Source organism: Lissotriton vulgaris, chromosome 12, assembly GCF_964263255.1.
Source record: "Lissotriton vulgaris chromosome 12, aLisVul1.2, whole genome shotgun sequence".
In the NCBI taxonomy this organism is placed as follows: domain Eukaryota; kingdom Metazoa; phylum Chordata; class Amphibia; order Caudata; family Salamandridae; genus Lissotriton; species Lissotriton vulgaris.
Window position 1 is genome coordinate 135598228 of NC_141700.1, and position 288358 is coordinate 135886585.

At 45.9% G+C, this 288358-nt stretch overlaps 1 protein-coding gene across 1 annotated transcript; it reads left to right on the plus strand.

Annotated features, from left to right (window-relative positions):
* Nucleotides 1-9580: 9580 nt before the first annotated feature.
* On the plus strand, nt 9581-161297 carry LOC147673664 (cytochrome P450 2B1-like). The gene is made up of 10 exons (XM_086947590.1): nt 9581-9638; nt 9730-10021; nt 52932-53094; nt 60591-60743; nt 76695-76855; nt 121070-121243; nt 129327-129468; nt 143285-143472; nt 157056-157197; nt 161032-161297. Exons 2-10 carry the CDS (start codon nt 9827-9829, stop codon nt 161241-161243), a joined length of 1530 nt encoding a protein of 509 aa, XP_086803716.1. The 5' UTR covers nt 9581-9638; nt 9730-9826; the 3' UTR covers nt 161244-161297.
* Nucleotides 161298-288358: the final 127061 nt, after the last annotated feature.

Consider the following 288358-nt stretch of genomic DNA (forward strand, 5'->3'; position numbering starts at 1 on the left):
CCACTCTGCACTCTGCACTACCACCATGCACTCTGCACTACCACTCTGCACTCTGCACTACCACTCTGCACTCTGCACTACCACTCTGCACTCTGCACTACCACTCTGCACTACCACTCTGCACTACCACTCTGCACTACCACTCTGCACTCTGCACTACCACTCTGCACTAGCACTCTGCACTACCACTCTGCACTAGCACTCTGCACTACCACTCTGCACTCTGCACTACCACTCTGCACTACCACTCTGCACTACCACTCTGCACTCTGCACTACCACTCTGCACTACCACTCTGCACTCTGCACTACCACTCTGCACTACCACTCTGCACTCTGCACTACCACTCTGCACTCTGCACTACCACTCTGCACTACCACTCTGCACTACCACTCTGCACTACCCCTCTGCACTCTGCACTACCACTCTGCACTCTGCACTACCACTCTGCACTCTGCACTACCAAACTGCACTCTGCACATAACGTCGTCACCCCGAAGGCCATCTCCTGCTCCCAACCATCGTTGTTCACAATGTCCCTATCCTTCACCACAGCACAGAGCAGAACGGCGCCTTCCCTCATACACTGACATACAGCATGGTGCCCGGTAGGACTGCGCCAGATTTATATTTAGCTGGTGTCGCAGCCGCCCAAACTCACACTGTGAACCCGAAGTAGGGCATGAAAAGCGCACTCTTTACCTCCTACTGAACTCGCCACCTGTTGGACAGGCCACGTGAAGGGCCGCTCCCCCTCTGCCCGACCAGGCCCGAGCCCGGTCCCTCAAGTGTCACACACCACCACTTCACGTTTTCCGTCCCCTCCGGGACCCTTGCCTCTGAACATATCGACCTCGTGGGCCCGATCCACTACTGGCCCGCGCGCCCAGCCTGGGCGCCATCTTGGACACTCCGCCACGAGGCCGCGTGTCCCCCGATCAACCCCAACCCTGGACCTGGCCAGGCCTCAGACATCCCGGCACCACCATCCACCCAGGAGGTGAGCGGACTACTTGGCAGGTCAATGGGAGAAAGAGGTGTCGATGGTTCTCCCCCGCCAGGTGCCGCTCGCCCACAACCTCCCCGGGCGCTGGCTCCACCCCCCTGCTGGGTGTCTGGACCCCTTCATCCCGGACCCCCCAACCTCCAAGTGCGAGGGTCCGGACATCAAAGGGCACCAGCCCTATAACTGGGGCAGCTCCAGAGCAGGAAGGCAGTTGTATCCTGGAGTCGAGAGACGCAGTGAAGAACTCATCCTTGACGGACTACTGGCGCTGCCGTAGCCCTGCCTTGTGAACCATCGTCCTGCCTGCTGGCGCTGCCGCAACCTTCGTAACCTTCATCGTCGTCGGGACCTGCTGGCGTGGCCGCGGACCGTTTGTAACCACCATCTTCATCGGGACCTGCTGGCTCCGCCGCGGACCGTCGCTTCCTTCATCCATCTCGGGACCTGCGGGCTCCGCCGCGGCCCGATCATCTAGAACGCCGAGCTCGAGGATTGAGAGCTATTTTCATCTATTGGTAACAAGACTGTCCCGCTACCCTTTTCCCAATCCAGAGACCAGAATCGAGGGGACCCCTGAGTCCAGACCTCCTTGTATCATTTTACCGTACCTAAAGAATTGCTGATAAAGTATCGTTGAACCTTATCCTGGTGTGGTGGCCGTCTGTGGGTCGGAAGTTACTTGTCTGTACGATCGCTGGAGACGGCTCTCCCCGGAGACCTCTCCCCTTATCCTCGGCCGACCCTCCCGGTCCGTCTAACATTGGTGGCCAGCGGCGCGATCCGAATCACCGCATAATCGTACAGAGAGTAGCTCACCCCACGACGAAATCACGATGACAACCAAAGAAAGCGGATCCACCGAGAAATTTCAGATGGAGAAATTGGACGAGTACAGCCATCGTGAACTAAAACAATTCTGCATCGAACTAGGTATCGCTACCACCGGTCTAAGTACCAAAGACGATTTCAAGCATGCCCTAGAGTCCTGGCCAGAAACCGGGGCCGTGGGAACCACCGACCAAAACATCGCAGCAGTAGAAAAAAACACCACGGCCCCCGAGGAGCGAAGAACGGGTCTCTCGCAAGACGAGATCCAGGAACGAGAAAGAACACGACTACATGAACTAGAAATGGCCCGGCTCAAAATGGATGTTGAACTTAAATTGGCCGAACAAAAACTAAGCTTAGAGCACCTGCGTCTCCGAGAAGAAAGAGAGGAAAAACAGAGACAAAGGGAGCTCGAGGAAAAGAGGCTGGCGTATGAACACGAGCGCAAACTAGCTGAGATAGACTTACGCAAGCAGAACAAAGAATTAGGGGTGCCCGAGCAACCCCGCGACCCAGGGGCAACAGAGAAAAAGGTACACATACCCAAGGATGTCGTTCGAGAATACTTCCGAGAGGACGACATCCAGCAATGGTTCAAGGCCTACGAAATCGCTATGACCGCCCACCGGATCGATCGAAGCGACTGGGGAGCCGGTCTATGGGGGAGATTCCTCAATGAGGGCCGCGATGCCCTGCTACAGCTCCCGGACCATCAGATGACCTCCTATGACCACATGAAAGCTGCCCTCCTCACCCGCTATGGGCTCACACCCGAGATGTACCGTCAGAGGTTCCGAGACTGCACCCGCATCCCGGGTACAACTTGGGTGGACTACGTGAACTATTTTAGCCGAGCCTTCGAGGGCTGGATCAAAGGAAGCAATGTCACAACTTACGAACAACTCTTCAATCTCATGGTGTGGGAGCATCTATCAAACAATTGCTTCATTGAGCTCCGGCAGCACCTCCTCGACAGCAAATTGACTGATCCACGGCAGCTCGCAGCCGAGGCTGACCGGTGGGAAATCACCAGAGTGGGCCGAAATGGATCCTATGAACAGAACCGGAACAACAACGGTCAGCACCGTCCCCGAGGAGGAGGAGGGGGCCAAGGGCGAGGAAGAGACAACGCTCCGGTCGCCCCCGCTACCAGCACCACTCCCCCGGCCAACCGGGGCAGCACCCCGGCGCGACCGGGATACAGAGCCAATGTCACGTGTCACCGATGCCAACGAGTCGGCCACTATGCAAACGACCCAAATTGCCCACAGTACCAGAAGTCCCTCGGCTTCAGCCCGTTTGAGTTATTGTATGGACACCCCGTACGGGGGCCTCTCAATCTAGTCAAGGAAGGCTGGGAAATGCCCCCTCTAAAGAACCCTCCAGATGTCTTCAAATACCTCCTAACCCTCCGCAACCAGACCCGACGGTTCAGAGAGCTGGCAAAAGCAAACTTGGAGGTCAGTCAAGAGGACATGAAAAAGTGGTATGACCAAAATGCCTCCTCCATCGAATTTGAACCCGGACAACAGGTATGGGTGATGTCCCCCACCGAACCCTGCGCCCTGCAAGACAAGTGGACGGGGCCCTTCAAAGTAGTCGAGCGCAAGGGTCCTGTCACCTATCTCATCGACATGGAGTCTTCGCGGAACCCCCTCCGAGTCCTCCACGCTAATAGGCTGAAACCCCACTTTGTGCGTTCAGAACTCAGCCTCCTGATGGCCACAGACAATGGAGCCGAAGAAGACTCCGAACCCCTCCCTGACCTCCTACGGACTCGGGAGAAAGATGGCTCCGTGGATGGGGTCCGACTCTCGGAGGCCCTCACCCTGGACCAACGCCAAGAGTGTCGAGACCTTCTGTTGCAGTTCGCCGGCCTGTTTTCCCTCACCCCAGGTGTCACTTCCTGGTGTGTGCACAACGTGGACACGGGGGACAGCCCCCCTATCCGCCACCGGGCCTACCGCGTACCAGATCGGGTACGGGCCTGCATCCAGGAAGAAGTAACCAAAATGCTCACCCTCGGGGTCATTGAGCCCTCAGACAGCCCCTGGGCCAGCCCAGTAGTACTGGTCCCCAAAGCAGCCACTCCCGGCACCACACCGGAACTCCGGTTCTGCGTCGACTACCGGGGCTTGAATGCGGTCACCAGAACGGACGCACACCCCATCCCCCGCGCCGACGAGCTAATTGACCGCCTGGGAGCTGCCCGCTACCTCAGTGTTTTCGACCTGACGGCGGGCTACTGGCAGATCGGCCTCACACCCCGGGCCCAAGAGTGATCTGCATTTTCCACTCCTGATGGCCATTATCATTTCAAGGTCATGCCCTTCGGCATGAAGAATGCCCCAGCAACATTTCAGCGGCTAGTCAACCAGGTCTTGGCCGGGCTCGAAGGATTCAGCGCCGCCTACCTAGACGACATCGCTGTGTACAGCCACCATTGGTCCGACCACCTCCACCACCTCCGAGCGGTGCTACAGGCCCTTCAGCAAGCTGGCCTCACGATCAAGGCCAGCAAATGCCAAATTGGTCAGGGGTCCGTAACCTACCTCGGACACCAGGTGGGAAGCGGCCTGGTGGCCCCGCTGCAGCTCAAGATTGCCGCCATCCAGTCCTGGCAGCCCCCCATCACCCAGACCGAGGTACGCGCCTTTCTGGGACTCACGGGCTATTACAGACGGTTCGTGAAAGACTATGGTACCATAGTGGGGCCCCTCACAGAGCTCACGTCCAAAAATCAACCCAAGAAGGTCAACTGGACCCCAGATTGTCAAACAGCCTTCGAACAACTGAAGGCCGCCATGTGCTCCGCCCCTGTGCTCCAGGCCCCCGACTACACCCGGGAATTCGTCGTCCAGACGGATGCCTCCGACCACGGCATTGGGGCGGTCCTGTCTCAATTGAACACCGAAGGCCTTGATCAGCCAGTGGCCTTCATCAGCAGGCGACTCCTACCTCGAGAACAACGCTGGAGCACCATCGAGAGGGAGGCCTTCTCCGTGGTATGGGCCCTCAAAAAGCTCCGGCCCTACCTCTTTGGCACACACTTCCGGGTGCAGACCGACCATCGACCCCTGCAGTGGCTGATGCAGATGCGGGGGGAGAACCCAAAATTACTACGTTGGTCCATCTCCCTACAAGGGATGGACTTCACTGTTGAACACCGGCCTGGGCCAGATCACGCCAACGCAGATGGCCTGTCCCGGTTTTTCCGCCTCGACGAGGAGAGTCCCCAAGAGGATGGGTGACTCTCCCCGCCTTCAGCTGGGGGGGACGCATGTTGGACAGGCCACGTGAAGGGCCGCTCCCCCTCTGCCCGACCAGGCCCGAGCCCGGTCCCTCAAGTGTCACACACCACCACTTCACGTTTTCCGTCCCCTCCGGGACCCTTGCCTCTGAACATATCGACCTCGTGGGCCCGATCCACTACTGGCCCGCGCGCCCAGCCTGGGCGCCATCTTGGACACTCCGCCACGAGGCCGCGTGGCCCCCGATCGACCCCAACCCTGGACCTGGCCAGGCCTCAGACATCCCGGCACCACCATCCACCCAGGAGGTGAGCGGACTACTAGGCAGGTCAATGGGAGAAAGAGGTGTCGATGGTTCTCCCCCGCCAGGTGCCGCTCGCCCACAACCTCCCCGGGCGCTGGCTCCACCCCCCTGCTGGGTGTCTGGACCCCTTCATCCCGGACCCCCCAACCTCCAAGTGCGAGGGTCCGGACATCAAAGGGCACCAGCCCTATAACTGGGGCAGCTCCAGAGCAGGAAGGCAGTTGTATCCTGGAGTCGAGAGACGCAGTGAAGAACTCATCCTTGACGGACTACTGGCGCTGCCGTAGCCCTGCCTTGCGAACCATCGTCCTGCCTGCTGGCGCTACCGCAACCTTCGTAACCTTCATCGTCGTCGGGACCTGCTGGCGTGGCCGCGGACCGTTTGTAACCACCATCTTCATCGGGACCTGCTGGCTCCGCCGCGGACCGTCGCTTCCTTCATCCATCTCGGGACCTGCGGGCTCCGCCGCGGCCCGATCATCTAGAACGCCGAGCTCGAGGATTGAGAGCTATTTTCATCTATTGGTAACAAGACTGTCCCGCTACCCTTTTCCCAATCCAGAGACCAGAATCGAGGGGACCCCTGAGTCCAGACCTCCTTGTATCATTTTACCGTACCTAAAGAATTGCTGATAAAGTATCGTTGAACCTTATCCTGGTGTGGAGGCCGTCTGTGGGGGGGAAGTTACTTGTCTGTACGATCGCTGGAGACGGCTCTCCCCGGAGACCTCTCCCCTTATCCTCGGCCGACCCTCCCGGTCCGTCTAACACCACCCGTAACCCTCAAATGTTCACAATAAGCCTGAAAGTTAAAATCTTTTTAAATGCATAATTGTTGGAATGAGTGAATGTTCAATATCATCCGAAATTGCACTTTCCCACTTATTTTTATCGGAGCTCAGAGTGACAGTCAAATACACAGCTGGTACTGTGTTCTTCACTCGTTATTCCACTTACCATGTCAGCCACTTAAATAAACAAACTGGCAAGCCAGCCCGAAGCACCCACCACATCGACCCTGAAGTATCACCTCACAGGGCTATCAGTGCTCTAAAACAAACTCGCTTTACATTCCGTGTTCAAACAAGGAGGTGCAAGCTGGCTGAAAAGTGTAAACCTTTTATTCCAAACAAACATTTTAAATTTCGGTGAAAGCATTTCAGCTATTCAAACATTTAAATTAGCCGAGTAAACCGGAGATGAAAGGAGCAACAAAATAATGCATAGCGCGCGCCCACCAAAACGCACTGCAGAATGGTGAACGCGCCCACAGCATCTGGATTCCATTACAGCACCTCCCTGACAGCTCCTAATTGATATTTATGGACGGCCGTGCTCGTAACCACACAGAAAATGCCACAAATGGCGGACGAAAATTACATATAGCCTATCGTGTCAAGGCTACTAAAAGGACAGCACAGCGAAGACGAATCACTATGCAGATGCCATAACAAAAGCACGCGCACTAAGGAATCTATCTGGCCCGAGCCCTAAAGAAACCTTTTTTTTTTCTTTTTTAACATAAGAGCTCGAAGCTCCGCCCCACTTCGTGGTGACGTAGGCCGAGCCCTAAAAAGTAGGGGAGCGGACTCGGTTAAATGAAAGACGTAGGTGCACGCCATGCCCTGCTGTTCCCCGCCCTCTTCGACCACTGATTTTAACAAACTTGCTATACATTAAATACAAAAGAACAGGTTTGCAATCTTTTCATGCAATGCAGCGCAGCAAACCAAATTTGCTGCGTCGTGTCAGAGATAGAGCATAACAGCTGTATGCCTACTGAGATGTGTCCCTGTTTTCTTCTCTCCCTGCGCTGGCGCACTTTAAGCCGACTTGCACCATGCACACACTCTTCCACTATAGTGCCAGGATGTCTGCATGATCCAAGCATACTTTTTCTATAGGACCCGGACCCCCAGCATTGTCCCCGCCTCCCCCTATCTGACATTGACATGCAAGTCCACAATTAAATCACCATGAGATTTGAGTGGGTAAAAACGGCCATGTTTACTCTTTCACTATAGTGCAAGGATGTCTGCATGATCCAAGCGTACTGTTCCTACAGAAAGGGGAGCCTTCCAGTAAAAAGAATATTCTTTAATATTTTTGCACTTTGCATGAGTACTGTACGGTGCAGCCCACGTACCACCTCTGGCATGCCCCCTTGATGGGAAGTAAATCAAAGTAGTGCATTGTGCTACTTTGTATTACTTTGTGCAAAATGTTAGCAATCTGGGACTACCTACATCCTTTGTATATTTTTCAGGACCCTATCTCAGACTGTGTGGGATACAATTTTTAAATAATGACTTGCATATTCACAGTGCTTTAAGTTACAGGGTCGGACCTTGTAGCTCTATGAATACCCATGTCCCTCTTCCTCAATGCACCAACCAGAGTTCAGTTCTGTGATTGGTTACACACAGACATCTGAAGTGGATACACTGCAAAATATTTGCTGTGATTGAGACCACATCTCCGGTGCAGCCCAACGCACATCAGCGAAGACCTTTGTGTGTCCTGGAAGCTGCAGGCGCTCAGAATAAGATGCACAACGGGTTTAGGTGAGGGTTGAATTGCTTTTTAGCCCAATGGCTGTTGCACGCCTGATCTGAACCCCCAAAACAGATACACTTCCCAAGGTGTTTTTTGAGCTGAAGTTATAATAGCATATGACACCCGTACTGTAAAGATTATGTTTTAAATGTTCGTAGGATTCTAATCAAAAATTATATTTCAGATTTTTTCCATTAAATTTTATAAATAGTTTTTTAATATTTCTATAGTTTATTAAAGAAATGTAAAGTTTGGATGTATTTAAATGTATTTTACATTACAGTGGTTGAATGAATTTACAATGTTTTGAATCATATATATGTCTATGTTCACTTAAAAATGTAATATTTATCAACTATTAATTGTTACTAGATTTACATGTTGAGACAGCGAAGACTGGGAGTGAGAAGAGATGGCACACAGGACAATGGAAAATACGCACTCATGCCTGTAAAACTACATTTCCCAGCCTCACCTGCAGAAGCCCAGCCACTAGAGGACCAGCACAATCAGACACACTTCCACATATCCACCATATCTTGACCGAGTATCCCACTCACCAAACATACCAGTGCCCGGTTTTCTGATGATGAGATGCAGCACTGGGGTACATCCACAATAATCCTCTAGCTGAGATGACAAACACTATAAAAATGTGTGGCTGGCAACCCCGCTTCTGATAATACATGGTACAGAACAGATGCGGAGCAACCTTCTAATGCGCACTGTAGCAGCATTGCATGGATACAGCCCAACAACATTGGGTTGTAAGACAGAGTAGGGCGGTATCGGCTTGACAGCCAAAATATTATATGTTGGGTAGGTGTAGCACAAGGCTTCACCTGCTGCTACCTATGCTTCAGCCAGGGCCCCTGGATTTATGCAGCAGAGAAACAACGAATTATGTGGCGAGGTTAACTAAATCAGCAGAAAGAAAATGCAAACGTTGAGGCTCCATTACGTCCCTATTTTATCAGTGTTACAATGTTAACACTATCTGGGAAGAGGCTGTACCGCTTTAGTATCAGTTAAACACATAAATACCGTTATCAGCTAAAGAAAGATGACCTGTCACTATGCGGTAAAGGGCCAGTCACAGTGCGGCAACACGTGTGGAAGTATGTTTAGTAACTTTTTGATTCATGTGAACTGGAAACGAACGTAAGTTAAATTCTGCAAAGTATGCAGAAGTTGAGGGATTATGTGGCAGGTTTTGCAAAACCGTAATTATGCGGAAAATGCCAGGGCTGCACAATCACTGAATACCAGTGGCCCTAACTGCAACTGTCGTGCACCCGACACTTTTTATAGCATAGTCTGGGCTGGTAAAGCTTTGTCCAGGAGCAGGAAAGCCGCCCCCTCTCCTGCGCAGGCTGGAGCTGCCCTCTCTGGGAGTTGCTTCCGTAGAGTTGTCTGTGCCATCGCCTCTGTGCGAGAGGGAAACGCCCGATGCCTGCTCGGTGCCTGTGTAGCGCGTGTTACTGCACCAGAGCCAAAATGTTTGGCATTGATAACACTTATTCTCTTGTTTTGCAGATACCTGTCAAGTTCTTTTCGTTTAGCATTGGCTCTCGAGATCACGTGGCTTAAATACTTACGCGCCCTTATATTGGACTTTACGCTGGGAAAGTTGGTTGTTCGGTGCTGAGAACAAGCGGCGTTGTCAGTGCGCGTCTGTTTATTCCAGCCTGCGGTAACTTCATTATTGGGCCCATTTTCTGACTTTGTGAATACACTTTGCGAAATTTCTATTTCTTATTGTGCCATTTGTGTTTCTATCGCAGGTGCCGTCCTGGTCGAGTTTATTTTTATTTAATTGTTTTTGTTGCTTCGGGCTGCGCGCTTGCAGTACGCAGTGAGCGCGCGCGCCAGGACCCGGAGATGGCCTCTCTCGCCTGGGCGGACTGTCCGGCCTGGCTGTCGGTGCTGCTGGGCGGAGGCGTCCTCCTGCTGCTGCTGGAGCTCCGGAGGCTGTGGTATCCCTCGCGCCGGCGACCCCCAGGGCCCGTCCCGCTGCCCTTCCTGGGAAACCTGCTCCAGATCAGCCGTGGGGACCCGTTGCAGGTCTTTGCTGAGGCAAGTGATCACAGACGTGCTTAAAGCGAATCAGGTAGACCGGTGGGTTAGAGCGCTGGCTTCAGACATCGGTGGGCAACCTGCAGGGCATATGTTGTTGTCAATTCATCCTGTCCATCCACTGCTCCTATTTTAGGAGCTTCCTTTTTCGTTGTCCTTATGCTTTTTTTCTCGTGTTTTCTTTCACTGGTTTGCCCCCCCACCTGCCCAATCCTGTTGCTTCTTTTCCTTCGCAGATCGGCTTTAATATTCACCTCCTTTAACAGCCCTCGCGACGTTTCTGTTCCGTTTTATAACTTTGCTCATGGTGTCCCATTATTTAAAAAAAAAAAGTTGAAATAGAAACCGACATTCTGAAATGTAGCAAGGCTTTTAAAATGATGCTTCACAAGGTATGTTGTCTATCAAGCCAGGCGAAGTGTGGCTCAATGGTTGGAGCGGCAGACCCTGATGCAGAGGTCTAGCCCGGGACCAGGGTTCAATTCCCCGCCTCGGCGGGTCTTGGGCTCAAAATTCCACGGACCTGATAATTCTCGCCTCGGTGCCTATTCCAATCATGGAGTTCCACTCTGCAACTCTGGGCAATAGCTTGCTTAATCTCCACAACGGCCCCCACAACGCTAAGGATGCCTGGCCTCCACCTTGGGGGTGCCCAGGAGTGGACGCCTCACAGGGAAAGCCAGGATGGGTTCCACAGCGGTATGAGTACAAGCGCCTTGAGACCCTTGCAGGTGAGTAGTGCACTATACTAGTATCAATTTACATTTTACACCATGTCCTCTTATTTTTTTTTCTTTAACTTTCATTTAATTTTCACTCTCCCAGCTCCCTCGCCATGCCCTTCTCATTTAAACATATTTGCAAGCCTCTGGCCAGTGAGTCCCAACAGAGCACACTACAGCCCAAGCACACAGAAAGGCCTGATGTTGGGGACTGGGCACGCGCCCTGCACATGGCCAGGCCAAGGACCAGCTGATGCCGCTGGCCTCAGGCAGCCTCTGCTTGGACGCTTTGTTTCAGTTTCTTCAAGTGTTGCTCCTTGTGTGCTCTTGACAAAATAATTTCGTTCACCAAAAACGTTATTCTTCATTATTGCGCATGAAAGTGCTTCCAAACATGTGAGTTCAGACTGCAGTGCAGTGTGCTCGTGCCCACATATTTTATTTCACCAAAACCTTTTTCTTTGTTTTCGTGCATGAAAGTGCATTCAAATATGCGAGTTCAGAATGCAGCACATAGGCTTTTTATACACGACTTTAAGCCTTGCTGAGCAGAGGCTGTGCTGCTATTCAACCAGGCTAAAAGGCATTGACCTTGACAACTGTAAATGTAAATGTTTGTGTACTTGTATAGCGCACAGCTACCCAACAAGGGTCTCCCGGCGCAGGTACTCATACCGCTGGGGAACCCTTCCTGCCCTTCCTGGCTTTCCTTGTGAAGTCTCCACTCCTGGACACCCCCATGGTGAAACCAGGCATCCCCAGCACTGTTGGCGGCCGTTGTGGAGATTAAGCAAGCAGAGTTGCAGCGTGGGGGCCCATGATTAGAATAGGCGCTGAGGCAAGAATATCAGGTCAGAGGAATTTATGAGCCCGATACCCGCCGAGGCAGGAATCGAACCCTGGTCCCGGGCCTGAGCTCTGCATCAAGGTCTGCCGCTCTAACCATTGAGCCACACTTCTTCACACTTCAACGCCAGTAGCTTAGGATTTTCAAGACCTATTGGCTTTGCCAATACTTGGCTTTGCCAATACTTGGCTTTTTGTTTTTTTCAGCACTCCTTCAAAGTGCATGTGTTTTCTAGTGTGCCTTTTCCCTTACTCACAACACCCACTGACTCCATTTTGCTCGCTCAAGCTCATTTACAGTGATGAAGTGCATCAGGTAATCAGTCTCAGGACACCTACTCCTGCTGATCATCAACTAACATCCTAACTTTCTAGGCAGCTTAACTTCTGTCCTGAGAATACGCCCCGAATGCTAGAGGTGGGCGAGCCAACAAATTTACAGGGAGAGCTGAGCCAGAGCCGAGCGAAGGGTCTGGCTTGGATCTTAGAGCCCGTGCACAAGCTGAGCCGACCCTGTGGTGCGGGAGCCCCCGTCCTGCAGCCTGGCGAGGGTCCGGGTGCCCGTGACGGGGTCCATCGGGCCAAGGGAGGCTCCCCCAACCTGGTTGGGATCAGAAGCAGGGACCATGCCAGGTGGGAGGGTGGCTGGCTAAGTCCTTTCCACTGCGTAGTAAGAGTTTGGCCCCCAATATGTGTTATGTATACCATACGAAAAAACACGTAAAATATGATAAAGTCTCTTCAAAAATTAAAAAGTGTATTTCTTTTAACGTGTGGTAGCTTTGACATTACAGAACAAGCATTTGCAATGCAATAGGTCTCGCATTAGGAAAGTTTGAGCTGTTGGTATTGTAAATGACACATTTTATATTTATCTGTTGGTTTTGAAAATACCAAAATTAATAGCTTTGTCATTTACAATGCCAATAGTTTTAACTTTCGCAAATGTGACACCTATAGCATTTGTAATGCAATATGTGTTGTATTTACGTGACTTAGATGTTGAGTGCAGTGTAATTATGTGGCGTGTAATTATGTGGCACTGAGTGGTATTTGGAGTGCATGTTGCATTGAGTGCAGTGTAATTATGTGGCGTGTAATTATGTGGCACTAAGTTGTATTTGGAGTGTATGTTGCATTGAGTGCAGTGTAATTATGTGGTGTGTAATTATGTGGCACTGAGTTGTATTTGGAGTGTATGTTGCATTGAGTGCAGTCTAATCAGTAGAGTGTAATCATGTGGCGTGTAATTATGTGGCACTGAGTGGTATTTGGAGTGTATGTTGCATTGAGCGCAGTCTAATCAGTAGAGTGTAATTATGTGGCGTGTAATTATGTGGCACTGAGTGGTATTTGGAGTGTATTTTGCATTGAGTGCAGTGTAATTATGTGGCACTGAGTGGTATTTGGAGTGTATGTTGCATTGAGTGCAATGTAGTTATGAAGCATAATTATGTGGCACTGAGTGGTATTGTGTGGAGTGTGTTGCATTCAGTAGAGTATAATTATGTAGCATATAATTGTGGCACTGAGTGGTATTGTGTGGAGTGTGTGTTGCATAGGGTCCAAACCATGAGGCGAGCCCTCACCACCCCCCCATGACACTTGCTTGTTGTTTATGAACTTCATGTTACGCAATCACAATCCGGCCCTTGAGCCCAGGCTCCTTCCTGCCAGTGAGATAGATCAAAAGAGACTTCTTGACTGTGCACAGACAGGCAAAGGGAAAAGAACACAACCCTTCTGAGATGCAGGGAGGTTACGTTTTAAATAAATACTATTATTGTGGCGACTCGTTACACATTTTTGCCAATACTAATATTGCATTGTGAGTACAGAATGAGTTCTCTTCCATGACCGGTGTTTTTTCCCAGCTCCTCCTGTCTGATAAGGGTCTAGCAAGACTTCTGTGAGCACACTGCTCGCCCCGACCCTGCGCGGCTGACTGGTATCAGAAGGTTCGACAGAAAGAACATTATGCACAGATTCTGCTACAAAATATATCGGCCAGAATAAAATACATACTACCAAACCAATATGACTAAGAAAACAATCTGAAAGTATGTATAGGCAATTGTATATTTATTATGCTTAACATCTACGTACCTTGAAGATTGTCAAGGTACATGTAGTTGGAGGTAAGAACAGTGCATCCATACTGGTCTATGTATACTCGCTTACCTTCAAGATATTCCGTGGCAGGATATTTAAACTCACTACTCCGTTATGAAGCTTCCCAGAGTCTATGGTAGGAACAAATCGCACTTCACCTCGCCTGCTTGCTGTTGGCTCTGAACTCACCACACACTAAGTGCCCCAGAGAGGAGGGTGGGAACGCCCCGCCTGCATGCCATTGAGTGCTGATGAATTCCTCGCGCAGTGATAGGAATACCCATCCAAGTGTGCGACAAAGACTACTGTGTTGTGGTTCAGTTTGACTATCCCTTGTCAAAGAACACAAAAATGTGTGGACCCCGAAGAATGTTTCCAGGAGAGGGGAAAAAGGCCCCAAGGTTTTGCATAGGGCTGGTCCCTGCTTCCCTTTCCTGTCCTGCAGTGGAGAACTGAGGCGGGGAGATTTACTCTGTTCACAAAACTGGGACCAATCCAACACCATGCCTGATGACTCCGTGAGCTAAGTCAACCCTTCTTAAGAACTGCGTGTGACTCGTGGGCACCGCTTTGGATGCTGAAGGTCCAACTCAGCCTTTCATCGTTCTGAGGTAACAAACACTTTAAAGCAGCATCCCCTAGCTTGTGGGTGTGCCCTGCCCATCACGTCTTACTGCTGCGTCCAGTCAGCAGCGGCCCCACCCACGTCCCGAAACTTGGGGGGGCCTTTAAAACAGTGGGGCGACGTTCCTCCACGTTAATGGAGGAACCACCTCTGGATATTCTTATGGGGAGGAATCTGCACGAGGGCATATCAATAAGAAAACGGAAGGTGGCCTCAGCAATTACCAGTGGCGGGGATAAATTCAAGCTTTCTACCTATCACATTGGATTTTCCTGCTAATAGCACCGGCGCGCAACATCAATAGCAACAAGCACCAACTACCCGGGAAATAAAAACATTGTTGAAGTTCACAAAAGTAATCATTGATGTGAGCGGCAAATGAGAAATGAGCATTAATCAATCAATGATGCGCTGGCACCAAAAAGACGATATTCAAACGCATACCCCTAACATTATCAGGCCACCCCAAAAAATAGTAGCTCAAAGCGCCGTCGTCTTTTTTAGGGTGCCATTGAATCAACTTACAATATGTCTAACTAATTCAAACATCAATTACACAACCTAACACGCATTGGCTGCGCGAATTCGAGGGTGCCTACCGCTCTTGCCCCCAAAAGAAATCACCGCCGCAGCCCTGCTCCGTGAAAACCGGAAGTCAGGCACTTTTGGCCGAGACGGGGGCGGGGCCTGCAATCCAGCAGGAAGTCCCGCCCGCCGCCGCCGAGGAAGCAGTGAAGCCGGCCGACTCCGGCCAGCGCTGCAGAGGAGACACGGAACACTCTGAAAGAGCCCGGTGAGTGGGAGGGGAGGGGAGGAGAGGGGAGGGGGCTGTACGCGCGTGTGTCTGTTCGAATGTGTCTGTGTGTGTGCGCGTGGGTCTGCGTGTGTGTATGCAGTGTGTGTGGCTGTGTATGTGCGCATGCGTGAGTGTGGAGTGTGTTTGCGCAAGGGAATGAGACACGAGAGGGGCACGGCGACGTGCTCGCCCACGAGGTGAAATCCGCGTCTGCGCTCGTGCACCCTCTCGTGTCCACTTTCCCAAATACGGGCAACATTAGTTGTCTTTGCTGACAGCTTTCAATGCGTGTTTGCGCAAGGGAATGAGACACGAGAGGGGCGCGGCGACGTGCGCGCCCACGAGGTGAAATCCGCGTCTGCGCTCGTGCACCCTCTCGTGTCCACTTTCCCAAATACGGGCAACATTAGTTGTCTTTGCTGACAGCTTTCAATGCTTTCGCATTGAAAGCTAGGTCAGCTCGACCTAAAAACGTATTAAAGTTGATAGTTTTGTACAGCTGGTACGCTGAGCTCACATGCTCGAAAGTGCTCTTCATACGCGATAAGGTAGGAAAAAAGAATGTTGGTGAAATAAAATATTTGCCTAAGATCACACAATTTAAGCAGGGATGACCCAACTTATCAGGCTTTTCCAGTTCCACTCTGTACAAAACAGCCAGTAAATGGGTATCTATTTGTCATTCCGTATGTTGAGGCTTTGTTTTTACTTCTTGGTGCATTCTGCAGTGTTTATAATGTAGTGTGAACTCAACCCGAAAGTATTCAATTGCTTTACCTGAGCACCAGTTACATTAAACAAGGCCATATGCATTATTCATAGCCATGGGGCGATTACGTGATTTGACCAGGATCACACGATACCGAGCCAATGCCCAGACTCAATCCCGGTTCCCGAGTTCTGTAGCTGCAACTCTGCCAGGAACTCCCCACCCCCGGCAGAGGGAGGGAGTGAGGCAGACGCCACGTGAATGCTCGGCTCGTTTTGGGCTCGAGGGTCCAACATGACCTAAAGCTGAGCCAGACAGAGCCCGGCTTCAGGCTCGAGCCTGGCTCCAGCTTTTCAGTGGCTCGCCCACCTCCAGATGCTGTAGAGGTGGCACACCCGCAGCACCAAACTGAAGGCAAGCTAGGAAAAGCTTCAGTCGTGTTTACTGCGGGACAAAGGTTGTCTGTATTTATTTTTACTATTCATGCTACATGTACCTTTCACTTCGATGAGGCGTAATAAAGGTGTAGGGCAGCAAGTCCCAGCACACAATCTTGTGCAGCCCACGTTTGAGATCGATTTGTCAACACGTGTGTTTGCTGTCGATTTTTTTTACCGGTCTTCCGGGGCTGCAAAGCCTGTTTCCGTGATGGCATGGGAGAAAGACCCACATGTGAACGTGGGAAGGGAAACAAAGTGCGTGCAAGACATTTGGATCAAAGTGCAAGGTTTCTACTTCCTCTTGTGCCCATTATAAAATGTTCATTCTAATTTTATGTGTGTTGGTACTATCTATAGCAGAAAGCAATACATATTTTATCAGCTATACGTTTCTGGAACTCAAAAGCAATGTCTACAAGCTTTGTGTAATTAAAACATAAAGAGGTCGTATCGCAAAAGGACGTGTAGCAAAGTCTAAAACCTCCCAAAACTATAAAAGTACACTTAGCCTACGCGAGTCACGTTGATTTTTCTCGACTCACCCGGTTGCACTTGGATATTTGGCCTCGTTTGAACCGGTTTTTACCTTAAGCTCAGACCTGCACACGTGATGAATGCTCTTCCTACTCCCTACAGCGATGTAGGCCCCGAACTGTTGTAGGCGATCCCTAGCACAGACACTGTAAGCTCAAGGAGACCACCACGCCTCTTTGCTACACTTTAAAAACATTCCTGGCAGCCATCTTCCTTGGCAGAGAGCCAGTCATATGGCCTGGAGCGTGCCAGAACGATCAGCGTCGTGAACTAAAACAATACATTGACTGTTCCCGCCTGTCCACCTACAGCTTAATCTACTTTACTTTATTATTATCAAGCGTTAAAAATGCAAACCGAAAAAAAGCGAGAAGGCGCTATATACAAATAACGAAACTACCAATAACGACATATACAGAGCAAAACTTAATACAACACATAGAAGTTCTATAATGAACTCCACAGTCTAACACAAAATTAAACAGATACAAGTACATATTGTGAAATCTAAGCTATCTGGTATGGAAAACAAGTTAAACGCACAAGATGATGGACGGAATGTTGCACAATGGCAAAACATTCACCCCCAGTCACAGATCTGGGTTTAATCCATCGTTATTTTGCCCACCAAGCCACCCCAGTTCAGACCCAGCCATATGCAAATCAGTCTTGACCCAGGGCCAATTAGAGTGAGGCAAAACAGAAGAATTACCAGCATACCCATCACCAAGGGTTACCAGACCACTAAGAGCGGCACCTGCGCTCTTACTATGTGTTATGCAATACTGTCTTTCCTCTCGTAGGCTCCTGGGCTACCTGCCCACCCACCACAGGGAATGTGGTAATGCTGGGGAGATCCCTCCGACTTGGGAATCAGGAGGCCTCCGTCAAGATCTCACCCTGCTCCTATGTTGAGATCCGGTGCAAGTGCCCTGCTTCCTCAGGTATACCCTGGGCAATGAGGGAGGGGCAACCAACGTTGCAGCACTTTAACCCCTTGCATGCAGCAGACGGCCCTGGATGTCCAACGTCACCGTAGGCATGTGCCGAGGACGGCCGGCAGCCAGGAACCCCCACCAGGTATGCATCCAACAAGGAGGGTTGTTAGAGTGAAGGAGTTAGGTCCTTAGCAAGTGGAGAGGCTGGACCTTAGCTATAGTGGTTGAGAAAAGAGAGTGCCTCCCACTTATATTTCAGAAAGCTCTTACTTATGAGCAACACATCCACTCGGATTAGATATGTTCGGTATGTTTATTTATACCATAAATTCAACCATCAATTCAGAAAATTCTGTACATTTCATGTCAGACAAAGAACACCAAATAATTAGCTCAAATTTTGAAACATACAAAAAGAAAAAATCACAAATACATCTACTGTACACAACAAAGCATGACATTAATTTTAGAAAAGTTCACAAAAAGTCAAAAAATGAGAACTACTTTTTACAGTAATAAACAAAGTCACAAATGAAAGGGGATATCACGATACATCAATTCATCAATTGTTGCACAACACTCGTTTTTCTAGGGTCGTGTTTGTTATATGTCTTGGATGCCTATTAGTTCTATCCCCTTTCTTGCCGACGCGTTTCGAACTTCGTACATCAGTTACGAGTTCTCTTCAGGGCCTTGTTATTACTATATGCCTGTGTGTAGAAAGGAAACGCTATTTAAAATCCAATCTTGGGTCTCATCTCCTAAGATCACTTAGGATCTACTGCACTATTTAAAAAAAGGGACGATTTACCTGGACAGTGGCCGGGTTTAACATATGTCTTGTTCTGGGTCATTGAAATTTCAGTCTGGAAAACGTTAAAAAACCAGTTTTAGAGTCAAGTACCAGTATTCACCCTGCAATCACATCGCATAGACGTTACAAGACATACCTTTAAAGTGGTTTTTGGTGCGGCGGGGCATCTCCCTAAGGTTCGGGGAAACTTCAGTCACCTGGGGGAGGGGCGAGGACGGAGTCAGTACAAACAGATTGAATCTATGTAGAAGCCAAAGCAAGTGGTTGTGGGGCTTCTCTTACCTCGTAAGGTGCCCCCTGGGCTTCGGGAGTGTTTTACTTTGGACCTAAGTGGATCAGTGGATTTTCCGTCACTGATCAACCGTGCCGCGTAATGACTCACAATTATTCTCCGGTCACATAAGCTATTGGAAAAAGGGAGGATTGGTATTACATATTGTTCCCTCTACAAAGCAGCCCGTCTCAATTGGGCGTATATTGTTTTCGCTCACCTCTCGCTCAGCGGTTCGCTTTCCAAATGACTCAATGTCGAGGGCGGCGGTGAGACTGCCCCGAGACTAAATGTGGTCACATGACCTTGGGTATTCTGGGAGTTGTAGTTCTAGTTACTCGCATGCATAATCCTGTAGTCCCCATTCCTCAAGGTGGGACCATAGGGCCTCACGGAGTCCTACTCAACCTGTGCTTCATAATCTGGACACCTCGGACAGAGTGTTCAATCCGTTTTGAGCGCTATTGAATTTTAAGATCAGATACGCCTCTTTCCTTAACAGGGTCTCCTCTATATCAATCGGGCCTTGGTTGCCTGATGGCGCTATCGTACAAAGTACGGTCCATTTGAAGTCCGTTTCACTGTGCTCTAGGTCGAGGAAGTGTTGGACCATGGGGGCGCTTAACACCTTCTTTTTTATGCGTGACCTGTGTTGGGTAATGCGACTATTGATCTGTTGTGTCGTCTTCCCTATATAGAGTTTCTGGCATGCGCAGGTGATAGCATATATCACGTTGCGGGTTCTGCAGTTAGAGAATCCATTGTTTTGATTTTTGACACCCCTATGTTCGAATTCGGACCCTTCGATTGTGGACTCACAAGATATACAGTTTCCACATCTATGGTGGCCTATTATTGGCTTGAGGCCCCATATTGACATGAGATCACTTTTGGGCTTGGGGGTCAACACATCGGCTCTAATAATACTTTGGCCAATACTCTTGTTCTTTTTATAGGCGAATAATTCAAAGAAAAGGGCACGCCATACTCCCAGGGAGTGCTTACTTGAACGAACAGTTAAGCCAGAAATGGACAAACTGGTTTGTGTGTCAACCTTTGGGCCAGACACACATAAAGTGAGGCAAATGGTGTTGAAAAATTGGCATCTTTTGGAAGGACTTGAATGTCCGTTCCCGCGACCGATATTCGCCTATAAAAAGAACAAGAGTATTGGCCAAAGTATTATTAGAGCCGATGTGTTGACCCCCAAGCCCAAAAGTGATCTCATGTCAATATGGGGCCTCAAGCCAATAATAGGCCACCATAGATGTGGAAACTGTATATCTTGTGAGTCCACAATCGAAGGGTCCGAATTCGAACATAGGGGTGTCAAAAATCAAAACAATGGATTCTCTAACTGCAGAACCCGCAACGTGATATATGCTATCACCTGCGCATGCCAGAAACTCTATATAGGGAAGACGACACAACAGATCAATAGTCGCATTACCCAACACAGGTCACGCATAAAAAAGAAGGTGTTAAGCGCCCCCATGGTCCAACACTTCCTCGACCTAGAGCACAGTGAAACGGACTTCAAATGGACCGTACTTTGTACGATAGCGCCATCAGGCAACCAAGGCCCGATTGATATAGAGGAGACCCTGTTAAGGAAAGAGGCGTATCTGATCTTAAAATTCAATAGCGCTCAAAACGGATTGAACACTCTGTCCGAGGTGTCCAGATTATGAAGCACAGGTTGAGTAGGACTCCGTGAGGCCCTATGGTCCCACCTTGAGGAATGGGGACTACAGGATTATGCATGCGAGTAACTAGAACTACAACTCCCAGAATACCCAAGGTCATGTGACCACATTTAGTCTCGGGGCAGTCTCACCGCCGCCCTCGACATTGAGTCATTTGGAAAGCGAACCGCTGAGCGAGAGGTGAGCGAAAACAATATACGCCCAATTGAGACGGGCTGCTTTGTAGAGGGAACAATATGTAATACCAATCCTCCCTTTTTCCAATAGCTTATGTGACCGGAGAATAATTGTGAGTCATTACGCGGCACGGTTGATCAGTGACGGAAAATCCACCGATCCACTTAGGTCCAAAGTAAAACACTCCCGAAGCCCAGGGGGCACCTTACGAGGTAAGAGAAGCCCCACAACCACTTGCTTTGGCTTCTACATAGATTCAATCTGTTTGTACTGACTCCGTCCTCGCCCCTCCCCCAGGTGACTGAAGTTTCCCCGAACCTTAGGGAGATGCCCCGCCGCACCAAAAACCACTTTAAAGGTATGTCTTGTAACGTCTATGCGATGTGATTGCAGGGTGAATACTGGTACTTGACTCTAAAACTGGTTTTTTAACGTTTTCCAGACTGAAATTTCAATGACCCAGAACAAGACATATGTTAAACCCGGCCACTGTCCAGGTAAATCGTCCCTTTTTTTAAATAGTGCAGTAGATCCTAAGTGATCTTAGGAGATGAGACCCAAGATTGGATTTTAAATAGCGTTTCCTTTCTACACACAGGCATATAGTAATAACAAGGCCCTGAAGAGAACTCGTAACTGATGTACGAAGTTCGAAACGCGTCGGCAAGAAAGGGGATAGAACTAATAGGCATCCAAGACATATAACAAACACGACCCTAGAAAAACGAGTGTTGTGCAACAATTGATGAATTGATGTATCGTGATATCCCCTTTCATTTGTGACTTTGTTTATTACTGTAAAAAGTAGTTCTCATTTTTTGACTTTTTGTGAACTTTTCTAAAATTAATGTCATGCTTTGTTGTGTACAGTAGATGTATTTGTGATTTTTTCTTTTTGTATGTTTCAAAATTTGAGCTAATTATTTGGTGTTCTTTGTCTGACATGAAATGTACAGAATTTTCTGAATTGATGGTTGAATTTATGGTATAAATAAACATACCGAACATATCTAATCCGAGTGGATGTGTTGCTCATAAGTAAGAGCTTTCTGAAATATAAGTGGGAGGCACTCTCTTTTCTCAACCACTCCAACAAGGAGGGGGCACTGTCACTGTGATCTGCGGGGAGACTGTCTCGGTCTTCCCCATGAGTGAGCAGAGCAAACGGCTTTTGCCCGCGACCATGTGGGTCAGCTGAAGAGCTCCAATGCGATGTTCCCTCTTCTCAGCTTTCACTGTCCTGAATGGAGTCCGTGAGGCTCCGGTCCCTTCCATGTGCGGCTGGATCCCGCCCTCTTCCGACGTAGGCAGGAACTCCCGGGCCGAGATTCCTTGCTGCTTGGATGTTGTCCTGCAGCTCGGGCCACGTAGCAGAACCCCGATTGCAGGCCCACAGAAACGATGCTGGCAACACAGCAGGGAGAGGGAGAGTGCTTCTTCTGCAGTAGCTCTCCCCTCCCGTTGCTCCATCGCCACAGGAAATGCCGCCCTACACACACTGCATGGTATCAAGGAGCGCCCTTTCCTCGCTTAAGCAGTGTGCAGAACAATCTCCCAAAGTGCTTGCCATGTGCTGTCAGCAAACAGGGAGGGCTGCCCTACCCAGCCCCTGGATGACAACTGGGGTCACTCAGCAGAGTTAGGCAGCAGGCCAGCACATCGGGGTACTTGCAGAGAAGAGTGGCTTTCCTTCTTGTAGCCCCACAGGCTATTGGCTGGCACAATAGCAAGGGAGTCCTATGGTGCGTCCTCCTGGCCGCCTAACAGTTCCTTCTGGCCAGGTGTAGTCTGGAGAGCCAGCAGCGGCTGGTTCCAAGTCCATGCAGTGTCTCAATTCATGGGGTCACAGCCCCTGTACTTATAGTCAGAAAGTCTTTGTACTGGGGGCACTTCAAACACTGTACAGTGCACATCATCCCATTCACATTTCAAGCCCTTGCTCCAGACACTCCACAAGGGGGCGGAGACGGCACTGTAGAAGGCGTGCACAGCCATATTCATGTGCAGGTGCAACTCCTACCACCACTCCAAATGCAGACCAGGCCTATTCAGGTGCAAGGGAAACTTGTCCCGCTACCCGAAATGCAGCCCAAAGTCTATTCAGCCTCAAGCTGAGTCTCCCAGGAAAGGCAGGACACACCTCACCCCCTTGTGACTGTCTAGAGAGAATGCAAATCCCCTCCCTCCTGTCAGTCAAAACCAGACGGCTAATACACATCCAGGCAGGGCACAAAGACACATAAGCACACAGAAATGCCCACATCTAAAAGTGACATTTCTATAATAGTAATGATAAATCCGCTTTCACCAATAAGCGACCTTGCTGTGGCGGGTGCATCCCGCATTTTTAACATTGCGGCGGACGGTGCTGAAAGCAATGTCAAAAATGCATGTTGTACTGTGAAACGCATGTGCACCCCCCACCCCCCCTTCACCCTGGGGGCCTGCAACGGGCCCCCAAAGCAAGGACCGTATGCCTTTTCGTGGCGGCATTGCCCCCACGGAAAGGCATTTCCCTCAAACCATCCTAATATGGCTGGCGGTGTCCGATAGACACCGCCACCATATTAGACCTTTTCTGCCACGGTCGCAAGGCGACCGCGGCGGAAAAGCGGCGGACGGTCTTCCCGTCCGCCACGGTCCCCCCGCCATTGTAATATGGCGGGGGGGAAATAGGTGGCGGACGGGCAAGGATGGCGGACGGATCGCCACCGCTTGCATGGCGGTGGCGATCCGTCCGCCATCCTAATCAGCCCCATAGTTTGGTGTTTAACAGTGTCGATTATAGTGTGGTGCATTACAATTGATTCAAAGATTTTTATTATGGGTTTACGGGGTGCGCTTTAGCTTTCCCTCAGGGGTATTCCTTTCTTACAACTGTAAATTCAATTAGGTTGCTCCCGTGGGCTTCTGGATGAATGTGTGCAGTGGGTTATGAATCGGCTGTGAATGTGAAACGGATGTGAGAAAGGATTGAATGTGTGGGTTGTCTTACATGAAGTAACGGATTGATATAACAATAGGTCTTGTAAGGTTGTATTTTGTCTATTGGTGAGTTATGTTTTTTGTGACTGTATTTATTGTATATGAAAAATAAGGTTTGAAAATAAAAACAATTTGGAGAAATTCACCTTTCGTTGAGACCATTGATAAATTTACATTGGCCTCTAATTCAAAGTTAATTGCCAAATAAAACTCAGTACTGGCATCTGTTATGGTTTGTGTGTTGCACATCTAAAAGCGGCATTTCTATAATAGTAATGACAAATCCGCTTTCACCAATAAGCGGGATTTATCACTACTATTACAAACATCCCAAAGATGGTCGCGCTATCCCTCTCATGTTAGGAATTACCATTGAAGCACTTATCAGGGAATCCCTAATGCAAATATATAAGAGTGCAGCCTCACAGGAGCGAGAAACCAAATAGGCTGTTTGTCACTATCAGGACATGCCACACAGTTAAGGCACATGTCCTACCTTTTATCTACACAGCACCCTGCCCATATGGCTAGCTAAAGCCTACCTTAGCGTTGGCTTATATGTAGTAAGAGGGGAGTTTCAGACGTGGCAACCACTTTACATGCCGCCTCACTGCTGTAGTAAACTGCGTGTGCAGGCCCTGCAGCGGCAGAGGCCTGAGACTGGTTTGAAAGGCTACTCCAGTTGTTGGCACAAGTAGTGCTGCAAGCCCACTAGTTTCATTTAATTTACAGGCCCTGGGTATATGGGATACCACTGTACAAGGAACTTACAGGTAAATTAAATATGCTAAACAGGTGTAGAACAATCTTACCAAGTTTACAAAAGAGAGCACATGCACTTTAGCACTGATCAGTAGTGGTAAAGTGGCCAGAGTCATGAAACCAACAAAAACAGGTCAGAAAAAAGTACAGGAAGAAGGCAAAAAATTCTGGGATGACCCTGAAAAATGGGCCAAGTCCAACACAGCTGAAATAATATAAGAATTATTGGTGTGCCGTAACATATTGAGGGCCCTGCTGTAAATTTGATTGACTTTTTAGAAGCTTGGATTAAAGAAAATGTGGCCCCAGAGGGCCTCTCTACATACTATGCCTTAAGAGCATGCCCATCATGTCCCCTCAAGGCTACAGCTACCTGGTGCGGCTCCTCATCCAATAGTTGTAAAGCTATTACATTATAGAGACCTGACCACATTCTGTCACAAGCCAGGCTCTGTGGAAATATTATGATTGGAAAACATAAAGTCATGTTATTCCCAGACTCCTTGCGTTAAGTCGAAAAGCAGAGGGCTTCCTTCACAGATGCCAAAAACTTATTTGCCTACTTGGTATATCGTATGCTGTGTTGTTCTCTGCCAAACTGAGGGTAAACTTTGGTGAGCAAGTGCAATTTTTCACTACTCCACAGTCTCTTTGGGAATGGATAGATGGCCTTCCTCAACAAAAAGATGAGTTCAAACTGAAGAAAAGCCAACGTAGCAGGAGAGCACCTAAAAAGAGTACCCCTGGGTGCTCAAGGAACTGCTCCATCTCAGTTACAGGTGCACTATGAACAAAGGCAGGTTGTAGAGGAGATAGCTGCCATGAGTAGTGTGGAGGCAGCTTCACGGGCACTCAATAGAGAAAGTGATCAGTGTCACTCAGACTCTGATGAAACATCTGTCTAGTCTCAGAATTCTGCAGTGTTGTTGCCTAAAATCACTCCAGGCACATCGGATGAGATCTGAAACCTACAGCCTGATTCATCAAGCTTTTTTGCGCTCGCAAAGAGCCAGATTCTCAGAATCTGGCCCTTTGCGAGAGCGATTTTTGCAATTGGGATTCAGCATCCCAAATGTAAAAATCGCTAATTGCGATCTCGCAATTTTGCGAGGAATTACATTTAAGAAATCTCTATTTGAGATTCCTTAAATGCAATTCATCAACCTATTTTTTTTTGCGAATTCGCAATTTCTAGGCACAATTTACCGCGAGGTCAGACCTCGTGGTAAATTGCGAAAACTCAGAAAAATGCATTTAAATGCATTTTTCTGAGTTGCATGTTACACACACACATGTCCTTTGGACATGTGTGTGTGCAACACATGTGTAAAATACATTTGAGGGGTGCTACAGGGTGTCCTGTGGACACCCCTGGCACCCTTCAAATCGCTATCTTATTTGCGATTAGCAAATTGCTAATCGCAAATAAGGAATACTCCCCATTCATTCCTATGAGCCTTTTGGCCCATAGGAATGAATGGGGAGTTATTCCTTATTTGCGATTAGCAATTAGCTAATCGCAAATAAGGAATTGTAAGGAATCGCACTTTTTTTGCATATTCCTACATGAATCCCGTTTTGCGAGTCCTTAATAGCGATTCGCTATGAATCGCTATTAGGGCCTCGCAAAACGGGAGCATGATGAATCAGGCGGCTAGTGAATACTGTAATGTGAGGTTTTGGAGTAGGGCTTTAGCATGAGGTGAATATTCTGTTTGTAATTTTCAGATGGTGTGCTGTGAAGACAGTGCTTCACGCCCCCTTTTTTGTTGTTGTTGAGTTTGTTATATATACACGTGAGTTGGATGATGTCCAACAGGTTTGGATGAGAAGTTGTCTGCTTCTGATCCTGGGGATAGGGAACTGGGTTAGTTTTATTAGGTTCTGGGTTTTAGGTACAGTTACCCCTGTCTACTGCTTTAGGTTAGCATTACAACAAGTAAGTGTCACTGTCATGTGGGCTACAGTGACCCAGTCATGGCCGGCATGACTCGCGGGTGGGGTGGCGGGGGGTAACCGCAGGGAGGGGGTGGGTTAATTTAAAAAAATTAAACTTACCTTCCCATCCGGTCCCGCGTCACGCCTCCTCTCTGCTCCTCACAGGAAGCAGGCAGCCTCCCTCAAGCCAATCACAATGCTGCAATTGCAGTGTTGAAATTGGCTGGGATGCCGACCACACAGGCGTCTATGGGGAGGCCGATTTCTCCATGCAGGCTGCATGCAGCCTACATGGAGAAAACGGGAGAGTGCCTATGACTGGTTTGGTTGGCCCTGGGGCCGACCAAACAGTCAGCGCCCACAACAGAGGGCAAGTCACTCCTCCCCTGCCTGGAGCAGGACCGGCCAAACGTCCGCCCCACCCACCACCCACCACCCACCAAACCCTTCTGCTTTCTCACAGTGCGAGAAGCAGAAACATAAAATGGTATTCATAATACCATTTTATGTTTCTGCTTCTCGCACTGCGACAAAGCAGTGGGGCAATGCACTTCCGCCCACGTGGAGGAGCCACCCCTGCAGTGACCACCATCCCTGACTATTCTGCATGGTGACCTCCATGAAATATAATTCTGTATCCTGGAATGTCCGGGGTCTAAACAATGTGTCTAAAAGATATAAAGTGTATTCCTATCTTAAGAGATGGGGAATTCACTTTGCCCTATTTCAGGAAACCCATCTTAATACATTTAAAAAATATATATTTTGAAGGTTTTATATAGCGCGAACATGACCCTTGCGGGTATCAGAACGCTTTACAAGAGAGATAGTAAAACAAAGGAGACAATATACAAAAGAAACATAGTATTTTAGAAATAAAGTCTTATGTTCCAGCTGGTTGTTCTAAGAGTCTGCATCAATATTTAAGTGCATTTCGACATGAGAAGAGATTTGACTTCTTTTTTGAAGTAGGCAGTTGAGGGGTTAAGTCTGGTTTCTGGGGATAGTGCATTCCAAATCCTTGGAGCAATACCAGAGAAAGCGCGGTTGTATGCTATCTTCTTATCAAATCTTTGAGGCTTTAGAAGAAGGTTGCTGGCACTCCTGGATGATCTGTTTCCACACGAAAGCTCCAGTTTCTGGGCCAGATAACTCAGTGTTTTGTGATGGATGGCCTTATGCGTCATGCAGGCAATTTTTAATTGAATTCTTGTTTCGAAGGGTAGCCAATTGAACGCTTTGAAGTCCGGGGAGATGTGGCTATTTCTTTAGGAGCCTGTGATGAGCCTGGCCCCTGAGTTGAGTGGTCCTCTTAGGGGGGCAGTTGTAGATCTAGGGAGTCCACAGAGAGTTACACTAACATATTCTAGTCTGGGAATTACTAGTGCTTTGGCTGCCAGCTTGAAGTCGTTTACTGGGAGGAAGGGTTTTCATTTTCTCAGAGTGCTCATCTGAAAGTTTGCTTCTTTTTCTGCAGCACTTATGTGTTTTTGCATGTTTAGGTTACTGTCCAGAGTTACTCTCAGAGATTTTGCTGAATCTATTATAAGAGGTTGGCAGTTGAACGCTGTAAGTTGTTTAAGCCATTCATGTATGTTGGATGGTTGATTGAGTGGGGTGATTAGTAAGAATTCAGTTTTGAGGGCATTTAGTCTGAGATGGTTTTCAGTCAACCATGACTGAGTATTTTGTAAAGTCAGGTTGAGAGATTTGATGTCATCTGGAGAATTTCTCTTTAGGTATAGTTGGGTGTCGTCTGCGTACATGTGAAAGTGGATATTTGATGAATAGATTAAACAGTGTAGGTGAAAAGAAGGATCCCTACGGAACTCCTAATGTGACTGGGATGGTCGTGGACAGAGATTGGTTGACCTTGAACCTTTGGGATCTATTCAGAAGGAAAGAGGTAAACCAATTTAGAACTGACCCCGATAAACCCATTCTGTATTGCAGGAGATCTAGAAGATTATCATGTTTGACGGTGTCAAAGGCAGAAGATAAGTCAAGCAGGATAAGTAGGCAGGTTTCGTTCTGGTCTAGGATTCTTAGAGCGTCATCTACTATGTGGGTCATAGCCGATTCAGTACTATGTCCTGCCCGAAAACCAGATTGGAATTTATTGAGCAGGTGGAAGTTGTTGATGTGGTTGTCTAGCTGGCTGAGAACACATTTTTCTAGAAGTTTAGCCAGAGTTGGGATGTTGGAAATTGGTTGGTAGTTATTTAGGTACTTGAGGTCAGCTGTGGTTTTCTTTAGGATGGGGGAGACTTGTCCTAATTTGAGAATTGCAAGAATAGTTCCTTGGACTAAGGAGGCATTGATAATCTTTGTCCAAAGTGGTAGTAGTGCTGGTATGAGATCTTTAAGGTAGTTTGCAGGAAGGGGGTCTGAAAAGTGGTTGGAGGGTTCAAGGACGTGAGTGCTTTTAGAATAGATTCTTCGCTATAGGTTATGAAGGTGGCCCAGGAGGCGTTATTTTTGAGGGCGAGCTTAGATGAGCCGGTGATTGGGGTTGCTAGCATGTGGGATGACGAGTCCTTCAGAGTGTTAGACTGGTCCAATGAGGCCTTAAGGAGGTCAGTTTTCAGGAGTTCCGTTTTTTTCGTGAAGGAGGAAAATTTTTCACAGCTGGGTGGCGTACCTTGACCAACTTGGGGAGGGTGAGCTACGCCACTAGATTGAGTTTGAACTAGTGCAATAATTTTTTGGGTCGGTTCTTGGCTTGATCTAGCTGATTTTTTATAAAGTTTGCTTTTGAATGTCTGATCTTTCTATAATACGAGTTTCTGATGGATCGGAGCAGATTGAGATGATCCGTGGAAGGCAATGACCTCCAGCGCCTTTCAGCTAATCTAAGAGCTTGCTGTCCTTGTTGAGTCTGCTGTCATACCAGGGTTTAGAATCTTTTGTGGAGATCCTTTTCAATTGTAGAGGTGCAGTTGTGTCTAAGATCGAGGACATGGAGTTAAAGTAGTGTTGTGTCAAAGCTTGAACATCAGTTAAGTCTTCCGGGGGAAGCAGTAGGTTGACACTGGCGGATGTGGACAGGTCTGTTTTTTTTTTAGAATCCTCTTCCATATTTTAGGTCTCGAAGGTTTTACTGAGCGTATTTTAACTGATTCCTTGATGAAGAAGATAATGGCATGATGATCGGACCAATCACATAGGAGGATTGTACTAAGCTGGATAGCTTCTGGGTTGGCAATAACCAAGTCAAGGGTTGAACCTTTGACATGTGTGGGGCTATTGCAGATTTGGGTGAGGTCAAGGACGGAAAGGAATGTTTTGAGGCTATTTACTGCCGGGTCGTTAGGGTCGTTTCAGTGCAGATTGAAATCGCCAAGGAATATTTGGGTATTATGTTGACCAGTATGAGTGGTCACGATATCCATAAATTGCTCGATGAAGGTGATGTTATCGCCTGGTGGGTGGTAAAATATGTGCAATGAGCAAATAGGTTTGTTATTACTTGTGATATCTAAGCATATCACAATGCTTAGATATCACAGGATAGATCCAGTGAAGGTGAGCTGTTCACTGAAAGACTGTTCCGGTGAATGAGGCAATACCGCCTCCTAGTCTATCAGGTCTATCTAGTCTGGTGATGTCATGATCAGGGGGAACCAGAATGTCTAGGATCGGCGTGGAAATCTCCTTTCGCTATGTTTCGGTTAGAAATAGGAGGTCCGGTTCATGAGTGAGAATTAGGTCAGCTATGTCAGCTGCGTGTTTTGAGGCTGATCTACAATTAAGTAGAATGCATTTGAGACGTGGCTTCTTGGTAGTAGGAGGTTCCAGTGTTAATAGAACTTGCATCAGGTTCTCCAGGGTTATACCTCTATTGTTGTGAATAGGGCCTCTGTGTGTCATGTGATGGATGGTTTCGATTTGGGAGGGTTTATTAGGGTTGAACGGGTCAGCTGTGGTTTGGCTGGGTGTGGGGTGATGGTAAGAAAAGAGATGGGAGTATAAATCATTAGCAGTTAGAGTATTTTTCCTGAGGAACGGTCGCGTTGTGGAATTGCGGTTAGGTACTGTTCTCCAACTTAGGGGTGGATGTTTAGGGGATCGTAAATGCCTCTGCTGCTTGAGTGTGGGGCTGTTGCTTTGAGAGTTCCAGTTCTTATCATCGGCATGTCGTCTAATCTTGTGTCGCTGCCAGATCAGGTTCCGTAGCTTTTGGAGGTCATCTTTAATAAACTGTAATGAGAGTAGGATTTAATCGAGTCTAGGGTCTGGTGTAGGAGGCGTGTTAATTGTTTGGTCTAGGGGTAGGGTAGAGGTGGATGGGTTTGTGGTGTAGATTGGAGGGGCAGAGATCTGAGTCTGTGTCTATAAGTAAGGCTTTCTGGGGAGGAGGAGGGGGGAATAGCCAAAGAGGGAGGGGGAGAGGTATGTGTCGTAGGGGTGTGCTTCGAGATTAGGGGCGTGGATGGGTTTGGCTTGTAGATGGGAGGGTTGCATTGATCTGAGTCTTCGTAGTGCGATCTAACTGTAAGGCTGTCTGGGGAGGAGGAGAGAGAAATAGCCAAAGGCAGAGAGGTATGTATCAGAGGGTGTGCGTTGATATTAGGGGCATGGGCGGGGTTGATTGTAAGGGAGGTTAATTGATTGGATACTAGGATAGGAGTTGTATGTGTGAGTCTCAAAAACTGGGATGTCTCCTGGCGTTGAGGTGGGGGTATGGAAGGATAGGTTTGTAGGAAAATGCCCTGGGGAGGTTATCGGCGTGGACATGGGGTGCGTGATCAGCATGGACATGGGGGGCGTTATGGAAATAGGGATGTCTGTGGCGGGGGAAAGGGATTAAGGACTTTATCTTTGATGAGAGGGAAGATGTTGTCTAATAGGATTAGGTTTCGGTCAGATGATTGCATGAGGATGATCCCATTATGATAAATGGTGATTGTAGCTGATGCATTGTAAAGCGGGGAGGGGCTGATCATGATCTTGAGACCATGTGCTGTTTTCCTGGATGAGTAAACAGAAAGCAGGGCGTAAAAAGCTTTCCTCCATTGAGCTCTCCTCTTTGTGTAAAAAATAATGTCGTTGGATAAAATGCCCTTATTTGTAGAATAGTTGAGGTCGGATATTGGGGTTTCGGGGTATGTTTTTAGCAGCGAATGTTTGAAAGGTTTGGCTGCTTTTTTTGAGAGGTTGTTTTTTTAAATGTTATAAGTATGTTGATCTGCACGCTCAATCGTGCTAATGGCGCTTAAAGGAGGGGTAGACAGGTGGAGGGAGTGCTCTAATTGTGGAAGGGTGATGTGCGGCGTAAGGGATGGATAATGAGGGGTCGAATGATGAGTCTAGTGAAGGAGCCAGTCTTGTGCGGTCAGGGATGCGAAAAGTTAAGTACCATGATAGGGAGAGAGGAGACTGGAAAGGGAGAAGTGTGAAACATAGTGGGAATGGGGGGGGGGAGTGTGAGGTAAGCTGTCGTGCCTATTGGTTAAACCTGATGTAATTAGGTGGGGTGCTGAAGTGAATTTTATTTATTTTCCAAAGAATAATCCAGTGTCAGTTTGGGAGTAGCCCATTCCTATGAACATTAAAGCCAGTACAAGATGGCCGCTGGCTTTGTAGAGGATATCTGGAGGACTGTTATATAGTCCTATCACTCTTTCTGAGAATGAGACAGTTTTGAGGGTGCAATCCTATGTCTCTCTCTATATGCACTGACTTGGGGTGGTCTTTTTTCCCTCTCCGTGGAGGGTCTTGAGGAGATTAGTTCCTTTACTCTTTCTGCGTGCTGTCTTTGCCTGCGAAGGGGATCTGGCGAGAGTTATTTATATGGGTTTCAAAATGGAGTCCCTGTAATGTCCCCGTAAGATAACAAATAAGTGAGTGGCATTCCATAAGTCCATAAGTTGGGCAAAGCGAAAAAAAAAAAAGGAACAATGACTTCGAGGTTAGAACTGCGGGCAATGCAATCACTGCTGATGTTAGGTTTACTCCTGACAGGGGGTCCCAACAATTGACTAAGACCTCACACCCACGAGGCAGTGCATGCAGGCTGACGTGCTCCCCTGCTGATCGTTCGCGTATGGGGCGGGTCCTCATAACCTTCGAACCCCTTCTAAAAGTCTCAGTGGGATTAGTGTAATTGAGAGTTGTCGCCGCGTGTGAGGGCAAACTGATCCGTCACTAAGCCTCAGCTGTTGAGAGGGGGTCTGGTAATGAGGGCGCTCCCTCCGCTACCTTTCGTGCCTGCCTCCCCTACAAGTATAGAACTCGCGGGAGGCGTCCGGGTCTGCTCAGAGCCGGTGAAAAGCGATCACCCGTCTCTGGCGTGTTCGAGAGATCACAGCCCTCCTCACCTCTCAACAAGACAGCTCCGGTCGCCCTGTTCCGCAAGGCGAGGTCCAGATCCAGTGATCCCCCTGCTGCTCCGGGTTCGTGCAGCTCCTCCGCCACGATGAGACGACCTTCCATGAGGATGAGTGGTCCCGAACAGTCCGTTTATGTTCTGTTGTATACACGTCCGTTTCCAATGTTCCTGTTGTCTTCCTGATATCTGGACCTGGCTGGGGGCTAATAGGGATATATGAGCATTTTTCGATCCCTAGCCTCGGAGCTCCCCTTTTCCAGCTCCTCACCCTTCGGCCATTTTGGCATTTTGCCCCTTAGTGCCAAATCAATGTGGCTGATGTGCAAGACCATGGCACTAGTTGACACCAATTTAAGGTAAGGACAGGGCCAAGGAACCCATCCTGTGCGTGAGAGGCAGGATTATTGTGGGAGCGCCGTCGCAAAGTTGAATCTGACGGATATGCTCTTCATAAGCGATGGCGGGGCCAAGTATGTGCCACCACTTATTTGGCATTTGCTAGAGCAGTATTGATTTGGGCGAGACTGCGGTACCCTTCCAAAAAATTAATGAACTTGTGGATCCAGAGTGTAGATTTGTGGGTTTCTCTGGGAGGTTAGCAGGACGTGATCTTACTGTTGTTGGAATGTATGCACTTAACACAAACCAGAGTGAATTTCTTGCGGTCCTTGGTGTAATACGGTGTATATTATTCAGAGGTTTATCTTTCTCTTAAATTATGATTTTGTGGATAAGGAAGGAGCAGCTGTCATGGCAATAGACATTGAGAAGGCCTTTGACAGTTTAAACTGGGAGTTCGTATATTCTGTAATGGCTCAAACGGATTAGGGTGCAAGAGTTTTGCGTTGGATCAAACTTCTCTATATATGTCTTAAGGCGCAGGTACGTAACGGCAGAGTGGTATATGAACTCTAAGACGCAGGACTATACAGGGGTATCAAATGTCCCCCTTGTTATTTGCTATCGCAATGGAGCCTCTGGCCAGCTGTGCCCATACCAGAAACTTTTATCATGGGATGGAGGTCTGTGGTCCAACCCATTTTGCAGCATCATATGCTGATGATATGCTGCTGTTTCTCTGAGATGTTAGGAAGGATTTGCCTGGTATTATAGACTTATTAAACCGCTTTGATATAGTGTCTGGGCTACAAATCAAATTGGCAAAAATCTCACTTGTTTCCACTTTGCAGAGATGCCGTGCAGTCCCTGAATTTACATGGGCTCTATTGGAGCCCTACCTGCACTAAATATTTAGGTGGAAAAATATATCATAGCCAGCAAGATTTATTAATTGGGAAAATTGGAGCATCTGTTCGATCCCTTAAAACTAGTATTAATTTTTGGGTGACCTTCACATTATCTGTGGCTGGTAGAATAGTGGTAGCTAAGATGGTGGCGCTACCAAGATTGCTCTATTTCTTCAACATGTTGCCATTGATGGTGCCTCGCCAACTATTTAGGGAATTGTAATGGCTATTTCTAAAATTGTTGTGAGGAACACGTAGGCATAGAGTAGCAGTAACAAAATGACAGCGCCCTGTAATGGAGGGAGGGCTGGCTGCTCCTGATCTTGAATCTTATTATCTGGCAGCTCAACTGCAATGGTTAAATAGGTAGGTTTACTGTCAAATGAATCCTGGGTAGAAAGTTATTGGCTCACTGCCTGATTTGCAGGGCTTATTGAAAGTCTTCTTACTCCCTCTGCGGAGACTGCCTGCAATTTATCAAGAGCTGCTAATGATACAGCAGAGCTGGTGACATTGCCTGCAGCAAACCCGAGTCCAGGTACCCTATTCGCCTGATATGCCATTAAAATGGATGAAGATAGTGGCCCAGGTAGAAGCATTAACAGGCATTGAAAAATGGACTACCTTTCGGGTTAACCGTATTGGAGACCTATATCGGGATGGAGTATTGCTTAGGTTTGAAGACTTGGCTGAATAATTTAATATACCTAGAGGACAATATTTAGCACACAGGGCATTGGTTGAAACAATAAATAATTATTAGAGTAAGGGAGACGCTGAACATGCCCCACATCAGGTGTGCCAACAGCTCTGTACAACAACAGGGTGTGTAAGAGCAGTCTCATATCTAAATTGTGTGATTGGTGCAAATATTCTTTCTCCTCTTGCCGGGGTGAAAACAAAGTGGGAGAGAGACTTAGAGCTCCAAATTAATGATTTGGACTGGGATAGGATTGTAGTGCATATACCAGCTGTTTCTAGAAATGTGAGGTTCAAACAAATTAATTTTTATATCCTGCATAGAGCTTATCTTACTCCTGGCAGGATTAATAAGTTCTATGCGACTGCTGCTGAAAAATGCTCTAGATGTGGGGAATTGAGGGCAGAAATGTTCCACATGGCATGTCCTGCCCTTCATTAATGGGTTTCTGGGAGGAAGTAATAGAATATGTTAATTAGAATAACCTTACAAGATATCCATTGTACACCCTTGGTCTGCCTCCTAGAGGGATACCCCTGCTCAAAAAATGAGAAAACTACTACTAGATTTACTTACCTAGTTAGGTTTGATTTTGGCAAAACGAGAATTGCCTATGCATTGAAAATCAGCACCTGGTCCTCAAATTACTAGATGGTGTAAAGAAGTGCTTGATTGGGCAAGTTTAGAGAGTGCTGTGTTGTTTCATGAGATAAAAAGATGACAGGGAAAAATTGAAAGGGCTAAAGCGTGGGAACACCTGGTTTATAGTTTGTTGGTCCTGAAAGCCACAGATTCATCGAATAGCTCCCTGAGTCCTTGCGGGTAAGGGAAGGGAAATCTATTTTAATACTCATAAATTGGTTGATAATGGGTACTGCTGTGCTATACTGGTGCATGTGGAATATTTTGACACTTTATTTCTGACTGCTTTTCTTGATTAGGGGCAACTGTGGGTGGGGGATTGATGTTCTAGTTTTATAGCATCATCTATTTTGATGTTACGAGTGAACTATTTGCAGAATTACAACCCCCTACATCAAGGCCAAAAATCATATGGCAGCCCCTGCTGAAGTATCTAAGAGAGCGAGACACACAGAACACCCATCAAGACTCGGAATAAATGCTTGTCATTATTTACTAACACACATACCTCCTAGAGCACATGCTGGTATAGAACTGAATATTAGAATACATAGAGAGTAGTTCAAAACTACCTGACACATTAGATAATGGTATCAAAAGTGAAGTATAAATTGAACGGATTGTCGGTTGTTTGAGAAAAACTGGTATTGAAAATTTGTTTTAAATTGTTATGTACAAACAAATATTTTGGTAAATACAATGTATGGGACTGTGACCTTAAAGTTAAAATGTTAATAAAAATATATATTTTTTTAAATAAAAAAAAGATATGTATGAAATATATAGTAGTTGGAATATGCGTGAATGCTTGTGGATGCATGTCATATGAGAAATGTATTGCTATCACTTTTAATCGGTAAATTATTGTTATCTGGGTATTTCTCCTTTTTAACCTATATTTTAGTCTATTTATTATAATTATCTATATACCTTTTTTAAAGCAAATTACTGTATATGCAGTGCACATCATTTATGATCTGTATTAAATGCCTTTCACTATTGCACTAAGGTCTATTTAATGAAACTAATACAAATTATTTAAACAAAAAAAAAATACACAAAGCAACTAAGATTGTTGAGAAGTGGACAGGGAGTACTAATACTGCACCCAAACTCTCCGGGCCTACTGATCATGCAACAAGAACTACAAAGTACTACTACTAACTACTAAAAAACAACTAAACCGCAAAACTACAAACAAAGTGCTAAACACAACTGCGAACTACTAAACTATGACATTCACTAACAGATGCTCACAACTGGAAAAAAAACCTAATTGATCAAGTTCTTCTGGTTGCTGAGACTTTGCCCATGAAACTCAGACTCGACTTGCTGCACACCCCTACTACCCAAGACCTGTGAAACATGGCCTTCTGTACATTCCAAATATCACAAAATAAAGTACAAAGGGATGTGAGCGCACCCCACAGCACTTCTGGGACAGCCAGCACTCCTTTTGAATCACCCGGGCTTGTTCGCACCGGTATTGAGGGCTCAGGTTCCCTTAAGGTTTCTTTCCTTCTACATGTTACGTTTGAGCAAACAACATCTACCAGAGATATTAGCAAAGTTCTGTGTCCACGATGCACCAATGCACTCCATGCTATCTCAAGGTATCCTAACCCATTCACTCCTCTCATTAAGTGTGTATGTGCATGCATATGCCATAAAGCATGCAGATATATAGATATTGACACAGTATCCAAAGGTGTTATGACACATTGTAGTGTAGTTCCTAGTTTCCCACTAGGCCCTGCGCATTGGAATAACATAAACAGTAGTATCGACGTGGAACTGCTTATATTCCAGGCCTCCACTGACTATGCTAAACTTAATTGGGTTGTGTTACCAACTAGCTCAGAGGTCACTGGAAACTTTCTTCTCTGCATAGGAAGTGATCAGCTTCCTTGGCACAGACAAGAAGGGATTCAGCTTTCCAACAACCGTGCAACATGACAACTTTGCTCCTCAGATCAAGAGTCGATCTCTAGGGTCGTGTGAAACAATAGACATAGATTTCACTCAGTCAGTCTAGTGCAGTTTACTTTCACAGTATGTAGAGAATAGAGAGACGGGCGTGTATCAATAAAGGTTAACATTTATTGAACAGTCTTTCTTCTCATACAAGAGAAATGTATTGCCACAATTGCAATAACTGTTATTATAAAAAGTACGTACAGTAAGATAAGAATAGCGAAATAGAACTGTAAAAGCATTGATATGGTTTTTTAGCCATACAATGGTTTAAAAGTAATAAAACATATATACAGTCATATATACATTTAGGCTAACATACTCAACTGGTGCTTCTAACTAAGCCTACCCCAGTGTGCCTGACCTAAGCCTAACACGTGAAAGGGGAGTAAGTAAGTAGCTTAAGTTAAGTTGGTTTTGCCAAGGTTTGTTTCAAGAATTCTCGTCTAAGGGTTTAGTCAACACCATACCTCTGAATAGAATGATGGAGGATTGGTATCTCCTTCAGGGGTCTCTCTCGATATCCCAGTCACCTGCGAGGGTAAACCGGAAGCGCCGGGACTGGATTTCTCTGCACGAGAAAGGCAGCGGCTTCTCTCAGCGCGTCGAGGAAGGAGGGGTGACAGCGTCTGCGGGCAGCTGGGCTGGATGTCTTCGCAGAGGACGGCTGCACGGCTCCTCAAGCGTACTGCACCATAGGTCGCGCTGTAGCGGCGATAATGGTAATCAGTAGCTTCACCACCACAGGATAGCAGGCTGCAGCGACAGAGTGCTAGTTGTTACCAACACGGGGTCATGCAGGCAGCTGGCATCAGCAACATGTTCGCTCATTGCTTAAGGCAACGTTGGTAATATTTATACCTGACAGGTGCCGGGTTTGACGCAAGTTTGCTGGACATAAGACGTCAATTAAAGATGTCACTAGGAAGTGATAGTTATCAGTTGCTCATTAGAGTTCCATTACTAATCAAAACATAGCAAGCGGGGATTTCCAGGTTTGCTAAGTTTTTATCTTGTTGAAGAACTCGGAGTGTTATCTAGGAATATCAGATAGTGACTGCTGCTCTGTCATTGCACTAATTGGTCGCAAAGGAAGTAGCAGAGAGTCATGCTGGAATGTGGCTCTGTGGCTCTGCTCGTGTGAGGCCAGAGATGACTTTTCAGAAAATCGCACTTGAACGGTTATGCCAATATAGGGAATAAATGGATTTATAGCCGAATAGGGGCATAAGGTCACAGTATCGATCAGGAACCTAGATAAGCACATGACACCCACTCCACGAATTCATGTCCATCAAAATTACTAAAACTAAGCAATTAGATGCATGTGTAACATGGTGTAACATAGCCCACCCCAAAATACATAAATGCATTCGAAATAGGCGTACTTGTAATACATGGAATTTAGGTACTGTACGTTTTTTTAAAAGCATAGTAATCATTCAAAAATTATTGCATATGAAATCAATGAACGATTATGCATAAAGAATTACACATGAAGTATCTCTGACAGAAGAAATGCGAGATAAATCATCACATAAAAATGCATTGTAATAATATGTGTGCTAGAGGCTGGTGTTATGTTGTTATGTCTCTAGATGTGTTTAGAAAAGAAGTGTGAAGCTTCTGTTCTCTAAGAATAGTTTTTACGTTAAGCAAAGAATTGTTCGTGCCAAAAGGAGAGGGTCAATATTAAAAAATTGTCCAATTCAAAGAAAAATCAGTTTACCAAAGCTCCTGGCAGTTTTATGTTGATCAAAACTGAAGGCCGAATTCAGAGTTCATGGGAACGCCGTGTGTCGGAAAGCTTTTCAAAAGTTATTGTTTCTCTGTGGGTGAGAACATCGTATCAGACAGGCTCGCAAAGAATTGGTCTACAAAATCAGGTGATAGTTCAACCAAATTAGATAGCGCTGAAACTTGGCAGGTGTGAGAATGATTGCTGTCATCGAAGACAGGACCAGCCCTGCTCACAGAACGTTGTACCTGGATGATGTTGCTTTTGTCACTCGCTCCACTGTTACCACTTGGCTGTAGTACAGGAGTCTCCACGAATGCCGTCATCAGGATTGGTAGCCGCTGGGGACAACACAATGCGTGAGCCGTTATTGGACTTAGCAAAGTATCGACGTCCATTGGTACTGCTGATGGAAGTGAAAGACAGATGTCCAACACGCATTCATCGCCGCAAAGCATACACCGTAGCACAGGTAAAATGCAATTTTGCCATATTGGTCTGAATGAAAGGAACCAGGTCATGTTTAGATCTCTCAGCCTGGCCAATCCGAGGACGTTAGTTATCCTGTCCCTGTAGCGCATTGCTAGGATTGTCTCTTCCATTCCCATGGGAGCTATGTCTGAGCCGAGGCTTGCCATAACGTAGCAGAAGGGTCAAAAATAGAATCCCTGCGATGAGTCCAAAAAATAGTGGAATACCACCAAAGATGGAGTGCACAAAATTAGGAAAGATTCCCAAAATTGCCTGGAAGGGTGTTAGCAGTCCCGTAAAGACTGTCTTAAATATGCCTGGGATGCTTGTAGCACTAGACATGTTAAGGAGTTGGTCGAGCATTTGTACGAAATGCACGGGGCAATTTGTCGATAAAAGGTCATGGACCTCAGTAGCCGTCCTTGCGACTAGAAGATCATACGTCTCTTTAGATGACGTTATAGGCACTGTTGTCTGTAAAAGCACAGATTTCATTTTGCTTAATGTATCAATTCGTATAGAATAGAGATTCAGACGAGGCCAGAGGGGAGTCACTAAGTCTGGAGGCCCGCTCGGGAACAATGCTTGCATGCAACATTTGACCATGGACGTTACTTGTACTAGATAACTTTTTCCGGGCGCGAGGCCACAGCACCTGTGATCCGTTCTTAGAATGTAACTCCCGTTTGCGAGTTGCATAAAGAAGGGCTCTATCTGAGTTGCAGGTGTGACTAGCTGGTGGCATGAAAGGTTGTTTGAATTGCCATCACATGCTCCGTGTAAATTAATACCCTGACACAAAAGTATACCGCTTAGTGAGTGTTTACAGTTCTCACCACTAAGAAATACATTTTTGTCGCTGTCACTATAGCAAGAATGAGTGTATGGTAATTTCCATTCGGATTTAACATATCCCTTACCCAATTGTTCATACTGGCCAGCAGGTATGTATTCAAGGCATTTTTTAAAGCGGAAAGTTGTTATCGGAATTGTGATAATTCCGTGTATTATCCATTCAATGACAGGGCTCTCTGACATTGTCAATGGTAATCTCTCGAGTTTCTCGATGCTCAAGATTGTATAGTCTGCTCCTTTCTGTGCCAAACTGATCTGTTTATCAGTAAGGTTAAAAATGGAAAATAATGACGTTGTGTTGATTAAACGCCAAGGCACATAGCCTGAACGAAGATTTTGCAGCGTCCAGCCTAATTCTATAATAGAGCGTAATTGAGACTGGCCATGTTGTAACATTAGCAAATCTCTGTCTATCACATCAAAGGCAGAGGATACAATATTGTCCAAAGAATATATTCTGGAAGACAGAGTCATTAACCCATTGTCTACCACAGAAAGTGATTTTTCCAAATTAATACGATCAATTTCTCGTATCTTTTCAGCAGTTTCAATTTGCTTTACTTTCCAAGCCTCGTTGTAAGCAGCATAGATGCTGGTCGCTATGAAACGCTTTTGACGCTGTTTGCGTGGTCCAAAATCTATCTTGACAGCTATTTGTGTCTGTAGGCCAGATTAACCACTTTTTCCAATCAGGATGTGTTCTGTTGAAATGTAAAATGTGTAACACGTCTAACTCATTATCAGCTGTTGCATTTTCAGGTATTGGCTTTGGTATAGACGGTGTTTTAAGGTCTTTGTTCTTAGCTAGGCCAAGACAAGATGTTTGGTGTACAGTGTCATTTAAAAATAACATTTGTTCTGGTATCATGCAGGTTCTAAAAAGTGCTTCAATGCCTTGCACCTGCCAATCTTTTGTACCCCAAATTGATTTCGTTTCAATATTATTTTTCCAATAATCAAAACCAAATGTCATCATTTTGTCATAAAATGCTTCTGAATATATCAATTTAGAATTTGTCAGCATTGTTTTCATTCCTGTTTTATCTAACAGTTTATAATAAAACGTTTCTGCATCACTGGTGTTAAACCCTGAAAAATATTTGAATTTCTCAAAAAATGCTTTAGAACTGCTTTTAGGTGGTGTAGAACAATGTTCCCATTGATTATACATAAAAACATTTCTAGGCTGTGCAGATTTATGCAAGTAATGATCCCCATAGTGGGTGTAACAGAATAACTGCTCATAACTAGATGAACCTTGTAAATAATCATGATCTGTGAATCTAGCTGACATTACTAAATCAGACATCATGTCATTAATACTGTTAAAGTCCCAATCATCAGAGAATGTACTAGGTGTCACAAAGTCACTTAAGGAAACCTTTAGTTGATGAGGATACTTCAGGATTTCGACCGGACCATAGATCTCATAGTCTGTTTTCTCCCATACTACCCCACCAGGTATTGGAATTGCTGTGACATTTACTGTTGACAGTTCTCTTTTCTTCACGTGGGATGATCTGTGTGGTTTCAGGACTAGGTTGATGTTCTGACTTGCTGTGTCCATTCAATTGTAATGAACTTCCCTAAAATTAAAACTAAAATTAGGCATAGTAGGAGTATGAATACCCCTGAGATAATCCAATGCTCAATCAACGGTGAATCCAGATATAGTTCTTTGATTTGTTGAAGGAGTCCTGTTGTATTTTCTTTAGAATACTTTTTTGTTTCTGGCATCACTTCGGGGTCGTTTAAATCTTCAGAGAAGTTGTCGAAGTTGATGAAATAACCAGAGGCAGTTCTGTCAATTGATGGGATTGTTTTTTCAATCTGTCTCTCGGTAGCACTTTCTGATGCCACATCATTGTAGACTGGTGTTGTTTCTTGACGAACTGTTTCAAGCTGTGTTTCAAGAGGCACGAGTTCCATGGCATTATTGCATAGTCCTTCATTGTGCACTGCAGGCTGATCGAATGTAAGACAGGTACTGCTTTTCTGTAAGAAGGCCCAAATTCCTTCTTAACCGCGATCTTTTCTCTGACTAGATCCCCAATCTTTGGAATCCAGACAGGCCTTGCTGGGGCTGTTGCGGGTGGTGCCTCGTCAGTGGTATTTGGCTGTTGCTTTAACTTTATGTTGCTTAATGATTTTCTTGTTTCATTCAGTTCCTATAAAACAGCCAAACGGTCTTTTACTTCAAACTGCTTTGTTTCTGCTTGTACCACTGACATCTGACTATCGAGGTCCTGAACGTTCATTCTTATTCCGAACAATAGTTCGTATGGGGTGAAACCTTTTAGAGAATTTCTTGGCATGTTGTTAAGACTAGTCTGGACACTTATTAAATGTTTGACCCACCCAGCGCCTGAACCTAATACCTTCGCTGTTATAGATTGCTTTATGTCACGGTTTTTTCTTTCTACCACACTATTCCCTTCGGGATGCGACGGGCAAGAATACCGCAACCCAATTCCCATGCTGGCCATGGCCTCCTTATAGGCTCGAGAGCTGAAAGCAGGACCCTGGTCAGAATGGAACGTGGTAATTGCGTATGTGCCGATATGGACTCGCTAATCTTTTATAACCGTTCTAGCGTCAGCCGAGCGCTGGGGACCTCATTTTTTTAAGTGCTTTTCGTCTTAATGGTGTACACTGGGACGCGCTTCTCTTCTTTGATTGCGCAGATAGACCGCCTTATGCTGTCTAGAAGGGATCCTGAAACTGCACTGGCCTGTTCATTACTGCGATCTCTGTTGCAGTTTTCACAATTTTGAGCAAAACATTGAATATCTATACTCATTCCTGGCCACCAGTACTCTGATTGTAATTCTTTCAGAGAGGCTTTGATTATTTGGTGTCTCAGACCCAACCCCATGTGTGCTTCCAGTAAGAGGAAGCCCCTCCTGCTCCTGTTTGGAATTACTCTGTCCCCCACTCCAGGGATTCGAGCAAAAGGAACGGAGTTTGCATCGATTATGTATGCATAATTGAGTGGATAGTGCTGCACAGTCGCCTTTTACGGTCGTTTTTACTGCCAGCATGGTTTCCCCGTCTATGTACTTATCTGTACGCTTTTTTGTGGCTACGGAAGCCGGGTTAGTTGCTTCCGCTTTGGCTGTATTAGCCAATGAATTCCCTGCAACGTGAACGCCATCACGCTGAAGACTCTGTGCGTGAATCACGTGAGTCTTTTGTAGTTCTTTGTGTAAAAGAGCTACCTCGTTCCAGAGCTTTTTATGCTTTATTGTGGCACCTGTGTCATCTTTGTAGTAGTTTTCGATCCAACTCTGCAGTTTGTTGTTGTAAGAATTGACGCAAAAATGAGAATCGCACACTATAAGTGTGGGGAATTTGCGTTCTGCATTTTCTAGCGCCATCTTTAAAGACCTGATTTCAGTTCTTTGAACCGAACAGTACTTTACTGATTCAGTTTTTGTTACTTTCGGTCTGAATTTACCGCACAGCCAACGACCTTTAATGATCGCACATGCTGCATCGTAGGATTTTCTCTCTACGTTGAAATGCTGTACAAAGCTATCTGTATAGATTATACAGGCGTATTGTGGGAGAGGCAGGATTTCGATTGGCAGAGGATATTCTTCTTCATATTCTAAATCATTCAGTTCTTTGTATTGCGGGGCGAAATAGTATTTCACGTATTCCGCTCCAAGAGAATCTATGCACTGTATCCATTTTGGATCCAGTGACACTGTAGGCAGGTTTACTGGGCTGAATAGCGCCTCGAAGGCGGATTCCGCTGTAAGGATATTAATCCGTTTGCCGTGTGCTAGTTCTCGTTCATTTGCTAATGCGATTTGCACTGCGTTCACAGTTCTTTCTGTGCGACTGAATGTTTTTTCTGCTTGTGTGTACAAGTGAGATTTAATTGAAATTGGTACCTTTTCTCCCTCATTAGAGGTCAGGTACGTGAATCCGCATCTTCCTGGGATGACTCGGATTACAAGATCACGTGTGTTGTCACGTGTATCTAATTTTGTTTTTGCTAACATGTCTGTTTGCAGTGATCTCAAAATTTCTGTGTGTTTTTGAGTCCAATTGATTTGTTTTAAATCAGGTTTTATTAGTTCGTAGAGAGGTTTAACCCTCTCTGCGTAATTTAGGATGTAAGTTCTTCCGAAATTCAGAAAACCTAGTATTGATTGTAAATTCTTCAGCGTTTTTGGAGCTTGGAGTACAGCGCACTTCTCTAAGAAGTTGTCCGCTAGGCTTTTCCCTTCACTTGATAATTCGTACCCTAAAAACAGTACTGTCAGATGGGCAATTCGGGACTTTTTAAAGTTGAATTTGTAACCCTCTGCTGCGAACCCAAGTATAATGGTGTTCACTCTTTTCAAGTGAGTATCCAAGTCGTCGTCTGTGAGATAAATATCATCTACGTAAGATAATGCTTCATCATCATAGATTTGTAGTAACTCTGTTACCCTAGCTGAGAATAGTCCTGGGCTGTTCTTGAACCCCTGTGGGAGTCGACAGAATTTTTTCTGTGACCCAAATGCAGAGAAAGCGGTCAAGTATCTGCTTTCTGGTGCAATGTTTTGACAAAAGAAACCATTAGAAATGTCTAATGTCGTTTTGTATTTTTTCCTAACTATGTTATTCATTAGGGCTGCACTATGCGAGTTTTGTACTGCAAAAGTTTTGCAACATGTATTAAGGTGTCTGTAGTCCAAAACTAGACGATATGAATTGTCTGGCTTGGAGACAGGAAACAAAGGATTGTTCATTTGAGAGGTGCATGTTTCAATCACCCCCTGGTACTCAAGTTGATCTAAGATCTCCCTGACCTGTTTTTTAGCTTCTTGCTTTATGGGATACTGCCGTTGGGCAGTTGGTTCACTTTTTAGTTGGATTTTGTGAGGAGGTGAATCCTCATCCCATCCTACATGATTTTTATACAATGCAGGTGCCTGGGCTACTGCCCATTTCCTTGCATATGTATGTTTTTTGTGAATCGGAATGTGATTCGAGAAGGCAGGCATAATCACTTCTTCGCCACGAGGGCACTCCCTGACAAACTCCGGGGGCCAATCTTTTTCAGCTAACAGAATATCATAGCCTTTTGAGAGCTTATCCCAAAATAGACCCCTAATTTTCCTAGTCTTATCACCCTCCATACGCAATGTTATTTCGTATATTTTATGGGGCTCGCTAAGCCTGGCGTCGGCAGTTTCAACCTGAATGTATTCATTCGTGTCCACTGTCTCCAGATGACTCATCAAGATCTTGCGCGCTATACTGATCTCTGCTGCACTGTCCAACATTGTCAATGCCCACTCCCCGTTTTTCAACTGTGTCCTCAGTATTTTCGGCATGGTTGATTACTCTAATACTGGCTACCTTCTTTTTCTGAAATTGAGATTTCTTATTTTGAGCAGGTTCCTTGTCTTTGGACTTGGTGTGCTCTCCTGGGTCTGACCGCCCTCTTCTTTCCGAATTCTGTGGAAAAGATCGAGAGGGACGTGTATCAATACTTTGATATCTATCAGGTTTTTTTAGATCATCCCTATTTCTAAGGTTATATCTTTTCTCAGAGGGCTCCCGTTGGGGAGACTGGCGTTCTCGAGTCGGAGTTCTTTCCCTCCGTCGAGGAGACCTTCCTCTGGACTGGAAAACTTTTTCCTTGGGAGTGGATTGTTTATTTCCATCCCAGCTCTTTTTAGGAGTGTTTAAATTATTTTTAATAAATAATTTTTCAGGATTTTCGAGCAGTTGGGGCTTAACTGGTTTTCCACCCAAGCTGTCTCTACCTAATTCTTCATAGCATTTTTCTATGATTTTGGCAAGCTCAACAGGATCTTTTATATCTGTTTCCCTCAACTTCTGGCGGATCGCCACAGATGCTGCTTCTCCCTTTATGTTGGCTAATAATATAGCCGTGACCTGCTTGAAATCTTTCAGTAATTTCATACCTAGATTTAAAGCGGGCTCTGGACCGAATTCATTTTGAATCTGTTTTAGCACTTCTGGTATTACCGCCATAGACGGAACACCGTGTGTTTTTGTGTAAATGGAAGCAAAGACTGTACCCCAAGTGTCACAGTCCTCCATGTGTGGTGCGATTCCCATAGGAAGGCAGATGGTCAAGATTCTGTGTTTCTCAATAGGGGTAGTATCAGGAAATACTGCCTCTATTTGAGTGATTTTCTGGGCTAACCAGAAAGGAATTTGTTCCCGTTTTACGGGTGTTTTACCAAGACATGACTGTATGTTCTGTGGTGTAATTTTATTTGTGTTCCCCTGATGAGGGGTCAGCTGTGGTGTATTAACAGCTGGCTGGACTGTTGCAGTCCGTATTACATATTGGACTAATTGCCTATGTATTTTTATTAATGTGTTTAGCTGTGCTAACAGCTCTTCTCTAGACATTTTTGCAATGTCAGGATGTGGTGTGTAGCTGGCTAGAACCGGCCACGTGGCTCCTGGTCTACCTAGTGGACCGAGCCTGGTTATGTGATCATTGTGTTTTAGGGCGCCATTAAACCAGAGCAGGTGCTCTTGAAATTTAAGTGGGATTTCAACCTCCTCGAAAGGAGCGTACTCTCCCGGAGGTTCCTCTATTTTGTAATAGTGAAACTCTTGTGTTATAGCGTTTACCGCTGGAAAGTTTATCCATGAATAGAATACCTCTGTCTGCCGATACTCGTGAGCCTCTATCACGAAAATTACTGTACCACCTTGAGGTGGCAGTCCGTTCTCTATAAGTTTTAAAGTTATAGATCTTCTTAACTGGACCGGGATGATAATAGCACCCGGGTCTGTGTATTCGGGACCTTGCTGAGTCGCATCTACTGCGGCCCCAGTGGTGCCGTTTTCTGGCATTGTAAAAATGCGAGGTTTGCAGAGTAGGTCTCCAAGGAGACAAAGATTAGGTGCACAATATTTTGGAACACTGTATCCTTCAACGTTGAATAAACCAGAGCTTTACATAGGAATCTCTTCCTACTAAGGTCGGGCGGATTTTAACCTTTCACCCACTCCAGACGTCTATTGGAGTATTTATGGGAGAAAGGGGTGTGAAATATGCACGACTGAGTTACTCTACAAGTCTTGCGTTAGTTTATCGCCTTACCAAACGTTAGGGCGCCATGTAGTGTAGTTCCTAGTTTCCCACTAGGCCCTGCGCATTGGAATAACATAAACAGTAGTATCGACGTGGAACTGCTTATATTCCAGGCCTCCACTGACTATGCTAAACTTAATTGGGTTGTGTTACCAACTAGCTCAGAGGTCACTGGAAACTTTCTTCTCTGCATAGGAAGTGATCAGCTTCCTTGGCACAGACAAGAAGGGATTCAGCTTTCCAACAACCGTGCAACATGACAACTTTGCTCCTCAGATCAAGAGTCGATCTCTAGGGTCGTGTGAAACAATAGACATAGATTTCACTCAGTCAGTCTAGTGCAGTTTACTTTCACAGTATGTAGAGAATAGAGAGACGGGCGTGTATCAATAAAGGTTAACATTTATTGAACAGTCTTTCTTCTCATACAAGAGAAATGTATTGCCACAATTGCAATAACTGTTATTATAAAAAGTACGTACAGTAAGATAAGAATAGCGAAATAGAACTGTAAAAGCATTGATATGGTTTCTTAGCCATACAATGGTTTAAAAGTAATAAAACATATATACAGTCATATATACATTTAGGCTAACATACTCAACTGGTGCTTCTAACTAAGCCTACCCCAGTGTGCCTGACCTAAGCCTAACACGTGAAAGGGGAGTAAGTAAGTAGCTTAAGTTAAGTTGGTTTTGCCAAGGTTTGTTTCAAGAATTCTCGTCTAAGGGTTTAGTCAACACCATACCTCTGAATAGAATGATGGAGGATTGGTATCTCCTTCAGGGGTCTCTCTCGATATCCCAGTCACCTGCGAGGGTAAACCGGAAGCGCCGGGACTGGATTTCTCTGCACGAGAAAGGCAGCGGCTTCTCTCAGCGCGTCGAGGAAGGAGGGGTGACAGCGTCTGCGGGCAGCTGGGCTGGATGTCTTCGCAGAGGACGGCTGCACGGCTCCTCAAGCGTACTGCACCATAGGTCGCGCTGTAGCGGCGATAATGGTAATCAGTAGCTTCACCACCACAGGATAGCAGGCTGCAGCGACAGAGTGCTAGTTGTTACCAACACGGGGTCATGCAGGCAGCTGGCATCAGCAACATGTTCGCTCATTGCTTAAGGCAACGTTGGTAATATTTATACCTGACATGTGCCGGGTTTGACGCAAGTTTGCTGGACATAAGACGTCAATTAAAGATGTCACTAGGAAGTGATAGTTATCAGTTGCTCATTAGAGTTCCATTACTAATCAAAACATAGCAAGCGGGGATTTCCAGGTTTGCTAAGTTTTTATCTTGTTGAAGAACTCGGAGTGTTATCTAGGAATATCAGATAGTGACTGCTGCTCTGTCATTGCACTAATTGGTCGCAAAGGAAGTAGCAGAGAGTCATGCTGGAATGTGGCTCTGTGGCTCTGCTCGTGTGAGGCCAGAGATGACTTTTCAGAAAATCGCACTTGAACGGTTATGCCAATATAGGGAATAAATGGATTTATAGCCGAATAGGGGCATAAGGTCACAGTATCGATCAGGAACCTAGATAAGCACATGACAACATGCTCAAGCATGCATGCACTCACATTACTATGCCTTTTTGGGTATTTTTTTTTGTTGGCTGATGCTGCACAGCATCAGAAAAAATAAATCATTTTTGCTGAAGATGCACTTTATGGGCAAAAGGCATGGACAAACCCATAGTGGAAAAGGTGAGACCTATTGGCCATGCAGTACTTGTTGCTTCCAGCCTTTCAAGGAGGGTATTTTTTAAGGTTTACAGTTGTCTGGCATTACATGATATTTACACAGCTTTTACACCAATAACATACGCCTTCCATCTCCAAGAGGGATGTACCATGTTACAACGCATACTATTACAACTACCTACTGTTACAACGCGACCATTACAACGCATACCATTACAACGCATAGCGCTTTGAGGTGCTGGATAGTGGTAAGTATAATTTACTATTCTAACTCCAGTCCCCGTGGACCCTAGGGAAGGTGTTGGATAGTAAATTATACTTATTCCCTATCCTAGAGCGCCCCCCAGCGCAATGTGTTGTAATGGTATGCGTTGTAAAAGTCGCGTTGTAACAGTAGTGCGTTGTAACAAATGCGTTGTAACAGGTGTATACCCTCCAAGAGTGCAGCTATTTGATGTTCCATCTGAGGACTCAAAGGTTGTAACTTCTACTCAACCCAATAAGGTGGAAGGGGCCATGTCATTTCTGATATAGACCTGTTGCTCTTAAATTCCAATGTTTGTATTTCCATTTCTTCCAATTTGATGTGGAATATTGCGCCTCTGGTGGGTGGAAATAGAATGCTCTTATTTAAAAAAAGCCCCTCCGCCTTATGCTCTATCTCTCATTAAAGGCCCGTCTGCCTCATGCTTCATCTCTCATTAAAGGCCCTCTGCCTCATGCTTTATCTCTCATTAAAGGCCCTCTGCCTCATGCTTTATCTCTCATTAAAGGCCCGTCTGCCTCATGCTTCATCTCTCATTAAAGGCCCTCTGCCTCATGCTTTATCTCTCATTAAAGGCCCTCTGCCTCATTATAGGCCTTCACCTGTGCCTTGTATATATGACTTGGGTTCAGGGCCTATAACAACCGGTATAGCCCTTAACAGTGGGCCATAATCCTATAGTATTAACCTCTCTGACTGTATTGCCTGTTAAGTTTTTTCCCCTTGTATTTATCAACATCAAACCGTTTTCCTTGTACCTCTAAGTTGCATCAACCCCGGCAATTCTAAACAATGCTAGGCACCGTGTTATCTCTGTGGTCTCCCAGTCTAAACCCAGTATGCTTTTTTAATCATGGCACTTGCTCTGTTTTTTATATACTATGTATTTTGGTTTTAGCCACACCCCAACTGATTGGTTAAATACATGTTTCTTTCACAATGTTTTTTTTGTTTTTGTGTACAGGCTTGCTAATTTGAGTGCTTCTGTTATTTTAATGTACATTATTCCTTGTTACATCGCCCGTTAAAAGCTGTTATAGCCCTTTGTGAATTTATTCCCCTACATTAAAACCGCAGAGTGAAAAATGACAAAAATAAGAAGTTTTTCCATTTTTAGTTGTTTAGTCTGTATTCCTTGGCATTCCGGTATTTGTAGTTTTACAAATCACCTGGCCTAAATTAGGGACATCAGGTACAAGATTGCAAATAGATGGTAGCCAAATATGTTACTCGTTTTGAGTAATATCGTGTTTAATGTTTTGGTGAATTGACTCATATCTGCATACTGTTCACTCTTTCTTGTAGGTAATGCTACTCGACGTCCCATGTGAAAATAAAGACCAAGGACATTCAGACCCCCAAAATAAAGATTCAATACATAGACTGTCAAAGTAAATTCTAATAAAAAGATATACCTACAAAAACATCTGCAGCCATCGAATCCCAAAAGTAGAACTTGACCCCAAAGGCACCACTAATCATGCAACATCAACGACCTGGGGGATGTGATAGATGCTCTTAGCAGGGTCTGATCTCATGAACCATTCACCATTGGTCTGTGTCTGGGCAAGTTGTGGCTGATGAAGTACCCTGGAAATTCTACAGCCACTGGTGTGTATGTTGAAGTTTATTTAAATATTGAGAAAAAAGGGTCACCTCACACAAACAGCTGTTATCCCTTTGCTCATGGGAGTGCATCACCCCAAAGTTACAGTTGCTTCTTCAGCTCCCTACAGCTGCACCTCTTCCTTCAAACTACACTTATCATTCACAGGGTCGGCTCTTACAGAGGCTGATCCATTGTTCACCCAAGCTAAATTCCAAAGATGTTCTCAGAACGAAGTCCAAGTGATCTGGGGTTCCTTCGGTCTCCTGATTCTCCGTCTCACCATTTGGAAGGGGGGTAAAGCGTGTGCCACATCCCACAAGCCCTAGACTCCTGCGTCCACCCATCTTGTCATCTCCTCCTGGCGTATCCATGTTGGGCGTCAAGGTGCTGGAGGGGGCTATGACCTCACCCTTGCACTTTGACCGTCATGACACGCCTTTCCTTGCCTTACATCTTCAGATCATTTAAAATACTCCTTTTAGTCTGCCACAGCAGTAGTCTAGTGCCAACTTTTCTTAGTCCAGTGTGTGTCAAGCGCCAACTTTGTTATTGCCGGAATGGCGCAATCAATAATCCCCACTGAGCACGTATCTCTATAGTGGTAAGCATTACATACATAAGAGATGCTACTACGTCGCACCCAGGTTGACCCTAAAGGGCACTGAATGAGGCTCTTTCTGTATCAATCGTGTGTTAATGAGTCCATCCTTCAATGTTGAGGCATTCATACCAGCTGCTTATAAACCACTTAGCCCAGGTGTTCCCACTTTGTTGCCCATGGATGTGCCATATAGAGTTCATGTTCTGGCTGCCGATCACCCATACATGGACTTTACCTGCTCCTCCGTTACTGTATAGTATTTAGCCTGAAGACCTATAAACAATACCTGTCCTTCCTTGGACTGCTCCAATGTTCACTATTGAGCAGACCCTATAGACTATTTACCCTGACTGAGGAGGAATTCCATGCACTGGCTACTCTATGTTGCTTCTGGACAAACACCGTAGGGCATTTATGCTTGAGGCCTGTGATTACGGCTTACCTTATGGCTGCACTTCAGTTTTTTCAGGGTCGATTCCAGGTAACAAGTGTCTCTGATCCTCTGTCTTTCCACATGGGCCCCTCCAAGCAATGTCAAAGACAGCGAATTCTCCATGATGCTTAGGCCATAGCCTACTGATATGTGATTGACCACATTCATGTTTCTTGTTAATGTTGGTATCTTTGATTGTGTCCCAGCATAGACAGTTATTGACCATGGGATGAATGACTGTGGCTGCCGGCAACCAGTATGTGCCTGTGAGTTACGCTTTATCGACCCTGCTAGACCTGGAAGAGAATTCATTCGATATGCATTTTTCCTGTGCATTACTGTTAGTTATGCCCGGGAGATTATGCTCCCGGGCATATATAGGTGAGCTATAAATGGATTAAGATCCCTGTGCAAATATGTGACAGATCTGCATCATTATAAAATAAAGAATAATTGAAAGAATACAGTAGTATTGAATAACTGTCTGTGGCCTCACTTGGCTCAGACCATACTTGTCACTTTTTCCTGCGCATAGGATTGCTGCTGGCCATATCCTAATATTTGCAGTCAAAATTAAAAGTGGACTTCACAGAAGATCCAGTGTAAAAATAGTCAGCCACTTGGCTATTGTTTGACCTGTGGTATAGTGCAGTGTGTTGAGAACCTAATGCAAAGACTTGTGAATAAACTGGAGTCATTGCGTCTTATGTCAGGAACATTGGCTCACCTCCATTTTATGCATATCAAAGAAGGGCCAGTGAAGTGCTCAATGGTTACCACAGAATAATTCCTGCATTGGTGTACATTGCAGACATGCTTATTATTTCTACATGAATTCTTTTTTTGGGCTAAACCTTGATAGATTTTTGTTTGGTTCTCTCTCTTCCCAGATTCACAGAAAATATGGTGACATATGCACCATCTTTATCGGTCACACCCCAATGGTGATTCTCAATGGCTACCAAGTGGTCAAGGAATCCTTAGTGCAATCTGCTGTGGAGTTCGCAGACCGTCCAGCAATCCCAGCTATTGACTGGTATCTTCGTGGTCAAGGTACGTTGTGAATTATAGATGCAGAAGTTAACAGAGAGGGAAGTTTACCAAGTGGGGATCATTGATGTGACACATCACCTAAAGGAATTTCATGCATTAATGTGGGTTTTAAAATGGACCACCAATCTCTGTTCCCTTTGTAACAAGCATTTTCATAGCCAATAGGTCTCGCCTTTGGGACCTTATAAGTATTTAGTTATCCAGCACAATATCTTTGGTGCAACAAAATCAAGTGTTGCATTGCTAAACACTTATAAAGTCCCAAAGGCGAGACCTATTGAATATGCCAATGCTTGATGTGAGGGAGTGGCTCATGTAGGTATGCTATTGTGAGGTAGAGAAGCTGCAAGTGCTTTTACAGGAGCCCCTGTGACATTGCGCCTCTTCAAAATGTATCTTGGGTCTGGTGTAATACTTCTAGCCCCTATTCCCATTTTCTCGCACCCAATGCATCCTTAAATGTTCCATGTACAGCCGGGGTTCACACTCCTATTACCCCTGCCCTCCAGTGACACTTTACCTGTCATGGGTGGTGGTGGTGCACGTGGTGGTGGATGTGGTGGTGAACGTGGTGGTGGTGGACGTGGCGGTGGTGGTGGACATGGTGTTGGTGGTGGATGTGGTTGGGTGGTGAATGTGGTGGGGTGCTGGATGTGGTGGTGGTGGAGGTGGTGGTGGTGGTGGTGGTGGATGTGGTGGTGGACGTGGTGGCGGTGGATGTGGTGGTGGTCGATGTGACGGTGGTGGTGGACGTGGTGGTCGTGGACGTGGTGGTGGTGGTGGACATGGTGGTGGTGGTGGATGTGGTGGTGGTGGACATGGTGGTGGTGGATGTGGTGGTGGTGGACGTGGTGGTGGATGTGGTGGTGGCGGACATGGTGGTGGTGGATGTGATGGTGGACATGGTGGTGGTAGACGTGGTGGTGGACGTGGTGGTGGTGGATGTGGTGTTGGTGGATATGGTGGTGGATGTGGTGGTGGTGGTGGATGTGGTGGTGGACATGGTGGTGGTGGATGTGGTGGTGGACGTTGTGATGGTGGACGTGGTGGTGGTGGACGTGGTGGTGTTGGTGGATGTGGTGGTGGTGGACGTGGTGGTGGTGGTGTACATGGTGATGGTGGACGTGGTGGTGGTCTACATGGTGGTGGCGGACGTGGTGGTGGTGGACATGGTGGTGGTGGATGTGGTGGTGGTGGTGGAGGTGGTGGTGGTGGTGGATGTGGTGGTGGTGGATGTGGTGGTGGAGGTGGTGGTGGTGGTGGATGTGGTGGTGGTGGTGGATGTGGTGGTGGTGGTGGACGTGGTGGTGGTGGATGTGGTGTTGGACATGGTGGTGGTGGACTTGGTGGTGGTGGTGGATGTGGTGGTGGTGGACATGGTGGTGGACATGGTGGTGGACAAGGTGGTGGTGGACGTGGTGGACATGGTGGTGGTGGTGGTGGACGTGGTGGTGGTTGTGGTGAATGTGGTGGTGGTGGATATGGTGGTGGTGGATATGGTGGTGGTGCTGGTGGACGTGGTGGTGGTGGAGGTGGTGGTGGTGGTGGACGTGGTGGTGGACATGGTGGTGGTGGACGTGGTGGTGGATGTGGCTGTGGTGGACATGGTGCTGGTGGTGGTCATGGACGTGGTGGTGATGGATGTGGTGGTGGACATGGTGGTGGTGGTGGTGGTGGTGGATCGTGGTGGTGGACATGGTGGACGTGGTGGTGGATGTGGTGGTGGTGGTGGTAGACATGGTGGTGGTGGGCGTGGTGGTTGACATGGTGGTGGTGGACATGGTGGTGGTAGACTTGGTGGTGGTGGAGGACATGGTGGACGTGGTGGTACACATGGTGGTGGTGGATGTGGTAGTGGTGGATGTAGTGGATGTGGAGGTGGTGATGGTTGTTGATGTGCTGGTGGACGTGGTGGTGGTTGTGGACATGGTGGTGATGGTGGAGTTGGTGGTGGTGGTAGACGTGGTGGTGGTGGAGGTGGACGTGGTGGTGGTGGTGGTGGACATGGTGGTGGTGATGGTGGTGGTGGACATGGTGGTGGTGAATGTGGTGGACACTGGTGGTGGACGTGGTGGTGGACATGGTGGATGTGGTGGTAGACATGGTGGACGTGGTGGTGGATGTGGGGATGGTAGTGGTAGACATGGTGGTGGGTGTGGAGGTAGACATTGTGGTGGTGGTAGAATTGGTGATGGTGGACTTGGTGGTGGTGGGGGACATGGTGGTGGTGGTGGATGTGGTAGTGGTGGATGTGGTGGTGGTGGACGTGGTGGAGGTGGTGGACATGGTGGTGGTGGTGGAGGTGGTGGTGGTGGTGGACATGGTGGTGGTGGACGTGGTGATGGTGGTGGGTGAGGTGGTGGTGGTGAATCTGGTGGACGTGGTGGTGGTGGATGTGATGGTGGTGGATGTGGTGGATGTGGTAATGGTGGTGGACGTGGTGGTGGTGGTGGACGTGGTGGTGGTGGACATGGTGGTGGTGGTGGACATGGTGGTGGTGGACGTGTTGGTGTTGGTGAACGTGGTGGTGGACGTGGTAGTGGTTGATGTGGTGGACATGGTGTTGGTGAACATGGTGGTGGTGGACATGGTGGATGTGGTGGTGGTGGACATGGTGGTGGTGGACGTGGTGGTGGACTTGGTGGTGGTGGACATGATAGTGGTGGTGGACGTGGTGGTGGATGTGTTGGTGGGGGACGTGGTGGTGGATGTGATGGTGGTGGATATGGTGGTGGTGGATTTGGTGATGGTAGTGGTGGATGTGGTGGTGGTGGATGTGGTGATGGTGGTGGACGTGGTGGTGGTGGACGTGGTGGATGTGGTGGTGGTGGTGGACATGGTGGTGTTGGGGAACGTAGTGGTGGACATGGTGGTGGTGGTGGACGTGGTGGTGGTGTGGTGGACATGGTGGTGGTAGATGTGGTGGTGGATATGGTGGTGGTGGACGTGGGGTTGGTGGTGGACATGGTGGTGGTGGTGGACGTGGTGGTGGTGGTGGACATTGTGGTGGTGGATGTGGTGGTGGTGGATGTGTTGGTGGGGGACGTGGTGGTGGTTGACATGGAGGTGGACGTGGTGGTGGTGGACATGTTGGTGGTAGACTTGGTGGTGGACGTGGAGGTGGTGTACGTGGAGGTGGTGGACGTGGTGATGGACATGGTGGTGGTGGATATGGTGGTGGACATGGTGGTGGTGGACATAGTGGTGGTGGTGGATGTGGTGGTGGACAACTATTGGGTAGGAGGGTGCTGGCAGAATGCGGAAGGAAAGGAGGAACTTGGGAGACCAGAAATAGGCCGAATATTAGTACAAAAAACAGCGAGTAAATAGAACACGAAACAGATTTAACGGAGTGGTCCCTTCTTATAGAAATACCCCACAATAGCTCGGCATTTAGCGGTATAACCAAACAGCGTAGATCTAATAATCTACTACAAGGGCAGCCATATTTGCTTTAATATTATGATAATCACTTATGTGTAAATCTACAGTATATTCAAACTATCCCCAACAGTTCCCCCCCACATCCGGCCCTCCCACCCAGTCGTGGCACATTAGTCACCTCACTATGCAGCCATTTCAATGGCAGTCCTTCTCTACTTTCAATGATCTCTGGTACAAATTCAGTTAGTATCATTACCATCAGAGGGGACCTGTCAATCATGGACTTGCTGCGTTCTTTAAGTTTAGCATCCTCAATGACTATTGGTAGTTAAATATGGGAGTGCTTATTCTGGACCTTCATTACTCCTTGTCTCTGCATTTTCTATGAATATATGCATGACGGCTCAGCCGTGGGACTGATATACTAATAATTGTTTCTAAGACGTAATCTTACACCAGTCAACTTTACCTTCAACCGTTGACAATATCCTGGGCCTTAGCTATGACGATGACGTAGCAAAGATTTTGAAGACACATCACTTCTGCTGTAGATGGCAGCACCTCAATATGTAGTTTAAGGATTATTGAGGTTCGCTCACCTCACTCAAGAAGACTCAATTTTAGACAGCTCTACATGGAGCCATCATGATGGAATACCTGAAAGCAAATGTGCCACCGAATGGTCAATTAATAACAAACGCACCACACCATTTTTTTGAAGACCTTGTTGCTCCTCACTATAAATACTGCAAAAAAACTATCAGAAGCCCTGCTGATTAAAATCAATGTTGGTCAAGACTGCTTGATACTTTGTTGTTTGGTCACAATTATGTGAACACAGGGGCACATCTACATGCCCTGCTGACTGCTGGGTACAAATACAACTGATAAAATGATTCTAGGGCAACATAATCATCCGATTCCTTTGATCCCAAGGAATAGTATTGATCTTCTAAAGGCATTCCCTTGTGTCCTATATATAAAAGTGGCAATGCTGCTACAAGGCAAAATCTATACTTCTTGCAGTAGTCTCCCTTAGCAATTTAAACCAATGCTAGATCTGCCTAGTGGTCCTTCCAGATATACTTATGTATATTAGTTGAAAAATAATACTTGAACTCTTGGGAATGATTGTTTCAGAAATTTCCATTCATCCACTCTAAAACCAATCTAATAGCTGGATGCCACATCTCTAATTTATTGGAAATGTTGTTACTGGTTGAGTAAAGTCAAACCCTACTCAAGCAGCAACCATAAACTCTGTCAGGGTGAAACACAAGCAAACCCCAAATTAACCTGTGCTTTACTCTCTGGTAGCTTGGCACAAAGCAGTCAAGCTTAACTGAGAGACAATATGTAAAGTTTTTATGCCACACTTCAAAGAGTAATAAAGTGAACACTGCACAAGAAAAATCCCACTCCAATTTAGAAAAATAGATTAAAATGTAATACATGACTGTAGATCAAAATGATAAAATCCAATCATGTAGAAATGGAGATATGCAAGTCTAACGATGTAAGTAAAAATAGTGCATATAAGCACTAAGCGCCAACTGTGGTTATCTTGTCTTGCTGGACCGGGATAAAGTCACAAGGCCGGGCAGGATACAGGGACCCCGTTAGGCCTGCTGAACGAAGTGCTTTACATTTTGGTTTTCAGAGTGTTGCAAGATCCCACTTTGAGGCTACGTCATGCATCAGCATTTCTGAGGAAGCTGCAGGACAGTGATGCAGAATCCTACATTGTCATTGAGGATGCCGTTGAGGGGATTGCGGTGCAAAGTTCTACGTCGAAGATGCATTGTGCACTGCCTGTTCCGATAAAGCTGCGGAACTGCAACATGGAATCCAGTGTCTACATCAAAAATGCATAGAGAATGGGCTTGCAACACGAAGGCCTGTTTTGAGGATGCATTGCCCCGCGGTTCTCAGGAGTCTGCGGGCTGCAATGCAATGTCCGGTGTCTGGGATGCATGCTGCAAGGAGATGCATTGCGCTTTATCATTTCTGCATACAGGGCCACAGCTGGGCTGATAGAGCATCTTTAGGCCCACTTTCAAGGGCCCAGGACTGGGGTGGCACCACTTGGGGGGGGCGGGGGGGGGGGGGGTGGGGGGGAGGTAGGACTCACAGAAGACAGGATTCAGGTGACGGCTTCAGGGTGGTTGGAACCTTTTCTGTCCCTGAGTCTCTGATCAGGAGGCCAGACAACTAGCCCTTGGAGTCATTCTGGAGGCCCTGGGTTCAATATGCAGGTCCAGTCCTTCTTACTCAGACAACAGGGCACCTGAGAATCAGTCCTTCTGAGACTTCCACAGGTCCAGAGGTGTACTGAAGAATTGGGTCTGTGGGTCCTTTATTTATACCTGGTGCCATCTTTGAAGTAGGAGAAGGTTCCAGAGGTTTCTACCCCCAGAGGTGTTTAGTGTACTGTGAACCCCCAGACAAGCTGGGGCCAGGAAATTCCAGTGTTAAACACTTTGGGCCTAGTTACAAGTCTGGCAGTCTGAGGACCCATGGTAGGGTGGGAGTGGCAATCTGACTGCCCTATTATGACTTGGTCAATCGGACTGTAATTGGCCTGCCGTCTCACATGTGGACTGGCCCTTTTACTTCGGTTGTTACACAGTACGTCTTATTTAGTCTGTAAGCACTATTTTCTTTAATGCATTTCTCCAACTGCATCCACTACATGCTTTCCTGCAACATTCAAGCCTGCCATGCTCGCTTTCACAGGACACCTTCACAAAAAAAATCATTTGTTTGTCAACTTGACAAACAAATGATTTTTTTGGTAAAAGCGCCCCATACCTCACTTTTACTTTCATAGCAGCCACAGACCTTTCTTTAGACATGGCTCGTCTAAAGAAAGGGGCGTGGCCTCTCTTAACGCCAAAGCGCAGCATGGAGCGCTTGTAAACAACAATCGTTTGCAATGCAATAGGACTCACATTTGAGAAACTTTGAACTATTGGTATTGTATATGACAATGCCTTTAATTTATGTGTTGTTTTTTTAAACACATAAATAAAAGAATTTGCCGTTTACAATGCCAACAGCTCCAAATCTCGCAATTGCGAGACCTATTGCATTGAAAATGCTTGTTAAACCAGGAGTCTCTTCCTTGGAGCTGTCATCAGTGAAGTATCATCGCCTTTAGGGACAAAGTAAAAGCAACAACCTAATCCGGTCAAGTGTGCTCACTGCAGGGGTATTTATTTATTTAATTCAGATGTTTATGGGGTGCAACATATAGCAATAGGGCCATCCTCCCGGCAGCTGTCCTCACTGGAGGCACAGAAGCCTGTGACCTTCTGTTACTGCAGTGACCGCCCTCCCTGTAGCCTTCCTTTCAGTGACACTAAAAGATGCCCTCACTGCAGGAGTTTCCCTGAGAGTGACGACACCCAGGTAGCTGCACTGATAACAGCTTGGCAACCGCCACAGGTCTTGAAATATTGCTGGTCCAGTCAATCCCCTTAACTCAGAATCCGCAAAGGTTCCAGATTGATTGGTTAAGTAGGTTTATTCAGGATCAGATGTTAAGATGTAAAGCAGAGCCCCACCAGGAGCAGCCTTCCTGCTGCTCTGCCCATCCACCAACTGACTCAGACACTCTCCAACATTCAACACACCGACATTCTATCACCACAGCCCCACTGGGGTAAACATCGTTTACCACGAAGTTTTAACAACACGGTACCTTTAGCACGCATCCCTTACAACGCAAGTCGTTACCACGACTTGCGCTGGAGGGCACTAAAGGATTACAAATAGTAAATTTACTATCCCAACACCTTCCCTAGGGTCCACGGGGACTGGTGTTAGAATAGTAAATTATACTATTCGAAATCCGCACCCCCAACGCAAGTCGTGGTAACGACTTGCGTTGTAAGGGATGCGTGGTAAAGGGATGCATTGTGACGGTACGCGTTGTACCGTCATACATCCCCCCACTGGCTGAGCAGCAGGTATAACAGACACAGATTAGTATTAGGAAGAACTATATCTAACATGTTTTTATGTAAAAAAAAAAAACACCTCTCAGCCTTTTTGCAACATCCACTAACATATTTATATCATAGTTGAAAGCTATGTTTTTACTGTTTCAGGGATAATCATGGCGCCATATGGACATTCCTGGAAACAACAAAGGAGGTTTACTCTGACCACTCTCCGAAACTTCGGATTGGGGAAGAAAAGCGTTGAAGCACGGATATCCGAGGAAGCAACTCTCCTTATCAGGGAATTTCAGAAGTCAGAGGGTAAGTATAATTCTGACTTTCTTCAGGTGGGGTCCTTGCTGCTGCCTGGGCCACCTCTACTGCTGCTGGGTACTGTTTGCTAGTGATGTGGCTCTGTGCTGTTACTTTATTGGTGATTAAGGCCTCTTGCTCGCGGTGGAAGCCATCTCCAGAGAGGTAGCTTTATTACAAGACCTCCTAACCCTGAAAGTGAAAATGACTCTTCCCATAGAACAGCTCTACCAATAAAAAGAAGCACTTTGCATGGAATGAGTTCTTGAAAATACAATACACTATCATTTGGAATACGAGTTTAAAGTTATGAGCTCTGGGTATAGGGTTAAAGGTATACATTGTAGGAATTTAGAGTATGGAATTAGGAAACAGGGTTAACAGTTTAGGTTTATGTATATTGTAATGGTATTAGAATAAGGTTTAAACTTTAGAGATTTAGGGATTGGACGCAGGGCACAAGTGCTAAAAAAATAAGTGGGAGGACTAACCTAGTTAGGCAGTATGCAAGTAACATCACGGTGCATGGCATCACGGCGTGCGACATCACGGCGCATGACAACACACATGCCATCACAGGAATTAATATCACAAGCCATGACTTTACAGCAAGTGGCACCACAAGAAGTGGCATCATATCAAAGCCCTCCCATATATGTTTAGCAGGTCTATCATGTGTAGGTTTGAGTGCATTGCGAGGATAATAGCACTGGGAGCTATGGAAGAAGATATGTGAATTCTACACCTTACAGTCCCCCAGTTTTATGTAACACATCATGTACATTAATTTACAAACATATATAATTTCTTGTACATGTAATATGCATGTGTTGATCTAAAGCTCTCTGATACCCTGCATTGGGATGAGTAGGGCTATACAAGAACCATTTGTGGTACTTAAAATATTTCAACGCCTTCTCAGGTGTTGCAAGCTCTATATAAAAAATGCAATTTGCTTTGTGTAAATACTGGGAAAGGCCAACACATCTGACATTCTTACAGTGCATGCATATCTCGTAAAAAGATACTGAAGAAAGTGAAAAGCTGCCTCTCTTAAGTATGTGTGAAGTGCTACCAAGGTGTGAGCCTTTGTTTCTCCTCTGCTTCATTTGCATCAGGTGTGAGGCTCCTGACTGCTCCCAGCCAAGAGACTCGAACAAAAGGAGCCTGATGACCCCTCAAATTCGGCCTTTGTTATGGGCCCAGCAGGAGTCTTAAATACAAAAGCCCAGTCCCCGCATGCACGTTGTTGCTTGTTGAAGATAAAAAGGAGACAACGTGCAGATGCTGCTGAAAGTGTCCCATTGTACACCGGGACGAGTTTAGCACATTATTCAGTGGGGCCCAAAATCTTGGCAGGGTGGACGGCGTTCACCCTGTGAAAATAAGGGGTGCACACCGTTCACCCGCAACTACCCCCGACTCGTGCCCTGGTTAGAGGGATTAGGGATTATGTTATGTTATGTTATGTTATTTTATTTGTACCGCGCACAGCTGCCCCAGCAAAGGGGCGTCCTGGCGCTTTGAGAAGGTAAACACAACACAGCATTAAAAGCGGGCAGAAAGGAGAAGAGACACAACAGATGAGCTAAACAAATAAAAAGGTCTTGATAGCCCGTCTAAACTGAAGGAGCTCATCGATGGCCCGGATTTGTGGATTAGTAGTTGAAGGTGTCATATAAATCTCTGTCCACACTGCTTGAGAGTCAGGGAGGTTTTATTGACAAAAGAAAAATGAATGCTCCGTGACTCACAGATTTAGTCGGCTAGGGTGCCCTCCTGTAATAAACGATGGAGGAGACATAATCAAGAAGAACAGTCAACACCTATATTTACCCTCCACTACACACACATTTCTAGTATTGGCCACATGGGAAGATTTCACACAAAGAATATGAGCAGGTATTTGGTTAAAATAATAAGAAGAGGAATTAACAAGTAACAAAAATATATAATCCTTTCAGTTGAGCAAGCTTTTCAATTATTTCATTTATTTATTTTGGGAGCCAAAATGCAAAGAACCACAACATCTGTGACTGACACTTGCTGCGGGCAATATTAGGCTGAGCACAAAAACATGGCTGATGCTGGTTATATTTACGTTTCCACAGGCACACTGCGTCGTGAGGTTTTCATTTGGGTATACGGTAAAGACATTAGGTCTAAAAGTTGGATACGGGCTTATAGGTTGAAAGGTTTGAGTATTGTTTTACAGATTATATTTCATGTATAGGGCTAATGGTTTGGGGTTAAGGCTTTGAGATTGGCGTTAACACTTTAAAGGTTCAGGAGTTAGGGGTATGAGTGAGGGATAAGCAGTATAGAGTTTAAGGGTGATCCAGTGGTAATTTTCACGCTAATGTCTCAATGTAAAACCTCATTTACCTCTATTTACCGCTGTATAGGTGAAAGGACCTTTACCACCATGTATCACCGTCAGGAGACTTTACATAAAAATGAAAATTCAAAATACAATTATTATTTAAGCCAATAAAGAGAGTAGTGAGTATTTTAAAGGGTTTTATTTTCTAGTTAAAAGTTAAAGTTCTCTGGCCATTTATTCATTAGTCAAATATCAATCAGGTTACAGAATTGAAAATAGGAAAAATAGAATTAATACTGAACATATTACAGACTGGATACAAAGCATTCCATAAAGGAAGGGAATGAGGCATCAAATGTCAGTCAGAATTCTTTGAAGAGTTATGCAAGGCTAATCAATAATTACTAATTGGCAAAAATCTTCCATAAAGAGAAATAAATGCATAAGACAAATAAATCTTGTCAAAACTAGTTAGTTAGTCAAAGTATAGACTTGGAGTTTTAGCATCTACATTTAAATCTGTTTTATCAGCTGCACTCTCTGCCCTGGTCTGTTCATCTGAGAGAGGCTGTCCACCCTTCACAAGACCACAGAGGAATGTGATCTGCCTTGCCAAAAATATGACGTGTAAGGACTCTCTGAAAAAATATGAGCAAGAACTCCTACCTCCCTCTGTCTCTCCTCGGACGCAATCTCCTTCCAGGCTACAACCGCGACGTTCACGTACCTAACCCATATTATGTCTATGTCAGATCTGCTTCTTCTCCTCTCCTCCCTCTAAGACTTCTAAGGCTCTAAGGCTGACACGCCTCCTTTGGGGTAATTTTTTATACTCTAATTCTTGGCTGACTATACTAATAATGTTGCAGTTTCAGTAGAAACTTGCACTGTGGTTGGTTAGCATAGATGACATGAGGGTCTCACCATCCTGTTCTCATTGCAAATCTAACCCATACCAGTTCTGACAAAGGAAGCATTAATGCTTAATACAGTCATATGTATCACCATCAACAATTATACATTTTTGAAATATTAAATAGGAAAAATGTATCAGTCCATTTCCTCCTTGCTTTCACATCGCACACAGGAATTACACTTTTCAACAAATACTGGTACATTGGCATGATGACAAGAGTGTACAGTTCACTGTGGCCTTGACCCATGTGTCTTCACTTGAGGCACTTGGCAGTTCATGCAGCTTGCGCAAGCGTCTCTCATTCAGAACAATTCTCAGCCATGCTGGATTCTTAGGCAGCCATTTTATGATGGGCCCAAAACAAAAGAAACACAAAAGAGTATTAATTTATGAAATAAAACCCATTATGTTTACCTCCCCCATACTAGTGCCCTGTATTAGTTATTACCTAGCAAACGCTATTAGTTTAAAGCAGCTTTTATATTAATTGTGCACAACATGCAAAAATGTGCAATGTACAACATAGCATAAATATGCACCAGTGCAAATTTTCAAAGCTCACACAGTTAATACATACTCATAGCAACATGCTCTAATGTTTTAGATAGATTTTCATGCACAATGCGTTTGCCCCACATGTAGTGTTGGTGCATGGTTGGTTAATTAATACACATTATAAGAAGATGTGTTATGAACTGAATATGCACTGTCTACATATGCAACAAATCCAAATTCTCTTAAGACAGGAACAGGGAGTGTAGATTACAAGGAAAAGAAGCTGGGAGGAGAGAACACATTCCATGATTATCTTCAAGGCTAAAAGGGAAACTGCAATCACGAGTTTCTCTACACTGAAAAAAACATATGTTAATTCAGCACAAGTATTTCAGACTGAAAGCATTTTGAGCAGGCCTCATTTCATGCCTTTCACTTTGAATGCACCAAAGTGCCCCTTTTAAAAAGCATTTGATTAGGCCTCATTTCATATTTCATTTGTTTTCACTTGCACCAAAATCTACTTGCCATTTTAAATGCAGTCTGTCTGAAACACAAAACAGAGCGATGTTTAATCTTGATGAAATTTAGCTCTATCAACGGTATAGCGAATAGGGGTTAAGGGTTTGGGGCATATGGGTATAGTTATAGGCTTGTAGGGTGCAAAGGATAAGGGTATAGGGTTAGGGGTTATGATTTGCATGTATATGGTTACGTGTTGGGGTACACTGTTAAGGTTTTTGGGTTATGGGGATTGGATTGGAGAGTAGAGGTCTAACAAAATCCCTACGACTACATTTATTTAGGGACGTAGATGGAAATATCCTTAGATACAGGTGTGTTGATCAGTGTTACAGGTATTTTGGCCTGTGTCCGCTGTACGCTAGCTTTGCATTTGGGTCCCAGGCACTCCTCTTGAGGGAGCAAGTCACATTAGAAGAGCCCCCCCCCCTGCCAATATATGCAAAGTGGTTCACTCTCAAGCCTTTACAAATTCTATTACTTTATATTTAGTTTGTTATTTCGTATATTAGCCTACCAATACAAAAACTTGCTTTTCACAGTACCACTATACTGGATTAATTTCAATGGAAGACCCTTCAATTTTATAGTGCATAAAAACAAATGAAGCTATATCTCAGTAAAAAAAATGGATATGGTACCACCCTCTTAGCTTGTGGTGAGAGTACTCTATTTATTGTTATGAAGAGTCTTACTGGTGGCATGAATACTTTGCTGGTGATGTGGACTCTTTGATACTATTGGGACCTCTTGACTGATGTTGGATACGATTTCTGATGGCAGGGGCTCTTTAACAAATGCAAAAATAACAGTTAATGGACAGAATGGAGAACAATGTCATACATTCACCCCAGTACAGAGATCTGGGCCTAAATCAATCGTTTTTATTGCACTCCACACCACCCCAGTTCAGACATGGCCATATGCAAATCATCCTTGACCCTGTGCCTCATGGGAACAGTCCAGCCCGAACTGCCAAGCCATGTCTTTCCTTGACCGGAATCAAGCATCCTAGGACAGGATTCTGGCTATCAGCCGTCTTCAGCCAGGATAGCTTGACTCCAGTGGTGTAGAGAGCATGAGACTCATGTCTGAGCATACCCCTCCCACTCGGGGTGACTAATGCAAAAATAACAGTTGATGGACAGAATGCAGAACAATGTCATACATTCACCCCAGTACAGAGATCTGGGCCTAAATCCATCATTTTTTTGCAATCCACACCACCCCAGTTCAGACATGGCCTCAGCTGCTTCAATGATCTGTGTGGTAGAAGAGGGTGCTTGGGAGGTTTACCTGAAAGAACTATACCCAGCGGGTAGAGAAATTGAAGAGGAACTGCAGGGGAACTGCAGAGGTCAAGTAGACGATCTAAAACCTGACTTCTCAGTAGAAAATGTACTGAAGACGATAAAGACCCTTAACTTAACAAGAGCTGCTGGTCCAGACAACCTGCCAGCACTGATAATTAAGTCACGAACATCATGGTGGGCGGAATTTTTCTCTAACATGTTTTCAGTAATTCTAAAATCAGGAATAATACCTAGTACTTGGAAGGGTGCGATAATTAGGCCGATCCATAAAAAAGGGGACGTTAATGCACCAAAGAACTATAGATTAATTAATCTACTCGATATTGGAGAGAACATTTTTGCTAAGATAATATTGGGTAGAATAAAGATTTGGGCAGAAGAGAGAGCAATTATCCCAGTGGGACAAGGTGGGTTTAAAGAAGGCCACTCTACAATAGATCACTGCTTCGCCCTATGGGCCCTGGCCCGGAAATCGATAGAACAAAATGGGAAGTTACATTGTTGTTTTGTCAATTTTAGGGCAGCGTTCGACTCTGTGGATCGAAATAAACTTTGGGAAGATATGTCAAAGTATGGATTACCGGTTGGCTTGTTGATGATCTTAAAAGAGCTTCACAGTGGAAACTGGGCCCAGGTAATTAGAGATATGCAGGGGGCACTAACTCACAAGATACTAGTAGGGAACGGACTTAGACAGGGGTGCGTCTTGGCACCCCTGTTATTTTCAATCTTTTTGGCAGATCTCCCCGCTGCCCTTGAAGTAGAAAGAAGTGCAAGCCCAAAAATGAATGGCCATAAAGTCCCTTGCCTTCTTTATGCTGATGACTTAGTGATCATGGATCAAACTGAAATAGGACTTCAAAGGAAATTAACCGCTTTTAAACACGATTGTGATAGGAAAATACTGACTGTAAATAGGGAGAAAACTAAGGTTTTATGTTTTGGGAAGAGTAAGAAGAATTTCAATTGGTTTTTGGGTGATGACAAACTAGAGACAGTTAATGAATATAGCTATTTAGGCCTCTGGTTTGACAGTGCACTAAAATGGCGCACCCATTTGGAGGCTCAAAAGGCAAAAGCATTCTCATCCACTTGTGGGCTAAAAAAGTTTAATTAAGAATATGGAGACATGACACACAAACCAATGATAAAGGCATTTGAAGCAATGATCCCCCCCCAAGTATTGTATGGGGCAGAAGTGTTATACTTGAGCGGTAAACATACGTGGGAACAGGAAGAAGGAAAAATGTTAAAAATGTTATTGTCTTTACCAAATTGTACAATGGTCCGAGCAATCAGAATGGAACTAGGGCTGATTTCCTGGAGTGTACAATCCCAAATGGCCCTAGCAAGATTCTGGAAGCGCCAAGACCCAGGAGTGACACCTAAGGTCTCACAATGGTGTGGAGAGGAAATCCTGACAAGCAATCTTGGCTGGGCAAAGGAGGTGAGAAAGACTCTCCAGAAAGTATCAGGGCGTCTTAAATTGAGTCCTGCCCATAACACCCTGATAGGCCACTTTACAAAGAAAACACTTAGGGAACAAGGCCAGTCGCTCTCAAGGTCACAGGACCTAAATTACATGCAGGAGAAAAAGTCAGTACAGTGGTTAAAGATCTCATGGGTAAATGAAGGCTGGTTCCCTTATCTGGAAATATTGCCTAACCAAGGGTTAGGACATGAAATATTAAGGACCCGGGTTGGGATCAACCCCTGGAACATAGACGGGAAATTAAAATCTGTACTGATTGCTCCAGAAGGTAATTGTAAGTGTGGGCGTGGTATAAGAAACGATATGTTGCACATTTTGCTTGATTGCACATTTGTACAGGATTTAAGGAAATTGTTTTTACGTCCTATATTCCTATCACATAAGACATTTACACGTGCCCATGCGATAGGCTTACTAACAGAGATGCATTCGCTAGAAATTGCAATCGCATTGGGCAAATTCCTGAAGGCCGTAAAAGATTTTGGTAGGGAGATATCGAAGGATGGGCACTGATTTTAAGTTCTTTTAAGCCTTTTATAAAGTTTAAATCTGTCTTTTTATTCTTCCAGATATGTGAAAACTTTGGTAAAATTTGGGTTTAATGAATTGTGTATCAGGAGGTGTTACCCTCTTTTAACCTTCTCTTTTTTTCTTTTTAACAAATATGAATTTTAACTATTTATGACGTAGGAATATTTTGTCTGCTCGTACTTTGTCCGATTCTGTTTGCATTTTGTTTGTATTGTTTAAAAGACTATGGTCTAAATAAACAAGTTTCTCTCTCTCTCTCTCTCAGTTCAGACATGGCCATATGCAAATCAGCCTTGACCCTGTGCCTCATGGGAACAGTCCAGCCTGAACTGCCAAGCCATGTCTTTCCTGGACCGGAATCAAGCATCCTAGGACCGGTTTCTGGCTATCAGCTGTCTTCAGCCAGGATAGCTTGACTCCAGTGGTGTGGAGAGCATGGGACTCACGTCTGAGCATACCCATCCCACTCGGGGTGACAAATGCAAAAATAACAGTTGATGGACAGAATGCAGAACAATGTCATACATTCACCCCAGTACAGAGATCAGGGCCTAAATCCATCGTTTTTTTGCACTCCACACCACCCCAGTTCAGACATGGCCATATGCAAATCAGCCTTGACCCTGTGCCTCATGGGAACAGTCCAGCCCGAACTGCCAAGCCATGTCTTTCCTGGACCGGAATCAAGCATCCTAGGACAGGTTTCTGGCTATCAGCCGTCTTCAGCCAGGATAGCTTGACTCCAGTGGTGTGGAGAGCATGGGACTCACGTCTGAGCATACCCATCCCACTCGGGGTGGCAAATGCAAAAATAACAGTTGATGGACAGAGTGCAGAACAATGTCATACATTCACCCCAGTACAGAGATCTGGGCCTAAATCCATCGTTTTTTTGCACTTCACAACACCCCAGTTCAGACATGGCCATATGCAAATCAGCCTTGACCCTGTGCCTCATGGGAACAGTCCAGCACGAACTGCCAAGGCATGTCTTTCCTGGACCGGAATCAAGCATCCTAGGACCGGTTTCTGGCTATCACCGTCTTCAGCCAGGATAGCTTGACTCCAGTGGTGTGGAGAGCATGGGACTCACGTCTGAGCATACCCATCCCACTCGGGGTGACAAATGCAAAAATAAGAGTTGATGGACAGAATGCAGAACAATGTCATACATTCACCCCAGTACAGAGATCTGGGCCTAAATCCATCGTTTTTTTGCACTCCACATCACCCCAGTTCAGACATGGCCATATGCAAATCAGACTTGACCCTGTGCCTCATGGGAACAGTCCAGCCTGAACTTCCAAGCCATGTCTTTCCTGGACCGGAATCAAGCATCCTAGGACCGGTTTCTGGCTATAGCCGTCTTCATATAAAGACAAGGGGGAGGTAGAGGTAGGAATGATAGAATCAACCTCCTGAACTAGATAAACAAACACTGGGATTCTATCAATTGTGATGTGAATAGTGAATATTTATTACTATTTTTATTTTTATTTTTTAAGTTCATCACTAGGTGATAAAGATGTGTAATGTCAGTCTCAGTTGATGACTAAGACAAGCACTTATGTGTTTTTAAAATACATAAGTCCTTGTCTTAGTCATCAACTGAGACTGACATTACACATCTTTATCACCTAGTGATAAACAAAACAACCTAAAACTAAAAATAAAAATAGTAATAAATATTCACTATTCACATAATAATTGATAGAATCCCAGTGTTTGTTTATCAGCCGTCTTCAACCAGGATAGCTTGACTCCAGTGGTGTGGAGAGCATGGGACTCACATCTGAGCATACCCATCCCACTCGGGTGACAAATGCAAAAATAACAGTTGATGGACAGAATGCAGAACAAAGTCATACATTCACCCCAGTACAGAGATCTGGGCCTACATCCATCGTTTTGTTTGCACTCCACACCACCCCAGTTCAGACATGGCCATATGCAAATCAGCCTTGACCCTGTGCCTCATGGGAACAGTCCAGCCGGAACTGCCAAGCCATGTCTTTCCTGGACCGGAATCAAGCATCCTAGGACCGGTTTCTGGCTATCAGCCGTCTTCAGCCAGGATAGCTTGACTCCAGTGGTGTGGAGAGCATGAGACTCACGTCTGAGCATACCCATCCCACTTGGGGTGACTAATGCAAAAATAACAGTTGATGGACAGAATGCAGAACAATGTCAAACATTCACCCCAGTACAGAGATCTGGGCCTAAATCCATCGTTTTTTTGCACTCCACACCACCCCAGTTCAGACATGACCAAATGCAAATCAGCCTTGACCCTGTGCCTCATGGGAACAGTCCAGCCCGAACGGGGGGCTCTTTAACATACATTCCCATACATTCAAGAGAAACAGTCTAACTGTGCGTTCCACTGTGCAATTTGTGAATTGTATTAAACACTCTTGTTTACCCTTCCACAATGACTCCAGTTGAGGTAAGACCATAATATATGTAGAAAATTACCCCGTTGATAGCAGTCCCTATTGCACCTGTTATAATTGGTCTTATCCATTTTGCTAAGATCTCTTGGCTTTGAAAAGGTCTATGTAGGATCCATAACTAAATTTGTTGGAATCCTTCTCTCATTGCCATGTCTCTTGGAGCTTGTAAGGTCTCCTGTTCTGCATCTTTTAATGTACCTAGGTCTAGCCCCCACCTTCGCCTTTATTTTACCAAGGGAATTGGAGAATTATTAAAAATGTTTCTAAATAAATGGATATTGTTTTTTGGGAGGGAGCTCAGTGTCTTCAATGGGGGCACTTTCTTCTATAATTGCATTCTCAATAATATGGACTCTAAGTGCATACCTAAGTTGCATGTATCTGTATACTTCAATGTCTGCTAGTTTGTAATCTCTCCAAAGTGACTCCAGGGATGCTGGTTCACCTTTGTCCCAAACGTTCCAGAATTTACTAATTCCTATAAGATCCTGCTTAAGGAAACTCAATAGTTTCCCTACTTCTCCAAGCCCATCACCGTACCACAGAGGTGTTTCCCTTTGTAACACTCCCTCCCATCCCAAATTCTTATTTGTCTCTCTCCAAGCTTTTAGTACAAATTGTGCATGCTTAGGGATATTTTTTTAAATTCTATAGAGAGCCTCAGGATATCTCCTAGACCCGGCATCTTTTGGCGTGTTTCGCCCTGTCTTTTTGCTTCTGACCTCCCGGTTTTGTGTCTCTGCGCACTTTCTCACTGCTGTTCAGTGTTAAAGTGCAAGTGCTCCTGTTGTAAATTGTTATTATCGATTGGTGTTTCCATGATTGGCATATTTGATTTATTAAAGTGCACTGAGTGTGACAGGGCCTGTAAATCAAATGCTACTAGTGGGCCTGCAGCACTGATTGTGCCACACATATGAGTAGCCCTGAAAAGGTATCTCAGACCTGCCACTACAGGGTCTGCATGCAGTTTGTAACTGCCATGTCGACGTGGCGAATTCACCCACTTACCAGGTCCTAATCTTCCCTTGTCTTACGCATAAGTCACCCCTAGGGTAGGCCCATGGTACCCCTGCGGGCAGGGTGCTGTGTATGTTAAAGGTAGGAGATGTACTGGTGTGTGTGACATGTCCTGTTGGTGAATTACAGTGTATTTTGTTTTTCACTACTGCAAGGCTATCCGCCCATAGGAAAGAATGGGAGTTTTACACCTTATTAGCATAACTTCCATTCGGACCAGATAGGGACATGGAGTTTAGTATGCATGGACTCAGTGTAAAAATACATCTTTTAGCAAAGATGATTTTTATTTTCTGTGTTTGAAAAATACCACTTTTAGAAAGTAGGTATTTTCTTGCTTAGCCATCTTGTGCTCCTCTACTGGGTTTGTGGATTGACTGTCTGACTTTGTAGTGACAGGGGCTGGGGATGTGCATTCTCTTCAGACAGCCACTGGTGGGGTCGAGGTGTGTCCTGCCTTTCCTGGATGAGTCTGGGCTGGGCTGCATTTAGACTCTTCGCTTACCAGAATCAGTCTGATCAGGTTTAAAAAGTGAGAGAAGGGCAATTTTCTACCTTCATGCCTAGTATACACAGTTTATTAATGTTTTTCCATAGCGTGGTTAATATGCCTGAAATGCATGTTTCCTTGAATTTACATGTCATTCTTTAATATGTGGTTATCATTCCAATCCTTACTTCCTTTGCCTTCTTCCCTTGATGGCAAAAACACTAGGCCCAGATGACATTTCCAATATGCCACTGTAATCTTAGAGAATTTGTCGAATATAGTTTTTTGCTTCTAACAGGAAAATCCTGAAATTTTGCAACTACGCCACATAGAAAATGTTAGTGTGAGGAGCTGTTGTTTGCGTCATTTGTGTTTTCTACGCTAGTTATTTTAGCATAAAATAAATCCTTGCATCCAAAATATACATGAGATGCATTTCTTCCTAAAATATAATGCAAACGTTGGATTTTCATTTAACTTAAATTTTGCAGAGTTTTATATAAGTATGCAAACGCAAATTGCTCACATTTCACACGCCCCTAGTGAAACAGAATATCTCTCCTCCAGCGACAAGGCTGCCTAGACTATACTCCTATATTACACACAGCAACACCCTCTCCATTTATGAATTAACACTTTTAATGCAGCATGGGAGTTTTAATCATCTTGCTGCTACATATTACTTTTACATGTGTCAGTAGTTTCAGTATATATAAGTGTTGTCTTTGTGCAGTAAACTTTACTGCATATAAGAAACTTGTGTATAAATCTTTTTATATGCTTGTGTATGTTATTCATGTACATACCTGTGGTTTCGTACTATTTATGTTCAATATTTTTACTGTTGGACATAGCTTTCAAAGAGTGGGTTAATGTCTGATAATTGTTCTTAAATTTGTGAAACTTCCAATGTGTTTAGAAATAATGTGTAGTAACATCCGGATTGGAGTTTCTAAGTTGCAGTCGAAGAATAAGAGTTAATTAAAGGATATAAGGGTATTGCTGTCTATACCATTTGATAAACTTTCCCTATCTACACTTGCCTTATTAGGGTCCTTTGCTATCTTTTGAGACTAGATTGTACTTGTAACATTTTCTGTAAGCAGTATTGTCTCCAAAAAAGACAAGATTTTCCAATTAAAATGTTCTGTGTGCAAGTGCTGTTTTGTGGTGGAATTGACAATTTGCTATAATCGGGAAATGGCAGGGAAATCTAAATATGCTTTTATTATTTTAAATTACTGCTTCCCTTTCAAAACTTTGTGAGAATTCGAAGATTTTTTAGATAACCGTTCTAACCAAGGTGAAACTCCAAAATAAGTTCTGTCTATATGTTAAAGTCATTAACACCGTTAGGTACAATCCTTATTCAATTTGCACATTCTGGTCAGGCTTTAGATAGCATGTAGCAAACTATGGCCTTGTTTTAGGTGACATTCAGCATTTTGTGGACAAGCATTTGACCACGCGGTCTGCTAAGCATTTGATAGAATTCTGAAATTGTGACTGACTCTTTTATGTAATGTGTTCTACTGAGATGAAGCTTCTCGTGGCATTCAATGTCTTATGATCCCGCGTTTATTTCTATGATGTATCAAATATCCTACGTTTTGAGGATGTTCTGTGACTTGACTTTAAATTTCTGGCAGGATGCATCATCTTGCAAGGCAGCTTTTGGTAATTTTTGGTATTTTTGTTGTCAAGACGTATATTAGATTGTTCAATTTTGTGATTAAACCTTATGTGGAAGGGAGTGTCTTGGGCCCAAGACCCTGATGGCATACAGTGTCTCATGGCTAATCTTCTGGTGGCAATAAGCACCTAATGACCAAGGATTTAGGTTCTTATATGACAGCATGGTCAGTCTTTCTGCTAGCACACATTTCTGTGGCATGCAACAACCTGTTATGGTAGGCTTTTATCTTTAATTGTTGCTAAGTATGCTCTGCCACAAATGGGGGCATTAACATTTACATTCACATTCAGGATATGTTTAAGCTAAATGAGGAAGTACTATTAACTTATTCAATCACATTCACACAAAAAGAACGCACTGCCGTCAGGGATCATGGGATGGTGCAATATTATAAAAATGATTATGGGCGTGATTTAGTTTGACTGCCCACCCTATTTAGAGTGTTCAGTCAAATGGCAAGTTTTCACTGTCCGTAACCATCGGCTAAAACCCTGATGTAAAGAACAGTGAAAACAGCAAAATGACCCTCAAGCGTGAAGGATTAATTGATTTTGTTTTTAAATATATATTCGCAAACACAAAATCCCACTTAGGTATTTTGTTTTTGAAAATAAAAAGAACATTAAAATTTGACGGACAGCACCGTCATGTTGGCGGAGCTGTCCATCAAACTTTAAATGCATTAACAGGAACAGCAGTAATGTGAATGCAAGAAATGTCAGCTGGGCGAGCAGACATCTCTAAATTTGGCGTGCGGAGTACCTTCTCCAAAGTGGGAGTAGGGTAATCAGCCATGGAATCGGTATATACGCTGTCCGCCAAACTAAATCAGGCCCTATGTTACTAAAACTCTTGTTCCGATTTCATACACTTCCACTCCTTATGCCAATAACTTATTTTCTATAGTTGAGTCCTCTTTGTTTCATTTCTTCTGGTAGTTCTGGTAGAAACCAAGCAGTGCTCTTAGTCTTTTGCTGCTCCACTTGCATACTGTAGTATGGAGGTATTCTATTTTGCTAAATTCTATTATTGGGTTGCATTTTTTGCTAGATCTTGACAATTATGTACAATTACTAAATATCTCTTGAGATTATTGTGAATTATACTCACTGTTTTCATTTATCCATCATACTTTAAAGAACCCGGTTCCAGACTTTAACTGTATATGTACTTATCTGGTTGCAATCAGTTGAAGGTTTCAGTGCCCAAGGCTCACTAGAGGTACCATTTTTTGGCTTAATCCATCTTTACCAAATTGTTTTCATGATACATTTTTTCATTAGTGATCCAACTACTTTACAATACCTAAGACAATTGTATGATGGCTCAGTTTTCCACTCTTTCACATTGCTATCCTTGTTATATCCAATCTCTACTTTAGGGTTCTTCACGGATATAAAGATAGTTGAGTATTTTCCTCAAATCTCGCATTCTAACATGAACCTGCCACAATTCACCTTTGCTGACCTTGTTACCTTAATTTGCAAAAGTATTATTGTCCGGGTATATCATTCATTGCTGGAGGAACAGCTTGATAATTTGCAGCACCTGATGAAAAGATGGGTGGTCAGACTAGGTGAAATGAGTGCTGAAGATGAAGTACCTAAAAGTATAATTCTAGTGCACATAATTGTCACTGTTTCACATCTCAAGACCCATCACTTCAAATGTATTCAAGATATACATATATATACTATTCCGCTAAAGGAGTCGTACATGGCTTTGTCGCAATGATTCTGATTTTGGTTCCTCACAACAGCTGCTCATCTGACTCATTTATTGATAACATAAAGATCCTGGTTTTTGGACTCATGTGTTCCAGGAGCTCTGTAAATTGCTCACATGTTCTCACTATCCATCTGCAAAGCAGATATTACTTGGCTTTTCACTATAATTCCCACTAAATGTTTGGAATTGTAGCAGTGACTGATGTGATGGGAACACTCTCTATTGCAAGATTATGACTAGAGAGTAACCTCCGCTTACGTATGAATGATGGAAGCAGTTCATAGACCTTTCTAGATTAGAGATGGGTATCATACAGAATAATGTTGAAAGTCCACAATTGAAATGTAGTTTGGATCAGATTGCTTTGTGAATGCAAACATTGATATCTTGAGTAGGCTGTATTTATGAACTCTCGCGCCATTCCATAATTACTATCCTTCATTTTTTGCACTTCAAGAAATGTGCTTTAGAAACAGAGCTAAGTTAAGAAAATGTGTTTTGTTTATTTATGTCATATAGTCATGGTGTTTGCTGCTATTACAAAGTATATTGACCTTTTGTATATTTACTGCAACAACGTTTAACAAAACGAAATAAATAAAATGGAAGGAAAAATCTTGTGCCCAAGGTTAAATCAGCTTGCATTGTCTGCTGTTTGTTTTGTACCTAACAGCATTTGGTGGCATTCAGTATCTAAAGGGCTAGCTCCTTGAGGGGTGCAGTGCCTTTGTAATATTATCATTCAGTTAGTCAGGTTGTGACTAACAGTCAGGCTTGAGAAACACAAAACTGCTTCAGACAATCAAATCATTTGCACACCCCTCGAAGCCTGTGAAAGTCAAAAGGAGCACTGGTTTATGGGCATTAAATGCTCCATCAGCATGCTGTACCTCCAAGAGTTAGCAATGTGAACTCTTGTGTAAGGTAGTGTCTCTTTAAGTTCCCAGTTCAGTAACTTATTTTTCTGTCATTTGTATGCAGGTCTGCCATTTGATCCTCATTTCAAAATAATCAATGCTGTCTCAAACATAATCTGCTCACTCGTGTTTGGGAATCGGTTTGAGTACAGTGATGCCAAATTCCAAGATCTTCTTCACCTGATCACAAGTAACATTCATCTTGCTGGGGGGTTGGCAGCGCAGGTAAGGTTGGTTCAGTACATGTGGTTTTTTCTTCCTTTTAAATACTTATGTTGTAAATTGTAGTCATAAGATATACTCAAAATCAACTACCTCTGTTATGTTACATATTGTACTGTAGTAATCTGTACAACTGCTGAGTTACAGTATTTATATATTTTTAAGTCTCGCGAAAGACAGCACCTATGCGCTATAGCTTGCAAGAGATATTGTGTACAAGTAAGGGGCTTAGTGAGCGCCAATTGCTTACCATTCATTGGCTTCATTGTCGCTCTTAGTTGCGGTTTCCTAATTGGCCAGAATGTGCTGGCTTCACTTCCTCTTCTTTTTTGTGGCGCATTGACCAAGTACTGATTGTTTCATCTTGATTAGTGCCCTCATGCTGTGATTGAGGTACTCTTTTTTTATTTTCTTCTTCCTTGTTGTCCACGCTGCTTCTTGTTTCTTCTTTCTCGTTATCCGTGTTGTTTTTTCTTCCTCGTTGTCCGTGTTGCTGCTGCTGCTTTCTGATGGGATTGTAGTTTTTGTGCTGTCATCATCCAAGTTTTTCCCATCTGAACTCCCTGCTCTCCGTCATAAGTTCCTACAGTTATAACCCACACACCACATGGGCAGGGTCTGTGAGAATGTAAATCTTCCATTCAATTTCCTTTTTTATTAAACCTATCTACAGTCACTGGAAAAAAGATTAAAGTGAAGTTATGTTTCTTTTCTCAGGATTGACATTTTTTTTCATTATAAAAATGAATACCCTTAAAAAGAATAAATTTTTTTGTGAGATTTTGATTACGATACAGAAGCTAACAAACTGTGGCAAAGCCTATATGATTTGACTATGCAAGAGGGGGGAACAGCATTTACAACGCAACTTTTACAACAAAGTACCTTTACGACGCAACCATTACAACGCAAGTCATTACAACGACTTGCGCTGGGGGTCGCTCTAGGATAGGGAATAGTTTTAATTTACTATCCAACACCTTCCCTAATATCCACGGGGACTGAAGTTGGAATAGTAAATTAAACTATTCACTATCCAGCGCCTCCCAACGCAAGTCGTTGTAACGACTTGCATTGTAAAAGTTGCGTCGTAAAGGCATGCATTGTAAAAGCATGCGTTGTAACGACGTACATCCAGCAAGAGGTATTGGCCTTGTCAATGTGTTTTAATCATGTTATACAGCTGCACAGCTGACATACAACATGGCTTAAAGTAAAGAAAATTAAAAGCACTATGGCGACGGTCTGCATTTTCTCTTAATGTTGCTTTAAAAAAAAACTTTTAACCATGCTGTACAATCAATGTTTGTTTTGCCAGGGGGCAAATGGGTGGAGGGGAACAAGTGGTTAAAATTCAGTAAGTATCTGCACACACCCTGTACGCCCACAATTTGTCACACATCAGACCAAGTTAACGCGTGCATCCACATGCTTCATATATGAGTTTTTTCAATATACTGCATGTAACAATACCTTTTTTTCTATTTTGATATGCTACAGGGACTAGGATTTCTCCAGGTTTGGCTATATCTTGCATAAAAATTTACCAGAAATGGTTTTATCAGGGAATTTTCGGGTGTTAGATGCAACCAGAAGCACACAACTTCTTCTATTCTGACCACTTTTGCATTCCAAAAGGGTTGAATGATTCTATAGGATCAAATGATGTGAAAGACATTTCCGTAGAGCAACAGAGACAGGATGGACTTGGGGCTCACTGCATTCACCATAAGCTGTGTTGATTCAGATAGATTCTATGTAAAATTTAAGAAGTATTAAATGATATTGGGTAGACACCCAAATCTCCGCCAGCCATTTGAGCAAACCTCCATTCCTCCTCACTTAATTCGGCGAGGTCCCTTTCCCTATCCTCTCCTAGTTTGCAAAATTAGTCATGGGTAATTATAATGACTGACTTATGTAATGCTGATATTCTACCTGTGATGTAGTGAGTTTGGTGTACAGGGCATTACGTTTATGAATGTCAATATCGGACAATAGGTATGGAAAGATTGTATGACATAATTGCAAAGACCAAAAAAACTGGATATGCAGAAGACAAAATTCTTGCTTTTGGTCTTTGAGGGATTTAATTCATTTATCCTAATTATGGGTCCTAAGTGTGACATACCCAAGCGATTCAACCCTTGGAAGCCATTGAGTGTATTTATCTGTGTTAGATTTGCACCAAGCCAAAGTAAGGTTTGGCCCGTTATCTTACCAGTCCAATTAGTCTGCTTTGGAGAAGCATACCATATGTTTTTTACTGTTTTAGTTGCTGGTGAAATTTCTTGTGGAGGGTAGTTCCATATAAGTATTACATTGGGAGTTTGCCTTCCATAGATCATAGTTCAGTGCAGTATGCTGGGTCATCAATTGGGCAATAGATCCAATCATGAAGTATACTTAAAAGTGTTACTTTATAGTATGATATGTGGTCTACCATACCCAGTCCACTGTCATGCTGATTGTTAGCATTTAATATATACTTCTCCTGAGGGATCACCCTGCCATACGATGCCTCTTAGACATTCAATCATGGTTGTAAAAATATCTGTTGGTAGTCAATTGCAATAATTTCAAAGTATATAAAATATTTTTGGTAAAAGGATAATTTTAATTAGGGCGACTCTTCTATGTAGCAAATCTGGGGGTTTAGATCAGCGCTTTGTGTCCCTATCAATGGGGTCCAGCAGTAGACTTATATTATCAGCTCTTGTTGCTTTTTTTTTATATGTAGTCTAATATATTTAAGGCCATGGTACCCCACCACAAAGCCTTTGTGAGCAACCCACATATTTTCTTCAACTGTGTAGTTCACGCAGTGTAACCTTTAGTCTAATTTTTCTTTAAGCCAATGTACTCACCAAACATATCCAATATTTGATTTACCTTGGATCTTGAGTATTCAGGTCTTTTGAGGTATCATGAGAGGTCTTCTGTATGAAGAGACACATCTGTAATACTATTGGTCCATCCAAAACTGGGACGGTATAGATCTAGCCGAAGTAGCAGTGCTCCTTGTTCTAATGCAAGAGCAAACAAAGAATAGAGGTGACAACAGGCATCCCTGGAACTTTCCAAAATAGAGCTCTAATGGTTCAGACTGCATCCCTCCAATTCTTAGTCTTTACCTCAGTGTACTACATAGTAGTTTAGAGAAATCTATGAACATTGGTCCAAATCTCAATCGTCCTGGAATTGATAGATCCCGGACAAACAATTGAAAGCTTTTTGAAAGTTTATCAAAAACAGAGAAAATGGATTTGATGTTTTATAGGACTTATAAATGTACTTTTTTCTGAACCGGATATGTGAAGATTGGTTGTAGAAACAGTTGACTAATATTTTGGCACATATTGCAGTTGATTAGAGATATGTATGTGTACGATATACTTTGGTCTGGGGCTGATCAGACGTTGGAGGCACACAATGTGGGATTCTTCTATATCTAAAGACAATCTTCCCTCCTCTTTTGCCTTTAAAAACATGGCATGTAGCGCTATATTGAGGGTACTTCATAGACATGTAAAGAATTCAATGAGGATCCAATTGAAGCTCTGTTATTTCTCAGTCACAAGTTGGCCAATGGCACTGGCAATCCTCCTCTATTTTCAGTGATTCCATCTAAGGTTTTGCTTTGGTCCGGTGTAAGTGTTTGGAGGCGATTTTTGTAGGGGAGAAGCATATAGTTTGATGTAAATGTAGGGTTACTCGATAGTTTTCTCAAAGGAAATGTATGTACTGCACGTGATGTGGACATACATATATTTGTCTCTTCACTTCTGATACATGTAATATGTTGGGATTTTTCCTCTCTTCGGCTCATCCAGTGTAATATCTTCACAGTTTTGTTACAATGCTCGTACTGTTGTGTGAGGCCATCCATAGCTTTCTAGCCTCATCCATTTGTATTTGTTGGGATTTAATTTGACTTGTATAAACTTCACCTGCAATACTGAGAGAGCCCAATTTTATAATACTAAGGGCCCGATGTAGGTAATTAGTATTTACCGATTCGTAAATACCGAATTTTACCGATTCGGTATTTACAAATCGGTAAATGCTATGTAGGTATTTTTACCGAATTATTTAACAAATCTGTAACATTCGGTAATTACCGAATCAGTATTTACCGATTCGGTAATTGCCATTGATTCCTACGGGCCTTGAGGCCCACAGGAACCAATGGCAATTACCGAATCAGTAAATACCGATTCGGTAAAATTACCGAATTGACAAGGGGGACCGGGTGTCACTTTGACACACTGTTGCACCCCTGATTCAGGCTTGTGTGCCATGTGACACACAATAAATAACCAAAGAGATTCTATCAATAAGAAAAAAAGTGAGTTATTTGTTTATTTGTTTTTTAAGTGAAAGCTCTGTGTCTAATAGTGTGGCTCTCTTCGAAGATTGTCGAAGGAGAGCACTATGTGCTTTTAAAATACCCCTCGCACACTCTGAATCCCATAGTGTCATGCTTCATCATAGGGGTCTTCCCGTCCCTCTACTGGGCGGGGCGTGCTACAAACTACGCGGGAGCACTGAAAGGTGACAATTGGCTATGTGTGGTGTGGTGGTAGGGGTGAGAGGTGAGGGTGGTGACTTACTAAGGTGTGGTGATAGTCCTAAAAGGTTAAAAATTCCCTGGCTAGTAGAAAAAAACTATTTATTCACTTCTCTGGCTGGGAACAGTAAAAAAGGGGATTAAAAAGCAGTAAAACAGAATATGTTTAACTACTTGGTCGACATGACATGTTTCATAATCAGACCCCTACTGCTTATTCATCAGGACCTATGGTGATCCCTACCAATAATACTCAATTCTAAGTATAGAGATGTATGCCTAAAGTCCTATTCATGGAGGCAAAAATCAGCCTCCAAGAAATGCTTCTGGGCTTGAGTGGGCCCCTGGCGAAGCTTTTTGAAAAAAGGGTTGACCTTATCCGGTCCCTGTGGAAATAAAAAGAAAAGGGAAAGAAAAACAAAAATGCAGTCGATATTTGTTGCAAAAGCACACAGAAAAATGTCAGGCACATTATAAATCAATTCAACCTAAACGTATTTTCCACAATGTGGCATGGTGTTTGCTGATAATAATATGATGGCCTCGTGCTTATTGCAGGCAAAGAAAGAAAGGTACTGTTGACACAACTTCTTATTTATAATCATTAATTTAGAGAGCGTAATATCCCCCCATGAGCTCACACATACGAACACTGCACAAACTGTAAGACAAACACACACAAAATGTCTCAATGTCCCAAAAGCAGGGGCTGACAAATGTCTCCCTGGCCGAACTCTGACTGATAACTTAAAAGAAGAACAACGTTTCTGAGCCGGGTTCGTTTGTGAAAAGAACGGACTGTAAATACATAGTGCCAGATTACACATGAACACAAATGACATATACATACACTTTTTGTAAATGATGTTTTCCCCATGAGTCTGCGTCTTAGGGTTTTCAAAACGCCGGTTTACTGTGGTAAAATAAACGTAGGGATTAACTGGGCTGCATGTTCGTCAGACGCGACCCATTAAAAGCGTGTAATCAGGTATATTTAGGTTTAAAGTATTTTATTGAAGCAGGGTAAAGAAGGAAACAACAGGGCAAGAAAAGAAAAAACCACAGGTGCTCCACAATAAATGCATACAGTATATTAGATACATCAAAGCAGTTCAGTTCCTGCCATAGGCTCCTTCCGGCATGGATACACAGCTCGTGCGCCTGTGGTTAAGGACAAATAAAAAAAAGAGAAAGAAGGGGGGGGGAGGAGGGGGGGAGGGAAGAGGAGGGAAGGGGAGGAGGGAAGGGGGGGAATGGGGAAACAACCCTGCTCCACAACCTACCCAACCTACAAAGCCCCCCAACTACCACACCCCAACCCACCCCCTGTACTGTGCCAATGACCTCCAGCTCTCCCCTCATAGCGACCCTCCGGTCGACTCCGCTACTCAACGCCAACTCCGACCAATCAAACAGGCGGATCCGGTGGCGGTGTCAGTCGTAGCAACCTTAGATACCTGGGGCAGGTGATCTCCCTGAACTCAGAACACAACAAGCTATGGAAAGGCGCCCACAGCTCCTCAAAAGCATCTGTATCCCCCAGTGCTACCAAAGACATCTTTTCCATGCCAAGGACATGCCACAATCTATGCAGCCAGCCGACAACAGTGGGAAGTGTGGTGGAGCGCCAGTGTATGAGAATGTTTTGCACCGCTGACCCTAAGGCTATCGCAATCTGTCTGCCCCTTCTAGACCTGAGAGGATACATCAACCCATTCGGCAACCCCAGCAGGACATAGGCAGGGAACCGTGACAGCTCTATCTCAAAACATTTGTCCACCTCACCAAGAACCTCCTCCGAATAAGAAGCCAAAAGGGGACAATCCCACAGTATGTGTGTAAGCGTGCCAGTTTGGCCACAGTTACGCCAGCACGTCCCCGGGATTGACCTGTCCATCTCATGTAATTTCTCAGGAGTGCGGTACCAGTAGGTCGAAATTTTAGTGAAGGTCTCCGTGAGCCCCATGTGATAGGCCGAGTGGCGTGAGCGGTAGGAGATGTGGTCCCATTCTGTGTGGCTCAACACTCGTCCGAGCTCCCATTCCCAGCGCTCCCTACCGGGGTTGTGAATGTAAAAGGGGGGGGGGGCTGCAGCATCTTGTACAAATCGGAGATAAGTTTAGCATCCGACGTGCGAGTGATTAACCAGCGCTCGTACACCGTGATCTCCCGATCCGCCGATTCGCGCACTTGGGGTTGTAGTGCCCAGTGGCGCGCCTGCATATACCTCATGCGCTCCGTCTCAGGGAAGCTGTATTCCCGCCGTAAGTCCTGAAAGGGGATGACACCCTCGGGGCCATACAGGTGATGCAAAGTGCAACAGCGGGCCGCCCGCCAGCGGTCGTAAGCACCAGGCTCCAGTCCCGGACCGAAGTCTGGATTGCCAGTTAACGGCGTGAAGGGGGAGGGGAAGGTAGTAAATTCATGCTTAATGGCCACCGAGTCCCACACACGAAGTGGGACACGTGTCACAAAAGATGCGTAGAGGTTGGGGGGCCGGTGTGACCTCCTCAAGAACGGCACCTCCTGTAGCGTTCTGCCTGCTACCGCCTGGTCCTGGAACAGCCAGTGCTTGTGCGACTCCCACCGGCTCCATTCCACCAGGTAGCGAAGTTGGGTGGCCTGGAAGTATTTCCGTAAATCTGGTATCCCTAGCCCCCCAGATTCGGGCGCCAGCGTAGCAATGTTCCTCTTAATCCGTGGTCTACGGCCCTGCCACACAAACCGCGCAATGGCCGATTGAGTCTCTGCAAGCCACCCTGTCGGAGGCTGGAGCGGCAACGCCCTAAACAGGTACAGCACCTGAGGCAGGAGGGTCATCTTTACTGCGGCCACCCTACCGAGCAGCGACAACGTGCCCTTGTCCCACCGGCCCAATTCCTCTCTGATTTTGGAGCTCAAAGCCGCATAATTGGCCGTGACCATCGCCGGGAGGGAGGGCGCCAACAGGATCCCTAAATACGGAATTTGGTCCCTGGACCAGCTCAGAGGATAAAGTCTCTGCAGTTCCGCCCTGGTGGCGCCGGTGAGCGAAATGTCGAGGGCAGCTGATTTCCCAAGGTTCACCTTGAAGCCCGCCACCGCGGCGAAGAGGTCTAATTCAGCAATGCAAGCCGGCAGCGACCTCCGTGGGTCATCGAGCATCAAAATGACGTCATCTGCATATAGGCTGATCGCGTGGGAAAATGCGCCCATCTTGACCCCGACAATGTCGGGGTTCTGCCGAACCCTTTGAGCAAACGGCTCCATATAAAGAGCAAAGAGCAATGGGGACAGAGGGCATCCCTGTCGCGTGCCCCTCTCTATGGGGAAGGGCCCCCATTCACTCGGACCACCGCAGACGGGAACCGGTAACAGTTGAAGATTAAGTACCGAAACTTCTCGCCTATCCAGAACTTGCCCAAGACCTTCTCCAGGTAGGGCCAGTGCACCCGGTCAAATGCCTTCTCCGCATCTATGGAAAGGAGCTTTCTTTCCCCGGGGATCCTGGAGGCCTTCTCAAGAATATGAGTCACCCTCTTTGTGTTGTCCACTGTCTGCCTACCAGGTACAAAGCCCGCCTGATCCGGGTCGACCATGCCCGGGAGATGAAGTGCCAAGCGTGCTGCCAATATGCTGGTGTACACTTTCAAGTCCGTGTTCAGCAACGAGATAGGGCGATAAGACCCACAGGCAGTCCTGTCCTTGCCCGGTTTTGGGATCACGGAGACCGTGGCTTGCAGGAATTCAGGGGGAATGGCACCCGGTTCCGCGAACGTGTTGAAAAGGCGGGTCAACAGAGGCGCCAGCTCCTGACAAAAGGTTTTATAAAACAGAGGGATGAAGCCATCCGGGCCCGGGGCCTTGCCCGGCCTGAGCCGGGAGATCGCTGTGACCACCTCCTCGATACGGATCTCCCGTTCCAGGTACTGGGCCTGTTCCGGCGTCAACGAAGGGAGCTGCACCGACTCCAGGTAGTCCGTCTCTGTCTGAGCAGAAGGGACCTCACCGGTGTAGAGATCTGCATAAAAAGTACGGAAAACATCCGCTATTTGCTCATCCTCCGTGACCGGGCGCCCGGCCGGGGTAACCAATTCCTTCACTCGGTGCTGTTGGTGTTGCACCCTGAGCTTGTTGGCTAGGAGCCGTCCGCAGCAGTCGCCACTTGTGCTTCAGACGAAGCATCGCGTATTCCGCCCGGTCCGTGTCTAGGGTAGGCAAGAGTTTTCTGGCGGCTTTCAGCTGCCTCCAGATCCTGGGGGCTCCCGTTCTGTGATGAACCTGCTCCAGCTCCCGCACCTGCCGGGTAAGCTCGTCCCTTTTGAGCTGTCGGTCCTTGTTTTCCGCCAAGGAGAGAGCGATAAACTCGCCCCGAAGCACAGCCTTCAGAGCTGCCCATTGCGTCGCGCGGGAGGTTTCGTCATTGTCATTTACGCGCTGAAATTCCGCGATGGCCGCGCGAATCTGTTCCACCGTCGACCGCTTGTGCAATAATGTGTCCCGGAGTCGCCAAACCCCCCTCGGCCGAGCCACCGGGGGCAGATTGAAGGTGCCCTCTACCGGCGCATGATCGGAAAGAGAGAGGACCCCCATGTCAGCGTTCGAGGCGGAAACGAGCATCGGTCCCGACACAAGTAAATGGTCCAGCCGTGCATAAGACTTGTGTGCGTGGGAGAAATAAGAGTACGCGCGGGTAGTAGGGTGGGGGTGGCGCCACATGTCATGCAAGTCCAGCTCCTCAAGTCGGGTGCGAACCGAGCCCGAGAGCTCTCCCAACTGGTGGCGCCGTTGCACAGACCTGTCTAGCGCCGCGTCAAAAACTAGATTCAGATCCCCCCCCCAACACTATGTGCCTATCAGAGGTGGACGCCACATCATCCAGTGCCCTATGCAAGAATTGCTCCTGGCGGTCATTGGGGCCGTAGATAGAGCCTACAGTCAGCACCAAACCTCCCACCCTAATCCTGTACGCCAAGAGCCTCCCTTTCTGCTCCGCCACTTTGTGTAAGATCTCCCCCCGGAACCCCCTGGAGAACAGAAGTGCAACCCCTGCCGTTTTGGAAGCGCTGGAGGAGAAAAGCTGCGTGGGGAACTTAGGGGTACGCATTCTGGGACAGTCTTTTGCCAGCAAATGGGTCTCTTGTAACAGGCAGACATCCGCCTGGGAATTCTCTAGCAGAGACAGTACCGCTCGCCTTTTAACCGGATTGTTCAGCCCTTTCACATTCAGAGTGACAACTTTAAGAGCCATCAAGGAGGGGAACCAACGAAACGCACATAAGCGGGCGAGGTCCAGCAAGCGAACATAGAAGCCACTTCACGAAACCCCAGCGCGCAGCAACATAGGCATCTCTGCGGCACAGTACAGACCCCGAACCCCACAACCCCACAACAGGAGGAACCCCCCCCCCTTCCCCTGGAACATCACAAACCCAACCCCACACCACTCCCAACTCCCAGTCCCCTCGCTGACCCCCAAACTCAAAACACCCCTCTGCAATTCCCATTCCCGTTCCCCGCTTCTCAAACCATAGAAAGAAGTCATTGTCCCAGTCTGGTCCTTTACGGACAAGGCCGTGGAAAGTCAGTTTAGTGGACGTCCAGCCACCAACACCTGCACTCGCCATCCCGCCCCACCCGCCCCCAGAACCCCCGCACCTGCGATAAGAAAAGGCTAATGCAGACTCCCCCCGGAGTGAGTTCAGGCCGTCAGGGCCACTTCACCGGTCGCTGTCGCTCTGGAGGCCTCCTGGATGGCGGCCGACATATCCGCCCGAATTGTGGGCGAGTCCGGCCGCTCCGGCGGCGGGGAGCGCCTCTCCCCAGCCTGCTGCCAGCCGTCCCGGGTGCTGCGTCTGCGGCGCGGCGTCGGGGTGTCTGTATCCGATGCTGTGATGCCCAATACTGTGCAGACATCCTGAAGGGACCGGAGCTGGTGCAATATTCCGTTCCACCGAAAAATCAGGCGGAAAGGGTGCCCCCAAGAGTACTGTGTCCCCTGTTCCCGGAGGAAGTCCGTGGCGATTTTAAAGGATTTTATTTTCTGCAGTGTAACCGTAGATAAATCCTGATAGAGGGCCACCGGGCGATCACGGAATCGGAAAGGCTGCTGCCGCCGCGCCTCGCGAAGGATCCGTTCCTTTAGGGGGAAGTCCGGCAGGAAGGCCAAGATGTCCGGGGGGGGCGCCGTGGCCCTGCGGGGGCGGCCCACTCTGTGCGCTCTGTCTATGCGAACCTGGAAGTCTTCTGACTCCCCCAGAATTGAACGGAAGAGGGCCTCCAGGTATGCGGTCATGTCCTCTCCCTCCTCGCCGGACGGGACGCCCCGGACCCTGATGTTGTTCCGCCTGGACCGATTTTCGAGGTCCTCGGCGTGGGCCTGCAGCTCGATCTGTTGCTCCCGCAGCCGCAGGACCTCTTGCTGCAGGTGGGTGATCTCCTCGTCCCTGGAGTGACCTGCTTCTTCCACGGTGTTGACTCGTTCTCCCAGGGAGTCCACATCTCGCCGAATCTCGCGGACCTCCCCGGCCACCTCCTGCTTCAAAGTCTGAAAATCCTCCCGCAAGGAGCTAAACAGCGACTCGAGGAACGATCGCGTCACCAGGGGTTCACCGCCCTCAGCGCCTCTGGAAGGGAGGTCGTGGCTGTTTGGCTCCCTCCGCTGCGTAGGGCCCCGCGCCCCAACATGTCCGGCAAAGTCCGATCACCCCTCCTCTGGCCCCTAGCGTTCGACATCCTGGCGGTACGGGAATCAACGATGGCCGTCGCTCGGCGAAGAGGTGACCAGTGCCAAGGCAGCTACACTCCGGCCAGAAAGCTCCGTCACATAGAGGCCCCGAGCAAGGCCGGGCAGCCGGTCCGGGGTTCACAAAATGGCCGCCCGTTACAGTCAATGGGCCAACGCCCAGGGAGTGAGGCTTACCTCCGGCGCGGGTCCAGTAGCGAAAAACACCGCCGGAGGGCAGGCGTAGGCAGTCGGGGCCGGCACTCCTAGTTGAATAACAGCTCCGGGGGCGTAACACTGCTCCTCCACAACCAGGGCTCGGCCGGAACGGCCGTACGAGGCTAGGACTCTCCAGGCCCCGGTCTTGCGTAGCGGCCGGAGGCCGACTCCGTCTCCCTCGATCTCCTCCGCTCGGCTCCGCTCTCTCCGATTTCCTCCGTTCGGCTCCGCTCCGCCGGCGAAGCCTCCGCCGGCACCTACTCGGCCACTTCGGCTCAGTCACTCCAACGGGACACCACAGGTAGCTGAGCACGCCGTCGAGACCCCAAGCCTGGAAGCCTCGCGGCCTCGGGATCTCACACCGGCCGCCCGGCGGGCTCCGCCCCGGGCTATCTCGGTCAGATTCGCACCTCCGGCGAGGCAATCAAAGCTCAACGGCCACTCCACACCACCACCGGGGTCACCAGGCGCAGTCACCGCTTGATCCGGGGGGGAATCAGCGGTTGCAAGCGGTGCAGGGTTTCAGGGGCACGGGAGCTCTCGGCAAGTGCGACCTCTCAGCCCGCCATCTTGGCCACGCCCCAATCAGGTATATTTAAAGACCCGTGATTTTGGTCTGACTTACGTGACCGCTAGCAAGTTATCGTCTTAATCCTACCCTAGCGCAGCTCCGTGTGTTTGCAGGGGGAGAGTCAGTGTCTCCTCTTTAAAGCCGGAAAGCGAGGCTGGCACCGGCCGGTGCGTCAGCAGACTCAATCCACACGTGGGCTGAACGCTAGAGCGTATACCAAGATGGCTGGCCATTAATGGCAACAGTAAGGCGAAAAGAGAGACCAAAGGTCGGGTCTTTCTTCTCTTTTTCCGGGAATTGGTGGAAGGTGGGGGAAAAAAAGAGAAAAAAAAAAGACTTGTGCTGCTAAAAATAGGGAATGAAAAATAATTCATTTCCAAATTACCGCAGTACACGTTTATTGGTCTATTGCAGGGGAATAATATAAAAACCATGTAGTACTGGCAAAAATAGAAATATCCTCTTTTGGAAAAACAATACAATTAACTAAGTGGAAAAAAGCCCAGGATAGAGAAGTATTACTATCTTGAATAATCCCAAACATTAACCATTTTCTGGGAGAAATGATATGCATTAGAAATCTAAATCAAACTTCCCTCAAGATAGTAATACTTCTCTATCCTGGGCTTTTTTCCACTCAGTTAACTGTATTGCCCCTGCTTTTGGGACATTGAGACATTTTGTGTGTGTTTGTCTTACAGTTTGTGCTGTGTTCGTATGTGTGAGCTCATGGGGGGATATTACGCTCTCTAAATTAATGATTATAAATAAGAAGTTGTGTCAACAGTACCTTTCTTTCTTTGCCTGCAATAAGCACGAGGCCATCATATTATTATCAGCAAACACCATGCCACATTGTGGAAAATACGTTTAGGTTGAATTGATTTATAATGTGCCTGACATTTTTCTGTGTGCTTTTGCAACAAATATCAACTGCATTTTTGTTTTTCTTTCCCTTTTCTTTTTATTTCCACAGGGACCGGATTAGGTCAACCCTTTTTTCAAAAAGCTTCGCCAGGGGCCCACTCAAGCCCAGAAGCATTTCTTGGTGGCTGATTTTTGCCTCCATGAATAGGACTTTAGGCATACATCTCTATACTTAGAATTGAGTATTATTGGTAGGGATCACCATAGGTCCTGATGAATAAGCAGTAGGGGTCTGATTATGAAACATGTCATGTCGACCAAGTAGTTAAACATATTCTGTTTTACTGCTTTTTAATCCCCTTTTTTACTGTTCCCAGCCAGAGAAGTGAATAAATAGTTTTTTTCTACTAGCCAGTGAATTTTTAACCTTTTAGGACTATCACCACACCTTAGTAAGTCACCACCCTCACCTCTCACCTCTACCACCACACCACACATAGCCTATTGTCACCTTTCAGTGCTCCCGCGTAGTTCGTAGGTCGTAGCACGCCCGCCCCGTAGAGGGACGGGAAGACCCCTATGATGAAGCATGACACTATGGGATTCATAGTGTGTGAGGGGTATTTTAAAAGCACATAGTGCTCTCCTTCGACAATCTTCGAAGAGAGCCCCATTATTAGACACAGAGCTTTCACTTAAAAAACAAATAAACAAATAACTCACTTTTTTTCTTATTGATAGAATCTCTTTGGTTATTTATTACGTACAGGAGGGTGATTCTATCACTACTGCCTCTACCCTTCCTCAATTGATTTTTTGCCATGTGACACACATACATGTCCTTAGGGCATGTATGTGTGCCATATGGCACAGGTGTACAGATGTGCATGTGCACAGGAATTCGTTATTTACCATCAAATAGTATTTGATGGTAAATAACAAATTCTGAAGGGTCTGTGGCACTGTTTTCAGTGCCACCTACATCACAAATTACCGATCGGTAATTTACAGAATCAGTAAATTTACCGAATCTGTAAATTTACCGAATCTGTAATTTTAAGGCCCAATACATCTGAAACTCAAAACCCCGACCGGTATTTGGCCACCTACTTAAACTACAGTGTATAGGATATGATGAACATGGATACTACATACCTAGATTCCCTCAAAACTCTGGGATTTACACAAGTGATCATGCTACCCACGAATAGGCAGGATATATGCTACATGTAATCTCCAGCAATGTTGTGCCCTGGTAGCCAACCAGCCTGACCATGCAGCCATACCCTTTCAAGTTAGGGTTCATCCCACCCTCATCAATATGGCCAAACCAAACCTTGAGATAAAGTCTTGTAATAGGTTAAACAACTCACCACAGAATCTGAACAAGGCCTGCAGGGAAACACTTTCCCTTTTTAATAGAATCAATAACAAAACCACGGACAACTTCAAAGTAAATCTAAAAGCAGCACTAGATAGCATTGCACCTTTGCGTTAATCAAACCCTAAGCAAAACAACTACATCTGCCCCGTGATTTAAGGATACCCTGAAGGAAAGCAGAAGGCGCTGTGAAAAAGTGGAAAGGGCTTGAAGAGAAGAGTATAATCAAGACCAAAAAAGCTTATAGAGAGATTAAATTAGCAAACACAAACAGAATATTACAAAAAACAAAAGCAATTCTTACTCTACAACCATTTTACAGGCCACAATTCCTCGTGGAGAGCTGTTCAAAATAGTACAATCTATTCTTAACTCACAGAGCTAAAGCATGTGAATTACCCCTTCACAACAGCTATGATATGAACTTGCCAATTTTTTCAATGATACATGTAAAAAAAAAATGATAAAAAACGCTGCAATTATTCAAAACTCACAAAGACATTTCTCTCAATGAATGTACTATATTGTCCGACTAAAAGACACAGAACCTTTGCGCGAATGGTAAATCAGGTTCACCATCTGACTGTGCACCTTCAAAATCTTCCATCTAGTAGTGGACCTCCTGTGCTCCCACCGTATTCAATTAAGTAGTCCTTAAAATGGGGAAGTGTCCTGCTAGTTGGAAAATGACATCCATGACTCCTGCAGCTGGAAAAGCTGAATGGAGACTCGAAAGTACCTGAAAACGATCAACCCATATCTCCTCTTACTTTGCCATCAAAACCTTGGAAAAAGACAGGGAATTCAAAGCTTTCTGCCTACCATGAAACTAACAAATTGCCAGACGCCACCCAATCAGGTTTTAAATGGGGCCAAAGTACAGAAGCAGCCATTCCGAGAATGTCCGACAAGGTAAAAATGATCCTGACCAAGAAGATTCTGTCGCCTTGATCTTGCTAAAACTCTCGACCGCGTTCCCCATGGTCTCCCACCTGGTTCTGCTCTGATTCCTCAGCAATTCAATGAAAAAAACATGGCAAACAATTGAATTTTTATAAAATTACACAATATAGGCCATGTATGAACAAGGTATTTGTGGTACCTATTATTTTTTTAATATGTATATTTTATTTCTTATTATGTCATTTAACAAGTACATCAATTACAATATTTATCCCATATAGGGTATCTCACGTAAATATTTTGAACAAAAAAGAAAAAAGGAAATTCCACAACACATCTAATATATCAAATGCATTCACAACATTTTTTTATTTTTTGAAATTTTTTTTAGTTTCCTCTTGTAAAACACATGTTATTGGCATTTGAGATTTTTTACAAACATCACATCTTTCATCGCTGGTGGTATTAGCGTACAGTTTGTCCCGCCCAGGGACCTAACATTATGACATGTGAACATTTGGTTTTGAAGGATGTTAATCCTTTTCGCTCAGTCCTTTAATTGGCGATGACCCGCATGGGTCTGTGTCCATTTACTAGTAGCCTTCACGCATGCCAGTCCCCCCCGTTGCACTAGGGGTGCGATGTGTATTGTCTCCCCATACATGAGCTTGTAGGGGTTTGGAAATATCTGCCACATTCTAACCGTAAACTAACTTGGGGCATAAAACTGGGATACACTGTGTCTTATGTTGTGGGTGTGAGTATGCGAACGCCTGAGAACAGCACTATTGCGGGAAATCCTGATGTAGGTACGCCGGGGCGGAAAGGAAGAGGTAGGAGGGACAGCGCTAAAAGCTATCTACGTGGAAGCGTGATGTTGGGTCGTTGGCAGCCTGTAGGTCTGGCCTGTCGGAGGTCCAGATCCCCTGTTTACCATCTCGAGCATCCTCTGGATCCGCAAGCGCCATTGGGGAATCACCCCCCCCCCCCCCCCGTACCACTGCCTTTGTCGCCATTTCTTGAATAAAGGAGTGAAGGAGCAAGGCCCATGGCATGGAGATCGAGTGCTTCCGAATTCCCTGGACTTCCCCGCTCCGTAATATTCCCTCCTCCGCTGCGCCCCATTTCTTGACCGCGCCCACCCAGGCCGCTAAAGGGGGGCCTTCTGGTGCATTCCTGTTCATAGTTATACACTGTTTAGCCAGGAGGAGCACTAGGGAAGCAAAGCGCATTTCTAATTTCATGTGTTTTTTTGACGCTTACAGATACCTAGGGCGCTAGCCTCCCATGTGTTAAGTTCTCGCAGCCCAGTGATCGTCCTAATGGTATTATGGACAGTACGCCAGTAGCTGTGGAGGGATGGGCAGTCCCAGAGCATGTGGGAAAATGAGGCAGCGGGCACCTGGCATCTGGGGCAGGTGAAGGACCCACCAGGGAAATACGTCTGGAGTTTTTCTGGGGTGAGGCACGCCCGATGCAGGATATATAATTGTATGTTTTTGAAGCAGTAGTTTTGAGATACCTTCTTAGTGAATGCTGGCGCTTTGACCCCTTCCCCATCATGTAAAGGTCTGCAAAAGTCAGTTTCCCATTGTTCCCGAGGGATGCTAGTGTAGGCTTCTTAAGGGACCATATGGCCTTATAGATCCAGGTAAAGTAGTCCATTAGGGTGCGCTCTATCCATAAGTGCAACATTATCTCTGTGTAGTGTGTACGCCCTTTGGGAAGTCCTACTAGTGGCAGGAGAGGGGAGTACGGAGGCACCGCATGATGCATTCTGTGGATGCGTGCAAGATAGGCACGTGCCATCATCAACTGGAGTGGTTTGGCCGGGGGGGGCGCAGCCCTTGGCAGTAACATACGGTGAACTGCAGGAGTTTGAACACCCATGGCAGTTGGGTAGTTGGGTGGCCAAAAAGTAGGCCTCGAATGATGGCGCATCAAGTCCTCCTTTGTCAAGAAGTAGCTGCAATTTTGCCAGGGCGATACGCCTGCAGCCGGATCCCCAGATGAGGGTCCCAAGCAGGGCATCTAGTTCTCTGAAAAATCAACTGGGGGAACAACTGGGAGGTTGGAGAAGAGGTATAGCAGTCTTCGGACCAGGATCATTTTGGCTATCGCTATCTTGCCCGGCCGTGACTGCTAGTGAGAGACCTTTCCAGAAGTGTATGGATGATCTAATGTATATGGAGTATATGAGCCTAGTATATGAGCCTATTATATGCCTGGAGGCGAGGACCTATTTGTTGCAAGACTCGAAACAAGTATGCCCATGAAAGGGTATCAAAGGCCTTCTCCAGATCCAAGACCAGACATGCAGCCTGCGGGAAACTGTCCCGGATCTGGTCCTGCACCTGGAACAACCGCCGGATATTGTAGGAAGTGTTCCTACCTGTCACAAATCCATTTTGATCCGGATGAATCAATTGCGGGAGGACAGTGGCGTATCTGTCCGCTAATACTTTCCCTTAGATTTTATAGTCTGCAGGCAATAGGGCTATGGGCTGATAAGAGCCCAGTTGATGTGGATTCCTGTCCGGTTTAAGAAGGGACACTATAGCCGATTCGCACATAGATCGAGGTAAGGTGCCCTCATCAAGTGCTGCCCAGAATTGCCCCTCTAGTTGGGGGACTAATTGGGAGGCGAAGGTGCGGTAGAATTCCAGTGGAAGACTGTCTCGTCCGGGGACCTTGTGGGTAGCTAATGCCTTCATGGCATGCCTAATTTCCGGCGCTTGGATGGGGCCGTCAAGTTTTTGGCGGATGTCACAGTCTATCTGGGGCAGCTGATGGCGAGCCAGGAATTGGGAGAGGGCCAGCTCAGATGTCTGATCAGGGCTAGTGTATTATAATGCGTAATACTCTCGAAAGGCTTGCAGGATTGCATCCTGGTAATATAATAGGACATCCTGAGCATTACGAATGGCTGTGACTGGCGGGAGGGTCGAATCCGTCTTGACCAGCCACGCCAGTAACATGCCCGCCCTGTCACCTTCTTGATGAACTCGTGCTGCGAAGTTATACCCACGCAAGCTGGGTAATGCCTCTTCGTGTGCTGCTTTTGCGGCAGGGTGACCTTATCTTGGTCAGTCTCCTTTGTAAGATCGGCCAGCACTTGCTCTGTGCGTTTTATGTCGCGCTCCAAGACTTGACGGACTCCCGTAATGAGTTGAATACATGTGCCCCGTAACTACCTTGAAGGCGTCCCATTTTGCTGCACGCATGGTTGCAGTGCCAGTTTGTTCGCGGAGGTACTGGCTAATATGGTCCGCCTGAGTTTGCTTGAAAACCGGGTCATCTAGACATTCTCTCGGGAGATGCCATGTTGGGACAGGGGGATGCGGTGGACGCCATCGCAGCGTGAGTGTATGTGCATCATGGTCTGATATGGTCCTGCCCAGGTAGTCCGTGTCTAAAATAAGAGGTATGATTGTGGAGGAACACAGGAAACTGTCCAAGCGCACCCTAAGGTCATGTGGTACTGAGTTGAACGGGTAGAGCCTTATGGTGGGGTTCCTAGCACGCCAGGCATCCGTGAGGGACCAATGGCGTGCCCATGTCGTGCCCATGTCGTGAACCTTTTTGCCTGCGCCGCTATGAGAGACAATTGATAGGGTGGTAGGATCTGTCCAGTGTTATGTCTTGCACGCAGTTGTAATCCCCTCCCAAAACTCAGGGGACTTGTGTGTATGTGCTCAGTGGAGTGGAAAGTGTGTCCCAAAATTTACTTTGGTCAACATTGGGTCAATATATACTCCCCAATAATACCGCTTGGCCATCCAGCCAACCCTGTAAGAAAACGTATTGGCCTTCTGGGTCAATGGTGTGGGACTGTTCCTGTAACAGAACTCCGGGGCGCACCCATATAAGGGTGCCTCGAGCAAAGGCCAAATACGTAGTACTGCATATGATCCCTCTCCATATGTGTATAGGGGCTCTTCGACCACCACCAGGACGCCCCATAATATCGGGCATAGGCTCACTCTTAGAACTGTTGTCCACCTTTGTGGACTTCTTTTGAGACCAATGGTCGCAGAGATGCCTACGTTCTTGCAGGACACGAAGGATGTTCTTAGACTCCTGCCTGACATTGAATTCGATATGGACACGGATTGATGCAGAATCCCTATACACATCGATCCCTCAAGATGAAACCTTGCAGGTGATAGAGAATCTCCTTCTTGCTCGAGATCTGAATTCCATCATTCCTGTACCGTTGATCATGAACCTTGCAGCCGTGGCGATGAAAGAAAATTTCTTTCGTTTTGAAGACAAGATTTTTCTGCAGACATCCGATACCAGTATGGACAATATTTTTGCCCCAAGCTTGGCGAACTTATACGTCCATAAATTCGAACAAGACCACGTCTTGACTCTAACCAACCCGTACTACAACTGTCTACATCTCTGGAAACGTTATATCAATGACGTTCTAGTAGTATGGCGAGGGACGGAGGAAGCACTCTTGGAATTTCATGAGTGGCTTAATGGCAGGAACACCTTTCTACGATTTACGGTGGAATATGACAAGCACCAGCTAGCTTTCTTAGACCTTCTAATTTCAGCGACACCGTCAGGTCTGCAATCGAAGCTGTACCGTAAACCCATGGGGCGCAACTCATTATTGAATTACAAGAGTTGCCATCCGAAGGCGCTAAGAGATAATTTACCCTACGGACAGTTCCTTAGGATACAACGGAATTGTTCTACTAAGGAAGCTTTTCAAGATCATACCAAAGCCCTAGAGAAACAGCTGTTAGCTAGAAAATATCCCAAGCGACTAATACGTCAGTCCATGAAAAGAGCATCTAACAACAACCGTGAAGGGCTCTTGGAGCCCTCTTATCCTAAAGAGAAACAGAACCGGATCACGTGCGTCAACACCTTCTGTACCCTCTCTAATAACATACAGAAGATTATCAGAAAGCACTGGGCCATCCTCAACACTGGCTTGGACACCCTAACAATGCCTTTATTTGCCTTCAAAAGGGGCCACAATCTTAAAGATCATGTGGTACATACGAGACCTAAGGCTACCATCCCATGCTCAGTAGGCACCCTGTGGGATATGCCCGCGGTGGCGGGACATCATCCTTGCGGTAACTGAGCGGCCTGTCCACAAACTTCGAAATCTACTACCATTTATATAGGCAGCGGTCGACCTTGGCAGCAAAAACGTTTCACAAATTGCAATAGCCACAATCTGATTTACTTAATAACCTGTCCTTGTCAGCTCAGATATGTGGGCAGAAAAATTAAAACCCGCATTTCTGAGCACAAGAGCACGATCAGATGTTGGAAACAAGCAACGCCTTTAACAAACCATTTTCTGGAAGTAGGTCATGCTCCGACTGACTTCGTTTGGACTGTGATTGAGAAGCCGCACATTCCGACACTAGTGACGGATGTCAGCAAGTTTTTGTTCAAAAAAGAACAGAAATGGGTCTATAGACTAAATTCAGACAAAGGGGGTCTTAATGAAGATATCCCGTGGATGTCCTTGTAATTAACATCAGTGCATATTCCCCACATTGTACATTTGACACTACACTAATTGTGGGATAGGATATTACCATGACATAGATGCATCCGCCATCTCCAGGCAATGAATGGCCTTTTCTTGGGGGCTGAAGTGATCACCATGCTGTCGGCACCGTCTGGGGACTAAGGTGTGAGATATATGTGTATAATCAAGATCATTATTATCCTAGTGTAAACTCTGTACCCAAGCGCTATATGGATTTCTAAAGTTATTACCACTCTCAGGACAGTCAGTAGTATTGTATATCCACTAATGGATTGTGAGATAACACCTTATGCGTGAGCTAAATGATAATGATTTATACACCCTGGTCACTGTTGACCTCTAACGATGACTGAGGCCAATGAGGCGTCCCCATTCAAGGTTAAACACACCAAACGCCCGGAGATCTCGAGTTGTAATCCTATGGAGGGCACGGCAATTTCCATCATATTGAGCGGGATCTTGTATTAATTGAGACACTCCTACCCTGCTTGCTCCATATGATTCTGATGAAATTCGTCTCTTCATAACTATACGATTGCAGTTTGGGCCGTACGTATTATGAGAATCAAGCCCGGGCGCTGTTCGAGCACGGGGGACTACATCCCCCATAATTCCTGGGATGGCGCAATGACGTCTTTCTTCAGCGCCTTACCCGGAACATAACAGACGTCCACTCGAGGCCCCGGTACCTCCCCGAGACGGCCCAGAGGGACGCCCGGAGTACCGACTGGACGGTAAGCAGAAAGCCCTTGTTTTCTAAATGTAGGTTCGCCGCAAACGAGTCTGAGTCAGTGCGAGATGGGAAGTGATGGGACAAACAGAGAGATCACGTTTTTTGTAAAACCCAAACAAGCATGGAGTGGTTTATGCTAGGATTAGCAAACACATGCTTCTGTGCTTCGGTTATCTCGATAATATTACCACATGGCTTGAATTGGTATTTTTAAAGAATGAGCTGTGAGGGTATTTTCAAATAAGGGGTTGAGAGGCCGAGGTTGCAGCCACTTCCTCATGTCCGTATAACGGATTAAATAAACCCCGGGAGTAGCGTGACAAGAGTTGCACAAGGCGATACTCCTGAATCCTTAGACGAGGGGTCTCTTTTCAATAACATTGTGAGCGAGACTATGTTAGATAGCACCACACTTGATGCAGATGCGCAGGATGTAAGCAGCGTTTAAATCAGCTTATGGACGCACCCATTGGGCAACTGAGTCTGCGAAGTCGGTCCATGATCGACATGTCTTTTAAAACTCTCCATTTCTTATTTGTTTTCTGTACTATAGCGGTGCTCTATTTACCTGAGCCACAGCCAGGAGAGGTGGAGCTTTTCTCTCCTACAAAAATAGGTAAGCAGGAATGATACACCCTTAGGTGGGGTGAGTGTACACATTATTGACACTGAGAGAAATACAATATTGGATTCTGTGTCTCTACTCTGGCTAAAAAGAAGGAAACCTTTGCCTGAAACTAATGTGTATGTGTCTGTGTTTTGTTTGTCTCTCTATGTACCTGCACATGATTCTTTCTGTATTTCCTGGTCCATCGATGATCTACCAGGAGAATGGACACACCTAGGGAACCCAGGTGAAATTAGTTTTCTTTTATTATTTTCCTTTATCACCTTTCAGTTTTAGATCTTGTCAATGATGACACTGTCGCCAACAACATCATCGATGACAGGGTCGATGGTCAGCATCACTACATTGACATCCACATTCACGTCAGTGGCATCACCAGTGATAATCACATCATCGCCTGTAGCATCGATGACAATGATAACATCTAGGATACTTTCAACTATGGCACTGTCGACCAAAGAGTGTGGTTTCTTACCTGTAATCCCAGTTCTCTCTTAGGGAAGTCTCCATTGAAGTCATAAGCATTTGAATAGTTCCAACAATGTACAGAAAGTCTGGAATATTTTCCCATAGATAGCTTCTTAAGTGTAGATGTTCACCTTTCTTCAGGAAGGCCTGTAGGCCTGCTGAAACACTTAAGAAAGAACATACTATACTGCCTGTAAGCACAGGCTACAATGGAAATTCTTCAGTTTGTACTTACAAAACGGTCAATATACCCATATATATGTACAATTGTATGTTCAAATTTTTTACAGTAGATTAAATCGCTTTCCCAAACTCCTTTCTGTAAAGTAGAAGATGAAGGAAAGCAGGACAGTGGTTTCTTATAGGCTGCTGTTATGTGAGTTTAAACTAGTGTTTGTGCCTTTAAGGATCCAGAGCCCACCCGGATCCCATCATGCCTAGCAGGTGGCCGTTGCCTCATTTCTTTTCGATTAGATGCGTCAGTGATGGGTAAGTCTAATAAGTAAGGTAAGTAAGGGTAAACTATAACAACCTATCTATCGTAGGCGACCTGAACATTCATTTTGACGACCCTACAAATAAACCAGGAAACAATTTAGTTAATGACCTAGCCGCCATGAACCTCACCTAATGGAATTCGGGCCCAACACACAAAGGGGCCACCTCCTGGACGCTATTTTTTCCAGCCTTCCCCTGCTACCCTGCTAGCCTGCTCTGCCCCTAGACTGGTCAGACCACGTCCTAATAAAATTCAACGTGGATGATCATACGACTTCTAGCCTTCCGAGCGGGACAAGCAAGTCCTTCACAAGAAATTGGAAGAAACTGGACATAAACCACTTCGCGTCCGTCCTAATCGCTGCCCCTCTGGACGAAATATTTGACACCGAAGACATAGAGATCATAGCCACCAAAATTAACAAATGGCTCCTCGGTGCCCTAGACACTTGCCTTCCCCTTGCTCACAAAAAATCCACCCCTCACAACTCCCCAGCTTTATGGTATAATGAGCAAGTGAAGGCTACCAAATCCAAATGCAAACGCTTAGAACGCATCTGGAGGAAAGATTACTCCTCGGTGCCAGCTCGAACTACAGAAATGAGCTCAAGCTTTATCATAGAGCCTGTATGTAGCCAAATCTATCTCTGAAGCTACAAACAAATCTAAAACTCTTTTTAACCTTATAAAAGAGTTAGCAGGCTCTAATACATCAGCCAAACCTCTTCCTCTGAACAGTTTCCAGTGTGAAGAACTAGCGAAATATTTCACAACGAAGATTGAGACAATCTACCAGGATATATTAAAACAGCAACAGGTTCAAACTAAAAGGGTGCAAGACCCCGGCCCTAACATGGAGGACATCTCCTCTCAACCTCATCTGTCCTATGAGCCACTAACATCATGGCCCGAGATCGACGTTCAGGGTCTGCGAGACATCCTAGGGAAAGTAAAATCTGGTTCGCCCACCGACCCCCTCACGATCTCAATACTCAGACGCCTGGACACCCCACTACTCGCTGTGATATGCCAAACCTTGAACTTATCCCTCTCCACGGCCAAGGTCCCGGCATCCTGGAAACATGCCATGGTTTCACCTCTACTCAAGAAACCATCGGCTGATCCGAAAATCCTGGCAAACTTCTGTCCAATATCCCTCCTGCCCGTCTTCTCCAAAATCTTGGAGAAATATGTCCATGAACACCTCGCAAGGTTTGCGGAGGCTAACAACATTCTGCACCCCTCCCAATCGGGTTTCCGCCCCGGATTCTCGACGGAGACAACACTACTCGGAGTGATGGAAAATCTCTGCCTCCTGGTCGATAAAGGGGACTCAGCTGCGCTGATTTTACTCAACCTCAGCACAGCGTTCGACACCATCTCCCACAACATACTGCTTGCCTCACTCTCTAACATGGGCATTAAAGGAAAAGCACTAGTTTGGATTGCATCTTTCCTGACACTCAGGACATTTCAAATCTCCTCCAGCACCGCGGTATCGAATGTCCAGCTCTCCCCCTATGGAGTGTCACAAGGATCGGTGTTAAGCCCCTTGCTTTTTAACCTCTATGTTACCCCGCTCGCCCAGATCGCTGAAGCAGCTGGTCTCAATATGTTCACATACGCCGACGACTCACAAATCGTATTCTCCCTCTCAAATAGTGATCACGACTCCCCCTCCCTCCTGCAGACAGGCCTCAGGAACATCGCCACCTGGATGAGCACTAATATGCTTAAACTTAACGGCAGCAAAACAGAGGTCTTAATAGTGGGTCCTAACCAAAACCTCTGGAATCCTAGACACTGGCCATCGGAAATGGGCCCTTTACCAACCCCGTCGCAACAAGTCCGTAATCTTGGCATTACCATTGACAATGGCCTAACTATGGAGCCCCAGGTCAACAACCTCACAGCTACCTGTTTTACAATTCTGAGATGGCTCAGAAAAATCATTTGGATGCTCCCGGACGACACACAAAAGACTGTGGTCAACGCACTAATCACCTCCCGTTTAGACTACGGTAATGTCCTTTACTTAGGGGCATCACAGGCAGTCATGGGACGCCTCCAACTGGTACAAAACGCTGCAGCCAGACTGCTTTGCAAATGCCATAGGAGGGAGTGTATGTCCGGCCACCTTAAGGCGCTCCACTGGTTAAGAATCGAAAATAGGGTCAAATTCAAAACTCTTAGCCTCATGCATAGAATAAAATGGGGCAATGCCCCCAGATACCTCCAAACCCTCGTGCATACCTACATGCCGGCTCGATGCCTGAGATCCTCCACTCAAGGCCTTTTCTGTGTCCCCAAAACACGCCGAGCGAGGATGGGAGAAAGATCCTTCTCCCTTCTAGGCCCCAAGCTCTGGAACTCCCTCCCGCAACCTCTCCGTTTGGAAACTCGCTACACTCATTTCCGCAAAGCCATTAAGACCTGGCTATTCAACCAGTAACCTGTTCCGGTCTCTTTCATGAGACTTTCTCCTGCCCTCATGGTTCAGTATATTCCAGCACCGGGAAATCTTTTCGGGTAGCTGTCGCTCTCAATAAGCCCAAAAAATAAATAAATAAATAAATAATAATGCCCTCTGTTATGTTCACCGGTGATGCAGAAGGTTTGCTTATGATTTCAATGGAGATTCCCATAAATTAGAACTGGGATTACAGGTAGGAAGCCATACCTACTTTCTTAGGGGATCCCCATTGATAGTCATAAAAGTTTGAATCGAATAGCAAGCTCATCCGCACCAATAGGGGTGGAAAAAACAGAAGAAACCATAGGACTGAATTAGGCAAATAGGTTTCTGAGAGGGGCTTATCCGACTTGAGCATCTGCTCAAGCATCCAAATGCAAACAATAGTGCTTGGTGAATGTGTAAACAGATCTCTATATAGGCGGTTTACAAATCTCCACTATAGGGACATTTTTCATCAAAGCAGAAGTTGCGGCGTTTCCCCTAATGGAACGAACCTTAGGTCTAGCTGACAAAGTTGTGTTGGCTTTTTGGTAGCATAACAGTTTGCAAGATGCTATCCACCATGAGATGGACTGTTTAGAAGTGGCGAAATCTGTACAAACCAGGCCATAATTGACAAACAATTGGTCCGATCTCTGTATGTCATGTGTCTTAGCTAGATAACATTTTAAGACCTGTCTCACATCCAGGGAATGAAGAGTGCTTTCAGCTGTGGTGGAAGTATGCTGAAAGAAGGTTGGTAATTAAATTGACAGATTATTGACATGAAAATCCACAATAACCTTGGGAAGGAAATTCAGGTGAGGCCGCATAACTACCTTGTTAGAATGAAAAACTGTGTAATGTTTGTTAGAATATAATGCCTGGATTTTGTTAACCCTATAAGCTGATGTGATTGCTACGAGGAAATCTGTTTTCCATGAGAGGTGTTACAAGGATGACTTATGAATGGTTTTGAAAGGATCCTACATGAGTCTTGTCTTGAAAGTCCTATGTTAGGCTCCCAGGGAGGGAAGGATGCCTAATGGGAGGAAAAACTTTCTAAAAAAATTATTGATCATGGGGATATTGAAAAAAAAGGTTTCTTAAGGACATTAAGGGTTGCTAAGTGAACCTTTATGGCAGAGAATTGCAAGCCAGAATTTGCCACATGTAGAAGGTAGAGAAGAATGACATCTTCCTGGCAAGTTGTAGGATCTAAGTTCTTGGAAGAACACCAAATGCCAAAGCATATGCTGAACGGGTTAACAGCTACTTAGTCTATTTAAAGGATGTCCATGTAGTATTGTGGCAGGTTCAAGTGTCCATACTGCACTAGCTCAGGAGCCATGCTGCCAAACTCAAGGAGAGGAGATAGGGGTGAACCACCTGGCCTCTGAACTTCGTTAGCTGGTCTGGTCTGCATGGCAGCTTGAGATGTGGATGCTCTGACCAGTGAACAAGGTCTTTGAACCACTATTGACATGGCCACTCTGGGGCTATGAAGACCATTATGGCTCTCAAGTAGGACACTTTAATAAAGACTGACAGGATCTGTGGGATCGTCGGAAAGGAGCAGAGAAATATGCCATACAAGTCAATCCATAGGGCATCCCTTGGTTGGAAGTACCTTGAGACGAAGCCATGGCATTGTTTTGTTTTTTGTGGCGGCGAACAACTCAACGTGCGGAATGCCCTACAGCCTGAAGATGCCGTGCTCGATGTTGTCGTGAGGGACCCATTTGTATTTTTCTTGCATAACTCTGCTAAGGATGTCTGCCTGCACATTTTGTACACCTGGGTGGTAAGTTGCTGTGATACGCAGGTTCCTGGCAATGAGCAATTTCCAAATTGCTTGGGCTTCAAGGGTTAAGGGTTTAGAACTCCTTACCCCTGCCTGTTGAGGTAGTTCATGGTGGTTGTATTGTTCATTTGAACAAGCAGAGACTGAGTCTTGATTGAGGGTGAAACACTTTTAGCGCTAGGTGGACTGCCCGGAGCTCGAGGAGATTGATATGATATGTCATCTCCCTCGGAGACAATGTGCCCTGAATTTGGAAATTATCCATTTGGGCTCCACATCCCAGTAAGAATGCATCTGTCACTATGGTCTGAGAGGGAACCTGTTGGTGAAAGAGTATTCCTTAAAGCATGTTGGTTGGAGAGCACCACCATGTTAGGCAATGCTTCACATGAGGGGAGAGAAGGATCTTGTCTTCCAGTTGCCTGTTGCTTGATCCCACTAGTCCTTGAGACATTCCTAAAGGGGATGCATGTGGAGACATGCATTCAGGTGAGGAAGGCACATTAGGCCATGGAGCCAAGAAGAGATAACACTCATCTCACAGTGGGATAAGAGGCTTTCATAAGAGAGTGACACTTCTGACGAATCAATGAAAGCCTCTCAACCGCAGGGCACACTCTTGCCTGCATGGTGTTGATGGCATCCCCTAAATACTGCAGAGACTGAATCGGAGTGGAAATTGACTTGTTGTAGTTGATGTGAAGACCCAGTCATTGAAGGACCTCACTTTTCCAGTTGTAATGCAGCTGGGCTTCCTGTGACATGGACCATTTGTCTAGGTAGGGGTAGATGGAGATTTGATGTTTCCTGATGTTGGGAACAATTACTGCCATGCACATCAAGAAAGTTCTGGGAACTGACTTGAGACCAAGTGACTGGTCGGGGTGGATCAATTCATGAATGCATGTACGAAGGCAATCTGCAAGAACCTTACCCAGGAGTTTGGACACGAACTTTATGAGGGAAATGGGGCGATATGAGGAAGGGTCTTCCGGAGGGCGACCAGTTTTGAGAAACAGAAAAATGTTGGCATGGCACCAATCAGGAGGTAGTATGTGTTGCTCGAGAGCACCATGGAGAACTTCTAGCAAGTGAGGGCCTAACGTGGTCATATGTGACCTTAGAAATTCACTTTAGAAACAGTTAGGGCCGTGAGCCCGGCCCAGGTGTATGCTGGCTAATGCAGCACGGAGTTCCTCCACAGTTATGGGGGCATCCAACTGGTCACGTGCCTGGTCTGAGAGTTTCCTAGGGGGATATATGTTAGGAATTCTCCTATCAGGGCGCTCCATATGTGCTGTCGCTGTGCGTAAAGTGAGGCGTAGTACCCTTCAAACATCTGGGCCACAGTCATTGGAGATGAGCATAGGACACCGTCTGGATCCCAGAGTGTTGGGACCGCGGCGGGAGACCACGTTGCCTGGCGCAGCCGATGGTGCATTTTGCTGGACTTATCGCCCCGTTAGTAAACTCTGTGTTGGGACACTAGCGAGATCTCTATCGCTTCATTAGTAAGGTGTTGGTGTATGTGCTGTTGTGCTTGGAGTAGGTTGCGACGACCAGTCGGGCTGGGCTCTATGGCAAGTTAGGCTGAGAAGGTTTGTTGATGGTTCTCTGGATCAACAAGCTGTGCAATGCCTTTTTGCTGTTCACCCGTCCGAAAGCTGATGTCCACCCTGCAGATTGTGGGCTTAAGGGCTTCCCATAGAATTACTTTGGACGGGCCGAGGCTATTTTGGATGCAAAATAATCTGAAATGGCCTGCCCCAGGGTCTCCTGGTAATTCTGGTCTCAGGGAGACCAGGGCGACATCCGCCAACAGAAAGCGGGCCTCTGGGGTCCTATGCAGAGTTTGAACAGGACAGGGGAGTGATCGGACAGTCCAGTGGGCAGAATGGAGATACGTGATATTCTATGTATGTAGCTGTGCGGCATGAAGACAGATCTAAGTATGATAGCAAGCCATGATTGATGGATAAAAATTTAAACTCTGCCTCGGCAGGGTGATAAGCCCGCCATACATCGGACCACCCCAATGTCGTGGCCAAGGTAAGCAATTTGGATCTACTCATCTGGGGTTCACTTCTCTGCTCTTGCATGCAATCCAGGGTGACATGACATTGTTCCAGTCTCCGCCCAGCAGTGTCAGGCCCTCTGGTAGTACCCCCCAAAGCAGTGTAATTTTGTCTATAAAGGTATTTCCCAGGGAGGGGGGGGAGCATATATGCCAATATTCACATGTTCCCCTTGTAATGTCCCAGATATGATGGTAGCAGCCGCCAGGGTCTAGCTAATGCTTGGAGAAAACAAATGGGACCCGGTGGAGTAGAAGGACAGCTGTGCCCCTGGAGCCCCTAGCGAACCCCAAATGATAAACTGTGTGATATCCAAATCTAGTGAGGCATAGGGCTTTATTACCCAGAAGATGGGTCTCTTGCAGGAAAATGATATCTGCCGCACAGTGCTTGGCTTGGCGAAGAACCTCCCCCCCTCTTAATCTTATTGAGCAGCCGTCTTACATCCAGGGAACTATAGTCAGGTCCCGGAGCTGGGGGGTACCTGCGTTCTCTGTTATCTATCATACGTGTAAAGAACATCTTCAGCTGTGTGTATGTGGTTGTGGTGTAGCCTCTGTGTACATGTGAAAACTATAACTGTATAACTGTAATAACTGAAAAATCTAGCAATTCCCCATCCCCCAAACTCCCACCCTAATACTGCCGCCAACAAGGAGCATCTGCTGCAGAGGAGGTAAACATGGGGCCCCAACGGGGGACTCCAGGAGTCCTCATCCAATCATAACCAGGCTTCCTATAAAATATCAACATAAAAGTCCAGGGCGTGGTAGTTCCTTGAAATGACGTCCATTCAGAAATGATGCTCCAAATGAAGTAGTGTTTAAATGGAGAAAGTCTACTCAATCCTGGCCAGGAGACAGCGGCGATTGGCCCCACTACGATTTCTCGTCTGGGGCCTGAGAGCGCCAGTGTGATCTTGGTCTATGTCTTCTTTTGGAATTGTTTCTCTGTTGTCTATTGCACTGCGAACCCTGAGATGCGTCTGATTCGAGTGGCGGCGGAGTATGTGGTTTGAAATATGTTGTTTCGTCCGCCCAGGGGAAGACCGCTTCTGGCTAGTTGAAAAAGTAGGATTTTTAATTATACCTGACTCTCATTCGAGCCGAATATAGTAACATATATTGTATGTTGAGTTCCCAGAGCCTGCGCTTGGCTGCAGTGAAAGACTGGCGTTGTTGTGGTACCAGCCTGGTGTTGTCCGGAGAGACCATTATCTGGCGTGTGATTTGAAGTAGTAAATTGGTCCTTTGGTACTTTGTTTAGGGCCAAAGCCCCCAGGCTTGTCTTTACCCATATCGGAACGGGGACGAGGAGCAGCTCGCTCTAGTCACCGTGTCGACACGCCACCCTCAGTGTCAAGACAGGGCCGATCTATCTTGGACGCCGTCCAAGTATCACCCAGCCGTACAACCTGCGAATCTCATCGGGTAACGACGACGCAAGCCGGGCCTCACGGAATCTAGCTACCTCTGACCACAAGCCGCACCAAGCCTAGCCTGACTGCTTCCGTAGTCCTAGGTGGCCAGGCAAGCCGACCACCTAACAGTATCAGACTCGCCGGACGCCGACCTGCAACGCACCCCAGCAGGGCCGTATGTCTAAGATGTATTAACTGCCACAGGTGCACTTCCACAGCCGGCTCCCCAACTGCCTGCGCCAGCGTCGTCTTTAACTGTTTCTGTAACCTCAGCAGGTGTGAGATAACGGCCCAGCTCTACAGAGCGGACTGCACAGACCATGAAGAAGAATCACCATGTGGCACCCCAGCGGAGCTTATTGTGAGCCTGGTAGGTGTAAGCCTTTCATGCCGCATATTAATTTAATTTAATTTAATTTGCGTGTTTATATAGCGCTAGAATCACTCCCGGGGGAGTATCTCCGCGCTTCGACCGCTGCGAAACCCTTCCTGGCTTCCCTGAGAGATGGTCCCTTAATGGGTATCTCCAGGGTGAGACCAGGCATCCCCGGCGGTCTGGTGGGGCCGTTAGTGAAGATCAGGCAAGCTAATGCCCAGAGTTGCCGAGTGTGATCGCTGATCAGAGTGGGCACCGAGGCGAGAGAATTATCGAGTCCGCTGACCCTGGTCCAGAAACCTGCCGCGCCGGGAATTGAACCCTGGTCCCGGGCCGTCCTCTGCTCTCGGGTCTGCCGCCTCTAACCAGTGAGCCACACTACCTCACTTAGGCGAAGTTCAGCCTCCCCTTCCTCTTCGTGGGGTACTGGACTCCTCCTTGTCCCTATGACGCTGCGGGCTCACTAATGCTGTTATTTATTGTCGCCCATTTTAGTATTTTTTATATATATGGCCCCAGGATTGATTTATATGTAGGGAGGGCTGGGAAGGGCCAGACTCACCTGTCCCGGTGTCTCCGGCCCTGGGCAGGCTCACCCCCACTTGCTGCCAGACCCACGGTCTTGTGGTCAGGATAGGGCAGGCCAGGCATGTCATGACCCCGCACAGCCAACAAATCCGAAACTCATCCTCGCCACGTGGCCCGCCACTTCTCCGATCGGGCTCTTACCAACGGTGTCCTCTAATGCGGGCTGCCCCACTATGTCATTTTTTGCCACTGTGCAAGAAAATGAGAGATGGAAAAGGGGGAAGGAAAGAGTCATGGCGAGGCACCTGTTGTAGGTTTACACCCTTGGGCAGGTTGTTAGGAGGATCATCCTCTAGACTGCCTTTGCTGATGGTAAGGTCATTGCTGTTGTGGGTGCTGGCGACCTTGATCCCAAGAAGGTGTTTGAACCCTCTGAGGGTAGAACCGGCACTGGTAGGGCCTGAAGGGTGGCCCTACTCTTTGGGCCATTCTAGTCCGACCACCTTAAGAATCTCCATCTCCAATTTCATGCGAGCCATCTCATCATCAGTATGGCTGTTGAAGAGCGTAGTACCTTAAAAAGGAAGATTGATGATCCTTTCTTGAGTTCTTGTTTCAGAGTAGTAAGGCGGAGCCAAGAATGTCTTCTTTAGGCTATTTCATGGCAATAATCATGTGCAGCTAACAAGGAAGCGTCCAGTGTGGCACATATGACCTGATTAGATACCATGACCACTTCCAAGCAGTCTTCCCTTCTGTCACTTCCATTACAGGTCTTCCCTTCTGTTCCTGGGAAGATCATCTGCAAATTATTGGATAGAGTCCCAGGATGCTCTATTATATCTATCAAGAAGGGCAGTAGCACTAGCTGCTATCATGGTGGTTGCGGCCATGTTGCAAACCTTGCCGCCTACAGAGTCCAGCTTTTTGCTTTCCATATCAGGTGGAACTGAGGAAGCAGTGCTGGTAGAATAGTGCTTCTTGGCTGCCAATATGACTACTGAGTCAGGAGTTGGATCTGATCAGAGGAATTAAGGATCTTGCCCGGGAGGTCTGTAATTTTTTGAAGCCTCAAAAGAGCGGTCTTAGTTGAGGTGGTCAGAAAAAGCTCCTTTGCTGGCTCTAAGAGTCCTGGCACCAACGGAAGCAGTGGTCTTGACGCTAACCACTGTTGAACCGTTTCAAAAATATCCAATGTAGAGGGTGTTGATACCAACATCTGTATATTAAGCTTTGGAGCTCCTCTTACCAAGATCTCCTGGAAGGTGGTGATGTCATCCTCCATAGAAATACAAGGAGTTGATGAATCTGGCAATGTTGGTAAATATGGCCCTGTAGAAGAAGATGAGAGTTTTGTATATCTTGAACAATGCCTAGATCTTGTGTGTGAATTTGATCAATGGCTTCAAAGGGGAGAGTGCCTTGAGAACGAGGAACACGTTGAATGACGCCAGTGATGGCGTGAATGATGGCTCATTCTCGAGCGCGATCCAGGTCTTGGTGGTTCCACAGTCATAGAGATTGGCACTACTGGAATAGGTTCAGGAGGTGGTGGTGGTGGTGGTGATGGTGATGGTGGAGGCAGAAGAAGAAGAGATGGTGGTGGAGGGGAATCCGGTAAGTGGGAGTATACCCTCAAGTATTCACAATCTGGAGAAGAATACATTTGTGTTGTCTTTCTCTTCTTTTCCTGTGTCCTTGATGTCGAAAACCTCTTCTGCATCAACCTCAGTCATTGGTTCGATGTCAATCTGCTCCCCTATAGCGATTTCCTCCGATGCCTCGACATCAGACTACTCCTTGGTGTTGATGGATCTGCACACCTGGACACCGATACACTTCTGGACGTTGACTTTACTATTTGGGTCAACGGTGTATACCCTTTAGGTGTCGACCTTCCTTGCCCCGACAACAATCGGCACTTCTTCCTCGACATCGAACCAGGCCTGACGGGTGAGCAAGTAAGTGGCATACCCGATCTCAATGTCTACCCCCTTCGATGTCAACCAGAAAAAATGCAGTTTCCAGCCAGGTACCCTCTTTTTTGGACCTTTTATGTCCCTAAGAGGTAGATGGTAGAGTCCTAATAAAGGACTGACCATCTCCTCACTCTGAGGTCTCACCTTAGAAACTAGACTTGCTGCCTGCGCCGTTTTTCGTGCCATGAAGGCATTTTTTTCCCTCTCTCGCAGGGTGCGTCGAGAACATTCCTTTCAGTGCTGATAATGCCCAAGAACATAAGTAGATGGAAGGCAGAGAATACACGTGTTGTGATGATCTGATTTGGCCTTCTTTAACCCACAGGCATGGCACTTGCCAAACAGACAAGTTATATTAAATGACAAAATGCCATAATTTTCTGTCAGACAAAGGCAGAAATAGTGAGGGAATTATGAAAAACATCATATGCAACAGTTTCTACAAAATTCCCCTCAGGAAGGTTGAAGAGAAAAAGCCTCCAGGATCCTGTCACCAGGTGCTGAAAAAATGTATTGTGCCAAATGCCAGCTGTTAGGCATGATGAGATGCTGGTGGTCTCTGGGTCCTTAAAGGCAAAGACAATAGTTTAAGCTCACATAATTGCAGCCTATGGGGCTACACTGTCCTGCTTTCCTTCAACTTCTACTTTACAGAAAGGGATTTGTGAAAGAGATTTAAGCTGTTCTAGAAACCTTTAGTCTAAAAATATACATGTATATGGGTATATTAACCCTTTTGTGAATGCAATCTGGAGAATCTTTCCACTGTAGCATGTGTTTATAGGCTGCATAATATGTTCTTTCCTAAGTGTTTCTACAGGCCTTTCTGAGGAAAGGCAAACATCTACACTTCTATGGGACAGTGCTCCAGACTTTCCGCAAATGGGTGGAACTATTCAAAAGCTTATGGATCAACGGAGATCCCCTAAAATAGTTAGGAAAATATACAACACATCATCGTCCATGACACTGCTGACGGCATGAATGAAACCGTCGACAATTACACCATCAATAAGGACAACACCAGCGAAAGCCCCTTCGATTATGACAACGTCGACGAGAGTCCTATTGATGAAGACACCTCCATTATATATCTTCTCAATGACTGTAACAACAATGACACCATTGACAAGAGGCACCATTAATACCTCTGAGGCCAGTTTCAATAATTTCTACTAAAGGAAAATCTGTAGCAGAAGCAATATTACCTGCCCTTAAGTTGCCTAGTAAAGTTTCACCATTCCCGCCTGCACTCAGAGTACGAAGCCCCCTTTCGGGTAGGATGAGGATGAGGACGACCAATACTATGGGGACCAATTTTATGCAGGTGAACAAACAATACAGTACAGTCCTATTATGGTCAGCAAGATCAACAGGAACATTCAGTGTTAATGCCACTGGAGTTAGTCACCACTCTCTACTATATTCTCTAGGACTATTATAAAAGCTTCCCAGATCCTGCAACAACTGATCCTCTACAGCAACCACCAAAGCCCAACCAATCTCCTCAGATCCAGACACTATTTACTTGCATACCACCTATATTACCAGTGCCAGTGACCCCCTTTACCTACTCTGGCAAGTACATTGGCTCACCCACCAGCGGACGATCCACCTTCCTCAGACGAGGTTAGCGAAGAATAGGAGAACAGAGATTCTGCTTCAGTACCTAACAAATGGGATCATCTGATCCAAACATCATCCTCATTTGAAACCACAACCAGTGGACTCACCACTAGACATCAGGGGTTTCCACAACCTCATGGAGAGAACAGCAAAAATATTTTACCTTCCCCATATAGCTAAGCAATCTGATTGCTTCTTCTGTGATTTTAAGGAACCCATGAAAATATCAATCAGAGCCATCCCTATTTTAGACTTTACTTGGGAAGACGGTATCAAGACAATGATGAATCCAGCTACAGTGTCGGCAGTACTCCCTAGATTAGATTTTAAAAAAAGCACCAGATGATTAGCCGGCACGTTATATTGGTCATCCCAAGCAAGATTCCGTCATTACATGTAGCGGCCCAGCGATGCTCAAATAATCCATCAACCCCTATCACAACACCACCAGATAGGGGTGGGTGTAGACTGGATAACATCAGAAAACACTTTTCATCATAGCAGCCACCACTGTCAGAGCGGCTAACTCCCTTGCATTATTGGGAAGCTATGACAGGCAACTGTGGTCTGATATAGCTCCATACCATGACCTCTTACTGGAGGATGCAAAAGCTGAAACAAAGAAGGTTCTCTAGGAGGGAGAGAGGGCTTCTGCGGATAATTGACTAAAAAATTGGCATTTCCCCAACTGGATTTAAACAGCTGGCTAGAGCAGAGGTGCTTAAAAGACAAGGTTGGCTGAAGGCAACTTCTTTCAGACCAGACGTCCAGAGAAAAAGCCTGGATATACTGCTTGACAGTGAAGCGTGTTTGGCAAGCATGTTGACGATGCTCTTCAAACTATAAAGACAGATATGGACATGCCCAGGTCCTTGGGAATGCTACAAATGCAAAGACAGCCTCTCCAAGGAGCCGGTCAGGGGTGCATACTCTTATAGAGGAGAATTTCAACCTTATAAACAACAATTTCAACCCTTCCAACGCCAGTATTGCTCCCAGTATACCCAACAATATAAACAGCCACCTCCAGCGGTGTACAAACAAACACCAAGAGGTAAATAACCTCCTAGAGGGAGAGACACTGCCATAAAGCAGCTACCTTTCAAGGGTGCCAGTTACCCCCCACAACTCACAAAAACAGCTTGGAGGCTGTATCTCCAACTATCTTCATCAGTGGTCCCTTTTAACAATGGACAGATGGGTTCTAGATGTCATAACTAGAGGATACTCACTAGAGTTCATCATCAAACTACCAAATGTACCCTCAAAAGGGACAGACTTCTGCTAGAAATATGAACCATGCTAAAAAAGGGAGCAATAGAAGAGGTCTAAAATACTCAAGAGGGGAATCAGTTTCTACTCCGGTTTCCTACTGATACAAAAAAGTCTGGAGGCTGGCACACTATCTTAGACCTTTGGAAACTCAACAAATATTTGAGAAAACAATCATTTTGCATAGTCACCCTGCAAGATATTTTGCAATTCCTCAACCATGGGGATCACATAACCGGTTTAGATCTCCAAGATGCACACTTCCATATCCGGATTCACCCAACACATCGAAAATACCTGTGATTCAAGGTGGCTGGCACCCACTACCAATTCAGCATCCTTCCTTTTGGAGTAAAATCGGCTCCTTGCAGCTTCACCAAGTGTCTGGCTCCAATGGCAGCTCATTTTAGGCAAAAGAGAATGCTAGTATTCCCATAGCAGGAACCCTGGTTAATAATGGCTGCCACGTCTTGGCAGGCAACAACAGATACATCAAAAGCTGGGCCTCACAGTCAACAAACAAAAATCCTATCTCACACCAACAACAATGCTGACTTTCCTGAGAGCAGTTCTAGATATGAACTTGGATAAGTCGTTCATCTCACAAGAAAGGCAGTCAAGGATTCAGCAGCTGGCTCAGAATCTAAGCAGAAGAAAGTCTGTTTCAGTTTGACTGTACAAATCACTCCTCGGAATGGTATCCTCTTGCATTCCATTAATCCCCAATCGCTGACTTGACATGCAACCATCGCAGAAGGAAGTAAACAAACAATAGGTGCAATTCCAAGGGTCATTTGACGATATCATTCGGATTACCCCAACTCTGATAACATCCATGCAATGGAGGTCTCAAAGTAAAAATGTTGGCAAGGGGCTAACATTCCCCACATTGATCTCAGACTTTGTAATAACAACAGCTTCGTCCTTAGAGGGAGGAGGCACTCATCTTTAGGATTTGACAATCAGTGGGAGGTGGAACACCCTCCAAAAGAAAATACACATAAACTTGCTGGAACTCAGAGCTATAGAACTGGCCCTAATCTTTTTTTTCCTTACCAGAGTAGCAAGATCATCCTTGTTAAACCCCATGAGCAATTCCACCAGCATGCATTACCTAAACAAAAAGAAGGAACAAGGTCCTCAGCTCTGTCATAGCAAGTGCAAGAAATGTGTAAATGGGCACTTCACATCCAAATAACACTAAAGGCAGAACAGATGCCCAAAGCAACCAATTTGTTAGCGGACACGTTAAGCAGAATCACTCCCAGGTGCCATGAGTGGGAACTCAAACAGTAGATTCTAGAAGACATCTTTGATCACTGGGGCATATCAAACATGGATCTATTTGAGACCAAGGGTAACTGAAAATACCAGTACTACACAAGCTGGTATCAACAGAGGGGTCGTGGTGGAATGTCTTTCCAATCAAATGGTCAAAGATCTTTGCGTACGCTTTTCCCCCAATCCCATTTTTCTTGAGAATCCTCAGGAAACTGAATAGGGAACCCTGTCGAGTGATCCTGATTTCTCCTAGATTCAGCTGAAGCCCATACCAACATTGAACAATGTCCAGGTACGTCATCCGAATCCGACATCACTACACTTGTTGGCCTGGCTCCTGAAATCAATGAATTCACAATGTTGAATATTCCAGTGAATTGCAGGATGATCCTTGCAAAGGACAGGGCCAGCATCAATAATAAAACATACAAGCGCAAGTAGAAGCATTTTAGTTTGTGGTGTCAGTAAAAAGGTGTTCATCCTATCTCATCCGCCCCAGAACAAATTCTCCGGTATCTTCTTCAATTATCAATATCTGGTCTAGCTCACTCACCCATTAAAGTGCATCTGACAGCTATATCACTATTTTCGAGATCAGATAAGTTACCTTCCCTATGGTCGAGCAGAGTGATCAAATAGTTTCTCAATTGACTTTTCTGGGTGTTTCCCTCCTATGAAGAAACCTCCTCCTACTTGGCATCTAAATGTAGTACTGAGACAATTAATGAAGGCTCTGTGTGAGCCCATTCACAAGACAGACTTAAAAAATCTGTACTGGAAAACTGCACTGTTTTTGGCATTAACCTCAGCAAAAATGGATAGTGACGTCCAAGCATTTATAATTAAAGAACCATTCATGCAACTCAAACAAGACGGTGTGGTATTGAGAACCAATCCTAAGTTCATACCAAATGATTCTTTGGATTTCCACCTTAATGAACCAATAATACTGAGAACATTCTTTTCCAATTCCCAAACTATGGCAGAAAAATCACTGCATACTTTGGATGTTAAAAGGTGCATTAAGTTCTACCTGCACAGGATTAGACAACCCTGCAAAACAGATCAATTATTTTGGGCTTATGGAAATCTATGAAGAGGTTTCCCAGTTTCAAAGCAAGGCATACCAAGGTGGATTGCAGCAGATATCCAATTATGTTACAGACAAACAGGAACACTCTTAACACACAAGGATATGGTTAATTCTACCAGAGCTGTTTCTACTACCACAGCTCTCTGTGCGGGTGTGCCTCTTCAGCAAATATGCAGAGCAGTAACATGTTCAAGCAGGCACACCTTTACGCAGCATTACTCTGCCAAGAGCAATGTGGCTGTGGGTCAAGGAGTGTTGTGTCTGTTCAAATAAATTGGGAAATGTTTACCTATCTTTCCCACCATCTGCTATGATATGATAATGTTGTTCTTTCCAAATACTAACTGCTGACTATTCTGATAGAAGCATGTGAATCCATTAAAGATCCTATACTGGAGAAGAAAATAAGTTACTTCCATGTAACAGTAGTTCTCCAGTATTAATATCTTTCATCGATTCACATGTGACCAATCCTCCTACCCATAGAGGACCCCTTATTTCTAAAAAGGTGCTGTCACTTTATTGGTTGGACTTTGGGCCTTTTTGAATGATGTTAATAAGCTATTACATTGAATGTCTTTTAACATTGAATTCTATGTCGGTCTTTGACTACTGCTTTCTGTGGTATTGTGGGACTCCCACTTCGAAGACGAGGAATGATACAAGCATGGGAATCAATGACTGATCCACTACTGGAGATCTACAGTTACAGGTAACTTATTTTCTTTTAATTCGACTAAAGTACCGGATTGCATAGAACTGGAACAAGGGAAACCTAGCTAGCAAACAACTGACACCAACCTGTTCACATGGGCACCTCCTGGTTATGAAGGATGTCTATCCCCTGTGGAGCAGCCCAAGGTTCCACAGAGTCTCCGGTCATCTTCATGTTTTACATGGCGCTGCTTGGTGCTCTACTCCCAGATAACAGCATCAAAATTCAATAATGTGCCGATGAGACGCAGTTCTAAATGAAAATCTCCTCTGCTTCACACATCCAACACCTCAACACTGATTGCACATCATCCAGATCTGGACATCCAGTGCCTACCTGAAGCTCAGTCCAACCAAGATAGAATTTCTGTTATTGCCAACAAATAAAATATAGAACAAACCTAGCCCCATGACATGAACCTTAATGGGTTCTGTTAGAACTGGCTATTTCTGGTAGGCTAAGGCTGACGCCATAGCCAGGCAGAAACCACCATTCTAGTCAGGGCAAGGAAGTCACACGCCAAGATAACCTCTGCTCACCCCCTTGGTAGCTTGGCTCAAGCAGTAAGGCTAAACTCGGAGGCAATGTGTAAAGCATTTGCGCCAGCGCACAACAGCAACAACATACTAGGCACACCACAGAAGAGACTCCACACAAGGTTATTATAAAAATAACTTTTGTATTGTAAAAACACATCAGATAAAATCACACATATACATTGTGCCAACTGGCACAGGCAATATTCACAGGGATTATGTACACAAGACAGGGCCACAAGGGCCACTGTCGTATTCAGATATAGCACTTCTAGATAAAATGTAGAATATAAAATCACTTCTAGAATGAAATAGTAAAACATAAAATGGTAATCACAAAGATAACAACCAGTAACCACTGGTAACAGGAACCAGGACCTTACTAGGACCACCTGTACTAAGAAAGAAGAACCACCTAAGTATCACACAGCATTAGGGGTCTAAGAAAGAATACATTACTCATGATGCAATAAACCTACATTCAGAGGAGTAGAAAAGACAACCACCTAAGTATCACTCAGCATTTAGGGGTCTAGGAAAAGGACACATTACCCATGATGCAATAACCTACATTCAGAGGAGTAAGAATAGAGCACATGATGCAATAAACTACATTCAGGGGTGCAGCGCAAGAAGACACATGATGACTAACCATTCAGAGGTGCAGCGCATGGAAAGGAAGACACATGATGCAGTAACACATTCAGAGGTGTTAAGAATAGGGCACATGATGCAATAAAATACATTCAGGGGTGCAGCGCAAGAAGACACATGATGACTAAACATTCAGAGGTGCAGCGCATGGGAAGGAAGACACATAATGCATAAACATTCAGAGGTGCCTAATAAATCAATAGCGCAAAAACACACAGTAGGCAATTACTATTTAAAAGCATAGAAATCACATTGCGCCTACACTACATAAGCCACTACCTGTGGCAGTCCCTTGGCCAACTGGCCCTGTTGGGGCAAGGATGCCCTGGGTCCAAAGTCAGGGCGCGCTGCCATGCAGCGCCAGTCCAAAGTACAAAAAGCCTAAACGTGGCAGGTGCCCACTAAGTGCTGGGCACCTGGAGAATCAACAAAACAACGCCAGCTAAGCCACACAGGCTCTGAAGCCAACACTGCGCACGTTGGAGCCACACAGGCTCTGGCCAACACTGGTCAAACGTTGGAGCCACACAGGCTCTTAAAAAACACATAGGGCCCCTCTGAGCCACACAGGCTCTCTTCAGCGTTGGGGCGACCCACTGCCATCCGGGGCCGCCCTGACTCTCCAGTCACTTCATAGAATGCCCCCAGCGCCTCTCAGGGCACGAAATACAAAACAAATGGGGCTGGGAGCCTCTCCGGGCTCCGTGCACGTTGGGGCGACCCACTGCCAACCGGGGCCGCCCATGAAGCCTTCATGGCTTCCTCCTGGCACTCTGTGTAACGTTGGGGCGGCCCACTGCCATCTGGGGCCGCCCTTGAAGCCTTCGTGGCTTCTCTTCACCGAGCGCAAGCTCGCGCTACTGCGGGGGAGGGGCGGACACCGACAACGTGTCCCGGCGCCCCTCCCCTGCTCTGCTCCACTCCGCCCGACCCCAGCCCAGAGTCACCGGGCCTCAGGGGCGGCTCCTCCGGACAGCGGCTCCTCCTTCTGGCCAGCGCGGGGCTCCTCTTCCACCACGGAGCCCCGCCGGCCCGCTCAGACGCTCTCGGCCGCTCCTCTCGCTGCAGGGCTCCCTCCGCTCACGGGAGCCCTGCCGACCAGCCGCCATCACTCGTCCTCCTTCTCTCCCCCGGGCAGCTTCTCTCCTCTCGGGCTGCGGGGGCGGGACTTCCGGCCGGCCGCGCTGGGATTGGCCGGCCGGCCATCCACTTCCGGGTCGCTGCGGGCAGCGCAGCGGCCCTTCTCCTTTAGGCAGGCAGGCGGGGAGGCATTTTAAAAGATCGGCAATACCGGCGTGGGCAGCCGAAGTTTAATTAAAGTAACAAATAAGCGAGGTGGGCACTCGCCAGGCTGGCAAAGCGCTCCTCAGCGCTAGAATCAAAAATAAAGCGCTTGAAAGCGCTATGGGCAATAAAGCGCTCCCAAAGCGCTAGAATAAAAAGTAAAAAGGGTCCTTCCAGCAATGCAGCTCCACCATGCTGCACAAAGGTCCAGAGAGTCCCAGGGGGCAAAGCAAAGTCCCCCCCATCAGCCCAGCAAGGCAGAGGGGTCCCCCAGGAGTCCAGGAAAGTCCATCAGGTGCCCAGGGGCTGGGCAGAGCCAGGGATTCCCCTTAGCTCAAGCAGCAGCAGCCCCTGGCAGATTCAAGTTGAAAACAAGAACATTTTGGAAGGGGATACAACCCCTTTTTATACAGTGCAAAACCTTTGAAGTTCTTTGAAGTCCTTTGAAGCAGGCAGTGTGAGAACCAGCTGGACTGGTTTAGAGGGAAGTCCCCTTCAGTATCAGGGACAGAGGTGTCAGTCGCCCAGCGGGAGGTGGAGCCAGCTTTGTAGTTACACAGGAACAGCCCTTCACTATCAGGTGCCATCTCCTCCCACTTCCCTGGCAGCAGATGCTGCCTTTCATCCATGGGCTGACTCAGACAACCTCCTGGGCTCTCCAGCCCCTGTCATCCTCAAACCAGACAGTCAATCCACAAGTAGGCCCATGCACTCTGGGCCAGGCTCACCAGCCAATCACACGCTAGCACCAACTTACACAAATATGCCAACTTCCAAAAGTAGGACTTCTAGACTAGACACAGCCATGTCGCATACATCATTTTGCGGCATTCATTCTCACGAGTTCTCTCATACCAAACTCGCCCCTGCACTCCCCACGCATCAGGAACTACCATGGGCATACATATTCCCCATTCATTCCTATGGGAGGGCAGGTCACTCACCATTCATCCACAGAGAGCTCAAGCACTTTACACTGTACCACAGTGAAAAAGTGCGCAGAGGCCTAAAATCACAAATACCAGGTTCCATAAATAGGCTAGGAAAACGCAAAAAGTCTAGGGGTGAACCTGCCTAATGGGCCGGGTCCAACAGGTTCTAACCCAACTTTCACTGAATGCTAAATCACTTGGAGTTACCCTGGACACTAAACTCATCCTCAAGGGAAACATTGCCCGAAATAACTAAGATGGCCTGTTGCTGTTCAAGCTCTCATACTCTTGCATCTGGATGGTGGTAATTCCCTTCTCTAGGGCCTCCTAGACTCCACCCTGATGGCCCTTAGGGGCATCTTACACACTGAGCATGTTTTATCCAGGACCTAATTAAATATAATCTTACCACCCACATCCTGTTGGAACTCCATTGGCTGCCCTTGCCAGCATTTACCATCTTCAAAACCAGCTGCACCATTTACACAAATATCATGGCCAGCACCCACCCCTTACCTTGCAGACAAGCTCAACCATTTTTGGTAGTTCTCTGCACACTGCACTCAGAACAGCATCACACTGCAGACATGTAAACCACGCAAAAACAAGACAGCATGCCTTTTCTGCAACATCTCCTTATCCATCAGAACAGCCCCAATGCTGCTTCAATTAAGGCAGGAGCTGAAGACTCACAACTTTAAAGAACAAATCACAGCGTATTAACCATCCATAACCCAGCTTCATCTCCAGTGACCTATTGATCTTATGCTTGTCCTTGACAATGTACAGTGCACACCTGCCTTTTGGCTGGGGTCGTACATATTCATACATACACGGTTTCATTAGGAAGATGAAGGCATAGCAGTCTAAATATGTTCCTATGATAGTCTACCCTCTGCCCTCTTGCAGGCTTTGTCAAGGGTTTTCACACCAGAATTCAGGTTTTGCTACTAGGTGAAAAAAATAAGCTGTGTGCACAGCAGATTTTCACAGACAAAAGTACTATACTAGGGGTCACCTAAGAGTGGACTGTGTTTGAAGGGGACAGGAAGAAGTTGATGTATGAAAGTTTGGTCAAGGCAGTGAGTTTGTTTCCTCCTGTGTTCTTCGTTTTTTCAGATGGTCAATATGTGCCCTATTTTGAAATACTTTCCTGGACCACACCAAAAACTCCTGGAGAATGCTGCCCAAATCTTCAAGTTCATAGATGAGGCCACAGAGGAGCACCGAAAGACACTTGATGCCCAGAACCCACGCGATTACATTGATGCCTACCTTCTGGAAATGGACAAGGTGAGGAGGAGGTCCCCACGGTATTAAAAGGGTTGTCAGTCTGCTATTCTTTGAAACACACCACCTTGCTTGTCTCTATATGTCCTAAATCAAGAGCTGTGGGGTCGACAAAGGAGAGTGCAGATCAGATTCAAGTCATAAGAACCAGTAGTTCTGTTGGATCTGTAGAAATAAAGAAATTATTTAATAAGCATAACATAAGCAGAAATATTAGTTATGTGACCTATATGAAATATGACCTGTTGAGCCTGGGAATGCTTGGAGTCTGGAGCAGATGGCTCTGATTGGTAAGATGAGATAAGGACAAGTGGACATTCTAGTGCACAGGATTATGAAGTACATAAAGAATGCTTTTTTCATTGATGAAACAGCTTTTGGAGACTTTAGTGCAGACAATAGCTGGTGTTGGTGAGTGAGCGGACATATGAAATCCAATTTCTCAGCAGACCCCATGTAAGTGTGGGACATGTACAGGCCTTTCACATTCCCCGCCAGGGTTCTGGAAAGAAGATTAACCAACTAATTAAAAGAGTACACCAATAATAATCATCTCAATGGAGATTTCCAATCTGTCACAGCATTAAAGCCCCATCCTGATAGCTGAGGATGACACTTTGTATTGCTTTGCACTCCCAGATAATAGAAAATACCGCCCTCCTACACGCAGGCTCAAACAGGACGAAGCAATAAAAAACAACTAAACACCTCCTGGAAAGGGATTTCACTTTTATAAAATGAAACACATCAAAGAATAAGGCATGGGGTTTTATTTATGCAACGCTCTCTAACAGAAAGGCTTTCCCGGATGTCAAATAAACAACATTCAAATGAATATGGATATATATATATATATATATATATAGCATGCATGGAATATACATGAAATAAAATGCAAGCAGATAACAATAATAAAATAAAATGCAAGCAGATAATAATTTGGAATGAAACACCACAAGCAGATTATGCTGGAGGTTCTGCAAGAAATCAGAACGATATATACACTAAATACATCAGATGTTACAACCACGGAAGACTTGGAGGTGCACACAGGCACTCACACATCACAATGAATACATCTCAGATGATTATCACCACTGGGTACTTGGATGTGGACACAAACTTACTCACACATCACAAAGTTAATACTCAAAAACAAAACATCTCACCAATTGTTCACTCAAAATCCTTGCCAACTCAAGCTGGAGGAGCCCTTTGACAGCCAGATAGGATTCTCGATCGGGACCCAAGTTCCCTTGTAACGACACGTCTGCCCCTCAAGTGAGCTTCTGTCTGGGTACCAAGATCCCTCGCCTTTAATACCTTTTACTCAGCCTGAGGCGAAGGTTCTAGAAACCTCACCCCCTGTCTTCTGTTATGAAAAACCTAGCTGACCGCTCTGGTCTGTGTCATGGTCAAGACAGAAGCTGGCCGGGCCCCTGTATTTTGACTCTGAGACAGAGCTGTACATTCCACACATTTCTCTGGCATCAGCAATCTCTGCACTGAAAGGCACCAAGAGCACTTCCCACACATTATCCCAGCGAAGCTTACGAAAGCCTCCATCCAGCAGAAAGAAAAACAGCCTTGAACGTGAATAACCTAAACAACTTGAGTAATCTGATGCCTGCATGTGTGCGCAAAATGCTCAAGCTAGACAGAGTCAGAATTCAAGATGCCATGGGAGCATGTCAAAACCAATAGTAAGAACTTCATAATACTTCCCAATGTACCACATAATGCACATTTGTGCACCACTGCCTATAGCATCAAGCACTTCATCTCCCAATGTACAACATGATGCACATTTGAGCACCACTGCTTATAACAATGCACTTCGAGACCAAGAAGTACATTCCACATCTCTCTCTCTCTCTCGTGCTTTCAAATGCACATCCCACACTTTCTATTCCTGGCAAAGCTGTTCTAGTCTGTGAAAGCCCTCCCACATTAAAACTACAAGATTACACAAAATACACCTCCAAGGAAACATGCACATACAGTGAAAAATTATGTTGTTCATTCAGGCTAGGTTAAAATAAAACACCAAAGGTCTGTTGACTATATATTTAAGTTTCGATGCGTAGAAAAAAGTCCTTGATAATTTAAATGGGGAGCTCAGTTGAGATATTTGAGATGCCTTGAGGGTATCCCTGCTTTTGCTATGCAAGGTCAAATGGAAGATGGTTTGAACCTTGCCTAGGTGTAGAGAGAATAAAACAACCATCCGGTTGTCTTGCAATTGCAGGCTACCCAATGGATTTGGACCTAAACAAGGGTCATCAGTAATGGTGGTGTTGAATTATGCAGATCATAGGGGATGCATTCTCTGAGCATCATGGAAGTAGAAGGAAATCCATGGTACAAAGGCTGTTATGATGTTCTCTGGCCAACACAACAACAAAAAGAGAGGTAGGGAGAATAAGGAACCACTCTTAGTCCCCGGTTAAGTTTTTGCAAACAGGAAAAGAGTGTTCTATGGCAAACAAAGAACCACACTTGGAGCAAAGAAAAATGCCACTGGCCTCACTCAGGTCAGTTAAGAAAGCCCTCACTCACCAACCTGGTTGATGACATGCTTCATCATCGGGCCCCACTGAAGAGGCCGAGTGCCTCTCCAGTGTGCTGCGACGCCAGGTCTACTGCGGAGCCGTTTTTTTTGTGAGTTTAGGCGTGAAGTGAAACTAATTAGTTGTGGTGAGAGATAAAAATGTCTTAAGTGTTTCAAAAATTATTTATTATTTGATCACTGGGACATAGATAAAATATAGTGTTGGGAAATAGTCCAAAATTAATTGTTTGGTTATTTCCAGAAACTTTTAATATCAGTCAACATGTTTCTGCCTTAAAACGGTGTAAGTTTACCAGGCATTCATCAGGACGTTGTCCGGTCGAGGGTGTTTCAGGTTCGAGAGGGTGCCTGGCGTCAAGGGCGGTGTGCCAAATACGCTACCACCCCCCTCCCGTGACCCATGGTGTCGATCGCATTTACCATACAAGTGCAGTAACCTTAAGTCGGTAAGCCTCCTAAACCAGGAGTAACCGGGAAGGAGCAAGCTCCTTCGATCGCTCCTTCCTTTTGCACTTTTTTTCACTTTTTAACTTTTCACATTCACGTCCCTAGGTCAGGGTGAGCCTTAGGGTGCTCATACCGCCAGGGTTTAGTCCACTTTTACGTCCTGATGACCTGAGTGAGGCCAGTGGCATTTTTCTTTGCTCCAAGTGTGGTTCTTTGTGTACCATAGAAAACTCTTTTCTTGTTTGCAAAAAAAGTTCTCTGGCCAACATCAGGACAAATTAACTCAGAAAACAGACATGTTCGATATAACAAAGTTTTGGTCAGAAATTAGTGGGAACCGGAAATATATAAGTGGAAATTCTTTGTGTGATGGCTGTGGGAACATTAACTTGTAACAAAATATTCTACTGATTATGCAATGGGAATCGTTGCATCTTCCTCTGCCATCTTTAGTAAAAGGATTTTAAACTTAGAATCTTTCTGCAGTCCCAGTTTTCACACAGAACTTTTATATCTTATGACCACAACCCCTCAAATGTACAACAAGTTATCCAGGTGAGAATAATTCCAGGTTTGTCAAGGTGCATTACATCCTTTGGAAGATCTGATCTTTTGCTGAACTTCTTTGTGGGGTATGCACGTGGGTTCCAATGTAGATCTTTTCTCAGGTTTGGTGAGGATATATGATCTACAGGCCCAGTGCCATTATCATCTTTATATGTCTGAATCCGTCATCTAATACCTATGGGGGTGATTTATGAGAGCAGGGAATAGCACTACAGAAGTACTCTCTTGTTTACTGCCAAATGCCTTTGAAAATCAGCCACAATCCACCCATCTCCAAATTTAGTAAAAGTGCAAAGAGGGCACAGTCCTTTCTGTTTCTACTAATTGTATATGAATATTCCATTAAGTATATACTACTTTTGCGTACTCCAGAGCACCTTTGTGAATAAGTCCCAATATTATTCTTGAGCAGAATTTCAAATTCCGAGTGGCCGAACTGCTCCTTGCTCCACCCCAACAGGCTGAATGGCTGTTACCCTCAGCACAGTATTTATCACCAGGCTTAATCCCATTGTGTTCATCCTATTCCCTTTGAGGTTGTGTTGTAGTCTTCAAAGTGATTGACTTTGACTAAGCACTTCCATCAGTTTCACAAAGAACCTCAATTAAGCGTCCGGTAATATTTTGTGATGCTGTGGCATGCTAACCTGCTTTTACATTCAGTGTCTGTTGGCTCAAGGGAGCAATACATCAACTACAAGAATCTCTGTTTATCTTCATGGGCACAGATTTAAATCCTGGTTCATCCACTCACCGTTGTCATCCTTCTGAGATCAATATACTGCCACTGAGTGGGTAACAATAAACATGTTGTTCACTGCCAAGATACACCAAGGGTGGAAGTGCTCTTTATAAATACTCTTTCATAATATATAAGGCTGTACCTAGTTCCTCAGATCCTTTACAATGTCATCAAACAATTCTGGGCATTCAGACCCCTATATCTTTTCCTTAATCTTTTGCAACTGTATCTCCCAGCTATTTTAGGTCCTTCTTTGTCAAGGACAATTGAAACAGGATTTTTTGATCTCCATCAATTCCCCAATGAAAAGTGACATATTGTTAAGAGTTCAGATTTATTTTGTGTGTTTGTTTTTGAGTCTTATTTGGCAACATACACTTTTAAATGATAAAGCAGAGATTCTTTAAATATTTTTTTTCTGATTGAGAGGATGCCATACAACTAATTTTCCCTGTGTTTTAGTGATTTGTCAAAGAGTTCACCATCTGAAATTAGGGTCCAGGAGTGAGTTAGAGCCTTGGTAATAAAACCAGCAATGTTTCTAGACTGAATTGTGATGCTGTTACCAGTTAGTTTGAAGGAAATGTCCATGGTGTATGCAAGAGCTTTTTAGGTTCAATCAGTATTGATGCCTGGTTGGGAGAGGTTGGGGAGTTGAGTCTTAGTTGACTTTGCCTGCCATTGTTTGGTCAGGATTCTGGTGCTGGTTCCAAATGGGTTCCTGGATGATGCTGTTGGTAGGGGCCCTGGTAATGTCTGACTACATTCTCTCTTTTCTAATACAAGACAAAGGGTGGCTGGGTAGTGTTTGCGCAATTGCAACCAGTGTAGTGTTCTCCAAGTAAGGTGGCTCAAGGGAACAGGGGAAAGCGGCCACCTACGTCCCCAAGGGGAATCTTCTGTAGAGCCAGAGGATTCAAAGGCAAAGAATAAATAGTTCCCGAGCACAAAAAGTCTTCTTATAGTCTAAAGATATATACTTTCAAGAATCCAATAAGTTAATTCCTTTTATTTCCTTTATCTTTTCTCGTCACACGTCTGAGAATTCTTCGTCAGTCTTTCAATATTCATCAAATTCACATCAACGTAGCCAATGGAAAAACCAATGCTTATACTTTGTATTGTCGATTTACAAAAGGGGGTGGTGATGAACAGAGTGTCTGAATTGAGCAGACCACTCTTACCCAGTCCAAAGATCAGGGCTTGATCCATCACCGTTATTTATCTCACTGCCCCATCCCAGCTCAGAACCTGGCTATATGCAAATCAGTCTGTCCCTGGCCCAATGCATCATGGGAACAGGGCAGACTAAACTACCAAGCCAATTCTTTACCAGAAAGGAGACAAGCTACCGGGGACCGGTTTCTGGCATTTCAGCCTCTTCGGCCCAGCTTGCTTGAATCCTGATGGAGCAGTGAGAAAGGGACTCATGTCTGAGCATACCCTGCCACACCTATAGTGGCCAAAATCGATTTACAAAAGGGGGTGGTGATGAACAGAGTGTCTGAATTGAGCAGACCACTCTTACCCAGTCCAAAGATCAGGGCTTGATCCATCACCGTTATTTATCTCACTGCCCCATCCCAGCTCAGAACCTGGCTATATGCAAATCAGTCTGTCCCTGGCCCAATGCATCATGGGAACAGGGCAGACTAAACTACCAAGCCAATTCTTTACCAGAAAGGAGATGCCAAAATCGATTTACAAAAGGGGGTGGTGATGAACAGAGTGTCTGAATTGAGAAGACCACTCTTACCCAGTCCAAAGATCAGGGCTTGATCCATCACCGTTATTTATCTCACTGCCCCATCCCAGCTCAGAACCTGGCTATATGCAAATCAGATGTGAGACCCTTGCTCATTGCACCATCAGGATTCAAGCAAACCGGGCCGAAGACGGCTGTAATGCCAGAAACCGGTCCCCGGGAGCTTGTTTCCTTCCCAGTGTAAGAATTGGCTTTTGTAGTTTGGTTTGCCCTGTTCCCATCATGCACTGGGACAGGAACAGACTAATTTGCATACAGCCAGGTTCTGAAACTGGGATGGTGCAGTGAGCTAAAAAACGGTGTTGGATCTAGCCCTGATCTCTTGACTGGGTGAGAGCTTTCTGCTTAATTCAGAGACTCTGTCCCTCACCACCCCTTGTTGTAAATATTTTTGTCCACCCTAAGCGTGGAAGGGTATTCTCAGATGTGAGACCCTTGCTCATTGCACCATCAGGATTCAAGCAAACCGGGCCGAAGACGGCTGTAATGCCAGAAACCGGTCCCCGGGAGCTTGTTTCCTTCCCAGTGTAAGAATTGGCTTTTGTAGTTTGGTTTGCCCTGTTCCCATCATGCACTGGGACAGGAACAGACTAATTTGCATACAGCCAGGTTCTGAAACTGGGATGGTGCAGTGAGCTAAAAAACGGTGTTGGATCTAGCCCTGATCTCTTGACTGGGTGAGAGCTTTCTGCTTAATTCAGAGACTCTGTCCCTCACCACCCCTTGTTGTAAATATTTTTGTCCACCCTAAGCGTGGAAGGGTATTCTCAGATGTGAGACCCTTGCTCATTGCACCATCAGGATTCAAGCAAACCGGGCCGAAGACGGCTGTAATGCCAGAAACCGGTCCCCGGGAGCTTGTTTCCTTCCCAGTGTAAGAATTGGCTTTTGTAGTTTGGTTTGCCCTGTTCCCATCATGCACTGGGACAGGAACAGACTAATTTGCATACAGCCAGGTTCTGAAACTGGGATGGTGCAGTGAGCTAAAAAACGGTGTTGGATCTAGCCCTGATCTCTTGACTGGGTGAGAGCTTTCTGCTTAATTCAGAGACTCTGTCCCTCACCACCCCTTGTTGTAAATATACTTTGTATTGTTTCACTTTCATTTGTAGCCCTGAAGAAGTCATTTGGGTGATTGTGCCCCATGACGAAAAACGTGTTGGCATTGGTTTTTCCATTGGCTACGTTGATGTGAATTTGATGAATATTGAAAGACTGACGAAGAATTCTCTAAAGACTATAAGAAGACTTTTTGTGCTCGGGAACTATTTATTCTCTCTTTTCTATCTAGGGGCATTGGGCAGTTATATTAACTAGCAGAGTTCAGATCAGAATTGCAGCAGGAGTTTTAAGATGAATGTATTCCATGAGTCCATTTGAGATGGAAGCTGTTTGGCAAGTGTATGCTTTCGATTCACTTTTACCTGCCCCGTTAGGTGTGCCAGAATGGCTTATAGAAGTTCTTACTCCATATCTTAATTGATCTCTATTGATCGACTGAGATGCACTTACAACTTCTTCACTACACTCGTGTCTGATTTTATCCCATCACCTGATAACACATGTCCCAAATTTGTAACACCTTGTTCTTTGAGTTGACACTTTATTGTTATTGCCATATTCAATTTTTCCAGTCATTCCATTACTATGTCAAACATTTTTGTCTTCCCTAGATGTTGTTTTGGAAACACACTACTACACTCGTACTTTTGAAAATATTCTGCATTAAACTCTGAAAATCTGCCTTAAGCCAAAAATGTCTTCTTCATTATCAATAAGCCCCTATTAGTTACAGAAATAATGTCAATCATCCAAAGTTGACCTTTATGTTTAGGCTGCAGGGCGGTTTTTGAGAATATGTCTTTTTAATTAGACTTAGAAGGTTACCTGGATTTTGGTGCACTCTGAATAGATTATAGAAGGTGAGGCCTAGGGAGCAGCTCTAAATACCTATGTTCATGTTTGTAATTATGCTTATGACCTTTGATTTCAGCAAACCTCTAATCCAGACTCTACCTTCTCTCCTGAGAACTTGCAAGTGTGTGTCGCAGACCTATTTTCAGCTGGGACAGACACATCTACCACCACCCTTAGGTGGGGACTTCTGTACATGATTGCATACCCAGATATCCAAGGTAAGATGTGCAAATTAATAACATGGTGCTCATTTATGAAAACATTGATATAGAAAGAACCATAAGCAAGCAGGCGGTTTGAGGGTGACAGGCCCACACTTTTTTTTGTTTTTTTGCTAAGATAAGTAAATGCGTCCTTTCACTATTGTGGCTCCCACAGTGAAAAACAGCAGAAAATTCAGACAAAGCATAGCATTGATAACTGAGAAGAAAATAGTCATTATAGAGAACAAAGTTTTTTGGGAAAGGTGATGGGGTGCAGACACACATTAAACAAAGCCTTCTGCAACCTGGTGACTGTTATTGTAACATAACCCACCCACCATTATGCATGGTAGGTGAGGTGAGGAAAAACACTACCACTGCCTTTGGACAAGGTTGGGGTAGGTATTACAACAAACTACATCCCACCAGTGAGCAAGGTTAGGTATATATGCCTGTATTGCTCACCCCCGCCCCCACGAATAGTCAAGACTGATGCAGGGAAGAAAAGATGGGGCTGCTACTGGTTATCCCATACTCTTTTTTTTTTTTAAAACCCTTTCTTTGCCTTTGGGCAAGATGAGAGGAACACTCTACCACTGTCCTTGGGGACAAGGCAGGCATTGCAAACCGAAAACATATTCCTTAACCCTTGCCCAAAGGAAGGATGTGGAGAACACACTACCACTGACATTGGGCAAGACTGGAGTTAACAACTACCCTCTCTACCATTGGGGATGCTGTGGTGAGAAGGCCTATAATGGCCCATGCCATTGGTCTTCCATCCTAAGCCATTGTTTTTATTGTCATCCTGCACCAATGCATTCACCTTCATACATCCACACAACCAATATTACACTGTATACCACCATCAACAACACAAAAGGGAAAACATAAAAGAATACATTCCCTACAAAAAATACAAAGGTGATAGGGAGTTAAGGTTGACTGAAATGTTGACAGTGGCTATGACACATAAACTTGGATGCCCTGAAACAAAGAAAGTTAGGATACTAGCTTCCCATAATATGCCAATGCACTGTACTAACTCCACCCCCACCAACAATTGTGAAAGTTGTAAATCAGAAGTGAAAGACTGGTGTGTGTGTGTGTACATGATTGTATAATTGTGGGACTATAAGGTGGAGAAACACCAAAGAGAAATGGAAACTGCTAAATATATTTTTTTCATGGGAATCTATTTTGTGAAATCATGTAACAAACTTATCCCACCTCAGTTTTGGTTCCTGTGGGGCCTTGATTGGTCGGGTTGCAATGGCTCAGTAGATGTCTGGTGGGTATGGAAAAGTGCAGCATGAGCATATGAGAGTTTTGTGGCACAGACCTGTAAGAGAGGAGCCAATAGAACATAACGGAGAAGCGCTCATTAGGGTCAGAAGAGACATTGTAACAGCACAATGAAGAAATGTATTGCACACATCCTCGTCCTCATGCAAAGCGGTGATGCATTTTACTCGCCCTTCTTGTACCGGTCACTCGCATACTAGTAATTAAAATGTCTTGAACTGCTGTAGTTGTAAATGCTCACAAAAGAAACCAAACCACCTCTATTTATGTACATGAGCTGATGCAACAGTGTTACAGAGTACTGCAGGTAGTGAATGCACATGTTTATCTTGTGAAATAGTTGCTCATCTTGATAAATGCTGCCAGTATTACTAGAGGCTCAGAGTTGATAGTCTTCCATGTCTGCCTACTGTGCAGAAAGCGCATCGTCAGATTTCCACAGTCCTCCTCTATATTGAAGGTCCGGACGGCCTAGATTATTGGATACCTATTAGAGGTTATCAATCATTTGAAAAATGTTTTTGGAGTGTGAACCCTATCTAAATTCACAAGCTCTGCAATTTTTTCACCACCTAGAGAGACCTGAGAAATGTCTTTGAATAGAAGCATAGACCCTAATTTAGCCCTTGGAGGATGGAGTATCATCCATCAGAATGGTGAAAGACTTAATGTCTGCTACCCTGATGGATGGCAATCTGTCCTATTTAGGGATGGCTGCCAGCCCTATGGTCATCTCAGTACCATGAAAGAAACCATTATCATGGCAGCTCTTTTCAACTTTTGCTGGATTGCTACCATCTGTTTTGATAGCCGCCCACCAAACTATTAACATTTCTTTTTTTTCAAAAAAGAAAACTAACTAAAGGCCCCCACACCTTGCGAGTTTTCTCTCAGGGTTAGTGGGTTATTATTTGTTTTCTGTCCGTAGAGTGGGTCTAGTGTAGATGGTGTGACAGCTTTACTCTGACTCAGCCAGATATACCTTTTCATCGATAGAGCCAAAGGGGTCTCTTTTGCTGGAAAGCTGACGGTCCTACTGACCATAAGTAGGGCAAACAGGTTACTCTCACATTTGCAATGGAGTACCATGCCCACCAAACTCAAAATTACAGCAACGTTTTAATTTTTAGGCATCAACAATGTGCACACCCAGCATTAAATCACCCATAATCCCACATACCCCAGTGTCATGACTCTGGGACAGTACAGGTAAGATTTGCTGACTTGGATATTAAATATTTAGGAGAAGGGCAGAAGGAGAAGGCTCTGACTATAGCACATTTGGAGACTTGTTCATGGCAGGATGTGGCTGAGGCACAGGAGCAGGTCTTCCAGGTTAGACTGAGAACGTTAGATAATCTCTCTGCAGTAGGATCACATCCAGTGTAACCTAAGCAGCCAGATGGCAGTAGCAAGTTGACTTGCAACTGCTTAGTTTTGTAGATCCTGCTCGCTTAGTTCATTCACCATTGATTGGGGTTCTGTTGCTGGGTGGAATATTAGGGGTAAGGCTAGGAGGCCATACCTTGCAATATTCTCACAATGCAAAGAGATGATCCTTGGATTCAACAACAATAATCCTTAGCTCAGTACTCGTAGTGTGGCAAAGAGCAGTCTGGTATTACTGGAGGGAAATGTGTAACTTGCAGACTGAGTTCAAACGAGCCCTCTTCTGGAAAAGGTCATGCAGATTCCCAGACCATGTTCCACCTGTCGTTACTTTGTTACCTTGCCCTGGGAGTCCAGGTGCAGAGGTGATTTGGCTGTCCTTGGTACTGAACGGGATCCAAGGGAGATCTCAAACTTCCGGCACTTGACAAAACCACACATGGGGGTGGATTTCCACATTACCCAAGGAGCGAAGAGGCCTTTGAGATCCTGGGACCCTGGTTCAACAGCTGGATTTCTTCTACCTTGCTTGGCGGCTCCGGGTGCAGAGGTTGCTGGCAGCCGTCAATCACCCGGGCAGGTCAGACCAAAGATGCTTTACCACACACTCGACGACTCTAACTTCAGGATGCAGGAACACAGCAGCAGGGTCGTGGCCGACGACAATCGCTGTGAGTTGCTCTCGGGTGGAGATGTCACTCAAGGGGTTGATCACCCGACTGGCGATTAACAAGCCTTGGTTCCGGCAAATGTAGTCCAGGATACTTCCGCAGCTGGAGGTCGACAGGAGTGGAGTAGCGGCTTAAAACTTGGTGAAAGTTTAGCTATTACTTTGGGTGTGCAGGACTGCACTTCTCTTCTGGCTCACTCTTGACAAGCCCAGCTGGTCGCAATTCTTGTCATGCCACATGTCGATTTTTCTGCAGCTAGCAGGGGACTGGTCCCATCAATCCAAGTGAGTCGTCTTCAGTTTCTGGTGTCCACTGCAGTCCCTCTTGCTAAGAGCAATGGGCTTTCGCCGTGGACACACTTAGAACACTTGGTTTCCAATATATGGTCTCTTCAGGGCACTTAAGTGTCCTATCTGCACACTGCGACAGAATCCAAAGTCCTGTTGTAAGTGACATTATCTACTTTGTGGCTCTTCTTGGGTTCAATGTCAGAACTGAGGTTCTGATGTCAGGGGAGCACCTTAAATCCTAGTTTAGGGGGCATTTAGGGCATGAGGAACAGTGGCCAATGAGCTACTGTTGCCTGCAGCTAACCCGCCCCTAAGATGACAACATCCTTTGGGTGTACATCACCTTTCTACCCAGAGTCCTTCTAGGATCTTCCAACATGGCAGAACCCTTCCTTGGCTGTACAGACCTCCTAGCCCATTCTAAATATGTGGCTAGCCTTTTGGAGGTGTACGCCTCCTGAATAACGACTTTTCCTACCTGTTAGGCTGGACACAGAAGGAAGGGCATTGTCCTCAAGTGGGGTACAAGGTAGTGCACATCAAGGGCAGTGAAATTCTTTGAGGCTCACTGCCTTGATAGCTGTAAACACTAGCTATCCTGGAAGGGAGGTGGTGTGACCTCCTTCCTGCCCATGCCGTTGTCTCCATCCTGGGAAAGTGCTAGCACATCTCAGAAGGAGTGTAGACTCTTTCTTGGCAAACTGTTCACAGATCACTGTATCCTGGGGTCACCCCCTCAGGGTGACACCGCTGGGCATGCCAGCTCACTCTCCACATGAGAATCATGCTGGGTGAATAAACACAGTGTTTGGCACCAAAAACAACACAATTTGGTTGTTCCATAATGAGCTGGCTATCTCCGGTTTTATCGGTAGCCAGCCCATGTTACTCTATGGACGGTCAGTTACTTACAGTTAAACCTTGTTTACAGGATTACTGTAGGGATATGTATGTATATTCATGTATATCCACACCTTTAATATAATGCACTCTACCTCCTGGGCTTAGGAGGGCAACCTTAAGAGTGACTTACTTACATTTAGGCATTGGTGAGGCTCTACAGCACGTGATGTGTGTCAGGTCACTCTTGAGCAGACAGGCTGCTCATTTTGGGCTGCAATGGCAGACCTGCAGGGACACTTTTACTTGGGTCACACATGGAGGCACAACCAGTGCTGCAGCCCTGGTGACCCCTTTACCACCCTTGCCCTGGGTACCATTGGTACTGCATACTAAGGGACTTATTAGGAGGAAAAGTACTTTGTCAATTGGTTGTACCACTTCACATCACTTTTAGAGGAAGTCACACAGGCACAGGGGCCTAAGAAGCAGGTCCCAGTGCACTATCAGTCAAAAACCAGCATCTAATTGTCTGAAATGGGGCAGAAAGTGGGGGCATCTGCAAAGAAGCCCAGTTTCCAACAGGTATCCATTACCTTTGTTTTGTTCTACATTTTTCGCTTGTGTTTCCCTCTTTTTTTCCTTCATATGCCTCTGAAAATCCATTGTCCATTGACTTGCACATGCTGGATGATTTTGGACTCAATCGCCAATTCTCAGTGTCTTCTGGTGACTCAAGCTTGTGGAAGGTATTTGGGTACTTCTGGGTTTGTTATTGGCTTTCTCTTATAGCGCATCAGGTATGAGCAGGAGAGTTGGGAATTGTTATGTATTAGTCTACTGGCACTACTACTAATATATACCATCTGCCTTTTGTTGTTTTGGTGCGACTTTCTGTACCAGTGGTGCTACCGTTCTTTTAAAGACCTCCCAGGGATGTTGTGCCAGCCTAAATAATCTAAAATGCTTGAGAGACATGACAATCCACTTCAGTATGTTTCTTCTCTCATCCCAATCCCCATTTCCCATCTTACGAATAGTGGGTTTGAGATTCCAATTTCTTCGCTGACTCTTCTTAGTTGGTGGAGAGTGGTGGACTAGCATCAGAAATCCCTCCTCACAAACGGCTCCCAACAAGAACTTGACTCCCAGTGGATGAACTTAATCATTAGACAGAGATTTTTACTTGAAGGTCTGAAAACAAGTAAAAATGATGCTAATATTTGTCAAGGCTAAACACTACAGTGACTTTTTAAGACTGCAGACTTCAGCATCAAACGAAGACAAATATGGCTTCAGGGCTTAATACTTAAAAATCTGAGATTGATATCAATATTCAAAATTCTTCACCCACATGAGATCCACATCATTGAGAATTATTGAGTAGAGATGCATTGTTTTCTCTGTGGTTTCTGTTATTTTTCAGTGTCTTTGGTTATATAGAGAACTGTTTTAGGTGCTATCCTGGTCGCTTTTAAATGTTTGCCTCGAATGATAAGCAATGTGTGCACAACTTCTTTCTTGGGCATGAAAATGAGGCCATTGGGTGAGTCTTGTTCTAAATTCAAGCTAAAGGCAATGAACATTAAAGAGTGATAATTAAAAAGTAACATTGTTGGCTCAACAAGCAATTGTGCAGCCATCTGATCTTGAGAGGAGGGGATTCTACTGGATATGGGTATAACTACTGACCTAGAAGACTCCAACAATGTGGAACAAGAGGTTGAATTGCAGGGCAACCTCCAGCTCAAAGATACTGGTGCATTCATAATTGTTGATGTCCATCCAAAAAACAGTATAGAAAGTCATTAGAGCAATGTTTAAACAACCTAAACCTACTGGCATTCTATCTGACCATCCACATTTGAAATTATTGGATGTTAAGAACAAAATACCTTCATCAACATTAAAAATCTCTGTAATGATTGAAATGAAAAGAGAAGACATATTCCTAAACCCTGGTTATAAAGTCTCAACTTTGAAATGTGATAAGTTGAAAAGAACCCTAAGGAAGACTCAATATATACTACATCCAATCATAGACCAAAAGACAAAACCACAGCATTAATATCCCAACATTATCAACCAACATCTTTTTCAAGGTCATGTGACATCTTGCTCCTAGAATTATTATAAATACTAATTGACAAGATTAATCGAGGTTGTTCAACACTCGTTAAGCACTTTTCTGACTCATAAATCTATTACTCGCCTAATAGCATCACACACACCCCACAAGTGACTGCATTTCGCCAATAACAAGGTATCTGTAATTGGTACTATGGATCTCCAGTGTGCATGTAACATACCATCCAAGCATTTCAAAATAATTTCCACAAACTGACTTAAAAAAAGCACACAAGTATGGACAACTTAGACCAAAACATATAATAATATAAACAGCATAATCTGTGGAGTGTTGAAGAACACTGAAGCTATATAAACATATCTAAATTTCTGTTTACATTTAATGAGACATCAAATAAAAATTTCATAATCCAGGCATCAAAAAAAATTCGGGGCCAGATGAAGGAAGGCTATTACCGGTCGGTAACGGCCGAAATCGACCGTTACCGACCAGGTAATCGCCTTTTCAGATATAGGTGGTATATTTACCTTTTCGGTAAATAACAAATCGGTATTTACTGATTCGGTATTTACCGAATCATCATTTACCGATTCGGTATTTACCGAATCAGTAAATGAGATGTAGGAAGCACTTTAAAGAGTGCTTTTGTGCTTTAAGGATTCGTTATTTACCACCAACTATTAGTTTGTGGTAAATAACGAATAACTGTGTAAATGCAAATCTGTGCATTTACACCTGTGCCATGTGACAAGACATACATGCCCTCAGGGCATGTATGTGTGCTACATGTGCACACTAGCACTATTCAGGGGTGCAACAGGTGTCAAAGTGACACACTGCGACCCTTGACTCTTTCCCAATTTTACCGAATCGGTATTTACCGATTCGGTAATTGACATTCATTCCTATGGGCCTCCAGGCCCATAGGAATGAATGGCAATTTCGAATCGGTAAATACCGTTTCGGTATATACCGAATCTTAATGATTCGGTATTTTTTACCAACTTTTTATCTACATTGCATTTACCGATTCGAAAATACTGAATCGTTAAAATTCGGTATTTTCGAATCGGTAAATTACAATTACCTACATATGGCCCTCTGTCTTTTATCTGCATATAGATACTCATATTGTCCGACTCTTTACATAGAAAATATGTCTACTCTTCATCCAAATTCAAACATATAGATATTTTAGTAGGACACTTTATAGTGAGTCAAGCTGCTGTAATTCCAATTCCCAGTTCCCCCACCTCTGCGGTGTCTTTCTGACTGCACATTTCAAGTTGGATTAGTCTCTGTCATTACATTATTTGTAATGCATTGCAATAAGGTATTTGTTTTCTCCCTTGAGATGATATCAGTATGTTACAAAATTCTAATTCCCAATTTCCAAACTGTGCTGTCTATATAAAGCTGGCCACAAGGGCAATCTAGCTGACTGCAGTAAAGCCTGGGCCATCTTCTTTGTATACTTGTTTGAGTCATATTTTCTGCTGTTCTAATTAGAACAATTATGTTCCATGCAAATACTTTCACTATAAATTACAGCTCCTATCTATTTATAGCATTTCCTAAAAGAACAGAGGTAGAGGATATTTCCTTTAAAAAGAAAGATGTCACAATAATGTTTTCAGTTATAGAAATATCCAAATCCAAGAAGATTGTAAGCCCTAATGACTTAGATGTACAATACTGATATATTCTAATACTTTATCCATCGAAGAACTTCGGGAAAGGTTTATCAAATTATCTGATCCGAACGCCAGCAACAACCTCCCAAACCTCTGAGAACATCACATAGCACAGGAGAAGGAGCTTTATTGTGCTAAAAAGTGTTCATGAGGCCCGCAGCACAGTATGCGCCCGGGCCATCAGCGAGCCTATTTGTTCCCATTAGAGATAGGGTGAGACCTGACTAAGCCTCCCTCTTTCTTTTATAATAAGTATTGGAGGTCTGTTTAGACCTAATGGGGAAACGGAAGGCAGCTGATTGTCCCGGGGTATCAAGGGTGAAGGACTTGGACATGCCTAAGCACTCTTGGGGTAAGTCCAGTAGCTTATCTTTTTTGTCATTAGCAGTAGGGGCCCCTACCGATGAGATCACCAATATGGAGGAAGAGCTGGCCCTTCAGGTGCTGGCGGGGCCGGATACTTCTAATCAAGGCTTGACTCCCTCCACTTGTCGCAACTCTGATACCCCTGGTGTGTCATCCATGAATGTCCTTGTTTCTGTCATTGCTCTAGTTAGTACCAAAGAAGAAGCCTCATTTTGTAAAACTAATATTGTGCAGGTTAAAGTGGTTGTTCACCAGACACTCTTTAAGCTGTTTCTTTACATGAGCAGGCTGTGACAGAGACTTCAACAGATACCCTACCCCCATCCCGGAAGAGAAAAACAAGAGAGTTGTACGCTCTTAAAGGAGATATGCATATAAGTACTTTGAATAATAACAATTGTGAGGTAGATTTGGTGGAAACCTTGGTCAACACAAGGTCCACATTTTTTTATGTTAAACTTGAATTGCTTATCAGGGAGCTTTTCGAGACCTATATTCATTGTCTTAGCAGTATTGAACAATCAATCATTGGCATTGAAGGGAAAGTAAAAACCTATGTTCAGACCCAGCTCAACGTAACGCCTCATACTACAGAGGATCCAGATTAGAATAAATCTGACAGCGGACCTACCAGGGTGCGAAGCAAGGTGGGGCATCTAGTTGAGGAAAGGGGGATGAACCCTGCCCCTGATTTGAACGACCTTCATGCCAGTCCAGATTACGCAGGGAGAGACCTTCTCTCACAGGATCCCATGGGAACATTATTAGGTCCGAGATTTTTCCTTGGACAATCCAGATCCTGCAAACAAGGGATGTTGCTATCTACCACCACTATCCTTCTCTAGCCTCACCCAGATCACTCACCCAGTCTGAACTCAGGAGTTGTTATTAACTTAACTCCTGAAGCCATTCCCTATGTGGTCATCCTAGGAAAGGTGCCACCTTTGGAGAGAAAATGTACTCGAAAGTCATACACAACTCAAAAATGAGGTTACACACTGGATAGGGCTGCACTCTAACTTGATGTCTAATATCAATAAGCGGGTAAATATGGTAATACTAGTGAACTGACTAGGCAAAGACACAACAAACTTTGCTGGATACTGTGTTGTGATAAACTTAGACCCACAGAGGCAGCTCATGTTTTAGCTTCTATTGGTTTGTCAAAGGCAAGCAAACCATCATCTATACTGTCCCTTCTATTAGGCTATTTTTATATGCCTTAATTGATATGCCCTACATCGTGGAACCGTGTACAACATCAGGGTAATGCTCCATATAGGGGGTCCCTATCCCCCCCACTAAAGACCTCCAATAGATATACCCCTTTGAACTTCCTGAACTTATGTGATTGACTCAGTTTGTAAGAACCTCATTGTGATGTTATTCAGAAGTGTGTTTCTTCTTCTCCTGAAAGTCCTCTTAGGGCCCATTTGTTTTTACATTTTATGAACTTAAGTTCCAAGATCAGGCACATGAATTGGCTCAAATGTATTCGGAATTATGATGTGATCTGTACAAAAGAGACTTGACCCACCACTAACCAGATTTGTTTGGAAGGCTGTAAAGCCTATCTTATTCCTGCAATTGAATCTCCTTTTTAGAGGGCCAAGAGGTGTCTAGCAAGTTTTATGTCATTGACAGTTAATGATGAGATTTAGGAGTTACCCACTGGGATGTCCGCATTGCTGGCATTGAACACTTTCTTAACAGGATTTGCGAAGATAAGTTTGTTGAACTTCTGTAATGGGAGAACTGCATCAAATAATATGGTCAATCTCCATGCACTGCTCTTTGATTAGTAAACTTGAAGGAAGAAAAAAGGTTGTGGCCAACCTATTTGTAGCAGGGGATTTTAATATTTATTTATGCGAAAGTTCCTACGTTGCTTTCAGCTAGCCCTTAAGATGTATGATCTCGGAGGGACTACACATGGGACATTCTATTAAGGGAAGCCTATTAAATGCCACCAGAAACCAGTTTAATCTTGTTTGCTCCATGGATAAGTTTGTGACTTCTGTATCACCATATGTTTCGCCAACTTTTATTGATAGAGGCTGTGACTCAATAACAGATTTTATTTTTGTTTTCAGCCCCTTTTATTTTCAATATCTAATATGAAAATCCTGCAAACTCTTATGGTGACCACAACCCAGTTTGTCTATGATTGAGTTGGTCGCTGCCCATTATTATAATTATTATAATATATTAGAAGACAAGGGGATCAGGGTCAATTGTCAGCAACCAACCAGGGTAGAGGACTTACATTGACCCAAGTGGAACCTAATTGTTTTAAGCCATCTCTGTTTACTAGCTGTGTAAAGGATTTTTCTGCTCAGCATATGTCTTCTAAAAGGTGAAGTAAAGGATGTATGGGTCTTTGGAGGGAAATAAACCAGAGGAAGTAAAGAGTGCCCCGACATAAGAGCATTCCTTCTTCATTACTAATTATGTCATTGTCCACACACTCTTGAATAAATGACTGAAGCGTGTCCAGTAAGTACACAGTGGGCTGAAATATTTATTATCAGTAAGTTGTCTATATCCTTGTTAAAACAGATAACTGGGCAAAGTAAAAGTTCTGCTCCCTTAATGAAGGCCTTAATACAAATTGAGACATGTATACTCAGTTGTGTTTGACATTAAGACTTTGACTAAATATTTAATGACTAGACATAGGCAGGTAAGATTGTCAAAAATGTGTTAATACATTCTTCCCATACTAGTCTTTCAAATACATTAATAAAAGCATCTTCTACTTGGGGACAGACTTTAGAATTGATTTCTTGACTTTTTTCACACCATTCTGTTCATTTACCCATTCATCAGGAAGAAAACTAAATCGACACCTATGTATGTAGTTCTATCGCTGACTTTCCTTGAATTTTAAAAGGCTGAGTGTTGCCTATTTGACATTGTAAGCATCAACAAAATATACACTACAAATAAAACCTGAAAACTGTGTGATTAAGAATAGATTCCAAATTGGACTGCATCAACAGTTCTGTAAGTATGAGCATTAATGCCACAACTACTGCTAATAACTCTAGCACTGGTAAAAGTTCTAGTGGTGGTTATAGTAACAGAGAACTAGCAATAGTACAAGCAATGGTGGGTCTTGCAATCCTACTAGTATCAAGAGCAATGATTAAAATGGTAGTGCAAATAGAGGAACTAACAGTAATTCTATCTGGAGATTTCTGATTAGAAACAGTCATTATAGCAGTAATCAAACTAGTAAAACTACTACTCACAGGAGTAGCAGTATTGCTGAGAGTCATATTGTGAACAGGCGTACTTGTTGAGTGCTGGGCGTGATGGTCTTTCTATGTATCTTAGGTTTCTGGTTTTGAAGACAATGTGGCTTCTCTTAGAGGCGACTTTGTCAGCGAGTAAGATAACATGAAGCTGGAGAGTGTTTTTTATAAGAAGCTGCCATTTGGAGGAAAAAGTCTGAGGCATACAAAACCTCCAACCATGGTGTGGGGATGACAACCGCACAGATGTAGTAGCAGGAAGGTAAATGACATAATGGCCAATTAACAACCAAAATAAAGAGATGGAAGGTTTTGAATCACGGGCCACTGAAAGAAATGGAAGGTATTGAAACAGGTAGAAGAATATTAATCCCAAGAACCAGGAGAAAACCAAAAGGCTATGACTAGAAGCGTTGGAGAGTCAAACATCATTGTGGGTAGACCTTTTATATAGCTACCAAAGAGAAAGTGCACTCCTTTACAACCTTAAAAAGGAAGAGCACCATATTGGATTGGAAAAGGTCTTAAAAGAAACAACCTTAATTAATTGGCAGGTAAAACTACCAACCCCTGCTCTCTGATTAGAGTCACACTTTATGGAAACTTCTATCAGGGAAGGGTCTTCCATGCTTTCCTCTCCCCCTTGCCCCCTTTGCAGTCAGAAAGGAATCCCTCAGAACCATTTCCGAAGGTGAATTGCCTTAGAATGGTTCTGCAAATCCACAGACTTTGAGGTTTGAGACCACCACGGAATCCAGGTCCCTGCAGATCAAGGGTTTCTAATATAAACTACTCCTACTACAGAGCCCTAGAAAGAGAGACAGTAACATAATGGCACAGTAAAAGGCAATGGGTTTTCCATTATTCAACATGTCAAAAAGTCACATACTCATTTTAAACATACCACTTCTTTTGGTCACTATTTTTCGAAGCACTATTTTGTGTGTGCTATAATTATTGTACGCAGATGAGAAGAGCTAGGTAGTGTCTACTGCTCCAAAATGTTTGGCAGTCATATAGTTCTGTAGACCTAGATCAGGACTGTGGCGCAGTCCTAGAATTTTGTATGTCAATACTGCAATAATTGGGTATTGTGTAGTGATGGGACTGTTTTTTTTCTTCTTTTTTTTCTTTTGTTTTTTTTAAAACTTGTTTATTGAACAAGGCAGTAGGAAATCATGAAATCAATGGTACAGAATTAAAAACATTACATTATTCACATCTAGTTTTTTAACAGTCAGACAAATCTCAGACAATTTACAAGAGATAAAACTGGAATAAAAACAGATGATTAGAAGGGAAAGAGACCTTTATAAAAACTAACAAAGTCCTTGTGCAAAAAAACGCAATTTTTAGTGAACAATATCACTGCATAAAAGTGCAAAAACTGCAATAAAGTGCAACTGCCAAAGGAGATATAATCCAATAAAGTGCAATTTTAAAGTGCTTAGTGCAATAAAGTGCAAAAACAGCTATTATAAAGCAGCAATATTACAAAAAAAAGTGCAAAAAAGTTCACATTCCCCTCTCCCTCCTTATCATCTTCCTTTCAACAATTCCAGGTTCTCAAAATATTTCCAATTCTTTCAAATCTTGCAATGGCTCCCACTCTACCTGCATAAGCTCTTTCGAAATGACATGTTCTTCTCATTTTATTGAACCATTGTAGCTGTGGGGTCTGCAGCTGAGGCTTGAGTTGGCCTTACAGATGTGTGTGTGCCTATTGTTTTATAATACATGGAGATTTTATCTGTATATTGAGTTGCATCTTTAAAGAATGTATAATGTTTAGATCTAGAAACCTTCAAGTCGCTGCTCTTTGCAACTTTCATATTGTTAATGGAGATGAATGTTGATTAGCAGTACTGGTTATCACTTCATTGATAATGAGATTCTTGTCTTCTCCCCTCCTATGCCTGTCTTGTACCAGTGCGCTGCCAGCAAGAGATTGAGCAGGTGGTGGGATGGAACCGCCTTCCTTGCTGGGATGACCGGCTCAAGATGCCCTATGTCGAAGCCACTATCAATGAAATCCTGCGCTTTGGTAACATCGCGCCCACTGGGATTTTCAGAGCGACTACCAAGGACACCACTCTCCGCGAATACTACCTGACCAAAGTGAGTACCCAGAAAATCCCTAAGGATAAACTATGGCTCAGGAAATGTAAAGCACTTTCTTAATCCTGGAATGCACAGTTATGTCTCAGATAAACTGGATTGTGCACTTTCATTCCCACCACTGGCCTACTGCATGGGCCTATGTCTCAGGGCCGTTGATCAATTCACAATAGTACTCACTATCATAGGATTTTGTACAATGACAGCATTGAGTCTGAACCGTTACATAAGTCCAGCTTCATAGGGTAAGCACCACCATCACTGCATGGTGTACACATGGCTGAGTCTGGATTGCAGGGGGAAATGCCACCTTCTTAGGACTGTGTAAAAGTATGCCTTATCTCCTTACATTTATTCAGTTGAAAAAATATATGGGATAAAGTAGCTCAACAGTACTTATCACAATTTTGTAATTCACCTAGAAGTTTTATAGAGGCACAAGGAAGCAGCACATGCTTTTACGAGGTCATGGACCTTTAATGACTTACTATATCCAAAAAATGCACATGTGGGGATACTTTGTTTATTATAATGCATGGCTCCTCAAATACCTTGAGCATTGGATAGATATAGAAAGAATGAAATATGTAATCCATATAATAATTCCACATTTGTAAAGATCAAACCTATCACTCCAAGCACCGTTGGGGAGATTAAGTGAGCTATTGCTAAGAGCAGCTGCGGTCCATGCAGGTAACAGCGGTGGGGCAGCATTGGGGGCAATTTTGAGGGACGATGCAGAGGGAAAATTTAATATTTAATACATTTTCCCTACTGCATCGTCCCTCAAAATTCCCCCCTCACGTGGCCCCACTGCCCCGCGGCTGTTATCTGCAAGGACCGCGACCTGCCCAGAGTCACGAGCCTGAACTGAACTTCTGCTGGGGTTGGAACCGTGAGCCTTGTGGTCCAGAGTCAACTGCTCTGACCGCTGCACCACATCTCTCCCAAAGTATATAACTATTAGATTCCATATAAAAGCTCATTGATAGGTGCACACCTCATTAAGCAGCTGAATAAAAAAAAAATTAGCGATATATAAAATAAACAACATTGTGGGAATGTAGACCATTAGGCTTGTGCTTCACCAAAAAGGTGTTTACAATGAGCATTCTATAGTGATTGTGTGCCAGAGGACTTTTCGTAAACATGGTAGTTGATTATGGTTTAAAAGTATTTTTTTCATTCCAGAGACTCTTTCACAGTCTTAAGGCTGTATTTATTGTATCGATTCACCTAGTAGGGCTCTGGCCTTTGATAGGTCCTCAGGCACGGGCCATTCACCTGGACATTTCAGAATGGAATACCATGATCTTCCCTGTGAATCTGGTGAGATAGCAAACATTGGGCCTGATTCCCAAACTGCAATTTGCAGTATGTAATGTAGAGCTACAGAAGTTCTGTTTTCTACTATAAAATGCAATTCACAAACCTAAAAGTGTAAATCTCCACCTCCCCTATCTATGGTGAGATCCTCACACTTGTAAGTTTTCTACTGAAGGGCCGATTATGATGTCGTTCGGAAAGGCTCAGAACCCTTGTTTCCGAACGAATCGTACACATTTCCCAACAACCAATCTGGATGCCTGGAAACCGTTAGAGCAGTATGAATCGGTTCTGAAAGGTATTCGGACAGCCTGAATCTTTCGGAACTGATTCGTACAGCTCTATGGACACAGTTTCCAGACAAGCGATTCGATGACCGATTCGAACAGCTGTTCCGATTCGGTCTGCCCAAAACGAACCAGCTGTCAGAATCTGTATTTGGAGCCTGTTGTGGGCCCTTCTTCACCCGGAGGCATCCGAATGGGGCCCGTGGGGGTACGCAAAAGGACCCTCTTCACAACCATGCACAATGTGGCAGGCACCATGGGATGAACCCCACAGGGTGCAAGGTTTTCCCCACTCACCCACCCCTTTTTTTCAATGGGAGCCTGTGTTGTCGTCCGGAACACAGGCTCCAATTGAAGTCAATAGTAATCCGACCGAACAATGTTGAGAAGCATCGTAATCGGTCGATTGGACTCGCAGAACCCGATTTGTCCGGAAATGATTCTGAAACCGATTCAGTCGGAAGAGTTTCCTGATGAGATCGTAATCGGCCCCTTAGTAGTAATTGTGGAAAGGACAAGAGGAGTGGTTCGAAAAAGGGGCATGATAACTACGAAATTGGAGGCATTTAGTAAGGAGTAAGGAGGGGGATCAGAGAGCGTTTTGAATGGATTTAATGTGGGACATGCACAAAAGAGTAAGCCCAATTCAGAAACTGCACTTCTTAAGTTACTATAGACAAAAAGGACCGAAAACAATAGTAAATGTACTCCAGCTCAGAGCTAGAGTAAGTGACTACCCATGGCGAGGCACTCGTCCTGCAACACCCTCCCATAGAAAATGATGGAAAATAATATAAGTCGGAACTTAAAATACAATGGAGGTAGGAACTTAAAATACAACTCGATAGCAAATAATATTACATTATGTAAACTAGTTACTTTTTTAAAATAATTACTAATACATAATATAAGATAGATTGTTTTGAAAAACAATTTTAAGTTAATTTAACGTATTCAAAAGAATTACACTTTAATTTAAAAGTAGTTTAATAGTGTTAAAAATATATAACATTAGTGTATATTAACATTTAACCAAAATATATTTTTACACATTTTATTCAAGTTAAATAAACGTTTTTTTCTTTTCCCAGTACTTTACCAAAGAGAGATGTCTGCCTCAGGGGGAAGATTTTGCTAATTTTATTCAACTTTAATAAATCTATGGCAAAGTCTAGCATAAAGTTAAAAAGTTTATTAAAGTTGAAAGAAATAGTAAAAATCTTTAAGTTAAATATAAATGTAAATTGGGGTGTGGCTTAGCCAGCTGCAAGATGGCCGGAACTTGAGTGATTTGCATATGGCCATGTCTGAACTGGGGTGGCAGAGTGGGCTAAAGAACGGTGATGGATTAAACCCAGATCTGTTGACTGGGTGTGAGTGTTTGATTGGTTCAGATGCTCCGTCCATCACCACCCCTTTTTGTACCACAGAACTTGAGTGGGCTCTGCCAGCCAGCCAAGTTTAATATCCATAAAGATCCCGCGGACTGGGGGTGTTATTCAACCCCCCTGACGGACGACTGCAGTGTCCACATCCCTGGGAGTAAAAAGCTGTGAACTTTCCGGACTTTGCTAGTTGCCTGGGAGTGTTTGATTTGTGTGAGTGAGTAAGAGTTGCCTGCGAGTAGAAACCCTTGTGAGGAATTGAAGCCTGCTCACAACATCACGATGAGGCCGCGCGGCCTGTTCCCATGGTCGTTGGTGCTGCTGGTGGGCTGGGCTGGGCCCAAGAAGAGACGGAGAGACCTGCACCTGGTGGGCCCAGAGAACTGAAGGTGCATGCAGAGCTGTGACGGCGTGGGGCGACCTGCGGCCACGACAGACGCCAAAGTGAGGGGCTGGGCCACTATCGGAGGCCCCGATAGACGTGCTGGGCCAGAGGACTGGGAGCGACTGCCCAAGTAAGCGAGGTGGTGACGCTGGGGGTCACTGGAGCGGAGTTGGCATGTACAGGACGGGGCCATTGACGCTAGTCTCTCCGACGCTGTTGTGGCTCTACCTTGTGTCCCGCTGGGCGCCGCTGCACCCCCTTGAAATCCCTGCCCCACCCACCCGCCAGGCGAGCTTCCCTTTGAACACTGACTGGAGGTTCAGAGCGGCTGATATGACTGAAGACTGTGTGGGTGTGCTGCCGCCTTGACTCTGGCTGGGCCCTGGACTGCGAGGACTGGGCTTGGTGCTGGTGGCACTGCGACGTGGCTGGGCTCACTGACTGTGATGGCTGTATGAAAGTAGGATCTGCTTCTTATGGTTACCCCCACTTCTTGCTTGAGGTTGCACTGATTTTGACTTGTCTGACTGGGATCCTGCTAATCAGGACCCCATTCTCTCTGCTTTCTCCCCTTAAATTGCCATGTATGTACTTTGGGACACTCCAGATTGGATACTGGGGTACCCTTATTTATTTATTTATTTAGAAGTTTTCTATAGCGCTAACAAGACCCGACGGTAGCAGAGCGCTTTACAGTAAAGGCATGAAAAGGTGGACAAAAAGACAAGTAACAAATAAAGGTGATCATCAAATGACAGTTAAGGGAGAGGAGAAGTTCGTACAGTAGGACTTCTTGGCAATAGGATACAGAGTTCTCACATAGTTCTGGGGATGGATGTTGATCCTAGTTACCCAGGACCTAGGGAACGGATGAGGAACAAGGATTTGAGTTGGCTCTTGAATTCCGCATAGGACGGTATGGTTCTGATATGCGGGGGGATAGAGTTCCATATTTTGGGGGCATTTCCTGAGAAGGAGCAGTCCGCAGTTTTCTTCTTTCTGGTTTTTGGTAGGATGAGCAGCAGGGAGTTAGAGCTTCTCAAGATTCTACTTTGGCCAGCTTTTGTGAGTTTGTTTGCCAGGTATTCTGGTTTTCCGGTGTGGAGGGCCTTGTGGGTTAGACAGGCCGTTCTGAAGGTGCTACGCATATCCACCGGGAGCCATTCAAGTTCTTTGAGTGCAGGGGAGATGTGGTAGGATTTTTTGCATCCTGTGATCATTCTTGCTGCCGCATGCAATGTTGTTTTTAATGTTTATAAGTCCCTAGTATATGGTACCCATGTACCCAGAGACCTCACATGGGTTGAAGCATGTATTATGCCACCCATGAGAGGCCATGCAAAATGGAACTACAGGTCTGCTACTGCAATTCGTGTAAGCTGGTGCTTGCACCACTTACTTTAGATATAGGTTCCCTATATCTAAATGTCACTACTCTTAAAGCGTATGTCACCCCTATAGCAGGCCTTATCAATCCTGAAGGCAGGGTACTAGGTTTTAGGTGAGAGGGTGCCCCTGCATGAGCAGAGCCTCTCTGCAGCCTTCGGAGACCATTCTTCAGGGTTGACTGTGACTCAGCCGGACATATAGGTAGAGGTGCATTATAATCTCGCGGTAAATGCTATCTTGAAAACGACTTCACAGAAACATTATTGTGTTTGGTATCAAACACCTTGGAATCATACCTCCACACTGGTAACCGGTGTGGGAGGTATGATTCCACCCTTCTGAAGTAAGCTTTGTGGGGTCACTGGTCTATCCGATGCCAGTCTTCTCAACCCAGACAGCACAAAATGGATTCTGCCAACCAGAGACACATTTCTGCCTTCCTGTTGCTGAGCCAAGCTCGAGCAGAGGAAGGCAACACAAACGGCATCCTGTCACAGGGAGGTGTGACCACCTCCCAGACAGGATTTAGTGTACTGGAGCTGGGTGGGTGCACTCTGAGAGTGCCTGAAAGTCTGCACCTGAGGCAAATTTGGTGTCCCTGTACATAGTTCATTTCAAACCAGTGCTTGGAGCCATTGCTCCTGCTCTGGCACGAAACTGGACAAAGGACATGGGGTTAACCTCCCCTCTGTCCTGCCCCCCCCCGGAGGATTCCTTGAATCTGTCCAACCCTCTCCCGTGGGTGCAAAAGGGCTTACCTGGCTGTAAGACTTTAGATTTTACGTGGACAAGATGAAACCACTGACCTTCGACCGTCTGTACATGCTGGACTTCGCTGGACTTTGACTGGACCCTAATTAGTCTCCCTCTCCGTCCAAAGCTCCATCTGTGCACTTGCTCCATACAGGCTCTGTGCAGGGCCTGTGGTGCACGAAGGACAACTGAAAAATATCCCTTGGGGGTGAAGGAGTAACTCCTCTGCATTCACAGGCACCTCAACACAACTGACCGGTCTGCTGCTCCTGAGCTCCTGCAGACTTCAAAGACTTCAGCCACACAGGAGGTGGGTTACGAAAGTCCCTGATGTTGATCTGCACTCTCAGCAAGTTTGAGGCCAGTATCCCTTGTGGCGACTGCATAACCTGAACCCCTGTGCACAAGGTTCATTTGCAGTTGCATATGCTTGTTGGCAATTCCCGATCTTGTGCATTGGACTCCGTGTAGTCCTGACCCTGAGCAGTATTTGCACCAAATAATTCCGGCCTCTTCACACAGAGTGCTCCGTGGGCTAGTACGTTGCAATCTTGCTCAAGGTCAAGTCTTAACTCCTGGTCATTCGGCCTGTGGGTTCTCCTGAGGGTCATCTAGATTTCTGTTGGGCTTTCCTGGTTGCTCCAGATGCCTCCTTATGTATGATTTGAACAGGAAGTGAAATCAGATGAATAGACTAGTTCATCTTGGACTGTGAACCTCAGATAGATTCTCTGGACAATCCACAATTTTGTGATGGGCAGTTTATAAGGCTTGTACAAGCCCCTTTCTTGAAACAAATATTGTTGGTTTTGCAAACAAAGAGGAAGCCCACGTTTGATGTGGTTTGCACAGCACTGAACTCTGCTACCTTCCTTCTTGCCAATACTCTGCTCCCCTATTGTGCCTCCCCTCATGAGCTCAGAAACACCAGAGCAGTCTAGGGACAGAGGACATTTAACTAGGCCTGGGCGGTAAATTCCGTTCCGCTCGCAAATTTGGGTAATTTCGCATTCTGCAGAGAACACGAAATTGCCAAAAATTCCACAATCCGCCAGCTTCGCAGAATTTTTTGTTTTTTCACACGTTCAAAATGCGTGTTCGTGAGATATTTCTCCCCGAGCATGCAAACAACGTTCGCGAACAGGCAAAAAGCATTGCGAACACGCAGAACAAGCAATTCCGCATGTTCACAGAACTTTTGTGTGTTTGCGGAGATTTTTTACCGTTTCGCAGAGCTTTGCATAGCGCGACTACGCAAATTCCGCCCACCCTTACATTTAAACATGCTGCCTGACTGAGCGAGGAGAAATCTGACTTCACTTTAATGCTTGTAAACTTGTGGCACAGACATAAGCATGAGACAGAATCAAAGATGTTAACATCAGATAGGTTCTCCCTCCATATGACTGTACAATAACATGTCTTTTAATCTTACACAGGAAGTCCAATCTCCTTAGGACAGTTAAGCGGTAAAGTAAATTCTACACTTCAATACATTCAAGCAAAGGTCTCACCTCCATAGTTATTAATAGGTAACTCCCAGGTAAGTCACATGTCCATGTATTTGTGCCATGGAAATCCTGTAAGATATTTCCTCTCCATCTAAGATCCAAAGTCTGAAAGGGACTCTGAGTATCCTTCTGTCAGGTCCCAGCCTGACTCAGATGGATCTCAGTGTTTTGGGTAGGTGGACTGAGAAAAGTTTTAAAGGAATTCCAATCAACACATTCCATTAAATATAGGTCTCCCCACACAAGATTGTCAAATGGACAACATCAGATCACATGTACAGAGGATTTGAACACTATTAGATCAGGAAAGATTTCACTGGGCAGATGTAATGTGACAATTTGCAGTTTCCAATATCCTCTCTAGTCCTTCTAGGTACTTTGAACTCTTTGGATGCTACCACAATTAAACAATGAAGGTAGCTGCTAAGGGCCTGTGGGCATGCCCCATTAATGTCTACTTGATTTAAGCTCAGGGATTGAAGGAAAGTCCAGAAATGGTAGGCATATGTCCTTCAGACACCACAATATGGACAAAAGGCGTGTTTGGAACAAAGAAGTCTAGCAGGTCCTCTCTTTCAAGATGCTTCAGTGTCCCTAGGTAACCCCAGAAGGCTGGTATGGAAGACATTGCTAACTTTCTGTGCAGGACTCTCCCAGGCAGACCTATGTTAGAGTTTGGGGAGCCTTACAAAATTCTATAACAATAATGAGGGCAACATAATTTTATCTGATAAGATACAGGTTTGATTGCCATAGAATGCCACAGGGTGGGTCTCAGAGTCAGGAGAGGGATCCTCAAGATGTAGAAGGAGGGTCTATATAAGCCAGTTTTAGAAATTATGCAGTTATGAGGAGTAAGGTGGTGTCTTGGGGCACTGGTCACCATAGATTATGCATGAAAATGTCAGGAAGGTTATGGAGGACATGTCTCAGGCGGCTGGATCATCATTGGTAGAGTTTAAGGGGAGGGACCTCCAGGTCATGAGCGGCAGCAGAGCTTTATATGCAGTCCACTTCTTTTAGGAAGGTGCTTGGTAACTTTCGGTGTAGTATTAGCCCAGTCACTATTACTTCGGTTCCTTCAACATTACTGCACCTTTGCAGTAATGTTGAAGGACCCAAAGTAATAGAGCATCTGCACTTTGTTGTTTTTTCCCATTCTCCATAGAACAAGGGTGCCTGCGTTGAGGGAAAGAGGGAATGGTTGTTTATGTGCAGTAAGGTGTCCAGTCCTGCATATAAGCAATCTAGATCAGCAATTTGTAATTCCTGTTTGTGCAGCATTGTTCAGCACACATAGTTATTGCAAATCGTCATATTTTTAATGATTGTTCATGTGCTGGAAGGCACACCTTCCTGCACATAAACAATCATTTATGGAAATGTACTGTTTCTATGTGTGCTGCAGAATGCAGCACACCTAGAAACAGCAAGGCGGAATACACCATTTCTCCTTGTTTCGCCATGTTATGACCAGGTTTCTCCAGATCTTGATCTTAGTGCTGCCTCCTATTTACGCCACCCTTGTAAATAGGAGGCATCTTCAACATTAGTGGGTGGTGTGGCGGAACACCCACCGCAACACCCATTGCCCACCCCTTTCACACTAAATATAGTGTGAAAGGGTGCTTCATTTAGAAGGCGGTGTTCAACCACGTTAAGTGGCTTAACACCGCCTTATAAATAAGGCGAAGCCCCAATCGCCACAAGATCGTCTCAAAAAGGGACATTCCTGGTGCGTTAGGGGCTTGTAAATATGCCCCCTTGTGTCTTACCAATATAGTTGTGGACATCTTGATCTAAAGCTGTAGTGCACTGCACAGGAGGATTAACTGGTGACGGTACCTTCTCCTATTTTGTGACTCTAGGATGAAAGTGAGGTTCTTTAGAAGAGGTTTGCCAGGTAGACCTTGTAAGGCAACTGGCCAGTGGATAACGTTTGCCTTGCAGCACTCCATTGGTAAGAAGGAAAGTAATTTATACTTAGAAAGCTGATTTAATTGTTTTAGTTTGAGCAGCCATGATGAGTCTAGGGCTCTTCATGTCTCTGCAATGCAATCTCTTAATTAATGGCGCCTAAACGCCCTTTGGCATTTGAGCGCGATATAAATTATAAATTCATTCATTCATTCATTCATTCATTCATTCATTCAATGGCCACAAATAGAGCACAAGTGTGATTTGCGGACGTCTATCCTAGCCAACAGTTTTGACCAGAAACCGGCATACAGCCAATTACAGTGGTAGAGCTTGCCAATTAATTACAGGCTGTTGTAATTCGAGGACGTCCCATAGTCCAGGGTAGATTAAGATTGATGTTTACTTAAGTAGATGACATGAAGAGCCCCACCTGGAGCAGCCTTCCTGCTGCTCGGCCTATTCTCCAACTGACTCTCTAAGACCTCCACATTCCACAGCATCACCACACCAACATTCCACAGCCCCAGTCACACTGGCTGAGCAGCAGGTATAACATATCTCCTTTCTTTACAAACACTGGAATAACTTTGGCAACTACTGCAAAACTAAGTAAGCAACAAATCACCAACTTTAGTGCAGAGATGGTACACGTCGCAATATAAACTGTAATAAAGCATGCAAGTTACATATTAATCGTTAAGGACCATGCATACTAATTACAGAAATTAAAAGAAAAGATATAAAATTACACCAAAATACATGCAAATAACTTGTTGAGAGTGTGATAGCAAATTTCCATTATATATGTGGAGAAGTGTGGCTCACTGGTTAGAGCAGGCAGACCCTGAAGCAGAGGTCAGACCCGGGACCAGGGTTCAATTCCCGACGCGGCAGGGTCTTGAGCTCAAATGTTCATGGACTCGATAATTCTCGCTTCGGTGCCTGACCTAATCATGGGTTCACACTCTGCAACTCTGGGCATTAAGCTTGCTTAATCTCCACAACGCCCCCGCGGCGGGATGCCTGGCTTTCACCTTGGGGATGCCCCCTAGGGGCTATCTCACAGGGAAAAACCAGGACGGGTTCCCAAGGCAAGCGCGGAGATACCCCTTCGGAGGTCGATTCTGGCGCTATATAAGAAATACAATAATAATAATAAACATAGAGAGAAGGTACACATCAACCTCCCCCTATGATCATACACTCAATACATAGCACAAACATGCCTCGCACATCTTTCCCTATTCCATTACAAAGACACAATACACTCCTCCATACCGCAGGTCCTCTAACTAACCGTTAATGCCACAAACATGTCAGCTGGCCAGGCCGACATGAAAGACAACACGCAGAGAATAAAACAGCAACGGAGCATTGGGGACCACCCCATATCAACACCAATGGAGAAACCCTCTCAATCCCAGCACACCAAGCAACACCATTCCACTTGCTAGACCTGAATGACTTCTACTCATAAAGTAATCACAAACAGACACCAATGGTGGGTGATATTTCTGCACCATCCCACTACCACATAAGAGTGGCAGACCTGAATGACTTCTCCTCTTAGAGTCCTCAGACTACAACAAACACCAAAACAAAATGAGAGACTTACGACCTCAAAGTGATCCCAAGCACACATCACTAGTAATCTTAATGAGCTTATTTTATGAGGAGAACAAAAACAAATAAAATGACAACCCAGAGCAGCACATATAATCGGTATCTCCCATGCCCCTGTCATGCTCAATTCATCCATACATCATTACATCATACATAACACAGCACATATGACGTATCTCACATCAATCATAAAAGCGCACTAAGCGCTAACATAGAAAACCCTGTCAGAAGACTATGGCAAACACATCACACCATGAAGTCATAAATGCACGTAAAAATGTTCAATATGGGAAAACATTAGAAAGCACACCATAATGACTATATGCGGCACAAATACAAAAACACCAAACACTGGTTAGCGACCTCTCTCCCGAAGCACAGCATAGTCCCCATACTGAAACGCCATAAAGAAGTAGTAATGTTACAAAGCTTAAAATAAATATCCGAGCGTCACAGAATAGTTTGTGGAATGTGGACGTTGTACAAAGTGTCCCGACTTCACTAAGGAACATGTCAGACTAAGAGCTGTGTTGTCCAAGCCCACGGACGTCACTGCTGGAGCCTACAGTAAGAACTTTCACCTGCTACCTCCACGTTGCAGTGACCAAACACTGAGCCCCATCCGTAAATGTTCGCATGCCACTTCACAATCTTGGAGCAGAGAGAAATGTTGAAATTCCCTAGTGACCAGCAAACAGCAAGGAAGAGAAACGCCAAACAAAACAAAGATGGCGGCTTGTGTCGAAGATCCCTGCCAGATGGCTCTGGGCGCGTGCATGCACCGCAAACGTCCGAGACCAGCCCAGATCCTTGGACGGCATCGAAGGAGCACTGCATGTCATTCCGCACGACCTCCGCGTGACCCAAGCTCAGGTAAACATATGAGCGATGTGCCTCGCGGCGGGTTCAAATATTGCATGCCAGAAACTGCACTTTTCTTGGCCCACTCAAATGTCGTACAACCGTGCCGGCAAGGGCCTAATTGCGCAAACTGCGATACCGACCTAAGACGTAGCTCACCAGCAGTGCAAGATCTCTGTGTAGCGATGCAACATGGCAAGGCACACGCAACACATAACACACCAGCAGTGCTGATTATCTTCATTTTGTTTTGGTGTAACACAGAGTCCCTTAATGTTATATAAAATCTCCCTAATGACATTTGGTGGCTGTAAACAGCATACACACATAATACTCCCTTAAACACTGCAGATACCAACAACTGGAACCTTAAACACAGCCGGTTGTCATCAAGCACCTGGAAGCAATCTAAGACCGTTAATTGACAGAAGCACATCCTGCTGGGCTGACCAGTCTTTGGGTCACTGGTGGGGTTGCAGGGCTTTATTTGTTTCTCAGTTTGAATCGTGACTTCTGGTCTCCTCAAGTTCCAATTGAATGTTCCCTTTTTTTCTTCTGTGAGCTTCAGCCTTTCATTTCTTATTTACTGCAGTCTTGTTTTTTTTGTTTTTTTCCCTCTAGTTCGCACGTGTAGTTTTCTCTTGAACCGTCGCCAAAATATGTTGTAATTCACGGACGTTCCGTAGTCCAAGGTAGATTAAGATAGATGTTTACTTAAATTGATGACATGAAGAGCCCCACCAGGAGCAGCCTTCTCGCTGCTCAGCCTATTCTCCAACTGACTCTCTAAGACCTCCACGTTCCACAGCATCACCACACCAACATTCCACAACTCCAGCCGAGTAGACAGAAGTCCTCATCCTCGGTACCACCCATTCTGCATGGGACAGCACCTGGTGACCAACCGCCCTCGGAAGCCCACATACCCCCTCAGACCATGCCAAGAACCTCGGCATCGTACTCGACTCATCACTCACTATGAAGCAACAGGTCAAGGCAGTCATCTCCAGCTGCTTCAACACCCTCCGCAAGACCTTCAAGGACCTTCATCCTTGAGTCAGGGAAGACAGTCACCCACGCACTTATCACCAGCAGACTGGACTATGAAAACGCACTCTATGCCGGCATCAACAAGTCCCCACTCCGCAAACTCCAGACAATACAGAACACCGCTGCCAGACTCGTCCTCTGCATCCCCCGACACGAACACGTCAGTCAACACCTACAAAATCTCCACTGACTCCCCATGGAAAAAAGAGTCACTTTCAAAATCCTCACTCACGCCTGCAAATGCCTACACAACAACGGACCCAAATGCCTCAACGACAGAATCAACTTCCACGTACCCAAAAGAAATCTCCGATCTTCCAACCTCGCACTGGCCAAAACCCCACACATCCACAGAGCCAGATCAGGCGGAGGGTCCTTCTCTCACATTGCAGCCAAGACTTGGAACGAGCTACCGGCAGACATCAGACGTGTCCCCTCCCTGAACATCTCCAGGAAGACCCTCAAGACCTGGCTCTTCGGCTAAACAGATCTTGGAACCCCCCTCAGCGCATTGAGAATCTCACGGGTGAGTAGCGAGCTTAAAATTCCCTGATTGATTGATTAATTGACCAACTCGCTGAGCAGCATGTATAACATAGCACCACACCACAACTGCTTCATTCAGTATAATTTTTAACTTGAAACATTGCAGGAGGCCGTTTTCAGAAACAGCAGCCATGTGCTAATCGACGCTAGTGTTGAAGATAAACAGAGTAAAATCAGACCACTCCTGTACTTAATGGCAGAGTGCTCTTCTTGTGACAGAACAAATACGTTTTGATTCTCTACCTCAGAACACAGGCCCCAGATCTTAGAAGTGATGCACTTACAGGAATTACACAATTAAAACCATAACTATTATTAATGCTATATGATGAGTTATTTCCAAGAATCTTGCAGAGGTAATGCTTTTATCTGAATTGTTGAGTTAAGTTTACCCACAATGCACCTTGTCTCTTGAATATTCTTGATCACTCCTAACTCTCTCAATTCTTCTACCAAACATCCTAAATTCTTCCTAAACTTTTTGCGAACATCACCCATGTCAACTGAGTTTCTTTTAATAGTTTTCGCTCTGTCTTTTTATTCCTAGGGCACAGCAGTGACCGTTAACTTGACCTCCATTCTTTTTGACCCTTCGGTGTGGAAAGACCCCCATCACTTCAACCCCCACAACTTTCTGGATGAGAAAGCGCAGTTTGTGAAGCCTGAATCTATGATTCCCTTCTCCACAGGTGAGCAACTCCAGGAGTAATTGGTTTATAGTTTTGGTGCTAGTCTGTGTTTGTCTAGACACTGCATTACTTTTTCTTCAAACTTCTAGTTGGCAGAAAAACATCATTAATGAATTTTCTAAATGTATTGTAGTTGAGCTGCACACATTTCGAGAATGACCCTCTTCCTCCATTGGCTTCACGCATAGATTCCTCAAAACGAGACAGACGAATGACACTTTTATTACTACCTGTTTCAGTTTTTACATATATCCTAGGTAACGTATAACCTATACAGCCCACAATATACTTAACATATTTCTTACGAAAATCTTTCTCCCTTTTATGTGACGTGCGTATTTTCCTCAGGACCAGCCGCAACACAGAAAAGAATGATTCATTTAACAAGACATTTGGAAGAGGAAAATGCTCTACTTCAAACTAGAAATTGGTTTGTGCATATCACAGATTAAAAAGATGAATTAAATATTTAAAAAACACTTTGGGCCAGATGTTAGTGGCCAAATACCGGTCGGTAACGCCCGATTTCAGCCGTTACCGACCAGCATTTTGAGTTTGAGATGTCGGGGGCCGAAATATTACTGATTCGGTAAATTTATCGAATCGGTAAATTTACAGATTCTGTATATTTACCGAATCAGTAAATCTAGATGTAGGTGGCACTGAAAACAGTGCCACAGGCCCTTAAGAATTTTTTATTTACCACGAAATAATATTTTGTGGTAAATAACGAATTCCAGTGTACATGCACTTCTGTGCATGTACACCTGTGCCATGTGGCACACATACGTGCCCTAAGGGCATGTATGTGTGTCACATGGCACACAAGCCAGAATCAGGGGTGCAACAGGGTGTGAAAGTGACACCCTGTCCCCCTTGACAATTCGGTAATTTTACCGAATCAGTATTTACCGATTCGGTAATTGCCATTGATTCCTATGGGCCTCAAGGCCCATAGGAATCAATGGCGGCAATTACCGAATCGGTAAATACCGATTTGGTAATTACCGAATCTTAACGATTCGGTAAATGTTACCGAATATTTACCTACATGGCGTTTACCGATTTGTAAATACCGAATCGGTAAAATTTGGTATTTACGAATCGGTATATGCCATTTACCTACATCTGGCCTTTTGCCTCTATACTTTTGAGAGTCGTGTCCCCAAACAATTTCTTCCAACTGTATATTTTGTGGGACTAAATATTCTACCTTTGGGATGCACCTCGTCTGATTTAGAGGTCAAAATGTTCTTAAGAAATATGTTAAGAATATTGTTAGCTGGATGGATACTCGGGAAATTCTTGTCCAACTCTGCTTTCTGTTTGCACTGGCCGTACATGCATCTTAGTTATACTGGCAGTCTCTTTGCCAGAGCAGCTGAGGTGTAGTGCAGGATGCTGTCTGGTTTTGCCAACAGTGTCCATGTAAGCCTCATCCACAGTCTTTGAATTTCTGGGAGTTTGGTCCACCTTATTCACTTTATAGATTCCTGAGCATTTTTGCATTTTTGTCCCCTCTCTCTCTCTGTAAAGACTCTAGTTTGCTGAGTCTCCGAATCCTGTCATTCACAGCTTCCTATTTCCGAATATTTCTGCTCTAACAATAAATGAGTTTCTTTCCTGGCTATAACTATTTTTGAGTAGTAAAAATATTTTTCTGAATACTTGCAACCACCTCATGCACTGCTTTTTACCTACGCACTGAGGGTCTCTCTGCAACTGTATCTATGGTTTGTTTATTAATATACCCTCATGATTTGCCTCTCATGTTCCTGCTTCTTTGCCTTGATCATACCGTGCCCCTAGGCGTCTGGTTAATTGGTACACTAAATCAGTTGCTCTGATTTCCTGGGTTTTGCAGACACACTGACTCTTTTGGAACTTTAAGCTCCATCATTGTGGATCTCTGTCCGTTTTAAATTATGGGTCACAACAGAGCTCTTCTACAATTCAGAAAATTCCTCGATATCTCTCACTTCTCTCTTTTATCATTTTGTGGTGATTTCAATGTCACTTCCTCCTAACATCATAAAACCATCTCCAGTGCAAGCCCTTAGCAAAAATAAATAACATAATAATATATAACAACTCCTATGAGAAATAAGAAATCAGCTCATAAAAATTAAAAATTTGACCACATCATCCTCTTTATTTTAGTATTGCGAGGTCACTTGCTGTATGATTTAACTTGAAAAGTACAAACAAAGCTTTCAATTGGCCATACCCACTGAGCAGGGTGACCTCCCTCAACCTCGAACATAATGTTGTAGGAGGGACATCAGAAATGTTGGGGCTGAGCTGAAGACAAACAAATCAGAGCGCTATAACCTGTTTGATGTTACCTGGGCTCACACTTTAATCTCAATGGTGTTGCCTAGGAGTGCCAGTTAAATGTTTTCATCCCTGAGGCTCAGGTAATGTAAGAGAAGATGATCACAGGAATCAGAGACATAATGCTATATCTTCAATTGGCCATATACATAGTCTTAGTGAAAGTTAAGGACCACAAATATGCAAATTCAGTACCATTTTTATGCTAGCGTGCTGAGTTTATTACATCACAATAGGCATACAAAACAGCGATCGATGGAATGCCTTCATTAATCTCACCCACTGGTAAACACTCGGGCAACATCCCAATCCAGCGTTACTTTGCACACCAACCTACCTCAGTTTGGACCTAGCTATAAATCAGTCTTGAACCTGCTCCAATAGGAACTGGTCCTGAGTTGCTTGTGGTCCAGTTGAGGGAGGACCTGGCTTGACTGATCGGGTTGGACTGCTCCGATTGGAGCATGGTTAAGACTGATTTGCATATAGCTGGGTCCAAACTGAGGTGGCAAGGTGTGCAAAATAATGATGTACTGGGACGTGGCCAGAGTAATTACCAGTGGATGAGTTTAATTCAAGCAATCCATTCATCTCTTTTTATGTACTTTGTGTCAGCCTAAGTGGGGCAGGAATGCCCAGACGTGGGTCCCGTGCACACTGTGTCACTGGAACCAAGCTGTGCCCAGCTGATGAGCCCATAACTAGGGCAAACCGGTCCTGGTTTGCTTGTGTTCTGCTTCAGGGAGGAACTGGCTTGGCAGTTTGGGCTGGACTGTTCTGAATGGAGCAGGGTCAAGACTGATCTACATATATCCGAGTCCAAACTGAGGTAACATGGTCTGCAAAATAACAATGGATCAAGTCATTTTTAGTAGTTGAGATTAATTCAAGCATTCCATCCATCACTTTTTTGTGTACTTTAAGGGTTTATTACTGCAGCGAGTATTTAAAAAATATTGGTTCTTTTATTTTCCGTGAGTCTCCATATATGGTCCAATGAAGATATTTTATTTCGGTCATGAGGAAGCGATGTAATGTATTTGTGTAACCGGTATTGTCGGTCAAAAATCTTAATAAAGTCTTTACAAACCTCTCAAATGTAACTTAATGCTATTGAATTCATTTACTATTGAATTCATTTTTGATGACATACGTTGGGAGAACAGTTTTGTTGCCCTCAACTAATGTCATGATATAACACCTAACAAAGTTTTCCCATCCTTGAAATCTGTCACTATATTGCATTCCCTTGTCACCCCTCGGATTTCCATTTCCAAACCCGATTGCACAATCCGAAGATTTCTTCCGAGTTATTGTGTAATTGTGCACGATGATTCAAAATGTTGTGCTGCTTCTTGAGTTCTGATTGGGTGTGGGTATCTTCTCATGTGCACATTGTTTTGGCTTTTCTCTCAAGTCCCACTCATTTTATGTTAGGGTTTTGGACTACTTAACTATCCTTTTTTAAGGGTCCTTTTCATGCCTTGTTTCTTGTTGTAGGTCCGCGGGTGTGCCTGGGAGAACAACTCGCCAAGATGGAACTCTTCATATTCCTCAGCTGCTTTCTTCAGAATGTGGACTTCCTTGCGGACAAGGAGCATTGTCCTGATTTTTCTTACAAAAATGGGTTTTTGCGTACCCCACTTCCATTCAAGCTGATCTGTCAGACAAGGCGTGAATCATTTTTGCAAAACGCAGAATGCTATTCCTGAATCTGCACGCCTTTATGACATAATATTGACATAAAAAATATTGTGCTATAAAAATATTGTATCAAAAATATTGGGGTCTAAAATACATAGTTACAATGTAAACTATACAATGTAAACTATATAATGTAAACTATATGATGTACACTCTATATGTATATATAGATATATCCACAAGGCAAACTACTCCTTCCGGACCTCCGGTGACCCAAGAAGGGTGGCGCACACGCCGGCGGAGTCAACCGGCAATACAATGACTTCGTACCAATTTTCGCAATGTTGCACGCTCTCAGGACATAAAGATATAGATATATAATATATATTAATAGTTATAGTTAGGACCACAGTTTCCATAGGAAAAGCTTTTTTATTTTGCCAATAACATTGGAGTTGCTTGACGAATCTTCATGACATTTTCACACAACTTCCCTTATTTGGTTGAGCTGCTGTGTTGAAAGTTTCGGAGTGGTTTGTCAAGTGGAGGGCAGAGCAAAAAAGGGGGATCCCAAAACGTGTTTTCCTCATGTTATGGCTATAGGGATTTTTCATTTTTTGAACGTGACTACAGCCCAAACCGGTGAACAGAATTACACCAAATTTGGCCAAATGCTAGATGTTGGTTCAAAAAGCGTGCTTTTTGTGATTTTGTGTAAATCCGTTCAGTAGTTTCAGAGACATTTATGTTTAACAAATATAGTGTGCTCCTATTGCCTCCAAGTGACTGTTTACTGTCTGGCTTGCCGGAAGTGATTGAGGTGTCAGAGGTCGGCACGCGTTAGAGAAGGAAGGTCGTGAACTGAGACGGATTTAACAACTGAAGGAGATATTTTTGGACACGTTCGAAAACGGAGTAGCGCCGTTGGATTCCATAGCGGGAGACTCTTCTAGTACATATTCGATCCACAGCACAGGCAGCGACTCTTTTGACCTTGACTGGAACCCTGTATGTTCATTCAGTCATATCCAAGTACATTATCTTGGAGCACTTCACAGTGCCTGAAATCGGACTGAGGTGCTTGACACTGAGTAACAGAGTACAGAATTCGTTTCTACATTTGAAACTCCCCTGAAGAAGGGTCGATTTGACCCGAAATGCATTGGGAAATGATTGCTTTTGTTTATTGTATTTTTCTTCTATGGATAACAATTTGATTACAAAATTGATACCAGACCTATATGATTTTCTGTTTGTAAATATTCTTGATGTTATGCTTTGAAATAATGCTTACTAAATAAGCCTTAAAACTTTGAAACACATGTTGAATGAATTATTTGATAAATATTTGAATGAACTCCACTTAAGTAGTATAACATTCTGAAGCCTTAGGGACACGAAGTGAGAGCTCCCGGTTCAGACCTAGTTTATACTAGGCCTCTACATAGTGGCTTGCTTTTGATGCATATTGCCCTACTTGTTATTCTCACCCAGCCTGCTTCCTATGCCCACCTCAATTTCCTCTTGTCCCTGTTGCATATTGCCCCACTGTTTCTATGATTTCTCTCCCCTAGCTATTTTCCTTTGTCTACCTATACCGTATGTAAAGCGCTCTGATACCCACCTGAGCCATGTTTGGGCTATACAAAACTTAAAAATAAATAAATAATTTAAAAAAGATATCTTGGAGCCCAAAATCCTACTGAAATTTGATTGGCTGCCAGCACATCAACCAGGAAATGTTGGCAGCCATCTTGGAACCAATATACATGATAGCACCCTCCTGAAATGCATTGTAGTGAATGGCAAGTTTTGAGGGTCACAAAAAAGAGAACGTATAAAGGGTGATAACAGATTTTAGTTACACTTTAATTCCTGTGTTGATGGTACCATACTCATTTCAGGAATTGTGGTGTGTTCTAATGTAATTGTACCCTTTAGAAAAGCCTTCTGCTGGGATTTCAAGTATCCTGTTTGAGAGAAAACCGTTTTTTCATGAATTCCCAATAGAGGTTATGGAAAGTGTCCAAGAAGCCAAAATGAGAGCATATTTTCTGTAAAATCACATTATCATTTTTATGCCATATTAAAATGAAGTCTGACTGTTGATTCCAGTGTGCTATACTGCAGCCTCCCAGAGTGTTCAGAAAAACAACTAGATTGCTAACTGTGTTACTTATGACAATAGTATGGCACACCTGAAGCCATGTTGACTGAATCAAACTGGCAAACCGTAAACCATTTAATTTAGAAAGGCACAAAATGAGGGTGTTCAGTTTGTCATAGAAATTATAGTTGGTGCTTTAGAATGAAAAATGATGGCACATTTTAGGTTCCTAAATATCTTCCTCTTCTATTTCATTGAAGCATTCTGACATGCAGACTGGAACATGAAGACTTAAAAATGCACTTTCAACACGTGCTGACTGAAACATGCACTCTGGACACCAGCAGCAGACTGCCAGTTAACTCCCTGGTGATCAGCAGTTTACTACAACGTTCTAATGAGCAACTAGAGTGCTAACATTCTGAATTTCTGCCAAAGGTGTGGAACATATGACCACCATCTTAGTGGAATCAAAGTAGAAAACCGAAAGCATTTTCTACTGAGGATACTGCAGTAAATTATGAAATATACAATTTTCTGACTTATGCAATAAGAATTTTCAATTCTATTAAGGACTCTGAGGTGAGGATTATGCTTTCTATCTTTACTATTAAAATTTACAAAAAGAACAATTGGTGGACAGAATGCAGAACAATGTCATGCATTCACCTCAGTACAGAGATCTGGACCTAAATCCATCTTTTTTTGCTCACCATGCCATTCCAGTTTGAGCCCAGCTGTATGCAAATCAGTCTTGACCCCTCTGCCCAATGGGAACAGTCCAGCCTGAACTGCCAATCCAGGTCTTCCCTGAACTGGAAACAAGCACCCTAGGACCGGTTTCAGGGTTTCACTCCTCATCAACCAGGATAGCTTGACTCCAGTTGCATGGTGAGCACACGATCCACGTCTGGGCATACCCGTCCCACTCGTGGTGATAAATGCAAAAAGAACAATTGATGGACAGAATGCAGAACAATGCCATACATTCACCCCAGTACAGAGATCTGGGCCTAAATCCATCATTTTATTGCTCACAGCAGCCAATTAAAACAATAAAGAAGAAACTACATAACCCATGAACCTTCAGTAGTCACATGCACCAATCACATGAAATCCAGTCCTTCAATACCAGTAACCTCCATCTTATAATCTTCTTTCTTTTTAATCGGAACGAACAACCAAGAAGAAACATTGTCCAAACACATGGCGGGGAAGACCTAACAGCACCACTCCCGAAGTGGTCCTCCAAATCGCGCAGTGAGGAATGAGATCGCCTTCAGCCAATCCAGAAATCTTGCTCAAGATAACTTCATATGCAGCCGTTCAGCTTAGGCCCGTTTCTAGTAGTTTCCTGTGAAACCAGAAAGCAAAACCATAAAATCCTTTCCAGAAAGACAAGTTTATACATAAGACAGCCAGGAAACAGCTTACAAGTCTAAACATAACGTACCGGGTGGGAAAAACCCATAAAATCACATATAAGTAGTGTTATCACTAGAAAGTATACTTAGACCTTACGTATCTGCGTAATACGCAACACATCACGGCGGGATAATCCTCTGCCCGAGTCCTTCATAGAATTTAAAATTATTATTGCGTAAGCTAGAAAAGTCAGGACAAGAGGCTCCGATTATGCTAGCTAAAAGCTGTGCAAGCACCACTGAGGCGACATCCACAATCAGCTTATAGTAAAAGGACTTAAAGGTTGATTCCGAGGACCAATCGGCCACTCTCAAGATGTTCTCTAACCGTGCACCCAAATTGAAGGATTGGAAGCCATAGCGCCTCTGGCCGAGTGCCAACCAAATATAGAAACATCAATACCAGCTTCCGACAGTAGCCACCGCATCCATCTTGCCAACGTAGCAGCAGCCAAAGGCTTGAAAGGCTTCTCCAATGTAATGAGTACTTGCCCACCAGGGTCTCCTCGGAATTCACTGGTGAATACCTCAGAGACCCTAAGACAATTTACCACACACAGTTTTGTGTTATTAGGGAAAGCCGGGTAAGATACTGTCCTAGTATTGGACTTAGTCCGTCTAGAAATGGAGAAAACTACCCCATCTGGGGAATGAACTCTGCTCGACAGGTCGAGAGCGCAGGCATCGGATACTCTCTTATACGAAATTAGGCACAACAACATTGTAAGCTTGGCAGATAATTGCTTTCGTGAAAGAAACATATTCTTCAGCCATCTCTCCAAAAATCTTAGGACCACATTAACATCCCAAAGCGCTGAATATCTTGCCTGCAAGGGTTTACATAAGCGAATTACTTTCCTGAGCTTGCATACCACTGGATGCTCCCCCACCAGTTTTCCTACCATGGGAATATGTCCCTATGTCCCGCAGATATAGCTGGCCTATAATTGTTAATGGACCTATAAGCTAAGCCGATTGATTGCCAACAAATAAAGGAAATAGATCACCAGGCTAATATCCGTTGTAGTGGGATCAGCATTCCATTTGTCACACCAATGTGACCATCATCGCCATGCCGAAGCATATCGCTTTTTGGTACCTGCAGCTCATGCCTGGGTTGATGAAGAACAAAGCTTCTGGCTAAATGCCCAGCACTTGCCATCTGCCCCTGCAACCCTCCAGGCCACCAATCTGAGTTGCCTTGAGCTGATTAACGGATGAGGCTGGCCTATCAGGTCTAACAACAGATTCCGGCGAACTGGAATCAAGAGAGGGCTGTCGCACGACTGCTCCAGAGCCACAGGGAATTATGGTTGTGCTCTCCAGAAAGGAGTCACTAGAACAACCTCAGTTTCAGACGCTGAACCTGAGCCAGGACTCTGGGGATCATGCTGAAGGGGGGAAAGGCATAGCCCAGTAGAGGAGACCTGCCCTGTAAGAAGGCATCCGTTGCTACAGCTTCCGGATCCATCCTCAAACTGAAGAACAGAAGAAGTTGGCGATTGAGACATGAGACAAAAAGATCCTTTGAACACGGTTCGCATCTGCGATTGAGACTGAAAAAGATCTTTGGGTGAAGTCTCCAATTGCTTAAATCTCGGAAAAATATGAAGTGCCAGTCCGCCACCGAGTTCCACTCCCCCGGCAGGTATTTCGCTATAACTGAGATCTGGTGCTGAAGGCAAAAATGCCAGAAATCTTTGGCAATCTCGCCAACAACCATGACCTTGTACCGCCCAACTTTTTGACAAAACAGAGTGTTGAGATGTCCATCCTCAGCAGAATGCAAAAGTCCGTCTGAGGGGGGAGAGGCTCTTGATCGCAAAAGACGCCACCAAGAAGTCCAGGCAGTTTATATGGAGCTGGAGTTCGGTCTCCGACCAACTACCCCTGCCCCCCCTGTGGTCAGGGCTCCAAACCTGGCTCCCCCAGCCCCACCTGCTGGCATCCCATTCCAGGATGATATCCGGGGAGCTGCCGAAGATCACTTTGCCATTCAAGGCCTCCATGTGGTCGAGCCACCACGTCATCTCTGTCTTGGCCTCTTCGAGAGGCGAACGTGAATCGTATAGAACAGGCCCTTCTGCAAGTGTTGGATGTTGAGTCTCAGCATAGACCTGTAATGGAGAGGACCCAGAAAAAGGGTTTGAATGGATGAGCTAGGAGACCCACAATCCGAGCCACAGATCTCAACAAGATTGTCGAGCTGGCTAACACACCCGGTACTCCTTGATATTCTGTATTTTGGAAGCTGGAAAGACCAATTGGTATAACACCGAATCTGTCTGGAACCCCAAAAATTCAATGCGCAGTGACGGGATCAGGCAAGATTTTGGTTGATTGATGATAAACCCCAGGTCTTGAAGTAGCTGAATTTCCCAGTTCAGGTGCTTGGTCACAGTTTGGGGCTCTCGAGCCTGAATGAGGAGCTCGTCGAGGCAGACGATCAACCTCACTCCCTTGACACAAAGGGCCTCTACTATGGGTCTCATCAGCTTGGTGAAGCGCCAAGGACCTGATGAGAGACCAAAGGAGAGGACCTTGAACTCAAAACAGTAACCGAGCCAAGTGAATGGGAGGAAACGCCCGTGAGGGGGAAAAATGGGAATTGTTAAGTATGCGTCTTTTAGGTGCAATAAGACCACCCAATCATCTTCTTGCAGAATATCCCAAAGTAGATGGATGGCCTCCATCTTGAAATGTCTGTATACTATCCAAGCGTTGAAGTCCCTCAGGTTTAACACCATGCAGGACCCGCCCCCTCTCATGTTGACCAAGAAAATGGTGCTGAGAAAACCCCAGGATGAGGGGAAGCATGACCTATGGCTTCCGTTTCCAAGAGCGCCTGAATTTCGGCTGAGTTGACCTCTTGATCTCGTAGGGAAAAAGACAGGTCCTGAGGGGGGTGTGGTTGGGTTGGGTTGGAGGACCACCTCAAGAAACCAAGAGTCCTTGGTGAGACCTTACCAGTTCTGTAAAAACAATCTCGTCCTACCCCCCAACACCACCTTGGAATAATTCTTACCTCCATAACTTGTGTCCTGGGAGGCTCCTTGGTGACCTCTGTTGTATCCCTTGCAGAAACATTGTTGTCTCCCACAAGCTCAGGTGGGGTAGAAAGTATTGTAGGCGGACTGGCTCTGTGCATAGCCATGTCCGTGGTAGGAATTACCTTGCTGGGAGCCCAGATAGGACATACGGCCTGGCGATACACCCCTGAATCGTCCGGCCCTGCAAAAAAGAGCGTTTCAGTAAACCTTCTTAAGAGACAGATGGGCTTTTTCCATAGAATTGAAGGTAGCTACGAATTTCACTAAATCCTTTACAAAGGGGGCACCAAAAAGGAGACCCTGCACCATTGGGCCCGCCTCTGACGAAGCCATATCACTGAACTGTGGATCCATCCACATCAGGATGGAACGGTGGCGCTCGGTGGAGATGGCCAGCGTTTCCCAGTTGACAAATCGCCAGTTGTGCCTATCCGACAAGGAGATCAGGGTCCGTGGGCATGCTGGATTCCTTAGCTTAAAAAGCGAGCTCTAGAATCTTTGTCAGGGGCCCTGTGACATACATAAGCTTGTCCTGGCAGTTATGCCAGGCCCTATCCGGGCCTTTCTTGGGGTCCTTGGCCCATTTTTTCATTAAAATTCACCGTGGTGGGGTCCACCTCTGGAGTCTCAGTGACCTTCCCCGCCAGGTCGGGGCTGGGGCATTCGGGGTGCAACTTGGCATGCACTTCTTTATCAAAACCCTTCCAGATGTGCTCCTGAATGTAATCAGCCACATCTTAGGGAGGGGTCCAGTTAGAAGACCGAGGGCGGACTATATCCCTGGGATTGAAGGTAAGCCCCTTAGGGGTCTTAGCCCTTAGTGTCGAAGGGGGCCCAGAGCACTTCCTCTTGCTGGGCCCAGGAGCATCCTGCTCATCACCATCACTGGAATCGGTGAAGGATGGGTCTTAGTCTGTCAGGCTGGAAGCTTTAAGGAAGTCGACACCCTTCCCGGGTTGATTGGATATCTTTTCAAAGGCGCCTGTGCGCGCCTACCTTTTTACTTTCGCCTTCCCTTTACCAGAATTGCCAAGAGGGACCTGTAGAGCCCCAGGTGCGCGATGGGTGAGCCACCCCTGCTTACGGGCAAATTCCTTAAACTGGTGGGTGAGGGGGCCCAGAGACCTGGCCAGGGCCTTATCTACTGACAGTTGGACACTGTTATCCAGGGCATCAACGAGGTTCTCTTCCAAAGAGGCCTGCATGTCATCCTGGTAGTACTCATCCTCCTCAAAGGGTTCATATTGGCCCTTAACAAACACTCACTGGGGCCGAAAAAAGCAAGAAAGTGCCAAAATCAGGGTAGTCGTAGGCTACAGTCAGGGAGCGCAGAACCCCCAGTAGGCGTATGAACAAACAATAAAAAGTGGTGGATCCGTGTGCAATGTACTCTAGGCAGAGCCTATGCAAAATGTTACCTTCCTGGGCAACCCAGATGCACCAGGGCGTATTGGGAGTGTGAATTTGGCAATTTATAGGGCACAAATAATGCTAGGTGATTAGCGGTACAGCTCGCAGCTAGACACGTCAATACTCAGTCGCCGCTTCAAACAAAGCGGGCGGCCTCGCGCGTTTGCCCTGCCCCGAAGGGCTAGAAATGGGACTGCGTGTCCCTGCTCCTTCTCCCGCACAACACAGCATGTGGAGGAGACAGCCGGGCGGGGAGGCAGGCGCACTCCCCCTACAAGGAAATAGTAGTTAACAAAAGGCAGGGTCAGGTCGCACTCTCAAGTGAGGCTGCGACAACCCGCAGACGTTCTAAAACTGTGGGCGGCACCATGAGAGGTGCCCTGCCCCACAATAAATGACAAAGACAATCACTGAGACAGCGGAGCGCTGGTGTTGTGTTCCGGGGAGGGGAGCTTGCACCTAACCAGTACCATACGCAGTGCTGAAAACTGCAAATAATCATATAGTGTACAGATATATGAAGAAAATATTATTGGCACTTAACTGGCTGCAAAGCAGCAAAGACTGTGGGGTTACTGGTATTGAAGGACTGGATTACATGTGATTGGTGCATGTGACTACTGAAGGTTCATGGGTTATGTAGTTTTTTTCAGTATTGTTTTAATTGGCTGCAGTGATTTTTAACAGCAAAGAGAGAGAAGCATAATCGGAGCCTCCGGTCCTGACATATAATTAGGGAGCTTCATAACAAATAAGTCTCTCAAGATGGCCACCAGAGAAAAAAAGAGTCCAAATATAGCACAAATATCACCCAAATGTAGCCCAATGACAGAAGTATGCAAAACACTTAATTGTTTTGTTTCTTTGCAGTTGTATATAGCGTAGACTTGACCCAAAGGAATAGGAGTGCTTTACATGAGCATTAGTTACATTACACAAGGGCACATTCATTTTGGTTTTAGGCATGGGGAGAGGAAGTGATTATCTCAGAATCACAGTATGTCGAGCTGATGCTGAAATTCGAACCTGGTTCCCCAGTTGCAAAGTCTGCAGCTCTAGCTGTAACCCCACATCCTCTCCTTTAAGTGTAATATATAATCAAGTGATTAACAGGATAAAAATCCATAAAGATAGCAAATATTTAAAAGTGCTTTGCCGCTATTTGAGAACTCACAAAATATGATCTCATTTTAGTTGTTTAGAGCACTAACCATAATTTTTATGGGAATAAGGCCCTCTCATGGAGGAGGGTGCAGAGGCAACAAGTTGACCACGCTGGGAAGGCGGGAGGGGCAGTGGCAGCACAATGGACCATGGAGGTCAGGGAAAAGAGGGCAGGGGCTACAAACCAACCATGCGGTACAGGCAAGCGAGGCTTTGGCAATATAAAAGGCCATTGATGGCAGAAGGAAGAGGCAGTAGCAGTACAACCACACATGCCAACAGGCCCGATTCAGGCAGGTGGCTCCTGATGGTTTTAAGCCCAAGAGACCTTTATTAGGTCTCGCCTGCTAATGCGCTTGCACATTGCTGGCGAGAGATATAGGGGCTTAACCAGAGCTTAACCAAACGGGTGATTTCATGCAGTGCCCGTGAAAAGCGCGTGCACGCATCAAAGCCACCAGCCTCCCTCCCACAAGCAGCCTCCCTCCCACAAGCTTCCCCCAGCGTGTGCTCTGCCTCAGGCATTTCTCCTCCCCTAATTATTCTTACTCTTTCACTTTCACAGCCACCAGGCCGTGTCTCGAGTTTCTACTCCCCCTCCCAGTGTACTTTTATTTTTTTTAACTTGTTTTATTATATTTCATTTACCTCGTTTAATTCACATTATTTCTGCTAAATTGGTTGTTTTTGTACTACTGCCACAGTTTTTTTAGATTGACACATTACCGTCATACATTTAGGAAAACACCCTATCGCATTGTGCAGTGCATTTATCCTTGTCTTATAGTTAGTTTCTTTACCATTTAGGGCTATTGAACGCTAAACACACTACTAATTTCCATTAGTTTACTTTTTGAACTCCGCCATTTTTATTAGCACACCATTTCACTTACTCACTCCCGGGCACTTTCTCTAGTAGTCCTATTGCCATTTCTATATATGCCGTTGCTCCGATTACAGCGGCGTTTTCCTGATACACGATCGACACCACCGGGACCTCGTGTCTACCATTCCTGCTGAATTCGTAGTGCCAGTAAGCGGGTCGCGTTACCAACACGTTTTTCCTGTATTTGAACCCTTTCATGCACCCTTTTCTCAATTTATGTTTTTCTTGGTGAAGGTTACATCACTCCATTTTTACGCTTCTTATTACCAGATACTATCGGTTTGTCACAACCTACTGAGCACCTCTACACAGCGTGTTATATATTTCTAACAGCTGTCAATTTCTTTAGGATGAAATAGTGCATGGGCACATCGGCCACATTACAGGACGTCACACTTAATCTTCACTACTTTCACACTAACTCTCATGATTAGAGCTATCACCACTCAGCACCACCACAGCACCACTCAGCAGCACCACTCAGCACCACCACAGCACCACTCAGCACCACCGCAGCATCACTCAGCACCACCACAGCATCACTCAGCACCACCACAGCATCACTCAGCACCACCACAGCATCACTCAGCACCACCACAGCATCACTCAGCACCACCACAGCATCACTCAGCACCACCACAGCATCACTCAGCACCACCACCACATTAACACTCAGCACCACCACATTAACACTCAGCACCACCACATTAACACTCAGCACCACCACATTATCACTCAGCACCACCACAGCATCACTCAGCACCACCACAGCATCACTCAGCACCACCACAGCATCACTCAGCACCACCACAGCATCACTCAGCACCACCACAGCATCACTCAGCACCACCACAGCATCACTCAGCACCACCACAGCATCACTCAGCACCACCACAGCATCACTCAGCACCACCACAGCATCACTCAGCACCACCACAGCATCACTCAGCACCACCACAGCATCACTCTGGAAAACCACAGCATCACTCTGGAACACCACAGCATCACTCAGCACCACCACATTATCACTCAGCACCACCACATTATCACTCAGCACCACCACATTATCACTCAGCACCACCACATTATCACTCAGCACCACCACATTATCACTCAGCACCACCACATTATCACTCAGCACCACCACATTATCACTCAGCACCACCACATTATCACTCAGCACCACCACATTATCACTCCGCACCACCACAGCACCACCACAGCACCACCGCAGAATCACTCTGGAACACCACAGCATCACTCTGGAACACCACAGCATCACTCTGGAACACCACAGCATCACTCTGGAACACCACAGCATCACTCTGGAACACCACAGCATCACTCTGGAACACCACAGCATCACTCTGGAACACCACAGCATCACTCTGGAACACCACAGCATCACTCTGGAACACCACAGCATCACTCTGGAACACCACAGCATCCCTATGCGCTACCACAGCATTGTTATGCGCCATCACAGCATCACTCAGGGTCTCCACAGCATCACTCAGGGCTTCCACAGCATCACTCGGGGCCTCCACAGCATCACTCGGGGCCTCCACAGCATCACTCGGGGCCTCCACAGCATCACTCGGGGCCTCCACAGCATCACTCGGGGCCTCCACAGCATCACTCGGGGCCTCCACAGCATCACTCGGGGCCTCCACAGCATCACTCGGGGCCTCCACAGCATCACTCGGGGCCTCCACAGCATCACGCACGGCCTCCACAGCATCACTCACGGCCTCCATAGCATCACTCAGGGCCTCCACAGCATCACTCACGGCCTCCTCAGCATCACTCAGGGGCACCACAACATCACTATGCGCTACCACAGCATCAATGAACGCCACAGCATCACTCGTCGCCACCACAACACCACTCTGCACCATCACAGCATTAATCTGTGCAACCATTCAACAACAATTGGTTCAAATACGTTCTCTCAATGTTTTAAGATTTATTACAAATGTCACAAAAAGATGTTAATATTTCACTTCTGTTCTTGGATTTTCGTCACAATAAAATACACTGAACATAATGTTCACAAAAGTTATTTACAAAAGTTTAAGCTATTACCATTATACATTAAAATCACTATTATTTAAGTATTAATTAATTTAAAAAATTAAAAGCCATTGTTATTTGTAATATCAATACATCTAAGTCACGTAAATACAAAATATGTTGCATTACAAATGCTATAGGTGTCACATTTGCGAAAGTTATAACTATTGGCATTATGAATGACAAAGATATTAACTTAGCTATTTCAGTGGCGTCACTAGGGTTGGTGTCACCCGGTGCAGGTAACTCATGGTGTCACCCCCTCACGACTTACCACATGGACCTCCCCTGCTCCGAGTCCGCCAGTAGACACAGTTGGCAAATAACAGAAAGCAATATACAATCCTCCCTGCAACCAAGAATTTATTTCTGGTCCCTCCACTAAGGATTTTTGCTAATGGGCGTTGTTTCTACATCCAGTGTAGCTTCTACATCCTGCCACGCAAGACCACTCATATCTGAAAGGTGCATAAAAAAGTATGGGAACTGTGATTGTGAGTATGATGGGGAAGATCAGTGAGTGTGGGAAGGGGGTCCAGGCAGGTAACTAAAAAGAACAAAATATTCTATAGCTAAAATGTGGTCTTTAACCTACATGTAATTGTATATTAAATGTAATGCAGACACCTTAACCGAACAAGCATTGACAAAACCAATAGGTCTCAAAATGAAAAATGGGTGTACTCAGTACCTGAGAGTGATTATGATTATAACTACTTAAGTCCCATGAACAAGCAGGAATAAATTTGCCACAAAAACATAATACAGTGATGGAGAACGGGAAGTATGACGGATTGTATATTGGGAGGGAGGAGTGGACTGTGGGACAGAAGTTAGCCTGGAGATCTAGTTACAATTGGTAAAGGATTGATCCATTCTGGGCCCCAGAGACAATTTAATTAGGTTGTTTTCTACTATTTGGGTGGCTGGGAGCACAATTTCTTTTTTAGCCAGTAGAGGGGTAACTGTTATTGCCAAAAATACTGTTTTGTGGAGAATAAAAATATATTTTCTTTTAAAAATCAGGCATATTTTCACACTGTGGAGAGATATATACATATATTCAGCTTTTGAACTGTGGACAAGGCCAGAAGACCTGCACATGTAGGGCAGAGGTGTACCACAGAGGTACCAGACACAACTGGCACATGTAGGGCAAGAAGTCCCACCTACCCAACACATAAACAAAGGAACTAAACTATGATTGTAATTTAAAGTGATACCACAAGATACTGCATCCTCTCATTTATTTGTTATGTGAATATGTATAGATGGTTGATCTTTTTAACACAAGATTGTAATTGTTTCTTTGAATTTTCAGTGTATATATATTCCTAAGTGTATTTAATAAAGCCCTGTTAAAAACGTAATGATTCTGAAAATGCATTAACCACTGATATTTGCTAGTAATACTTAGTAACGCACATAATGCATGCCATAACTTATAATGCCACCATGCAGATAACACAAAGCTAAAAAGAAAAAAAGACACAGCGTCAACGGAAGTCTAGCCTCAATGGGGTCCACTTCCACTGCCATGACCTTTGTCTGTGTGCTAAGTGTGTTAGCCGGAAACCCTGTGCCCAGCCCTCACCAGGGGTTTTCACAGGCATTAGCCTGCGGCCAGACTCTGTGTCCATCCCAGAATGGGCGGTCACCCTTCGGTCAAAGCAGTGATTGCTCTTAGGTTGTGGTCTGCAGCAAGGCCCTGCACCTACTGACTGTGGGAAATGCTTGTACGCTTATTAGCAGCAAGCTCATATTTATTTTGTCATAGTGGATTTAAAAAGAACCTTTTCGAGTGTTGTTTACATTTTTATAAATACATTTTTGGCCCCTCCAGGCCCATAATCTTTTCTACCCTCTGAAAGAAACTGAACGAAATTTGGCACCCTGGACCTTAGTTGACTCTGCTAATAGATTTCGAAATTTTGTTCACATGTATCAATGGTGTCAAAACGGTATTGGCAAATCGAAAAATGGGCTTTAAGTTGAAGGTGCTGCTGAACCATATTTGCACAATGGCAGCTAAAGATATATATACGTTCATGTATAGATAGAAATATATCACCTATGTCTTTTCTTATTCTTTTAATATTTCCTTTCTGACCACTAGTGAAAATGCGTGCTTCTGCAACCCTGTGTATGCCCTACTCACAAACAGTGTGCTATGAGTCATTGTGACTTACTTGTGTGGTACTCATGGCATACTTATGAATTTCACAAGTGAGCTAGGAATACTCCTGGCTCCTTAAATTCAAGAGAAAGTCAGAAGCACTACAAGGGTAAGTGACAAAAAATATTCGTTAGTCATGCTTTTTGTTTACATTATTCTATATGTATAACATCTATAAGTAATTCTTAGGTATGGCCGCTTAAAGACTGTAGAATGCAACTCCTCATTTTGCAGCACTCGTGCTCACCGTTTCCTCCATGCATAGGGGGCACGCAGCTGCCCTCCTCTGTGCCAGCCTCCCAGTAATCAGAACTGGGATTGCGAGTGCACACCATCCCTTTAAACAATGTTACAGTTTCTGCTGTGACTGCAAATTAATGCGTGCAAAACAGCGCTGCGCTCGTCCCCACACAGCTTTCATAATGATATAAGTAGAGGGCGGCATTTGCGTCCCCAGCTGCTGCACTGCTGAAATGAGGAAACACTCCTCGTAATCAAAGCATACTTTCACATTTTGACCCACGTAATCCATAGTAGTCCAATGATTGTGTCCCATCTTTGTAATCCATATGTTTCAACAATTATTTAATCACTCCAGAGACAGCCAGATGAAACAAGAATGTTTTAATTCGCATTTTCAAATGTCATATGTTGCCCAAGCTTAACCATAGACATGTGCTTTCAACATTCCTTCGAACAAGCCAAAATTAAACCCAATGCATTTCGAACTCTTCATTAGTTCTTCATCAGGGGTACTGAAATAAATTAAAAAGGACCATGTAAACAAATACCCAAAAATGCAAACCATGTATTACTGTTCATTAAATGATTTAAATATAACCAGTGTGCCACCTGCTACTGAATTCCCTTCAGTCAACCCTCGTGTTACATAAATAAAACCAAATTACCATAAACTACTGCCTCACAACCCCTTCCATTACAGCCTGCCTGAAATCAGTGTTATATAAGAACCATTGCTCTGTAGACTCTCCCTTCCGTGTGTTCATTAACAAGAAACAAAGACTGAAATGCCGATGAAATGCTCTCCCCATACCCCTTGCTGTTCTCTCATTTATACCAATAAACAGTACTTCTTTTACCATGTTACCGTAACCGGTGGCTTCAGCTATGTGTCCTCATTCTTGTGCCACGTAAACATGAACAACGTGAACACCAGCTTTTGCCCTCCCTCCTAAACCGTTCTTAAAACCTCCTTACACACGTTTTCTAAATGAGTCCTTAATTGAAACCCCGTGGCCTCCTGCATGCTCTGTGCTGTGTTTTCAAAAACTAACATCCCCATCATGCACTAGTATAGTAATTGCAAATAGTGAACCAAAATCAATGCCCAAATCCCCAACTGTGATACATTGCCAAATCGAATAAGGAATCTAAATGAAAAAATAAAAGAAGTAATTTACATGACCAAATTATTATCACAGAGAGTAGGTGGTTATATGAAACATAACGCTGCCAAGATAAAACATAAATCACTCATTGCAGTGAGCAGACAAATCAACCCCTCTCGAATCGTGAAATGTAAATACAACATGAAGTAGACGTAGTCCAGACTCGATGACATATTTGGCACTCCGCTCGAGTTCAAGAGATGTAATGCTGTCTCTGCAGTGAAAGTCTTCAATAATCCAGTTTTTCCAATAGTAAGTAAACTCGTGGGGTGCACGCCGCTTTAGGGACAAGATATTAGTGTTTGCTAAACAGAATTGGGATTGCGAGTGCTGCGTGCACACCTTCCCTTTAAACAATGTTACCGTTTCTGCTGTGACTGCAAATTAATGCGTGCAAAAGCACGCAGCCGCCCTCCTCTGTGCCAGCCTCCCAGTAATGCCAACAGGAACCAATGCCCAGGACGCAGGTGGAAGGGGGGTTGCTGCGCCCGTGGTTAGCGTTTACGTCATCATGATCTCCTCAAGGCAAGTTTCGGAAGCCTTCTTGGAAACGTCAAAAAGCCTAACCCCTTGCCCTTTCCTTTTAAAGTTTTCCTGCCTTTAACCCGAGCCCTGAACTTTGAAAATCACACCATCTATCGCCCCACTAACCTTTTTATTTAGACTCCGCTGTGGTTGTGGCTGGGCCCCTCTAGTAGGGGTTCTGTAAATCACCCAGCAGCACTCCCCTGTCTCCCTGACTCAGTGGCGCGCTTGCGTGCGTGCGTGCGTCGTGGGTGCGTCAGAGGAGCACAGCGCGGGGGCTGGAAAATTTGCTTGTAAGCAGGTGCGCTGATTGGTGTCACCCCATGTGAAGGTGTCACCCGGTGCGGTCCGCACCCCCCGCACCCCCCTAGTGACGCCACTGAGCTATTTTCAAAACCAACACATAAATAAAAAAATTGTCATTTACAAGACCAATAGCTCAAACTTACCTAATGCGAAACCTATTGCATTGCAAATGCTTGTTTTATTTGCTCACCTGCCTAAAATGTCCTCTTTTCCATTGTAAGTCAATGGGGAAAATCATTTCCCAAGGTTGTTTTTCGAAATCTCGCTCTTACAAAGTTCAAATTGTTGGTAAGTTTGTTACATTGGATCACAGAGGGCAGGAGGAATGGGGTAAGGACATGGACTTAGATAAGAGAGGACAGGAGGGAGATGGGCAGGGGCACCAAACAGACCTTACAGGGCAGGCGTTTAGAGTAGCAGCAACACAATATATCACGGAGGGCAAGCAGGTCGGCAGTGTAGCAAAAGGACCATTGAAGGCAATAGGGAGGGAACAGGGCCAAGCACATGGGCAGCGGAGAGCAGAGGGGAAAGAGGCAAGGGCAGCAGGCTGACCATAGCAGACAAACAGGATGGACAGTTGCAACATAATGGACAATGAAGGACAGGAGGGAGGGGCCAGTTGAACGACAGCGGAACAAACAAGGCAGGAGGAGGCGATAGGGGTCTGCACATGGAAAACGAAGGGCAGGGGGCAAGGGGGCAGGAGTAGGAAGCTGACCATTAAGGGTAGATGGGATGGGCACTGGACTTACTACACACCATTGAGGGCCACAGTGAGACTATAATGGCATACAAAGAGACAATGGAGGGAAGGTTGGAGGGGGTCAGGGGCAGCAAGATGACTACAGAAAGTAGGTGGGAGTGGATGTGAAAGCACAGAAGACCATGCATGGCAAGCGGGGGGTTAGTGGCAGCACAAAGGTCAGGGTGGGCAAGAGGGAGGGAGCAGGAGCATGTACGAAAAAAACATGGAGGACAGAAGGGAGGGGGAGGGGCTGGATACAGATAAAAAGAGGGCAGGGGAAGGGTCTTCACAACAGACCATGCAGGGCAGACAGGAGGAGCAGTTGCAGCACAAAAGAGCATGGAGAGCAGAAGGGAGTGGCAGCAAAATGGACCATGGAAGACATGTAGGAGGGCTAGGGACATGGAACTTGGACAGGCAGGGTTGAGGTGGCAGGGACAGGTTGCAGCCATATGACCATGCTAGGCAGGTGGGCGGGTCAGTGACACCTCAACAGAACACTCAGTGTAGATAGGAGGGTGGTAGATCCATGGAATATGGTGGGCAGAATGGAAGGAGCAGGGTCGTACACAGACATTGGAGGGCAGGGGGAAGGAGAGTAGGGATAGCAAGCTAAGCACAGAGGCTAAGGAGGAGGACAATGATGCTGCATAACATTGGGGAACAAAGGGCAGGAAGAGTGGGCAGGGACATCGAGCTAAATGGAAGGCAGTTGCAGCACATCGGACCATGCAGGGCAGGATGGAGGGCCTCGTGCATCGACTCAGAGAACAGAAGGTAGGGAGGAGGTGGGTGGGGCAGCAAGCTAACTGTTTAGGGCAGGCAAAAGCGCAGTGGCAAAACAACGGCCACACGCGGCTGTAATGAGGTAGCAGGGTCATTGACAATAGATGCCAAGAATGGGGGCAGGACAATGCCAAGCCAGGATTTGCGTTCAACCCCATCCCACTGTGCATTGCGATGGCTTCTTACTTCACGTTAAAAAAATCTTTGAAATTCACTGAAAAAAACAAAGGTTACCGAGACATTATAATTAAGAAATAGAATTTTTTTCAAACTTCAAAATTCAATGAAAAACCAAAGGTTACAGGGACATTATAGTCAGGCTCAGATTTTGCTTATACAAAACCAATAAGATTCAGCATGTATGGTTGGCTGAGCTAACTATAACTCACGCCCCCACATGCACTGCTTATGACCTCACATATTACATCACTCATGAAATGGTCAGTGACATCACTCATGACATCTAAAATGACAGAACTCATGATATCAATGATGACACCATCCTCAAAATCACCAACTCACCCAGTGACAACCCCATATAACCTTTCATACACCTACTCCCACTCCCAATCAACCATTCACAAACTCATTCACAGATCCCTACCAGTACTTACACACCCGCTCACTGATTCATAGATCTATACACAAATCCACTCACTCACCCATACAGCGACTCATACACCCACTGCCTCACTAATACAGCCACTGATATATCCACTCATACACCCATACAGCCACTCACGCTGGGTCAGTCACCCATAGAGCTACTCAAACCTACTAATTCACCCATACAGTCAAACATACAGCCACATAATCACTGATACAGTTGCACACACATCCACTTACTTACTTAGATATATACTAACAGGTACTCACTCACCTATACAGTCACTGACTCAAGCACACACTTACCCATACAGCCGATCTCACGTTCACTCACTAACCCATACAGTCAGTCATTCATAAACCCTATCACTCACCTATACTGCCTTTCACATACTCAGTCACCCATATACCACTGAGACATCCACTCACTCACCCACACAGCCATATGTACACACACCCATACAGCCCCTGACACATAGACACTCACAAACCCATACAGCCACTGACTCACCCACTCACTCATCCAAACAGGCAGTCACCCACACCCTCACCCACCCACACAGACATTCATACAGCTACTCATACAGCCAATCAATCACCCACAACCAGGCACTTATCCATACATTCACTGAGACACCTAATCACTCACTTATACAGTTGGTCACACGCCCACTGAATCATCCCTATATACACACTCACTGACTCACCAATATACCTTGGTATATATATTTAACACTCATAAACTTTTTCAAAACAGTCACTGGATGATGTCATCAGTGATGTCATTTGATAATTCATTAGTGATGTCACTGACCATGTCAAGAGAGATGTAATATGTGAGGTCATAAGCAGTGCAATATGGGGACGTGAGTTATAGTTAGCTCAACTAACTATAACTGCTAAATTTCACTGGTTTTGTACGAGTGAAATCTGAGCCTAACTATAATGTCCCTGTGATCTTCGGGTTTTCTCAGTGTAAACAAAGGTAACAGGGACGTTACAGTTAGACCCAGATATCGCTCGTACAAAACCTGTGAAATTTAGCAGCTATAGTTACTTGAGTTAGCTATAATGAGCACCCACAATGCACTGATTATGGCCTCACATATACATTTGTGTGTGTGTGTGTGTGTGTGTGTGTGTATATATATATATATATATATATATATATATATATATATATATATATATGCACAAGAACCTCCAGCGATGAAGAAGGAAGGGGCCACACGGGGTATTCACAAGAGAAGGCCTTTAATTGGAATGCATTTCGACAGTCACGTCTTCCTCAGATGCCACCGCAACATAGAAAACAGCCCACGCCTCCGTTTAAATTCAGTCTGCAACCCTCCCTAATTATATAGTGAGTGATGTCACTGACCATGTCATGAGTGATGTAATATGTGACGTCATCAGCAGTGCATTACATGCGCAAGTTATAGTGAGTCCAACTAACTATAACGTGGAATTTCAATGGTTTTATGTCAGTAAAATTTGCAGCTAACTATAACTGGTGTGAAACCTATGGTTTTTTCAGTGAATATATATATATATATATATATGCACAAAGGTCACTTGTGTGTAAGTTGACTGTTACACCTTTTAGTAACAAACACTTTTGGACATTCACCATTTATGAGTGTAAAGTTACTTAAAAGTGTAGACTTGCATGTATTCACGCTCTTTTTTTAAGTTTAAAAAAATAAACTATAGTCAAGAAAAAAGAAAGAAGGAGAAAAAAACAACCAAGGATATAAATACGATATGGTATGAATACATATGTATTCATGTTTACAATGTTAATACAGAGGGGAATTAGGGGTAGAAGTAAATTTAAAGATATAAGAACAGGTCTGGTCACCTATCAAGAATACAACAACATATTTCAATTAAATATATACAAACAATTCTGAGGACAGGAATATGGAATGTCAAGGAGGCTTGACAACTTCTTGTTCTGGGGTGGCATGTGCATGCGAAAGTTTAGCATTACAATCAATAAATGTAGTAACTGGGGACCATAGAAGTATATGTTTTGCAGCAAAAGACACAGGATATACATAAACAGTGTCCAATCTATGATTGTGACATACAGCATACCACCAGCCTGGAAATAAAGATCAGACATATTCTTCCAATGTTTAGTGATCTGTTGAAATGCTACTTCAAAAAGTAGATCCAAAATTTGCATATTTAAAGGTGGATACTGAGACCAATCGTCGGAAAGAGAGCCCAAAAAAATATTAGGAATTGAGAACACTGTAGATTTAAAGATTAGGGTGTTTTGTTTCCAAACACTTTTCCAGAAATTGTGAACAAAAGTGCAGGTAAACAGCAAATATTTAAATCCGCATTTGTGGAAGAACATGACCAGCAAGTATTAGGAACAGCAGCATTTATCTTATGAAGAAGTACGGGGGAAAAAAGTAATCTGTTAAAAATAAAGAAAAGTGTCTGTGTAGTACTGGCTGCTCGAGAGGATTTTCGTAATTTAAGACAAATTTTGTTCCATAAATGAATGGGCTAATTAACAACTAAGTCACGTTCCCAGTCCATTTCCACTTTAGTTTTGTCTCTAGGGGAATTTAATTTGCGTAAACAAGCATACATAGTTGAAGCCTTGGGGCACAAGTTTAGAAAAGTATGAGTGATATTGGTATTAGTAATGGGGGAGACCGGGGGGATAGCAGCCTGATCAATAGCTAGGCTTAATTCATTATGTAGCAATTGGTATTTATTAGAAAATAAGATAGGGAGATCAAAGAGAGTTCTATCCTGCTGAAAGGATACAAACCTATCATTTTGAAATAATTGATTAAACCAAAGAAGACCTGTTTGCCTCCATGATTTCTAATATATGGGCTTGGCTTTAATCAATATGAATTGGTTATGCCATATAGAAGATTGTAGGAATCATCTCATGTCAGCAGAGTTACTAATCTGAGTATAACCAATAATTTAGTTGTGTGCTTAACAATAGGAGTAGATAATTTTTGAGGTTTCTGAGTAAATGATAAATATTCTTGAAAAGAAAAGGGAGTGAGATATGAATGTTCAAGTCCAACCTAAAGAGGAGAATACAATGAAGATCCTCCTAGCCAATGAGATGATTAACGTCAATTGAAAGCTTTATGGTAAGTAGGAAAATCAGGAAAATTGACACCACCATCTAATCTGGGACGAATTAGTTTTGACAATGAGATACAAGGCTTTTTATTATTCCAAAGAAAAGATGATAAGGAATAAAAACATTTAAACTTCTGAGATAAGGCCACTGGAATGTTAGAAATAAAAAAAGAACTATTGGGGATAACATCATCTTGATTGTATCTAATCTTCCTCACCAAGAAAGGAATAGAGGGTGCCATTTGTCTATCAGGGAAGTTATTTTTAAAGAACACTTATGTAGGTTAATAGAGATGGACAATTTGATTCATGCAGAGGAAGATATACCTAGGTACTTTATATGCTGGGTGCACCATGTAAACTTAGTTGTTTTAAGTTCTTCTTTGAAGGTAAATTTAGACAGGTGTAAAATTTCACATTTGTCATGGTCAAGTGTATAGCCGGAGACAAAGGAGTAAGCCTTTCTTTCGTGGAGGAAAGCAGGAAGGGAGGATTGTGGTTTTGAGATAAAAAATAAAGTATCATCTGCATAACCTGCTAACTTAATGTGTTTTATCAGAGATACAACCAAAAATAGCTGGGTTCTGGAAAATTTTAGATAAAAAGATTCTAAAGCTAAATTGAATAAAATGGGGGATAAGGGACAACCCTGTCTAACACCTCTTCCCAAGTTAAAGTATAAAGAGGTAAGGCCATTCGCACATATTGCCGCCTTAGGATTTGAATGTAAAAGAGAGATTAAACTAACCATCTTAGGACCAAAACCAAACTATTTGAGCGTAAAGAAAATAAAAGGCCAATTAACTCTGTCAAATGCCTTTTCCGCATCTAAAGCAATAGCCGCTATAGAGTCGGAAGAGTAGGAGGATTTAGAGAGCATGTCAAAAAAGAGACGCGTATTATCTGTTACAAAACCAGACTGTTCCTGACCCAAGAGACCTGGGAGAAACTATTCTAATCTTAGGGCCATGGATTCTGATACAATGTTAAAACCAATATCCACTAATGAGATTTGTCTGTAATTTTTACTGAAACGTGGACCTTTATCCTGTTTTGGTATGAGGCAAATTAGGACCCCAAAAAAAGAACCAGAAGAAGAACCCACTTGCATAAAGGAAAGTGAATGTTTGTGTAATTTAGTAATGAGTAGCTGGGAAAAATGTAAGAAAATTTTGACCGTAAAGCCATCTGGGCCTGGGGCTTTATCTTTTTTAAGTGTGAGTAATGCAATGTGTAATTCTTTCAATGAAACATCGAGTTCCAATAAATCAAAACTCAAATGGGTATCAAAGGTTTTTTCAATGGAAGAAAGATAAGCCAAAATTGAATCATTTGTAGGTAAAACCTCTGGTGCATATAAAGATTTGTAATAAGTATAACATTCTTGTAAAATCTCAGAATCTTTACATTTGGGCAATTTGTGATCGTCGAGTATCGACTCAATGTTGAATTTATGTTTTTTAACTTTAAGGTAATTTGCCAATAATTTACCAGACTTGTTTTGCCCATCATAACATTTTTCACTGGATTTGAGTAAGTACAAAGAAGCATTCATGGTGGACTCCTTATTGAATTTAAGTTTGGTAGCTATAAGTTCCGCCAAGCAATCTTTCGATTTAGTAGCATAGCAGGAATGTTCCAATCTCTTTATCTTTGCAAAAAGGTCATTGGCATTTTTGCGGGCAATGTGTTGTTTCCTGGAGACATAGTTAATTATAAAATCATGAGCTGCAGCTTTAAAATATCCCAGATTGTGTGGAAAAGGAGCGTGTCTGATTTGTTAAAACAGAAATATTCTTCAAAAAAAGAGGAGGAAGAGGAAGTAAAAGCAGAATCCAGTAGCAATGAGTTACTAAATCGCCAACGTCTGAGAGCAGAAGGTTTGTTAATTATATCTAATGAAATGAAAACAGGGGCATGGTCAGAAATCAGTATAGAACCAATGTCAGCAGATTGTATGGATTGAGAGATGTTATGAGAAACAAAAATTTGATCAATGCGTGAGTGTGTCTGATGTACTGGAGAAAAATAAGTATACTCTCTCAGAGAGGTTACATAGTCTCCATGCGTCCATCAAATGTCTGTGCTGAAAGGAATGTAAAAATGATTTATGAGCTTTAGAAGTAACAAAGAATGTCAAGGAATTACGGTCTATGAAAGGGTGAATGATTTGATTGCAGTCGCCTGCTAAAATGAGGTTATCATGAGAACGTTGCATCAATTTTTTTTCAAGGTGCGACCAAAAAAGGGAATCCCCTGTAGTTGGTGCATTAATATTAAATAAAGAGAGTGGAATCTTCCCAATTAATAACTCTGTGAATAACCAGCGACCTACATTGTCATTTTCCTGAGATATAAGCTTAACACGAAGAGCTTTGTGACATAACGTAATAACACCATTATGCTTACCATCCCTGGGAGAGAAGAAAACATCTCCAACCCAATATCTCTTTAACTTTAAGGATTCAGATTCCGTGAGATGTGATTCCTGAATCTTTGCTATATCTGCTTTCAATTTAAATAGGTGCGATAAGACAAGTTGCATTTTGATCGGTGGATGCAAACCTTGAACCTTCCAAGTAACAATATTTAATGACATAGAGTAACCGTTGAAAGAACAAATTGAACCAGACCAGAAAAAAATACAAACTTGATATAGACAAAAAACACAACATCATGTAAGGAAGGAAAAATGTAACAATAAATAATGTGGTAGAAAAAAAGAAGATAATCAAAAGTGGAAAATTAGAGCAAGAGCCAGTAAACTAGTAAGATACCGAAAGATAAAAGGAAGGAAATGTAGATAGATGAAGACAGACAAAAGGTGAGAGAACAAGACTGACACAAAAGAAAAAACACATACCTATGGAAATCCAAGAATGAGTTGGGGGGGGAGGGGAGGTGAAACCACATGGGAGAACAGTGCGTCCAGAGCTCACAGAAAGGGGCACAAGGGTGACTGGATATGGCAAGGTGCGAGGCAACAGGAGAGACATACAAGAAGGGTGCCTATGGGAGGAAATAAATAAGGTTAAATTATGAAATAATAACATAACAGTCACATTGTATTAAGAAAACAAAAAGCTAGAACAGCTTAAGAAGAAGCACTGAGTACACAAAAATATATGCAGAAGAGATAACAACAGTGTTAAGTACAGAGCAAGTATTCAACTAAATTGAGAAGTCGAGACCCCAGAAGTTTCAACTCTACATGTATTGAGAAAACGTTTCAGTTTAATGGGTCTTCGTTGGAGGTTGTCTTATTCTTGAATGTGACCTTGAAAAGGCAAGGGTGTAAGAGGCCATATCTAGCACCAAGAGCACAAAAATCCGGTCTCATATTTAGAAATGTAGGTAGAAAGAAGATGAGAGGATCTGTGCCCTCTGTGTTCTCTGGTAAGCCATATATGCGTAGATTATTTCTTACGTTTCTGTTTTTCAAATCCTCAATATGCTTCTGCAAGGAAGAAACTTGTGACTGTTGGAAGTTACCCTTGCTTTCAGTTATGTTGTATGAAGAAACACTTTGTTCCACTGCAAGGAGACGTTTATCCAATTGGGATCATCTGTCTGTTAGAAACTGAAGTTTGGTGTTTGTTTCTTCCATAAAGGGTTTGAATGCACGCATATATTCCAGTAACAGATCCAGTGAAACTGGAGGTGGTGACTATGTAGCAGAAGGAAGATCTTTTTTGAGGCACTTGGGATTAGCCTGGCTGGATTTACCAAAATGGTTACTGCTGTGTCTTAGAAGGGGTTACGCCGACTCTTGGTTAAGAAGTTGAAGTAGATTCCATTGCAGAAAACTTCGTGAAGATTGTAGAGTTTTTGATGAATCGACGTTTTGGAGATGAAGTAGAAGAATTAAGCCTCCTTAACCTCCCCATAAGCTGTGCAAGAACAGAGTTTGTGGGAATACAGAACACTTGGTATGAAAAACTCATCTGCAACAGCAAATGCAAAGTATTGATTGGCGACAGAGATTATGTCAATTATATAGGACAAAGTCTTTTAACAAAAGCTCAAAAAAAGGACACTTGAAACAAGTCTCTTGACATCGAAACATACCCTCTCTTGTCCAAATAATCATTTCAGGAGTACCAAAAATAGGAGAAACGTGTGGACTCGTCAATGAAACAGAGACTGTTATAATAAAATAATATCTGCTGAGTGCAAAAGTATTGATGAGGGTTAAATGTCAGGCAAACTTGTTAAAATGAGACCCTTTGAGTGACAGAATTTGGATATTTCCAATATTAAAGATCATGGGACTCCGAAAATGTCGCCCAGCACTACTGGCATTGCAATTGTTGGAAAATGAATTGGACGCAAAATCGATTGCCTATTTTTTAAAATTTTGTATTAATCATCGCTCTAATCTTAATAGTGTGTAATTATTATACCCTGAGGAACATATTCATCTGTGTATATTAATTTAAAAAATATATTTTTATCGTATTTTAACTGATAATGTCTTTTAAAATGTTCTTTTATGGCTTTCTTCGAAAACCGAATAAAGATAATTTGGAACTTTGAGTGACAGAAGGAGAAAGGCCAAAACGAGGAACACATGAGACAAGCTGTTCAATGATTAAACAGATCCTCCTCTGTCTACATGTGAAGGTACAAAAATGTAGAGTATTCTAAATAAGAAAAGTAGGCACCTCAGTCTGATGTGAAGAGGCGACATTGACATCTGAAGGTGGGACAATAAGGTTGCTGAGGTGCGCGGCCTCAGTTCTGAAGAAACGGCAATTGCAGCAGCCATGGTAATATGAATGTAAAATGACCGGCGCTTCTGGAGCATTATCGAAGATCATGAATACTTTGTTTCTTCATTGCTGGTGAGCGCCACATATAAACTGGTGGTCACCAAATTCATTATTGAAATGATGACGGCATGTTTTAATAGCCCACATTTTCTCCAAGGGTCGAAACAAAGGAAGAGCTCACCTCAGCGCTGCAGTAACAATAGCTGTTAGCCCGGCCGCATATCAAAATGGCGGTTGCATCTGATGCAATAGAATCGTCAAAGTACCTTCTTGCAATGATGCTGGTGTGCTTTGCGCACTACCAGGAGGTCGTCGGGCTGTTCATTATGCAGTATCCGCACAGGAAGAAAAGAAAGGGTCCTGGAACCCGTGAAAAATTGCCGCTGACTTGCACCGGAGCTCGCGGTGCAGCCGCCATCTTCCTTGGGTGTTAAGCCACGCCTCTCCATGTATTCACACTCTGAAACAGGTACTGGAGCTAAATTTACAAGTGTAGGTTGATTCTGCCAAAAAGGTGCAGTAGTAGGTCCAACACCACACATAGGCAACCACGGATAAAGCAACACCCACCCATTTAAAAGAATGATACCAGAGACTCAAAATAAAACCCCATACCAAATACTGAAAGATAAATAAATGTATTTAAGCTTTTTTTAATATATATATATATATATATATATATATATATATATATATATATATATATATATATATATATATATATATCGTCGCTACGTCTGCACCTTCTCATGCACTCTTACACGGGTGCTGTTATGCAGGGGTGCTCCCGCCAATATAACGCTTCTCGTCTCCTCTGTCTTAAAGAAAGACACAGCACTCACGGGGGAGAGTCTCAGGAGCGCCAGGATGCTTCTTCCGAAGCGACAGTCGCGCTTTATAAATACCGATTCCAATTCCAATTCCAATTCCAGATTTTATTAAGACTCTCAAAACGCACCAGACGCATTTCGGCATTCGCCTTCCTGCTGAATTGTCTGCTGCCAATCGAAAATAAGGAGACTCATTAAAACACGAGTGTCCCTTAGTGTTGCAACATTGTCCTTGTGTAACGTAACTGTTGCTCAAGTAAAGCGCTCCAATACCTTCGGGTCGAGTTTGTGCTATATAAAACTGCAAAAAAAGAAGGAAAAAAAATATGGCACAGACACTAGGGCATTAAAAGGGGTAATGTTGTCAAACTGCAGTTAATTAGTTACCAGGAAGGGTAAAGGGGACTGCAGAGAAGACGGCTTTGTGCAGCTGTGGCTGGAGAGGAGGCCTACAGCTCTTGGCGGCACACCCGACATACAGTTTTGACAAATACAAATATTTACTTTTTTAATAACAGAAGGCCCACTTGGGAGTGGGATAGCAATTGCAGGAGTGCAGTGGCCCCCTCTTCCAAAAGCGGCCTGATAGAAAAACAACAATAAACAATCAATACGTTGTCTTGCATTTAGTTGCGTTAGAGCTATTGGCATTGTAAATGAGAATATGTTTTAATTATGTGTTATGAGGTTTATGTATGTGGTGTGTAGTGGAATTATTTGGATTGGAATTGTTAGTTTTGCAATTATGGTATGGAATTCAGCTGTGCGCATTAAAATGCACAGGCACCAGTTAACAGGCTCATCTACCATCTAGTGATCTCGGCTAGCCCATAATTGGATATTTATCTAATCTGTTTGGCAAAATAAGGTCTGTGCCTCTACTTTTCTTAGGCACCATACACCAGTACTTTGTTTTTCATTTTAAATAAAAAAACGGTGTATTTATGCTGCCATCTATAAAGGCTATATTTTGAACTGACTTGAGTATGTAAGGAGTTTTATTTAAATTTAAAACATTTGACGTAGATGTTATTGTTCACTGGGGTTCTCGTCAAGTATATACATTTGCTGACAATGACAGGCAGGAGCGGCTCCTCCGCTAAGGCGGAGGAACGTCGCCTCACTGCTTTTCAGCACTGCAAAAAAGGAAACATAAAATGGTAATAATGCAAGGTTATTATAATTTGATGTTCAAGGCATGTGAGCTGTAGATCACATGATTTGCATACTACTGCCCTCTAGTGTTGGGTCCAGATATTTGCAAGTTGTTTTTCTTCAAAGTAGTCTTTCTCGTCACAAAATAAGTGACTCCTCCTTTCGGTGATAATGTGCATGGGTATCGACTTCAATGTTAGATTGTTTTCTTTTTGCTATCGGGTTTGAAAGTGTATTGCTGCCCTGGGTTCGAAACCATTCTTCGGGTTACCCTTGGTGCGCAATCCACTCTACCCTCGACAGTAGTGTTTTCGTAGGCGTAACCCACTTCTCCGAGTAAAGAATTGGTCAAAAAAACTTCTATTTCGATTGGAAAGCTTGTGGAAGGCCGTTGTGCCTCACTGCGTCAATCCACCTCACGGTTGATGGAACGGACTCCATTCAAATTCTGTCCTTGATGCCACGCAAAGTACCTGCACACCGACTCACACGAAGTGTGTAACTTGAGCTTATCTCCGGAGCACAACGAACAGAGCTGCGATGCGTGCACATCTTTCCATACGCAGAAAACGCTCCATGATTGTGGGGCTCGACGTCGTGAAATGCAGAGCCAAAACATTGAATCCAGGCCGGACATCTTCGGAGAAGGTTCTGAACAAGAAGATTATCACGCACAAGGGGCCGAAGAAGAACAGGAAGAACCTGTATCCATTTCGGAATCGGACTCTGACATGGAAGGCCAACGTATCGTGAATACCGTACACCCCTTGCCCCAAATATCTATTTTTCCCAAGTAAAAGGCTCCGGTCCCACCTCCACCTTTGGGCCATGGTCGGCACTGAGAAGATGTTTCCAATGCCCTGCCTGCCGACTCGGCACTGAAACATGTACCAAAGCCTTCCAGCTCAGGATCGAGTTGGGCACCGAGCCGAAACCTTCGGGCTCAAAACCAAAAACCGCTTCGGAGCCGAAACATTCAATGCCAAAACCAAAACCGGCTTCTAAACTTAAACCTTCTGCGTTGAAAATTCGCCTGATCCAGCACCGAAAATTTCGGGTCCGAAACAGAAAGATGCTCCTCTGCAGCAGCAGGACCCCTGTTTGTACGTCCCACCTCCAAAATCAGACCCCAAACAGAAATAACTCTATTTTAATCTCCAAACAGGACATCTTTCTACCAAATTGCCTCAGAAGCGTAATCATATTCCTTTGAGAGGAAGCATGTTGGTACTAACCCCTCTCCTCCTCCTCCTCCATCTCCTCCTTCCCCACAGTTACAACACTTACTAATTACACCAACTAACTCTTCTCAACAACCTTTATGATGAGGATGATGGGAATGGTGGGGATGATCCTTTACCAGCAGATTCCTAGAAAGACTACAACACTGACTCATCCACAGATAATGACCCAGACCTTTGCCCTACAAAGCCTTCCCCACCTGACGACAATGTGGGGCACATAGAATTACTATCTAGAGCTGCAGAGTATCATGGGTACAATTACAGAAAGAATCCCTAGAAGAGGATTTCTGTTTGAAACCCTTAGTAGCTCACAAAGGTCCACTCACACTCTCCCTGTGCTCAAAGGCATGATGAGACATGCAGACAATATATTCATAGACCCTGTTCATGCTCGTATTCTCACCCACAAGATAGACAAAAAGTACAAGTCTGCCCCATCAGATCCAGTTTTTGTTAAAGAGCAGTTACCACTGGCCTCTTTAGTAGTCTCTAATGCCCGTAAATGGGCCCATTCACAAACTTCAGGGGAACCCCCTCCAGAAAAAGAGTCCAAACTGATAGACGGCTCCAGTAAAAGGGTAGCCACCCAAGCAGCAAATCACTGGCTTATTGCCAACAGACAGGCCCTTCTAGCCAGGTATGATAGGGCACACTGGGATGAGATGCAGCAATTGCTCCAATTTCTACCAGAGGAGCATAAGGCTTAAGCTTAAGACCTAGTCCAAGAAGGAAATCTCATTTCAAATTCATCAATTAGGTGTGCTTTGGATGCTGCTGACACTGCAGCTAGAGGAATCAATACTAGTATTATTAAGGAGCCATGCATGGTTAAGGATATCTGGATTTAAACCTGAAGTACAGCAATCAATTTTGTAACACCATTCGATAAACAGCATCTCTTTGGACCCGTAGTAGATACGTCCTTAGAAAAGATGAAAAAGGATACGGAAGTAGATACATTTATGGGAGCCAAACAGTCTCCTAATTGTGGCTCCTTTTGTCGCTCCTTCTATCGTGGGTGGTCCAAGACCATCTCTTCAAACACTACTGCTGCACCCTAGAAGGGCAACAATCAATCCTCCTCCTCGAGAGGCTTCTTTAGAGGAGGATACAGAGGTAACAATGGCAAGGGTAGAGGTAAAGGTTCTACAAAATGTACCTCCCCTCTTCTAACAAACAGTGACTTGCCTATGCTTCCCCTGATCATTCAACACCTGTCGGGGGACGTCTTTTACAATTCCTCCCCATCTGGGAATCAATAACTACAGACAAATGGGTGCTGGGAATTATCCAACTTGGTTCTTGCCTGGAGCTTACCAACAATCCTCCAAACATTCCGCCACATTCTCACAAAATGTCACCAGAACATTTACATCTACTTCAGCAAGAGGTCTAGTCTCTCCTGTTCAAAAGAGCCATAGACCCTCTCCTGTTCAAAGAAGCCATTGAACCTGTGCCGTTACAACATGAAGGAACAGGTGTGTACACCTTGTACTTTCTCATCCCCAATAAGGACGGCTACTTGAAACTTATTCTTGACCTCAGTGAACTAAATCTCTACATACTGTCAGAGCATTTTCACATGGTAACACTTCAACCAGTGCTCCCACTTTTACAGCAGGGCGAATTTAGGTCTACTCTAGAATTAAAAGACGCATATTTCCACATTCCAATTCATCCCGCTCACCGCAAATACCTCTGATTCATCGTAGCGGGTCATCATTACCATTCCAAAGTACTCCCGTTTGGAGTCACCACTGCTCCCAGAGTATTTACCAAATGTCTGGCAGTAATTGCAGCACAACTAAGAAGACAACATATCAATGTCTTCCCATACCTGGACGACTGGCTCATCAAAGACAGCAATTACCAAATGTGTCTCCAACACACTCAAACCACTTTTCACTTACTTCACCAACTAGGGTTTATAGTAAACGTGTTATAGTCTCATCTACAGCCTTCCAACACACAAACGTATCTATAGGCCACAATAGATACTCAGAAAGCTCTAGCATCTCCCAAAGCAGCCAAGATTCATAATATTCTGTCAATTCTCACTCAATTTCAGCCCAACTAGTCATTACCAGCAAAAGTATTCATGCAACTGCTAGGAAAGATGGTGTCTTGCATTTTAATTGTTCGCCACGCAAGGCTTCACATGCATCCCCTTCAAGAATGCATAGCAACTTAGTGGAACCAATCGCAGGGTTAGTTGACTGATCTAGTGTTGGTAGATGGCCGCACCCATCGCTCTCTGCAGTGGTGGAGCCCACAAAATGTATCCAAAGGAGGCCCTTTCTCGACCCTGTGTCCACAGACAGTTCTAACAACAGACGCATCGCTCTTTGGGGCGCTCACCTGCAAAGTCACACAATCTAAGGATCATGGACTCTAAAGTAGAGGAGCCTACAAATCAACCACCTAGAGCTACTAGCAGTGTTTCTAGCGCTTAAAGCCTTTCAAACTCACCTAATAGGCAAAACTGTCTCAGTCCGCACAGGCAACATGACAGCTATGTACTACTACATACAAAAGCAGGGGGGGGGGGGCACACTCTCTCCAACTGTCATGCCTAGCACAAGCCATTTGGAAATGGGCCATACATCACAAAATGTATCTGCTAGCAGAACACCTTCCAGGAGTAAACAATCAAATTGCAGACCTTCTCAGCAGACAGAGGCAGCAAATCCACAAGTGAGAACTTCATCCCCAAATTCTTCTTCCCTACTTTCAAGAATGGGGATTTCCTCACATAGACCTGTTCGCCACAGCTCAAAATGCAAAAGCTCAAGCTTCACCTCCAGGTTCCAACACCCGCCTTCCAAAGGCAATGACCTGTGGACGAACTGGTCAGGGATTTTTGCCTACGCTTTTCAGCTTCTCCCACTCTTTCTGCTGGTAGTTTGGAAGCTCAGGAAAACATCCCTCAAGCTGATTCGCATAGCTCCCAGATGGGCATGTCAACCCTGGTTCACCACCCTTCTGAAGCTGTCAGTAGTTCCACACCAAAAACTGCATCTCAACTCCAGTCTCCTCACTCAGAGCCATAGAGAAATCAGGCATCCAAATACCAAGGAACTCAAACTGGCGATTTGGCTTCTGAAGTCATAGAGTTTTGCTATTTACTATTACCACCAGACTGTATGAATATCCTAAAGGAGGCTAGGAGAACTACTACTAGGGCATGTTATACCGCAAAGTTGAAACGTTTTGTTATATATTGTAACAGTAACAATATCAGTCCCCTTGATGCTTCACTACAAAACATCATCTGTTATCTCTTACACTCACAGCAATCTGGATTAATTTATACATCCATTTGACTGCATTTATCAGCAGTAGCTGATAATTGACAAAACAGACAACACTTATCTCTATTCAGAGTACCAGCGATTAAAGCCTTTATGGAAGGACTAAAAAGAGTGATACCACCAAGAGCTCCACCTGCACCAGTATGGAACTTGAACATAGTCCTTACAAGGCTAATGGGACAACCTTTTGAACTAATGCATAGGTGTCAACTACAATTTCTCTCAGGGAAGGTTGCTTTTCTTATTGTGATCACTTCCTTAAGGAGAGTTGGTGAACTCCGGGCACTAACTGTACAAGAGCCTTTCTTTCAACTGCACAAAGACAAGGTGGTTCTTTGAACCAATCACACATTTCTTCCAAAAGTGGTTTCTGCATTTCACATCAATCAATCAATCAGTTGAGTTGCCTGTGTTCTTTTCTCAACCTCATTCTGTAGCAGAACAAGCTCTACACACACACTTGATGTTAGAAGAGCTCTACTATATTATGTAGAAAGATCAAACTATTTTCGTAAGACAAAGCAGCTCTTTGTTGCTTTTTCTCCACCATACAAAGAAAATGCCATTTCTAAATCAGGTATAGCAAGAAGGATTGTTAAATGTAGCCAAACATGATATACAAAAGCAAAAAGAACATTGCCAATACCCCCTAGAGCGCATTCCACTCGCAAAATAAGTGCTACTATGGCCTCCTTAGGGAATATTAGCTGACATCTTTAAGGCAGCAACATGGTCTACATCGCACACATTCACCAAACACTATTGTGTGGATGTTTTAGCGAGGCAACAAGCTAATGTAGGCCAGGCAGTACTTAAAACACTTTTTCAAACAACTGCAACAGCTACAGGTTAGCCACCGCTTTGGGAGAAAATTGCTGTATAGTCTATGCAAAGCATTTGATCTACAGCTCACATGCCTCAAACAGAAAATGTTACTTACCCTGTAAGCATCTGTTCTTGGCATGTAGAGCTGTAGATTCACATGCACCCACCTGCCTCCCCAGGTACCTATACCTGTTGAAGTTCTTCCTTATCTTACCTACGTATGCATGGACATCTCTGTTCTACCTTTACTAACTCCATTCTCACCCTCTGCGGGAAAACAATCTAGCACTGGAGTTGATGCCCATGCACACTATCACCGAAAAGAGGAGTCACCTACCTCGTGACTGGAAAGACTTCTTCGAAGAAAAACAACTTGCAAAACATGTGAATCAACAGCGTTACATGCCAAGAACAGATGCTTACAGGGTAAGTAACATTTTCCTTTTCCGTGCTGAGGCATTTTTGCCGGGCTAGGCTGGGCAGCGCAGGGTGGAGGAGTGGTGACACTCTTTAAGTGTCCATGACTGTTTTGCTGGCCTTCTTGGGCCGGCCAAATAGTCATGCATACTTTGCATGTTCTCCACCCAGACTGTATTACATCTCAGGGTCGACTCTGATGGGGCAGCTGCAGAGCTTCCCTGCTTAAATTGTGTGAAATTAGGCAAATATTATTTTTCAGCTAAACTCTTTCTTTCTTCATTACCTCGTATAAAAGCACTTTCAAATATGTGAGTTCAGACTACAAGTTGTTGAAAACTATCACTTTTAATAAGTACTACTCAGTAGTGTTATAATGTCCCTATTAATGTCAAAGCCTCCACGTGTTAAAGAAATACGCTTTTTGAACTTTGAAGAGACTTTATCATATTTTATGTGGTTTGGTGTATGATTTGCATAACACATATTTTTAGGGATCAGCCTATGCGCAGGCTTGATGATCCGAACCAGACCCCCGGCTAGGCTCTGGCTTGGCTCTCCCTGTTCATTTGTTGGCTCACCCACCTCTATCTTACTGTTTACAGAGCGAGTCAGTGGTGCACCATTTGCTCTAAGCTCCTGGGGAGTTATAGGCTCAGCTCAGCTGAGATTACACTGGAGAAATAGCACATCCACATCACCAAATGGAAGGCAAGTTAGGAAATACTAGTGTCTTGTTTGTTTTGGAGAAAAGGCTGCATTTTTTGTAACTGTTCATGTTATTTGTCCCTTATTCTTTTTGAGGTGTAATAAAGTTGAGGTGCTATAATGCCCAGGAAACAAGGATGTACAGCTTCCATTTAAGACTGATTTATTTCCTTGTGTGTGCTTGCTGTTGACTTTTTACATTTTGGTTACTCCTTTCTGTGTTTTCCTGGGAGGGCATAGGAAAAAGCAGATTGTACAATCAGTTGTGCTTTGCCCAAACGAGAAACCATGGACAATCAGATACATGTGTACAAGTGCAAGGTTTCTACTTCCACCTGTGCCTACTGTGAACTGTGATTTCCGTTTCATTTGTCTTGGTTGTATCAATCACAGAAAACAACACATATTATTTTCAGATATGATTTTCGGTGTCTCCAATGAAATGTAATATACAAGCTTTACGTAAGTGCAAATAAAAACAAATTGCAGGCTATATTGCCAGTGAAGTATAAAATCTGACCAAACTGTAAATGTACCTTTAATGTTCTCTCAGATGCACCCAAAACTGAAGTATAAGTGGCCACTCACTGCACATTGTTTTTTACGAACTCATCAGGCTGCACTAATACATTTGGCCACATAGTGGAGCTGGTGTTTATGTTAAGCTCAGACTTGCACACATGCGAGATGCGCTGCTTACTTCCTATAAAGACGTAGGCCTAGAACTGCTCTCGGTGACCCCTACAACAGACACCATAAGTTCAAGCGGTCTCCACGCCTCCTTGCTAACAGAAAGAAGCTTGAAGGAGTACACACAAAAAAAATTAAACCACCAATAACGGCATACCCAGAACAAATCATAATGCAATATATAAAAAAATCAAAAATGAACCACGGTTCTAACACAGTTTTAAATTAAATAGATACAAATACACAAAGCAGTTTAGATCTTTAGAGACGTCGACAGGGACTGTCAATACTGCACCCAAACTCCCGGACCTAATGAGCATCCAACAAGAACTACAAAGAGAGAATATAATATTCGGTAACAGATGCTCACACCTGGAAAATGAACACAAATCTCCTCAGTCAAGTTCCTTTGATTGCTGTGAGTTTGACCGTGAAACTCAGACTTGACTTGCTGCACAACCCTACTGCCCAAGTCAAACGTGCAAAAAGAATTGATGAACAGAATGTGGAACAATGTCAAACATTTACCCCAGTACTAAGTCTGGGCCTAAATCCATCATTTTTTTGCTCCCCGTGCCATTCCAGTTTGAACCCAGCCATATGCAAATCAGTCTTGACCCTGCACCCTATAGGAACAGCCCAGCCCAAACTGCCAGCCCAGGTCCTCCCTGGACTGGAAACAAGCATCCTAGGACCGGTTTCGGGGTTTCACCCCTCATCAGCCAGGATAGCTTGACTCCAGTGGCATGGAGAGTTCAGGACCCGGACCCACGCCTGGGCATACTCTTCCCACTCGGGTGACAAATGTGAAAAGAACAATTGATGGACAGAATGCAGAACAATGTCACATTCACCCCCGTGCAGAGATCTGGGCCTAAATCCATCGTTTTTTTTGCTTCCCATGCATGCTTTAAATGGGAAAAAATAAGTGCAGGTACTCATTAAAATGAGCTAGAGTTGTAGTGAGTGGGCGGGGCTGGGCGGAGCTAGGGGCGGGGCTAAGGGCAAGACATAATGATAATTAACAACTTCCCTATTAGTTGCAGCACACACCAAAGCACATGATAAATGTGTTTATATAAACAAAGCAGGTTAACTCATTATACAAAATGAAAGAGAAATGCGATAATATGTTAACTTTTCCTTTTTTTGCAATAGTTGCACCTTCTTAATGCCATACTGTTAATTAATGATTTTTGGCACAATACTATATATTTTTGAGCATGTGAGTAGGAAGAAACTGAAAATAACCCCACATCAAACCAAAGCTCTTATGGCAACTAGCAAATGAAGCAAATCATCATGACCCTCCCCAGAAGATATCTCTTGTCTCTTCCATCGATCTATACAGTCATACTTTCATCCAACCATTTACCGGCTGATGTCCACCATTTACCCTTTACATTCTGTCATGTTTTCGGTTTTTCATCCATCATTCAGTTTTTCACCATTCCGTCTGTCCACCCTTCATATCCAAACCTATCCATCCATCCTTAAACATATCCATTCATCCTTTCACTCATCCATCTCTTTATCCACCCTTTCACTCATCCATCAATCCTTTTGCTCATCTATCCATCAACCCTTTCACTCCTTTATACCATCCACTCAATACCTCCTTTTACTCATCCATCATCCACCCTTTCATCCATCCTCCCTCACTTCCATTCATCCATCCATCCAATCTTTCACTTACACATCCATCATCCGCCCTTTTATCCAATCATCCACCCTCTTTCACCCATACATCCATTCACTCATCCATCCATTCACTCATCCATCCATCAATACATCCACCCTAGCTCACTCATCCATCCACTCACTCACCCACCCACTCACTCACCCACCAACATTCCCTACTACGTTATTCATGAACCTTTGTCACCACAGACATATACAGACAACGTGCCACCCATTTTCTTTAACCCTTTCGATGCTGATGACGGAACGGTTCCGTCATGAGCATCGTTCGGGCTGTGCTGATGACAGAACCGTTCCGTCATGACCCCGCCCGTTTTCATTAGGGCTCAGCACCGGCGGTAAATCGTGGCCGCACGGATGTGGTTAAAATACCTCCTGAGCATGCCTTGATTCTCTCTCTCTCACGCGTTTTCCTTACAAAACCAGTCATACAAATGCGGGCACACTGGGTAATTGAGACATTTTTTTTAGGAAGGTGGGTTTCTCAGTGCAGAACAGATTAGCGCTCAAAGAGCCTCTTCCATCGCATTGTCTGGGCATTAACCCTCTGATCCAGAAAGTACAGGAAGTGTGAGAATCCGCCGCCCTTACCACTGCTAAAATGTATATGTTTAAAGTACTTTTCACTTTCTGAAGTGCTGCGCTTTGAAAATCACACGTGCACACTAGCACGTAAAATGAATCTCCACCCTGCTTTGTCTAGCACAGCTTGACCGTGAGCACCTCACATTAAACGTCCCCACCTTCTCATTCGCACTCTCAGCCAGTGACCTCCCTTGTCATGAGTACCGGTACTCTCCTCTGGCAGAAGAGAAGTGCCGGTACTCAGAGTGACAAATCTAAGAAGTGCCGGTACTCCGTACCGGTGAGTACCGGCCCATTTAAAGCACTGTTCCCATGCTATTCCAGTTTGAACCCAGCTATATGTAAATCAGTCTTGACCCTGTGCCTCATGGGAACAGTCCAGCCAGAACTGCCAGGCAAGGTCCTCCCTGGACTAGAAACAAGCATTCTAGGACCGGTTTCGGGATTTCAGTCCTCATCAGCCAGGATAGCTTGACTCCAGTGGCATGGAGAGCAAGGGGCCCATGTCTGGGCATACCCGTCCCACCCGGGGTGACAAATGCAAAAAGAACAATTGATGGTCATAATGTTAAACAATGTCAAACATTTATCCCAGTATAGATATCTGGGCCTAACTCCATCATTTTTTTTGCTCCCCATGCCATTACAGTTTAAACCCAGCCATATTCAAATCAGTCTTCACCCTGGTCCCCATGAGAACAGTCCAGCCCGAACGTGCAGCATGGCATTCTGTACACTGCAAATATGAGAAATAAAGTAGAAAGACATATGAGTGAACACCCCAGCACTGCCGGGACATCCAATACTTCTTTATAACACACCTGGGCCTGTACCCAGGACAAAAAGCACAGGTACTGAGGGCTCAAGCTCCTTCCGTTTTCTTCATTTCTACAAATTACGTTTGAACAGACCGCATCAGCCAGAGTCATTAACAAGGCCTGTGTCCACAAAGCATTTCCTGCCAACATTGATAAACAGTGTCATCCTGGCTGGTCTAACCCATTGTGTCCCCACATTAGGTATGCAGGCCAATGGGTGTGCATAGCTCATAACGAGTGCATAGATAATGACACAAAAGCCAGCAGTGTCATGTGTCATGATGCCTACTTCAGCACGCATGCGCTCACGTCATTCCACCTTCTTGGCTTTTCCTGATGCTGCACAACATCAGAAACAAGCATTTACAATGCAGCGGTCTTGCTTGATTTTTTTTCCTTGATTACTGCAATGTGCTCTTCATTAATATTCAAAAAGTTTTTTGTATAAGCTACAGACGCTGCAAAATGCAGCAGCTCTGTTACTGCTAGGTGTCCCGAAACACAAATCTATATCTCAAACTGTAGTCCAACTACATTGGTTCCCTATAGGCAAACGTATTCAATTCAAAGCATTTTGCATCACCTTCAGGGCACAACAAGACATTGGCTCTGATTATCTTATACAATATTTTCAACGTTATACTCCTGTACATTCTCTGGACTCTTCCACTACTTGGAAATCTTGTAATTCCCAGATTCAAGAAAGCTAAATGGGGCGGGAGGGAATTTGAATCATGTACATCGAGATTGTGGAACTCGCTCCAGACAGAATTAAAACTGAGGGCAAATCTATTCAGGAAGAATTTAAAAACCTGGCTTTTTGGCAAATAGTTCCAGTATCTTTCTATAACAGATTCGGTTTTTCATTATGGCTTAGCGCCAATATATCTCCGGGTAATTGTTGTATTTTAGCAATGTTATTTTCATTTCATTAGCACCTGTTGTATTACAGACAGACACATTAATTTTTAGGTCGAAGCCTGCGTTGCAGCGCATGCGCTGTCGCAGGCGAGAGTTCTTGTTAGCAAGAAGGGGCATGAAACCACGCCCCTTCTTCCATTGGCCGGCCTCGCAAAACGGAGGCCTGCCACTGGACAAAGCCCGTGTTCGGATGATTTATCCAGCTGTGATCCTGCCTCTCGAGGACTGGGTGACGTGACTTACGGTGTCGCAAGCGTATTTTCTAAAATATCGCCATGGCAACCATGAGTCAGGTCACCAGTCCGGGAGGGACGGGATTCATTATCGCGTTTCCGGCTATTTTTTTTCTTTTTTCTTTGCATTTTTGCAGTCATTCCTGCGCGTTCCTCGGCGGTGGAGAAGGTAGGGGAGAGGCGGTGCTGGTTATTTTTATATATCTTCGCTTTTTCCGCTCGCAGCTCAAGGTCACAGATTTCATGGAAGCTGTGAAGCTGTTGAATTTTGCACTCGGCAGGTCGCACGTCTTCGAGAACCTACTTAACATCAGATTACATTAAAAAACACACACACTCAAGGCTCGCAGCTTCACAAAGACACACCATCCTCACATTCCAGGAACTCGTGTTGTTCGCTGACCGGCAAGCTTACTCATGCTGAACTTGAGATATTTGAAATTGGTCAATGTTATATTTTTGAAATTGCTCAATGTTGTAAACACTCTGATGTTATTGTAAACTGTACCGTGAAGATCACTGAAATGTGTTGACACCTGATATCTCTCGAAAAGTGGACGAATCTATTAAAGGGATACGTCTGGCTCCAAAATACGTACATTACAGACTGACAACAATTCCCTGAATACGACAAGGTCCCTTGCCTACGTGCCAGCTTTTCAGGACAGGAAGGTGGGAGATTTTGAAAAACAAAAACAAACATGGGAATCTATTTTCCCCATTTACTTCTATTGAAGGAAAGCAATTTCTGTGGAATACAGCCAAAATAAAGGGAGTCTAGTGCCTGAATCAGTCCTATTGCCACATAGGCCCTTAACCTTCCATAGCTTTGATATCCTGTAGCCACCTAGTTGCAATGCATTCAAAATAACAAATCTCTAAATCCTTTCAAACGAAATGGCATTGTGATGTGGCTGCTGTGCCAATAAATATACATTTGTCTTGGTAGCAAGCCTGAATCACTGGGGGTCCTCAACGTTTTAAACAGGTGCAGCACCGAGGCTGGGATTACACAGAGCCTCATACATGTACATTCAAAACCATTTTGAAGAGGTTGGCACCAGTGATTTTGTATAGAGCATGGTGAGTCTTCTTCTAATAACAGTGACCTACTAGGTTACTGAAATGTCTCAATACATGGAAAACTGAAGAATCAACACAGGTGCTGACGTGGAATATCACCTAAGTGAGAGTGGTGTCAACTTGTATATTCTCAAAATCTGCCAATACTGCTGGAGACCCAAAGATGATAATCTCACCTGTGTACCTACTGTACAGTGACCTTGTTTTCAAATTTCTACAGTCCTCCCTTATATTGAAGATTTAGCTGGCCTGGAACTTTATATATATTATACTTCAGTTTCAGAATCTTTTTTGTGTGGTGAAACTTCTTTGATATCAGGAACCTATTAAAGGCTAGCAATCATTTTAAAAATGTTTTTGCATTGTGAACCCAGACTAAATTCACACGCTCTGGATCTTTTCCCCCACCTAGAGAAACCTCATACATTTCTTTGAATAGAAAAATAGGGTCTGATTTGCCCTTCCAGGACAGTGTACCATCCATTAGGATGGTGGAGGTCTTAACATCTGCCACCCTGGTGAATGGTAGTCTAACCTACTTTGAGATAACTGCCGAACCAGTTGTCTCTGTACCTTGAAGGAAACCACTGTCCCAGGGGTTCTCTTTTAGTTACAAAACGTTTTGTGGTCAGCCGCCATTGGTTTTAACAGACAGCCATCAAAAATAATAATGCCCCCCACACCCTTGGAGTTCTCTCCCAGGGTGTGTGGTCAGTCTTTTTTTTCTGTTCCTAGAGTGTGCCTAAAGTGGACCATGTGATCGCTTTACTTTGTCGGCCCCTAGTTTGTCAGAGGTACCTTCCCATCAACAGAGCGAAAGGACTCTTTGTCAACCAAACGCGGACAGTCCTTCTGAACCTAAATACGTTAAGCGTACCATCGGCTTGGTGACGAGGGTACTCTGTCACGTTTACAATGGAGAAAGCCGTCCGCCAACTTCTAAATTTCCTCCCAAAGTTTTCTGTTTATCGGGCATCCATAATATGCACAGCAAGTATGACATCACTCATATTCCTACATGCCCCAGTGTCATAAATCAGGGACAGAGCAGGCAAGACTTGCTGCTCAAAAGACAATACATTGAGGAGAGTCGAAGAAGGAGAACAAAATCAGCATGTTGACTGCAGATACCGGTTCATGGGAGACTAAGGCTTGAAAGACAGAAGTCAGATCTTTGATGTTAGATTGAGTAGGTCAGCCAATCACACTCCAGTGGGATCAAATGCAGGGTAATTAGGGAGCCGGGCAGCAATAGCAAGTTATCTCACTACTGTTTAGTTATGTAGTTGCCGATTAATTCGTCCACCGTTTATGGCGCTCTCTGCACCCTTGTTTTCTTCTACCGCTATCCTTCGTGCTTCCCATGGTTCTCCCTTCCTATGCCTCTGAAGATCTACCTTCCACTGGTTGCATCAGTAGGATAATATTGGACGTCACTACCAATTCTCAGCATCTCCTGGTGCTCCCAAGCTTGGGAAAGGTCATCAAGTACTTCCTGGGTTTGTTATCAGCTTTGTGTTTTGGAGCATCAGGTAAAAGCAAGAGGGTTGGGGACTGTTATGTATTAGTAGACTGACACAAATACTATTATTTACCATCTCCATTTGTCCTTATAGTAGCACCTTCTGTACCAGTGGTGTGTGCAGCTCCTTTAAGGACCTTTAAGGATAGTGTGCCAGACCAAGTAATATAAAACACCTGAGACATGAGATTCCCTTCTGCATGTTTTCCTCTCTCATTCCCAATCCCCATTTCCCCTCTTAAGAATGCTAGGTTGGAGATTCCTATTTCTCCTCTTACTGTTCTTTTTGGTGGAGAGAGGCGGACCAGGATCAGAAATCCCTCCTCGCACACAGCTCCTAACAGGGTTGTGACACCCAGTGGGCGAACATAATCATTAGATTGAGCTTTCCACTTGGAGGTCTGGAAGCAAGGAGAAATACGGCTGATAATGTTCAAGACAAAACACTATAAATGCTCCAGAAGACTGCGGGCTTCCGCATCAAAAGAAGAGAAACATGACAACAGAGATCAATAATCAAGATCTAGATGGATATTCAAAATTATTCAGGCCTATGAGGATCACATCCTACAAGTAGATTGTTTTATAAATGGATTTCACTGGTCTTTTTGCAGTCTTTGGTTATAGAGAGAACTATTTTAGATGCTAAACTTGGCACTATTAAAAGTTTGCTTTGAGTGATCATAAGTGTGTGCACTTTATGTCTTCTGCGTGAACCCAAGGTGATGTGGTGTGTTCTGTTCAAAATTCAAGCTAAAGATAATAAAAATTAGAGACCGATAATTAGCAAGTATCAGCATTGGGCATGAAAAGTCATTCTGCGCCGAGTGGAGCGGAATGTGCAAGAGAAGGGTCTAACAGCAGCCTGGGAGGGCGGCGCCAATGATGTCGATGGAGAGGGAGAATTGCAGGGAATCAATTCTACATCTTCCAAATTTAAGCTACTGGGAAGTTAATTGCTGTTGATTCCCCAAAACAGCTCAAAAGACATTATAGCAGTGTTCAAACAACCTAAACCAGTAGTACTTCTATCTGACCATCCTTCACATTTGAATGATTGTATGCTAATGACAAAATACCATCATCATCATCAACATAGAAAATCTCTGTATTGATTGAAATAAAAAGTAAAAAGGTTTTTACTTTCCAAAAGTGAAAACACATTCCTAGTCTCTAGTAAAGTACCCTGATAAGGATGTCTAAAATTCGAAAGACAATCAAGTTCAAAAGAACCCTAAATGAGACTCAATAGATACCATATCCAATCATAGACCAGAAGACAAAAACACTTCATTAGCAACACAGTATAAATATGAGAAGAGGATGACACACTCGTAGCCAGTATGGCCCCACATTCTGATGAACAAGAAGACATATTGCAAACAGAATTAGATCAGGAGCTTGTAAACACAGAACACCCCACCAGGCAAATATAGATATTTATCATTCACTCCCAAATTATAGGACCTCTTAACGTACTGTGCTTCAAAGGGTGCTAAACATTTATAGAATTTCAAATGAAATAAAAGGAGTTGTGCTTTCTTTTGGAAGTACCTCACTAATTCTTGCTAGTAAGGGTTTGATTTTGAGGTTGGCGACAGAGTATGTACGGTTGCCATGACAGAGTACTTTACTTCGGTCATGTTGAGGTATCTGCTAAATTTAGAGCTGTCCGACGGCCTATCGGACATCTCTTGCATTTCTATAAAAAAAGACATCACAGCGGTTTGTGGAAATCTAAAGAAGAATTTCTTAACCCATCTGCTGAATTGTTGGATGTATAATTGGACTTACATCTAGAGTAGCAATCATCCATCCTTCCTCAATAAGGAGCCCTTCTAATTTTAGAATGATGACATTGCTATGATATAAGTGGTCAGAACTTTTCCAGATATACAGAAAGATTTCCAATATGTATTCTATGAGGCAAAGTAAAGGATTTATGTTTTTTTGGAAGGAAATAAACCTGAGGAACTAAAGACTGTTCCAAACATAAAAGCTTTCATCCCTCCGATCGAATTGTGTCCATTGTCCACATATTCTTTAATAAATGATTGATGCATTTCTTGCAAGTACACAGTAGGATGACAAGACAACATAATAATTATCAGTAAGTTGGCTATAACCTTGTTAAAATAGATCTCAGGATAAAGTAACAGTGTTGCCCCCTTAACGGAGGGCTTAATAATGATTGAGGGCTCAATACTCAGATTTTCAAGTGCATCAAATTAGGATTTGGACTTATTATTTTTCGGTTTAAACTTAGCCAAATTAGACTCTGAAAATGTGCTAATAGGTCTCTCCCATATTAATCTACTAAAGTAATTTAATAAAAGCATCTTCTATTTGTGGACAGACCATGGAATTGCTTATCTTGGCACTTCAGTCTGTTCATTTACCCATTACTCAGGAAGAATCCTAAATCTGTATCTTTATACATAGCTCTATCAAAGAATTCCCTTGGATTTTAAAAGACTAAGCATTTAATATTTTACATGGTAAGCATCAACAAAATATACACTACTAATAACACATGAAAACTGTCTGATTAAGAATAGGGTGCCTGATTTAGAGGATGGTCGGAGGATTTCGTACCATTGTCATTGCAGAGGACTTTACTCTCATTATGGCAAGGGTACACCACCAGCCAAATTTAGAGAGGCCCGCTACTCAGCAGACATCTCTAGCATTTCCAGGAACCGTGGCTGATCCTCTAAATGCACTGAAAGTTTGATGGACAGCTCTGTCAACATGATGGAGCCAGGCATCAAACTTTCAATGCTGTTTTTTATTTTCAAAAACAAAATCCCAAAGCAGGATTTTATTTTTCAAAATAAAAAAAATCAATGAGCCACTCAGAATGGGAGTGTACTCATTTTAGAGTATTCACTGTCCCTTACTACCAGATTTTCACATGCAGGGGCATATTCTCAAGGAGGCATCGCAGAGTTAACGGCACTTTATCGCAGCCAAAGTCGCAATAAATGTATCACCCCATTCACAAGCTGGTGCTAGCAGCCCATAGCACCAGTTTACCTGCGATAGCAGCCACAAAAAACATCACCACAGAGGACCCCTGCAACTATTGCTAATGAGATGCCGAGTAGGCGTTCCCATGCAAAAAACCGCAACAACACCTCTCCGCAACATTCTCAACGACCAGCCAGATCGGCGATACGACCACAAAACATGCGGTAAGGCACGTTAGCAGCAGGAAACTAACACCTGCTCTGACCTGGTGTAAAGTCGGACCACGGCCTGCACCAGAAAAGGGAGCCTAGCCCAGAGCCACATCTGAAGGGCAACAGATGCCAAGGAGCCACTGAGCATGCAGGCGGGACACCCAAGAGGGCCGCAACACCCACTGCCACCACCCCCAGGGCCCCCGGCCCCCCTCCCTGGGCCCCCCGGCCAGAGATATGCCACATCAACTACATGGAATCATGTACCAAATAATCTGCCTGATGTCCCACAATCACATCTGGTGACATGCATTTGTCGTCACAGAAACGAGCATCACACATTCATCTTCAAATCAACAAATGAAAGCGTATTAAAATAAACACAGAACAGAAATGAAGACACATTGCAGCTCCCCTTGGGACAATCCGTAGTTCACAGCCTGCAAGACAAAAATCATGATGAGAAGGTGTGCCCTGCGCACATCAAGGGACAGAGAGAGAGTGAAGGAGAGAGAGGGAAAGAGAGGGAGAGAGAGAGAGAGAGATAGACGGACAGAGAGAGGAGCGAGAGATAGACGGACAGAGAGGGGTAGAGAGAGATAGACGGACAGAGAGGGGGAGCGAGAAATAGACGGACAGAGAGGGGGAGAGAGACATAGACGGAAAGAGAGGGGGAGAGAGAGATAGATGGACAGAGAAGGGGAGCGAGAGATAGAGAAAAGAAGAGAGGTACAGGGAGAGAGAGTGCAGACACTGCGCACCCAAGCCACAATGCTCACCTGCTGCCACCGGTGTGTCTCCAACCACGTGCCGGTATGTAGTGCAGTTCATCAGGTCCCACATCTGAGACAGATCCGTCACCTGAAACAGAGGCCAAATACATGAATGGCACAGTACATACAGAAGCACACATCATCGCCTGTCCGCCCCTGCGCACCTAGGCAGCTGCACTCCAGCACCTGCTGCCGCCCAGCAGTGCATGCCGTCCCTGCGCACCCAGGCAGCTGCACCCCAGCCCCTCCCGCTGCCCATCGGTGCATGCCCGCCCCTGTGCACCCAGACAGCTGCACCCCAGCCCCTCCTGCCGCCCAGCGGTGCATGCCCACCCTTGCACACCCAGGCCTCACTGCTCACCTTCTGCCACCAGGGTGTAGAAAAGAGGGCCCACAACGAGCTGCTGAAAGCCACAAGCCCGGGGCCCGCGGACATGGCACCCTCCACATCATGCAGCCCGCTCCGCAGGCCACCAGGTCTCACTTTTGATGCTGGGTCTTGTTTTCTCCATAGCAGAGGACATACCAGTGCACAGGGCATCATCGCAGGCTGCACACCCGCTGAGCCCTTGAGGTGCCACTAACTCTGTGACCCGCAAGGCCATACCACGTGGCGGAAGGCCCCCGCTGTCAGCTGGCTAAGGCCTACACTGCGGTCCAGCAGGGCACACAAAACATGGGCAGTCCGGACCGCCGGGACAGGGCATCATCGCAGGCTGAACACCCACTCAGCACTTAAAGTGCCCCTACCTCACTGCACCAAAAGTCACCGCCCAGTGGCGGTGTGCCTGTGCCGGCCGCAGTGTATCCAGTGCCGCCACGTCTGTGCCCCGCAAGTCATGGACCCTCTATGATTGGGTATCGTGGTGTGGGCGCCATCATGTCAACTCCGGGCTTGCGGAATGTGATTTTGCAGGACCCTAGGCCCCATGCCTACATGCACACCAGCCTGTGTCGCTGTTGTTGCGTCGGCACCAGCCGGACAACATTCGGCAATGTGTCACCCTGTGACCCAAGTCCAATGACATGAGCCACATAGACGTAAGAGGAATTCACTGACCCTACAGTCATCCATACTACCACACTTGAAAGACCATAGGTACGACACATCTGTGTGATTCGGAATGTTTAATGCACATTCAGTGAAGTGTTGCATCTGGAGCAGTACAGGGCCATGCAAACCCCACTTTACAATGTGGGCCCGTGGAGTGCCAGCCAGAGTCCTTCAGGGAATGACAAGTTCAAAGGAAGAGGAAGAGGAAGAGTTCAGTCCGCAGTCTGTTTGCTGTGTCATTGGCAATCAAGCAGAATATGGCAGTCCATTACGAGGTCCAAGGTGAGTGTTGCAGAGTGCATCGGGGGACAGGGGAAGGTGATAATGCTGAGGGCAGAACCAAACTGAAACCGGTCATATGGGGAGATAAAAGCTACTGCATCCTTCTTACCATGAAGGCGGCTTCATCCGCATCTTCGTCCTCTGCTGTTCCATATGCTTCACATGTGGGTGGTGCTGGCCTTTCTCCAGAACTGTGTGGCAGTGACACCTCAGGGGCTGGAGGTGGAATGTCTTCCGCACTGTGTTGCACTGACCCTTCAGGGGGTGGAGATGTGGATGTGGTGGTAGCAGCAGCATGCATAAGTGCAAGGCCTTGTGACAGCAATGCCATGAGGATGGTTTCGCTGGTGTGCATCCGTGGCAGCCGCTCTTTCCACATTGGCCCGCTCCATGGTCTCCATTAACCTCCGCATGTGTCCCAACTCCCGGGTGACATCGCTAGAGCCACTCGGACTGGACAGTTGTTCTATTCTCTGAGTCAGGGCTCCAGCAATGTCAGCCATGGTCCGTTGGAGAGCATGGAGCTGTGGGTTTTTGTTAGGGACCGTGAGTGGCCCCTGATGGGACTTAGACACCCACGTATGTCATCTAGTTTGTCTGCCAGGCGGTCGAAGCCCTCCTGCACCTGTTCAGCCAGCTGCTCCTGGCATCCCAACACATGGCCTTGGAAGGCAATTGTGTTCTTTGTGGGGGTCCTGGGAGGCAGCCGTAGTTGTGGGTGCTGCCTGCTGTGTGGTCTGTGCAGGGGGTGGGGTGTTCTTGTTGCAGCTGGGCTGCCCTGCTCCTGGAAGTGGGCTGCGGAGGCTGTCAATGAACTCTTGGAGGGTGTCGGAGTCGAAGCTGTGGTGGTCCTCTTCGTCATCAGAGAAGAGAGGTTGGGGCTGCTCTACAGGAGGTGTTGATTGTCCTTCTGCAATGTGAAGGGGAGATGCAGTTTAACAATGTGTTCACTTGTATGTTGTCGCATTGTACATGTTTACATACAGACTGCATGACTGTGTACATCTTGGCTGTTTGGGAGGAGCTGCCTATTTGATGGGGGACAGTCGACATTTCGACAACAAATGTGTTTGTGTTGGTACTTGTACATTATCAACTCACATTTCCCTGCAATGCCACTTGTGATTGGCTAGTGTCTAAACCCAGTCGGCACCAGTTGTGTCCTGTGTTCTGTTGTGGATGTGTTGCCGTTTGTGCCACATTGTTGTCAGTGTTGATGTTCTGCATGTTATGTGTGTGTGCTGCATTTTGGGGGAGTGGCCCCTGCTGCTCTGTGATGTGTCTTTGACTTCTGTGCTTATACAGTGCTGAGATGTTGCATACTTGGGTACATTGGTCTCTTGGTGGGAGTTGGGGACTAGGGCATGGTTTGTCCACAGATGTGCTCAGCTCAATTGTGCATGTGTGCCATTGTGCCCATCTCCCCCTGTCCCCCTGTCCCTGGTCGTTACTCACCCTGCTGCTGTTGTGTCCGGTCATGTTGAGCAGTGTCCGGTCCACCGACTCCAGCCACCGTCTCCCCACTGATGACTGTGAATACCATTTCCTCCTTATCGTCCAGCTCCTCCTGTGGCGCAGGACTCCCACCTCCAGTCTGCATTGCTGCCTTCCGGTTGTTGGCGAGTTTCGGCTTTGTTTTGCATTTGACACCATTCCAGCTTCAATTGTCCTCTTCAGCACTCCCACTGCATTCACCTTTTCCACGATGGACTGCCATGGGCCATTTTTTGTTGCCAATAACACAGTGGAGGTGATGAACATTTGTTGATGGTGTTTGACCACCTCCATTATCAGGATCCTGTTTTCCTGTGGACTGAAGTGCTTCTTCCTACTCTCCTTCTCCTTGGCATTCCCTGACCCCGAGGTCCCAGGCAAGTCGTCCGGGGGGCTTGTGGGGTTCTGGTTCTCCTCTGTACTTGCTCCGGCAACATCCATTGTGATTCACTGTTGTTTAGTATTTGTTTTTCCATTTTTTTCTACTTTTATGGTGATTTTTCCTGCCTGAAGCTTGTGAATTGCAGGCCTGTAGCTGGTTTTCTCAGACTTTTGTATCACGATTGAGCTCATCACAGCTTTTTTTGCTTTCACTTTTCGCATTTTTGCGGGATGGCGTTGATTTTAATGCGGTCATTTGACACAATATCTGGAGAATATCGCATGGTGCCGCCACGTTGAGAATGCTTCGGTAACAGTGCGTAATTTACCCGCGATAGACTGCGATGTTGGAAGTTGCATTAAGTTACTTTTGCGATGGTTATCACATGTTCTTGAGAATACACCCCGCAGTGTACAGACAGTGAAAACTTGCCATTTGTCCTCCCACTCAAAATAGGGCAGGTGGGCTAATGGCAAAAACTCCGAAGCCCCATATTCTGTAGTGTAGTCAGTCTTTGTCTGCGGTGGAGACGCAGTAGTCTCCATCATCAACATACTGAAAGCCTACCTTACTCTATATGAAGCAGGCGAACCTTCAGTTTGTCCGTTGTGATAAAGTGCCCTCTCAGCCAAACTCTAAATTGAGCCCAGAGTCCTAGAAAGAGTGCAAATAGTTAAATGCTGCTTAGAAGGTTGTGCAAGCAAAGCAGAGACCCTTTTTTATGTGGTGGCTAGAGGTATTAATTCAAAGTAGGCTGTACAAGCAGTTCCAGAAATACTGGCTTTAATGCCACAACTACTGCTAACAACAATTTTAGCACTGGCAATAGTAGTAGTGGTGGCTATAGTAACAATAATGGGTTTGGCAGTCTTCCTAGTAGTAAGTGCAATAATTCTAGCATTAGTACCAATAGAGGATGTGAAAGTAACAATATCCAGAGTTTTATTACTAGAAACAGGAACTATAGCATCCATAAAACTAGTAAAAATACTCACAGGAGTAGCAGTATTGCTGATAGTCATGCTGTGAATAGGAGCATGTTCACATCACTTGACAGGATGAACCTTTCCTGAACCTCAGGTTTCTGTTTTTTAATACAATATGTTTCTCTAAGAAGCCACTTTTCCAGCCAGTGAGTAAAATAAAGCTAGAGAGTGTCCTTCTTAGAAGCTGCCACTCAAAGGAAAAAGCCTAAGGCATAAACAACTGCCAACCAGGATTTGTCGCGGGCTCGCTGGTCGTAAGGTCACAGTGCGGGCGATAGCAGTCGATGAGCTGGCGATGCGCCAAAAACCGCCCTGGGGGAGGCCGTGGTCCTCCATGAGTTGGTCGTACGGGCAAAGCAGGCCCTCCGCAAATAGTGCCTCCGCCTCTGTGACCTCCGATTCTGTCCACACACGCAACATGGCGCTCGTGAAGTATGAATCCCCTCGTGGCCACCCCGCTAGCGGTAGCCGCGGGGAGTAGCAGGGGGTCTTCGTTGCCATGCGATGGATTCGTTGCATGCACTTGCGGGCCACTAATACTTGCAGGGGGAAGGTCCGGCGGGGTTTGGTGCCAGGGAGCAACAGACGACAGAGCTCTGGTCTGGGGACATGGCTGTGTGTTGTGTAGGTTTCCCCGGAGTGCCTGCCCGCCGTCCAGTACGAGAGCCACTGGAGTTGAGCTGCGAGGAAGTATGACTCGAAGGCGGGGGCACCCAGACCCTACTGTGTGGAGGGTAGCTGGAATTTGGTGAGGGCTAACCTATGTCGGCCATTTCCCCACACGAGTGTGCGGAGGAGCGTGTCCAACTCGCGGAAGAAACGTCTGGGTGGTACAATCTGGTAGGTTGGTAAAGTAATATAATAGTCGGGGGACGATGATCATTTTTGCCAGAGCGACTCGACCGATAGGGGCTAGTGGGAGATTTTTCCAGAAGCCCACCGAGGCGCGGATGCTGGCGAGAACTCTGCAGTGATTGCCCTCATAGATGTCAGCGGGTGAACGATAGAGGCAGACACCCAAATAACGGGGGGCACCCGTGTTCCAAGATAGGCTCTGCGTACCTATTCGGACCTCCTGGGGACCGTGGGTATGGTGCAGGAGATACACCACAGATTTCTCCCACTTCACTCGGAGGCCAGATGCCTCCGCGAATTCGGACAAAACCGTCCATATGGGCGTGAGATCCGCGGTTACGTCCCGGACGTATAGCAAAAAGTAATCTGCGTACATGGAGACGCAGTGGACCGTATCCGCTATGGAAATGCCCCAGGTGGTACCCTCCCGACGTAGGCAGATCGCCAGTGGCTCCACCGCCAAGGCGAAGATCAGGGGCGAGAGGGGGCAGCCCTGCCTGTCTGGTACCCCTCTCGACTCGCAGCGGGGGCGAGATGTAGCGGCCCAGCCTGACCCGAGACGTAAGGTTGGTGTATAGAAGCCGAGTATATTGTAATACTGTTGGGCCTATTCCCGTGCGGCGAAGGACTGCAAAGAGGTATGGCCATGTCACTGTATCAAACGCTTTTTCGAGATCGAGTATGATGCAGGCCGCTCGGGGGAAGGCGTCTCCCACCTGATCTTGAACATGGAAGACTCGCCTGATATTCTGAGACGTGTTCCTGCCAGGGACTAAACCATTTTGGTCCGGGTGTACTAGGGGGCGTAATATCTGTTCGTATCTGGCGGCCAGTATTTTCCCCAGGATTTTGCAATCCGCCGAGAGGAGCGTGATAGGGCGGTATGAGGACAGTTGTTGCGGGTCTCTGTGCGGTTTGAGAAAGGACACTATGACTGACTCCCGCAACGATTCTGGTAGTTCCCTCCGATCGAGGGCGTCCGCAATCGTGGCGGTCAGCCAGGGAATCAACAGGGTGGAGAAGGTACTGTAGTACTCAAGGGGTAGTCCGTCAAGGCTCGGAGCCTTGTTCCGCGCCAAGGAGCGTATCGCGCCGGAGACATCGGCCGTTGTTATTTTTGTATCCAGGGCATCCCTGGTCGCCTCTGTGACGTGGGGAGGTGGCAGCGGGTCCAGGAACTGGGTCACCGGCTCCTGCCGATAGTGTGTCTGGGTGTTGTACACAGCAGCGTAATAGTGCCTGAACGCGTCAGGTATGTCCTCTTGGGAGCGCACCAATGTGCCCACGGAGATCCGGGTCTCAGTAATGGGTGCCGCGTCTGTGTCTTGCCGGGCCAACCACGCCAGTAGTGTACCCGTTTTGTATGCGAACAGCATAAGCATGGAAATTGAATTTCCACAAGTCCGCTAGGGCGGTAGCATATTTCGTTTTTGCCTTGGCTACCTGAGCCATCGTAGCCGACCGGGCATCCTCCTTCTTGGTGAGTGTCGCTAGCGTGCGTGCCGAGGCGGCGAGCGTATGTTCGAGTGTGCGGCGGGCCCCCACTATCTATTTGATACAAGTGCCCTGTGCAACTACTTTGAATGCGTCCCATTCCACTAGCCTAGAGGTGGCGGTCCCGGGGTTGTGAGTGAAGTAATCTTGGACCGTCTGCGCGTGATCGTGTCTAAATATCTGGTCTGTAAGGCAGTCCTTCGGGAGGCGCCATGTGGGCACCGGAGGGTGGGGTGGTCTCCAACGGATGCATAGGATATGTGCATCGTGGTCTGAGACTACTCGGCCTAGGTAGTCGGTGTGTTGGACCGTAGGTATTAGTGACGGAGTGCATAAAAATCTGTCGAGCCTGGTCCGCAAGTTATGTGGGATGGAGTGGAATTAGTATAACCGTGTGTGAGGATGGTGAGCTCTCCATGCCTCTGCAAGCGTCCAGTGACTAACCCAGTGGCGGAATCTCTCTGACCGTGCAATGGCTGGAGAATGTTGTGGTGGTGGGTGGGACCTGTCAAGTGTAACGTCCAGTTCACAGTTGTAGTCGCCCCCTAATATCCACGGGAGAGAGACAAATTGGGCCAACACACCCGAGAGGGAGTCCCAGAATCTATCCTGCTCGACGTTGGTGCATGAGCTGGTCCAGGTCCGGGGATTCGACTTCCTGATGGCTGGCGGGGTCCCTCCAGTTCTGTTGTCCTTGTTGTGGCGTTTGCTGCGGGGCTCGCCTTCGGTAACGGGGTGTCCTGTGGCTGCGTTTCTCGGGCTGGGCCGAAGCCGATCCTTGCGTGCAGTGGCGATCTGCCCAGTCGCAGGCCTCTGCTGCAGTGGAAAAGAAGTGCATGGAGCCGGCAAAGATGACTTTCAGGCGGGCAGGGAAAAACAGTGAGTACTGAATGTAATTCGCCCGTAGGCGTCGTTTCACCTCTAGAAAGGACGCCCTGAGTTTTTGCACCGCCTTGGCATAGTCCGGGAAAATCATAATGTGCTGGTTTTCGACTTGTAGGAGGCCTGCTCGTCTGGCCGCCCGCAGCACTGCTTCCCGATCCTGAAAGTGAAGGAATTTCGCGAGCAGGGGGCGAGGGACGCCGCCAGGTGGCTGTTTTCCAGTTGGGACCCGGTGGGCCCGTTCCAACGAGAAGAAGGCTGTGCGGTCCTTGGTTGGAGTGAAGGACTTCAACCAGGCCTCCACATATTCGATGGGGTGTGCTCCCTCGACCCCCTCCGGCAGTCCCAGCACACGTATGTTGCAGCGCCGAGAACGACCCTCTAAATCGTCCACCCGCTCCTCCATAGTCGCCAGGCGATCCATGGCTGTCCAAAGTGTTTGTTGCTGGGTCTTCAGGGTAGGCTGTACCTCTGCCAAGGTCCTCTCACCCTCCCGGACCCTATCAGCCAGTTTCCGCTGATCGTCACGGATGAGGTTGACGTCCATAGTGAGGGTACCCAGGCACTCTTCCATGGAGGCCCTAGAGAGTTCTATGGCTGCCAGGACCCGGTCCAGCTTGTTGGAGATAGTAGGGCCCGGTTGCAGAGAAGGAGCCTTGGTAAGGGTGCTGGTGCGGGTTGGTTTTCTGGCGCCGTTTCAGGGACCGCCGTCTGCTGCATGCCCTTCGGCTTCCCCATGGTGGCATCCCCAGGTGTCGTTCCCGCGTTCTTGTCCTGCAGGCATGGGAATAAATTCAAGTTGCCATGCCCCTGTGTGGCGGCCGTTTGACTCGCCACCTTCTTGTAGTAGGGGGGGTAGTGAGCCCGGAGGTCTCCAGCGCCCCAAATGGGGCCGCCTTGCCGTGTCACCAGCCGTGCAAGTCGGGTGGGGCCTACAGCCTGCTGTCGGTCCTTCGCTGTTCCTCCCAGTGCACCCGCACCCAAAGAAGATCACCCACAGGAGCAATCCGGTTCCAATTTGGCCATGAAAGTACTGTGAGCACCTGGGGGGGTCCACTTTCTGTGGCGCGACCGGGGGTAGGTCCAGGCTCAGTCCGGATCAATTGGCCATGGTCGCCATCTTAAGGTCAGGCAGTGGCAACGTGATGGCTGGCTCACCAGTAGTGTATCAGGACCGGCGGGGAATCTCATGGAGGGGGGGGACCCGCGTGGAAGTCAGCGGCGCTTGGCACTCATCTTTCCGATGTCGTCCCTCAGGTCCGCCAGGGGAGCCGTCAGCTCCGAGGTTGCCGTGTTGTGGGCGCCATGTTGAGGTCAGGCCAGTACTGTTGCAGATGCCCCCGTCGGGTATCAGTCCCAGAAGAGCTGCCGGTTTCCTCCAGGGCCACTGTGTGTGTCGGGGGTGGGAGCCACCTCTGACCCCCACTGTGGTCCGCGTCCCCGTGGCGACGTCCCTCGTCGTCCGGCCGCCTCCGATGCTCCGAGGGTGGCACCGGCCGCCTGCCGGCACCAGGCGGCGTCGCCGATCGCAGTGGCAGAGGGTGGGGGGGACCGCCGTATGGCCAGTCCCGATCTTCGGAATCCGCTGGGTGCGCCCGCAGTGGATGGCAGTCCGGACCCGTTTAGCAGTGAGCCGCCGCCATCTTGGGCTCGGGACCGCGGGCGAGAGTCAGCATTCTTTGCCCCTCTTGCAACGCAGGGCACCGCAGTTTCCCGGCTTCTCCCGGTGCCGCCAGTGATCCGCCGTCAGGGAGGATTTTTTCACCTCGAGGCGACAAAGATTACCGGGCTATTTGGCCGCCCGTTCACGGAGCCTCAGCAGTTCACAGCCGCCATTGAGGCTTGCTAAGCCACGCCCCCCAGCGCCAACCACAGTTAACGCTACTTTCCTAACGCCTGCTTGTGACCTGACTTAGCCATGTAATCCAATGGGAGGTGGATTACATGGGGAGATAAGCGTTGCTGATAGCACGCTATCTCTGTGATAGAATCCAGCGTTAGCCTGCAATAATTATCCTTGCGCTAAAAGCGCTGAGCGATAATTATCGCAGGACCTTGCTAATATGTCCCACAGAGTGCAATCTGTGAAATGTTTGTCTTGTTTGCCCTGAGATGTTCCTTATATGGGTTTGAAATCTCATTGCCTTGCATTATGATTGCTTAACTCATTATCAACGTACAGCTGCAAAGTTAAATCATCAATGAAAATATAGTTATATTTTAAATGGAAAGATAAGTCTGTAAGAAAGTAAATTTACAGCAATGACATTCGGGTCTCCTATCTCCGTCCCAGGGTCATTGACTGAAGCCAACAACCTCCCATGTGCCAGCAGACTAGCAGACACTAGAGTGAATATCACGGTTACATGTGAAAGTTATAGTTTCATGCACATTCCACTTTTATCTAACTTAAAAGGCACTATTTTCCTAAACGAGCACTCTGGCAGAACTTCCATTCCAAAATAGCCAACTATTTTCTTGGATCTCTTAAAGTGCAAGGCCATAACCCATACTTAGCTGAGATAAGGCAGCCTTGCGCAAGCCACACCTGTTAATTAGCATGCAAGAGATGAAAACTCCATGTTTAACCTCGAATGGTTACTTTTAAAGAAACGTGCATATTTTTAGAAACATTCTAAAGCACGATTTAAAATGGGGAAGCTATTGCTAATGTTGTAACAATGGTTCAAGTATATATACTTATACTACTATATCCTCCTGGAAACTCAAACCACTTCCTGATTCCGCCACGGCGGACAGTCGAGGAAAGAGACACAGACCTCCGAGGTTTTCTAGTGGGCAAAGATGTTTATTTATTCAAAGTGACCCAACACAACGCGTTTCAAGCCCGTAAGCCCTTGTTCACTACTATATATATATACTAGCAGCCCGCCCCGGCGTTGCCCGGGGTAGAAGGGGGCTGGGGGCAGCATTTTCGGCTTTTGTGCACTCCCGCCCGGGCCCCTGCCCGCCCCGACATTGCCTAGGCCGCCTCCCGCCCGCCTCCCGCCTGCCTCCCGCCTCTGCCTTACCTAAGCCGCGCTCCGGACTTCACTGCCCCTCCCGGGCCCCCGCCCGCCCCGACATTGCCCAGACCGCCTCCCGCCCGCCTCCCGCCTCCCGCCTCGCCTTTGCCTTACCTGAGCCGCCACTCCTCTGAACTTCACCGCCACTCCTTGCCGCTCGTCACCGCTCCTTCACCGCCACTCCTCGCCGCTCTTCACAGCTCCTCCCCGCCTGTCGTCATCACGCACGTCTAGGTCGCGGTCAGCGCTACGTCGCGGCCGGCGCTAGTTTTAGGGGACTACTTTGTTTTTAAATTTTAATTTTTTAATTTACATTTTATTTTTATTTTATGTCGCCTATGTCCATCTACACACCCTGAGGATTCCAGCAATGTATTGGGTGTGTGGATTGGCGCTGTGGTCCCCGAGTTTACCTTGCCAAAAGGTTTCTGTTCTCTCTTTATACTAGAAGTATAGATTTTTAGCTTCCATATTGCAGGCCCTACAGTCACCTATGAGAATCGCCCAGTGCTTAATTTGTAAAAATATCAGTGCCAGGGCCCTCGTCAGCAGGCCACTGCAACTTTCACCACCAAGTGCCCCCGCCATTGCAGCCACTGCCAATAACAACTCAGCTTTTAAGAATCACACTCCTACATATGTGACTATTGCAGGCCCCCAAAGCTATAGGTTCAGCTTGGGTGGCAGATATTAGTCCCTTTTAATGTATATTGAACTAATAAACGACTTTTGTTGTGCTCATCTCCAAATTACACAAAGAGCTGCACTATGTGACAGGCTGTTATAAGTGCTGGTGCTGCAAATTAAGTGCCGGTGCTGAGCACCGGAAAGCACAGGCTCAAATTAAGCACCTCAAGTACAGAATTTGGAATCCATATATAGAAATAATGTATGATTTTCAAACCTTGCATCCTTCGTGATGGCTTTCTGCTGCTTCCATATTGTTAGTGGCGGTGAATGTTGATTAGGAGTATTGATTATCACTTCAATAATAATGAATTTAGGGTCAGATGTATCAAAGGGTTTTGTCCATTCTGTGTCTATGGGGAAATGTGTTGATACATATGGCCCTTATTGTCTTCTCTACTTCTACTCCCCTACTATGCCTTTCTGGTATCAATGAAGTGCCAGCAAGAGATTGAGCAAGTAGTGGGTTGGGACAGCCTTCCTTGTTGGGATGACCGACTCTAGATGCCCTAGGTCGAAACCACTGTCAACGAAATCCAGCGCTTTGGCAACATTGCACCTCTTGGAGTTTTCAGAGCGACTACCGAGAACACCACTCTTCGCGGATACTACCTGGTGAAAGTGAGTACCTCAAAAAATGCTTAAGGTAACACTCTGATTCAGGAAATATAAAGGTCTTTCTTAATCCTGTCTTGCCATTATGCCTCAGTGCAGCTGGATTGTGCACAATAATTCCCACAGGCCTATGTATTAAAGCTGGCAATCAATTCACCTTTAGTTCTCATTGTCATAGTATTTTGAACAATGACAGGACTGAGTCTTAATGGCTACCTGGCTTCAACCCCATAAGATCTGGCATGGTTAAGCACCACCTCTATTACACGATGCACAAATAAAGATCTGAGTCTGGACTGCAGAGGGAAATACCTCCTCCAAAGGAGAGTGTAAATATATGTACTATCCCCAATACAGTTATTGCCTAGTGAATAATATTTGGGTTACAGTAGCCCAAAAGTACTTATCCGGATATTTTAATTCCCCAAGGGGTTTTGAGGCTGCTTAGATGCTCTCTTCAGCCGCATGTGTGATTTATCAAGTCATGGGCCTTGGACGACTTTCTGTATCCTCAATTATGCGCATTGAGGGCTACTTTATTTCTTATAATGTATGGCTCCTCAAATACATTGAGTGTTGAGCAGATATATAAAAAATAAAATGTGTAAGATATCTGTGTCTTACTATTGGATTCCGTATAAAAGTCATTGATAGGTGCACACCTCATTAAGCAGATGACAAAGAAAAGCATACGTGATGTATAAAAGAAAACACTTTGTGGAAAAGTAGCCACTGAGACTTGTGATGTGCATTTTATGGGATTATGTGCTAGGGGCTTCTGATAAACATGGCAGTTGATTATTGTTTAAAGCATTTGTTTAATTCCAGAGCCTCCTTCAGCAGTCTGGCAGGACTATATTTATATTATGGATTCAGCATATAGTGCACTGGCCTAATCATAGGTCCTCAGGAACCAGGCATTCACTGGGACATTTCGAGTTTGGAATCTCATGTACGTTCATGTGAGTTTTGTGACATAATGAACATTGTGCTCGATTCACAAACTGTATTTTGTATTACATAAAGTAGTGCTACTTACTTACTACATAATGCAATTCACATACCTATGAGAGTGAACCTGCACCACCACATGTCCTACAGTTTCTATGTGGAGATCCAAACACACATGTTTGGATCTCCACATAGAAACTGTAGGTTTATTACCCAAGGGCCTCATTAGAATGTCGGTCGGTAAGCCTCCACTCGTCTGAAGCTTATCGACCGACATCGTAGGTTTCCAGTCCGACCGCCGAATTCCAATGTTGACGGTCGGAGTGTAAGCCGGCCGGTCAATCTGACTGGGTTCCAACAGGCTCAAGGAACCCATTGGCTAGTCGGAAGCCTCGCATAATCCCTTCAGGATGGCGTTTCTGCTGTTGGGATTATGATGTCAGTTTCTGACAGCCATTCCATGTCTCCACAGCATATGGTTATGGGCCTGGGGGGCACCTGTAGTGCTCTCCTGAAAATCCCTTCATTGTCTGGCAGGCACCATGAGGTGCAGGGATTTCCACAAACTCCCACTTCTCAATGGGAGCCTGTGCTGCGGACGGTTTCCACCCACCGCACATGCTGAGAGAAATGGGAGTTTGCGACCGCACCATGTGCAGTCACATTGTAGAAAGATAGATATCTTTTATTTCGGCATCAAGCCATAAAAAGTTGCATAAATAAACAAATTCCACCGGTCATCACACATACAAAGTTATTACACAAATAGAAATTCAGATACAAAACAGCTTAATAAGGAAGTGAGTCAGGTCAATTTTTCTCATGCGTGCCTAGACTTAAAGAAAAAACATTGACATCTGATGTTAAACACTAGAGAGAGAGAGAGAGAGAGAGAGAGAGAGAGAGAGAGAGAGAGAGTGAAGTATACATCTGGTGGCTGGTTTTCAAAATGGGAAAATGCAACAAAAAAAGATGACGAACTGAATGCTGAACATTGTCAGACATTCACCCCCGTCACAGATCTGGGTTATAATCTATCATTATTTTGCTCACCACGCCATTCCAGTTTAGATCCAGCCGTATGCAAATCAGCATTGACCCTGTTCCTCATGGGAACAGTCCAGCCCGAACTGCCAGGCCAGTTCCTCTCTGGACCAGAAACAAGCATCCTGAGACCGGCTTCGGGGCATCACCCCTCATCACTGTAAAGTGTAAGCTATCTTTGTGAGTCAAGCCCAGATAGTGACTGGTTTACCCAAAAAGTAGAAAATCTGCACCCATAGGAGTACTCCTTGATGGGTGCAAATTTACTAATTGTTAGAATTTACAAATATTGGCAAAAGTAGGTTGTGAAAGTTGTGCTAGTCTCAGATTTCTAGGTGCAACACTGGCAATCAAACACTCAACAGGTGATAGGATAAAGTCTTGCAAATAGTCAAACCAGTGGCAATCACTCAGGGTAGCATTCCAACCGACTGTTTGTCGCCCACTGTGCCAATCTAAAAAGAGTTTTACCTAATGCAAATTAATACTAATCCTGTTCCTTGTCAAAACAGTGCATTCCGAACCTTGGTCATCTCATCTCTCCATTGTGTCGATCACTGCTTTTTTAGTAGGGAAATTATCAAATCACACTGCCGAATCTCACTGACTAAGCAATGCCTTTGTGTGTAACCCACCCTGTGGGGACCGGATCGGCCCTCATAGCGTTGGTCAACCTTGACAGAACCAAACACTATCTTTGTGAGGATTGGTACATTATGAGGACCGGTCCCCGTAGTGTGTTTAAGTACTATCAAGAGAATGTATCAAAAACTAAAAATGCAGTTATATTTGCCTCAGTCCGCTTATAACCTATCATACTATCAAAGTGCACATGGAGTTAGAATATGAATTACACACTTCATTACAGTCAATTGCCGGTCTTCATAATAATAGGTATGTTATGGGGTGTACTTTAGATCATGGAACCACAAGGTGTCTGGAAATCTCCTTGAAAGATACGGTAAGAGGTAGTTTATTCCTTATAATACATGGTCACATCTTCAGTGCTTCTTCCAGAAAAACTTAGATCCTTGGTTTCATGCCCCTTCATCTGAAAAATTATGGTTGCAGGTGTGTAGAATAAACACAGAATCTGTGGTATGAAAGTAGGCATCAACATGCACCTGGTAACTTGTTGCAAGTACATATTATAACTTAAGACGTTTTATGAAAGTAACTTTCAAAACCGACTCTCATCCACACAGTATGGTAAGATGTAGATACATTCATCCTCTGTTTTATTGAAGTATATCTGTGCAATAAATGAATATGCTGCCAGAAAGTCTCCTTTTTGGTAATGACTGCTTAATACAAGGAAATATTGTTTAGAAGACCTGAACTACTAATTCCGATGTTCGTTGTTTAACCCCCAGTTGTAATTGTGGTTCATGACCTGCCTTTCACATTTTTTTTTTTTTTTTTTTGCAGGCATTGTTGCCCAAAGATCAAGTGTAATAAGTTATTACAGTCGAGTAGCTGCATTGTTTTCTTATTACAGGAGCTCAGTGATGTCACAGCTAGACTTTAATAAGAAATTAGAGACAGGCTTTTAAACAGGGATTGGACACTCCCATTTATTATAAAGATTTAACACAATTCTTGGAAGATATGGAAGATATGGTTTATCCGAGAAACAATCATTTTGCCTGGAAAAAGACACTGGCGAAGACAAAATCCAAGGACTCCTAGTCGACATGATGTTCAGCTGTGTGTGTTCAGGGTGTATTAGCCTGACTACATTATTTAATTTAAAACTCAGTGACACAGACTGCTGCCCTATAAAACTTGTCACGTCCTGTAGTGAGACAATTTTGGGAAGATATTTTCTATTGAATTAGATTAACATGAACTGCAATCCAGTCCTGCTGCCTGGAAAAAATGTAATTGTTGTAATCATATAAATATGCCACGGGTTAACCAGCAACTGAACAGATCTTGCATTTGAAATGTTTTATTGGTGGGAAAGAAACAGAGCCTGATTTTCAAAAGGTCTGTTTTTGCAAAGCAGCCAGGGGGAGATTTATTAAGATCTGTTTCTGCGGCACAAATGTGGCACAAATCAGTCCAAAATCTTTTTTTTCCGATTTACTTTCTAGTGCTAAACTTGTTAGCACTGGAAATAACGTGAAAGTAGCTCAAAGCAGCCCAAAGCGCTGCTTTGCATTACTTAGCGCCAAGGGGGCGTACCATGGGTGGATACAACCACCCAAGGTTTCTGACGCTTAACCCAATGTACTAAATACAGTAGACAGGGTTTCTCGTCAGAAAATGGCGCCCTTTTGAAGTAGGTGTAATGAAGGTGAAATGCTTTAATTTCTCCTTTCTTTTGACTTTGTGTGATGCACTTTACAGCATACATTCCATTCAATTCAAAAAGCTTTTTTCGATTTAAAAGAGTATAAATTATAAAAGCACAGTATATCACATAATAATATACTCAAGGCAGCATTAAGAAAAAACAAACATTAAAATACTGATGGTGACAAAAATTAATAAAACAGATTCATATGTCAATAGTTTTCCTACATTTGATTACGCATTTCAAGTACAAGGCAATAGATCTTGTGTACACGTCATGCTCTAGAGATTGGAGTATTAAAAACACTTGGCGACATTGTCGAGGCTTAATAGCCTTAAAAAGGGTAAAATTCATCTCTTTCTTAATACAGAATAAAATTTGCTAAATAAAAAAGCATTTGGTGTGTATTGCAGAGACTTACTCTCGCGCGGACCCGTACTCATGGTTCTAGACCAGTGGTTCATGACTGGGAAGCTAATTAACCTGTGAAAGTTCCCCAGTCAAAAATGTGTCAACATCATCCTATCATAAGCCCCAGTGACAATTTTAAGATTGGGCTGTGTGTTGTAAGTAATTAATAGCTTCTGGCTCTCCTGTATCGTTGGTCTTAAAATTTCGGTTGATAATCTATTTGTCGCCAAAAGCATCAAGCAGCTAGTTTTCAATGTTGTTCTGGAGATTGTAAATATACTGCCTTGGTCGTCAAAATATTCGGGGTGCCCAGAATCTTTCGTGAAGTTTTTAACATATTTTAACCAAGGGATGCTAGACACCCGGTGTAATTTTAAACTATCATTTAAAATATCCGGATTAAAACTAGTATATGTTGTGGACCAAATCTTGTACCACAGTAAAATGAGTATTATTATAAGGTCGGATACATATGGCATCCCCAATTCAGAATGACATACATAAGTGGTTGTGCTACTTCGGACTGCCAGCAAACATCTGAAAAATGCATTCTCAACTAGCTGCAGATGGTGGGGGTCAGCATAGCCCCAGATGCCAGCACCGTACATGGCAGTGGAGATGCATTTTGCTTTATAAATCTGTAATAATTCGACTACCTGTCGTCTACCCAATTTTTTTGCGAAGTTAGCTAGTGCGGCAGTGGCTTTCAGAAATATTAGTTTTCTTACTTGAACGACCTGGCACCAAGTCCCCCTGCAATCAAAAAGAATGCCTAACTATGAAAAACTATTAATAAATTTGACCTTATTATCAATGAATATATCTCTAAATTTTACACTATCTTTTCCACATTTCATAATAAAAGTTTTAAGGGTGTTGACTGGAAGGCCCAGGTTATGCATGAATGTTGAGAAACTAGACACTACTCTCTGAAGCCCGAGTTGAGTTTGTGACATTAAAACGGCATTGTCCGCATACATTAGTGCAGGTATTGAATGCCTGTCAATCTGTGGCAAGTACTGCCACTGATTCACTAGGGCTTGACCTAGTCCCTGAGGTGTTTTGGTAGTTTCACCACACGACACTTGCGGGTGTGCATTCCGGTCCCTTGCTCTCTTCCTCCGCGGGTTCTGTCTGACCTCGCGCTCTCCTCCTGGTCTCTCTGGGATGCATTGGATGTCTCGCCCGGAATGCTTCCTTCGTTTGCGTCCAGGCTGGGTGGACACTGCGCCGGCTGTCCGGGTGATTGTCCCTCCACACTGGGTGCTGATCCGGCCAAACTCAGGTAGTCTGTAGAGGGTGCTGCCGCTCCTGCTACTCTGGGGCTTTCTTCTAGCTCACTGTTGTTCATGCCCCAATGCAGGATCTTGTTGCACTTGTCCATTCTAGATTGGGACTACACCTTGCCATCATTCTATAAAGCAGAGCGGGTGTATGCTTCTACCACCGCAGGGGCTCACTGAATTTGCTGTCTCCTTTGAGTCCAGGTTGGCCCTTTTTGACTCGGACCCACTCGCCCTCTGCCAACGAGGTTTCACACACACTGTTCCTTTTGTCGTAATGTGCCTTGTAGAAGCTTTGTGCCTTTTCTATGTTGCTGCGGACAATGTCTGGGGACCATTTGCTTTGGAGTCTCATGGTCATCCAGGCAGTGTTGTCTCTTGTGAAGGGTTCTCGGCCTCTTAGGATCTTAAACGGGCTGTAGCCTGTCAAGGTAGGTGTGATGCGGTAGGCCCATACTGTGTTCCTGACTTCAGACTCCCAGTTCTTACCGGCACTGATGGCTGTTTGGATTGAGCCCATGATCACCTGGTTAAAGCGTTCCAATTGGCCATTGCCTGCTGGGTGGTAGACCGGAGTGTGCTTCATCTGGATTCCGTTTCTTTTAGTAAAGGCTGTCTATTTGGCTGACGTGAACTGGGGTCCATTGAGCTGGTGATGGACTTGGGGATGCCCTCTCTCAAGAAGATGTTGATGAGGAAAAGGATGATGCACCGGAATCCACCGCTTCACATATTTCGACTTCTAGCCACTTTGAAAAACGGTCTAGGACGACAATGAGGTGTTTGGGTGTGCCCCAGGTGTCTAGGACCGGGCCTACAATGTAAATGGATAAGTCCTTCTAGGGGTTGTTGGGAGTGGAGAACTCGCCCATGGGGAGCCTCAAGGTGACAAGAGTTTTGTCCACTTTGGCGCAATGGGCGCAGTCCCTCACAAACCTTTCCACTTGGATGTCCATGGCGGGCCACCAATACAGCAGTTTCATCCGCCTTTTTGCCTTTACTATGCCCAGGTGTTCCTCATAGTTGATGTGAAGAATGTTGTCGTACAGAGCCTTCGGGGGCACCACTTTGTCATCTCGTAGCAGGAATATGGAGTCCTCACCAATGGAGAGTTCCTCGCGGACTTCCCAGAATTTTCTGAGGCTGGAGTCGATGTGCTTCTTCTCAGGCCAGCCTCGCGTGACGTACTGCTTGACGGGATAGTTCTGGGTCCTGCGTGTAGGCTTCTGCCCAGTCCTGGGCACTGATGGTGTATTCATAATCTGCCATTAAATCGACGCTGTATTCATCCCAATCCGATGATGTGACGGGTTCTTCCGTGGCTGCTGCCCTGCTCAGGAACTCCTCCACTCTGTTCTGCGGCCCGGGATGTATTCCACGTCGTAGATGAAGTCCAACAGGTGCAATGTATTTTTCGCGATGCGTGGAGTGGCTGTCACGTTGCCGCTGGATGTGAGGACCTTGATCAGGGGCTTATGGTCCGTACGGAGTATGAATCATGACCCCCACAGATACTGTCGGAATTTCTCCATCGCCCAGATGGTGGCTAGAATGTCCTTCTCGATTACACTGTACTTCTCTTCACTGGGGGTGAGGGATCTTGACGCGAACCCCACCCTGGTTTCGGTGCCATCTGAAGTCCTCTGGGAAAGGACTGCTCCCAGTCCCTTGTCACTGGCATCCGTAGTGAGGATGCTGGACGCAGAGCCGTCAAACCCATGTAAGGGAACCACGTTGCAGATGTTTTGTTTGATGGCTAGGAACTCCGCTTTCGTCTCTTCTGACTGACCAGGCGAACATATTCTTTTTCTTGAGCAGTTAGCGTAGGCTGTGAATCTTAGAAGCAAAGTTCCTGACAAATTTACTGTAGAACTACGCTAGCCCTAGAAAAGAGCGAATGTCATCTTTAGTTTTTGGGGAGGGAGCTGACATGATGGCCTCCACATTTACCGATTTGGGGGTGATTCCTGTGTCGCTGATTTCATGACCTAGATATGTGACCTTGCGGAGACCGAATTTGCATTTCTCCAATTCAGCCATGAGGCCATTTGCTGCGAGCGTGTGTAAGAGGGTGTGCAAGATGTCTTCGTGTTCAGCTTTTGATTTCCCCATGACGAGGATGCCATCTTGAAAGTAGAGAACTCCAGGAACACTTTGGAGCAGCTTGTGCATGAGTTTTTGGAAAACAGCCGCCGGGGATGCGAGCCCAAAGGGCAGGCGTTTGAACCTGTAGCATCCAAAGGGTGTGAAGATGGATGTAAGTTTTCGGCCTGATGGGTGTAGAGGTACTTGGTGGTAGGCGACTTTGAGGTCGATGGTGGAGAACCACTTGATATCATTGGTCTGGGCGAGTGGTTCATACATTTTGGGCAATGGAAACTTGTACACAATAATGTTTTTGTTAAGTTTGCGGTGGTCAATTCAAAGACGGATCTTCCCGCTGGGTTTGCGCGCCACTACCAATGGCGCAAGCCATTCTGTGCATTTGATTGATTCAATGATGCCGCCGTCTTCTAAATGCTTAAGTTCTAGCTGTACTGCTTCTCAGCAGTTGAATGGAATGTTCCTGACCTTATGGGCGAATGGTACAGCTCTGTCTTTAAGTATGATCTTGTGAGAGAACTTGCACATTTTTCCAATTTGGTTGCTGAAGACAGTGGGGAATTCTGCATGGAGTGAGGACGGTATGGACGTTTCATCCGTCAGGAGCCCCTGCCTGTCGCCACTGGGGTTCAGCTGGATGCCGAGAGATCCCTGGTCGGTTCAACCCAGAACCGATGGGCTCATCTGTGCCACATACAATTTCTCTGTGGTGTGCCGTTCTTTGAATTCGAACAGGAGCCGCCGGAAGCCAACCATAGGGATCCTTTCTCCCGTGTATGTGACTGGATGGACGTCCTTGGGGTGGAGCTGGTCGCCCACCTCTCGGGCGAAGTCTCTGTCCCAAATTTTCTGGATGATAGTGTATGGCAACCCAGAGTCCGCTACCATGACAATGTGGATGCCTCCTATCGACTACTGGCAAGAGGGTTTTTTTGTTGCCGCGCCCCCTATGCCCAGGATGTGATCCTCAATGCAAAGGATGCTTTCTGGATCCGAGAGATCTGCTCCCTCTTGATCATCGGAGACGTCCTGGACGTATGTGACTGCAGCATTCCTGGGCCTCTGTCGGCATACCTCGCCAAAGTGTCCTGTTACACCACAGAATGAGCATTTTACGTGGAACACTTGCCATTTTTTGTCATTACCCATGTGGGAGTGGCTGCCGCATCTGTAACAGGCACCTTGTTTACCCTGCGGGGCACGCCCGGGACCTCTGCCCTTAGATGTCAATTGGCGGGGTGAGGCAGAGTCCGACGTGGTCTTAGGTGGTGGCACCTTGCGATCGGAGATTTTGCACACCGTGGCTAGTGGTGCTGTGTCTTTCTTGGCCACGAGAGCGCATTGCTTGGATAACTCTGCCCGTTTCACAATCGCAATTATTTCTGGAAGGGGCACTTCGCCGCTAACCCAGAGCTTCTGCTGGACACTCGTGTGGGTGGAGTGCATGATGATTTGGTCTCGTATGAGGTTGTCGTGCAGGGTGCAAAACTTACAGTTAATGGCCAGTTTCTTGAGGGCCGCCACGTAGTCCTCCACTGACTCTGCTTCCACCTGTTTCCATTGGAAGAAGTTGTAACGGTCACTGGCCATGCATATCACGGGCTGGTAATGGCTGTCCAGGTCCTCGAGGGCGTGTTGGAAGATGTCGTCGTCGGTCGAAGCCCTGGCCTTTTTCACCATCTGTTCGAAAACACGCAGGCCCTTCGGCCCTAGATTATGTAACAGGATCTTCTTCCGCCACTTGCTTGAGAATTCTTCCTCGCCTTCGTCCTCCAACGCTGAGAGGTAATTCAAGAAGTACCCCTTCCAATCTGCCCATTTCATGTCCGGCTCCCCGGGTTTAGGCAGGAAGGGCACTGGGTTATTTAAGGAGAAGGTCTGTGCGCACATGGTGCGTGTTGGGAGGACAGCAGTGGAACCTTACGATATGCGTAGAGCCCAGGGGCTAAAGCTGGCTTGGAGGAAGTACACCCCAGAGTGGTCTGAGAGGGTACCGCCTTCTGGGTTGGTCTGAGAGGGCACCACCTTCTGGGTTGTAGGCTGCTCCTCGCCGCTACAGGACGCCTCTCGTGCTGGTGGGTAAGGCTGCAGTGTTGCCACATGGTCGCCAAGGCCGCAGGAGGCCAACTGGGGGCCCTTCTGTAGAGTAATCGGCAGAAAGGAAGGTGCGCGCCGATGTGCACGCAGAGCTGACCGCTCGCCGGGGGTGGCTCCTCTTGATGGTGGGCCTGGGGGATATTTCCCTTGCGCACAGCCTTCCCGAGTATAGGTGGCAATCCTAGTACTAAGGCCTGGTGGTAGTTGCTTCTGGTGCCCCACCTGTGCTGTACAGAGGATGGCTCCTGTTGGCATGGGGCCTGGTGGTGGCTGCTCCTAATCCTGTGGGTGGTAGTCCCTTGCGCCCCACAAGCTGTGTTGTGCAGAGGCAGGCCCCTCTTGAAATGGCTATGGCTCTGGAAGCGCAGTGTGGTGCTCACGCCATGCGAACAATTGCACACAAAGAGTAGGTGGGTGTGGCCCACACCCCACGCTGGACGGTGCACCAGTGCTGCACTGCGGTAGGGCTGCAATTAGGAGCGGAGGTAATGCGGAGCGGGAGAAGCGGTGCGCTCCCCCACCACGTTCTGGCACCGGCTCTCTCCTACCTGGCTGCAGTTGAGAGGTAACTGGTCCTTCCGCCTCTTCGCCACTGTGGGGTAACAATGTAATGCCCCTCGGAATGATTTGCAAAGACTCAGAGGTGAAACACAGCAATGCTTTATTTGAGAGAGCCGTCCTCTGCCTAGCTGTGCCGCAGTCGGAATCGCCTGCTCCCCTGCGTCACGTCCTCGCGCGCACTTGCCACGGGTCACGTGATGCGGGGAGGCTAGATTGCAACACCCCAATTTGGCATTCTTTTACTACTTGTCTCATATGGAATCATTCCCACAGGGACTACATCAGTTCATACTGCATAAAGACGTATTCACTGGTGTAAACAAATGGAACAAACGTGATTTACTTTGGTATACAACGTGTAGCACGCATTTTTTACAACGCACTACCATTACCTTTTGCATTCTCACCCCTGAGGCGGAAGCCGGGGGCATCTTACTTTACCTTTGCGCAGAAAAGTGAATTGCCACATTCAACAACGCGTGATTGAATACTACTCACGTGTTCCTTTTAAAACTGTAAATATTTTAGCAGTAGCTTTTAAATACCACTCCTCGGCGCGTGAGTCGCTTCGCACCGAGGCTGCTTTAATCAGCTGGCCGATTGCACCGCGCCTGTATTCAGACGCTGGGACCTCAACCGACTCGCCTTGGCGGACATCTTGCGGAGGTAGGGTTAGCGGTCCAGCTGGTCGAGCCCTCCCCCTTCTCTAGCTACAAATAGGATTCGCCGCTAGCAAGCACTGTTTGCATTCTCACCCCTGAGGCGGAAGCCGGGGGCATCTTACTTTACCTTTGCGCAGAAAAGTGAATTGCCACATTCAACAACGCGTGATTGAATACTACTCACGTGTTCCTTTTAAAACGGTAAATATTTTAGCAGTAGCTTTTAAATACCACTCCTCGGCGCGAGAGTCGCTTCGCACCGAGGCTGCTTTAATCAGCTGGCCGATTGCACCGCGCCTGTATTCAGACGCTGGGACCTCAACCGACTCGCCTTGGCGGACATCTTGCGGAGGTAGGGTTAGCGGTCCAGCTGGTCGAGCCCTCCCCCTTCTCTAGCTACAAATAGGATTCGCCGCTAGCAAGCACTGTTTGCATTCTCACCCCTGAGGCGGAAGCCGGGGGCATCTTACTTTACCTCTGCGCAGAAAAGTGAATTGCCACATTCAACAACGCGTGATTGAATACTACTCACGTGTTCCTTTTAAAACTGTAAATATTTTAGCAGTAGCTTTTAAATACCACTCCTCGGCGCGAGAGTCGCTTCGCACCGAGGCTGCTTTAATCAGCTGGCCGATTGCACCGCGCCTGTATTCAGACGCTGGGACCTCAACCGACTCGCCTTGGCGGACATCTTGCGGAGGTAGGGTTAGCGGTCCAGCTGGTCGAGCCCTCCCCCTTCTCTAGCTACAAATAGGATTCGCTGCTAGCAAGCACTGTTTGCATTCTCACCCCTGAGGCGGAAGCCGGGGGCATCTTACTTTACCTTTGCGCAGAAAAGTGAATTGCCACATTCAACAACGCGTGATTGAATACTACTCACGTGTTCCTTTTAAAACTGTAAATATTTTAGCAGTAGCTTTTAAATACCACTCCTCGGCGCGAGAGTCGCTTCGCACCGAGGCTGCTTTAATCAGCTGGCCGATTGCACCGCGCCTGTATTCAGACGCTGGGACCTCAACCGACTCGCCTTGGCGGACATCTTGCGGAGGTAGGGTTAGCGGTCCAGCTGGTCGAGCCCTCCCCCTTCTCTAGCTACAAATAGGATTCGCCGCTAGCAAGCACTGTTTGCATTCTCACCCCTGAGGCGGAAGCCGGGGGCATCTTACTTTACCTTTGCGCAGAAAAGTGAATTGCCACATTCAACAACGCGTGATTGAATACTACTCACGTGTTCCTTTTAAAACTGTAAATATTTTAGCAGTAGCTTTTAAATACCACTCCTCGGCGCGAGAGTCGCTTCGCACCGAGGCTGCTTTAATCAGCTGGCCGATTGCACCGCGCCTGTATTCAGACGCTGGGACCTCAACCGACTCGCCTTGGCGGACATCTTGCGGAGGTAGGGTTAGCGGTCCAGCTGGTCGAGCCCTCCTCCTTCTCTAGCTACAAATAGGATTCGCCGCTAGCAAGCACTGTTTGCATTCTCACCCCTGAGGCGGAAGCCGGGGGCATCTTACTTTACCTTTGCGCAGAAAAGTGAATTGCCACATTCAACAACGCGTGATTGAATACTACTCACGTGTTCCTTTTAAAACTGTAAATATTTTAGCAGTAGCTTTTAAATACCACTCCTCGGCGCGAGAGTCGCTTCGCACCGAGGCTGCTTTAATCAGCTGGCCGATTGCACCGCGCCTGTATTCAGACGCTGGGACCTCAACCGACTCGCCTTGGCGGACATCTTGCGGAGGTAGGGTTAGCGGTCCAGCTGGTCGAGCCCTCCCCCTTCTCTAGCTACAAATAGGATTCGCCGCTAGCAAGCACTGTTTGCATTCTCACCCCTGAGGCGGAAGCCGGGGGCATCTTACTTTACCTTTGCGCAGAAAAGTGAATTGCCACATTCAACAACGCGTGATTGAATACTACTCACGTGTTCCTTTTAAAACTGTAAATATTTTAGCAGTAGCTTTTAAATACCACTCCTCGGCGCGAGAGTCGCTTCGCACCGAGGCTGCTTTAATCAGCTGGCCGATTGCACCGCGCCTGTATTCAGACGCTGGGACCTCAACCGACTCGCCTTGGCGGACATCTTGCGGAGGTAGGGTTAGCGGTCCAGCTGGTCGAGCCCTCCCCCTTCTCTAGCTACAAATAGGATTCGCCGCTAGCAAGCACTGTTTGCATTCTCACCCCTGAGGCGGAAGCCGGGGGCATCTTACTTTACCTTTGCGCAGAAAAGTGAATTGCCACATTCAACAACGCGTGATTGAATACTACTCACGTGTTCCTTTTAAAACTGTAAATATTTTAGCAGTAGCTTTTAAATACCACTCCTCGGCGCGAGAGTCGCTTCGCACCGAGGCTGCTTTAATCAGCTGGCCGATTGCACCGCGCCTGTATTCAGACGCTGGGACCTCAACCGACTCGCCTTGGCGGACATCTTGCGGAGGTAGGGTTAGCGGTCCAGCTGGTCGAGCCCTCCCCCTTCTCTAGCTACAAATAGGATTCGCCGCTAGCAAGCACTGTTTGCATTCTCACCCCTGAGGCGGAAGCCGGGGGCATCTTACTTTACCTTTGCGCAGAAAAGTGAATTGCCACATTCAACAACGCGTGATTGAATACTACTCACGTGTTCCTTTTAAAACTGTAAATATTTTAGCAGTAGCTTTTAAATACCACTCCTCGGCGCGAGAGTCGCTTCGCACCGAGGCTGCTTTAATCAGCTGGCCGATTGCACCGCGCCTGTATTCAGACGCTGGGACCTCAACCGACTCGCCTTGGCGGACATCTTGCGGAGGTAGGGTTAGCGGTCCAGCTGGTCGAGCCCTCCCCCTTCTCTAGCTACAAATAGGATTCGCCGCTAGCAAGCACTGTTTGCATTCTCACCCCTGAGGCGGAAGCCGGGGGCATCTTACTTTACCTTTGCGCAGAAAAGTGAATTGCCACATTCAACAACGCGTGATTGAATACTACTCACGTGTTCCTTTTAAAACTGTAAATATTTTAGCAGTAGCTTTTAAATACCACTCCTCGGCGCGAGAGTCGCTTCGCACCGAGGCTGCTTTAATCAGCTGGCCGATTGCACCGCGCCTGTATTCAGACGCTGGGACCTCAACCGACTCGCCTTGGCGGACATCTTGCGGAGGTAGGGTTAGCGGTCCAGCTGGTCGAGCCCTCCCCCTTCTCTAGCTACAAATAGGATTCGCCGCTAGCAAGCACTGTTTGCATTCTCACCCCTGAGGCGGAAGCCGGGGGCATCTTACTTTACCTTTGCGCAGAAAAGTGAATTGCCACATTCAACAACGCGTGATTGAATACTACTCACGTGTTCCTTTTAAAACTGTAAATATTTTAGCAGTAGCTTTTAAATACCACTCCTCGGCGCGAGAGTCGCTTCGCACCGAGGCTGCTTTAATCAGCTGGCCGATTGCACCGCGCCTGTATTCAGACGCTGGGACCTCAACCGACTCGCCTTGGCGGACATCTTGCGGAGGTAGGGTTAGCGGTCCAGCTGGTCGAGCCCTCCCCCTTCTCTAGCTACAAATAGGATTCGCCGCTAGCAAGCACTGTTTGCATTCTCACCCCTGAGGCGGAAGCCGGGGGCATCTTACTTTACCTTTGCGCAGAAAAGTGAATTGCCACATTCAACAACGCGTGATTGAATACTACTCACGTGTTCCTTTTAAAACTGTAAATATTTTAGCAGTAGCTTTTAAATACCACTCCTCGGCGCGAGAGTCGCTTCGCACCGAGGCTGCTTTAATCAGCTGGCCGATTGCACCGCGCCTGTATTCAGACCCTGGGACCTCAACCGACTCGCCTTGGCGGACATCTTGCGGAGGTAGGGTTAGCGGTCCAGCTGGTCGAGCCCTCCCCCTTCTCTAGCTACAAATAGGATTCGCCGCTAGCAAGCACTGTTTGCATTCTCACCCCTGAGGCGGAAGCCGGGGGCATCTTACTTTACCTTTGCGCAGAAAAGTGAATTGCCACATTCAACAATGCGTGATTGAATACTACTCACGTGTTCCTTTTAAAACTGTAAATATTTTAGCAGTAGCTTTTAAATACCACTCCTCGGCGCGAGAGTCGCTTCGCACCGAGGCTGCTTTAATCAGCTGGCCGATTGCACCGCGCCTGTATTCAGACGCTGGGACCTCAACCGACTCGCCTTGGCGGACATCTTGCGGAGGTAGGGTTAGCGGTCCAGCTGGTCGAGCCCTCCCCCTTCTCTAGCTACAAATAGGATTCGCCGCTAGCAAGCACTGTTTGCATTCTCACCCCTGAGGCGGAAGCCGGGGGCATCTTACTTTACCTTTGCGCAGAAAAGTGAATTGCCACATTCAACAACGCGTGATTGAATACTACTCACGTGTTCCTTTTAAAACTGTAAATATTTTAGCAGTAGCTTTTAAATACCACTCCTCGGCGCGAGAGTCGCTTCGCACCGAGGCTGCTTTAATCAGCTGGCCGATTGCACCGCGCCTGTATTCAGACGCTGGGACCTCAACCGACTCGCCTTGGCGGACATCTTGCGGAGGTAGGGTTAGCGGTCCAGCTGGTCGAGCCCTCCCCCTTCTCTAGCTACAAATAGGATTCGCCGCTAGCAAGCACTGTTTGCATTCTCACCCCTGAGGCGGAAGCCGGGGGCATCTTACTTTACCTTTGCGCAGAAAAGTGAATTGCCACATTCAACAACGCGTGATTGAATACTACTCACGTGTTCCTTTTAAAACTGTAAATATTTTAGCAGTAGCTTTTAAATACCACTCCTCGGCGCGAGAGTCGCTTCGCACCGAGGCTGCTTTCATCAGCTGGCCGATTGCACCGCGCCTGTATTCAGACGCTGGGACCTCAACCGACTCGCCTTGGCGGACATCTTGCGGAGGTAGGGTTAGCGGTCCAGCTGGTCGAGCCCTCCCCCTTCTCTAGCTACAAATAGGATTCGCCGCTAGCAAGCACTGTTTGCATTCTCACCCCTGAGGCGGAAGCCGGGGGCATCTTACTTTACCTTTGCGCAGAAAAGTGAATTGCCACATTCAACAACGCGTGATTGAATACTACTCACGTGTTCCTTTTAAAACTGTAAATATTTTAGCAGTAGCTTTTAAATACCACTCCTCGGCGCGAGAGTCGCTTCGCACCGAGGCTGCTTTAATCAGCTGGCCGATTGCACCGCGCCTGTATTCAGACGCTGGGACCTCAACCGACTCGCCTTGGCGGACATCTTGCGGAGGTAGGGTTAGCGGTCCAGCTGGTCGAGCCCTCCCCCTTCTCTAGCTACAAATAGGATTCGCCGCTAGCAAGCACTGTTTGCATTCTCACCCCTGAGGCGGAAGCCGGGGGCATCTTACTTTACCTTTGCGCAGAAAAGTGAATTGCCACATTCAACAACGCGTGATTGAATACTACTCACGTGTTCCTTTTAAAACTGTAAATATTTTAGCAGTAGCTTTTAAATACCACTCCTCGGCGCGAGAGTCGCTTCGCACCGAGGCTGCTTTAATCAGCTGGCCGATTGCACCGCGCCTGTATTCAGACGCTGGGACCTCAACCGACTCGCCTTGGCGGACATCTTGCGGAGGTAGGGTTAGCGGTCCAGCTGGTCGAGCCCTCCCCCTTCTCTAGCTACAAATAGGATTCGCCGCTAGCAAGCACTGTTTGCATTCTCACCCCTGAGGCGGAAGCCGGGGGCATCTTACTTTACCTTTGCGCAGAAAAGTGAATTGCCACATTCAACAACGCGTGATTGAATACTACTCACGTGTTCCTTTTAAAACTGTAAATATTTTAGCAGTAGCTTTTAAATACCACTCCTCGGCGCGAGAGTCGCTTCGCACCGAGGCTGCTTTAATCAGCTGGCCGATTGCACCGCGCCTGTATTCAGACGCTGGGACCTCAACCGACTCGCCTTGGCGGACATCTTGCGGAGGTAGGGTTAGCGGTCCAGCTGGTCGAGCCCTCCCCCTTCTCTAGCTACAAATAGGATTCGCCGCTAGCAAGCACTGTTTGCATTCTCACCCCTGAGGCGGAAGCCGGGGGCATCTTACTTTACCTTTGCGCAGAAAAGTGAATTGCCACATTCAACAACGCGTGATTGAATACTACTCACGTGTTCCTTTTAAAACTGTAAATATTTTAGCAGTAGCTTTTAAATACCACTCCTCGGCGCGAGAGTCGCTTCGCACCGAGGCTGCTTTAATCAGCTGGCCGATTGCACCGCGCCTGTATTCAGACGCTGGGACCTCAACCGACTCGCCTTGGCGGACATCTTGCGGAGGTAGGGTTAGCGGTCCAGCTGGTCGAGCCCTCCCCCTTCTCTAGCTACAAATAGGATTCGCCGCTAGCAAGCACTGTTTGCATTCTCACCCCTGAGGCGGAAGCCGGGGGCATCTTACTTTACCTTTGCGCAGAAAAGTGAATTGCCACATTCAACAACGCGTGATTGAATACTACTCACGTGTTCCTTTTAAAACTGTAAATATTTTAGCAGTAGCTTTTAAATACCACTCCTCGGCGCGAGAGTCGCTTCGCACCGAGGCTGCTTTAATCAGCTGGCCGATTGCACCGCGCCTGTATTCAGACGCTGGGACCTCAACCGACTCGCCTTGGCGGACATCTTGCGGAGGTAGGGTTAGCGGTCCAGCTGGTCGAGCCCTCCCCCTTCTCTAGCTACAAATAGGATTCGCCGCTAGCAAGCACTGTTTGCATTCTCACCCCTGAGGCGGAAGCCGGGGGCATCTTACTTTACCTTTGCGCAGAAAAGTGAATTGCCACATTCAACAACGCGTGATTGAATACTACTCACGTGTTCCTTTTAAAACTGTAAATATTTTAGCAGTAGCTTTTAAATACCACTCCTCGGCGCGAGAGTCGCTTCGCACCGAGGCTGCTTTAATCAGCTGGCCGATTGCACCGCGCCTGTATTCAGACGCTGGGACCTCAACCGACTCGCCTTGGCGGACATCTTGCGGAGGTAGGGTTAGCGGTCCAGCTGGTCGAGCCCTCCCCCTTCTCTAGCTACAAATAGGATTCGCCGCTAGCAAGCACTGTTTGCATTCTCACCCCTGAGGCGGAAGCCGGGGGCATCTTACTTTACCTTTGCGCAGAAAAGTGAATTGCCACATTCAACAACGCGTGATTGAATACTACTCACGTGTTCCTTTTAAAACTGTAAATATTTTAGCAGTAGCTTTTAAATACCACTCCTCGGCGCGAGAGTCGCTTCGCACCGAGGCTGCTTTAATCAGCTGGCCGATTGCACCGCGCCTGTATTCAGACGCTGGGACCTCAACCGACTCGCCTTGGCGGACATCTTGCGGAGGTAGGGTTAGCGGTCCAGCTGGTCGAGCCCTCCCCCTTCTCTAGCTACAAATAGGATTCGCCGCTAGCAAGCACTGTTTGCATTCTCACCCCTGAGGCGGAAGCCGGGGGCATCTTACTTTACCTTTGCGCAGAAAAGTGAATTGCCACATTCAACAACGCGTGATTGAATACTACTCACGTGTTCCTTTTAAAACTGTAAATATTTTAGCAGTAGCTTTTAAATACCACTCCTCGGCGCGAGAGTCGCTTCGCACCGAGGCTGCTTTAATCAGCTGGCCGATTGCACCGCGCCTGTATTCAGACGCTGGGACCTCAACCGACTCGCCTTGGCGGACATCTTGCGGAGGTAGGGTTAGCGGTCCAGCTGGTCGAGCCCTCCCCCTTCTCTAGCTACAAATAGGATTCGCCGCTAGCAAGCACTGTTTGCATTCTCACCCCTGAGGCGGAAGCCGGGGGCATCTTACTTTACCTTTGCGCAGAAAAGTGAATTGCCACATTCAACAACGCGTGATTGAATACTACTCACGTGTTCCTTTTAAAACTGTAAATATTTTAGCAGTAGCTTTTAAATACCACTCCTCGGCGCGAGAGTCGCTTCGCACCGAGGCTGCTTTAATCAGCTGGCCGATTGCACCGCGCCTGTATTCAGACGCTGGGACCTCAACCGACTCGCCTTGGCGGACATCTTGCGGAGGTAGGGTTAGCGGTCCAGCTGGTCGAGCCCTCCCCCTTCTCTAGCTACAAATAGGATTCGCCGCTAGCAAGCACTGTTTGCATTCTCACCCCTGAGGCGGAAGCCGGGGGCATCTTACTTTACCTTTGCGCAGAAAAGTGAATTGCCACATTCAACAACGCGTGATTGAATACTACTCACGTGTTCCTTTTAAAACTGTAAATATTTTAGCAGTAGCTTTTAAATACCACTCCTCGGCGCAAGAGTCGCTTCGCACCGAGGCTGCTTTAATCAGCTGGCCGATTGCACCGCGCCTGTATTCAGACGCTGGGACCTCAACCGACTCGCCTTGGCGGACATCTTGCGGAGGTAGGGTTAGCGGTCCAGCTGGTCGAGCCCTTCCCCTTCTCTAGCTACAAATAGGATTCGCCGCTAGCAAGCACTGTTTGCATTCTCACCCCTGAGGCGGAAGCCGGGGGCATCTTACTTTACCTTTGCGCAGAAAAGTGAATTGCCACATTCAACAACGCGTGATTGAATACTACTCACGTGTTCCTTTTAAAACTGTAAATATTTTAGCAGTAGCTTTTAAATACCACTCCTCGGCGCGAGAGTCGCTTCGCACCGAGGCTGCTTTCATCAGCTGGCCGATTGCACCGCGCCTGTATTCAGACGCTGGGACCTCAACCGACTCGCCTTGGCGGACATCTTGCGGAGGTAGGGTTAGCGGTCCAGCTGGTCGAGCCCTCCCCCTTCTCTAGCTACAAATAGGATTCGCCGCTAGCAAGCACTGTTTGCATTCTCACCCCTGAGGCGGAAGCCGGGGGCATCTTACTTTACCTTTGCGCAGAAAAGTGAATTGCCACATTCAACAACGCGTGATTGAATACTACTCACGTGTTCCTTTTAAAACTGTAAATATTTTAGCAGTAGCTTTTAAATACCACTCCTCGGCGCGAGAGTCGCTTCGCACCGAGGCTGCTTTAATCAGCTGGCCGATTGCACCGCGCCTGTATTCAGACGCTGGGACCTCAACCGACTCGCCTTGGCGGACATCTTGCGGAGGTAGGGTTAGCGGTCCAGCTGGTCGAGCCCTCCCCCTTCTCTAGCTACAAATAGGATTCGCCGCTAGCAAGCACTGTTTGCATTCTCACCCCTGAGGCGGAAGCCGGGGGCATCTTACTTTACCTTTGCGCAGAAAAGTGAATTGCCACATTCAACAACGCGTGATTGAATACTACTCACGTGTTCCTTTTAAAACTGTAAATATTTTAGCAGTAGCTTTTAAATACCACTCCTCGGCGCGAGAGTCGCTTCGCACCGAGGCTGCTTTAATCAGCTGGCCGATTGCACCGCGCCTGTATTCAGACGCTGGGACCTCAACCGACTCGCCTTGGCGGACATCTTGCGGAGGTAGGGTTAGCGGTCCAGCTGGTCGAGCCCTCCCCCTTCTCTAGCTACAAATAGGATTCGCCGCTAGCAAGCACTGTTTGCATTCTCACCCCTGAGGCGGAAGCCGGGGGCATCTTACTTTACCTTTGCGCAGAAAAGTGAATTGCCACATTCAACAACGCGTGATTGAATACTACTCACGTGTTCCTTTTAAAATTGTAAATATTTTAGCAGTAGCTTTTAAATACCACTCCTCGGCGCGAGAGTCGCTTCGCACCGAGGCTGCTTTAATCAGCTGGCCGATTGCACCGCGCCTGTATTCAGACGCTGGGACCTCAACCGACTCGCCTTGGCGGACATCTTGCGGAGGTAGGGTTAGCGGTCCAGCTGGTCGAGCCCTCCCCCTTCTCTAGCTACAAATAGGATTCGCCGCTAGCAAGCACTGTTTGCATTCTCACCCCTGAGGCGGAAGCCGGGGGCATCTTACTTTACCTTTGCGCAGAAAAGTGAATTGCCACATTCAACAACGCGTGATTGAATACTACTCACGTGTTCCTTTTAAAACTGTAAATATTTTAGCAGTAGCTTTTAAATACCACTCCTCGGCGCGAGAGTCGCTTCGCACCGAGGCTGCTTTAATCAGCTGGCCGATTGCACCGCGCCTGTATTCAGACGCTGGGACCTCAACCGACTCGCCTTGGCGGACATCTTGCGGAGGTAGGGTTAGCGGTCCAGCTGGTCGAACCCTCCCATTTTTCCCGCCTAACCATGTATAAAAGAACAGACACCTCCCGTCCGCGCAGCGGGCGGGCGCAGCGGGCGCGCCGGCGGCGCGCCGGAGGCGCGCCAGAGGCAAGCCCGTCTGCGCCCGTCCGCGCCGGTCCCGGGCCGAGGGCCCAGACCCCTGGTCCAGTCTCCACAAATTCCCAGCTAGTTTACACAAGAGCATCCTTGATGAGCTATAAACCGACTATAAACCCAGTTTGTACTCTATTAGACTTCTCCAACAACATTACGACATGTGGTCATAGTTGTACACATTGTCAGTTCACAACACTGCCAAACAGGGAAAGACCACGCTTAAAACTAAATACTCAGACCATGGTAAACCTAGCCCTCATTAATGCAAGGTCTCTAGTCAAACACAGTCATGAAATAGCAGATTTAATAACTGATTTTAAGCTGGATATTCTTTTTATAACGGAGACGTGGACTGACGACGCATCTGAACCAGACCTGGTTATAGCTACACCGGCTGGGTACAAATCTTATAGACAGGACAGACCAATAAAGAGGGCGGAGGCGGACTTGCCATTATAGCTAGAGACAAATTTGAAGTCATGACTTCACACATCCCAGATACATCGTGCGAAATTTTAAGATACTCTATAAAACTCACCCCCTTTTACAATTTTAAAGGGTTACTTCTGTACAGACCGCCAGGAGCCAAGTCTACCTTTTTGACCAATTTAAACTCGATATTAGAAACCTTGGCACTAGAAAACCCGGTAACAGTGCTGGGTGACCTGAACTTTCATCTAGATGTAGAAAATGACAGAGATACTACTACCTTAATCTCAGATTTGCAGACCATGGGACTCTCACAACTTATTACTGCACCCACGCACCAGGCCGGACATATTTTAGATGGAATCTTTTCCAACGCACAAGGCCTACAGATCTCCAGTATTCTACCAATGACGTGGACAGATCATTATGTAATACTCGCTACCCTAACCATTACCAACACTACAAACAAGGTAACTGCAAGGACTCATCAGAGTTCTATTAAAGCCTGGCATAATATCAACCAGACTGACTTAATAAAGCAGCTCGACGTTACAAGACCGAGCATACCAGCCGACTCGGCTGTAGCAACACGGCGGTATCATGACTGGCTGAGTCAAGCCATGAATCTTCTTGTCCCCACTAAAACTATTTCAAAGAATAGATCGGCTCCTACAGCACCATGGTATACAGAAGAACTAAAAATACAAAAACATCAAAACAGACAATTGGAAAGGCAATGGAGAAAAAATTATGACCAGACATCTAAGCTACGCTACAAAGAATCTCTTGCTGTTTACAAAAGTATGATCATAGCCGCAAAAAAATCCTTCTATTCAGATCAAATAGAGCAAGCAAAAAACTCAAGCCGAAAGCTTTATGAAATTACTAAATCCCTCTCAGGCCACATCCAAGACCTAACACCACCACCATCTCAAACTATGTGTGATGCATTGGCAGACTTCCTCTTTTCTAAAGTAGACGATATCTACCAGGCATTTTCCTGTAATTCAGCCGATACTTCTCACATCTCAACAGAACCCTTGACATTCAGAAAACAACAAACTCCTACTTTTCCTAATTTTACAGCAATAACGGATGACCAAATATTGAGCATTGTATCATCCATCAAATCAGGCTCCATACTTGATCCTTGCCCATCTTCAGTCCTCCTCCCACTGATGGACATAATTACACCTGTTTTAACACAAGTATGTAACTCCATACTGTGCTCAGGTAACTACCCTCAGTTTTTAAAAACTACGCTGCTTAAACCTCTCCTAAAAAAACCAGGAGCAGACAAGACTGAATTAAAAAATTACCGGCCAATTGCTAATCTGCCTTTCCTGGCCAAAGTGGTGGAAAAGGCCATGAATATTCAGCTATCAGAACATATTGAGAGGTATAGTTTATTGGATGATACCCAGTTCGGGTTTCGGAAACATCATGGGACAGAAACAGCCCTGATTAAGGCCGCTGATGATGTACGCCGAATTAGAGACCTTGGCGGAACCGCAGTACTGATACTGCTTGACCTTTCAGCGGCATTCGACACGGTCGACCATAAGATCCTAGTCGACCGTGTCGAGAAGATGGGCATTTGTCACACAGCCAAAGAACTGCTAGCCTCTTTCCTCTCAGAGAGAACTCAAGCAGTCACCCTAGGACCTTACCAATCTGTTGAGCTGACGCTACCATGTGGGGTACCTCAAGGCTCATCCCTGAGTCCGACACTATTCAACATCTATGTGTCGGACCTTGCTAATGTCATCAAGGCACACGGGATGGGCCTTACCTCATATGCTGATGACACACAATTGGTTATGGCCATAAAGGGAGATGGACCAGAAGTGGCCCAACGCTTTCAGAGGGGAATGACGGAGATAGGAAACTGGATGGCAACCAATTGCTTAAAACTTAATTCAGAAAAGACTGAAGTACTTCTATTCGGCCCAATGTCACCCAGCTGGTCAGCAGAATGGTGGCCATCCAGTTTTGGTGCTGTCCCCAAACCAGTCCCTAAGGTCAGGAATTTAGGTATTATCTTTGATGATGGCCTAAATTTTATGGACCATGCAAATAAAGTGGCTTCCATAGCTCACTATAAGCTCCGCATGATCAAAAAAATCAGTCCCTACCTCCCTGTGACGGCTATTAAAACCTTAGTCAGCTCCCTGGTTTTATCGTCACTGGATTATTGCAACGGTCTATTTTTAAATGCACAATCCAGAGTACTGAGGAAACTGCAGTCAGTACAAAATGCCGCAGCCCGTTTGGTCTTTGGTATTCCAAAATATGCATCCATCTCAGATGCAATTTCACGATTACACTGGCTGACAATCCAGAATAGGATTAAATTTAAATCATTATGTATTGTCTATAAGACACTTAATGGACAAGGCCCACACTCACTAAGTGAGCAACTGAAACCATACCAGCCTTCCCGCCAACTTCGGTCCTTCAATAACAATCTTCTATTGATTCCAAGGGTAAAAACAGTATCGTGGGGCGACCGTCGTTTTACGGTCGCGGCACCCAAGCTGTGGAACTCCCTCCCGCTGGACATAAAAACCTGCCCAACGCTGCTCCAGTTTCGAAGGAAACTCAAAACATGGCTGTTCACTCAATAACTCCTTAAAGGCATTGCTCAGATAATCAACATCATTGAGATCACTGCAAACAATTAGCGCCAAGACGCCTTCGGGTATAAGTTGCGCTTAACAAATAGCAATAAATAAATAAATAAATAAATAAATTACAACGCAAGCATTACCACGCATACCATTACAACGCATTGCGCTGGGGGGCGCTCTAGGATAGGGAATACGTTTAATTTTATATCCATACCTTCCCTAGTGTCCACGGGGACTGGAGTTGGAATATAAAATTATACTTATCACTATCCAGCACCTCAAACGCTATGCGTTGTAACGGTATTCGTTGTAAATACCGCGTTGTAAAGGTATGCGTAGTAATAGTATGCGTGCTAACGTCATACATCCTTTACTTTACTTTGCTGTGAATATTGAGTGAAGCAAAATCAGTTTTTGGCTATTTAAAAAACAAGATTGAAAACGGCAGATAATTGCTATTTTGTCTGTTACAGAGTTTAACTAGGGCCAGAGTGACCCTCTATTTGTGTATTAATTGTATTGTATTTTCTTAATATTGTATATCATATTCATGAAAGGCAATATGACTGAAAGTGTAAATAATGAACAAAAATCGGCACATATTTTCATAACTTCAGAAAGATAGGGGCGTGGCCGAGCAAGACTGCAGGCTAGGCAGAGAGCACAAGATCTCTGCCGCCCCAGTCTTTTATCCTCCGACACCCTGCTGGGAATTTAGCCTCGATCATAGCCATGGATGGCCTGAGGTGGCACTGAGGCAAGACTGGTCCCTATGTAGTCTTAAATTTGGCAGCCACGGGCAGGGCTCTGTGATCGCCGCTCCAGAGCTTGCTGAGGGAGAAAGCTGGTGGCCATATTGGCGCGGCCGGACAAGGGCACCTACTGCTTTGACGCTGGGACTTACATGTCTTGGGCCCCTGTGGAGTGATGGAGACTGCATTGACCGTAGAGGTGGAGGCCAGAGGAGCCTGTCTGATGGAGTTGTTGTGGTGCAGCTGGTTCTACAAAGCAAAGTAGACTGTGGTGGTCTGCAGCTGAAATATCGTCAGGGCTTGGTGCAGTGGAGGCTGAACAGCCCTGAAGCGCATATTGAAAGGCCCCGGCTGGCTGCCACCCCCTGGGCTGCTGCAAATGGCCTTGAGGGGTTCATGTGGCTTGGAGGCTCGGGACCCGGTGCTAGACCTTGCCCTGATTGCGCAACATACCCACTCTCTGATTACCCTGTGATGACTCTGGGCTGCCCTGAACCAGTGGGGGCACCCTATGGGGTGGTGGGGGCAGCGCCTGGGAGACTATGCCTTGGGATCCCTCACATGAATATGAGTGGACCCAATGGGTGTGACCTGAGCCCAGTGGGAGAATCGAAGTGACCATCAAGGGCAGTCACATGTCCCTGGAGGAGAAGACAGAGATGATTCGGCGGATGTTAGCGTACTATGGGCAGACCTATAGAAGGTGGTGGAGAGAGTGCAGACTGTGGAGGGCTCGGTGACGGAGCTGCAGTCTGAGGTGAAGACTCTTAAGGGGCAGGTTGCAAGCCTCAAGACGGCTGCCGATATTGCAGAGGACCCTGAAAACTGATTCTGGCGGAATAATATACCTTTCCTTTGGTTTCTGGAACAAGAGGAGGGAGCTAATACTGAAGCCTTTGGGTAAGACTGGATAAGGACTGGATAAGACAGGAGCTCAACCTTCTTGGTCTGTCTGCTGTTTTTGCGGTGGAAAGGGCGCATCGTGCTCTGGTGGTGCGCTAACTCCAACGCTCTACCGAGTGCCCTGATTTCCCGCATTTTGAATTACAGAGACAAGGAAAGAATCCCCAGGCAAAACATTTGGCTACAGAAAATAGGTTTGAGAACCCCACAATTGTGGTATACCCTGACTACAATCGGATGGTCCAAGCGCAGAGAAAATCTTAAATGGAGGTCAAACATAAACTCTGTGCATTGGACCTGTAGTACATGCTGCTTTTTCCTGCCTGCCTGAAGGTCCTGCTGAAAGGGAAGAGCCATTTCTTAAACAGCCTGGAGGAAGTGTAGGCATGGCTGAAGATGTGGGACAAGGCGGGACAATTTCAAAACAGCTCCTGGATTGCCAAATACTGACTCTTACTGGAGTGCGGTGCGTAAATGGAGGAGATGGACTGGTAGACACCACCTAAAGTCACTTTTGACAGATTCGGTGAATCAGAAATGGAGACGATGGGACAATGGTGAGGTCTGGGGAGTCCTCATCGGATGAATGTGAGCCTCTGCCCGTGGACCTAGCGCCACCCCTGGGAATTGGGCCAGACCAGGTGGAGACGGGGGATGCCCATGCAACACCTTTGGGATGGACAGTCTGGGCAAGGGGATGGCTGGAACATACTGTGTGTAACTGAGGTGGTGTCGGCCTGATACTTTGAAATTCTGTGGCCTTGCCAGAATTGCATGTGCTATTACGGGCGGGGCCACCCGCTAAGAACAACTCAGGCCGGCCTCTCTACCAGTGGTGTACCAGGCCCCCAAATGCTTCTCAGACGAGGGACAGATTGCAGACATTAACTTCCCTTCTGGGGCAAGAGCTAGCAGAGCTGACCCGACTTAGAGCCTTGGCTTCGGCTGGCACTCTGGAGACTCGGACACTGCCAGTCCTCTATTCTGTGTCAGAACTGTATTGGGCAGCAATTTGCTCACTGGGGATATTTAGGTTAAATGTTGGGGCAGAGTGTATATTATTCGCCTGTAAATCGGGGAAGTAGTGATATATCTGGGTGAGCCATCAGTTGAGAAGGAGATGTCTTTGCTCTATAGGACGGTGGTAATCGGTGGATTCTTTATCTTAAAGTGAGGGAGGGAAGGGTTTGTCGAAGAAGACAGTGCATTGCAACCATACTGAATGGGCATGAGGGGCCCTTGTGAGCGGTACTGATAACATGAATGTCTATGGTATGAAACAACATGAATGACCTGGAATGTTGAGGGAATGAATAGCTGCTCCAAGTCCTATAGAGTGCACTCCTAACTTAAGCGATACAACTTGCAGGCTGCCACGCTGCAAGAAATGCATCTGCTTGGCACAGAGATGAAGAAGGTGTCAAGCAAATGGAGGGAATCAGTAGATGCTGACACCTATTCAAATTATGATAGGTATGTGCTGATGTGGATTGCGGCCGGGATTCTCTTCGTAGAGAGGAAGTCAGTCAAGGATCCGGAGGACAATACATACTGGTTGTCGGGGTGTTGGTTGGGTTTGAGACATGCTTCATCTATACTTACCCCGAACATAGATGACAAGACATTCTACCCGGATCTGATACAGCTTACTGATCCGTTCATGCATACAGGACTCATCTTGGTGGGAGACTTTAATTGCTTTCTGGATTGGCGACTAGACCGGCATTCCCCCCGACCGGGCTCTAATATACACATGGAGAGACCCTGCAGCAAGGGATGGATGACCTGCAATTATGTGATGTGTTGTGCCTCCATCACCTGGAAGAACTAGCCTACTCATATCACTCACAGCCTGTGAGTGATATGAGTCACAGGTACATGTGGGATACAGTAGATTAGATTATGTTTTGGGACACAGAAACAACTTAGCGATGTTCCAACATTCCTCATACCTGAACCAGTACCTTTCAGATCATTCACCACTCCTGATTACTCTGCTTCCTAGGGGACCCACATCCCCAAACCACACTATATGGACACAGCTGGCTAAGGTACTGGCAAATGGAGGGATGGTAGCTTTATCTGGGAATTTACTTCACGGTTCTACCTAGAAAACTGAAGGGTTCTGCGGTAGGCCTGAAAAGTGACAGTGCGTGGAGAATGTATGGCTAGCATGCTAGGTGTGCAGAAACAAACTAGAACAGGAACTGCTCAGACTGGAGCATGCGCAGGCAGTGCTAGATGCAAAGACTGGCCTGGAACAGCATGAATTGTGCCAGTAATCTGATATTAAACAACAGGTCCAGGAGGCTTGGAGCAAACTTGAAAAATACAGAGATTGTTCAGAGAAAGGGACAAAGCAAGGAGGATGCTGGCATGGCTTCTCCCCCCACCCCTCCCTTTAGGAACTGCATACTCTTGCTTTTGCTACTGTTATAAGAGGTGCGTATGCTGGACCTACCAAGCCCCATTGCCTCCTTTTATGTTTGGCACTTAGCTTAGTGTCAGCTTAAAGCAAGGTTGCAATACTTTGGGCAGCACCACAGGCCCCTCAGGTCCTGGTGTGGGAAAAAGACTTACTGGAATTGGGGTTGCAGATACCCAACATATGTATCTAGTGAGGCGAGATGATAGGATGGAAGAAGACCTAGTGGATTGGGGTAGAATGATACATAAGATTGTGCAACAACATGACGATGGAACATTCCATGAGTCCACAGATGGAAGTGTGGGCAATGAATATGAAGGGCCTGATTACAAGGTAGGTCAGAAAGCCTCTGACCGCTCGCCTGACCCTTTCCGACCTACATGGTAGGCTTACATTCCGACCACCGAATTATAATGTCGCAGTCGGAGTGCAAACTGGCCGGGGAAACTGACTGGGTTCCGACAGGCTCAAGGAGCCCATTGGCCAGTCGGAAAGGACACAAAATCCCTTTAGGGTGGCGTTTCCGCCTTCGGATTATGATGGCATTTTCCGAGAGCAGTTCCATGTCGGCCTTTGCGACACGGTGCAGGGATGTGTAAAAACTCCCATTTCCCAATGGGAGCTTGTTCTGTGGATGAGTTCTGCCCGCAGCACAAGCTCCCATTGAGAAATGGGAGTTTGCGACCGCACCATGTGTGGCATGATAAGGTGTGCCGAACCGCCAACCTATGGTCGGTCAGTTCTCACCCCAAAACAACATCGTAACAGGCCCCTAAGTTGAAAAGACAATGTACCAGGGAGCAGCAAGCAGTGCAGTGTGTGATGTCCTGTGCCTGTGTATACTCCCAAGAGGGTTGCATTTACACTGCTTATATGTTTTATTTAGAACATTTCAATAAAAAGAATTAAACAAAAAAGATGAAAATTAGGATCATCAGGGCTGGGATGAAGAGAGGCTTGAATCAGTGTTTCGAATTGGTAGCTCTGGTCTAAACCCACTGTGCTCTCTCATCAACAAATCAGACACTCCAAAGCACTGGTGGGCATTTCATAGAATTTCATGCTAAATGACTGATTCCTTTCTTTTGAAGTGATTAGTCAACATGACACAGCCCCTTTCTGCACAATGTTGACTGCACCACCAAGCATTGCAGGGGAGTCGTCACACCCTCAATCAAGCTGGTTGTTCTTCAAGCCATTGGGAAATAATGTAATGCAACCCTACAGACAAAGCTCCTGACTTTAGAGCTAGGGAAGCAGACATTGGCTCAACATTCTGTGATCCTGGGCACATTACTTAATCTCGCCGTGTCTGATAAATGAATGTGCAGCAGCGGTCGGTGCAGGTAAGCGCAGTAGGGCTTGGCGGATGTCGACAGACGGTGGAATAGGGTAAATTAAATAAATAAATAACTCCTATTCCATTGTCTGTCGACACCCTTCCCCCCCTCCCCCGCAGCAGCCCGCCGTGCTTACCTGCACTGTCCGCTGCTGTGAATATGACATTGTGTAATGTAACTGGGGCTTACATAAAAATATGTGAAAAACAAGGACCCCTTGAATAGAGGATGGTGCAATTCCTAGGACACGGAAAACAAGATGTGTGTAGCAAATCCTAGGCAATCTCGATATTGGCAAAGGGAACAAGTGCAGGTTGGAGGACATAAAGAAAAATACTATATAATAAAACCATATACTGTTTAATAAACAATTATATTAAAATGTAAATACAGACAAAATTCATATTCAACATATTATATGCACAGGGAATTGCATAAAGGAAATAGGACCATAATATGATATGAAACTAATGTACAAAAAATACAATCAATTTAAAAAAACACAATTAATAATAAAAGTGGCAATTAATGTGGGGCTCACATAAACATAAAGTGCTCCAATGCCCTTGAGCAAAATTTGCACTTTATATATATGTAAAAAAAAGTTAAGCATAGTGGCAAGATAGGAGTGTGGAGGATGCAAAGAACCACACTTTCCTTGAGAGTGATGGGGCGAGGGTGGGCCGAAAAGCATACAAGGGATACAGCTGAAAAAAACATGCACTCTGATGGAGCATAAAAAAGAAAAAACTCGTTGAAGAAAAAAACAATTATAATGTGGTACAGAGGCAATGCTCCCTGAGGGGAGTGGGTGGGAAAAGACTTGCTGGACAGGCTTAAACAGGAAGAGCCAACGAATAGAGAGCAAGCAACTGTCAGTAACAAAACACAAAATCAGTGGTAAGCAATGGGTAGAAGTCGTTCCTAGCTAAGCCCTCAACGTCCCAAAGATGTCTTTATGGTGAGCTTCGACCTACAGATGGGGATGGGCGTTTGTAAAGGTGAAGGAAGCACAGAAGGAGAGGTAAGGAAAGGGAGGGGTTCCAGGAGGTGAGGGGCACTTCGGACAATTTAACAACATTCGGAAACTTTAAAATACCCAGAATGTGCGGCTAACTAAGAAATATGAGAAAAGGCAGCACACTGCACCTACAACAGGAAGATCTGGGCCATTGATTTCGACAAGTTCTAAAGAAGACCAATAGAATTATGCTTTTTTTTTGCATAGTTATTGATTGATCGCACTAGCTGTATTATCCAGTATCTGGCCCCTAATTTGCAGATTAAAAATCAATTGGTTTTAACTCAAACCGATTATGTTACTCCAGTGGCGCCTGCCACAAAACGAAAGTGAGGGGGGATGGGTTTGGCGGGAGGTGTAGTGAATTTAGGGGAAAATTATTATTTAAAAAGACTTACCTTTCACTGCTGTTGCCTCTGCCGCGGACAGCTGCCTCGATCCTTCAATCAAAGCAGTCTCTGGGAAGGCACATACTCCCACCCAATCCAGATGCTGCTTTCATGCTATGATTGATGTCTGCCACTCAGACATTGCTTGGGACCCTGTGGCGTTTCCCCAACCCACTTACAGCTGGGTTAGAGAAATAGAAGTGCGCCTGTCTGTTTGGCCGGCCTAAGACGGAGGGCCAAGCTTACACGCGCACTTCTAAGTGCCCACTACTCGTCCCTTTCATGGCCTGGCCCCACCCTACACAGGCATGCCAGCCAGTCACAGAAAAAGAAAATGATATTGTTTTATTATCATTTTATTTTTCTGTGACTGACTCTGATGAGTGGGGCAACACTCCTCCGCCATTGCAGAGGAGCCGCCCCTGTGTTACTCCCGCCACATGTCGCGGCATGCAATGGCGGACGATTTGCAGAGGCTTGTGGCTGAGTTCGGGTTTTTAACTGATAATAATGAGGTGAAACAATTCCTCACACTGTAAAGATCTGTGTTACAGTGATAATATGGTGCACTAATACTGTCACAGAATGCATCTGCATAATGTGGTCCTTCATTGCAGCATGCTTCCAGTTATAAGCCAACAGCCTTGTGCACTTTAGTTGGTAATGAGAGCGACTTGCTGTTGTAGGCTGCTTGTGTGCGTCTCAGCACGCAAGCTTCTAGAATGTAGAATGTCCCAACTCCGTTCTGTGTCAGTTGGAGCTGGACTGTCCGTGTGGGCGGTTGGTGGTTGTTAAGCTGTCTCTACCTGTTGAATAAACCTACCTGATGAAGACTACGCTTGGTGTGGACCTCCTATCTTTTACAACATACTGGCGACAGTGGGAGCAACCCTTAAGAAATATGAGTCTTCAGGTTTGAAGGAGAACAGCGTTCACATGCGATCCAACTCGAAGTAAGACTTTGTATTTAATATTGAGTGTATGCGCACTGATAGCGCCAGCGGCGGGTTAAAGAAAGCTTAAAGTGCCTTGATAGCACCTGCGGCAGTGTTAGAATATCATAAATTTAAAAATAAAGCGAGCGCTAACAAGCCTCCGTGTCCGTGCTCAGCGGCGGTTTACTGTCAGGGCACTTGATGGCACCCGCGGCTGGTATACCATTGTAAAAACAAAAGAAAAGGGAATATTTAACTGCATGGAAAGTGAACACCTTAAGATAAAAACGTTGTGGCATTTCAAGGCTACTTACTTGAAAGGCTCGAGCGCTTCCTATTCTAACTGCGCAGCAGAACGTTGAGGTTCACCATTCTCTCTCTCTGCTGCACTGACGTCAGGGTCAGGTTTCAAGACAATCATCATTCTCACAGAGCATTCTGGGTGTGACGCTTCACATCTTCTTTGTTTTTCGGCCATTTTGGTTTGGGAGAGTTCGAGGAGTTTGCAGAGCAGCATATTTATATCGTCAGAAACGTGTTCCTTTTGACGTTTTCAACAATTTCTTATTACACAACTGTGTGGTCACTAATAAGTTATATTAATCCACTTTAAGGGAAAAGTGAAATTTTATTCTTAGGTTTTATTTTCTTTTTTTTTTATTTATTTATTTTGGTTTCAAAACTCCTACAGCCATGGCAAATATTATGGTTCCACCACATTTTTTACCAGCGGCAGGAGAGCCAAATATGGATTGGGATTTGTGGTATCCCATGTTTCTGGCTTATGTCAGTGTTTTGGAGGAGGAAGGCTGTTCTGCCAAAAGGAAATTAGGTCTATTACGCTTGTCTTTAGGTGGCCAAGGGCTAAAGGAGTTATCGGATTTGCCTCCCTTGGAAGACTCTAGCTCTGATACAGACGTTTTTGAAATTGCAGTAAAGCAACTTACCATTAGATTTGGGAAAAAAGTGAACACAGTAATGGAACGTTTTAAATTTTACTCAAGAGCGCAAAAGGAAAACGAATCCATAGAGAACTACATATCTGCATTACGCGCTCTGGCTGGTTCCTGTGCTTTCGACACAATTAACTATGAACAGGTGCTTAGGGACCAGATCATGATGAAGACTAAAAAAAAAAAAAAAATGTCCGTGTGGGCGGTTGGTGGTTGTTAAGCTGTCTCTACCTGTTGAATAAACCTACCTGATGAAGACTACGCTTGGTGTGGACCTCCTATCTTTTACAACACATGCCCTGCTCGGCCACCTTCAAGCCTTCAGCTTTCCCGAGCAAGCCATACATTCACAGAGGAGCATTCCGAAGGTTCAGTTTGGCTGTGCGCACTATACGTTTCAACTCACACATTCCCATACTTCCACTGCATCCGCTCATGACACTTTCGGCACTAATGAAACATTATTTGAACTGTTAGAGCGCCCCAAGTAGGAATCAAAGCAAAGCAGACCCTCACAAATGTGACCAAAGCCCCGAAAATTTACCCTGCTTAAAGTTACATTAAAATACGCTCTTTTCAAGTGCGTATTCCTATTATTGTGGCATCATACTGCAATCTGCAATTACACTGACTTCTTTAGTTATTTTCTTGATTATAACTTTTATAGAGTTTTCGAGTAACAAAAAGGCTAGTTTTGTTAATCAGCTGTCCATGCCCGTCTTCTTTCTATTTAGGCATGATTATTTTCTTTCCTACAATGACAGCTTCTTGAATCCACTACTCTGCTGGAAAGCTCTGTGCATGCAGTTTTGAAATATCCTTGAAATAAATTAGCTTTTCCTCTATTGTCATTGGTTCACCAAGTGTCAATGATAGCTTGTTAGTGACCTTTTTTCCCAAGAGCCCTGTTTCCGGACATTTTAGAAGTGTTTAATATTTGTTTTTTCTGGGGGGCGCTAGAGGGCGCACTGCAGAATGGCCGCACTGCCGTGAGGCTCCTGCAGCCCGGAGCCTTTATCCGGTTAATTATCCTGTTTCTCGTCACCCACCTCTACCCTGACCCTGGATTTTGGTGTGGTGGGCAGCTGCCCACACTCGTTCCGACTCCTGTGTCGATCGACGCTTCCTGGCCGGAGATAGAGGCCCCGACAGGTTCACCGCTGGGCGCCCTGGAGGACTGAGGCTTCACGGTCCGGCGCACTGGCTCACGCTAGTCCGCTGCCTTCTGCGTGAAGTGTGGGCCCATTCCCCTTCCCCTCGGGGGTCGTCCGCTGCTGTCCTCCCCGCCGCGGCCGGCGGCTGCACCTGGGGCGCTTCTGCTGCGGAGCCATATCTGCGGCACTGGGACAGGCGTCGCTCCGGACTGCAGCGATGGAGCTACGATGAGGATGCCAGTCTCCCCTGTGGCCGGGATCGCGGCCATTGTTTGACCGGGAGTGGCGGGGCGTCTGTGCCTTCTCGTGCCCCCGAGGCCCGTGCCTGCCTGACTGACTTGCCCTGGCGGCTTGGTGCGGAGGTGAGTGGCGGTGGATACGGCGATTGCAGCGGGGATCGCTGGCCATACCGCTGGGACGCCGCTCTACCCACTTGCCGCCATTTTCAGCGCAGCGAGTGCGCTGTGAGGGGACATGCTGAGCTGAGGTCTCCGCCAAGACTTGTGTTTGTTTGCCATCTCTCCGGACCCATCGGATTGTACTGCTGGTAGTTGCCTCCTGCTGTGCGGCGCATGCAGTATTGTTTTTCTTTTATTTTGGCGGTGCTGCTCTGCTCTGTGGGCGACCTTGCCGGCGCCATTGGCTGCACATTCCCATTTTCGTGCCTCATGTGCTCCGCTGCTTTGGCTGCCCCGCTGTGTGCTGTGGTGGGCCACTATTCTACCCTCACGGACTTGATTTGCCTGCTGGCTTAAGGGCTGCCCTCTGCTGTCCGGGGGCCATCGCGATCTTGGACCTGGTGCAGGGTGCTGCACGGAATGTAACAGGCTGTACTTGTGTGGGACTCAGTTCACTGCACCCTGATCTTTGCCTTCGCTGTGCTTTGGGTACTGGTTCCTTTGTGGCGCTGATTAACGACTGGGCGCTAGCACTGGGTGTCTCTCTCGCTTCCCCTTGCACGCTGTTCCGGGGGTTACTGCGCACTTGGTTGGCTGCACCATGGGGAAGCCGGACAATAAGCAGCCCAAGCTATCCTTTGATTCTGCAGCTTCCAGGAGGGGCGCACGCCTGGCGCAGGAGGCGGGGGGCTCGCGGTCCTCCCCTACGCCTGTCACTGACACTGCCCCGCAACCTACCGCCCCGGATTTCCAGCAGATGATGCAGGAAATGCGTCAGGGGTTCGCCACTATCGTAGATAAAGTGGACAAATTATCTTCTTGCATGGATGCCGTGGTGCAGAAACTTGATGTCCACGAGGAGCGCCTTACCGCAGCCGAGCAACACATCTCGGACCATGACGACACTACTGCCACCCATACCACTCAGCTGGCGCGAATGGACAATATCCTGAGAGTAATAGCCGCCAAGAATGAGGAGTTGGAAGCGAGAAGTCGGCGCAATAATGTACGTGTGGTAGGCGTTCCGGAATCGACCAATGTGGGGAAAATGGAGACGTATGTGGAAAGGCTACTAGTTGGTGCGATTGGAGCGGAGGCGTTCTCCACGCAGTTTATTGTGGAACGGGCACACCGATCCCTTGGGCCGAGGCCGGCCTCGGGCGCTGCACCGCGGCCTATTATTGCTCGCCTCCTGAACTATCGTGATCGTGATGCGGCTCTCCGTGCGGCTCGCACTACCCACTCGCTCTCCTTCGAGGGGGTGAATTTCACTATCTATCCGGACTTCACTCTGATGGTGCAGGAGCAACGTCGCAAATTCCTGGCGGTCAAGAAAAAGCTTAGGGATCTGCAAGTGGACTATGCTTTACTGTACCCTGCGAAGCTAAGAGTGACTCACCAGGCGAAGCAGACTTTCTTCACCAATCCGCAGCAGGCGGAAGACTTTGTGAAGCGACTCCGGCAGGAACGGAATGCTCGTGACCAGCGGGGCGGGGGGAGCGGGATGGCCACCGCTCGGCGGGGGAGGAGGAGGACACCTGACCCGATCTCTGGCGGCGTGGAGGTGCACGCCTTGCACTGGCACTCATCTGCTGTCCTTGGGACCTGCACTTATCCAGACTGGTGCTGTTAAACGTGTTGTGTGGGACACGGAGCGGAACCATGGGATCGCTATTGAGGGTCGCTAAGGGGGTGGTGGTTGATGATGTTACTTTGCTCCGGGCACCCACTCCCACACTACGCCTGGGATAGGGATTTGCCCTGCGGCTGGAGGATTGGCGTGGTGTGTAAAAGTGGTTATGTGTACCTCTGGTGGACACCCCACTGGGAATGCCCCACTTTTTTTGAGTTTTCTTGTACGACTGCTTTGTTGGTTACATGGATGTATGAGTGTTGGGAGGGGGGGGTGGGTGGTGGAATGTCCTGACAGGTTGGGGTTGTTCAGGTGGGCGGGGGGAGGGGGAACTGCGCTGACGCCTTGTTTGTCACTGGATGATGGTACTACTGGTGGAGTTCTGCATGGCTGTACCAGGGGTGTGGCGACGTCCTGCGGCTGTTATTCTGTTCTCTTCAGGGCCGGATCATGCCTGGCCCTTTCCTTGAATGGGGGGGCTGAGCGAAAGTGTGTCACTCCTGGGCGGGTCATTGGTGCTGCTAGTGGGACACGCTGGTTCGGTAGCACGGAGCTCTTTATGTGTACTGCGAGCCTGTTGCACGACTGTTCCTGAGTGTGTTTGGGGGGGGGGGGGTTGTTTTTTGTGGGTGGAAGACGGCATGGATGTATGTGGTGTGCGATGTTCGTGTGGGACGGTGCGTGCAGCGGAAATGGTCCAACGATTTGATTCAGGGACATGTGCCTGTGCGCAGTTCCAGCGTAGCTCCTTACACATTCCTTCTGTGTGATGTCAGTCGCAGTGTTGGATAAGATATCGATACTGTCTTGGAATGTACGTGGGCTTAATGATGCCAGGAAATGTCGTAATGTGCTTCACTATCTGGATAGGCATGCCATACAGGTGGCGCTACTGCAGGAGACACATCTGCGCCGGACACCCGCTCCTACGTTTGGGGGGAGGTGGGCCGGGGTGAGAAGCTTTTCGTCGTACTCCTCTTACTCGAGAGGGGTTGTTATACTGATTAAGAAGTCACTCTCCTTTCAGGAGTTGGGTTCACGTGTGGACTCAGACGGGAGATATGTTCTATTGTGGGGGAGGCTTGGGCAGATCACCTTGCTCTTTGTGAATTGTTATGCACCCAATGTTGATACACCTGCTTTTTTCCTTGAACTCTGGGGCCATGTTCTAGCTGTGGATGCATCGCACATTGTATGGGGTGGTGATTTTAACTTAGCACTGCGGGCTCTTGAGGATAGATCGGAGGGGTGCACTCAATACAATACACAGGCCAGGGATGTCTTGCTGGGCGTTATAGAGGAAGCGGGTTTGACTGATAGCTGGAGATATGCACACCCCACAGTCAGGGAGGGTACACACTTTACGGCTCATGCTCGTACCTGGGCGAGACTGGACTATGTCCTTCTCTCCAGGGGACTTGTGGCTGGATTGCATGATGTGACACACCTTCCCAGGACATATTCATATCACTGTCCCGTTAGGGTTATGATGTCAATGCCCGGGCTACATAGACCGCGTCCACCTTGGAGGCTTTTCCCTTATGCCCTGTTGGATCCCGTCTTTCAGGCGGAGCTGGGCGAGGAAGTGGAGGCTTTTTTCACGAGGAATAGGGGTTCTGTGGATAGTGTGGAGGTGATATGGGAGGCATTTAAAGTTACGGTTCGGGGGATCACTATATCCAAGAGCTGCGGGGTGCTTAGAGCTATTGTTCGTAGGCTCACGAGTTTAGAGGCTGATCTGAAACAGCTAGAGCACGGGATGCAGGCTGGCCCTGATCCTGACCTCATGCAGCAGTTCAGGGGTAAACTCTCGGAGTACGAGGAGGAGGCGACCAGGGAGGCGAAGCACAGGGGGAAATACTGGACGGCGAGGAAATACTGCGAGGGGGAGAGGCCTGGGAAGGTGCTGGCTGCACTCACGAGACATCAGCGGCATAGTTCGGATGTGTTGGAACTGACTTTACCAGATGGCACGCACTGCAGGGACACGAGGACAATCCAAGACACGTTCATACGCCACTACACACACTTATACACCTCACAACAATTGGGAGATGTGAGTTATGGGGGTTTTCTGGACGAGTTGGCACTCTGTTGGCTTTCCGACGGTCACAGGGCGTTCCTGGGTAGACCCCTTGAGGTTGATGAAATCAGAAGCGCCATTATGTCTCTGAATAATGGGAAGGCCACGGGATTGGATGGTCTCCCTGCCGAATTCTATAAAAGCTACGTGGATATTATGGCCCCGGTGCTTCGGGACGTATTCGTGGAATCTCTCGAGGATGGGAGACTGCCTGGTTCTATGCGGGAGGTTGCTATCACTTCTTTGCTCAAGCCGGGAAAAGATCCTCTAGACGTGGGGTCTTATAGGCCTCTTTCATTGCTCAACTGCGATGTTAAGATCCTGGCGAAAGTCTTAGCGACGCGGCTCTCGGAGCTTATGCCCGTCATAGTCTTACCTGATCAGTCCGGTTTTGTGCCTGGCAGGGCAACCTCTCATAATCTTCGAACTCTCTTTTCGTTCATCCCAACCATTGCCCCAGAGATCCCGGTGGCAGCCATTTTTTTGGACGCTACGAAAGCGTTTGACTCTGTGGAGTGGGGGTACTTGCTAGATGTCTTAGGTAGAATGGGATTTCCCCAGATATTTATCTCATGGGTCAAATTGCTGTACACTGACCCAATGGCAAGAGTGATTGTGAACGGTGTGCTTTCTTCCCCTTTTCCGATTTCGAGAGGGACCAGGCAGGGGTGCCCTCTTTCCCCCCTCTTGTTTGCCATCGCCGTAGAACCTCTTGCATGTAGGATACGTCAGTTGCATCGACAGAGTGCATTTCAGTGTTTTCAGCGTCAAATCGGGATCTCTCTGTATGCGGATGATGTTACCCTATACATAAAAAATCCGCAGATGAATATTAACGCGCTACTGCGTGAGTTTGTTGCCTTTGGCGGTATCTCCGGAGTGCATATCAATTGGCAGAAATCCCAATTTTTTCCGCTCACTGCAGCGGTTCACCGATTCCGGCTTGACTATCCGCTCGAGTGGTGTGATACAGAACTGCGTTATCTGGGTATTGTGGTGGCGTTGCATAAGGATGAGACTCTTCGGCTTAACTATGGCGTCGCCATCACTAAACTGGCGGATGCCATTACGAGGTGGATGTCCTTACCCCTGTCCATGGCGGGTAGAGCGTTGCTGATAAAAATGGTGCTGTTGCCCCGCTTTCTGTACCTATTCCAGAATATTCCGTATCACCCTGGAGCGTATTTCTTCACGCGGCTCCGCTCGGAGCTCCTTCCCTTGTTCTGGGGGGGCAAGCAGCCGCGATTAGCATGGTCCACCTTAACATTGCCTTATGCTGATGGGGGCTTTGACGTCCCTGATTTTGAGAAGTATTATATTAGCGCCCAGGCGCACTATGCATACCACTGGATGCGCCCCACACCGTTTATGCCTCAACTTGCTGCTGAGCAATGGGTTGCTCATCCTCTCCCATTGGAGGGCATGGTACTGGGGAATGTTGGCGACATAGACACTCATCAGACTACGGTGACTTGCACGGTTGATGCCTGGAAGCGCGTTGCGAAGGTGCTGCAGCTTGCACTCCTCTACTTGCCTGCTCTGCCTCTGGTCTATCACCCTGCCCTGTCCTTGTTGCAGGAGTCGGGGTTCCGGCGCCTGTGCAAGCGTCTTGTGATACTTACGTGGGGGGACCTTTTCCTAGAGGGTGTCTTCCGTACCCGTGAGCAATTTTTTGGTAGTGGGGAAGTTTGCCCGTTCGAGATGTTTTATTATATTCGGTTGCGGCAGGGTTTGAGGACGCTACTGCCGGAGTTCCCTAAGGAACCAGTCGTGGCCTTACCGGTCCATGTGCTGTTGCTCTCTGATGGGCGTCACTTGGTCTCCAGGCTGTATGGTGCCACTCAGAAACAGCTGGTCACCTCGCCTAGTCGAGCACGCGAACAATGGGATGTTGAGCTCGGAATTTCTATCTCTGATGAACAATGGGCGTACTGTTGTGGTGTGACGGCCAAGGTCTCCTCTAGCTGCCGCTTGAAAATCATACACTATAAATTTGTACAACGATACTATTACACTCCGGTTAAGAAATTCAGATTCCGGTTGGCGGAGGATGATCGATGTTTGCGTTGCCGTGCGGCGGGGGCCGATTTCCTGCACTTGGCGTGGGAGTGTGGGGCCATTGCTGAGTACTGGGTGCAGGTTCACGAGGCCCTTCAGGTCATGACTGAGGAGGGTGTGTTGTTCGACCCTATGGTCCTACTACTGGGATATACTAAGGAGGTGCCGGCGCCCTATCGTAGATTTGTGGACGTGGCTTTATTGTTGGCTAAACGTCGAGTGGCTTGTTGTTGGGGGCGGGTTAGGGCACCACGGTTCGGGGACTGGCTGAGGGATGTCCTTTATTGTCAGGACCAACACAATGTGTATGCAGAAATGCTGCCTGTGCGCTGTAGGCCTAAGGACTTCTGGAGCCCGTTGCAGGTATACCTACTCACTCGAGCTGCGCAGGAGTCTGAGTCGGACAGTGAGGAACGGGTTGGGGTTAGTTAATGGAACTCGGCTTGTTAGGAACCGGCCTATATCTATCTGGTACCCTGTGCGGCGGCGACTGGGGGGATTACTGTACACTGCTGCTTGATTTCTTGTGACAGCTACTATATATTTGTATTGGGCGGGTGGGGGGACTGCTGCCTGCTCCTGTGTAATGATGCCTAGCTTAACTCGGCCTAGGGGCTGTTGACCTAAGGGTATGTGATCACTGTGCTGATGCTACTGTCCATCCTGGAAGGATGTATGCTTTATGTCCGTCCTATTGCTGAACTTACTTGCTTTATCCGGATGTGTCGCATACCAATTGCTTGCCTGTATCGTCATTCCATTGGCATTTCTATTGATATGATTTTTGTATTGGATATTGATCCCGCCATCTGCGCTGCTGCATTGTACTGTCCCTGTACCATCATGTGCTTTGTATGTATGCCACTGATGACCTCTGCTTGTCTTCCACTAAATAAAGTAGTTCTTGGTTTAAAAAAAAATAATATTTGTTTTTTCTTAAGATAGGCTTCGTTTTTTTATCTTGTGTTGAAGCGGGTTAAAGGGTCCAGTACAGTCTGTAGAACATTTTTGGTTACAACTGCCTAGTAGACGGGGATATATTGTACATGAGATATATTGTACATTTGTGCCCTGTTCTGAAGTTATAATTTCACAATCCACTTCTTCAGACCAGTTGCTTTGCAGTTTGAAAATATCTCCAGGCATATTTAATCAATTTTGTTATATGAATTTAAAATAAAACTTAAATATGTATTTCTTTTTAATGTTCTTTTGAGAATACAGACGTAAATATTCGTGCTTCCTGTATTGTCAGCTCATCTTGGAATCTGCAGCGGCTCACATCAATACAACTTCTGCTGGCTAAGAAGAGGGCGCCTTGTGTGCTGGGCAGAGACCGAACGCCTACAGTAAAAACCTGGTTAACTGACCAAGTACATTGTAACGAACAGTTCAAAACTTAGGGGTCGATTACAATGTCGTCAGGGAAGGCTTAGAATGGTATTCGATTCGGTCGAATCTGATTCGGAACCCGCATTTCCGACTGACTCGGACACGTTTCCCAACGAGTGATTACGATGGCTGGGAAGCGTTCGAATTGTCCAACTCGGTTCCAAAAGACATTGGGAGTAACCGAGTCGTTCAGCGCCGTATCGTAGTGGTCTACTGAGCGCATTTGCAGCCAAGCTATTATGATGTCAGATTTGGACAGCCTTTCTGAATCAGTTGTTCCAAATTGAATCGGCAGTCAGAATTTGACATTGGGGGCCCTTAGCAGGCCCCCTTTTACCCGGGGGCCTCTGAATTGGGCCCGAAGGGGGTACCCACGGTCCCCCCTACCCTTGTATGCACAGTGTGGCAGGCACCATGAGTGCCCACCACAGGGTGCACGATTTTCCCCAACCACCCTTTTCTTCAATGGGAGCCTGTGTATTCGGTCGGAACACAGGCTCCCATTGAAGTCTATGGGAGTCTGACCGAATCGTATTCGGAAGCATTCAGATGCATTCAAATGGCTCAGTCGGACTCCCCTGATTTGAGTCGCTTAGATAGCATTCCCAAACTGAATCAGTCAGAATGCTTTCCTAACGACATCGTAATTGACACCATAGTATTGAAACATTCTGCAGGCCAGTTGGCCAAAGAACATATGGCGTCCATTACAATCCTATTTATTAACTCATGATATGCCTAGGTTCTGAAACACTAGTTGTCCTGCTGATGGGATTTGGCGGTGGACACTGCCAACTGCAGATGTAGTAGAGTATTGTAGGTAATGTGTACATCTGTGACATGGGATATATCTGCACAAGCTGAATGGACTGAATAGCCACAACAAATGTATACGGTTATTGATATGATATTGGTACCTGTAAAGGATAACTTGTGATACTGAGGTATGATGTGATCCATACCGTTTTTCTTTTTCTGCATTTCATGTCCGATCATATATGTGACGTTCTGCATAGTAAGCATGTAATGTATTTGAAACAGTTTACATGAAAAAATATTTGTGCATGAATCATTTGAATTCTAACAAAGTTCTCAGTGCATTGCTTTAAGTTTTCATAATTCAATCTGTCAGATTCCATTCAGCTAAAGTTCCTGCACATTTCAGAGAAGAATAAGAGGTGATTTCCCATTTTGGAATATGTCTTTTGTAGTACAGTTACGGGTATTGATTTCTGCGCACCCTAATGTGTGGAGCTGGGATTGCTTTCAAACATGTCTACTGTTTGATGGTATTGTTTGTGTAATGTTACTCGATAGTTTATCCAGTCTTTAGTAAAAAATATGTTACACATTAAAAACATTAATAATTATAAATATTATGATTTTAAATAAACAAAAACATGATAATATAAAAATATAAAATAAATGATAAAATATAAAATCTAATACATATACTATTCCCAAAACTACACAAACTATTATAGTAAATATATAAAAAAATGTACTACTCCCACTTCAGGCAATGCAAAAATAATAAAACTGGGTAAAATTTACAAATATTCTGCCTGTAAATGATACAGTTGTGAAAGTGTTAGATTGCAGATAGGTAAAATGTATTATTCCCACTCCAGTCAGTACAACAGTAGGGAAAGTGAGAGATAGGTGAGGGGTAAAATGTACTATTCCCACTCCAGTCAGTACAACAGTAGGGAAAGTGTTGGATTGCTGAGGGATAACATTTACTATTCCCACTCCAATCAGAGCAACATAAAAATATATATATATATCTTGAACAAAAGAAAATGATTTCTACAAATATATTTAATAATAAAATACATATCACAAATAACTACAAATATTATATGAATAAAATATAAAAATAATTTTCATGCAAATAAGAATTTTTATTTAGAAATTATTAACAAAAATATTTATTACATACATTTTATTTAGTTACTTCTCACTCTATAACCCCAAAAAACTCACAAACTGAAACTAAAACCTAATTTTAAAAAGCAAAATATTTACGCTAATAATATAAATATTAATCAACAAACGAATTATCACTAGTTAAATATTGTTTATAAATTAATTATAACTAATTTACTTCCCACAATATATCCCCACAAAACACACCACACAGTCCTAAAATTTATCAGAAAATTATTTACACAATTAGCATAATTAATTATCAATTTAATAATTAATTTTTCATTGTTAATTACTTGAAATTAATGTACTCCCCACCCTCACCCTATACCACTATTAACCCCACAAGTCACATCTACAATCCAGTGGCATAACGAAAGTTGAAGGGGCCCGCCTGCAAGGTGTACAGAGGGGCCCGCTCCGAATCTAATCTAGAGCTCTCAGGCCTGAGTACAGTGCTGAGGGGGCCCCCTGCAGCTCGGGGGATGCGGGGGCCTGTGTTACTCCCCTGCTACAATCTTTTAAAAAAAGGCACAATTAAAGTAATTAATTTTTACTACACAAATATTATTAATTAAAGAATATGGCCCTATGATGTTGGGTGGACCGCCCAACACCGTTTCGGTGTGGGAACCAACCAACCGTAGGTCGGCTGTTTCGAACACAGTATTATGATGCGACTGCAATTGCAAACTCCCATTTCTCTATGAGAGCTTGTGCTTGCGGGCGGCTTCTGCCCACAGCACAAGCTCCCATAGAGAAATGGAAGTTTGTGTAAATCCCTGCACCGTGTGGCAGTCACGATTTACCCTAGGACTCCAACTGGATGCCGTTGAGGGATGGGGGCACTGCTAGGGACCCCCTAAGTTGCTTTCCGAGAGGGTTTCCATGTCGGAAAGCCCAACATGGAAAGCCCGTCGGAAGCTGGCATCATAATCCCCAAGGCAGAAACCCTGTACGTTAGGGATTATGTGGCGGTTTCTGACTGGTTGATGGGCTCCCTGAACCCGTCGGAGTCCAGCCGGAAAGATTGGCGGCTTAAACTCTGACAGCCTATATTGTAATTAGGCAGTCAGAGTTTAAACCGTGGATGTCGATCGGAAAGCCTCTGACCTGCGGTTGGAGGCTTTCCGACCAATATCCTAATGAGCCACTAAATATTAATTAATTAAAATTAATTAGCTTCCCACCCTTTGCACCTATAAATCCCTCATCCCACATAAAATGAAACTTTAAAAAATGTAATTACACAATTCAAATAATTACTTGTCAATTAAATAATTAATTGTATTAAACAGCTATAAATTTACTCTCCACCATTTACCCCTATAAACCCCACAACTATCACCTAAAAAGAAAAATGATTACACTATTAACATAATTAATCATCAATTAATTATTATTAATATACAACTAATTAATAAGTAATTAAAAATAAATTACTTCCCACCCTTTACCCCTATAAACCCCACAAACCGCATCCCAAAAAAAACTATTACACAATTAACCTAATTAATTATCAATTAATGAATATTAATTAACAACTAATTATTATTAAAATCAAAATAAATTATTTCCCACCCTATACCCATATAATCCCCACAACCAACACATCAAATTTACATTGAAAAAATTGTATAGCACAATTAACATATTTAAATACCTTTTCAATAATATTATTAAATAAAAAATATTCATTAATGTATTATAATTGAATTACTTTCCACCCTATACCACTATAAACCCACAACCCGCTATGACACTAAAAATCCCAAAAATGTATTACATTTAATTTAATAACAACTAAAAAGTTAATAAATATATTAAAAACATAAACAATAATTATAGAAAATATTTATATCATATCTATACTACTATTATAAAGAGAGAACACAAACCTTTGAGCCAGGTAAACTCGAAAAGTACACCACCAATCAAAACACCCAAGACATCTTTGAAAACCTCAGGGCAAGAAGAAGGACATAGGCTATTAAAAAGAAAAAATATACGTTGTTTAAAAAATGTTGAAATAAAAATAAAGTAGTCCCTTGCAAATAGCGCCGGCCGCGACGTCTGCGTGATGACATCATTTGCGTGCACTGACCTGAGCCAATATCAGTCCTGGCCGCATTCTGCGGGAAACCACGTGGCTGAGACCCGCGTCAGGGATTTCCTTTCCTGGCCTCGCAGCACGCTGCAGACCTCCAGCCGGAGCAGGAGAGAGACACGCATGGGGCCCCGCCTTGGCTGATCTAGGGCTGTGGGCTGTTGAAGAGGTGGCAGCCGGCTGCAGACAAGCTTGCTGGGGAGGGCTGGAGCGAGACTGCAGTCAGACTTGGTGGGGTGGCACCTACCGCTGCAGACGAGGGGACTTGCAGCCACCAGACTAGGCAGACATAACAGCGTGGGCCCCAGGAGCTGCAGGTAAGCCTGCTGGGAGTGCCGGAGAATCTGGGGCGCCTGACTCCAGCATGCACGGCAAGGCTGGGTGCAGTGTTGGGCCTCGCACTCTGACGGTCCTCGTGGCAGCATGGGTCCGTACTGGCCGAGCAGACAGTGTAGCGGGGTGGCTTTGCTCACTCCCCATCTCTGCTGCACAGGCCTCCGGTGTGTGACACAACAACAACAACTTGCACACAAAGATTCTCTGCCGGCAAAGACCCTGTGCAGCCTTACACCCCTTTATTTATATCCTCAGACTGCGCCTGCCCAGAGGAGTGCTACAGGTGGCAACAGTGTGATATAGAGGCCGGATGGCTCTCTACAGATGCTATATGTTCTCCTCCCTTTCCAGCTCCACAACTTGAACCCACTCGTGTGCCTCCACGCACCTGTTGACAAATCTGGCTTTCTTGAAGTCTTATCGACATAGGTGACTTACCACAGGCTGTAACTTAAATTGGGAGCATGCAATGTTGTCCTGAATGTGCGTCATCCCAATGCACTCCGCTGACACTTTCCAGTGTGCTTAATCTCAGAAAGTGCCAACATTGGTAGGGGAAGCCCTACTGGAGCCTCCAACTACTCGATTAGATTGCAAGCTCAACACTCCACACAGCCTATTCATGCAACAGTAACTGATCAAGTCCAGGTTTTTGCTTTGCATTCTGTGACTGGTAGATTTTATCTATATCTTCTATACTACTATTATAAAGAGAGAACACAAACCTTTGAGCCAGGTAAACTCGAAAAGTACACCACCAATCAAAACACCCAACACATCTTTGAAAACCTCAGGGCAAGCAGAAGGACATAGGCTATTAAAAATAAAAATATACGTTGTTTAAAAAATTTTGAAATAAAATAAAGTAGTCCCTTGCAAATAGCGCCGGCCGCGACGTCTGCGTGATGACATCATTTGCGTTTGCGCTCCCTGGCAACACTTCCGGAAATGGCGCAGAAGATCGCGACCTGCTGGGAGGACTGCCGCGGCCCTGCTTGCTGCTGGGCGAAGTGGCGGCCTGTGCGGGCGGGGCGCCTCGAGAGTGGCGGCCTGTGCGGGCAGGGCGCCTCGAGAGTGGCGGCCTGTGCGGGCGGGGGCCTGGAGAGTGGCGGCCTGTGTGGGCGGGGCGCCTGGTGAGTGGCGGCCTGTGCGGGCGGGGCGCCTGGAGCGGGACCGGCGGCTCAGGTAAGGATCAGGCTCTCCGGGACACGGGCGAGAGGGGGCCAGGACGGGAGGGGGCCGGGCCGGGGCGGGAGGGGGCGGGAGGGGGCCAGGGGCAGAAGTGCACGCAAGCCTCAAATGCTGCCCCCAGCCCCTTTCTGCCCCAGGCAACGCTGGGGCGGGCTGCTAGTATATTTTAAATAGATGCTAAAATACATACCAATAATTTTAAAATGATATTTTAAACAACTATATTTTTGCAAACAATATTAATTAATTTGATATTTTAAAAACCAATAGCACGTAACTTAAAATTAATATGCTTGACTATGATATTCTTTCTGACAATATTTCCACATCCCAATGTTTTGCCCATCATCTTTTGGTATAGCAATATTTTTTTTTATATATATATTTTCTCTGAATACCATTATCGAATTGATTTTTTCAACTTAACCTATTTGGTCATTATGATTAAATTTGAAATGTTGTAATAAACATTACACGTTAAAAATAGGGTTAATATACAATCGGGAGCCACAAGTGCCTGCACCGTAAATGCCCCCTGGCCACATATAGGAGGGCCAGGAGGGAAGTGGACCCTGCTAGGGCCCCCCAAAATAGTTTTCTGACAGCCTTTCCATGTCTGAAAGAACGACATGGAAAGGCTGTCGGAAAATTACATCAATAACCCCGATTGCGGCGCTGCCTTCATTAAGGGATCATGAGTTTTTCCGATGCTCCGACGGGCTCAAGGATCCAGTTGGAACAGCAGCAGACGGTCCATCTGCCCAAAGCCTCCACCCACTGCATCGTAATGCGGCGGGCGGACCACAGGGGCAGATGTCAGTGGGAATGACATGGACGTGCTGTCGGTGTTGGACTCACCAACATCATAATCAGCCTCTAAGTAATTTTTATATTTTATTTCTGCCTAGTGCATGGGACTCTACAGTCCAGCTCCATCTATCTTGTCTTACCCCATCTTCCCGCCTCTGACGCACCTCCTTCATGTTGCTTAGCCCTCACTTGTTGCTGCTCCCACAAGTTGAGGGGATCAAATATGTACTTATCTACAGTAAAATGCACAGGAACCTGTGATGTTTGTTGGTGCTTGGATATGTTCAGTTAAAGCCTTGTCATCAGGTTATTTTAGATGTAATAGTGGCATTCTTACTCAGAACCGTAAGTGACCTACAAACCAGCTGAAATGTGTTTGATGTAACATTTGCTATGAGGTCGATTTTCAGTAGAATGTGCTGTAGTAAGTTGAAATAAACCCACAGTCCTGCATTCATACCTTTCCGGGCATTTGGAACTGTGGGGCACATTAGGATGGCGGGTGGACAAAGTCCACCCGCCATCCTGTTGTAACAAGGGACCGCCCACCATAAGGGCGGGGGTCCCGTATGTGCCATTAGGATGCGCCCGCCTACTGCATCCTTAACATTGTGGCGGGCAGTGCACTCAGTACCGCACGCCACAATGCCAGGGAGGCATGTTGTGCACTTCTATGCACAACATGGCAGGCACCGTGCCATGTTGTGCATGGAACTGCTCGGGGGTACCATAGGTACCCCCCATGTACGCCTCCCCCCCCCCCCGGATTCCCTGGGGGCCCACAACGGGCCCCCCAAGCAGACTCTGCTGCATGCCTTTCTGTGGCGGCATGACACATTCTAATATGGCTGACGGTGTCTATTAGACACCGCTACCACATAGAACCCTTTTCCGCACAGTCGACATGTCGACCGGGTGGAAAAGTGGCGGACGTGCTTTCCGTCGGCCGCAGACACCCCAGCCATAATAATATGAGGGGGGCTTTTTGTACTGGGATGGCGGCGGATTGCCCCCGCCGGGCCGGTGGTGACTACCGCCGGCCTGGCAGCCGCAATCCGCCCGCCATCCTATTTGGGGCCCTGTGTCTTTGTGTGTGTGTGTGTTTAACCCTGTTTTTGAAAACTGAGTAATGCATTGCTTCAACGTGTTCTTGGTGTTAGCAGCTAATTGAACTTAGGGTCATGGACATAGTGATTTGTCTTTGATCACACAGCGCAGTTAGATGAAGATCGGCCGTTATAACCCGTGGTAAATTTCTAGACAAGGACTGCCACTGGAGTGGCCAACAATGTCCTGTATTTATAAGCCGGGTAGCAGCGTCGGTTGATGCTATATAATTCTGGTAATATTGCACATTGTCATTAACTTTTAGAATGCACTCCATACTAGTGCATTTATTCCATCGACTTCCCTCACAAAATTGCAAAAAAAATGTTTGTCCTTTACTCTCCCTGCTTGCGAGGTTGTTATACAGTTACAAAGTTGTACTCGCAATGATGCCTGCTGTCTCATATAAACCTGCTGTGGAGATATCTTGGACACGTCAGAAAGAAAACTTGAAGAAAGTCAAAAGCAAACACAGAACAGCACTGCTCCAAATAACTGTTCGAAACTAAAAGTAAAATGAAACAAACACCTTTGGGAAAATACAAAGTAACGTTATTGTGTATGGGAGGGTGCGATGGTCAATATTTAAGTTGATAAATTACTATCATTAATTTGGCAAGTTTGGCTCGTTTTGGTCTCGAGGGGGCATGGCTCGAGCTTTCATCAAGTGGCTCGACGACTATTAAATAGTAACCGGGGAAGTTTGTGGATAAGGTGGAATTTTAAGGCACGTCATATCAAAAATGCCAAGGGGAGATGGCGAGTGAAGATGGCGAGTGAGAGTGTACACGTGTCGCACTCCACCAGCCTGCTTGCTTACGTGCAGGATCTCCCTGTGCCCCTACACCTTCACTGCTCATGGGCTCGCTTTAACAGTAGTAATTAGAAATGCACTAGCCAATCAAAAACCAACGTTTTACCATAAAGTATTTCTGAGCCATCATTACTACCGGCGCCACTGCCCTGCAGTCGCGGCCGGCCTTACGGGTGACAGGGTCGCACTCGCGATGACCTGAGAGGATGAGGGGGGAGGCGGGAGGGGTTTGGAAACAACACAAATATATTTAAAATAAAATAAAGTAAAAGTAAACTAACCGTCCGGAGACTCCGTCCCGACTCCCGCCGTCCTGGCTCAAGTCCTGCTGCAGCACGTCATCAGGAAGGCAGAGCGGCAGGCAGCCCCCCCCCCCCACCCTCCACCGCCGCGTTTTTGATTGGTGCGGCCGGCTGCCCCAGGCTACGTCATTTTCTCTCTGTATGCTGCTGCTGCAGCATACAGAGAGACAGGGAGAGTGTGTGGGTGGTGTTACTCGAGGGCAGGGGGGAGTGGCTTGGGGGAGTGGCTTTCCCACTGTTGTTAATACTGTCTGTTTGGGCAGCCACTCACCCAAGCCACTCCCCCCTGCCCTCGAGTAACACCCCCACTCTAAACTAAGAAGTTCTGCTTTCTCGCCGTGCGAGAAGGCAGAAACAATGGTAGTTATATAATATTACGGCAATAACTACTGTTTGTTTCTGCCTTTCCGCACGGCGAGAAAGAAGGGGGGGCGGCGCCCAAACGCCACCATGGAGGAACCGCCACTGGGTTTATGTAAGGAAATGTCGCTTTTGGTATGCTCATACCTAGGTTTTTGGACTGGGTTTTCAACTCTGAGAATGTAATGAGGCCTGCTAAGGAAACCTCAGTGCCTGTGCCCTTACCCTTAAACTGATATGTCGAATTGGTTCCACCCAGTTGGCTGAAAAAGCTTACTTATAAGACCTTAGTAAATGGTACACAGGGCATGTAAGCTAGCGGGTCCCCAGGGAATTGTAACCCTGGATGGGAATCTTGTAAAACTTTACTCCCAGCCCGCCTTTTGTAGGCTGGAAGAGCAGTTTAACAACTGGCCTGATATGCCATTTAAAGCCATGACAAAGCCAGACTACACCCTGAATATGTGCGAGTCACCCTATGGTGACCTAGCGAGTCCTAAGACAGGGTTCAACGTATCTCATTGGCAGAACATGTGTTTTACATGTTCTGATAATAAAATCATTAATCTGTCCTTTTTAGGGCTCGCCTGCTGTGCGCATGCGCACAGCTGGCAAGCTCTATAGAGGCTTAAACAGCGTTTAACTAAGCACGATTCCGCTGGCGATTCCACAGAGTGCATGTGCTTTTTAAGGTCATTGCGCAAGCGCAAGCCCTAAAAAGCGCGTGCACAATGCCACCAGCCGCCTGCCTGCCTGCCTCGCATTATCACATCAAAGGCAGCCCAGCCCCCCTCCCACAAGCTTCGCACCCCTCCCACAAGCTTCTCAGCGTGCGCTCATCCCCTAATTATTCACGGCCGGCCGGCCGTACTTTCAGTTTCACGGCCGCCAGCCGTGTCTCCTTTCATGCATCTACTTTGGTTTGTTAGTGTATGCCTTAAATGCGTACCTGCCTGAATGCCTTTCTCGTTTTAATACCGATGTCCCTCAGTTCTCTCAGCACGTTTTGGTGTCAGTATTTATCTCAGGCTTTGCTATCACTTATTTTTTTCAACATCTGTTGTGCCTATCTAAAGCAATCTCTCCCGTCACTGTTTCTTTACGTGTTTAAATTATCTCTTCCTCTGGCTGTACTTCATGGTGTGTTCTGATTAGTAGTTGTAAGTATCTGTTTATATGTGTGTGTGTGTGCTTCAGTCTGTCTTTTGGTCTGCCAGTTCTGTCCCTCGAGCATGTAGTACATTAATCATGATTCTCTATATCTGTTAGAACTATTGAGGTATTTAAAACAAGTCTTGAACTCTTCTCGTCTTAAATTCAATGAAAATACATTTTATTCACAAAAAGAGATGAAAAATGCTACGAAATGCTCCATGTACACCCGGTGTGCAATAATGCGTGGCAGTTTCACCCGGCATGAAGCAAGCGCCACCTTTCTTTTGTTTTGTACGCCGCAGGGTGCTCCTTGACGCTCCCCTGTCGTTCGCATTGAATCCCCCTCCTCCCCCATGCTCGGCACACATGCACTCTTTCCCTTAAGGCGGCAATGCTTCTTTAATACACACTCCCCTCTGCAGCATTTGCTGCCCTGCCCAACTTCCTCCATCCGCCCGTTCGCATTGAATCCCCCTCCTCCCCCATGCTCGGCACACATGCACTCTTTCCCTTAAGGCGGCAAAGCTTCTTTAATACACACTCCCCTCTGCAGCATTTGCTGCCCTGCCCAACTTCCTCCATCCGCCCACGGGTCCCTCCCTGCTCCACCACGCAATAAAAGTACCAGTAAGCGCTGGACCATAGAGACACCCGCAGGGCAATAGAAGTTGCATAGTTCGTGCCCGACCTACATGCTCGCCTGTGAAGTGAACATGATTACTTGGAGAAATGTATTTAATGAAGAGCTAAGAATCGACTGACTATTTATCCTTTTCATTAAAATCAACATTAAAAGGTTTGTTCGTGCATGTGTGCTACTATCCTCCACTAAATCAGAGTTGAAATTTTTTCGCCCCACCCAGCTCTCGCGTGCTCCACTTCCTTCATTTCTTTTATATCTTGGTGTAAACAGCACAACAATCAGCCACACCAGTGAATTATTCACGTCTTTAATTTGCTCACTTAATGACACTGGCGTTCTGTAATCAGAGTGCAGAGCCTGCTACCAAGCATTATGGATGACAGACAGACTTAAATGCTGGACAAAATGAAGCTCTCAGTGGTTCTGTAGTTAGTTGTTAACAAAGCAGTACTTAGATAAACTGCTGGAACGCATATTTAAAACCTACTGTATGATGTAAATTAATCACGTTATCCTGTAGACAGCCCTGTTTTAATCGTTTATTTGCTTTTAAAAAAGACTGGTTAAAACTGTGTTTCATGAAATAATTTTTTTTTGTTTGTTTGTTTTTTTAAATAAATGCACAACTGCACAGTTAACCAAGGGTAAGTTGTTGATTCAAATAATTTTGTTCAGCCTTTGTAGGTAAAATTAAACGAGATCTAAAGTGCAGTTTCAGGGCAATGTGAACAATGGCACCATGCTGTGAGTGAATACCTATAATTTTCTCAGCCACGCAATACCTACAATGTGCACGGCCGCCGAATACTGTTATTTTATTAACCTGACGTCTGCTTTATTCACAGCCCTGCCATACCTATAATATGCACGGCTGCCGAAAACTTTTATTTATTTACATGGGGCCCGCTTTATTAACAGCCATGCAAAACATATGATATTCACAGCCACGCAATACCTAGAATGTGCACGGCCGCAAATACTTTTATTTATTAACATAAAGCCCGCTTCACTCACAGCCGCACTTAAAAACTGGCAAGCGCAAATCAAGTTCCATTAACTTGATAAATGCGCTTGTCAGGGTGCAATCTAAACACAGAACGTTGCTCGTCAGCTGCTTTTGAACCACATGAACAGTGACACGCAGGGACGCCAGTGGGGGGAGGAATGCCCCCTGGTTGCTGCCTGCTGGTATGGGGCACAATACAAGGTAATGCACAGTTTCTTTTTTACTGCTGCAGTTACTTGGAATTCAGGTGAAATGCGTGTTCTGCTTTTACGTTGCAATGTAATATATTCACACTGCAATGCCTGCATTGTTAAGTCACCTTGTTTAACCATCCGTTTTACTCAGCCAAATATAGCACCGTGGCCCTAACAACTACTGTTAAGGCAGACACCACACCTCCTTAAACCCCCCCTAAGACTACAAAGAGCCTAGGCTATGAAATCATAAAAATTAGCTTGGGCTTTGCTGTAGCTTTAATGCAATACTTTTTTCTTATAGTTCAGCAATCTTGTTAGTGGGTGTTGCTGTCCATAAAACATTCAGTACCCCTCGGGCGTGCAGGGAACTGCTCATTAGTGTATTCAATTTAGTCACAATCTGTGGTGCACTAGCCCGTCCCTTCCAACTCATGCTGGTCTAGAAGGCCATCAGCAATAACCAATGCCCTGCTTAAACTCTGTGTCTCTCTACTGTCTCATCTCATTCTAGTACACACTGCTCGTTATAGGACCCCAAATATAACTTCACAACCTTGAGTGGCTTTTCTGTGTGCATCTCTGCCATAGCCGCTCTAGTCCTCCATCCAGGTTGGCATAAAGGAAGTGATAGAGCTGTGTGGCTGCCCGTGGTGGCATCCTTTGCTCCGCACAGTGTGCAGTGTGCGACTCTGATTCGACTCTTCTGTAGTCATTGATTTCCAATGATTTTGTGTTGTGTCAATTAAGTTCACATATGCTGGCAAGTGGGCTGCAGGTAGGCAGCACTCCTCTTTAATTTCTAGAAAGGTTTTCAATGTGCATATTGTATTAACATCTCCTACCTTGTCTATCCCAAATTTTCCTCAGATCTGTGCATAGTTATCCACCCCCACGGTAAAGCTTTGAACACTATGTTGGGCAAATAAATAGCGCATTATGCCAGTTTGCACTTCAATGTCCCCCACATTTGCATCATTGGTTCCAGGAGTATGGGAAGTTCCTCCTGTCTCCCAAACCATTGGGATCATAAGAAGCTTAAAATCTTTTCCTGTATATTTCCTGCAACCCCCCCCCCCCTGCCCTCCCGCCATTTGAAGTCCCTTCGCAATTCACTGTAGTTGGGATGATAGTTGGTAATATTCAAAGTTTGGGAAGCTAAGTCCATCCTTTGCAATCAGCATCTTGAGTGTGAAGGGTGCATCCCTATGCACCCCACATGTCACACAATGACACCACTAGGGAGTTTAATTTGCTATAATAGTTGGAGGTTTGTAATGGGGTTGATTAGCAAAGTGATACCGCTGTGGTTCTCTGTGCTCTTCACCCTTCACAAAAAGTTGGGAAGAAGGTACATTAGGATGGCAGAGGAGAGGACTTATCATTAGCCCACACATAAAGTCACCAAGTGGCACAAAGTTTTTAGACCCACCACTGCATCTTAGAAGTACATTCAGTGGGTACCACTATGAGACATACGCACTGAGGGAGGGTCAGTGCAGAGGCAGTGTCATCTAAAGTCACCACACAGCTCCACCGAGGCACCCACCACACAGCTCCACCGATGCAGCCACCACACAGCTCCACCGATGCAGTCACCACACAGCTCCACCAATGCAGCCACCACACAGCTCCACCGATGCAGCCACCACACAGCTCCACCGATGCAGCCACCACACAGCTCCACCGAAGCAGCCACCACACAGCTCCACCGATGCACCCACCACACAGCTCCACCAATGCTCCAACTAAGCTCCACCAATGCACCCACCACACAGCTCCACCGATGCACCGACTAAGCTCCACCGATGCACACACCACTCAGCGGAACCACAGCATCACTCAGCACCACCACAGCATCACTCAGCGCAACTACAGCATCACTCAGTGCAACCACAGCATCACTCAGCGCAACCACAGCATCACTCAGCGCAACTACAGCATCACTCAGCGCAACCACAGCATCACTGGTTCAAATATGTTCTTTCAATGTTTCAAGCTGTTTTCAAGCTTTCATGCTTTATTACAAATCACAAAAAGATGTTAATATTTCACTTCTGTTCTTGGATTTTCATCACAATAAAAAACTAACATAATCTTCACAAAATTATTTACAAAAGTTTATGCTATTGCCATTACAAATTAAATAAATTATTTAAGTATTAATTATTTTTAAAAATTAAAAGCCATTGTTATTTGTAATATCAATATATCTAAGTCACGTAAATACAAAACATGTTGCATTACAAATGCTATAGGTGTTTGCGAAAGTTATATCTATTGGCATTGTAAATGACAAAGCTAATAATTTAGCTATTTTAAAAAATAACACATAAATACAAAAAAAATTCATTTATAAGACCAATAGCTCAAACTTTCCTAATGCGAGCCCTATTGCATTTCCAATGCTTGTTACTATGGAAAATCTTGGTCGCCTAATTGGTGAGTGCAGAGTTACACACTGACCCCTCTACTGAGCTAATTCTGGAACCGTGAGACCAAAGTGGGTATTCCAAGGTATCAAACAGCTACTCATTACTTGCCTGACTTGATTCTCAGATGCAAATTATTGTAACAAGTTGGCACATGCAACCTTAGCAAAGTTGCCTCTTTGTTGCCTTCAGTCCCCTGTCCCCAAACTTGTGCCATCAGGGTCCTTTAGCCGAGACAGCTTTTTGCCCTCCTGAGGAGACATGCTAATGACTTCCACAAAAGGATACAATAGGGTCTGCTCTCGAAGGAGGTGTCACCGCTCCCCTGCCGGAATCCACACGGGTGTTGGCCCATAAGGCGAGATTCAAAGTAGAAGCTGTCTTTGAAGGGCAAATGGGTAACACTTGTGAGAGTGGCTTCGCCATTGTTCAGGCAGAAAGGTTGGAGCTTGGGACAGGAGACAGTAAACCAGTTGCCACATCAAGTTTTTTAAGGTCATGTAGCCCCCTTGGTTGCTACACTTCTGAGTTGGGGTTGGGAGCTCCACACCCATTGAGAGGGCTCAAGCCATATTGGCTGTGGGAAGAATTGTGCATCCTGGGATGCCCAGATGCCACCACTTTGCAGGAAGTGGCCATCAGGTGGGAGGGAATCTGGTAGCCCATTGGCTTACAACCACATCCTGACCTGAGGACATTTTCTGAGCATAGGTAAGGCACCCTTGGTACCTCGTACTCAGATTTCGACTGGACTAGAAGAAGATCGAAGAAGGACTGCCTGCTGCAACGTGAAAAGAACAAATAGAAGCTGCACCGGTGTGAACTGCGCCTGCTAAACCTGGTGGTTAGCAAAGGAGACATACTGTATCTGCTGTGTTCTGCTGGAGAAGAAATTGTCTCTAGGGCCCAGCCAAAACCAAGAGACTCCAAGGGTTGGTGAGTTGACCTCCTGTTCACAGCACAGGGACACAACAGCTGAGAAGCCTGCTTTGGCAAGTTGGTAGCCCAAAGCATTCAACCCACAACTAACCGCCTCCATGCAGCACCAGTGGCCAAGACCCAAGGCACAAAGTTGCACCCAAGTTCCCTGACCCCAAGAGTGTCATCGAGTGCAGCTCAGACCCCAGAGGACGAGTTATCAACAAAAGAAGGATTGGCCGGTGATTGCGATACTTGGCAACTGGTAGTCCAGTAGTGACGGGACTTCCACCCGCACCAAGAGGACTTTGAGGGATGTCGCTTCTGTGACCTGGGCCGTCTCAACCCCTTCATAGACAAAGGAGTAGTCGCAGAAAGATCTCCATGGACCACATCCCATCCACAGCATCCTTGGAACATTTTCAGTATCCTTCATACCTTGCATTGGGACCACTTCCACAGGAAAGCCCTACAAAGACTAAAAGTGCCTGAAACTGACTGAAGCCTGCTTCACCTGCTGAGGTAGCTTTTTCTGAGAACCTTGCTGGCCCCCTAATGGAGTTGGTCGCCTAAGGTGACTCTAGGTGGCCACATTCCAACTAGCACAAACTTTTTGGTGAAAAGGTTTCAAAGTATCAAATTTGTTGAATTTGCCAATGTTTGTCTGTGGTTAAGTGAAATAACCTTATTTACTATGCCTTGTAAGTCCTATATCTCCGGAAACCTCTGGTGGATCTTTTTCATTGTGGTGTCTAAAAATATAGTTTATTTTTATAAACTGGACTTCTTTGGTGTCGTGTCGATTTCGTCTTCATATGTTTTGGTGCTGTTTAGATGCTTTACACTTGTTCCTTTGTGTAAGCCTTGCTGCGCAGAGTGATATCTACCCAGGGTGGAGCTAAAGGTTTGACAAATGAAACCTAAGGGTCCAACAGGGGTTCGTAATTCTATTACATGGTGAGGTTGCTTAATCACACTATATAATACACCTAATTTCTTAACAGTTTAGGTTTGCAGTTTTTTTATCAATTATCTCATATGTATTAACTAGCAGCCCGTCCCGACGTTGTCCGAGAGCAATTAGGCTTCAGGGCCCCCGCCCGCCCCGACGTTGTCCGTGGGTCCCCCGGAGCCTTCCTCCATATTTTGCAGTATTATACCTCTATCTTTATTTTGTACGCTTTTGTAACCTGCACACGTAACTTTTTCCTCCTGTAATGCATCGTTTGGCTCACTTTTTTAATGCTCCGTTTGCTTCCTCTTGCTACCTGCACACGTCACTTTTTCCTCCTATACCTCTATGTTTACTTTCAACGCTTTTGTAACCTGCACACATAACTTTTTCCTCCTGTAATGCACCGTTTGGCTCACTTTTTTAATGCTCCGTTTGCTTCCTCTTGCTACCTGCACACGTCACTTTTTCCTCCTATACCTCTATGTTTACTTTCAACGCTTTTGTAACCTGCACACATAACTTTTTCCTCCTGTAATGCACCGTTTGGCTCACTTTTTTAATGCTCCGTTTGCTTCCTCTTGCTACCTGCACACGTCACTTTTTCCTCCTATACCTCTATGTTTACTTTCAACGCTTTTGTAACCTGCACATGTAACTTTTTCCTCCTGTAATGCACCATTTGGCTCACTTTTGTAATGCTCCATTTGCTTCCTCTTGCTCACGATTTACGCTTTTGTAACCTGCACACGTAACTTTTTCCTCCTGTAATTTGGCTCACTTTTGTAATGCTCCGTTTGCTTCCTCTTGCTCACGATTTTCATTTTTGCTTCATTTTTCCACCGCTCACTGCTCCTAAATAAATAAATAAATAACCTACCTCGTCCACCGCTCACAGCTCCTCCCGCCTGTCCGCCTCTCCTCCCCGCCTGTCCGCCTCTCCTCCCCGCCTGTCCCCCGCTCCTCACCGCCTGTCCGCCGCTCCTCACCACCTGTCCACCGCTCCTCACCGCTCCTCCCCGCACCATGTCCGCCGGTCCTCCTGCCCTCCTCCCCGCGCTCCTCACGTCAGGCATGCACGTCGCGGCCGGAGCTTCTTCCAAGGGACAACTTTTTTTTCCCGGTAAATCTTTTAAATAACGTATATTTATTACGTTTATATAGCCTATGTCCATCTGCACACCCTGACGATTACAACGATGTATCGGGTGTGTGGATTGGCGCTGTGGTTCCCGAGTTTACCCGCCTCAAAGGTTCAAAGTTCTTCCTTTATAATAGTAGTATAGATATTGCTGCATAACTTTAGTACTCAGGGGCTCATTTTGATGTCGGGCGGAAAGCCGACCACCGGACTACGATGCGACCGAACACTGTTCGGTTGGATTCCCATTGTTTCCTATGGGAGCACATGTTAGGCCTGAGAACCGGCCGTAACACAGGCTCCAATGGGGCAATGGGGTGTGTGTGGAAAACCCTGCACCCCGTTGTAGGCACCCCATGGTGCCTGCCACACAGTGCAGGGTTTCACAGGGGGTACCTTAGGTACCCCCTTGGCCACCACCTGTATGCCGTGGGGCAAGGGAGCCCTGCTAGGGGCCCCCAAAGTATTTTTCAAACAGCCATTCCGTGTCGGACAGGCTGACGCAGAAAGACTGTTGGAAACCGACATCGTAAGCCTGACGGCGGAAATGCCATCCATAGGGGGTTACAGTGCGGTTCCGACCAACAGGAATACTCTGCGAGTTGGTCTGAACATCGTAATCGGGCGGTCGAGCTGTAAAACTAATCAGCCTCACAGTTGAGAAGCCCTTAGCCTCCATTAGCGATCAGCAGTTTGAGGAATCTCATGGCCCTCCTTGGACTGCTGATCGCTATGGATAAAGATATTTTTCAATTAGTGTTTGGGTAAGGGTTTCAGTTGTTGGTTATGTTCATTTGTTGTGTTAGGTTTTGAGGTCCGGATAGTTTGAGCGTTGAAGCGTATTTTGGGTTAGGCTTTCACAGAGGCTTAAATAAGTGGCTGGTGTTGCCTGTCGGGCTAACTGTTGTCAGTGATTCTCTTTTTTATGGTGATCCTTCAACTTCATCATTGGTTATTCATAAACATTTCTTCATTGAGATATTTCTTCATTCTCCTATCCATCATTGTGTGTAATATATTTATAATACTTTATATTTCCAGCAGGGTTTCATTTGTGGGTGTGGCTTCGGGTAGTGGACACCAGCCCTCATATTTTGGGGCTGAAACTTATTTTTCATCACCTGGCTTTAATCCAGAACAAGAGAGACAAAAGCAGCAAAATTGAGAAAAACATGAGCAAGAAAACAGCAACAAATGGATGGATAAACGGGTAATGAAGAACTACAAAAGTAATATATAGAGACAGGAAGTGTAGGGTGGTGGACTCAAACCTAAGATAACTTACTGAGAAAAATGTGGGTTCCTGCACTAATTCTTTTATTTGTGTTTTAAGTATTGATTTAAAGGTGTAGGGCTGAAGGCAACTACAATTTCCTGGTTCGTTTTCAAGATGTTACAGGTTTTGGCTGGGCTGTAAACATAGTAGGTAGTGAAATATGAGACAATAAAAGAATGTTGGAAGACATGACAAGTGAAATGCTAGAGACAGTAGGACCATCTGAAGTGGAGGCAGTATGTCAGGAGAACATACTGCCGAAGGTGCGCCAAAAGCAAGCCAGTCTGCGCCCTTCTGCAACCAGCGCCGGTACCCCTGGATCTCAGACCACACATCGCTGCAACTCAGCTGCCCTCCTCACACTCAACCCAGGAAGGAACAACAACTGTTAGCTGTCCACACCGAGCACCACCCACGTCCAGTTCTCCTGCCGCCACTGCTGCCAGACCTTCACAATCCGTCCCTCCGCGGCCACCGCCCCCACGCCGAACACTAACACCTCCAGAGCCCAGAAATGCATCCTCTTCAACATGCGCTCCCTGTACAGACACGTCGTAGAGATCTGGGACCTCCTCGACACCCTCTCGCCAGACGTCGCCTTCTTTACGATAACCGGGCCAACGCCTCTTCGGCCCCTGATATCGCCACCGCCATCCCGGACGGATACAAGTTACAGAGGAAGGACCGCCCACACCACCCAAGAGGAGGACTCGCCATCGCACACAAGAGCTCACTCCGACTCTCCACCTCCAGCACGAGCAACTCCCTCTCCAACACCGAACACCTCCATTTCCCGATTCAGACCAGCCCCAGACCCACGCTCCAAGGCCCTTGTGCCTACAGAGCCACCCGGGCCTCGTGCTTCTTTCACCACCACCACTGTCGACCTCGTCGCACCCCGCGCCATTGCCTCCATAGACTACATTCTCATCGGAGACCTGAACTTCAACCTCGACAACCGCAGCGCCCCTGAGTCCACCACCTTCCTAGACATCCTTGCCAACCTCGGACTGAATCAGCTCATCACCACCCCCACCCACAAGGCAGGACACACCCTAAACCCCACCTTTGCAGTAAGGAACAACATCTGCTTCAGCCACACCTCGCAAGCCCTCTGGACAGACCACCACTGCGTACACTTCTCCTTCAACACCACAACCGCTCACAGGCCCACACCGCACCCATCGCAAATTAACTGGACAAGGGGTCACAGAGGAACACCTCAACTCCCCCCTCATCCACGACCCCCTCTCCCCCCGCCACGACTGTCGCCAACTCTGCAGCCAATGAACTTCACTGCTGGATCACTAGCTGCGCAGACAAGCTCGCACCCCTCCGCAATCCCGACAAACAGCTCCCCCTGAAGGCCACCTGGTTCACCACCGACCTCCAAGAAGCCAGATGCTCCTGCAGACGTCTTGAAAAACGATGGAGAAATAGCAAAGCCACGGAAGACCAGACAACAACGCCATGACAGAATACCACCAACTAATAAGATCCACCAAGAGGACCTTCATCCAGAACAAAATCCTCACCAAGTCCAGCAACTGGAAGGAACTCTTCAACTTCATCCAACAATTCACCAAACGCCCCAGCGAAGCCACGGACGTCATAGCCTCCCAGGACCTCTGCAAAAAGTTCAGCTCTACTTCCACGTGACAATCAAGACCCTCTACGACAACTTCAGCAAACAGACTCCAAAAACCACCCTCCCTTCCAGCAATGATGGCCAGTCCACCATCACCACCTGGACGCCAGTCCCCATGAAGACACCACCACGACCATGAAGAGCCCCCACTCAGGAGCCCCCGCGGACCCCTGCCCACCATACATCTTTCACAGAGCCGCCACTGCCATAGTGCCCGAGCTTCGCCGCACCATCAACACCACCTTCTAACCAGGCTTTTTCTCCAACGACTGCAAGCAGGCAGAGGTCAAGCCTCTCCTCAATAAACCCTCTGCTGACCCTACAGACCTGAAGAACTACCGTCCCATCTCTCTCCTTCTCTTTGCAGCTAAGGACACTGAGAAAATCGTCAATGCCCAGCTAACCACCTTCATCAAAGAGAACAACATCCTTGACTCTTCTCAGTCCGATTTCCGCAGCAACCACAGCACCGAGACCGCCCTCCTGGCCACCACCGACGACATCCGCACACTCCTCGACCGGGCCACACTGCAGCCCTCATCCTGCTAGACCTCTCCGCAGCCTTCGACACCATTTCCCACCGCACTCTTGCAGCCAGACTCCATGACGCCGGCATAAGGGGTACCACCCTCGACTGGATCTGCTCCTTTCTCGCTGGCAGAACCCAAAGGATCAGACTCCCTCCCTTCCTCTCAGAACCCACAGAGATTAACAGCGGAGTACCCCAAGGATCATCGCTCAGCCCCACGCTCTTCAACATCTACATGGCCCCCCTCGCCGCCATAGTCAGACAGCATGGACTCAGCATAGAATCCTACACAGACGACACCCAGCTCATCGTCTCCCTCGCGAAGAATCCCAAAGACACCAGACTCAGCTTCCAAGAAGAAATGAAGGACGTTGCAGGGTGGATGAGCAGCACATGCCTAAAGCACAACTTGGATAAGACAGAGGACCTGGCCCTTTGACACTCCCCCGCAGCTTGGGACAACACCTGGTGCCCCCTCCCCCCGCACTCGGAAACCCACCCACCCCTACGAACCACACCCAGAACCTTGGCATCATCTTCGACTCCTCCCTCACCATGACTCGCCAGATCAATGCAGTCGCTTTCACCTGCTTCAACTCCCTATGCATCGTCCGCAAGACCTTCAAGTAGATCCCCCTGAAGCCAGAAAGACATTCACCCACGCACTCGTAACCAGCAGACTGGACTACGGTTACGCCCTCTATGCTGGAATCAACAAATCCCTGCTACACAGAGTCCAGACTATCCACAACAGCACAGCCAGACTCATCCTCGGCACCCCTTGACAGGAGCTTATGACCCAACAAGTGCAAGACCTCCACTGGCTTCCTGTCGAGAAGAGAGCAACCTTCAAGCTACTCACCCATGCCTACAAATCACTCCGCAACATTAGATCCAAATACCTCAACAAAAGAGTCTTCTTCCCCGTACCCTAAAGAAACCTTCGCTCAACCGATCTCGCCCTAGCAGAAACCCTGCGCACCCGCAGAACCAGAGCAGGTGGACGCGCCTTCTCCTACGTCACTGTCAAGGCCTGGAACGAACTCCCAGTCGACATCAGACACTCCCCTACTCTGCACACCTTCAGGAAGAACCCCAAATCCCCTGTCCCCAAACTTGTGCCATCAGGGTCCTTTAGCCGAGACAGCTTTTTGCCCTCCTGAGGAGACATGCTAATGACTTCCACAAAAGGATACAATAGGGTCTGCTCTCGAAGGAGGTGTCACCGCTCCCCTGCCGGAATCCACACGGGTGTTGGCCCATAAGGCGAGATTCAAAGTAGAAGCTGTCTTTGAAGGGCAAATGGGTAACACTTGTGAGAGTGGCTTCGCCATTGTTCAGGCAGAAAGGTTGGAGCATGGGACAGGAGACAGTAAACCAGTTGCCAGATCAAGTTTTTTAAGGTCATGTAGCCCCCTTGGTTGCTACACTTCTGAGTTGGGGTTGGGAGCTCCACACCCATTGAGAGGGCTCAACCCATATTGGCTGTGGGAAGAATTGTGCATCCTGGGATGCCCAGATGCCACCACTTTGCAGGAAGTGGCCATCAGGTGGGAGGGAATCTGGTAGCCCATTGGCTTACAACCACATCCTGACCTGAGGACATTTTCTGAGCATAGGTAAGGCACCCTTGGTACCTCGTACTCAGATTTCGACTGGACTAGAAGAAGATCGAAGAAGGACTGCCTGCTGCAACGTGAAAAGAACAAATAGAAGCTGCACCGGTGTGAACTGCGCCTGCTAAACCTGGTGGTTAGCAAAGGAGACATACTGTATCTGCTGTGTTCTGCTGGAGAAGAAATTGTCTCTAGGGCCCAGCCAAAACCAAGAGACTCCAAGGGTTGGTGAGTTGACCTCCTGTTCACAGCACAGGGACACAACAGCTGAGAAGCCTGCTTTGGCAAGTTGGTAGCCCAAAGCATTCAACCCACAACTAACCGCCTCCATGCAGCACCAGTGGCCAAGACCCAAGGCACAAAGTTGCACCCAAGTTCCCTGACCCCAAGAGTGTCATCGAGTGCAGCTCAGACCCCAGAGGACGAGTTATCAACAAAAGAAGGATTGGCCGGTGATTGCGATACTTGGCAACTGGTAGTCCAGTAGTGACGGGACTTCCACCCGCACCAAGAGGACTTTGAGGGATGTCGCTTCTGTGACCTGGGCCGTCTCAACCCCTTCATAGACAAAGGAGTAGTCGCAGAAAGATCTCCATGGACCACATCCCATCCACAGCATCCTTGGAACATTTTCAGTATCCTTCATACCTTGCATTGGGACCACTTCCACAGGAAAGCCCTACAAAGACTAAAAGTGCCTGAAACTGACTGAAGCCTGCTTCACCTGCTGAGGTAGCTTTTTCTGAGAACCTTGCTGGCCCCCTAAGGGAGTTGGTCGCCTAAGGTGACTCTAGGTGGCCACATTCCAACTAGCACCAACTTTTTGGTGAAAAGGTTTCAAAGTATCAAATTTGTTGAATTTGCCAATGTTTGTCTGTGGTTAAGTGAAATAACCTTATTTACTATGCCTTGTAAGTCCTATATCTCCGGAAACCTCTGGTGGATCTTTTTCATTGTGGTGTCTAAAAATATAGTTTATTTTTATAAACTGGACTTCTTTGGTGTCGTGTCGATTTCGTCTTCAATTGTTTTGGTGCTGTTTAGATGCTTTACACTTGTTCCTTTGTGTAAGCCTAGCTGCTCAGAGTGATATCTACCCAGGGTGGAGCTAAAGGTTTGACAAATGAAACCTAAGGGTCCAACAGGGGTTCGTAATTCTATTACATGGTGAGGTTGCTTAATCACATTATATAATACACCTAATTTCTTAACAGTTTAGGTTTGCAGTTTTTTTATCAATTATCTCATATGTATTAACTAGCAGCCCGTCCCGACGTTGTCCGAGAGCAATTAGGCTTCAGGGCCCCCGCCCGCCCCGACGTTGTCCGTGGGTCCCCCGGAGCCTTCCTCCATATTTTGCAGTATTATACCTCTATCTTTATTTTGTACGCTTTTGTAACCTGCACACATAACTTTTTCCTCCTGTAATGCATCGTTTGGCTCACTTTTTTAATGCTCCGTTTGCTTCCTCTTGCTACCTGCACACGTCACTTTTTCCTCCTATACCTCTATGTTTACTTTCAACGCTTTTGTAACCTGCACACATAACTTTTTCCTCCTGTAATGCACCGTTTGGCTCACTTTTTTAATGCTCCGTTTGCTTCCTCTTGCTACCTGCACACGTCACTTTTTCCTCCTATACCTCTATGTTTACTTTCAACGCTTTTGTAACCTGCACACATAACTTTTTCCTCCTGTAATGCACCGTTTGGCTCACTTTTTTAATGCTCCGTTTGCTTCCTCTTGCTACCTGCACACGTCACGTTTTCCTCCTATACCTCTATGTTTACTTTCAACGCTTTTGTAACCTGCACATGTAACTTTTTCCTCCTGTAATGCACCATTTGGCTCACTTTTGTAATGCTCAATTTGCTTCCTCTTGCTCACGATTTACGCTTTTGTAACCTGCACACGTAACTTTTTCCTCCTGTAATTTGGCTCACTTTTGTAATGCTCCGTTTGCTTCCTCTTGCTCACGATTTTCATTTTTGCTTCATTTTTCCACCGCTCACTGCTCCTAAATAAATAAATAAATAACCTACCTCGTCCGCCGCTCACAGCTCCTCCCCGCCTGTCCGCCTCTCTTCCCCGCCTGTCCGCCTCTCCTCCCTGCCTGTCCCCCGCTCCTCACCGCCTGTCCGCCGCTCCTCACCGCCTGTCCACCGCTCCTCACCGCTCCTCCCCGCACCATGTCCGCCGGTCCTCCTGCGCTCCTCCCCGCGCTCCTCACGTCAGGCATGCACGTCGCGGCCGGAGCTTCTTCCAAGGGACAACTTTTTTTTCCGGTAAATTTTTTAAATAACGTATATTTATTACGTTTATATAGCCTATGTCCATCTGCACACCCTGACGATTACAACGATGTATCGGGTGTGTGGATTGGCGCTGTGGTTCCAGAGTTTACCCGCCTCAAAGGTTCAAAGTTCTTCCTTTATAATAGTAGTATAGATATTGCTGCATAACTTTAGTACTCAGGGGCTCATTTTGATGTCGGGCGGAAAGCCGACCACCGGACTACGATGCGACCGAACACTGTTCGGTTGGATTCCCATTGTTTCCTATGGGAGCACATGTTAGGCCTGAGAACCGGCCGTAACACAGGCTCCAATTGGGCAATGGGGGGTGTGTAGAAAACCCTGCACCCCGTTGTAGGCACCCCATGGTGCCTGCCACACAGTGCAGGGTTTCACAGGGGGTACCTTAGGTACCCCCTTGGCCACCACCTGTATGCCGTGGGGCAAGGGAGCCCTGCTAGGGGCCCCCAAAGTATTTTTCAAACAGCCATTCCGTGTCGGACAGGCTGACGCAGAAAGACTGTTGGAAACCGACATCGTAAGCCTGACGGCGGAAATGCCATCCATAGGGGGTTACAGTGCGGTTCCGACCAACAGGAATACTCTGCGAGTTGGTCTGAACATCGTAATCGGGCGGTCGAGCTGTAAAACTAATGAGTCGGTTTGAAGGGCTCCGAGGAGATAGGGAAGATTCCAACTGTTGGGCGTAGGCTTTCTGCCCAACATCGTAATCAGCCTCACAGTTGAGAAGCCCTTAGCCTCCATTAGCGATCAGCAGTTTGAGGAATCTCATGGCCCTCCTTGGACTGCTGATCGCTATGGATAAAGATATTTTTCAATTAGTGTTTGGGTAAGGGTTTCAGTTGTTGGTTATGTTCATTTGTTGTGTTAGGTTTTGAGGTCCGGATAGTTTGAGCGTTGAAGCGTATTTTGGGTTAGGCTTTCACAGAGGCTTAAATAAGTGGCTGGTGTTGCCTGTCGGGCTAACTGTTGTCAGTGATTCTCTTTTTTATGGTGATCCTTCAACTTCATAATTGGTTATTCATAAACATTTCTTCATTGAGATATTTCTTCATTCTCCTATCCATCATTGTGTGTAATATATTTATAATACTTTATATTTCCAGCAGGGTTTCATTTGTGGGTGTGGCTTCGGGTAGTGGACACCAGCCCTCATATTTTGGGGCTGAAACTTATTTTTCATCACCTGGCTTTAATCCAGAACAAGAGAGACAAAAGCAGCAAAATTGAGAAAAACATGAGCAAGAAAACAGCAACAAATGGATGGATAAACGGGTAATGAAGAACTACAAAAGTAATATAAAGAGACAGGAAGTGTAGGGTGGTGGACTCAAACCTAAGATAACTTACTGAGAAAAATGTGGGTTCCTGCACTAATTCTTTTATTTGTGTTTTAAGTATTGATTTAAAGGTGTAGGGCTGAAGGCAACTACAATTTCCTGGTTCGTTTTCAAGATGTTACAGGTTTTGGCTGGGCTGTAAACATAGTAGGTAGTGAAATATGAGACAATAAAAGAATGTTGGAAGACATGACAAGTGAAATGCTAGAGACAGTAGGACCATCTGAAGTGGAGGCAGTATGTCAGGAGAACATACTGCCGAAGGTGCGCCAAAAGCAAGCCAGTCTGCGCCCTTCTGCAACCAGCGCCGGTACCCCTGGATCTCAGACCACACATCGCTGCAACTCAGCTGCCCTCCTCACACTCAACCCAGGAAGGAACAACAACTGTTAGCTGTCCACACCGAGCACCACCCACGTCCAGTTCTCCTGCCGCCACTGCTGCCAGACCTTCACAATCCGTCCCTCCGCGGCCACCGCCCCCACGCCGAACACTAACACCTCCAGAGCCCAGAAATGCATCCTCTTCAACATGCGCTCCCTGTACAGACACGTCGTAGAGATCTGGGACCTCCTCGACACCCTCTCGCC

What these genes read in the sequence shown, in the direction of transcription:
- LOC147673664 (XM_086947590.1), top strand. Translation starts at nt 9,827, where the DNA reads ATGGCCTCTCTCGCCTGGGCGGACTGTCCGGCCTGGCTGTCGGTGCTG. An exon ending in TGCATACCCAGATATCCAAG is followed by an intron (nt 129,469 to 143,284) that starts GTAAGATGTGCA and finishes GTCTTGTACCAG; the next exon opens with TGCGCTGCCAGCAAGAGATT. An exon ending in GCGAATACTACCTGACCAAA is followed by an intron (nt 143,473 to 157,055) that starts GTGAGTACCCAG and finishes TTTTATTCCTAG; the next exon opens with GGCACAGCAGTGACCGTTAA.